Source organism: Coturnix japonica, chromosome 2, assembly GCF_054131305.1.
Source record: "Coturnix japonica strain WE chromosome 2, WE-NBRP24, whole genome shotgun sequence".
Taxonomy (NCBI): Eukaryota; Metazoa; Chordata; class Aves; order Galliformes; family Phasianidae; genus Coturnix; species Coturnix japonica.
This window is the reverse complement of record NC_140664.1, coordinates 134,166,744-134,428,117: the sequence shown is the minus strand read 5'-3', so window position 1 is coordinate 134,428,117 and position 261,374 is coordinate 134,166,744. Positions and strand designations below refer to the sequence as shown.

The following is a 261,374-nucleotide window of genomic DNA, read 5'->3' as shown; positions in this document are numbered from 1 at the left end:
CTCCAAGAACTTCATCATAAGGTTCAGGTTGGATATTAGGAAAAATGTATCCCCCAAAAGAGTGAAAATACATCAGCACAGGCTGCCCATGGCGGTGGTAGAGTCACTGTCAATGGAGGTGTTCAAGAACCATGCAGATGTGGCACTGAGGGACACAGTCAGTGGGCATGGTGGGGTGGGTTGGATTTGGATTTGGTGATCTCAGTGGTCTTTTCCAACTCAAAGACTCTATGATGCAGGTGGGGGGAAAGTGAGGAAGAATTAAAAATAATGTAATAACTTGTAGAATCCTAAGACGAAGTAACAGTGAAGTACTGAACACATTCCTCAGCGCATCTCTTCTGCTGAGAAATGTGTCCTCCAAGCACTGCAATGCCCACCAGCACTGGAGACCCCTATGTCAGCTCCATGGGACAGAGACCTGCCTTTATACTGTTAAATATAAAATTCAACTTCCTCCTCAGACAAATATGATGCTCCTAAACTAGATAGTGTTAGAAAGGATCTAGCTCTATTTCCTAGCCTAAAACACATCGGATCCCGTTGTTTTTTCTTGCCAACTCAACCTCCCCATAACTCCCCCTTGGGTTGCTGGTTCCTATCTAAACCAAGCTCACCAGTGGAGGTTTCTCTGCACCGTGTGCCCATGTGCAGCCCAGAGCCAAGATCTGCAATGAGTCTGACAGGAGAGTAGACCTCTATTAAGAGAGGTGGCAGCGAAGAACAACACAGTGATTAAATGCAAAATTGAAATCATAATGAAAATTGGGGCACTGAAAAGAAATTTTAATTAAGTAAGGAGCTGCAAATCAAACAAATGTATTCATTATTTAATCAACTAGTGAGTGCAAAAATCTCAACTAATCAGGAAAGTCTCAGGGAGCAGATAAAGAAACAAATCAAGGAACCAATTTAAAAGCCATAAGAAAATAGCGCACATCCGCATTATAAAGTAGCATTTGTCTGGGAAACAGAAGCTGAGGTTTTTTGTTTTTTCTTTCCCCCACAAACTCTCTCTTTTGTCATCATATGGCTTTATCGTTTACAAAAAACAAAAAACTTATACAGCAATTTGTGATGCCATCTTTTTGCATATTTAATTTGTTCAGTCACAAGGGACAGTGAAGTGATGTTTTCCTTTTCTTATCTTCCCCCTTTTTTTTTCCCCCACTGCACATAAAAACCCCTGAGATCCTTTTGTACTCCTAAAGGGGCTGTAAGAAAGAGGGGAACAGACTCCTAAGCAGGATCTGTTGGGACAATACAAGGCAAAATACCTTCAAACTAAAAGAGGAGACATTTAGACTGGACATAAGGATATAAATCTTTACCATAAGGGTGGTGAAGCACTGGCACAGGTTGCTCAGAGATGTGGTGGATGCCCCATCCCCGGAGACAACCAAGGTCAAGCTGGAAAGCTCAGGCTTCATGGAATTCACTTGCTTTTCATCAAGCACTTAATCCATGGAGACACTTAAGGTCAGGCTTGACAGGGCTCTGAGCACCTGATGGAGCTGTGGGTGTCTCTGTGCATTGCAGGGGAGTTGGACCAGATGGCATTTATAGGTCCTTTTACACTCAGTTCCATGATTCTGAGGTCTTACCACAGTCAGTTTGTTTTACAGGGAGCCAAAAGTTTGGTTGAGCTGTATGATGAGGACCTGCATCAGGCCATGCTTTTAGCAATGCTTCCACCCCAACTTTTTTCTGCGTATAGATGTGACCACAGGAGTGAGCATTCAGCATTCACTTAAACGACCTCCTTGCAAAGTCAGCAAACAGCTCAGCATGAGCACAGACAGACCTTTCAAACCTCAGAGCTACTTCAGAGTAACCAAATGAGTCACAAGCAGCCAAGTAATTACTTTTCCAGGCTTCTTTACTTGAGGATTTGGATCTGTGTACAAAACCATGAATCTAGAGTGAATTGGCCACCATGCCTTGTGAGCACAGGCTTGTTTGCGCTCAGAGCAGTTGGAAAGGGGCAGGAGATGTGTTAAAGAGTTGTACAAACAAGTCATTTACCGCACAGGATTGTAAGCGTAGCCTGCCTAGAGCCTAATAAAATAAATAAATAAATAAATCACATATTTAATTAGTGGCTCCATTCAGCATTCAGTGAGTAGTGATTCACCGTGCCAAGTGGGAGGAGATGGGTAGCAAATAGACCTTGTACAAGCTACCTGAAAAAGGAGATGTTTTATGCAAATAGTAAAGTTAAGCTGTAAAACAAAGGCCTGTCTGAAAATACGGTAGTGTCTTTAAAATGCAACGTATTAGGCTCTTCTGTAGAAAAGGTAGAAGTTGTGTACATCTGTACAACAAAGGGAAAGGAGTCTGATTTCACATTCAGAGTTGGGAATAGAGTGAGAGGCATCAGAGTTGGAAGAGACACTTAAAGGCCATCTGGTCCAATTCCCCTGCAGTGAATGGGGATACCTACAGCTCCATCAGGTGCTCAGAGCCTGGGCCAGCCTGACCTTGGGTGTCTCCTCAGATAGGATATCCACCACCTCTGGGTAACCCGTACCACTGCCTCACTACCCTTACCTACGTCTCCTTCACTACCCTGTCAAAGCATCTTCCTCCTTCTCTTTTACAGTCCCCTTCCCCTCCCCACCCAATTAGACACTAAAAAAACTGGGACCTCAGGTATTTGATTTCTTGCTTTGTTTCTGGAGCACAACTTAAGTTCTTTCCCTTTTTTATTTCTGCTTGTCTATATTATTCAGTCGCTCCTACTGCCACAACATGAAGCACTTCACACTTGTAGTATTTTTCACCTCATCACGCCTGTTATGCATGTGCAAGTGCACAGCTCTACTTCTGCATGGAGGTGCTGGTTACCTTAGAACTGCTTGGGACTCTAGAGTGAAAATCTCCTGTTCTGCAGGGTTCAGGAGGTCTCCAACATTCAGAGCTGCAAGTGTCTTTTTACATTACCATTTTCAGGTCTGCCAATAGCACTCCATGGTTTCTGGAGGGCCACACTTCCCAGTGCACAGCTGGTTCTTCAGCCTTATCCCATTGCACAAAGCGGGAGCTCCCTGGTGGAGCCAGGGCTGTAATTGTGCTCAGAGCACATTCTCAAGACCAGGCTCTGTCCCCTCCAAAATTGTTGCTTCCTCACTGTTCTCCTGTAGGGTAACTGCTGAGGAAAACTGTTGATGAGAAACAGTACTACGCTTCTTTCTCTGCATATAGGGATTTCAACCATTTTCTGGGTCACAAAAGCATAGGGCTTGCTGGAGCAGTGATGTATGCTTCATTCCCTGGAGCTGTTCCAATCCCTTGAAAAAATTAAATAATAATTGGGACAGGCTGGGAAGAAGAGTTGAAGTGTGAATCCATAGAGTCATGGTTAGGGTTCTCCTATGGGAGCAGGGGTAGCTGGCTGCCAGTGAACTGAGTATGTCACTGCTTAACTTTAAAGAAAAGGCTTTGTTTTGTGTTCCTGTGGGTGCCTCCAGAATACACAGCTCTTCCACCTCATTCTTTTTGTCCATCTTTGGTGCTGATTTGGTGTTACAGCATTGTGAATCTAGCTGGGTGTCAACCAGCCTAACACTGACCATTCCTATCTCTGGAGGATATATGGAAGTATCACAACTTCCTGGGCAGCCCCAGAGAAACCTAGTTTATTTTACATGCGTTTTGCTGAACTGAGGTCCATTTGCTTCAGAGTGCAGAAGCCATAACTTAAAGGTGGGCTTGGATGGATGTCCTGCTGCTGGCTGTCTCTGCTCCCTTGTAGCATTTCTGGCTTAAGAATTGGTCTTAGTGTGGCATATTTGTGCTTTGCTGATTCAGTTCCAGCATCATCCCAGTGTCATGACTGGGATATAGTATCACTCAGCCTTACAAAAGGAGACCACATTCAGTGCCCCTGGTTCTCACACACACTTTGGTTCTGGCTTCACTACCACTGGCTAGCAACCCAGATATCACCTGATCCCTCCTAACATCAGCAGGAGGTAATGATGTTCATCCAGTTGAAAGAAAAGAGCAAATTTGGTTGTGCCTTGTTAGCAGGATTGGTGTACAGTCAACAAAGATAAGGCACACATACACACACTCATGGAGAGACCTGTTCACCCATGCACAGCAAGCTTGGTCTCTGGAAACACACACTATTAATCAGCAGAGATTGGAAACAAGTTTCTTAGCCTACTATGGGAGATAATGTCATTCTGGGCTAAGAATAAATCTATCAGCTGGAATCTGGTTGAATAATACAGATTTTAAGGAGGATGAGGGCATTTTTAGATTACATCATGCAGACATTGCATCCTGAATTATATGCTATGAAAATGTACACCCTTGGAACAAAGGTGAAAGTGCTGTATCTAAGTAAGCAGTATCTTAGGAAAAAGGCTAGAAATTTTTGTGTACATAAGAAGCTGTTTTATGAACTTCATTCTACAGTAAAGGAAGGGCTATTATCTCCAGAAAATCCATCTCCCCCAAATCCCCAGTTATATCTTGAGCTAGAGGTCAGAACTGTGCTTACTAAAGGGAAATCCCACTCAGCACACATCTAATTATTTTTCCGTCCTCCAGATCCCACATAGCAGTCCTTGATAAAAGGATAGACAGGGAAGAGGAATCAGTTGCAGTCCAGTTTATGATTTTATGTTATTAAGCCATTGGGGACTGCCAGACAATCTGAGAGCTTAGTGAACTGAACTCTCTAAGACCTGTTAAGTACTCAGGAGGCACTATGCAAACCCACAGAATAGGAGCATTAATCGTCAGACAGAGCTGTCAGGATACTACTCAATGTGAGTGACAGATGAGAGCAGAGTAGAGAAGAGAATAGAGAAGAGCAGGAAAGAAGAACTCAGGATTTCATCACACTTCACAAAGCTCACAATCATCCTTCAAAACTTATGTTTCTTTTAAATTAACTTTGTTTTTCATTTTACAGGGGCAATTCCATTCCTTTGCACTGATTTCATTGGACTCACTCCTGTTTTTTCTGCAGTATTGTTGCAAGGCATTGGCTCTTTGTAATAACATCCCTCATTAGTGGCTACTTACAGAGTAACTGAATTACAGAATGTCTAGTTCTGAGCAGTGGCTGCAACACGGAGCACAGTTGTGATACCTAATAAAGTACTTGCAAATGCCTTCTGGGAGCTATAATGCCTTATTGTTTATGATGTGCCATTGTATTTTAAATACAGAAGACTACAAGTTAAAAATCTGCCTTATTTATACAACACCACCAACAAAAGCTATTGTCCTTATTGAGCAGATGCAAGTATACATAGTGCAGATATTGGCACACAACACGCCTGGAGATGCAGAGTCAACAATGGAGATAGACTGCTTCAGAGTTGGTGTGTCCTGGGATGAACACTGGGCCAGATGTTACAGATACACAGAAATAAGTAGGGAATGTTTTGTTTTTAATTGACTTATTCCTCCAGAATTACCTCACCTGAAGCTTTGCTAGAGCTTCCAAGTACTTAAAACTGAAAGCATGACAGGACAGAAATACTGACATGCTTTGAACAAGTACTTACTTGAAGAAGCAAACTGCCTGTTCAGGGGACATCAGAGGAGCCTGGGATGAGTGGTCCTGTTGTTCTTCATTGTTGTCCTGTTTTCTTCCTGTCTGGACTGTCTTCTACAGGCACTGTAGAGTAGAAAAGAGCTATGAAGCAACATGGACAAGCCCTAGCCACCACTATCAGCTCACACACCCTTCCCTCCTTCTTGTCTTCAGGGAAGATCTATAATACCATTGGAGAGGGAACAGTCAACCCATTTGCTCTCAAGTCCTCCAACACCTCCAAGATGTTTGATCTCCATTCCTACCTCACTGATCCCTGGGGATTTTTAGTTTTGCTAAAATAATTCCATAGAAAGACAACTAAAATGATGAAATGTTTAAAAATTAAGGACAACGTGCGCTTCCACAACCCTAGAAGAAGGGAAAGTAGAAATTCTAAGATAGATAAACCATGGGAGAGGACCATTGCTACCTGAACAAGTGAACATCTAGGCAGAGTGTGGCTGGACCCAAGCCTGCATTCTGAGTTATTGCTATGGATCACCCAGATAGATGTGAAGGTGACTGTAACACAATGGAGAGCACACAGCAGTGATAGCAGAGTGGCAAGGTCTTAAGCCGCAGCAAGTGGGACTCACTCAAATACAACAGGCACAGAAATGACAGACACTGCTTAGCTTCAGCTTCAGGTAGGCAGGGATCTCCAACAAGATGCCCACATCTCCACTGCCGACCCTTAAATGAGGTCTGGGAAGAAGTGGAACCTGGCTCCACCCCTTCCACTGCATGCACCTGAGCTCTCCTGGGATGGCTCTGCCTTCCCACCAGGTGGTTAGTCACTGTTTGAAGTTGTGCCTTAGCATTTCTGCTACAGTGACACAATTTTGGATAGGATTTCACAGAATAATAGAATGGTTTGGGGGGTGTAAGGGGCCTCAAGTCCATCTGGTTCCAACCCCTTGCTGTAGGACAGCTCAGGCTGTCCAGGGCCTCTTCCAACACGGCATTCAGCACCTCCAGGGATGGGGAACCACAACTTCTCAGGGCATCCTGGCAAGTACCTCACCATCCTCATAGTGAAGAGTCTAGAGAGACTCATAGTAAAAAATAACTGATGAAGACTGAGGTGTTGGTTATAGAGAGCTTGGAGTATCCATTTTTTGGTTCCAAAAGAGCTGAGGATACCAGCACATTTCCATGTGCACTGGCGAATGCATCACAGAAATATCTGATTATCACCAGTTTCTGTCGTCAGTGGAAGTGACTCAAGGATCTCTCAATATCTGATAGTTACATGTCTCAAAATGGAGAACAGTAATTCCCTCACTTAAATGAAAGCAGTGCCATGTCTGTGATGGATATGAAATGTTATCTCAAAGCTAATGAGGCATTTCTCAAGTGTGTGATTTAACAACCAGTAAGACATGGCTGTGTTACACATCTTTTTAAATATCACCACTGTAACATTCTCCTACTACAGCCCTCTCAGTTCAGAGCCAGACTAAAACTACCCTGGACTTTCCTATAGATGTTGAAGTGTACAGCTGGTATACAGGGTATAGCTCTTCTGCCATAAACTCTTGAGGACTCATAAACAGTGCAGGATAAATTAACCTTTGATTCAGCTCCAGTGGCACAATGAAGCTGAAGTAAGGATAAATTGAATTGGGGGATGGTTAGTGTTCAGTGGCAGAATAATCTCACTGTTTTTACCATAACATGAAGTCTTGCTGCCGCCATAGAGGGAAGGATACTGCTTATCATGGAGGCTGCAGGTGACATAAAGAGCAGCTAAGGAAGATGTTAGGTACTCGGTGTAAAGATGAATGCAAACTATAATGGTCTCTGTAGGCATAAACCAATGTGACAAGAGATAGGACATGAGGAAACAAGGGAGGTTTAGATTGGATATCAGAAAGAATTTCTTCTTGGAGTGAGTGGTCAGGTATTGGAATAGGCTGCCCTGGGAGTTAGTAGAGTCACCATTCATGGAGGAATTTAAGAGATATGTTCATCTGAGAATGCGACACAGAAATACGTATTTAGTGATGGCACTCACTAACATCACAGAATTAGAGAATCATCTGAGTGGGAACAGACCCCTAGAAGACATCCAGTCCAAATCCCCTGCAGTGAACACCAACAGCTCTATCAGGCGCTCAGAGCCCCATCCAGCCTGACATTGAATGTCCTCAGGGAAGAGGCATCCATCACCACCCTGCACAACCTGTTCCAGCTCTTCTGTCTGCTTATCATAAAAAGCTTAGTCCATACACACAGTCTGAATCTCCCCTCTTTTATTCTGAAACCATCTCCTCTCATTTTATCACAACACACCCTACTAAAGACTGTAACCTTCTTTCTTATAGTCCCTCTTTAGATACGTAAAGGCCATTACCAGGTCTCTGCAAAGCCTTCTCCAGGCTGAATGGCCGCAGCTCTCTCAGCCTGTCCTCACAGGGTTGATGTTCCATCCCTTGGATCATTTCTGTGGCTCACCTCTAAATGCACTCCAACAGGTCCATGTCTCTCCTGTGCTGAGGACTCCACATCTGGATGCAGTGCTCCTGGTGAGGCCTCACCAGCGCAGAGTAGAGGGGCAAGATCACCTCCCTCAACCTGCTGGCCATGCTGCTTTTGATGCAGCCCAGGATATAGTTGGCTTTCTGGGCTGCAAGGACATGTTGCTCACATCCAACATCATCATGTCCAGCTTCCAATCCACCTGTAGTCCCAGGTAGACATGGCTGTGCTCAATCCTTTCATCTCCCAGCTTGCACTAACAGTGGATGTTGCCACAACCCAGGTGCAAGACTTTGCGCTTCGCTGCGTGAAGATTCTCTTCATAAGGTTCTATGACATCAGCAGTTCTTCCTTTGTCCACTCATGCAGCTTTGACATCATAGAAAGCCACTATGTTGATCAGGTAGGACCTGCCCTTGGTGAAGCCTTGCTGGATGATCGCTATCACCTCCCTGTCTTCCATGTGCCTTAGCATAGCTTCCAGGTCAGTGGCTGGATCTGATGATCTTGACGGTCTTTTCCAACTTAGATGATTCTATGATTCTTTCTGTAGGAACAGAGCTTCAGATATTTTTCCCCTGACAGCACCAGCAGGAAAATGTGAAAAGGATTAGTTTTTCTTAAGCAGACCAATTTGTAAATGCAAAGTTTAGTTCGGCTCGGAAAAAGTTTTAATTCAGTTCTCCATTGAGATTTCCTTTAGACACAGCATCTCCAGAGGGGTCATCTCGATGTCCAGCTTTTTCCCTAGCTGGGCTGTGATCCTGGAAAAGCCCTAAGTTCCTGGAGGGGAGGAGCAGGAGCAAGTAGCAAGGGGAGTCAGTGGATTTGAGGGCAAAAAGAGTGATGGTGTCAGACCTACACATCACATGTGTACTTGGGCACTTCACTCCTCTTCTGCTCATTGCAGAGGGTGTAAAAAAAAATGCTGTCCCCAAGGAGGAGCAGCGGTCCCCATGTTTTGAGAAGTGCTGTAGTGCTCTTTGGCAACAGCAAACATCTCAGCCCCTGTGAGGTTCTCTGAACACAGCCATGCATACCCAGACATAAATCCAACAGTCATCTTCCTCAAACCCAGCGTGCCACCACCTTCACTCCAGTGGGGAGAACAGCAGGAACTAACTTGACCCATTTGTCTCATAATTACTATGTGTGTGCAAACACTGCCCTCTGCCTCCTGGAGAAAGGCTTTGTTCTCATCCATGGGATTTGTTGGTTGCAGGCTTTTTTACTTTCTTGAGAAGCAGAATGATAAGTTGGTATTCTGCAAGCCTGGCACAGAGTGAAACACGGGCATGCTCTGTTCAGCACTGGTAGTGCCAACCCAAATGTTCATAGCCAGGAGTAAGCACAAGTGTTTAGCCCTGTAGGAAGTAAAACCCAGGGCTTTTATTCGGTGTCAAGCTAGGGAGCCGTGTAGGCTTGTTTCCCCTTGCAGGTTCACATTTTGAAAACCATCACAAAGGTTGGGAACATATTGGTTGAGGGTTTCTTTTTGTATATTTTCTCCAGAGAAGATCTACAGTTTGTCCCCACAGGACATCGCTCATGAAGGACAGTGTGGTCACCAGCTCCTGTGGTTTTTCAGTGGGTCATTCAGTGGGACTTTCAATTCCCATGGGCACCTTGGAACATCCCATTGGTCTTTTGTCTTCATTGGGCCACACAGTCTCTGATTGCTGCCCAAATGGGTAGGAAGGCAGGAAGGCAACAAGCCAAGAAGTTGCAAGAAGAGATGAGAAGTAGTGAAGGTTTTGTTGAGCTGTGCCTCCCATGCATGGCCTGCCCCTCTCTAGATGGTGTTTTGGCACCAGGGATATCGAGGGGGGGTGCTGTATTCTAAAGAAATGCATCCTTTTTTCTTCTTCTTCTTTTATTTTTTTTCTTCTCTGGTCAATAAAGCTGCAGTTTGACTTTAGGGTGAAGATTTGGATCAATTCTCATTTTCTACAAAATGATTCACTCTTATACACCGAGGAATAGAATTGAAAATGTAATCTATCTTGTTGAGAGGTAGAGTCAGGGTCATGAAAATTAACCCCCAAGTGTTGCTTAGCATGCCTTTTCACATGCCAGCAAATAGCAGAGAACATCTTTGGATTTCTAAACAGTAATTTAGAAAAAAATACAATCAGTCCTGGCCAGGCAGCCAAAGGGATCCTGCCACAAAATCACTTTTCTTTGCAATGCAAAATAACTGAGAAAAACCCTTCTCAGAAGTGATTCACAAGCAAATACTATTGCCAGGCAAAAAAAAAAAAAAAAAAAAAAAAAAAAAAAGTGAAATCTGGATGAATGCATCTCACAACAATATGTTTTAATGCAAGGAAGTAAACAGCATTTGAAAGTTTTTCTGGTAGCAAATAGCAGGAGTTAATACACTGTGAATGAGGCTTGGTCACATCTCATCATGCTGGCTCCAGAACCTGGCTGTCTTTTATCCTCATCACCAAGCAACATAGAAATGGTCAGCTTTAAATTACCATTATCCCATTCATCACCTAAATTCCTACAGCTCTTGAGAGAGTCCCAGCCCAGCTCAGGATTTCACTGTAAAAACAGAAGAAAAAATGATCCCAAGTTTTTCCAACCTAAGGAAGAAAAGTTTTAGAATAGGTGTGATGACTGTGGAAGGATGAAGTGGTGTCCATCAGCATGACGGCTGTGAAATACATCCATCAGCACCTCAGCAACTACCAAAGAGGATCCTGCAACAAAGGCACATTCAAAGGAGGGCGATAAAAGAACTTTGCAGAGTCTCTACGTGTCCACCAGAAAACAGAAAGGCGCTTGTTTGAAAATCATGCCAGTGAGAAGCAGAGGATGGCATAGGGCAGATCTGAGAACTAGCAAAGATGGTAAACAGGCCACAGAGGCCTTGAAAATGTAGATTCCTTAAGTGATGCAATTAATAAGGCAAAGGAGTGGAAAGATAAAACCACACAGGTGTGTCAGCAGAGTTAAGGTGTGGGAAAATGCTGTGAACAGATTTGTGTTTGCACTCCTTAGGTTGTTGCAAATTTAGGTAATGTAAACTTGGAACAAAGTTTTGGCTTTTAGCACTGTGAGAACAAAGGGTTGATTGTTCCTCGCAGGTGGTAGGAAGAACAAACTGTATGTATCAAGAAATAGTCTGTGTGAAGAGTTTGGAAGGACAGAAGGTGAGCGCCACTGGGAGCACTGATAGCAGCCCAGTTCATGTTGTCCACAGATACTTGGAAGAGGTAAAGGCATCAAGAAGCACTGAACACCAGATCTAGTAGTTGGCAACCCCTGCAGTAAGGGAGTAGGAACCTGATGATCTTTGAGGTCCTTTCCAACCCAAGCTATTCTATGATTTTGTGAGTTCTACGCCATGCAGGTGCCAGAGCCCTGACACAGGGACCCAGAGGCCTGGGGGTCTCTGTGGGGTCTCCTCCTTGGAGATGTCCAAAAGCTGCCTGAATGTGGGCTGGGAACCCTGCTCTAGATGTCTCTGATGGGACCAGTTGGACCCAGACCCTGCCAATCTCAACCATTTGGATTCCACAAGATAGTTGCTCAGCTTGGTTATCCAAAGTGCTGTTGAAATACCTAAGCCCCATGAAAGGGAGGAAATGGTTTGCACACCCTCCAGCTTTTTGACACCATTTGCATGCTCAAAAACTCCATCCACCTCCCCTAAACCAAATACTGCTGGAGCCATAATGCATCCAGAGCAGAGGCATACATAAATCAGAGATGTTCACACAAAGCCACCACCCATCCAGTGTCACAGCTGTGACATCTACGGGTAATGAGGAAAGATGCCACTCAGCACCATCACTCACCCAGTGTCCCCAGTGAGTCCTAAAACAGCCTTGGTGTCAGCTTTTCCACACTTGCAACAGCCACTAGAGCTCCAGTACTTCAAAAGGGCCTGTTGAAGTGGTGCTGCAGCAGCCACCATACCCACCCCTCCTATCTATCTGTAGAGATAAGACATCAAAGTGATTGATTCCCGGCTCTCTGCATCAGAATCGAATGCGGGGGCCAGCAGCAGCCCCCGCATCCCCCGTCCCACAGGAGCATGCCTGCACGTGGGAAGGATTGTTGGGTCCCCAGGGGATTGCATGGTTTTATTCCCCAGCCAACTTCATCTCCTTCCTGTTGGCAACCAAGCTTAATTTGCACTTCTGAAATTATTTCCTTACCTTTAAATAACAATGAGAAACTCCCACAGAAAAATGTCTTGGTGCCTTGACAAGCAGATTTACAATGGGAAATGGTGACCACCCAGCAGCAAAAAATGATAATTATAGGTGCATAATCCATTCTATCAGTCCACCAATAACCACAGCATGAAATGACCCCATTAGCACCCTGAAGACCTAATCATTCACCTTCCTCCTATGTCCTTTCAAATAAGCAGCCCATGGAAATGCTTGTTACTTTGTTGGATGCAAAAACCTCCCTGCTAGCCAGCAGAAAAAATGGGGGAAAATTATAAACCACAATTCTTCCCAGATTTACTTTAAATTTGCTGTCAGATAGCTGTTGATGGTCTACTTGAGCAGCAGCTGTCAAGCTGTTTTGCTGTCCCTCTCCACTTTCCTCACTGCCTAGTACACATGATATCATCCCTCTTCAGCAGGACTGTGAGGAATACGTATGTCACACTGCAAACCCAAAGAAAATAAAGAGTATCTCTTATCTGAGCTGAGTTACAGTGAGGAGGTGCTGGCTGATGAGAGATAGGCAAAAGCTTGCTTGAGGGTTCTCTGAAAGCTCCTTATTGCATGTTGTGAGCAATCCATACACAGGCTTCAAGAGAATGATCCAAGACCTTTCTTAGTATAAACTTTCAGAGATCTCTGTTTTTTTTATGGTAGAAGGAAAGGAAAAGGCATTGCTCTTTTTCCCCCTCAAGTGCTCGTGGAAGGACCCAGCTCTCTCCAGTAGGCTGGTGGCTATTCTCATCAGGGAGGATCCTCTTTTTGTGCTGATGTGTCACTGTGTGGGCCTCTTGTTGTGTGTGCTGCATGAATAAATGTCCCCAGCCACTATTCCTTTCACATCCTTCCATTCTAGATCCCCTTTTTCTGGGATCCACCCGTAGATACACAGGAAACTGAACAATCAGGAAAGAACTTTGGAAAACACAAGACTTTGTGCAAAGTAGAGGATAGCAGTGAATAGGACTGACCTGGAAAGCCCAAGCTGTGTAAAATCCACTTGTTTTTCAGTAACAATTCACCATCCTTGGAGACGCTCAGGGACAGGATGAATGGGGCTCTGAGCACCAATGGAACTGTGGGTGTCCCTGCTCACTGAAAGAGATGGACCAGATGGCCTTTGAGGGTTCCTTCTAACTTAGGAACTACTTCTCTGAAAGAGTGGTCAGGCATGGGAATGGGCTGCCCAGGGAGTTAGTGGAGTCACCAGCCTTGGAGGTGTTTAAGGAATGTTTAGATGTTGTGTTAAGGGACATGGTTTAGTGAGAAATATCAGTGATGTGCAGACAGTTGGACTGGATGATCTCAAGGGTCTTTTCCAGCCTTGGTGATTGTGAGATTCTGTGATTCTATGATTCAAATGATGCTGTGATTCTATGACTCTAAGGAAAGATGCTGTGCTGGATCATCGTCAAAATCCCCAGTGTGTGGTTGGGAAGGGCAGGTGGATGCTTCCTACCATGCTGACCACTGCTACTTCTGCACAGCAACAACTAAACACCAGTGAGAAACAAAGTCCTGAGGGACTGGAAGGTGGGAGGGGGAATATAAAGAAATGTTACAATCAATTAAGCAACAGAATTATTTTCCAAGGAGGCAGTCAATAAGGCAGAAACACCAGTGATACAAATAACCCGGAGGAACACGCCGCCGGCTTTAGTGCAGCCAGCTCTTTTCCATTAGCGGAGAGGGATTGCTTTGCCGGACATGCGAGGTCACTTTCTGCTTCAGTTCCTCTCAATGAAGAGCTAAGCTAACAGGTGCAGCCTGGTGTTTAAATTGGAATAACAGAGAGCTGCCAGCACAGCCGTGAGAGAGGCAGCATGTCAACTGCGTTCAGTTGGAAGAGGGGATAGTTGGTGAAAGCACGCAGGCTGCAGGATGAGCAGCAAGGAGGGGATGCTCAGCCTGTCCCCAGTGCCTGCACTGCTGGATATCTTGTGTAACGTGAGCAGGGAAGCTGAATGCAATTATAAGAGGTCAAATGTCTCCATCAGAAAGCTATGAAAATCATGGGAAGTGGTTATTAACAGCTGTGGTGGGGGGTGTGAGGGCTTAGCAGGTGGTCCTTTTGTAAAAGGGCCGTACCTGCTCTGTAGGGCTCACCCCGTAGTGCTATCAATCAGATGCTTTCTCTCTGACAGCAAAAGTCTCCATCACAGAAAATGGGAGTGGGTAGGAAGGGTAAGTGGGCTGAGTTTCCAGACTTTTTAGGTGACTGAGGGCAGATCCTTCCCATTTCACATTTGATAAGCAAATACCAATTATCCCCTCTTATCAGTCGCTGTTCATAGGAGTTGTTACCAGGGATGACATCAAGGACCTCAAAGATCAATGTGCTGCCTTAGGACTTTGTGTTCAGTTGGGCAAAATAATATCTTACCCTGAGCAATTGCAGGACTGGTACACTCAGAAGATACCACACCATGTGTCAGAGCTTTGGTTGCCCAGTTACAACAGTCTGTGGGTAAAAGGGGGAAGAAAACACAGTCCGTAGGTATTGTAGGGCTTTGGATGGCAGATGCAAATCCCGATGCTTCATTTGGAACAGCTCTTCCTCCCTTGTGCAAGAAGAGCTCATGACAACTGCATTTCCAGTGCACATTTTTCTCCTGCAATTCATATCCCATAAGTGATAACTTCATGCCTAATGAAGTATGTAGACATAAAGCAGTCAGAATTTCCCCATTTGCTAAGCAGCAAGTAGGATTTGTGTTTCTATGCTCACTGCAAGGTTCTGTATTAAATAAATGAGGGGGGAAAAAGAGGCTTAAAAAATTGAAAATGTAGATGAGTAGCAAACCTTAAAGGTCATCCTGACAAAGAAGGATTTTAATGAATTCATGGATTGATCTTTGTCCTAGTTCTTCTAGAATTGGATTATAGCGATCGTATTCACAGTCTTTATTTTTTATTTATTTATTTATTTATTTTTAATAGAGTGCTTGGTTTCATTTAAATAAACTTAGGGTTGTTTTGCTTCAGAAAGAGCGCCTTGCTTCGTGAAGCTAGCTAAGTGCAACTGAAATACGGGTGCATGCACTGCACTAATCATCCGCCTCCTTGATGGTTTCAGTAATTCAAATAGGCTGACATGCAAGAAAGGAAAGTAAATTTAGCTTCAAATTGAAGGCTGTGTATGGTTGGCATAGTTGGCCTCGGTATATGTATGAGCAGAATATTCCTGGGGAAGTCCAGCAGGTATAACCAGGGCTGCATTTTTTGAATTATTCACCAGCACCAAAATGAATGGGCAGTGCTTATGATGTAGAGGTGCAACACGGCCTGAAGGAATTGCATGGAGCTGTCAGGGGAGGGGCAGCTGGGGGTGAGGGAAAGGCTGTGCCCCCCAGAGGGTGCTGGGCATGGAACAGCCTGCACAGCGCAGCGGGCACAGTCCTGGGTGCTGCTCTCAGACATAGGGTTGGGTTTGGGTGCTGCTGTATGAAGCCAGGGTTGGACTCAGTGATCCTGATGGGTCCCTCCCAACTTGGGATATTCTGTGATTCTAAAATATTGATGGCAGGCAAATGAAAGGATCAGCGTTGCCATGAGTATGTGCTCAGCCTCCCCAAAATGTATCACATCCCAGGTGCAGCCATGCAGGCTGTACATCTCTGGTGTGATGCTCTTTATGGTGATCTTCTGAAATCTGAAGATGTACACACGTGGAGGTGGGAAGCAATTATAAGTGGTGTCCCCAGTGCCCGTCACTGCACCCAAAAAGCACAGAAGGGCTGAGAGGGCAGCTGGGTGTATTCTCATGACCTCTCTCTGTGCAGAAAGACAAATCAGATGATCACTGTGGTCTCTCCTTGTCCCTGTCCTTGCTAAAATAAAAGTCACCCCACTCCTCACCCTGTGACTGGCTCCTGAAGGCAGATGCCTGCTTTCACATGGCATCTCCAAAAGCCCATGCATCACAGTTTGGATGCAGGCTTTTTCCTGTCCTGATCTGATTGCAGTAGACAGCCCTGTGTGGAGCTGCGTGGGGTAGGTTTCTTTTTAAGGTCTTCCCCACTCTTTGGTCTCAACAGAGGAAGAACATCCCTCAAAGGGGACTCTGAAGGGACAGGACCAGCTGTTAGCCCCCTGACGACCTCTCTTTCTTTTCCTTTTTTTATTTTTAACTCAAAATAAGGATGCCTTTTTCTAGATTAGCTCATAGTGCTTGCAGCCTGCTTTGTTCCTGTCTGCATTTCAGTTTTAACAGAGAGTGATAACTCTCTGATGGGGGGTGTGAGCAGCAGAGACTAAGGCTGCTTCTGGGGCCACTGTGTCCTGCCCTTTCCCACCTTAGCAGAGCTCTGAATAAAGCAGAGTGGGGAAAAAAATGTGCTTGCCCACAGATTGAACCCTGTGATACGGAGCTGGACATCTACAGAATTTGCACTGAGATCCTAAAATAGAGATGCAATTATTCCTTTCAGATTTACTGCAAGTTCAGTGAGGATAATTCTCTGTCCTCTTCCAGGTCATTAGCAGCCTTCAGGTTTTGCTACCCAATCCTGAGGCCCCAGGTTTTTTCAAAGCATTGCAAAAAGGTAACTCCTGGGACACAGATCCCAGTTTCAACCTGTGTACAGAAGCACACCTTAAAGAAATCAGTGTTTTGGTTGAAATCCCTGCTTTTCCTTTTAAAAGCACTGCAACTACTAAACTCTGATACTGGGCAGCCCTTATAACGACAGGATGGGCTGTTATTTCCCTGTCCATGTTACAGTTGGATGTCAGCTGCTTAAAGGCTCACCCTTTCACCTTTAGCTTTACGTTCCTTCTGGCTTGATGGACAGAAATGCAAAAGCTGGGTTATGCTATTGGGCTGAGTTTTTGGGAGACAACTGAGCAACGTAGAGCTGCTGCTCTCCACCCCTCTGCAGTATATTCAGCTGCCTTTGTTCCATAATAACCTCACCAGCTGCTCTGGATCCTTCCCACAGCACCTTGGCTGCAGCATCCATCCTCTGGGCTCTCTAGGACAAAATGCTATTATGGACACTGCATGTCCCTTCAGCTTCACCAAGGTTTTTGCAGGCTTGGAAAGCCTCCATTCACCACTGCTGGCAGCAAAGGTCAGCCTTTTCTAACAGGTTTTTTCCTTCCTTCTCTCCGTCTTGGAGAAAAAGCAGTAGAACCACAGGTGATACAATTCCATTAGAAGCTCCTGAGGCTTAAATTAAATGGAATTATTTATCAAATCTCTGAGCCATTAGCCCTGTCATGAACAGCAGCATTGCCATAACCTCCCCCTTGCTCCTCCCACACGCATTTCCCTTCTCTTACAGAGGCCCAGCAAGAGCCAATAAAACAAAATGAAAGCAAAAAAAATGGAAGTTAAAAGGCAGAGGGCAGCAGGGACAATAATGCACACCTAAGTGCCCAGAGTTGCTGGATGCTCTGTGCTTTCGCACAGCACTCGTGCATTTTCCCCACTCTGCTGTTGCTCCCATCCCATACCCATTCTATCTTCCCCATTCCAGCCCTCACCAACACAGCTACTCAACTACCGAGATCTCAGTGTTCAGATTCTACATGCTTTTCATTTGTAGTTCTTTGTCTCCTAGCTGAGGGGAATTTGGGGTTTGGCAAAGCGCGGCATTCTTATACTCCACCTCCATCAGCAGGGTTCATGATGAAAGCTGAGCACTGCGCTTCTGGGACTGGGAGCACCAAGCCACACATCAGCTTATTTGCAATATACAGTAAATTCCTGGTACCTGGCAACATGGCTTGTTACTGAATGGAACCAGATAGACTGAGTGAGCCCAGAAAATTTCCCTTCTTGGGTGGAAAATATGGAAAAAGGAAAATCTCCACTCTTGACGTTACATCTTGTAGGTTCTGTTTATGATATCTTTATTTATTTTTTATTTATTTCTAGGATAAAATCAGACTGACAAGGCCTGTTTAGCCCGAGAAACTTTTGTTTCATCCTGTTTTCCTGCTTAAGCAGAACAATTATTTTAAATCGTAGCCGTTCCCATCATGCCCTCCCTGCAGGAATGTTAGGGGAGCTATTTGCAGAGTGAGATGATGTTGGACGAGCAGAACTTGTCCCTTGGTACTTAACAGCTCCCCCAGCTTTGGCTGATTATCAGAGATTTCAGTTCTATCTCAGTACTTCCAGTTTTGTCCAAATTATTTGGCTTGAACATTCCTTGGCTGGAAAATGTGTTGAGTTCATCCTCTCCCATGGGAATCCCAGGGCTTCTGCTCCAGCCTGAAAACACCACACAGCCTCCTCCAGAGCAAAGAAATCAGCTTAAACAGAGAAACAGACTGGGGAGAGGAGGTCTACAAGAGCACTGAAACCGCCAGAAAGATCGTTTTTTGATTGCCAAGATTTAGAACAACTTGTGTTGAGCCTGCCCCACTCTGTCAGTTCCTAAATGAAGTAATAACACAGTTAACTACAGTCTGGATCAGCTGGAAGAAGTAGAAACTGAGAATGTAAGAAATCTATAGAGCTTTTACAAAGCCCTCTGTGTGTACTTATATCAATAGGGACAAACTTTACATGTATAGCGATGACACTGTGGTTACAGCTGTGCTGTCTTTAAGGAAGCTGTTTGTGCTTCACTTAGCATTTGATTATGAATGTAACCCATTAAGTTCTCAACTCCTGTTTACTAATTGGAGGCCTGTAATGATGCCCAGAAATGGTATTCTGAGTGAATGGTATTCAGAGTGCTGAAATAATGTAATATACATGATTAAGAAATGCATAGCAATTGCCTAATTAGGTATACAAGTAATATAATAAATCTTATTGGAAAGTATTTTCCATCTGCTTTCTGAGCTGTGAGACAATAAAGAATAATAATTAAAAAAGAAGAAGAAGAAAAAGAAGACAATACAGACAAGTGTAGCAGGCCAGAACTTTCCTTCTTCCAAGGGGCAAACAGAACTCCCAAGTGTTGGTGGCCAGTTCAAAAAGAAAAGAAACAATTCAGGCTTTTGAAGTAGGCTCTGATCCTGACAATCCCATTTCTACATTAAATCCCAATCTGAAAATAGAGCATTTCAAAAGCCACTGGATGTGGCAACCTGACGTGGCCACCTTTAGCCGGATTTCTCTCAGAGCACTGAGGAGAAGTCAGCATCCATTGGACACTGCTGCAGAGCATCTTCAGCGGTGCCATCTCCCAACAGGTGGGAGCCCGGTGCACCACTTGAAGATTCTCCCTTGCCTCTCTGTGTGGCAAAGGTTCTGTCTCTCTTTTTCCTTGCACTCGCTTTTACATTCATGCCCGTGCAATAAAACCCATCAACGCTCCACTGCGCTCATGCAATCACTGAGGTGAGTCAGTGCTGGTAATGATGCCTTCAAGTTAATTACCCCCAGTTTGATTGGGGTGAGGGGAAAATCATGAATATAACCCTGAATTTAACAAGCATAAAAGAGCTTTTAATTATTCTAGTTATATGGTTATCCCCAGATACTTTCTCATTTGTCCAACAGGATCTGCTCCTCTAGGGCATGAGGTAATTGCTGATATCCTTGCATGCTTCAGCGATCACTCTGGAGTAGTTAATGATGTATGAGGAGAGCTGGAAGTGCCCGGCCAGCAGCACCATACTCAGCACCTTGGATGCTGATAACAAAAACCCAAAGTCCAGAATTAAGGAAACACACCCAGAACTGAGCCCACACACCCAGCGTGCTGCCATGCAGTGATGTGGGGATGCTAGAGACTCTTTGCAGAGCTTCCCTTCCTGCAAGAAACCTGTGATGAGTCAGACTCAGGGGGGGAAAATAAGATTGTTCTGGCTTAACAACACCTCTCCCACCCTGTTACCTGCTGCAAACCCTCCTCCACACCAACAGAAGCACAGCTGCATGAGCACCAAACTCATGGTCCAGCCGGAATCCTCTCCAGCCTTTCAAGTTGTCAAATTAACATTTGCATCAATTTAATTTTCACATGACTCATCACTACGTGATTCAGTCTCTCTCTGAGCAGCTTTCAAATAGCGCTGACCTTTCTTTCAAAGCTTGACCTCAGGTAGGGATTTAGAGGAGGAATACAAGAGTGATTCAAATGTAGATGCCAGGCTCAGGCAGCCTGCAGCCTGCCAAGGAAGGGAGCTGACACTGTGCAGGACACATGCGTGATGCATGGTTTCCTGCCACCTGGTATCAGTTTCCACATAGGATAGCATACATAGTGACATGGGGGATATTGGTAATAGATGAACGGTTGGACTGGATGATCTTTTAGGTCTTTTCCAACCTTGGTGATTCTATGTTTCTATGATTCTAAGATATGGCAGGAAAGCAGTTGCAAAGCAGCTGAAAGCATGTATAAAGGACCTTAATTCTGAGATGGAAACATGTCTTTGGGGTGAGTCTTGTAGAACTCCTAGACTCAACTCAATGAGTTGGACCTGATGATCTTTATGGGTCCCTTCCAACTTGTGACATTCTATGATTCTGTGAAGTCTGCTGGCCTGGGATACATTTCATTGTATTTGTTATCTATTCCAGAGCTACCATGTGTACCATACAATGTGTACCATCAATGACTGCATCTAAGCATCTACTTCTTTACATCACGCCAATAGGAACAAGGAAAGTACAGGTTGGAAGGGACCTCAGGTTGTTGTCTGCAACAGTCCTCCTGTGCTCTCCCAGTCTGCTTCTTGTGGCCAAGCGAAAGCTATGGAAGACTTGATATTTTTAGGAAGCTCCCACCAAAACTACCACCTTAGGCTCACCTCACTCAGCAAAGTGAGGACTCCTTTGCTCTGAGGATAAGGTGTCAACCCCCATTCCTAGCATGGCACCTTCCTCTCCTTCTTTTCATGTCCATCCATGCCATCCTCTCCAGCGACACTCATCCCTGGAGGTGTTCAAGGCCAGGCTAGAATGGGCCCCTGGGCAACTTGATCCACTGTCTGATTTAGTGGTTGGCAACCCCATCCATGGTGTGGGACTTGGGATTAGATGATCTTTGAGGTCCCTTCCATCCCAAGCCATTCTACGATTCTATGAAATCCTGCTTTTCTATCTCTTGTATCCTCCAAAATACTTGTAATCATAGACTTGTGGCACTTTTGGGACTCACCAGCAGCTGCCCAAACTCACTGCCCTACTACAGTCAAGAGGGACACAAGCCTGACACGGAATGTCCTGGCTTCTCCTGAAGGCTATTTTTTTAGTAACTCTCCATTTTCAGAGATTATTGGCTTGCTTTTATCATGAAAGCTGCCCCTGGCAATATTTGTCCTTCCTTTGTGAGAAAAACATCCCGGGCCTGAAGTTATATAAGTGTCACATGGGTTTAAGGCATTTTTTCCCCACTCACTCATAAGTGTCAACTGGAGTTTCTTATCCACAGGCAGGGAGTCCAGGAGCAGTCTGTGTCTCTTTGGCTCCAGTATCTCATCACAGGGCACTTTTCACTTCAGAAATCTCTCTTTCCTTCTCAGGCTACTCCTCGAGTCAGGAGAAAGATTGTGAACTGATGTCTGAAGAGGGCCAGCACGGCAAGCAGCTTGTTTTTTTCCTCCCTCCACAATGCCAGAAGTCAGCGGGTATTCATAAGAAAGAAAGATGCAGGCTGCTGACCCTTTCATCTCACATTTCTTTAGGAAGGATTTGAACCGTTAGCTTCCCAGAGCACAGAACAACTGGGTTGCCAAGTCCCAGTTGCTGAAAACCTCAAAGCAAGCTGTGAGAGACCCCTTCTTGTGAGCTGGTAGGACTGTATTCAAAGTTGTGTAAGTATGAAAAAGAAAGGGAAAAACAGACAGAGAAAAGCAGGAGAAACCTCATCATTTCCCATGGATGGCTTTATGGGAAGTGGTGAAGTTTCCTCGATAAGCTGGGGCCCTAAATATTTCAAGGTATCAGGGCCAGATTTCATAGAACCATAGAATGGCCTGGGTTGAAAAGGACCTCAAAGATCATCTGGTTCCAACCCCCATGCCATGGGCAGGGTCTCCAAACACCAGACCAGGTTGCCCAGAGCCACGTCCAGCCTGGCCTTGAATGCCTCCAGGGATGGGGCATCCATCTCAGATGGTCAGTATGTGCTAATGCATTAGCCTCCAAGCATACCCATCTGCTCCTGCTTTATAATATCAGTGTTGGAACTACTTGTTTCAGTGTGTTAGGCTGAACTCAACAGATCCTGAAATCTTAAGATGGCTAAAGCAAAGGGCACTTCTTCAGTTAGCTTGCTACTATGATCTTTTTTCAACACTCCATTGTTAAATATCATCAAAACAGGAAAGAAACTCAGGTTTGGAAACAAGAAAAATAATGTAGAGTCATGTTGGCTCCCTTCAACAAGCTGAGGAGAATACAAAATAAATAAGATGGGAAGGTGTCCCCCCATTGACCAAAGTAATTTAATTTACAACAGCTGCCAGCAAGAGACTATCAGAGGGAAGCGTGGTACTCAGATGAATGCATCTTTTACCTCTGGATGTTGTCATGCTGGTCTATAGGTTCTTTCCTTGACTCAACCATGAATTTCAGGTATGCCTTGATCTCTATCTCCATGTTACAGGTGCCTGACTCGCCTCTTTTCCATCCAAAAGATTTGGCTTGAATATGTGCAGAATCACTGAAACACAGCTGCTGCCATACAAGAAAAGAAGACTTTCCAGAGCTGAACTTCATGCTCCTGCTCTCACTTTCTCTGATGGACTTAGAGTATATTTAGCTGAGAAGTGTAGTACCTAAACTAAGGGTTTAAGCTGTGGGCACATTGATGGCAATGATTCAGCCATTACACAGTGTGGTGTAATGCATTTCCTGGGCTTATCTGAAAGAAATTTAATCCTTTGTTGTTGGTTTTTGGGTTTTTTTGTTTTTGTTTTTTTTTTTTTTTTTTTTTTTTTTAATGTTTCTTGGATGTTTTATAACAGCTTTACAGCCCACCACTATGTTCTTGGTAAGAGAATTGTCACTGATCAGCACTGATGATGCAGTAAAAAACAGATTCGACAGACATCTTCACACGCTTCTATCATGCAAATCCTGATGGGAACAGCTCCAGATCAATTGTGTTGCAACACGTGAAACCACCTGAAACAAAATATTTTATTATAAGATTTTAGTTTTTTGATGGGCTCAAGCAATATATCCCATTCAGCGTAAGTTCAGAAGGCAGGGATAAATACAGACCAAAAGAAACAGGCCACTGTGGGTACCTACAGATTAGCTGGCAATGGAGTTATAGATTAGAGGGCCTTTGTTGTGTTGAAACTTGAGTCTTTAAGGTTCTTTCTTTTAGGTTTCTGGTTGAAGTTTCAAGAGATTGAAACTTCCAAATAATTTCATTTTTCTGGAAGATGTTAATGGGTCATTAATGCATGCAGTTTATTAAGTAGACAATAACAGCATTACAACAGGAAAAGGAGGACAAAAAAAATCAGTGCGATAATATGATCAAGTGGCTGAGCCTGCAAAACAGGGCCAGGATTTCCGCATTTCATTGACCCAACAGATGTGTCTGTCTGTCCATTTGCCTTCCCAATTACAACCAGCCTTACAGCTGCAAATGTGCTGTCCTGCCTAAGTCCACAAGGACCATCTGATGCATGGTATTCCCTGCACATAACAAACAGGGTTTGTATCATTGTATACAAGGAAATCATGGAATCATAGGATGGTTTTGGTTGGGAGGGACCTTAAAGATCATCCATTTCCACTCCTCTGCCCAGGGCCCCAGCCAACCTGGAACTGAGCACCTCCAGGGATGGGGCACCCACAGCTCTCTGGGCAGCAGTGCCTGTGCCTCACCATCCTCTGAGTACCGAATTTCTTCCTAGCACCCAACCTGAATTCCCCTCCCTCTTGTTCTGTCACTATCAGACTGTGTAAGAAGTCAGTCTCCCTTCTGTGTATAAGCTCCCTTCAAGTAATAGAAGGCCACAAGGAGGTCTCCCCCAGGGCCTTTCTTTTCCCTCCTTTCAGCTCCCTCAGCCTCTCTCCAAAGGAGAAGTGCTCTGAGCATCCTCACAGCCCTCTCCTGGACCTGCTCCAACAGCTCTTCTCATTACATGATTTCATTTCTCATTATGATTTCATTTCTAAGTCTTTAGTAAATCTGAAGCATCACCATTGATCATTTTATTAATATGGGGACATTGGTGGCCAGCACCTGATCAATTACCTGCCTCATCCAATTGCATTCCTGTATATTCCATTCCATTTGTTTTATCCACTAAAATGGACAAACACTTGTCAATTATGACTTTGTTTCAAAGATAGGGCTGGTAATACGAGGGGAGTCATAGCAAGGACAAGTTGGCTGCTGTGGGCATGGGCTGGAAAGCTTCTGATGAGGTCACCACAGTTATTACATCAGCAGTGAGCCTAGCTCTACGAATACTCCACTTTCTGAGGAGCAAATTACATGCCTTATATCAGGTACTACCTCTACAGAGCAGTTTTCAGTACCAGTTCCTACATAAAAGTGCATCTTGGAGGAGCTGGATTTGGGAGGCTCCAAGCATGATGCTGAGGACCTGCTTAAGCTTTTAGAATAAGCACAGTGACAGCAAAAATATCAGGTGACGTGCCATCCTCAGATGATTCAGGTTGCCTGCACTGGGCACCTCCCCATGTATCCACTGGGAGGAGAGACACCTCTGAGGGATGAAGCTGGACAGCTGGGGAAAATTCAACAGGAGTCACAAGTTGGTAGGCAACACCAAGCATGTACGTGAAGTCCTGCATCTCCTGGAGCGTAGGTATCCCAATAGGAATTATTCAGCCTCCTCACACTCATATGTTAGCAAAGAGGAGCTCCAGCTCTCCAAAATGTCACCAGTGAGCCACCATCCAGCCTGTGTAGGCTGGGTATATTTTGGTGCTGAGTGTTGACAGATCAAGATAGGGGTTCTGGCTGATAGCAAGTTGAATCTGAGTCAGCAATGTGCCCTGGCAGACAAAAGAGTCAACCATACCCTGGGGCAGACCAGGTCCAGCACTGCCAGCTGAGTGAGGGAAAGCCCTCCCACAGGCCATGACTATGCCAAAAGCTGGACATTCTCCATGTCCAGCTCTGCAGCTGGAGTTGGGATGCCCCAAATATACCATAACCAGTCCAGAGAGATGGAAAATGAGAGCATCATACTGAAGTGCTAGGCACACACAGTAGGGCAGAGATGCCGTGGTCTCTCATCTCAAGAATTTTCCTGAGTTTTTCAGCTGACAGTTGTCTCATCTAAAAGGAATAAGTCATGCTTGAAGAAGGGATCAGCATCCACGAAGGCTATGAGATGAGACTCAGCAGCACTCCATGGTCACCAGGGTCAGAGCATTGCTTTACATTAAGGATGGTGATACACAGGAACAGGTTGTCCAAAGAGGTGGTGGACGTCCCATTGCTGGAGACATTCAAGGTCAGGTTGGACGGGGATCTGAACAGCTGATAGAGCTGTAGATGTCCTCGTCCATTGCAGGGAAGTTGGACCAGATGGCCTTTAAGGGCCTTCCAACTCAAACGATTCTGTAACTCTATGATCGCTCATCCTTTTACAGTTAGGATTCCCTTCCCCAAAACCTAACTTTGTTTTACTTTGCTGATAAAATACAGCAATTTCTCACAGATCTTCCCCCACAGACATTCCCACCTCCTAGATTAGAAATTCATAGTGCACACAATAGGACCATGATTGCTATTTTCCACATTCTGTTCATCGTTTTCTTTAGTCACACCTCTGTGATGTTTAATAAGTCCTTATTGAATTTGACAGCAGTTGTATGCCAGAAGCACAGACATAGCATTAGTCATATTTCCTCTACTCTGGAGTAATCCAATAATGGTTAGGTAATTAAAACCTGCCCCTTACTAACATGTCTGGCTTCATGCTTTTTCTTTTGTATATTCAAAATCCTGTTATATTTCCCTGCAGAACAACCCTGTCAGAACTGCACAAAAACCTCGTGAGATGTGTGGTGAAGGCAGTGCCAGAACATCAAGGAACAAGCGAAGAGCAAATTAAATGAGAGCAACAGAGGGAAAACTATATGAAATAATAACAAGATAGAAGGAGATTGGGGGGGAGGAATACCTGCAAGCCACAAGCAGCTCAGGTCACTGCCTTGCTTTAGACACGTGCAGTCACCCCAGAAGTGAAGTAGCACCTTGCACCCCATGGCACAACCAAACATTGCGGTAGGACACACAGACACATCAGGCAACATGAAATGAGCGCTGTAAGAAAGATGCTGACCTGAACACAAAAATCATTGCTTTTGAGTTTTGAACTTTTGTCCTGTGCTCTAAAGTGGCTATGAAGTGAGACAATTACATCTGCTGGTAGACTGATGATATTTGGACCCCCTTCTCACCTGTTTTCCTCTCACAGATTCCTTTCTCTTTATGTTCTCCCTCACCCACTTTTACCTCGACTTTATTATGGAAACAAAGGACAGAATTTTCGTGTGCCAGTACTTAAAATTAGCACACTTATAAATATCAGGTCAACTGCAGATCCACTTTGGGCCCCATTATCGCTAAGACTGAACGCGAAGTAATGCTGCCCACATAAGGTAGTATCCAACCATTTTATATACAAAGTAGGAGAGTGGGGAGCTGGTCTTGCAGAGTGATACACAGAAGCCATGTAAACTGAGGTTTCCATCTAAATGCAGCAAAGGCTTCATGTTTTGGCTTCGACTGAGCTGAGGATCCATATGGTAAGGGCTGCATCGCCCCCTGGCCATAGCTGTGGCCAATACATGGGCTGATCTTCTTCCAGCATTGGGGTGCTGACACCCTCGGAGCTGGACATGAAACTGGTGCATTGCCATAGGCTACTGCACATGTGGTTTGTGCCCTTTTGGCATCTTTTGCCTTCTCTCCACCAAAATGTGGTGGAAGTTTACAGCCAGCTGCCTAGAGGGACCTCATGAGGGGTGGCACTGGCCTGGCAAGAGCAAGAGTGGTTCCCTTTGGGATCTGAGCACACTTAAACCAACTCTCTCCTATGCCGCAGCTTAAAAATAAGACCATGTTTCCTTTTATAAGCTCCTTCCATCTTGTGAGTTCGCAGCGATATCTGAAAGGTCGTGCAAGCTGAAATAACAGCCTTTTAGTATTACTAAAACGTTTCCTTTCAAGTATTTGTGCGATGTTTTGGACACTGCTTACTAAAACATTCACCTAGTGGGAATGAAAACACCCCCCTCAGACACGCATCCATCCCACGGATAAAAGCTCCTTCTAATTGCAGGAGGAAATGTGACATTTCGAACTAGACAGACAAAGGCACCAATAATCCCCAGCGAGGAACGAACTTGTGGGGACTGAGAGAGGAGTGGGCAACCACACTGTTCCAGTCTCAGTGCCAATACACTGTGAAACAGATTTTCTTATTTAAATAACAGCCTTTCCCTCCACCGTAATCACCCTTTTCCCACAGAGCCAATACAAAGCAGGGGAGAAACTGTGTTAGGAGGAAGGTGGGGAGCTGGTGTCGTTTGGGACAAATCTTCCCCACTTGTCTGCACCACATGCAAACAAAGGGAGGAAATCAGTTTTACATTTATTTGAGCACAAACATACAACATACAGTGTATGTTAAACTCATTGCAGGCTGTTGGAGTTCCTCTAGGAAAAGGAAAGGACCTTAAATGCAGATCTTCAGCTCACTCTGTGACCACCACTGAGATGAAATGCCTTAGCACACATTCAAATATACCTCAAATGACACAGGGACCCACAGTGCCTTTCTCTGGATTGGCATCAGTTGGGTGGGTTCAAGGGCTGTGAAAATCACAGAATCACAGAATGACCCGGGTTGGAAGGGACCTCAAGGATCACGTAGTTCCAACCGCCCTGCCTAGCATGGCCACAAAAAATACACCTTTACTAGATCAGGCTGCCCAAAGCCCCGTCCAACCTGGTCTTGAACACCTCCAAGGACGGGGCATCCACAACCTCCCTGGGCAGCCTGTTCCAGGGCCTAACCACTCTCCTAGTGAAGAACTTCCCCCTAACATCCAACCTAAAATCCATGAAGGAAGACTGGGTTTTACACCTTGTTGTTCTATGAGACTTAAATGCATAGAAAGTGGGACACTCATCAGCACCAGAGTCACATTCAAAGCAGTTCCCCATCACATTTGTGCTCCAGACCCCTTATAGCTCCATTGCCCTTCTCTGGGCACACTCTAGGGCCTCAATGTCTTCTTGTAGCAAGGGGCCAAACTCATGTCATTAGGATGTTAACATGGAAAACATGAGTCCCTGGGACACCTTCATGCAACTTTTGCTCCTCACCCACCCATGACACCAGCAAACTTTAATGGAAAAGGAAAGGAAAATGGGTTTTGAATGGGTGGCATCAATACAGGAGCCAAAGTCTTTGGGTTCATGGGAGGTTCACATCTGCATACCGTAGGTGGCCCACAGCAGGCAGCCACCACCATTGTGTTTCCCTTGCCCTCTTTCCCTGCTCATCTCACTGCCTCTCTTGAGCTTTGCATTTCAGCATCCGACTGTCCTCGGGGTAAAAATTTGTTGTCCGAGAAAGGGAGAAAAAAGAAAGAAAGATAGAAAAAAAAAGTAATTTACTGTGAAGCACTGGCTGAAAATCATTTTCTGAACCACTGCACAATTTTAATCAGACAACCATACTGTATCCAATCAAGGAAGGATTTGTGAAGGGGGCGGGGGGGTGTTCACCACGGCCTTCCCCAGAGGACTGTAAATCCAAGCTCTGCTCAGGAAGACAAGATGTCTCAGGCTTCACAGCCTGCCCAAACCTAATTTGCACTAGAATTACATGGTCATTACTAATGTATACAGTGACTCAAATTGATTACTTTGCTATTAGTGAGAGCAAGGCGCTCACTTTGGTGACGGCAGCTTCCGACAGAGGGGGAGCACAGCAGGGTGAGAACAAAGCCAAGCGGGGGCTGTGTGTATGGAGGGTGAGGGAGATCATAGGGATGGTGAAGCACTGGCACTGCTGCCCAGAGAGATGTGGGTGCCCCATCCCTGGGGACATTCAAGGCCAGACTGGATGAGGAGCCTTGAGCAGCCTGAGCCAGTGGGGAGCAGCCCTGCCCATGGCAGACGATTGGAGCTCAATGATCTTTCAGATCTCTTCCAACTCAAGACATTCTATGGTTCTGTGATACTAAGTAGAATCCACATGTGATTTTAATCAGACTGAGACACATGGCTCTCATTTGCTCTTCCTTTTACTTTTCTAACTTTTCTGCAATGTTGCATGCCCAGTGAGCAAGTCACAAACACCAAACCACCTACTGGAGATCAAGGCTCTGGCTTACAGGGATGCTAGATGGCCTGATCCAATCTGCCTGGCTCACAGTCAAGGAGATAGGCTGGTCTGACCTATCAGACCTATCAGGTTATGACCTGATTTTTTGTGGAGACAAAGAGTTGGACTCAATAATCCTTATGTGTCCCTCCCATCTTGGGACTATGAGCAGCATCAGGAGGGATGCTGCTTCCAGCTCCAACCAAGCTTGATGCCAATCCTTGCCCCATCACCTGCAGAAAGCTGCTTGAGAAGGTATGCAAGGGTCTGTTATTTGTTCTCTTAGAAAATACTTTTTCTTGGCACAAACCAAACTTACCTCTGTGGATCACCCAACCATCTCCGCTCTGTTTCTTAAGCAGAGCTGGAAGCACTTCATTCCATTTTCCACTTCTGTCCTCAACCGTTGAAGCGCCAGTGGGGAAGCTGGGAGACCAACCACCAGACCTTCCAGCCAGCATCAAAAGCCTCACATTCAGCCCCTCAAAGTGGATATTTTGGAAACATTATGTTGCCACAGTCATTAATTTTTCACATGGCGGGTGGGAAACCTGCCCTGTTTGAAGGGCACGGTGGGAACAGCCAATTGCTCTGTAATATTTTACAGCACAGGAAGGGGGGAGGGGGGGATGTTTGTAGCATCCACCCCAGAGCATCCACGGAGACGCTTCTGATATTTTAAGCAAATACTTCCAGCTCTTGTTCAGCCTTCTCTTCCAAGCCATGGCAAAAGCAGATAAGCCATTAACTGCACAGGCAGATAGCTGTTAGGATGTGTGAGAGAACTGGCTCCACCGCCACTGCGTAGGTGGAGCTGATTAGATGGACCTGAATCAGAAAAAAAGGAACATTTCCCACAAGGCCGCCGATTGCTGATCTGCTTCGCTGCATGGTGAGAAAAGCTTTTCCTGTGTGACTGCAGGAGAAGACAATTCAACATTCAAAAATAACAGCAAAATTGCTCTTCAGTTCCCCACTGAGCCAGGCTACTAGCAGGAATACTTCGGGATTTATACATAATTCCTCCAGAGTTTCATTCACTGCCAGGTAACAAACACACAGGGATAGGATGGGAATGGAAGGATTTGGGGTTTAATTCCAACAGGTTAAAACACAGCACCACAGACTGGGTGATGTTAGCAGGACCTCTGGGTCCATCTGGTCCCACCAGGGCCATGTTACTGCAGGGTTCCCAGCCCCATATCCTTGGCAGCTTTTAGACATGTCCAAGGAGGGGAGCCCACAGCTCTGTGAGGCTCCAGCATACACACATAGAACAACAGTGCTGCCTGATGTTCAGGCAGACCCTCCTGTACTCCAGTTTGTGCCCACTGCCTTGTATCCTGGCTCTGGGCACAACTGAAACGAGCATGGCTTCATCTTCTCTGCCCCATCCCATCCACCATCTCAGCTGGGTGGTGTATTGCCAGAAGGGTCTCTATGGGATCATTTCCCCATGAAAACCAATACCACAAAAAGGCTCATGAGCAACAAAACCTCTGTGAAACTCAGTGCCCATGCACTCACTGCTAGACGAGTTGGCAGGTTCTACACATCCTGGGCTTTGCTATTGATATGTTGCCAGTTGTTCAATGGGCCACCCAATCATCAGGGGAGATGATTCCAGTGATGGACAGGATGCAAAGTTGGGTGCTGCAGCACCTCAGAAACCCTTTCATGAACAAAACCCTCAAGTTTCTGGGTGTGTAGGTTCTCCCCTTTCAGCTGTTGCCTGCTGTATCTAATACATATTACTTTTCTCAGGACAGGGAGTGTTTCCCCACAAGTCACAACTAGCAAACGAGACTCATTTTTTTCCACTGATGTGCAGACTGAAAATCACAAAACAGTGCTCCAAAGTGAGCTGAACACACAAAAATAAAGAGCACAACTGAAAACTGCTCCTCACTAAGTTTCATTTAGGGATGCAAAGCAGGAGCACCGCAGGGTTAAATCCTCACCTTGCAAGAGATTCATGAAGCAGCTGGACTCAAAATCATCTCTTCTGCAGATACACAATTTGGCTGGTCAACTTAAAGGCACTTTCAAACACTACTGCCAAAACCCTTGTCCAGGAAAAATGATTAGCTCCATACTGTCCTGATGTCAGTACAACACTTGAAACAATTCATTTTAAATGGGTATCTCAGTATCACAAGCAGAAAGACTGTTATCACGGGCCAGAGATTCTCGATTCCTATTTCTGGCCACCCAGGCTGACACTGCAGAAGCAGCCTGCCACCAAAAGGCCAAAGCCCAAAAGTGCACTGAGTTGGGACTGACTGCAGCATGAGCAGCTCTGAAACGGGGTGAAGGCACGAGCTGAGAGCCCCTGGGCACAGCAGCAGCTCTCACTGTGATATTACAGACATCACTGTCCTATTCAACACCACTTCCACCCTGATTCAAGTCAAGTGCACTGTTAGGGAGTAGCTGCTCTCCATTTGCTGGCCTCCATCAGGTGAGTCACCCTTAGCACTTCTGCTGCTGCTGTAGTGGGAAGATAGGGAGTGCCTTACCAACAACTGGTTTTTGTTGTGGATGGACATGTATCTGAAGTACAAAGATCAGTCTTCAACTGCACCGGGGAGTGTTTGGGCATCTGTCCTCTCAGCTGAAAAAACATGAATGATAAAGAGGAAGCAGGAAGGTTTAATTAAAACTGTAAGTAACGTGGATAACGTGGAAAAAAGACAAAGCAAAAAGCAATGACCAAGTTCCTGTTCCATAGAGGCTGACACCAGGCAACATACACTGACTTCTAGGCTGTGCAGTGCAAGAGGAAAGGCTAAAATTGAAACACACAAATGTTTTCTGAGGATTTTACCCCATTTTTCTCCAATTTATGTGGGTAGCACGCTTTATGATGGCCTTAGCTAGGAATGCTCTCCTGGTTTTAAAATGTCTGGATTTTGTGGAAGCGTTCTTTGCAAACACTGAAGTATCATGGGAACCATATTCATGTTATAAAGCGATCTGCTTTTGGGTTGTGCTCTGAGCTGAGACAAAGGAAACAAGACTGTTCTTAGAACATCCACATCAGTGATTCACAACATCCAAATAACGCTCCTGATTCATTCTCCATGAAAACAACCCAATCCACCCAGCACAAGATCCTCCCCAAAAGCCATCAGTTCTCACCTTTAGAACTATGAAAAGTTTCTTCCCACAAAGATTCTTATCATGAGCAAATATTCTTAATATTGCCATCTTTCACACTTTCCTTCCAGGCAATCCCACAGGATACAGATTTATGTCTGAAGATGCATACAAGACAATGAGTGACCACCACAAACCAAAGGAGAGCAGCCTTCACCTCTCAAACAATAAACAACATGCATTTATCAACAACACGCATTTATCCAAACTTAGTGATGAAAGTGAAACACCAGGCTTAGATTAATTTCTGAAGATATAACCTACAGTGTAAATTCTGTGTTAATCGTTCTGGGTTTTCTTTGTTTTTTGTTTTAATTTGGAGGGCTATGCATGAATGGGAGAAGCCCACTGCAAATGACAACCGCTGACAGCTACTGGCATGCTGAAGCATCCAAACAATGTGAGGTCATTAGAGGTAAGGGACAATCTGTTTTGTATGCTACAACTATATAAAGATTGCAAGAGATTCAGATTATGACTTATGAGCCTCTGTTGAAAGTTAAATATTTCTTAATTGATTTAATTTACAAACTTCCAGAAACTACCATTTCCATACCATCACACTGAAAGACAATTGCAGGCTGAATTACATTCAGACACGTTCCAGTTATACTCCCAAGGTGTCTACCATCTATTTTTATTGTATTCCTAGAAGGGATTCCATACAGCCCCCAAGTCTGACGTCTGGCTTGGAAAATAGTACAAAGCCTTTTCTGGAGGTCCCTGTAATCCATTCATGCCAGAAAGAGGTCATTTTCATTTCCCACATCTAAATACTGCAGCAAAACCACGTGCGGGCATCACGTTACACAAGAATGAACATTGTTCCAAATCCAACAACATCCAAAAGTTTCTTTATTGTTTTCCTAATTCAGAAAAGGATAATTTATAAAGCCATGGTTTTGCCTTGTCGCCCCCCTCGAAGTACAAAAAAGGCACCTTCCTAACCAAGTACTCAGCCAGCCCTCCCCTCTCTAGCTGTTGTTTGTTTTTCCTGCTGTAGTTCTTCCTCCTTCTTCTTGTGAAGCTTTAGAAGATATTCATCAGGCTCAATTCCTGCCTCCTTTAACTCTGACATGGCTTTTTCCAACCGGTGCAATGTCCGGGCATTCTGCACTTTTCGGGTAACAATGTATAATGTAAACTCCTTGAATCCCATCAGTTTACAGGTGTCCACCTCACAGATATCTTTAACATCTTTGGTTTTGTCCACTTGGGGGAAGAAAACCAAACCAGACATTTTTTCCAGATCTTCAATCTTGACCTGGAATTCAGTCAGCTGGTGACTGAAGCCTATGGGATCATTTGGCACCACAAAAGCACCCAGTGCCAAAGGCTCCGTGGATGTTCGGGTCCGCCGGGCAAGGATCACCTTGTAGAGGTGGGATGGCACTGCCACATCATCCTTTCCAATTACCTGTCAAAAGATACAGATCTAATCAGTAAAGTGGGAAGAAAAACACACAAGACCAATGCAACCACCTCTCAAAAGGAGTCATAAGGCCTAACTACACACCAAAATCACACGTAACACTATGAGATCAGATGAGATGGAAAACATGATTCCATTGCGACTTCTCATCTAGCTGGTCAGAACTGAGCTAGCTGTTCCAAATCTGAATCTCTTTTTCAAGCAGAAACTGGGCAGAGAATGGTTCACTGCAGGGCCATTTGGCCATTGATGGCATAAGACATTCCCAGAAGGTTCTCAGCCCATCACATAACACTACTGACCTCCCACTGTACTATTAAAAACAACATTGCAGACAAAAGGCCAAAAGGTTATCCAACCTTTGACTAGATATTTGGAAAGATGTGAAGCAAGAAGATCTGGTAGAAGAATCAGTTCAATGTAATTATTCCGTTCAGTTGCAGACCAGAGCAACTTCAGTTATAGATGAAACTGAACTGGAACTGAATCCGAAAAACATATTTGGAAACAGGGAGTCAGCCAAGACCCCAGCTCCTAAATCCTCTGGTGCAAATCTGTAAGTGTAACTGACACAAAGGGATGGCAGAGGTTCCTGTCATACTGCATCACATCGTTAACACTTTGAATGCTGTTTTTAGTAACAGTGGCTCTACACGTTTTTCTTTAATTCCTGATCTGACAGCTCCATATCATGCACTTTTTAAACACCCATTTCAAGTCAACTCCTGCTTACCTTCTTCCTTTTGTCCTTCTATAATCCTTACACAGGTAGTACTGAACAGCTACGTTACCTAAAGAAGTATTATTTTGAGGGTGCCTGGATATACATACTGGATGTACTTTGTACATGTACATTGGAAGAGAGGAATCTATTCAAAGCAAATGCTTAATGTGATGCACCTTTTTTTCCCACATTTCACTGAGATTCAATGTAAGGGCTTGCATATCTTGGATTTCCTGCTGTGTCACACACATCACGATCCAGAAATTTAACTGAAGCAACAGGAGATGATGAGGACTTAGAATTCACATGAAACCTGCTACAAACTCACACATCTACAATGCATATACCCAGCTCTGTCTCAAAAGTTGGTCCAGAGGAATACACATATTGATGACAAATGTAATTTTTTCCAGCAGTCATGCATGCATTGTATTGGGCTTTTTCCCCCCCTGCAATATTGCTGAACTGATTGTGCTATGCTGATGAAGTACAACGGGCTCACACAGGGCAAGTCTCAGCTTTGCATAACCCTTCTGTACAATCATCCTTCTAAACACTTCACTTTTTCTTCTGAAGGCAACAGAAGAAAAAGATGCAGGCTCTCTACAAGAACTACAAAAGCGCCGTGCTTTTTAAATGCAATCCCATAATACGGTACTACTTGCAATACTTGCAAAAGCAAATGCTGCTTATTCTTGTGACAACTTTTGTTAGGTACAATTAAAGTGCCATTTCAGGGAAAGCAGGAATTTATTTCATTGCCAGAATCTATCATATTAATTGAAAGCACTTTGCAAACTATGCTGGTATATCAGTTCAGACGTGCTCTGTCCATTTGGATTCAGGATAACTCAACCCCAGAAAAAACACTTTCCATGTACGCTTCGTTTTGAAAGCGTTCAGCACTTCTGTAAAAGGTAATGCATTTTTAAAGCTGAAATTTGCCTGTGGTACTGAAAAGTTTCCTTCAGTCTACTCCAACTGTTAATTCTTTTAGCGCATGAAGTGCCTCCTACCTCTGCTGCCAGTTCTACAACTGACAGCTCCTGAAATCTAATTGGGTTGAAACTGGAGAAAGAACCTTCAGAAGAAAGACAAACCCCTAACTAAGTGTGTTTACTGCATGACTTGTATACACTCATAGTAGTAACTTCACTATCGTCATCTCTGGCAAATACACTCTTAAGATTTCCTTTACTCTGTTACCAAAAACAGAGCATTCCTCCCCCCTTCCCTATACGAGGCTGTTTAACAGCATTGCTGTAGCTTATACTTTTGTACAGCAATCATCTTGCTTTTCCTAAATAAAGCTCTGCTTAGACATCTAACAGCCACTGAAACTGGTAAGCAATAAATAAATGCCTTATGCCAAAGCTACTTTCCTTTTCAACAATGACAGATGTCTTGATAGGGAAATGAGAACTCCTGAGTGTCAAAGCACTCTGCATTTAGCATTCAGTGTGGGTGAAACCAGGGTTACAGCTCCTCAGGATAAACTGCATAAGAAATCAAAACTGACTGACGTACTGGTAATTTTAAAATACACGAAAATTCAGCATCAACCCACTGCTATACCTGGTGGGTTAAAAATGAATTGTAAAAATGAATGGTGCTGGTGTGTAACTTACTTGAGAACGCTGGCATTCAAACTGGGGGGTGGGGGGGGTGCATGTGATGTACTGGGGGTGGGAAGAAGGGAGCTAACCAGCATAAAAAGCCCCAAGGGGGGTAAGGAGGAGGGGATTCGTTTTTCCCTATTCACCCAAGAACAGGCAGTGGGTGATGCTGCTGAAGGCAGGGGTTTCTTTTCTCTCCCTGAAGCTGGCAGAGCTTGTGCTGCACTCCCACCTGCTGCTCACACCCAGGGCAGGGCAGGGGAGAAGAAAAAGGCTGAGTTCAGTTGCACTGTTCCCTGAAGCTTCTGCAGCTCCCTGGGAGAAGAGAGCACACAGGTTAAACCCTGCTCCCCAGGCTTCCCTGGGCCAACCACCTACTCCTCAGCAGCACCCCTGTGTAGCGTGGCACTGCCAGGGCTCCCACATGCTTCTTTTTCCCCTTGACTACGAATACATGTATACATCCTAGGTCCTCCTTAGCCACCCCTTCTCAACACCTCACACACACAAAGCAGCATCTTCTGTCTGCTGCATAAAAGACAAGAGGAAGGGAGAACATGCAGATGGTGCTACAGCGAGTGTCTCCAATTAGGGGATATATGGCACATGTAAAACAAACAGGTGAGTGTGTGTTGAGTGAACTAGCAGAGGGAACAGGGGATTGAGTCTGAGGACTGAGTGGGAGGATAGAAAGGCTGGGGAATTAATAGAGTCGTACACAGAATACTTAGGTATGAAATGGAAATGCTGAATGCCTGGAGTAGGTGTTAAGGGAAAACAGACCCTGTGCTTATGTAATATTATGCAAATATATATATTCTATGCAAAATAATGCACATTTATGCACAGCATATGAAGAAAGGAAGAAAAGAACGGAAGAGAACTAGTTTGAGAAAAAGGAAGGGTTGGCCTTTGGAGAAAAGCAGCTCTAAATACAACTCCGCCGTATACAGGCAAGGGCCATATATGTAATTTATGTACTAGTTCAGTTCCACGCAAGTTCTCATTCGAGAACTTAAATAAAATTTAAATAGTGTACAGGCTTTATCCCAATCCTCTGAATAGCAATAATCTACTCCTGCCATTATTTTGCTAAGTTCTAATACTGTTAAAGTGATTAAGACAAATTCCAGTCTGCCAAAGGCTGGAGACTTAAATGGCATCCTTTCCTTACCCAAATGGGTGTAACTCTGCCTCCAGCATGTTCTGCTGGTAGAGGATACCATCAAGGAAGGAAAACAAAGGATGCCTGACAAAGAATAATTGTGTTGGTTGGGTTCTTTTTCCAGAAGGTCAACACATATGTGAACTTCACACAGAATGCATCACCAATAACCTATGTTGCTAATGGTTCCCTGTTAAAATAGATGCCGAGCACACAGCAGTATTTACATCACCATGCACTGCAATAAATCACTATCTGCTTTTCTACTGGAGTAGACACAGAAGGTGCAGAAGAGTACAGAGATGTCCTCCATACACAGCCCAACAATGTGATTCTGAAGTGAAGTCTGCAAATGAAGAAATAGGTAAGAAAAACAAGCTCAACAAATCACTTCCTAATGCCACCTAGAGGATTTTCCTACCCAGCTACAGAGGTCTGAATCACTTCCTTGATCTGCACCACTCATTTATCTTGATGCATGCCAAACGGGCAGAGAGCATACGCCCCTATTGTAACAGAAGAGAAAATAGGTTAAGATTGCCCAAGTACAGATGCTGACTTTGATTTGTGCCAGTTTACCCACAGGCAGCACATGATATTTCAGCAGTCAATGCCCACAACAGCTATCTGTTCCAGCTGAAAAAGAGCTTTTTTTAATAGTATACATGATTCTAAAACACCAAATACATACAGCCTAGAAAAACACAGCTATGGCATATTGAAAATCACTTCTGTCCCACATGCTTTCACTCCACACTGAGAACAGGCCACTGGGAGAGTTTTCTTTATTCCTGCAAAACTTTAATAGAATCACAGGATGGCCAGGGTTTGCTGTTTGTTTATTGTTCTGACCTCTTGGAGCCACTCTGCTCATTCCCTTTGGTTTTGCTTTGCTCTTGTTTTCCTTGGTGATCTCGTGTTGGCTGAAGCTCTCCCACTGGACTGGTGTCATCTAACACTGCAACATTATGATAATGTCATATTTGGCATGGTGCTTCTTTCTTTTTTATTACTAACATTCCGCAAGTGGGTAAAAATTTGTTATGCTCAATGTTATTCCCAATTAAGTGTGGACAGTGGTCACAAGAATGGGCTATTAAAATGCGTGCAATTCCTGACATCTGGAGATGTTTGCACATTGCTAAAACAAGGAACGTGTTGGTTAGATATTCTACAGGCTTAAGGAGCTCACAGGGATAAATATAAAGACAGAATCACAAAATGACCCGGGTTGGAAGGGACCTCAAGGATCATGAAGCTCCTACCCCCCTGCCTGGCAGGGTCACCAAACTTCCACGTTTACTAAATCATGTTGACCAGGGCCCATCCAACCTGGCCTTGAACACCTCCAAGGACGGGGCATCCACAACATCCCTGGGCAGCCTGTTCCAGGACCCCACCACTCTCCTAGTAAAGATCTTCCCCCTAACAGCCAACCTAAATCTTCCCTACAGAAGAAACAAGATTTCTCAGAACAGTAAGAATTCAGTGAGCTTTGGTAAATTCAGCCTCATACTCAAGTCTCTTGATGGGGATTCTTCCTCAGACTGGCCTTCTGCACAATTTTGACCAAATCATTTAACTGTTTATGCCTGTAGGATGTGCTTTTCAAACGGGAAGAAGGACAAACCTGATATTTGCAAAGTGCTAAGGTAACACAACGAAGAATGAAGCCATTTGCCAATGACATTATTTAAGCTTACGGCGTTAAATAATGTCACTTTCATGGGGCAATCAGACAGGAAGAAGCAGTCCCTAAAAGTCATAGTTTGAGTTTTATGGGAAAGTAAATTCCCATAATAGCATAATAGTCAAATACTTATAAGAATAGCGGAACTGTTGCTCTTATTCCAAATATTAAAACAAAAGTTATCTTATTTTCCTTTCATACTGCACTTGTTACAGATTTCTCACTCTGGGCAGCAATCTTCTTTTAAAAGAAAGGACTCACGAATTTCAAAGTCGTATTTTGCCACCTAGTGACTACAGAATGAAAATCAGCCACGAAGAAAATTAGCCAAAGGGATTTGTCTTTTATCAGCGAGCGCCAGCACTGGGTTGGCAATTATCTGAGATTCCTGTAGAACCTGGTAAACAGAAATCACATTCAATCATGATTTAACTGCCAGCACACACGGAAGAGACGTTGCATCAGAGCATCCCAACATCAAATGCATTAAAGTGATAGCTCCAAAAATTCCCTCTGAACTCCAGTAACCGCTTTCTCCCCCCCACCTCTCTGCTTAATAACTAGAGTTTAGAACAAAGCCACCATTACCACAAGACTGGAAACAAGCAAACACCCAGTTCCCTACAGAACACTGCATCTGGCCATTAATGAAATTAAGATTCTCTCACATTTCTTGAAGTAAAAATTCCAAGGGCATCATTCCTGTTGCCCAAAACAAAACTGAATAAAGCTCTGCTTTGTTTCAGCTGTAACTTATGGTATGATACGGACCAGGTAGTGGAGCATCACTGCTGCTGATACCACCTCAGGTTTGACAAACAGGAGCTTTACTAAAGTTTGCTATTAAATTCTGCATAGACACAGATTGACTATCAGGTAATATAAAATAAAAATCCTTTGCTATCAGCGCAATTCTGCTTAGTTGATTGTTGCTGCAGCGTTAACTGCCTTCACTCTGATTCATTCTTGATTTGTGTTAGGCAGCGCTGACTCTGTTGATAGTATTTTTTTTCCTCAATATGTGACAGAACTTCATCAGATAGCATTGAGAAGAATTGAGAGGTATGAAGGCAGCCCCAGTAATACAGACAACACAGATTAATAAAACCCACATTAACAAACTGCTAGAGAAATTCACAGCCAAGTTCCCCAAATGTGTGCATTTCAGGAAAACTCGTTATGGCTGCTCTGACTGACACTGCCAAATCACTCGGCAGTCTCAAAAAGAAAGGACTAAAAAGAGACAAGAGATTGCAAGGAAAAGAAAAGCTGTGCCTAATAACAGCATTAAAATTCATCTCTACTTCTTTCTTTTTTAAATAGAGTGTATAGGCATTCCAATGCCATATTTATGTGATGACAGACTACTGCTCCCACACAATCCATTTGGGTTACGCTTAACGCGAAGTAATACCTAGCCCACTACAGCCCCTAACACCACACTCTTCCTATAACCAAAGAACCTTCAGGAGGGTTATGGTGCTAAATGAAAGCAACCCTGTAAATCTATCCTGCACCTTTGGTGTCTCTGCTCCTCCCATCTTAACTCGGTGTCTATTATTTTCACTTGTACATCATGTCTAAATTTAGGGTTGAATGAGCTCTGGTCACTGACGCCAGCTGACCCAAGATCCAGGCCTCTGAATGTAAGTTTTATGGGATGTGTGCACCAGGTCTACATCCATAAGGGGTCTGCGTAGCCCTGAGTCCATCTGGAGCAGCCAACAAAGGGTAACAGTCCCCAGGCTTGTTTCTACCTTTAACAAAAACTGCTTCTCTCATGCTATGTCAGCTGGGAGAGAATCTCTGCTACTTCTTGACTAGGGAAAACCATAAGTACCATTTTCTGTTGGAGAGGAGCACTGTGTTTCCCAGGCACTTATTTGCCACAGCAATAGGTGACAAGTAAGTGTACCTTCTGGTACAGCTGCTGTGCAATCCCCATGTCCAGCCCAGGAAAGTAGTTATTCCATTATGAAAATTAGCATGAGCTCAGGGTATCACTGAAAAGTAGAAGAAAATGTATTCTTCAAACAATAAATATAAACATATAAAAGGTACTTCACCTTGTCAAGCATTGCAAAACCTTTCTTAATGTTTACTATGAAGGCACAAGGGAAGAAGAGGGTAAGGAGTTGAGCACCACCCAGAAGAATTACTGCAGAATCTGTATTTCAATCTCCAAATCTGCTGACAGAGAAAAAATCACTGAAGCGACAGTCAATGGGGAATGTATCAAATGAGACGCTGTCATTTTGATTTGATCTGGACAAAGACAAAAAACCTGCATCTGCCTCTGCAATGACACAGAACAGATTTTTCCTGTTGGCATTCTATTTTACATATATACTCAAAAATGTATTTCTCAGATACCAAGCATGGTCATCAATCTACTCTACGCAATAAAAGCCGCTGCTGGAGACAGATGAAATGACAGATGAAATGACAGAACATATCTGAGGATACAGCAAGTTCAGCCAATAGATAGAACAACGCTGGCATCTATGGAGTTCAAGGTTAATTCCCTTTCTGGAATTAAACAGCAAATGGTACCAGAGTCCAAGCAGGAACTGGGAACAATGCCATGACCGATGCTCTGTTTTTCCTCTATAGTGATCTAAAAATAACCTTTTTGGATGTCTGATGAGAAAAACACCAGCCTGTAAAGCCACGGATACATATTTCCTCACTTCTTTAGCCAAAAACAAGGAAACTGTGATTGAACAGAGGATCTGAAACAAATCAATGCAGACACATTCACTGCAGTTTTCCTTTTTTCCACAGGTCTGGTCCTGAAGGAGGAGAAAAACATCAGAAAGGAGCTCAGCCTTAAGTTATGTCGACAGATTATATGTTGTGAATTTCAGTGCTTTCACATATACCACAGCACTTTCGTTAAACAACACAAAGAAAAAGGACACCTTCCCACATCAGCTTCCTAAGCTGAAAGAATGAGAACTAAAAGCCTTCCTTTACTAAGTCATTTGTTTGAACATAACACAGTTCACTCCTAAGATCTACGTCCCCTTCCAATTCTGTTGAAACACTCAAAGGTTCTTGTTTTGGGGCAGACTACCAAAATCAATGACAATTACACCTGAGATATGCTTGAAAAGAACTTCTCTCCAATGTTTTGACAGGTTACATTTGCTCTTCTAAGAGTATATGATGATATAGAGAGGGGGAAAAAACCCATACCTTTCCACCCTGAGCTCATCCTAAAAGAGAACTTCTATGTCAAACAAAGGAGCTTTCAAATTAACAAAACCATTCTCAGTCTGTGTTTATTCATGATTAGGAGGGTACTCCAAGAGGGTCCAACTCAAATAATGGAGTCTTTAAAACAACACCCCACACATACACATAACACCCTCCCCCCCAAAGTTTACATAGTACTTTTCCACCTATGGACAGCATTATCTGTTCTTAAATACAGCTCAAACACAAATCAATCTAAGGAATGAATTTCACCCCAAGGGAGATGACTGAAGGATTTATGAATGTGGCCAAATGGTGAAATGAAAACACAAATCTGATCATTCTGCCGATTTCAGTTCCACACTGCACTTCACTTCGTAGTTTATATTAAAACCGAAACTGATAAAACATTCATAAAAGATCAGAGTTGTCATCAAACCCAGAGATGATGAAGACAAGAACAGAACGGTACGATAATCAAAGCGGCACGGACATTTTGTGCCACTGCTATCACAGTATCCTACTATCGAGTTACTATGAATAAAGGCAGTAAGATGCAGTGCTTGCCCTTCTTTTTACCTGCAGAACACCAACATTTACATTTCAAAACCCAAATGTAAAGACACGATCGTTTTTCAGAGAATGTAACCTAAGTAAACACTTTCTCCAGAGAAAAATTAGAGAAAGATGACCAAGATTAAATCAAATCAGTACATAGGTGCAGTTGATAGATGATTCAATGGCTTCCTGGAAAATCATTTTCAGCTATAACATTTCCAAGTCAGCCCAGGATTTTCATCTCAATCTAACACTAATATGCATTTTTAAAGATAAAAACAAATGCAATACCCTGACAGCTACAAGGGAGATGATTCCAGCAAGTTCTGCACAAGTTCTGGGGAACTCTTAAGGTACCATTCCATGCAATAGTCAGCCAAATGCTCAGCTCAGTGTTGCTAAAAGAGAACATCTCTTCCTGTGCTTTTGCCATGTACCTCACTCTGTTAACAGTACGCACTCAGCTCCTTTGTGCACTGATGTATCTTTCAACTGCAGTAGAAAAACAAGACCAAAACCCAAAGAAAATGATCGAATATGGATGGTTCTCTATTGCACTGGTTAATTAAGCACATTATAGAAGGAAGTGACAACCAACACATGCAGACAAGGTCGAGGACTGCTAAGTATCATAGGCAGTAGCAAAATCAGCCTTCTCTCCTTTAGCTGGCAAGGAACTAAAGGCAGACTGAAGTCAGCTTTGCCACTAACTTATTACATGACACTGGACACATCCCCTTACTACTTGCTGATGACACCAAGCTGAGTGGTGCAGTCGATACGGTGGAGGGAACGGATGCCATTCAGAGGGACCTTGACAGGCTGGAAAGCTGGGCTCGGGTGAACCTAATGAGGTTCAACACGGCAAAGTGCAAGGTTTTGCACTTGGGCCGGAAGAACCCCAGGCACCTGTACAGCCTGGGAGGAGTTGTCCTTGAGAGCAGCTTGGCAGAGAAAGACCTAGGGGTCCTGATAGATGAGAAACTTAACATGAGCCAGCAGTGCGCTCTGGCAGCTCGGAAAGCAAATGGGATCCTGGGCTCCATCAGGAGAGGGGTGGTCAGCAGGGATAGGGAGGTGATCGTCCCTCTCTACTCTGCTCTTGTGAGGCCCCATCTGGAGTACTGTGTCCAGGTGTGGAGCCCTCAGTACAAAAAAGATATGGAGATTTTGGAAAGGGTCCAGAGGAGGGCCACAAAGATGATCAGGGGGCTGGAGCACCTCCCCTATGAGGACAGGCTCAGGGAGTTGGGTTTGTTCAGCTTGGAGAAGAGAAGGTTGCGGGGTGACCTCATTGCAGCCTTTCAGTACCTGAAGGGAACTTACTCCCAGGAAGGGAGTAAACTCTTCGAAAGGGCTGATAACAGCAGGACACGGGGAAATGGTTTTAAGTTGAAGGAGGGAAGATTTAGGTTGGATGTTAGGGGAAAGTTCTTTACTAGAAGAGTGGTTAGGTCCTGGAACAGGCTGCCCAGTGAGGTTGTGGATGCCCCGTCCTTGGAGGTGTTCAAGGCCAGGTTGGACGGGGCCCTGGGCAACCTGATCTAGTAAAGGTGTATGTTTGGTGGCCCTGCTGGGCAGGGGGGTTGGAGCTACATGATCCTTGAGGTCCCTTCCAACCCGGGTAATTCTGTGATTCTGTGATTCTGTGTTTCTAGAAAATTGTTTTAACCAGTATTTTATATAATAGCTGGAATTTTTCATGTTGCTATCATTGATCACAGGTAGCTGTAATTCTGCTACATTCTATAATTTGAAACAGATCAGGCCATGTTTGTACCTGGCTGGGAGATCTCTAGTTATGACCTTTCTGTTGCTACATATGAATTTCAGTGGCTGAGAATCTGTCATTCTTTTCTTTTTCCCATTAGTGAATAATTTTACTGGATGGTAAGAGGCCACTGTCTATCTAGAAGTGCAAATTCTTGAAGAAGATTTAAAATGTTTATCCTTGAGAACCAGCATTACTTGTTGTGTGCCCCGGTGGCGCAAGTGGTAGGAATGCCGTGTTGCAACACCGGAGGCCCTGGGTCCGAATCCCCCCTGTGGCGCAAGTGGTAGAAGTGCCACTCTGCTACACAGAGGCTCAAATCCCGGGGGGTTGGACTCGATGATCTCTAAGGTCCCTTCCAACCCGCACGAGACTATGATACTATGATACTATGATGATACTACTACTAATTTATCCACCTGACAGTGAGCACATTTGTCACCTTCCTCACACGGCTAAAGCAAGAGCTGAAGTTTGAAACCGCCACCAGGTATGAAAAAGATGCATTATCACCACTGTACTTTGATGTGTATAACACATGACTGGCTGAGAAACAAACAAACCAGCCAGACAAAAAAAAAAAACAAACAGAGCAACAAAACAACAAAACCAAAGCTGTGATTTCATCACAGTCAAGGTTATAGATGCGTGGGTGATATATGGGATAGCTTTCAAAGAAAGAAAAACCTAAAAGCGAGCATTAAAAATTAGACTCTTTCCCAACCGTGTTCCAAGCTCAGTCAAACAGCAATCAGCTGTACATTTATACTGGAGAAAGAGTGCCTAAATCTTAGAGCTGAACAAGCCAGCATTAAAATATCAACATCTCTTTCTTTTGCAACTCTCACACGCCTTTGAAACAGGGTTGTTATTTTTTGCTTTTTTTCTTTTTTTTTTTAACAGAAGCAGGCTCATTCATTGCTCCTTAGGGAATGGGCTGGACAGATGTATCACTTGCAAGCTGAGGTTGCTGTTAATCTGAATACTTATTTTCAAGGCAAAGTGTTTTTTCAAGAGGTGTAAAATACTGTATTTATTATTTGCATTACACAAGCTAGCATCTAGCAACTGAAAACAACAATAATATGTCATTACAGTAAGGGCAGAAGAGCGTAGTAAGGTCTTTTTAAAACCTTACTATGCTGAGATCCTTCAGATGCGTGAACACATCCTTATAAAGACTAAATCAAGACAAGTAACAATAAATTCACCTCTCAACATGATAGCCTCTCCTGTTTGTCTGTCAGTGATGGTTTCCAGAGCCCATGCATGATGAAATGCAAATCTTCAGAGTATTCAAAGCAAGTAATAAAAATGGGAAGGTACCATCAGCAGTTACACCGTATTCACCTAACGCCTCCCAGATGAATGAGGTCTTGTAATTGATGCTGATATTCTTAGACGGGTCTCTGCAACTGAGATTTAAAGCGATGTGTATGGGGTATTAACAAGAAGCTGCTTTTGAAACTGTCTTTAGTGGAGCACATGCATCATGTAATCACTGCTAACCCAGCAGCATACATACCTACCTGGTACGTAACACTCTTCTTTCCATCATTACTTGTTTGAGGCAAGGTCAGAGGTCCAGAAACCACCCAAACATCCTCAAATCTTTCCGTCAATTCCCGACAATACATTTCCATTCTGAAACACATTTGTTAAACCATTAGATTATTAGTTCAAATGGTTCTACCACATTACTGCATTGGTGTGATACCCTCAAGGAATCAATGTCCCGCAACAGTTCTTCCTGTAGAATCATAGACTGGCCTGGGTTGAAAAGGACAACAGTGATCATCCAGTTCCAACCCCCTGCTATGTGCAGGGTCGCCAACCAGCAGACCAGGCTGCCCAAAGCCACATCCAGCCTGGCCTTGAATGCCTGCAGGGATAGGGTATTCACAGCCTCCTTGGGCAACCTGTTCCAGTGCGTCACCACCCTCTGTGTGAAAAATTTCCTCTTAATATCCAACCTAAACCTCCTCTGCCTCAATTTTAAACCATTCCCCCTTATCCTATCACTGTCCACTCTCGTAAACAGTCATATCCCCTCCTGTTTATATACTCCCCTCAAATACTGGAAGACCTCAATGAGGTCTCCCTGGAATGTTCTCCAAGCTAAACAAGCCCAGTTCCCTCAATCTTTCCTCACAGGAGAGGTGCTCCAGCCCTTTGATCATCTTAGTGGCCCTCCTCTGGACCTGCTCTTATGAACTTATGAAAACTACAACCTGGCATTTTTTGCTAAGTTTATTTAATGCTCTTTGCATAAAAATGGTTAAAAATTAAGTAGTTTCTCCTGAAATAGTAACATCGTTTTCTAAACCAGCTAATTTATATTATAATTTACAGAATAAAATACTCCTCCAAATAAAGAGGTGTTTCTGGATCACACCTATATTTTACAAAATGGGAGGCTATAGCCTCTCTTTGATCTAACATCCCAAACACTACAGAAGTCACATTAAGAGAGTTTCATCTCCTTCTCCCTCTTGTTCTTCATACCTATCACTTGGGTCACCTTCAGAAGTCCTCATCTGTTCATAACTCTGAGTAAAACCAGATAGTGAGTTAACTGAACTCACACAAAGCAGAATGAGCAGGAATCAGACCTTCCTTCCTTGGTGACAGTGAAGTGCCAAACAGTGATAAGCCAAAGCACTGACCACAAGCTACGTTTTTTCTGCTGTCATCAGCTTTGCTTCCAAACACCCAGCTCTCCTGGCTGCCTAATCACATGGCAATACAAACACCACCCAGAATAAGGAAAGAAGGGGAATAAATGCAACAAGGAAACAGACTGCTGCTAGCAGCAACAGGGACAGAGATCAGACAACAGTAATACAAAAATGCATTCAAGACAGAAAATAACAGTGAAACACCACAACAGAAAGAAATCTCCCTATTGGTAAGAAAAGAATGAGGAGTAACTACTAAGGTGCAGTTAGACAACATCATCAAATGAATCTAACAGCTTACTATCCGATAGCTTCCTGAAAGAGTCCTGCTCTCTCTCCTTTCACACTGCTCCCCTTGCTTGCCCCACCTGAATAGTCCTGCCACACCTTGCACGTTTGCTGTGGCATTCATCTCTCCAGCTGATCCAATCTACTGATCCTGCAGAAAGGTAACCAACCAAACGTGATTCAGCTTAAATGGGTTAGTAAACAGAGTCAACTCACCATAGGCTCAGAGAAGAATCAGAGCTGGAATGAGGAAAAGCAGCAAAAATACATGGCTGGAGGGCAAACACCACTTCAAAAAGCAACAGGCTTAAACTAAGCTGTCTGCACCTCAGAAGACAATTCCAGAAGCAAGGAATTAAAAATAGAGAAAAGAAGGACGTACTAAGGCCAGGAAGGATACAACACATGCACAAAGTATTCTTAAAACCACACAGCATCAAAAAGAGCAACTGGCAAAACAAATGGCAGGAATACCTGTTTTGTGGATTTAAACTGTGAGGATAAGGCACTGATGTTGGCAGAAAGAGCTAACAGCAGCTTAAAATTGTGGGGCTTAAAATTGACAGTGCCAGGGGGGAATTCTGAGACGCTCCCTATTATTTCCTGATCAGGCACTGATTCTGCTCAAGAGAAATAAAGAGTGATTCCAGGCCTAAACTGGCTCAGACACCTAGCTTTGGTATAAGGAAATGTTATGCTCAAATACTCGTGGTGTTAAAATAATACAAAAACATCTCTTAAAATGTTATTGCATTTTATTTGTCTATAAAAATAGTATAACCTTACTGAATGCCTCATATGATTTTATATGCATTCTTGTAAAATCAGAATGCAGTGTGTTGTTGAACAATGATGCATTTTTAATAGACTTCTAGTACAATGCTGCACATAGTTTTTCTAACCTTCCCTTGAGCAAACCTTGTAAAATTCATTGTTTTCCTCTCCTGTTTCCAAGTCTTCTCTTCCTATGTGCTACATGAGAAGCACAGAATGACTTCTAGTTCTATTAGCGTGGGGCGTTTTTTTTCCTGCTCTGGGGAAGGAAAGAATAAAACTCTTACAGAAAGAAAGGTAATATTTATCTTCCACTCACTTCACCTCAAAGCTGATCCAGACAGCATTCACAAGATGCAGAGAATTTTTTTCCTGACAGCCCCTTGGAAGCCAGCATTGTAAGGAACACCTGAGCTGTGACCTCAAGCAGTCACAGCTCGGGAGGGTGCACTCAGTTCTTCTATTCAAAGTGAACAAACATCGTTGTCCTCTGAAGTACTACTTTTGGGGGACAGGGAGGGGAGAGAGATTAAGACTAGATCTAAACAGCTAAACCCCTTCTTCACTTTTACTGAGCTTTCCTTAAGGACAGAGAAGTTAAGTCTGGTAACTTTACCCACATCAGACAGAATAAATTGTATTCTGAATACACAGAGATGGCTGACGTGATCTCTACAGATAGCCCATGAAATGCTTTAGAATACTTTGACATGAGGAAGCTTTATAAACGCAATATTTCAGCCTGACGCTTTTCACTTAGTTCTCTTCTAAGTAACTTCTCACCTGTTCCAAAATCCAGCATTATTTTCATAGTTCTGAGGCACAATGTTAGAGAGATAAAACGTTTCAGCCATCGCTCTCTGCATAAAGAAAGAAAGTAGTATCATTTCATTGAAACACCTGAGCTGTAAATACATCTCAGAAGCTTCTGGATCACAAACCATTTCTATGTAGTTCATTCTTAACAATATTAACATAAAAAAACCTAAGTCAGAATATCTAGAAAAACAGATTTGGATTAAGAGGTACATAACTTAAGTGGCAAAGTAAGGGGGTCCAACAGCTACACACACACACACAAGAAAATATGGGAGAAAACAATCCAAAACCTTAACCCAAAATCTTCATAGGTTCTATATGCTTGTCAGTGCTTTTCAGATACTTCTCCATCCAAGCAAAGGGGCTGACAGAACTGCTTAGAATAACAGGCAAACTCTATCTGCACTGATTGAACTGTGGAATTAGGGTTTTACAACACTGCTCGTATTGGAAAGACTGTATTATATCAATGCACTTCAAAGCAGGAGGAGGATCATCCTGTCCAGTTAGCTCACCTGCTAGAAACCCCAGGTATCACAAATAACCACATAAGGACACTTCCAGAAGGAATAAAACAAGTGGTCCCTTCATCCAACCCAATGCCGCTGTCGCTGTGCCCCAGAGTGCAGAGCAGAAATACAAATTCAAACTGCTACTTAATTGACAAATTGCCTGCATTAGGCACATTTCACAAGAGGATCCAATAAATCCACATTGCTTTGTTCGGCAGCCAAGGCATTAGGGCATGCCTTTCTTACAACTCAAACAAACGGCAGGTGAAGACATTTTATAGACCGAAAGAACTATGGCAAAAGAAGGTTCTAATTTACCTTGTGCACACTGCCAGAAAGGAAAAAGCTTTGTAAATCATCCAGTCAATCCTCTTGCCAATGTGGGATAGTACTTAGCGGTACATTTGCATTGCCCAATCTAGTCTTAAATGCCTCAACACCTGTTGGCCAGAATGAAGTCATCTCTCCGTGTCTCCCTTTAACCTGAGCTTCAGAGCTTTTGTGGTTTGGCTGGTGAATGTTCTCACCTTAGTTACACTGACAATGAGACATTCAAGAGGACTAGAATTGTTCAACACTATACAGTACGAGACATGTATCACCTCTGCCAGACATGCTAACCTAGGTCTGATTCAATGAAGAGAGGTGTGGCAACACAGGACAATCAGGGCACTCAATTTAGACACTCAAAGTACGCTGAGAGCATCCTACAGCACTCAGGTCAAGTAGAGTCCAAGTTGACATCTGTGTTTCAACAAAGAGACCATATTCCATCTCACAACACACAGAACATGATATATCACTCCTAAGGGTCATCTGACCCTTTCTGACCAAAAAAATAAAGGAACCTCAGAGTTTTAAAAATAGTAATAATAATACAAAATTCCTACTGTTGAAAATTTGTTATCTCCTGCTGGTGCCATGTGTCCTCGTGACCACCCACTCCCAAGGTAGTCTTCATTGACAGCACTGAACATCAGAGGGATGTTAGGATCTGGTCGGAATTTACAGTGCCTTCGGTCTGCGTTGCCTAAGGAATAACACATACACAATTGTCATCATTAGGTTAACAACAAACATCTCCCCAAACCACCCACATTTAAGGACTCAACCCATTGAACTGATTCTAAATGAAGTATTTTTCTCCTCAAACACAGAAGAGAAGGAATCTCCTCACAGATCCCTGCTCCGGTTCTACATTCCTCCCCACAGCTCTTCCCTATTTTCCCTGATACAGACTCACTAACATGCTTTCTGCTTTACAGAGATAAGCAAAAGCAAAATAGCCTTATCATAAAGACAGATGAATGCTAAAGGTAAGACCACTAGGGATATAAACCAGTACAGAAACTCTCTTTGGGACCACAAAGACACACAGACCCTCACCAGTTCCAATTTAATGTCTGAACAAACTACAAGCATCTCTTCTTCAAGGTCTAGCCTGGAAATTAAAATGGTTGTGTTTCAAAACAGTTACAGTTGGCAAAAGAAATTAGCCCACTCAAAAGAACATTGTTATTTCTTCCTCACAAGCATAGAACTCAGAAAAGAGCTCTCCTATTCCTCTCCAGGATTCCTGTGATGCCTCTCCAGTTATCTGGATGAAATGCATAAAGATGACTATGCCCGAGCCATTTGATGCCATCTATCTTTTGAGATAGAAGGAAGGAGCTCTCACTTCTTTCTTTTTTTTTTTTTTTCCTCTCTCCCCATCACATAATCTAAAAACGCAATGATTTTGTGGCAAACACAACATCAAGTTATGCCTCAAATCTCAGTTTCAATAGTTATCAAATATAAATCTTGAGCTGAATGCCTCGAGATGTTTAACTTCAATTTGCTGTTTGCTGCACCTGATCACTTGGAAAGCATTTGAACAATTCGACTGTTAAGTCCCACTTGAAAGTAAGCCTGGAATTACTGCTTTCTTCTCAGAAAGAAGTGGAATCGATGCTACTTAGGGGGTGGCCATAAATATTTTCAGGATCACCATTTTAATTTTGAAAGGTAATTTGCAGACAATGATTAAGATATATTTAGAGAGGTACAGCTTTCATAAAACATTTTACAATCACACAGTTATCTCCATTATTAATATCTGCTGCATAAAAACTGAACTAATGCAATAAACTTAATTTACAATGACTGCACGCCATTCATATTTCATTCAGCTCTGACAGCAAAAATCACTGAGCATTTGTCTTGCATAAAGAACGAGGCAGAGCGTATTAGATAATGCACATAAGAAAACACAGCAGAACTGCAGGGAAGTAGGTAATGACTGCAGGGAGTAGATATGCATTATCTGGCTCTGAGCAACTGTAGCTGTTGATGCCCTCGACTCCATTTTCACCTCCTGACCTCCAACCCCCACATCCTCTGGCACAACTTGAAGCCATCACCTGAGAAGAGACTGACCCCCACCTCTTCTTCATGCAACATGAAACACCCTCCCTTCCACATGCAACCCTTGGGCTGAATGTATCTTGTAGGCTTCGGGACTGCGATGTACAATACCAGACTAATGCAAACAAGCAAACGAAGTGCCATATCTCTTTCAATTTCACTAACAACATCAACCTTAACACTGTAAAGTAGCTGACACCCACCCAGTGGCCCACTGCCTCTTGTAGTGGGTAGAAAAATCCATATAACAGAATCACAGAATGACCCAGGTTGGAAGGGACCTCAAGGATCATGTAGTCCCAACCCCCCTGCCTGGCAGGGCCACCAAACATACACCTTTACTAGATCAGGTTGCCCAGGGCCCCGTCCAACCTGGTCTTGAACACCTCCAAGGACGGGGCATCCACAACCTCCCTGGGCAGCCTGTTCCAGGGCCTCACCACTCTCCTAGTGAAGAACTTCCCCCTAACATCCAACCTAAATCTTCCCTCTTTTAACTTAAAACCATTTCCCCGTGTCCTGCTATTGTCAGCCCTAATGATTAGGAAGCAAAAGAAGCATGTGCTTCTTTTGTAAGAAGCACATGCACCAATATCAAGAGATCACTACAGGTTATTTTTTCCTCCCAGCATATTCATGGGCCCACCTACTGTAGGCCGCAAATCTCATTCCAGGCACCATAAATGAAAGGAAATAAAGACCCACGTACCCAGCATCTTCTGCTTTGAAATATGTTCAATCACCCATCTAGGCACACGTTTTGCCTGGTCATAAGACAGTGCGTGATTCGTGTAACACCTGGTCTCAGTTCCAGCTTCAGGGAATCCGTATTTTTCCAGCAGAGACTCTTCTACTGGCTCTAAGGAGAAAAAAATAAACAGAAAGCAACGCAAAGATGATCAGAAACGGGGCAGGAAGGGATGCATCTCCGCGGTTTTAAACATGCTGTACAGGAAACTGCTTGAAATTAATGCCAGAATAACACAAACCCACCCCACCGTACCCACATCCCTCAGTGCCACATCCCCACGGCTCCAGGGACGGTGAGCCCCAACCAGCCGGGTAAGGCCGCTCCGAGGGGAGCGCTGCGGGCTCCCTTCAACCCACAGCTCTTACCCTCGGGCAGGGCTCGCTCGGAGCCCGGTTCCGCTTGGCTCTGACTGCGGAGGAGCCGCCATGCAGCCCAACACGACACAGTAACACCCGCCGCTGCACCGCAGATGAAGCCGCCTAAGAAACGGCGGTGGCGGGGCACGGCCGCCATGATGGAGGGAAGGAGGCAGGCGGTGCTGCGCTGCAGCGACCTCTGTCTGCCCGCCATGGCAGCGTCACCTCAACTCCACCACGACGGGAACGAGTTAAAAAGGGAGTTCCTAGAGAGCTGTAAATAACGCAGAGGAATAACGCAGCAGGAAATTAAACAGATTAGTGATAGGTTTTCCTACTACTACCAGCAGCTCATCCCAATAAGCCAAAAAAAAACCTCAGAAAAAACAATCAGTTTAGAAACGGAAACCACCAATGGCTACGAGCTCCCACCATCGCTTGCCTGAAGGATCATAGAATGGTTTGGTTGGAAGGGGCCTTGAAATGTGCCCAGTTCCAACCCCTGCTGTGTGCTGCCTGCCCACAGCCTGGCCCCGAGCACCTACACCTATTGACAGCAGTGCCTTGCTGCCCCCTCGAGTGAAGCTTTTCCCCCCTGATATCTAACCTAAATTTCCATCTTTTTGTTTAATGCCATTCCCCCTTGTCCTGTTGCTATCAGACTGTGTAAAAAGGTGCTCCCACTCCTGTTTATCAACTCCCTTCAAGTAGTGGAAGGCTGCAATGAGGCCTTGTCTTCTCCATGTTGAACAAGCCCAGCTCCCCCGAACTTAATAGCATAGGTGTTTCTGTGAGCACCCTTGTGGCCTCACAGAATTACAGAATGACCCGGGTTGGAAGGGACCTCAAGGATCATGTAGTTACAACCCCCCTGCCTGGCATACACATTTACTAGATCAGGTTGCCCAGGGCCCCGTCCAACCTGGTCTCCTCTGAACCCACACCAAAACAGCTCTGTGCCTTTCTTATGCTGAGTGAAGGCCAGCTGTACTTCCATTGGAAGCGTCATACCTTTCTGCCTCGTGTTTTGGGAGTTACATAACTCACCAGACTGAGAGAACATTAAGAAGTTCCGTATTTAATGACTTCTTACAATGTTTTTCGAGATCTAGACACCTCTGTCTAACTCAGACTTCTTGGATGCCCAGAGGTGATGAACAGAAGCTCTGCTCCAGTCTCAGCTCTAATGCTCACCCTTTGCTGAGAGCTGGCAGGAGAGAAGACACTAGAATACAAAGTCCTGGCATTGAGCTTAGCTCCCATCACTGCCAGCTGTAGCTGAACGACTGGGCTTGCTATTGGAACAACTTAGCATGCACATAATACTGTTTGAACTGTTCTTCCCTGGGTATGAAACGCACAGAGCTACAAGCTTAGCTATTATCTTAGCTAATTCCTTCTTCCCTTTGCAAACCATGAGGAGAGGCTGAGGCCTCTACAGTCATTTAGCAACAGACAGCATTGAAACACCAAAAGGTCCTTCTATAAGAAGGAAATTGACATTAACATCCAGCCAGATGTCAACAGTATTACCAAACAGCAGTGCTTTTCTTTTTAACGCCGCACCAACAACAGAAGCAATTATTTGTAATTTATTGTTTATTTTCATATACAAAAAGATAAACTTGAAATAGTTCTTTCTAGTTTTTTTTTCTTTATTTTTTTTCCTTTTTTTTATTTTTTTATTTTTTAATTTTTTTTCCTCCTATCTGTTGGGGTGTAGCTGCTTCACAAAGGGCAAATACTACATTCATACTGGTTTATTCGGACACCCAGTGCAAAGCTGAAGCAGCGAAACTCCAACTTGGCAGATCCAATTTCAAACTTGAGACTCGTTTCTAAAATACCACAGTAAAAAGGAACAAAGATCCACTGCAAATTCATGAACTATGATACAATGTTCTTTCCGAAATGTCTTCATTTCATAACTTCAATACAATGGATGTCTGCGTTAGGCCATTTTATACGTACGTTATATATATATATATCTACACCTATTATTTTGCAGAATATATATATAATATACGTACAAAAATCAGCACACTTCAATCCAAAAAGGGGTTACAGCAATGAGCTTACCTCTCTGTATACTTTTTAACAGGATACTTTAGTATAACTTTTGTTAACTCAGTAGTACAAGCTATCTCTGTTCTACATTTTCATAGCTACAAGAGTGAAATATAACCTACAACATTTACATTTCACATATCTTGGTATACAAACAGTACTTATTGAATTTGAGCCAAGGACCAAAAGACTCTTTAAAAATTATTTCACCATCTGATAGAGCTTCCTGTAATTTACACTCAGTTTTATTCTGCAATCTTCTAGATCATTTACGTAATCTCATAGTTTGAGTTTAAATCCATTCAAACTGGAAATCCTGGAGAAACAGGTTACTGCAAACTCTTATGTATACTCTATATATACAAGTTAAGTAACACAGCGTAATAAGACTTAGCTATTTATCCTAAAACTGATATACACATATTTCACTACGCTAGACAAGTCTTAGGATTTTTATTTCTTTAAATAAAGCACAAATTTAGAAGTAGCTGGTAAAACTTACAATAAGATGGTTTCAAATGGCAAATGGTCAGGGTGAGATTTCTTTCTGCTGGTGCCAAAACATTATCTTGTGAGTTTTGTACTATGCTGTGTTGTTTAACTGTATGTGTCTAATGTTACATGCAGAAAGCTCTTTTTCCACGAGAATTGACATCAAACCGTACTTAGGTCAACTTTACAGTATAAAATTTGTCAAACTTAAGGACGAATGTGAAAATATTAACAGGTGGAAGATCAGGCTTTCAACTCTATCATGAGGATCATGCAGAATTCATAAGCAGATCGTTTGAGTAGATTGACAATGGCATTGTGCAGACTTATGGCATAGAATAGAGGTCAAGAATGTTACTTAGTTTGCAGTAACCACCTCCTTCAACTCTGATCCACTAACTTTGCATCACAGTATTATTCCACTGGAAGGCCAACAGCATTGCAAAAGGTCTTCTTTCTGGGAGATGTTAATATTTTTGTCAATAATTTTCCAAAGTTAATCATAAACCACCAACAGCTGTAGAAGCATTAGACGGTTTTGCCAAAGTAAGTCGTTGCCGTTGAAGGCCTGGTTTTATGAGAAGGCTATTGGGAGAAGGGGGAATAGAAAAAAGAAAGGGCCAGATAAATCCCAGGTCTTGCCAATGCGTTTCCTGCTATTCAATAGATTATGGTCATGCTTAGCACACATTCAGAAGGTACAACTCCTCCAGTGTCCTCCTGCTTACAGCTGTTGGTTTTTATTTGGTTTTGGCAGGGGTTCCAATCCAGAAATGCCAGTGACTACTGAATTAGGATTTTAAATGACCAGGATGGCACTGGTTACAATTGAGTTCCTCAAAACATTGGAAAAGTTGAGTAAAGTTTGACCAGTGCCTTCCCTTTCACCAAAACAAAAGCTAATGAAGTCTTCCCAGAATACACTCAAGTTTTGCAATACTAACCTTACTGGAATGTTATATACCGAGTTTGATTGGTTTTTATAACAATTGGAAAGATTAAGAGGCCTCAGCTTCAAAACTGGCCCCCAAAAAATGCAGATACGGTGTTTTAATCACATCCTCTGCCCCATTAAAATACTGAAATAAAAAGGCTGACAAAGGAAGCACTTTCCAGAGAACACTTTTTCAATACATATCCAGCACAATGCCATTATAGAGCTTCAGAGAAGCCCTTTTGGTTCCGATGTTGAAAAACAAAAGCTTTGCTTTTTTCCTTCAGTCCTTGGGGATCGCTTTCCATTTATATATATCTAACACATACACGCATATATGTATATGATACATATATATAAACACCCATACATTAGCAAGGTTCCTGTTTGTGTGTGTTACAATATTGTAGTATCAAGGAGAATCCAGATAGCAACACTGTTTAACATGAGGTTTGAGGTAATTGGTTCTTGAAATACCTGGATCACAGACTGCATCCAGAAATAACAGCTGGGCAATGAAAAGTGGTTTGTTTGCTTTTTTTTTTTCTTTTTTTTTCTTTTTTTTTTAAGAAAGAAAAAGAAACATAAAAACTAGTTAAAGGGGAAAAACAACAACAACAACAACATCTTACAGCAGTTGCTTTTACATGGAAAAATAAAGGCACAACAGAATAGCATTACATTTCAGAACAGCTGGATGGACGTAACACAAGCATGATCTCTTTCAGTGGACGTGTCCCGACACAAAGGATTACTGAGAGGTTATTACTTCAGTCAGGGAACAGAGCTTCATCCTAAAACTATTGTATTAGAAACGAAGTCCCATATGAGTGAGTGAGAGAGTGAGGGTAATGACCAGGAACACAAACACACTCATGGTCCCACTGAATTAGATGGAAGCTTCCACAGGGCCAGGACTTCACCAAGAACACAGAAGCAGAATTCAGCAATGGCAGGAGCCTGCTTTCAATCACTCAAGCACCAATTTCGGAAGGCATGCTGTCAAAAAAGCTTCCAAGCAGCACAGCACATTGCTTGGTTTTATGTATTCTTCAGTAACTCTTACCCTGCTGACACTGTATCGTCAAGACCAGGAAAGCTAAAGACAAGAGCGGCGTTTAGGTCCAACAGGATAAGTCAGTCCAATTGAAATCATTTGCAGTATTTTTTCTTTAATGTTTTGAGTATACCGTAGTTTGGTTACACAAATTAGGAATGCTCATTTTCTAAGTAGGACTCTGGACACAATAGTGCTCTTTTTTTTTGGTTATTTTTGTTTTTTTTTTTAGTGCTTCCAAGCCAAACAGTGAAATCTGCCATTGGGAACACGTCTGCGTGTCCTGGTGAAGTCTGATTATTTGTGTCACTTCAGAGAGAAGGAACTTCTAGGAAATGCTTTTATCAAGACTTTGCTGGCAACAGCTCCTTACAGATCATATTGTCAATGCAGCAGATGCAGCTGCTATAAACGGATACGGCAGCAAGCAAGATCAGCCTGTTTGGCCTCCACAAATTCCTACCACCCTGCCTTCACAACTCACTGCAGCATCACAGCGTATGTCAAGACATGCCGCTCACACACGGATACCTGCATGAATACACGAAAACACTCTTCCTTGTTATACTGAAGATGGTCATAGGAAAGAAATAAGCATCATTAGCAGAAGGGATGTGACATGCAAGACAACCTGTTAAACATAGTCAGTGCCGCCCTCAAAGAGCGTCCAAGTACATCAAGACTTGCTCCTCACACTAAACTTGTTCTATCCTCTAGAGTTTGATGTAGTGCACATTTAATTTAAACGTTATATATATATATATTTATTCGCTGTGCGTACACACGCCCTTCTCCCTTTTCCCTGCAGAAACATATTAGACGTTACAAAAATAATTTGTGGTATAAAAGAATTCTCACACAATGTAGAATTTTTGTTTGTATATGTAACTAAAATATATATATATATATATCTCCAAAAGTAAAAAAGTCAAAATGTCCTTATTTTCCTCTATCATATAGTCTATTTTATTTACAATGTTACCAAACAATATTCTGTATGTAAAAGTGATAATAGTTTGTGGGACACTTCCTGCTTAGATACTTCTCAAGGGGAGTGTGGCTCATAGAAGGCTGCAACAACAGCACTGTCACAATGCTATCAACCAGCTCCTTCCTCTGCAATAAGAGTTTCTTCTGTACTAAGTGAAACCACATCTTTCACCTGCAGAACAGGAAAATCCTGACAGTCTGCCCAGAAAGCAGCACAGGAGGAACAGAATTTGAGCTCTCCAGTTTCTACGGGGCAATGTTAAGGGAGATCAGTATTCCAAATGGGAAAGGCCTATCCAGCCAACCTGGACGTACCCACCAGCAGCACTGCTGAGCAGACCTAATGCTGCTCCCGATGAAATTAATAACTTTTCGATAGAAACAGCTGTGAATCACAAGACCTAAATAATGCAACAGAGATACTGGGGGATGCTCACATCCCTTTTCTTTGAAACAAATGTAAACACAAAGACATGCCATAGGTGTAACTTGACCTAACATAGCTTATGCTGTATGAGAATTTCAGGCAAAATCAAAAGCACTTTTCTTTTTGTCTTCACTTGAGAAAACTCCATGATCAGGACTAGCTAGAATCCTTCAACAGAAGAGTAAGGCAGATGTCATTTCACTGATGGTTAGACTGGTTTATAACCTTCACTCATCAACATGTTTCAATGCGAGCCACGTACAATTAACAGCCTTGTTGTACTAATGCAACTGCTTTAGCAAGTCACAGTTCTGTCATCTCAAGAAAGCAATTTTAGCTATTTCCAACCTCAAAACATGAGCTCAAACTTCCTTCACCAAGGAAGCCAACACAGGCAGCTCAATAAACTCTTAAACATTAGATCAGAGACAGGAGTATCCTGGCTCCTGAAGTCATGGAAAATTTCTAACATTGACAGAACTGCCCACAGTATTCTAGGTTATTATTTACCTAAACTGCTACACAAGAGAAGGAGGTCAACAGTAAAATCATACAGCCAATTTTCCTTAAAATCTGATCAGGGAGTGAAGTTTATAACATAAGACAGGTTGTACCCATCACGTTCATGGGAGTGTTAAGGGGGAAAGAATCACAACTGCTTATTACTGCCACACCTACAGATGTGCCCAATGCTGGCTGGGGAAAAGCCTCCATGATACTGATCAAAACCAAGATCGTGTTGTCACTGTGAGTTCAAATGCTACATTAGCAGTGAGGAAACTATTTGCTTGACAGCTCAAGTATTGAAAGACCAGTAAGTTCATCAGTGCTTTCCTTCATTAATAAAAATAAATACCAACTGAAAGGACCACTTTAGATAAACTGATAGGATTTCGTAAATAGGCAGAAATTCAGAATACCCCTCTCTGCTGGGGCAGCAAGACGCAAAACCCAACACACATTTAACATGTCTATCTGAGCACACATGCGTTTTGGAAAGTCTTTTAAGAATCAGTTGCTGAATCCTGTTGACAAGATGATCTATAAGGAAGCAGTAGACCAGGGAAGTTGGTAACACAATCAACATTCGGTCAAGCTTTGTATGTTGGCACAGCTCCCCACAATCAGATAAGCCACACGCGAGACTTTTTGTGTATGCTTTCTCAAAAGAGAAGGTTTACGACACCGTCTAATAGGCTATTAAAATCATATGGCACTTTCAATAAATATTTTAAAGCTTCTTAAAGAAATCACGATAAAAAAGCAACTGCTGTAATAAGCCTGTTTTAGCTGTTATACAGAATGCTGAAGGAAAAAAAAGAAATAAAAAAAAATCCAGAACAGCAAACAGATATTGGTAGTTAAAAGACAGTACAGCTTTTTTCTTTCTGCAGCAATGTGAGCAAGCTCCCATTCCTGGGGAACACAGAGCACGCCCACCTCAAAACAAGCATTCGCTCAGTCTTAATTCTGTTCTAGACTCCACCCCACCTTTACATCACTTCACTTCTAAAACATAGTCACATTTTTTTAATATAAATCTCAGTGCAGAAATGTATTAGAATGTGAAAAACGCTGATCCTTGCAAACCTTTACGACCATGCTTAACATGAAGCGAGCAACAAAATGTCATGACAGCAGAAGAGCTCCCTACACGCTTCATGTTCAGCATGGGCATGTTGCAGCACCAGCCCAAAGACATCAGCCCCTCCAGCACCATCAGCTGGGCCCAACCAGTACCGTTCTGTCTGCTTTTGTCACGGTGTTCCGAACAGAATCACATTAAGAAACAGAAACTTCCAAACCTACACACAGAAATACAATTACATGTGTGTACACACTAATATGCAATATACATTCAATAACTTGAAAGAATAGGTTAAGACTTTATTCAGATAGACAAATTAAGGCAACTATCTTAATGTCTCTTCGAGAGAAAGGACCGTGTCCTCATTTGTGATCTCTAGGTTTTAAAGCTATATATATATATTTTTAAAGAGATATATTTCAATTTACATTGTCTCCACGTTTGCTCCAATTAGGGATTTTTGTTTGCTTAATAAATTCCATTGTATGTGCAAGGGTCCACGCTGACAGTTTGGCAGCGATAAAAAAATCCAATTCATATACAGACTTTTTACTTTGCTGTTTGTTTTTTTCCTTTTCAAAGGACGATTAGCTCAGGACTGCATTTTGGCTTAACAGAAGGAGATATCTGAAAGTTCTGGCTGCCCAATGGATATAACTTTGTCAGTCTAGCAAGACACAGAAATCAGGTTAGATTCAAAGATCAACAAAATTCAAACAAAATAACAGTTAAAAAAAATAAAGAAAAAGATGTACTGTCCTTTCACTAAAACAGACAAAATTAAAGATAAAAATAAAACACAGAATGGAAACAGCCTTCACAAATAAGTGTGAATAATGCCCAGGTACCTTAGATAGGCAGTTATTCTACAACTGTATAGTTATTTACAACGGTGCTTTATAAAACAAACAAACAACAACAACAACAATGAAAATAAACCCAACAACAACAACAACGGTAGCATTTCCTAAAAGATTTTGGAACTTTTTTTTTTTTTCTTTTTTTTTCCTTTTTTTAAAACTCCCTTGTCATAAAAGCCAACTTACATTAAAATATACTTACTACAAGACAACACAACTAACAAAATATATAATAAAACTCATACAAGTAGAAAATTCTGAGGTATTTCTGGTTTGAGGTGGTCTGTGGTCATGAAGTTTTTAATTCTTTTCTTTCAGTTTAAGCCTCGGAAGCCACGTAATGTGTGTCTGTGTGTGTGTTGTGTGTGTTTCTTTTTTTTTTTTTCCTCTTTTTTTTCCTTTTTTTTTTTCCTTTTTTTTTAAACATTGCATGTTTTTGCAAATTAAAAAAATATCTCAGTGTTGAATCAGCAGCATTAGGAACATTCACTGACTAGAGCGAGTTTATGGCATAATTAATGGTATTTCAGAATATGCACCACTTTAAGACGAAAAGAGTTTAGTCGTAGAGTATGGAGAAAGCAGCGCCAAAGAAACCAGTCTGAGCCGTGTTGAGGATGCTCAGCTACCTCTGCAAACTGTAACTGGGTGCTACAGGAGCCATCTGCCACTGGTTCAGGTAATTTCCACCTCCCTACAACCCCAAATTAAAGAACAAAGAAAAATTACAGAGCCAGCGTTCACACTTCTCCTCCCTCTGCCATCTGTGCTGGTGGCTGGGCTGGCAGATAATCAACCCCGAGGGCAACATTTCCTCTGCACTGACTCACACTTGAAGAGAGAGATGCAAACGCCTTCCCATCTTCAAGTATTTTCCCTTCTAAGAACACACTTTCCCACCTCTCCCAATTACACTTCTTAAAAAGCATTCTTCCTGTTCCCATATGGATTTGAGAAAAAGGAGGTAATTACAGTTCTGCTTTGTTCTCTTACCACCCCCAAGCACTAGATACTGGAGGGCGAACTAACCAGTGCCTTGCTTGCAACCACTGGCTCTTTAACACTGCTTTCTCCACACGCTGCAGCTGTTAATACTCTGCCCAGAAATGTCCTTCCCCTCCTCTAATGGTTACCTGAGAAGTAGCTCCATAGCAAATGATGTTTCCCCAAATGCTGCCAAGTCCAACGTCGCTCTCCCCACCCCTATTCTACGCTTTCCCCCTTCAATCCTACCACCAAGAATTAACATTCTCCGCCCGGTTACTTTTTTCCATGTTACAATGACACCCGTTAGATCCGTAAAAGACACATCTGCTGTGTTTTTGTTTGTTTGTTTGTTTGAAGCTCACTTCCAAATAAAATAACCCAACACGGAACAGAACCCAGGAACGAAACAGAATGGGGAAAAAAAAAAATCCTTTTGAGGAAGGTGTAATCTTATGTAACAGTCTTAAGTTTCCTCCAAAGTTTGCAGCATTGCGTTTTCTAAGATGATAGGCGGTTTTCCTTTATGTCACAGATGCTCTGCTCAGAAGACAGACTGATAAAGAGAAACCCAGAAAACTCAATTCAAAAAAGCAACAACAACAACAACAACAACGAAACAACTGAAGTGAGTTTGTTGAGGTTCTGAGGTACCTGCACCTTTTCTGCATTCATTAGTCGGCACCTGAATGCTTGCTGAAATGTCCATTTGTTAATACAGTAGAGCAATGTGCTGGTAAAATTGATCCAATCCAAAAAATAATAATAATAATAATAATAACAATAATAATAAAAAGTCAAGATAAAATAGCAGCTGCATTCATGTGTTTGTTGGATTTTTGTGGTGTTTTTTTTTTTTTTTCTTTTCTTTTTTTTTTAACTTCTTTTTCAAATCCACTGAGTCTGGAAAGACAAAAGCAAACCAGGACTTAGATACTGGACTCTTTGGGTGGCAAGTCCACGTTGGTGACGGACGTCACGATGGAGACAAGGCAGTCCGAGGTAGTGCCGTTTACGGATTTGCGGATCTGAGCAATGCGCTCCTCGACACAGCCTGCTGAGAGCCGAGCCTCTGCGTCGTGGTCCCAGCACTCTTCAATGGTCACGCAGAGCTGCGCCAAGCCCTGCGGGGAGAGAAGGGAATGATAAGCGCCTCATCTCTACAGCGTGCAAACCAGCTCTCTGAGTAACCTGATGGAGCTGCGGGTGTCCCTGTTCGTAGAATCACAGGATCACAGCATGACCTGCATTGAAAAGGATCACTGTGATCATGTGGTTTCACTCCCTCCCACAGGTTGGCAGGTTGGCAGGGTCGCCAACCAGCAGACCAGGTTTGCCTAGAGCCACATCCAGCCTGGCCTTGAATGCCTCCAGGGATGGGGCATCCACAGCCTCCTTGGACAACCTGTTCCAGTGTGTCACCACCCTCCACGTGAAAAACTTCCTCCTAACCTCTAAACTAAATCTCCCCTGTCTTAGTTTAAGACCGTTCCCTCTTGTCCTAGCACTATCCACCCTCATAATGTCAGGGGAGCTGGGACCAGATGGGCCTTAAAGATCTCATCCAACTCGAATGATTCTGTGATTCTATCACAAGATTTGTTTTACAAAGTACTCTCAACAGGTGTGTTTTCAGGTGTTTTGGTTTTTTTTTTTTCTAACTTCCAGTTTCTAAGGCTGAGGGCTTTGCTCACATCTGTCTTTTTTCACAGACCCAAAAGTACTTTTTTTTTTTCCTTCCACATCAAAGTACATCATGAAATTGAGCATTTAAATCTTTAGAAGACAAGACATCAAGTGTTACAATTCCCATGATAAAACCACCAGTGCTGGCAGCACTGTATGAGTTACTATGAAACGGTAGTTTTGTTTGCAATCGCTTCTTTAGCAATCCTCAAAATAACTGAATACAACACTTAGACTAGATGTTAGGAAGAAATTCCTTGCTCTGAGGGTGGTAAGACATTGAACTGGTTGCCCAAGTGAGACTTTGGATGTCCTCTCCCTGGAAGCACTCAAGGCCAGGCTGGATGGGGCTGTGAGCAACCAGGTCTAGAGGGAGGTGTCCTTGCCTGTAGCAGGGGGTTGGAATCAGGTGATCTTAAAGGTTCCTCCCAACCCAAACCATTCTGTGATTCTATGATTGAATGAATACTGCTGGAAAAGTATAGCTCTGTTTGAATCCCACTCACCCAGAAACCACCATAGTTGTCTTTACCTGCACCCAGCAGCTCTCCCTGAATTCCAAGCAATGCATTAGTACACCTGAGTCCAGGCAGGAGGAGTTTGGTCCAAACAGAGGCATTTAGCTTCCTACTGATGCCCTGTGAGATTTCACAATCTGCTCCCTCCAGTCTGAAAAATCAGCTCATTTATTAAAAATGCTCATCTGAAATGAGCTACCTCTGGGAAACCCACGCTGCATATTATTTCATTGTCTGTTTGCCTTCACTTCTAATTAATTTTTCCTGTAGAAATGGTTCAAGTCTTGCATGCTATCTAGCTTGCGAGGAATACGTCTCTGACGGTATGCGCCATTCTCTCCTTCTCAATGAATGGGACTTTCCCTTCCGTTATTTCACCAAATTCAACGAGTCCTGAGAAACAAATGTTCCACGACACATTCCATGTTCATTTGCTCTGGCTGATTTTAATCAGCTGGTTTATCCTCTAAGCACAAAAAGAAACAAAGGGAAAGGGGAAGCGTGAAGATGCAACCCTCATTCCCCGACTCTCCCTCTGTCAAAGTTTGTGCTAGGACAGTACCGGATGGTAGCGAGGACATGAAGGTCACTGTGCAGTTTAGTTTGTGCCTTGAGGCTGCCAGAATCCTAGAACATCATTTTCCTGCAAATTTTCCCTTCTCTCATTCCTATCATGTGGGAAAAAACATTTGCCCATTGACCAAAAGGGACATACAGGGTGTTTCAGCCAGTGATCCTTGAAGACGGGGCGCATCTTCTTGTGAACGACCACTTCTTGTAGGTCCTCAAGGGATGGGTGCTGACCTATTTCTTCTTCAAAAGGCAGCATGTATTCATCCACTGGACCTACAGTGCACGTAGAGAACTGGGTTAGTACAGAAATGGCCGTACAGAATGGCTAGTATAGAAATGGGGCCACAGCCTCCTCAGAGCCGCATGTTCCCCAAGCACAAGCCATGGTTCCTCAATCCATCGCAGCAAAACAACCTAAAGAAAGGTTTTGGCGTGAGCATAATTTCACTTCAGGCACTGACTAGCAAGGTCAAGCATACACAGCACTTGCAATCTCTTTTTGACCTGGCTTGTTCTTAGATTTAAGTCACCTCTTACCAGGTAGAGCCAGATGCACTTGTCCCAGGTACTAGCTCCAAAGTGCAAAATGATTTTGGAATGCTTTAGTTCTACCAGTTATGGCTGTGAACTGCTCTGGGCCAAGAGAATGTGAGAACTGTTATGAGTGTCAGTGCTGACTCCAGACTGCAACAATAACTTCTGCTCATCGAAACGTCATTTGGCCTTTGGCAATGTGTAGATGCCCTCTCAAAAAGCACAGCCCAGCTTAACTGATGGACTTCCTCAGGATGCTTGATTGCATTACTTATGGTTTCTCAGCAGCAAAGAGTGACCTCTTTCAGTAGTGGAGATAATTCAAGGAGACTTTTCCAGACTAAAATCAAAGAGCCAACCACTTTAGCTGGTCATGAACTGTGACACCTAGAAAATGTTTAGGTACTTAAAACGAGGAAAGAAACAAACAAAAAACATCAACAACAAGAAAGCCAGTCACTGAAATATCTTATAGTTGTTCTTGTTGACACTGATGCCAGTCAGTGAAACAAACTGAGATGCTCATTCCAACAGACGGCACAATAATGTCTGTGACCTTCCATTCCTCATCCTCAAAGAGGAATCAAAGCTATAGATGTGTCAGTGATCACATAAACACATATTTAGGTACACATCCTAATCATAAGCAAAGACCTCATGATTAATGCTTGAAGTCCAGGTGAGGTACTATTAATTTATGAGCTTGATATTCTGCGTGGAACACCCATATTGACACAGGAAGTTGCAGCTTCCCTGACCAAGAACAAAATCCTGCAAATGGCAAGGATGGCACCAGAGAACCAATGTGCTACTCAGACAGGAAATAAGTCCCATTTTGCAGCATCATTTTAGGACAAAAACCCTGAGAAAGGGAACACCGCGGTGTTAAAAGAAGCACTTTGAGACTCGAACACTACAAAGATTCTTAACCACAGAGAATAATAGCTTACATTAAGAAACAAGCAAATGAAAAACAACTTAGCTGCCTAATGAAAACACGACATTGATTTTTAATTTATTTTCAACAGAGTCAGGCCATTCTCTGGACCAGCAAACCATGCTGAAACAAAGCCATTCCCCGCGGCAGAGGAGATCTTTATTCTTACCATCAACTGCTCTACATCTGGAGACTAACTCCCACAATACCAGTCCCATTGCGTACATGTCTATTCTCAGGAAGGCGTCTCGTTGGAAGTTGATTGCTCCCTCTAACACTTCAGGAGCCATATACCTCCTTGTTCCCACCTACAGAGAAAGAAACAGCTCGAGTTAAATTCCAGTTGGACCCGTCAGCCTCTGTTGGTCAGAGATGAATGACAGCTGCCTTCATTTTGCCTGTAGGCTACTTCTGCTAAATTTGCACCTTACCTGGAAAGCAACTAAAAGTGGGTTGTGCCTTCTAACATCGATTCGTGTTAGGTTCGCTTCAGTCTAGATGGGCTAACTAAAGGAAAGAGCCAAAGTGCATGACTACGTGTGTGATATACATTCAGTGTATGCCATGGGTCTAATTCAGATGCAGCGAGGCATGGTGAGAGCAGATGAAATCCTCTGCATCCCACTGCATCTTGCTCCAGCAGCACATTCTGCCTGAGAAAACGTTGCCTTTGGAGACATGCACAACACCTCAAGGTCAAGGCAGACTCGGTTATTGAAGTCATGGAAAGTTCAAGCCCCTTTCACTAAAAATATATAAAAGAAGAGTAAAATCGATGTATTCTGAAATGGTAGGAAAAAGTGTAGGCATGAGTGCCATGGATAAAACCAGCCTCCTGCATCCACAGGAATGGTAAAGCACAGACCCTGCAAAGCCCACTCAGCCCTGGTTTGGAAAGGATACCCTCTCTCCACCATCGTGCACATCTGGGTACATTCATTGTAGCTGAAAAGCCATACAGAACTCCTTGGACATGCATGGTGATGTACATGGCAGAACTGCAGGCTGTGATGTAGAGAAGGAAGAGCAGAGTGTGGCAGAAAGCACGTTTTAACCATGGGAATTGAAATGTCTTTTAAAGCTTCTCTTTAGGGATTTCTCATCTGATTTTGCTGTTACCTGGGGAAGTGGGGACAAGCTGTGTGGAAAATGCTAGAAAAATCTAAAGGAAGAGAGCAAAAATGAGGAAAGCTATAAGGAGCTAACCTGGGATGAAGGTGATCTCTCAGCCTCCAGTCTGCACCTGTACAAACCACTCTGATACAGGAGTAGCCATGGCAGGCCTGACTTTTTACAATGTTATTTTGAAAGATAATGATTACCTGTCCATGAGTGTCCCCTGGAGGTTTTCCAGGTTCAAACCGTACAGCAAGACCAAAATCAGCTAGCACTGCTGTTAGGTCGTTCTTCAGCAAGACGTTTTTACTCTTGAAGTCCCTACAGAGAGATAAGAAGCAAGTTTGGGAGGGTTTATTACGGCACAAGGCTGAATCAGAGTGCAGTGCACCACACTGTAATCTCTATGTCTAGCAGCCATGGGTGGATCTGCTTCTTTCTTCCTTCCTCCTCCAGCTGCTCCCTGCTGTTGGTGTCTGTAAGGTGCAAGTGGACAGCCCTGTGCTGCTGGGTTAGGACCCATGTGTGATGTGAAGGTCTGTGCTCCTGCACTTTGCAGCTCACACTGCACATCAGGCACATAAACCCCAAGCATCCTCAAGCCATGCCTACCAGAGGAATGCATTCCAACCCTGTCGAGCTGCCCCTCTCTCAGCTCAGATTGGAACAAGGCACATGGATGGCAAAAGGGCAAAGGATGGAGAGAAAGCACAGCCTTGGGGAGGGACAAAGAGACAGAAGTCCTGGGTAAATTACTCCCAAAACAAAAAACAGATGAGAAGATGGATGGTCAGTGAGTTTCCCACCTGCACTCTGAGTAAGACTTCAAACTACTGGATAACTCTGTATCCCTCCCATCCTCCCCAAAATGTGCCAAAAGAAGTACATGCTAAATAAAAGAAAGGCCTATATATTCATCCCATTCCATTCCAAGTGGGAAAAGGCTGTGGGGTGGCTGCTTTGCAGCCTCCCAGTACCTAAAAGGAGCCTATAAACAGGAGAGGAGTCAGCTCTCTGAAAGGGTAGACAATAGCAGGACAAGGGGAAATAATTTTACGTGGAAGGAGAGGAGATTTAAATCAAATGTCAGGATGAAACTCTTAACAGAAAGAGTGGTGAGGTGCTGGCACAGGCTGCCCAGAGAGGCTGTGGATGCCCCATCCCTGCAGGTGTTCAAGGCCAGGTTGGATGGTGCCCTGGGCAGCCTGGTCTAATATTAAATGTGGAGGTTGGTGGCCCTGCATGTGGTGGGTGGGGTTGGAACTTCATGATCCTTGAGGTCCCTTCCAATCCAAGCCATTCTGTGATTCCATGACATCTTCCTGGAAATTAGCAGATGCTGGTGGGTCTCTGTTCACTCACTGCTCCTACAGACTTCTGCCATTGCCATCTATTATACTTATGTTTTAATTGCTGGATCAAACTGCCCTGAGCTGGAAAGCGAGCAGGGGAGGGGGTGAACCCACACTGAGAAGAGCTGCCAGGATCAGAATTTTTCAGGATTTCTCCTCTGCTAGAGGAGGTGGTGGCTCTGAGCTTGAAGATGGCTATGAAGGGACATTTGTGTCAGCTCTGTGCTACAGCACTGCTATTTCAGGGCAGCTCAGGTGAGCCTGCAGGAGCCAGTGAGGAGGAATAGGATCCCACTGAGATGCCTGACCAGCCCAGCTTCGTTCCTTAGGCTTCCTGCATTTTCATCTCAAAAGGAATTTTTGGTAATATAATTAAATTACAGACCTTAGACAGCAGATGGCAATTGTCCTGTATGCTTAGCATTATAATTTCCCTATCATCAATTCACTCAGTGACCCTGCTGATTGCAGGACATTGCAGGCCTGCATAAAATAATTAACAAGGGCAGATACAATTGTTCCGCACTAGAGCAACCTGTCAGAATTCCTTGGGAAGAGAGAAACTGCTGGACCAGAGAGATGGACTGCTGGCAGCAGCCTTGGATGCCAGTGCAAAGCACCATGTGCTAAAGTCATCTCGTGTCACCCAAGCCTTGTTCTTAGCTTAAAACATCAGAAGAAAGGATTTGCTCATACTGAGCTAAACGTGGCACGATGGGCAGTTCTGGCTTGGGGATTTGCATGGGGGAAGTGGGTTTAGTCCCCTTACAGCTGCGAAGAGAACCCCAGCAAACTGCCTCTTGGGGACATGGGGTTTCTAGGGAAACGGGACGGCCTTTTAGAGCCTGTAAAACATTTGTAGATCTCTGTTGCACATAAAAACACCATTCGCCTAATACGTGTTATCTCAGAGACTGACAGCTTCCATGCTATAGCAGTTTTCCCACAGGCTCAGAAAGCAGCCATCACCTAATGACACGGATAAACGACTTTGCTGGGTCGGCATTAGGGGATTACGCCCTCCAGGATGGTACAGATTGCACTCGAGATTCTTGCAAAGCTGTGGCTCAGCCAGGACCTCACAGAAATGACACAGCACTGCCTGAACCACACCTTTCCCAGGTGAAGTGAAATGGAAGCCAGAATCACTGCACCAACACTTGCTGCTCCTGTCTACCTGCACTGCAGTTAGTTACATGTTGATGCAGAATATGGGGATTTCCCTTTATGCTTCTATTTTTCCTCTCACGGAAACATAGAATCAGAAAGGTTGGAAAAGACCACTGAGATCATCAAGTCCAACCATCAACCCAACCCCACCACTGACCTTCAGTGCCACATTTACCATGTGTCTGGAACACCTTCATGGTGTCCCACTCCATCACCTCCCTGGGCAGCCTGTGCCAGTGCATCACCACTCTTTCTGATTAGATTTTTTTTCCAAACATCGAACCTCATATCTTCAAATTTCCCCAAATTTTCCCTGTTTTCCTTCCTTTCACAACCACTCGAAGCTGGCAAACATGATCTCAACACAAATGTCTCAAGGAGTGGGAGAAAGGCTTGATCCAACCCACACCCATATCGCTAACACCATCTCACTCATTGGAAAGGTTCCTAGAACAGTCAAGGATAAAGGAAAGTGCCCTGAAAATGAGAAAATACCCTTTTCAGCGTCATGCTTCAGTCAAGGGGTGAACGGACAACAAGTAGTTTGTGCGTTAACCCCATTTTGACACTAGAGATTTTATTTTCTATTTCCACGTGGGGGCACTTTAGCACCGAGGAGTGATCCCATAACCTCCTGCTGTGCCGGGGCCACTGTCCTACGAGATTGCTCAAAGTCTGCAAAGCTGCGACTCAGGGAGTCCCACCTGGCCTTCCAGCAACTTTGCACATATTATATTAACCCATTCGATGATATCTCTGGCTATGAAAAGCATTCTGTGTTGTGCTTTTGGTTTTTTGGATTGTTTTTGGTGGCTTTTTTAATGCAAAAGAGTGGGGTAATCCAAGGGAAATCCACTATATCCTGAAATCCCCCTTCTGTAGGTATGTGCTCAGCTCACTGAGTATCCCATTCTCCATCTTTTGTCATTTTCTAAATGGATGGGGACTAATGAGCACGATCTGTTGCTTTAAAGCCTTTCTGCAGCTTTTCACCACTCCCCACCCTCAGGAATTTTTCTGCATACACCGCTGCCTTTATTTCATGGGGACAAATGTCAGGGGCACAGGGTCAGCCCCAGGAGCAGCGCAGAGGCAGCTGCAGGCAACCAGCTTTCACAGCTCCCATCAACCTCGAGGTCCTGGGTGAGGGGGGGAACATATGCAGGGACACCCTTGCCAAAACAAGGATTATCTCGCCTTATAGGAAGATGGCCCCACTCAATGGGATGCAAATTCCTGCATCTGGGCATGGGGTTTCAGTCCTTCCTCAAGGCAAGAGAAGGATGCAGGGTTACAGAGGGCTACAACAAGCACGGTTGCAGTGAGGATGGAGTTATCAGTCTTACAAACATAGGAAATAACATACTCCGTAAATACATGTATTGGTTGCCCAGTGAAGTTGTCAGGTTGCTCGAAGAAGCTGTGGATGCCCACTCCCTGGTGGTGCTCAAGGCCAGGCTGGATGGGGCCCTGGGCACTGATGTGGTGAGTGGCAACCCTGTCAATGGCAGTGGGGATGGAACCAGATATCCTTAAGTTGTTCTGTGATTCTACGTTGTGATTTATGAAGCACAGCCCCTTCCAAGGGAGGTTCTGCAGCAACCAGGTTCCCCTCTCCAACACATATCAAGACAGCGTGAGGGCCGAGAGAAGTCCCCACCCTTCAGATGTGTGCCATAAACCACCACCAGCCACACTTAGTATTTCACAGGCAAAACACTGATTACTAGCCCTTTTCCATTTCAGATGTGGGTAAAAAACCCTCCTGTCTTAGCACAGGATTTGTTTGGATAAAAGGCATTTACTTCCCCAAAGCACAACCTCCTTCTCTATTCCACAGCATCGTTTCAAAGAGGTCATAAACATTTGAACACGGCACCTGAAAAGCATTAAGGAAAGAGGCTGTACCTGTGTGCTATAGCAGGTTTGTGTCCTTCACCCTTGCACCATGGGACGTCCTCATGGAGGTAAGACAAGCCACGGGCCATGGTTTCTGCAACATGGCAGAGCTCGTTCCAGCTGATGATATTGCCCTTCAGGTAATCCGTGAGAGAGCCCTGCAAAACAGGACATTGTACATTCTTAATCACAGCCATTGCTATGTGACAGATGTGCAGACTCATCGGTTTCATTTAGTTTTAATGAGTGCTTGAGAAATGTGAACCTTCATTTAACAGGCAAAAAATATAACTAGCAAATGTTAAAAAAAAAAAAGAAAGAAAAAGAAGAATTAAAACCCAGAAGCATTCATGAGTCCTTGGCCCGCGACAGCACAAAAAGTATATGGATATCTAAACTGTGTCCCAATCCATTCATCTGCTTGGGAGGCTGGTGAAGGAAGGGACAAAGTCATCACAAAAAGAGCAAGTCATACAAGCTAGAAAAGAAGAAATATCTGCATGCAAGAAGATGTTGCATCATATCAACTGGTAGTGGAAATGATTGACTCAGTAGACCTTGGATTAAATAGAGGGATAATGCTGCCGGCTCAACCCCTGGTTTGTGTGTGTTTGTTTTATTTTGAGCCTTAGTCATGTTTGATAACTAAAGCAATTCAAGACAGAGGAGGTATGCCCTGAGCTTCAAAAACAAACACGGAGCCTATCTGCAAGGGCTGGGTTGGGAATGCAGTGGCCCCAGCCTCCAGCTCTCCCTGGCTCATCTCCACATGTTATGAGATGGCAAGCACAGCATACGTGAGCTGTGTGCAGCCTATTGCGCCACCTCCCTCTCCCCAGGTCCCACCTTTCTTAATCCAATGTTTGTGCAGGAAAGCCTTGAAGGCTAAAGGAAGGGCCATTGCTGAAGGGGAGACCAACTGGGGGAGCTTCTGGGAGAATATCAGCCACCAAATACTGTGCTTCATAGCCAGCCACCCCTGTGCCACCCCCAAATGAATGTGCAACGATATGTTACCTTGTCGTGGAATGCTGTGATCAGCCAGAGCTCTGTCTCTAGGTTTGTTCCTCTTTTCTCTGCTGCGATAAATTGCAAAAGGTTTTCATGCTTCATGCCAGGAGTATTGAAAATCTCCCTCTCACTCTGCCAAGATTGCTTATCCTAAAGCAGAGAGAAACACACCATCGAAGATCACACTTCCCTTTAAAGCAAACAGCTCCTTCAGCTGCTTGCATCCCTCTCAATACATCCCTCAGCCTTAAGATGTGATGCTCCCCTTTGAAATGAGGCTATTTTCCTACAGGGTAGATGCTAGAAGAAGAAGAATGGAAGTCATTGTTCCCAATCTCCCTTCTCCAAAATTCTCCTAAAGCTCATGTTTGGGCAGGGGGGAGGGATCCAAACCCAACCTCACTGAGAAATAAGCTTTCTCAAGATTTTCTAAGAAAGCAGTCAGGAATAAAGCCTGTGCACACAGCAAATTGTTACGACTGCAAATCCAATCTAGACTGTATTGAATATTTACTAGTAGGTCACAGCTGGCACGGACAGAAGATGTGCAAATCTCCTTTAGCAATGCTATGACAACAAATACAGGGAGAAAAAAATTAACGAATAAGGAGACTGCGGAAGAGCACAAAGATGTTTCAGTCATTCCGCTCTCATTTGACTTTTGATTGCTCAACTCCTTTTATTTGCAATTCCTAAAGAGTCAAGCCAGGAGCATTCAAAGGTTTTTTGAAGTAGAAGATTTGAGCTGACAGACACACTGAAGTGCAGTGAGCTTGCACAGCACCGGGGTTACATCTCTGTGAGTAATAAAGTGTTTGCTAGGTTGGGGGGTCTGGGTTTACAGCCTTCCTGGATAGGACACACAAGGCTGAGCATTTGGTCCTCTGTGTGCACTTCAAGCACTGCAGTCCGATTTCTGACAGCACTGTTTGCAGCAGTGTTAAAAACTTGAAGATTCAAAATGTGCTTGTTTGCCCTTCTTGCAACAACTACTTCAGGAAGCATTTGGTAATGAGATATCACATAGAAAAGGATAGGCGAGGTCCTTAACTATTGCCTCCAGTCTTTGTAATAGTAATGACAACACCTCCATGGGCACTCAGAGCATCTCAACACTGGCACGGCAACCCTGTGAGTGAGCCTGAGGGTGATGCCCTTCTCACCTGAATTGGGAAGATTTTCACTGCTACGTAGTCATTCATCAGCTGAGCCTTCCACACGCAGCCGAAGCGTCCCCTGGCTTTGATCTCCAGGAGCTGTAAAGGTTTTAGGCCAACCAAAGGAGAAGGAGGTGGTGGGCCGGGGTCCTGCACAGAAGAACAACAGTCATAAGCTGTAGCAGGACCATAAAACAAAGCAGGGGAATCAAAGAATCACAGAATTACTTGGGTTGGAAGGGACTTCAAGGATCATGAAGCTCCAACTTCCCTGCCACAATGCAGGGCCACCAACCTCCACATTCAATATTAGACCAGGCTGCCCAGGGCCTTGAACATCTCCAGGGATGGGACATCCACAACCTCTCTAGGCACCCTGTGCCAGCATCTCACCACTCCTTCTGTAAAGAACTTCATCCTGATATCCAACCTAAACCTCCCCACCTTCAACTTAAAACCATTTTCCCTTTTCCTACTATTATCTACCCTTGTAAAGAGCTGGCTCCCCTCCTGTTTGTAGGCTCCCTTGTACTGGGAGGCTGCAATGGGGTCACCTGGCAACCTTCTCTTCTGCAGGCTGAACAAGCCCAGCTACCTCAGCCTGTATTTATAGGGGAATGAAGAGGTGGTGTGTGGCAAAAAGTGCAAAGGATTATGGAATATCCCAAGTTGGATGGGACCAACAAGAATCATTGAGTCCAGCTCCTGGATCCACACAGGACAAACCAAAATCCAAACCCTATGTCTGAGAGTGCTCTTTATGTCCCTCAGGGAAGGGAGCAAGGTCACCATACTGTTAATCACAAATTATTGATATGCAGCTCACAGTGAGAGCAGCACAAAATTCCCTGTTTTGCTTTGTGAGGTATTTGTATGGAACATATATAACAGTCTATGCCTCCAAGTGTCACTTTGTGTGTCAAACTTCTGCCTGTCATCCTCTGGCAAAACCTGAATTCTCTACTGTTTTCAAAGCAAGAGCTATTTAAGGCTGTAAAACATTGATGACCTCAAGGCTGCCTCCTGCCAAAAGTAGAAATATTTTGATCTTTGAGAACCAACAACAAAATACACCTAAAACCTCCAGCTGCTTTGCACTTCATCAGCAGTGTTTACCATAGCCCTAGCAATGGGCAGTAAACAGGTCTATCAGCGTAATAAAGATAGCATCTGCTTAAACTCTGCATTTGAATGGGAGAACAACACAATTCCTACCTACACCTGGTCATGGAGCTCTCTCCTATCTGCTTGCAATTTGAAAGGCTCACAGTATGGTCCCTAAAAGGTGGAAGGATGGCAGTGGTATCTTCTGGTCCCCTCTCAAGAGACCAGAAGGCTCAAGGCACAGCAGAGCCAGTAAAGACCAGTTCTTAATAGCTTTGGGTTGTAAGGATGACCTTCTGCATGCATTCTCTGATGACTCATAAAAGCTGAGCTTCAATAGGGAAAACATCTCCTCTCACCCCATAAAACTGGTAGGAACTTACTTATCTCTACAATTTCCATTCCTCTGCAAAGTTAGCTGAAATTAGGCAATGGGTTTGACAGTTTTGAGGAAAGAGTAATCGCCAAGCAGGGTTGTGTAACTCAAACCTTTAGAAATTACGATAACCTGGTCAGAAAACCCTTCAGCCTCATAACACTGCCTGCTGTAGCACTGACTTCAAAAAAGTGGAGAAGAATAGTTAAGCCACTTGAAAAGTGTTCATTGTAAAGGAATTTATCCTTACGGGGTTGGTGAAGCAGTGGGACAGGCTGCCCAGAGAGGTTGTGGATTCCCCATCCCTAGATGTTCTCAAGGCCAGGTTGGATGTGGCTTTGGACAACATGGTCTACTGGAAGTCCCTGCCTATGGCAAGTAGATGATCTTTAGCATCCCTTCCAGACCACACCACTTTATAGTTCTGTGACAAACTCCTCCATAAAGTCCAAACAGAAGGGATCAAGTTGGAGAACCCAGAGCTTTCTTCCTCACCTCATTGATATCGACGTGCCCGTAGGGAGGCTTGCGGTGCCGATACATCCAGAAGGCCAAGAGGATGGCCACTGACAGGACAGCGATGGGCAGCAGAGAGTACACCAGGATGTTAAGCAGAGAGGGTGTTGGTGGTGGAGGCTCATATATGACTGTAAGGAAAGAACAGGGTAAACGAGGGGAAGGACTTCTTAGGTGTGCTAACACAACATCAGCTACTTGTCCAAATATAACGAAACACTGTCCTTTCTTCTACTCCAAAGTCTTTAAGGCTCAATGGTATGTCTCACATAATTTACTCTTTTCCACATTGCTATTACAAATGATCCAATGGTCCAAATCATACTCTTTGGACTGAGCTTCCCTCTGACCTTTATTTAAGATAGGCATTTATTCTGGCATACTTAAAGCCATAAGATTTCCTTCTCTTAACCCTTCTGAAGATATTAAGCAAACACGAAATCCCTCACAGTGCTGCTTTGCCTTGTACAGTGATTGACAAGATGTCAGTTTTTAGCAAAATGCTGCAGGAGCCACAATCAAATGCACTATTCCCACAGTAGTTCTCGTTCCAAATTACATCAGTGCAGTTGAGATACAAACAATGGGAATACTAAATGGAGCCATGTTGCTATGTTGGAGACAGAGAAGGAAAAAATAGCAAGACTTGCCAAATAAAACAAAAAAACTATGAGAGAAAGAATATTTGCTACTAGGTTGCTACGGGTACGTTAATAACAGGAGATAATAAAAATCATGTAAACAATTAAAAAGCTAACAGGAAAGCCCAGGAAAATCTGATAATGGTCTATGGGGATATCTCGGTATATGCAGGTAGTTGATAGCAAAAGAAATCATCCTAAGGAAAAGATACACCTGCTTTAATAATTTTCATTGAAAGATACCTCTGTGAGCCTACAGCAAAAGGAATAATCATTTTTCTATTAGCCTCAAAAGAAGAACCTGCTATGACTATTTCTTGAAACATATCCAAAAATACCCATTTCCTTTTAATTCCCAGACCAATAAAGTGCTGCATTTTAGCCAATAAAACAAGGTTTTCGGTGTTTGTGAAATGAAAATTATTGAAGGTGTCAGAATGCCTTTATGAGTTTGTGTCTTGATCTACCTTGTCTAAGTTACACTGCTCTCTTCCTTGTGTGCTTGCTTTTGCTAAGAGCCCACTGCAAACCAAGGGAACCGAATCCTCTCTGCTGACGCACGAGATGGTGGTACAATACACTTCAACCAGAGCGAAACGACATTAAAAAGCTATTCTTAAGGAACCTCAGAATATGGGGCTGCATAACCAACTGACCACCTGTGTGCTGTCAGATACGTGTTTGTGATTAACATCCTGCAACCTACAGTCATCGCTAATCAGGTCAAGATGAAGAGTCTCCCATCATCTTATCATCCACAGCACACCTCACCTTCTGGGCCGGTTACTTCAGGCAAGTGGGTGAATTTCTCATTGCAGTAGTTGCCCTCGCAGCAGCAGAAAAACACTTGAGGGTTTTCTTCTGTGGCTACGCACTCCTGCCTGCGTCACACACAGCAGCAAAGGGTAGAGAAAAAACAACGTCAGTCAACTCATGTTTGGGAGCAAATGAAGAGTTCCCCCCTAATTGTCTTCTCCATGTCCCCTTCCACTAGCACAGCCCCACAGGCTCTGCTTGCAGGAAAGTTGGCACTTAAATACCCCAGTGAATAGCAAGGACCCTCGAAAAAGCCATAAAGGAAACAAATGCTTCCATATGTACTGAAGGCATTAGATGGCAAGTAATAAATAACAGCAGGCTCCGCTAAGTGAATGAGAAACAGAAAAGCAATGAAGAGATGCCTCGTTCTCTGAGCTGTGTTGTTCCTGCAGTCTGCACGCATGCTGCCGAGGGCAAAGGGAATTTAGGCATGCTGTAAAGCTGGTGCCATAAAGCACATACGAAGAGGGCTGTGTGAAGGCTGCTCTCACAGGCAGGAGCATCCCCAGCTCCCTAACTGCACACACTACAAGGGTACCAGACACCAGCCGCATCTCTGATTGCTGAAGGCAGATGGGAGGCTGCAGGGCTTTTAGATTCCGTGTTTATATTTCCTTCTGAGTTTAATCTACAGTGCCACCTCCTTCTCCTTTAAAAAACAACCCTCCCGCACAAAGGCCTGTAAGGAATTCAGGCTGCAGCTCTCCTGTTTCTCATTTACCCATTCTCCAGGTAGCTCTCTTAGCACTGAGGTTTCCCTCTGTACTTCCACACGTCCTCCCTCTCCCGCAGATCGATGCAGTGATTTCTGCAGTACACTGGCAGTAATTTCTTTCTGCTTCTTAAGCACCCGCTTCCCTTCCCTGTCACTTTTTGCCAGCTTGCCCTCTGCTTTTGGTTATTTCTCTCCCTCCACAGAGAGCTGTATCAAACTATTTCCTGAAGACCGGCTAAATTATATGCATGACTTCCTTCCTTCAACCACTCGGAGGAAGCAGCAAAACAATCATATGTGTTTGACATTATTACTCATTTATGAACCCACGCCAAGCCTCCCTTTCTGTGTTATCAGTGACATAATGCCATGAGAAGAATGGAAAGGGTTTTCTCTCCAATCATTACGCAGGGTCTCTGTCAGGAACATTTTTTAGGGGGGCAAATGAAGCAGCTTTAGCTAAAATGGCTCACACCCCAGCTGGGAAGCACTTGGTGGGCTTGGGGGGGGGCTTTTTCTACTTCAGCTTCAAAGAAGAAAGCAGCTACTTGAGTCATTCAAATGGACAAAGATATTTCAACAAGTTAAGCAGCGCTTCCAGATGCTTTTCCTGAAATCAGATAACAAGCCTTTCGGATTTCACCGCATCAGTATCGGAGCCTTCAATAGCAAAGACATCCTTTGCTAAATCTGTTGCTTCAGAAATCAAGCTAATGAATGAAAACAGCCTGCTCTGCATCTGCAGTTCATTATCCCTGTCCTTCAGTTGGTGTGCGCTCAGGGCAGCCATCCAGGTACATATGACATGTTATACTTAGCAAATATTAAAAACGATACTGTGGGAGAGAATGCAACATTACTCTGTGGCAGTGAGCACACGTTTTGGAGCAGTTCAAGTGGTCTTGAAAGGAACGTGAACACAACCTCTCCCATGTACATAAATGAACAGCGCACGGTTGATGTTTAAACAGTCCCTTTTTCCCTGTAAAATCTCGCATGCCACGTTCTTGTTTCCTTAAGATAGCAGAGGAAGGAGCCATCACCCTCGGCATCCCAACTGTTGCATTCCTGCATTTGTCACCTTTCTGTGACAAGATGGAGCAGCTGGCACATCTCACCAAGTGATGCTGATGCACTCAGCCCAGCAATGCTGTGGGAAGACAGAGCAGGGCCACGTCCTAACAGCTCCAGGAGCATCACCCAAGGAGCTCAGCATCCCACACAGTCGTACTCTGGGTAAAAGGCATCAACACATCACCGCTGATTGCAAAAATCAACTTTTAAGCTGTTATTGCCATCTTGGGATACAACACTACCTGCACGGCTGGAGAAGGCACTCAAGGGAAAAAAAAGAAGAAAGAAAAAGGAATCAATTTAAACCGCCTTTATTTAATTAAAGCTAACCTTTATTTCAAATGCTGCTTTCAACATTCGCACCGTTTCCTAATTCTCAGATCTTTTTGCTTTGCCCTCAACTGTGACTTTGAAGAATCAGGCTGTGGGATAATGGATGCTCAACCCCACGGTTGTAAAAAGGCTGGTGAGAAGCCCTGGAAACATTGCACCGTTATAACAGAGCAACATGTTATGACAAAGATTAAGAAGCACTACAGCCCCGTGCAGAGACACTCAGTGACAATACAAGTGTCACTGCGTTACGAGAGCAGGCACTGAAAGGAGAAATCTGTTTACAGTAAACACTTCTGCTTGCAAGTAGGGAACTGGAGCGACCTTCTGTTCTCAGAAGGATTGACATTAAGATGACTAATAGGCCAAGAAGGATTGATTTATCAGGAAAGAATAAAAGTTTCACTATATATAGAGCTCAACCATACAACTGGCAAGGGAATAGGTGTGGTGGGAAAGTAACCCTGGCGCTAGTAAGAGAAGGAAGAGGACAAACTACTCACAGGCAGAACAAGCCAACAGGCACAAAACCAGGGCTGGTGCACAATGACTAAGGGAAACTTACAGCCTTTGGACAAAGCTGGTCTCAGTTTAAGTCCCATGACTCAAGACCTGATGTCCTAAAACATTTGGAATCAGAATGTGCAGTGGTGGCTGACTGATTGGGAAGGACGCTGCAATTGGACAAAGGCAACAGCATCTTATACTGTTGTGACACCAAGGTAAACCCTTGAATGTTACGTTCTATTAAGCCTTACTGATGGGGTTGGGTTTTGTTTGGTTGGTGTTTGTTGTTTTGTTTTTCTTTTAGCAAAAGCCCCTGGCTGAGCCCAGAACCACCGAGCATTGTCCTTTTGAACCACGAAACTTCACAGGGCCATTTTCTATAGAGCAGTTATTTCCCCTCTGTAGAACTGCATCAAGGGGAGTGAGAAAAGACTGGTTTATTCTCCCAGCTATTTAATGAGGCTGGAGGCCTCACACTACAAAGCTTCTTTCCTTCTCAACTCACTACAGGCAGCAACACACAAACACACGTTTTGCTTTCACTGCCCCATTCTTTCTCCCTGCTTGTCTCTTAACTCAGCCGAAAAACAGCAAAACTTTTTGCAACATCACAAATGCCAGAATATCTCAACCTCTAAAATACCCCCAGATATCTGTGTGTTTTGTGTGCTTTTTTTTTTTTTTTTTTCTAGAGAGCTCCAAATGATTCCAAGTTTTCCTTTGTATCGCCAAATGCTCTTGGAAGAACATATTGCTCTTCATTTGATGGTACAGGACACGTTTTTCACAGCATGCCAGAATTATCAAAGCTTGCTAAGGGAAAAAATAAAATGGAAAAACACAACAAAACTAAAACTGCATTTTGCAGCTTTTATTTAGAAAGTAATGTGACAATTCTGAGAGCTGCATTAGCAACAGAGGTAATTACTGGGAATGAATGGGCCAATTGACTTGGACTCGCTTTCGTTTCCTCCATGCAAAAACCATGAGCCTCTGCACATAGAGGAACAATTAAAACTGCTTTCAGATAAACCAGTTAGGCTATTACCTGTCATAACAGTTGAAGTCATCTAACCAGCAGCCTTTCTTCACCAGCTCAATGGATCCCGAGTTGTTTCTCCAGGAGGCGTAGCAGTGGAGCCGCTTGTCCTTCTCCCCCTCGCAGCGCTCCACACCACTCTGGTTGGTCTTCTCCAGCTCCCAGTTGGCGTTGTAGTAAATGCATTCCCTTGTCTCTGCCTCCCCGTGACCTGGTCCTGAAGCAAAATTCAAAGCCTAAGTACGTTCAAGCAACATCATTAACAGATCTCAGAAGACACAGCTCCAAGGGGCTTGGCTTTGGGTGATGCGCATGTTAGTATTGCTCCCTCCCCTGGATAAAATAAGCGTCTCACAGATGTAAGCTTCAGCACAGGGTGTCCTCCTTTGCCAGTGGATGTGAAGAACAGAGATCAGGTTTGCCTTAGTTCACACCAGGACCTTGTGAAGAAGCCAAGAGCCCGACAGAGATTCATAGGTCTCCTCTGGCCCAAGCAATGCACAGAACCCTAGCACAGGAGGGTACAAGGTAACCCATACCTGTTGTGTTTTAACCACAGAAATCCTGTTTAGGAACAACAACCTCCCAGCTTGCTGCTTGCTGGGCTGTCATACAATGCAGTTACACACTCTCTCTCCAACCCTATTTCAGGAAGCACCGCCTAAAAATAAACAGTTTATTATGCAGATAGGACGTAACTGGGAATAGATAATATTCAACCTGCAGATGAGAGCCAGACCAATGCTTATTCCTCACTCCGATCCTGTTTCAAGCTTATTTTAGTAAAGCGCTGCTAAATGCCACATTTTAAGTTGCAGTTGCCATGGCTCATGCCCCTTTCTACCCAAGCAAGATCTTAAGCAAACGCAACTCTGTTCCCTGAACAACTTTGTCCACACCAATGGACCTTTAGCCACCACAGACCAGAGACTCTCCAAAGCCTTTTCTTTGTGCTAACCATGTACCAAGAAGTTCTTCAGGCCCCCCAGGTGAAGGAATTCCTTCACGGCCACCAGGCTGCACAGCACAAATACAATTACAGATATTAGCAGCTTGAAAAAGGAAACAAGCAAGAGAACGCTGGTATCTCCCTGTGAAATATTTTGTCTTAAGTCTTAGAAATTCTCCCTTCATTTGGAAATACTCTGCGTTGTGACATTTTGATGATTTGTTTAAAATGAGAAGAAGGGACCCAAACACGTGAGTTGGAATAGGATGCCCTGAAACATCACCATGAAGCCAATGACTTTGTGAATCCTGAGGTCCCCTGCAGCCATCTCTCTTTGGCATTGCCCAACCCAAGGCAAGGTCAGACCTGGCCATTATATTGATGGATTGCAGTCACTGAAAATGTAGGTATCTCAATGGAACGTGTTGACAAGTGGGTAAAAAGCATGATTGGCTCCAGCAGGATGGCAAAATGAAAGTGCTAAGCTCCAAAAAGAGCCAGACCTTTACAAAACACGGAACTACTTTTCTGGCATGATAATTTTTTAGTACTTCCTTGACTCTGCTTTCTACAAAGGTATGCAATGTTCAGTGCTGAGATTAAAGCAGCCAGGGCCATGTCTGGACAATCTAAATGCAAACTTCTCTGATTACTGCTCAACACAGCAAAGCAGGCATTTCGGAAAGGTCTCTAAAAGATGGTTGATTCAGTCTGGCCTTCAGGAAACACCAAGTAATGAGAGAATACTCAGTCTAGGACTGGGAACCAGCTCCTAGCCCTGAACTCTGTAGCATTAGTCGTTCTATCTGAGCACTCATCTACCACCAATTTAAGTACACTCACAATACCCAGCCAGAGAAGGAAGCACTACTCTAAGCCCGAGAGCTGAAGCATGAGGACTAAAGGACTTGTTCCAAGTGAACAGGGAGGAAGCCTGACCTGTCTGCACTTTCTGAAGCCACTACATCTCCAAACTGTTCCCAGAATCAGCTTTCAGTTTTGCAGGGATCAGAAGTGTGCAGAGCACCTTGGAGATGCCACTTGAGCTAAAGAATGTACTCAAGCTACTGTATGCAGCCCCATCTACTGCACCAGTTTTCAGCTGTCAAGAAGCAGCTAGGAAAGATGTGCACCATGGATCACAGGATCCTTAAAGTTGAAAATACCTTCAAGACCATCAAGTCCAATGTGGTTACTGAATGGGCTGGGGGTGATGTGCCCAACCTGCTCCTGGTGCCAACACCTGGCCTCAGTGATGGGTAACTCATGGTATGGAACAAAGACATCAGACTAGAAAGGTCTCTTTGCCTTCTGAAGAGGTATTAGATTCCTCAATAACTCTTTTTCAGGAAGAATGTTTCATCTGCATCGTGGGAGAGACTGGAAGGGAGGAGGGGTAGGAGCAAGTCATAAAGCTGGTTTCAGAAACTGGAAATTATATTCAAAGCACACACGAACAAGAGCTCAATTTCAATAGCACCTGCAGGTTTTATCGGCGCTCGCAAAGCTCCATCTGAGTTTTCCTCTGACAAGTTGCTTACTATAATAAAACCAACCTACCAATATCCCTCAACACGGAACAGTGTCAATATTGACACTCCTTGTTAAAGCCTTGATATTTGTTCTGCTGATACTTACACCACGCTTTGTTAGGGCAGATTAGGGGTTTTTGCTAAATAAGAGTTAAATCAGCAGGAAAGCAAGGGAGCATTGTCTTGTGTGCATGGGGAAGTGGTATCTTTTTATTTATAAAGGCATAAGTAAATATCTTAGCTTCATTGTAATACTTAACATGGCTTCCAGCTGATACCTAACACTCACTATCGCCTTCTGGTTCATTCCTTGAAGCACATTTTCTAATATCATTTCCATCAGCCCAAACCAAATCCTGCTTCAGCACTAGATGGAAATTTCCTCTCCCTCTCCCAACCAAATCTCCCAGAAAGGAAGGGATTTAATGAACCGTTTGCCTGGGAAGCAGCCCCAAAACCTAATCCCAGCTCAGCTACCTCCATCTGTAACCTCAAGCAATATTGGGCAGGCTCTGCTTTCTTCACCTGAGATGAGGGCTGATGCAATGCACAAAGCTGTGAGGAGAATTGAGGTTTCCACTGTGCTTTGAAAAGAGAAATTTCAGCCTGCTAAATCCTGAGCTCAGCCCAGGCTCCCTTCCCCCAAGACAGTTGTCTTTTCTGGAACAAGTTTCAGATTAAGAGTAAGATCTGCTTGCAAACACACAAAAACCCAACTCTACAAACAGCAACCACGCCAAGAAAACGGCCTTTCACAGTCTTTTCCCACTATCAAAGTTGAACAAAAGCAAGCACAAAGTTTTGGATGACTAGTACATGTCTGTTTTCCTTAACACCACTCCCAAGGATGCTTGCCTTCAGGAGACACTTGATGCGCCTGCGTGTTTCCTACCCGCTTTCCAATCTTTTTAGCGTATCTTTTGGTGAGCATCCCCAGCCTGCTGGGTGTCCAGAGCTGCAGGAAACCCTTCTGCTTGTGCTCAAATGGCCTCAGAAGAAAAGAGCAGGACTCTGCTTGCCTCTTTTTCCCTCACTGGGTTATGGGGACATACGTGCCCATTACAGAACAGCCCCATGAGGTCTGCAAGAAGAATTGGATGGGATTGCCCCAAAATGGGCACAGGAAGCACTTTTCTCCTTCCACTCACACACATCTAATGAATTAATGCAACAAGGGTTGGCTCGGAGCAGAGTGGGTGTCCCTCCATGCATAGCAGCAACAACTGGTTCTAATCCAATGACTCACTCATTTCAGGAATAAAGACTCAAGCAATCTGACTTCTGGGTCATCCTGTGTAGAGTCGGGAGCTGGACTTGATCATCTTTATGGGTCCCTTCCAATTCAGCATATTCTTTGATTCCAAATCCTTCTTGAAATCAAAGAAGAATTAAGGCTTCACAAGAGCAGCTGTGCTTTTGACATCCCACTGCATGAAGCATGAGCTTTAAGGATGCTGCGGAGCAACACTCAGTATCCCAACATAATGATGACAGAGGGAAGCCACCCACCACCAGCTTCTTGAACTCAGCCCAGAGAAGCTGTTGTGAGGTTGGTTCCCTTGGGTCCAAGTCTGCTTCAAAAGAGTGTAGCATCACAAAGGTTTTGCCGGGCAGGACCAGCACCCATCAAGGCAGGTAATGATGGGAAGAGGACTGAAGCACTGTACAACCTCTCCTGCACCTGGGAGCTGCAAGCACAGAGGAAGCTCATTAAAAAGGGTCCTCTTGAACCACAGGACTCCAGCCTTGGGACCTTGCTGTTGATCTGAGACTCAAACTCTGCTCTCCTAACGTAGAGCTGCCAACAGATCAGCGGGGCTGTGTCATTATCCGACATCTGCTAAATTATAGCCGGGATCCAAGGTAGCAGCTCTGGGTCTAGGTGTTAGCAGTTGCTGAGCTCCTAGCTCATAATTAGATACGCAGGGAATATCTTCCCCAAGGCTGAAGGCTGCTATAAATCTCGGCTTTTTATCTCTGCCTATCCCCTTTTTAAAAACTAAAATGAAAGTATATACAAGAAGATGGGATATGTCAAAATAGTCTGCATAAACACGGCGTGATTTCCCAGACAGCCTGTTTGCCTAACTGTCAAAACCACCGGGCTTTATACACAAAACTGTGTATGCAACTGAAGTTATTTGCAAACACTTGGTTATGTCCCTATATAGCTATTTGTACATGTAATTTTATAATATAAAATGACAGAGATTGTACACTGAATTGGGGTAATTGCCCTCTAATTTGGAGGGTAATTGCATGTAGCAATTAAGCAACTGCAGATGCATTCTTGCATGTGTGATTATGAAAGTCGGGCCCTTTGTTTGAGGTTTGGTTTTGTTTTCAAGAACTATCCCTCAAACCACAGTAGCATTCGGATGGGCTGGGGAAGGAAAGGCAGCTGGTGCTCACCTGGCCAAGCAGCACCCACTGGCCACATGCCTGCAGGGACACTCAGCTCGTCCCACCCCACTGGCCCAAAAGTTACATGCAAGACTGCAGCTTACAGAGATTCAAGTTGTTGTTGATAGCATTTCAGATCACAAAATCAAGCCAGAGGAAGGCTCACAACTGGGAAAGTTTGGGAAACGTTGCTCTAGAGAGACCACCCAGTTGCATCTCTGCAAAGCCTATAATGAATCCACAATTAGTACGTGTTGCTCAAGCGCTTATTCCCCAAGCACAATGATTTCATTTCTGCTGTACTTAAATAATAAGCCTAAATACATTTTTAGGCAAGGCATCAAACCAGCGATGACATCTGCGGTTAAGTACATAACTGTGCATGAGGATTTAAAAACTCACTGCTTATATCCCTGGCTCTTTCACAAAGCTTTGAAGCAGCACAACCCCAGGTACCAGAAATGAGCTGCTCCAGCCAAAATTTCACTGCACCTTTGGGTTGACAGACCATCCACATCGCCATGGACACTCAGGCGCAAACCTCAGGCTCATCCCTTCTGGCTACATGGGTGTGGGAGATCCTTTAGGGCAGGAAAGGGCAGCCCCCCAGCTAATTAAATATCCTGGTTAAAAAAAATAATAATCATCAACTTTTTCCAAAATGTTTTGGCTTTTAAGCCCGATCAGGTAAAACCAGTCCATGAAGAACTGAGAACATCACGCCAAGGGAGGATATTACTTTGAATTCTGTTTTCTGTCAATAGATTTGGCATATCCCACGATAAAAGAGCTTGGAGTTTTCTAGTCAATCAATGGTTGTTAATCTATTATCTCAGCATCTATTGCCATGGTAACCTGCAATGATGCCATTGACAACCAGTCTCAAAAGGACAGGAGGCTTTAAGTCATTTTCTTTTAAAATTAAAAAAGGAACTTTAATATTAAGAAATACATCCTCCCAGCTCACCAGGGATGACAGCTCAGGGCTTCTATATTCACACCATGACTCACGTTTCACAGCTTCCACGGACATCTGTGTAGCAATCCCCTTCCCATATATCTCTTTTTCAACTTGGGCTTAAGTCGGTTAAAAGATAACAAGGAAATAATTTCAAAGAATTATGTCTTTGTTGCAATTTTCCTCCAAATTGCTAGTGCTGTGAAGCAGAGGAGGGTGGTGGAGTCACTGACCCTGGAAATATTCAAGGAACATATAGAGGTTGTGTTGACGGACATGGTTTAGTGAGAGCTATTGGTGATGGGTGGACAGTTGGACTGGATGATCTTATAGGTCTTTTCCAACGTTGGTGATTCTATGATAGAGTGTTTTGCGAGTCATTCCCACCAACCTGGGGAAAGGATGCAGTAAAGATTTAATTCTTCTGAATAGTTTCCCTGGTACTTTAGATTGAATAGGATGGATAGAAAAAGGTTCTGTAAATCATTTCTCTGGCCAAGAGGGATCCAAGGAGGTTTGGCCAGGACAGGGGCAGGGCTTGCATGCAGTAGGACAGAAACACCACCAGCAGTTAATCAATTTTTGGAAGTAGTGTATTTTCTTTTTTTCACTAGAACACAGATGGTCATTCTTATATATTTTATCTAAAGAATAGATATTTTAGCTAGCCATTAGAAAAATCCTATTTTGTATCATTTCAGTTAAGGACAAAGCCAAAATGTAATTAGATTTCTCCCTTTGCATTGCTAACTGTATTTGTCTCCCCCAAAATGTTTTAGTTCTTTAATAAAGCCATCAGGGAGATCAATCAGAAGCATTTAATGCCATGGTGCTTCTGCAGTTCATGTTTAAATGCACTCTGGGTCACAAATGAGGCAATTTGGGCAGCAGCGCTCAAATCGGATTAGTAACAATATACAAAAAAGGCCCTTTTTAAAAAAAATTATATATATAGAGAGAGAGAGAGAGACATGCACACATTACTCTGCTATGCCCAAGAGGATAAAAACAAAATCACAGGATCACTTGAATTGGAAAGGACCCTTAAAGGCCATGTAAGCCAACTCCCTTGCAATGAACAGGGACACCTACAGCTCTATCATGAAAATGAAGCCATCCTCAATCAACACGGAGCTTTGCACCAAAACTGGGCCCAAGTCCCTGCTAGGCATGACTAGATGTGGAGCCACTTGTCCCCAGCATGCTGCCACCCCAAAGCAAACGTGTATACAGGATCCTCACCACAAATCCTACCTGCTGATTGCAGACTGTTCCTATGCTGACCCCACTCATTAGGAGACACCTCCTTGGTTCCCCTGTAAAACCACACCAAGGAAATGCTTTTCTCCCTATAGGATTTCCATAAAGGTTAGTCCAATTTTTCCCTCCAGACCGTGAGATTTTGAACACGCACATTGTTTTGGAGGTATTTTTTTCCTCCAGATTTGTACATTAAGTATTAATGCATTAGTTTGTGCATTACGCAGCCCATTTATTTGGCTCTGGATAGTGACAACTACTCTCTGGCATGAAAAAGGACCCTCATGGGGTGTGCACTGTGCAAACAACCTACTCAGAACATTGTCTCAGCCCTCAAACTTTTCAGCCTAAGTGATAAAATATTAGATTTCAGTGACAATATAAAGATATTTCCAACTATACTCCTGAAAAGATTTTGGCCAGATGCACAAATCACTAAGTAAAATACGCAGTAAATTCTGAAATGACATTTAAAACACAATCATTTGTTCTCTTCCGTGTTCCTGGGGAGACAGCATGAGGTCTCAAAAGAGCATGGGAGAAAGAAGTGAAATTGTGTATGTTCATAAATGTTTTCTCCCTACACACTGAAGTTCTGAAAAGCTTTCAAAGCAAGTTCTGCTCAAGCCATTTCCTTCAAGGCAAAGGGGTGAGGATATAAGTACATCAGCGACATCAGGAGCAGCAATAGCCACAAGGTGCTACCTTTCCAAGCAATTTCACACGTGCCTGCTCCATCCCACCATCTTCATCCTCCCTTGGATTAGTAGAATCAGAGAATATGTTGACCCATAAGGATCACTGAGTTCAACTCCTGGCTCCACGCAGGACAAACCAAATTCAGACCAAACACCTGAGAGTGCTGTCATCTGTGGAAATGACCTTTTAGAACTCCTTATTTTTAAGGTCTCATCCAGACATGGGCTGATGTATCTAACACACCACATACACCTAAAGTAATGGTGGAACAGCATAACTGCTAAGAATTTTGGTACCCAAACAGCAGCATCTTGATTCATAATCTACATGTGGTCCTCTGAGATTTATCAGTAGGGACATTTCAAATATGCTTTAAAATGTGCTGAGTCTACTAAGATTGGGCCCCAAGTGCTTTTCTATTGATTCTGCTTGACATTTCCAAATACCACAATTCCAAATTTAATTCACTGGTAATTGGAAAAACTGTAATGCATGTAAATGGACAAGATGATGTTGGAAGTCCAAAAGGTCAGGCATCAGGAAAGCATGCCCCCAAGAACTAAATGATGTTTGTTTGTCTTCTTGTCACCCTCTTCCACTTGAATAATCAAAAGCTTGGAGTTGGGTAGTTTTCACAGCAGGATGGAAGAAGAAAGAAAATAAAACAGTACAGTCTTTCTAAGCTGCCAGGACAGGGTTCAAAATCAGTTTTAAACTCCATCGTCAACCAAAATCCAAATGCACTGTAGAGATGACTCACTCTGCCAGCTGATGACATGAGTGAGTGTTGAATTCATGAAATAATTAATCTCATAACTCTTTGTCACTAGATTGTTTTCAGGGTGGTGAGGCACTGGCACTGCCACCCAGATTGACTGTGGATGCCCCATCCCTGGAGGCGTTCAAGGTCAGTTTGGATGGGGCCCTGGGCAGCCTGAACTGCTGCGGGTAGCTCTGCCCACTGCACGAGGGTTGGAAATGAATGTCCTTAAGGTCCCTTCCACCTAAGCCATCCTATGATTCATCTAGAAATCAGGTTGCCTTCCTGCTACTGTACAGGTACTCATCTTCTCCTCACCAGCCAGGTGAAGGGCAGAGAATGGCAGAATACAAGTCTTACCAGGTCTCTCCCTTTCCAGTGCATAAGGCCCAGCCTCAATTCTACTGTGATGATGAATGCTGGTAGGCTGATCTCACCTGGAGTCTCCACTTGATTTCCAAGATGAACCCCAGCTTGTCTTTCAGAGGCACAAAGGGCATCAGAAAGAAGAAATGCTGCAGGATCACGTGGAGGATCTTTATGTGGAGCCATGGATTTCAGCTAAGCCCACAGCTCCCTCAGCCTGCTTGGATTTGCATGGTCGGTGTTTTGATGGGTAATTAAGCTCCTTGGGGCAAAGAGCATTCTCATATAATAAGACATGCAGTATGACTGAATTCCTGTATTCGTACTTATGTGAGACTGTGAGACTGTGAGGTTCTGGTCCAACCTGCAATCACCAGTGTGTGAGCAAATCACCAATGCTCCAATGACCTCCTACACGTTAACTCAAAGGGTAAAAACATGACACAAGCAATAGCTCATTTTATAACTGGTGTTACAAGGATGAAGGACAAACAATTCATTAACACATCCTAATCAGAATTTCCTCTTTTCTGCCCATGACAGTATGTATGAAAACACTTGAAGCAAATGATATCTTTTACATTACTTCCTAGATGTTCACATCATTCAGGCTTTGCAAAATAAAACAGAATAAATAAAATGAATAAACCTGAAGGAAAACAAATAGACAGAAAACAAATGCACTGCCTTTTGAAAGCCTCTTTCCCGGAGTGCACTGGTACTTGAAGAGTTAACAGGCTTCAAGTGAAGAAGGAGGAGGCTGAGCCTAGTGAGAAAGAAAAGGGAGGCAGGAAGAAAAGTGATTCTCTAGCCTTAGCAATCACACACTAGCCTTAAGCCCTCCAAAAGGAAGTAAAGACATTCCTAAAATTCTTCACAGGATGAGAAGCCAGTTGTCAGCTGAATCAGAAGTCCGTTTCTCCAGCCTTTATTGTCCTAATGGCAAATCCCAAATCAGCAATTTCAAAAGCCTCTTTTACAAAGCAGTATCTCCCGAGTGACTAAAGCACATCTAGGACTTGTCTCGTGTTTACAGAAATATACCTTTTTCCTTTGTGTCTATTAAAAAAAAGCAACCATCAAATGACCTGAGGAAGGAATGTAGCACAATCCAATAGCATCATGCAATTTCCACTGATTGTTTCTGTTACAATAATGAGAGGCACAGAAGAAATGGCTGGATAACTACAGTGATTCTCTGAAGGCAAGTTATACAAGAGATGCTGAAGAGTTATTATGTAAAGAGAGAAAAAAAAATGAAATCACCTTATTAGCTTTTATCTTGATTACACACTCACCAGCATCTGGATTGCACTCTGAAATAAATGTATTTCTGAGCAGAGTTGTCCCATAGAACTGAAACTCAGCCAGCTCCAGAGGCAGAAAGCAATAAGATAACTGTGTACTCTTGGACAGTTACTCTCCTTCCCAGTTGTTTTGCAGTGTTTTCAAGCCATAAGAAAGACTGAAACACTTTGGACCACAGTGCACACATGGCATGGAAGGAGGAGCATTTACATTCCATCTGTGTCCAAGCTTTCTGGATGATGCGAGCTCTACAGCTCCACCCTGGAAACTGGAGATGCCTCCTCTCAGTTTGCCCCTTCCCAAGGTGATGTGAGCTCCAATATTACCTTAAATGACAGCGCAGTAGTGCACTCCCAGATTACTTCCAAATCACAGGTAGGTTTGGAAGCCTTCACAATCCCCATCTCTGAAGCTGCTCCCATGTATACAGATGATGACATACGAGAAAAAGGAAATGGAGGTGTTCTGGGCACTTAAAAGAACTCCATGAGCATTTGGAAGGGTTTAGCATTAGAAATGCAATGAGAAACAAGGGGCTGCAGACAGCTGGGTCTCTGACAGGAAAACAACAATATATGGTTGGCAGTCTTGATTGCACAACTGCTGTAGTGATGAGAAGGTCTCGTATCATTGGTGATTCACCTTACATCGAGCTTTACTAGCACTGCTCTACTGCCTGGTTTCACCACAAAGCACCAGCTGCCCTAAGCCATTTTCTTGACATGCCACGTGCCTTGGTTTACCTGTATATAAATCAGCTGGCATACATCTGTGAAGCACTATGTAAGACGTGGCTCAGTTTCCAAACTACACACAAATCTCCCCTTTGCTAAACTGAACAGTCAGTGAAGAGACCTCTCCTGCTATCAGAGAGTAGACCTTAACAAGGCAAACTATTTCAAAACTTGAAGATATTTGACATTTCTTTCCCTCTCAATTCTCCAGAATTCAATATGAGGGCAACCAAGGACCAATTCCTCCTTGTTTAAACTATACTGCAAAAATCATTCAAATACTCCCTCCAGAACATGCAAGATGTTCATATCAGGGTGCAGCTCAGTCCTCTCCTTTCTCCTCAACAGCATCACATCAGCAAAATGCAATCATCACTCATTGATTTCTCACGAATGGGAAAGGCGCCTGCAGGAGTATGTACATACAGGTCTGGCAGCCACATGTAGATGAGAGAACAACAACCCTGAACACCTCACTGCCTCCCCAAGCTCACACACACCCAGGGACAGAGCCATACAAAATATTCCCACTTCTCTAATACAAAGATACAGTATGAGACGTTGCTGTGCACTCAGTGGGAGAACAAACGGAAGACGCAACATCAATAAATCCAGTTTTCTCTAAATAAAAAATTCCAAGGAAGTGTCAAAAGTTTCCCTGCAACAACAGCCAGTTGAGCAATAAGAGCAGTCAGTTACTAGGTTTGAACGTATGGTTTTTCAGCCAATTTTTGTGAACTTTGGTAATGTGCTGCAGCTACCCAAGAAGAGCAAACAAAGCATTAGATAACTTTTCAGAGAGTGCAGGACTGTTCATCTGTTTCACATGGACAAGCAGGTGAATGTATCCGACCCAAGCAAGCAGCTCCAGGCACTGCAGCACATGGAGAGCTCTGCAGCTTTCCATATCTTTCTTTTTAAGGTCAGAGGAAAGATAGCACCATGGGAGAGTTTCAGCCCATTGACACATGTGGACATTTCCCATGGGGATCCATCACACTTCAAATATTTCAATATAAATACTCTAGTACATGATTTACGGTATTTAATACAACAGCCGCAGCAAAACATGATCTATTCTTACAGCTATCCTAGGGCTTCATGTGAGCCCAAAGATACGCACTCTTCTTTATGCTGAATAAAGAGTGGAGCAGCTTCTCAGTGGGCAGAGCTTTTGCATGGGATTTTCAACTGTTCACTGGCATTTTCCATCTTAACCACTTTGTAATGTTCTATGCAGCAAAGACGGTCCTTGCTTCATTAAAGAGTAAAGTATGCAACAGTCATCAACAACAATGCAATATACATTAACAATACATCATAAATGACCTTTACACTGAAGCTGAGGGAGCTGCTTGTGCCCACCTGACTGCATCATTCATACAATCACAGAATCATAGAATGGCCTGGGTTGAAAAGGACCACAAAGTTCATCCAGTTTCAACCCCCTGCTATGCGCAGGGTTACCAACCACCAGACCGGGCTGCCCAGAGCCACATCCAGCCTGGCCTTAAATGCCTCCAGGGATAGGGCATCCACCACCCTCTGGGTGCAAAACTTCCCCCTAATATCCAACCTAAACCTCCCCAGTCTCAGTTTAAAACCATTCCCCCTTGTCCTATCACTGTCCACCCTCATAAACAGCCATTCCCCCTTCTGTTTATATGTTTCCTTCAAGTACTGGAAAGCCACAATGAGGTCTCCTCGGAACCTTCTGTTCTCCAAGCTAAACAAGCTCAGTTCCCTCAGCCTTTCCTCATAGGAGAGGTGCTCCAGCCCTCTGATTATCTTAGTAGCCCTAAGATATTCTGGAAGAAGATGCTGGCCAAGAGTTGGTCAAGTTGTTGTCCAAGAGTTTGAAAGGGAGAAAACATGCTTGTGCAGGGGAGCCAGCCTCGTCTGTCTTAAAAAGGTGTCTGATTCTTGAAGGGGGTTAAAAAAGCTCAGAATGTGTCAAATTGGATATTCTTCATCCCACTTATTTTTTTCCTGTAGGATGAGGACTATGTGTTAGTTGTGCTGATATGAGCCACACATTTAGTGGAAATGTAACTCCTGTCCCCGTGCCACTGTTTTTTAGGAAGGAGAAGAGAACTAGTCCCATCTTTAAGCTATAGCCTCAGGCACACATGGATGCAGGTAGGAATCAGAGCCCCATGTACAGGTGTGAAAAGCAGAAACACATCGCATGCAAAGTCCAGGCAGCAGAATCACTCGTGAAGTAAAAATAACATGTGCATCCGTTTACACTGTACAATTACAATTTCAAAAGAAAAAAAAGGGTTAGGAAATGTTTTTGAAGACAGCCAGGACCGTTTAGAAAGGATAGCTGACTCAAGCCCTCGATCTGACTGTTCAGCTGATGACTGAAAAACAGCCCCAGCTATGTTTATTCTTTAGACAAAGTCCGGCTAAAAATGCATCCAGCCTTAAATAATCTGTGTAACAATGACCTCAGAACCCCAAATACAACATTGCATTATATGCAGGTTTCCCAACAGCACAAAGCATTGTCAGAACTAATCCCCAGCTTTCCCCTTTTGACGTACACTCCGCCAACATGGCGTTCTCCTCTTTGCACCATCACGGCTGCTTTTGGATGTAATACACTATTCCAGTTCCATTTGCATTTCAATATGGCCCCAAGGGCTTAACTTACATCTGGTCCTCACTGAGTTATGGTCTCTTCCGAAGAGGCTATTACTGGAACAGAGCGAGACAAAGGATTCTCCACACAGCCTCCTGCATCCCCATCTGAACCTCCATGTTCCCCTTGCAGCTCTCTGTCCCAGCACTGCTTAACAAAGGGCAGCATATGTCCTTATACTGGTGTCACGGGTGCGGAGAATGGGAGGAGGAGGCGCAGCTCCAAGCCCAACATTACGCATCGGATCAGGAATGAGCCAGTAGGAACATGTGACTCGTCAAAGTCAGAAGATCCCAAACTTTCCATGCTATAGAGTCAACAAAAGCTTAACTTAAGACACTTTAACATGGCTTGGGAAGTACAGCTGTCGCCCACAGATTTCTGGCTTTATATCCATCCTTCGTTATAACTGCCCTTGCATCAGCCCCATGGATAAGGTGAGCATTGTCTCTGCTGGGAGAGAACTTGATGTGTTTGTAAGGAGTTTTGCAAGGGCTCAGCAACATAGAATGTAATTTCGTCATCTCTCCATCTTCAAAATAAATATATAATATTCTCAGCAAGGACACATTTCAAAGAGCACAGGATGCAGTGCAATGACTCATGCAACCGGCAAAGTATAAAATTGGCTGCATGCATGCCCGCATAGGGCATTCTGCAGCTCTTCCTATAATTAGTCCTTCAGATGCTAGAGGGGAAAGTAAGAAATTCAAAGAGGTTCCACTTCCCAATTATTCACATATTTCCAAATCAAATGGTTGTCTGTCAGAGAGCAATATGCCATTGCCCTAGGATATCAAAATGCAAACTGAAAACTCTCTCCAGGAACAGGATTTGCTTTCATTACATTTATATCACCTAATTCATTTTAAGATTATATATAATTAGTCTCTCTTTCCATTCCTTCTCCCTTCCCCCTACCCAAGCTCCCCCCCCCATAATTCAGTATTCTCTCCTAGGCAATTTCAGAACATACCACACATGCCAATGGCTCTTCTAAATCTCCTGCCTTTCAAATGATTTGAGGGGGTTTTTTAAAGCATTTTTTTTTCCCCTTTAAATCCTGAGACCTTTCAGGTATGCGCTACACTTCTGTGAGGTTTTACTTATTTGTTTGAAGCGCACACCTCTGAGGAACTTTTACCTTCACTTTTCATTTGTCTGAGACCATGAATCACCCTCCATAACATTTCAGTGCTGGTTCCCATCACCCTTGGACCAACACACTGAATCTCTTCACTTTCATTTCAAATCCTCCCGAACTGAGCAGCTGCAGCTTAACAGAAACACAGCCCCAGACTCTTTGTGATGCTGTATGCATGCAGGCCCACTGTGGCTTTAGCAAGGATGCAGATACCTGCTGCCAAACCACAGCCCTGGGAGCTCATAGGGGTTATAGTCGAGGCACAGTGCACATTAAACCAAGCAGGTAAACCTGCTGCAGAGTTTGACACAAGATCATAGAAGCTCAGAATCATCTATGATGGAGAAGACCTTCAAGATGACCAACATTCAGCCCGGCCTACCTGATTCCATCACTAAACTGCGTCTCTTAGCACTATGTTTACACATCTCCTAAATCCCTCCAGGGTCAGACAAAGCCACTATGCCTGGATCTCTTTTTCAATCTGAGCAATAGGTCATTGCAGCATCATTCCCAACAAAAAACACTTTCCTTGCTATAGAACAGAGTGAGCTCTTTATCCTATGCAAGGCTTTCAGCAGTGCATGAGGGGACTCCTGAGATGCTCGAGTTATTTCTGACCAGCTATGAGTACAAAGGAGTTATTTCAGGACTATTAATTTTTTTTTAACGAGGAAGGAGGAGGCTCTTTCTCTAGCAGGGAGAGATGGCATTTGCTGCTGCTTCCTGCTGGGCTTCAGCCTTCTGCTGAGATTTCCCTGAATTCAGGGGAAAGTCGCATTGATCAGCAGCCGTTTTAGTGCACATCATGTTGGGGCCAGATGAAAAGCAAAGATTTCTATTGGATGTGAAGCAGCTCAGTACTGAAATAAGGAATACACCTGGTGGGCCACCACCATCATCCCACCACCACGGTGCCACTCTGCCCAGCCAGGTAGCTCTCAGTGAAAGAACCCAGCAGGTTTTACTAAGCCAAAATTAGCCATTCTCCTACGGCAGGGACATGTCACAGGGATGTGATGACTCTTATCATTCTTGGATTCTATTTCCACCTCCTCCAGTCTTGCTCGTTCCCCACCACTCACACTGTGATGGATGGACACCTGAAACCTTCCCTTTCCAGGGCAGCAAAGCTTGGGTAACTGCACCCTTTAGCAGCAGGGTTGTGGTTTTGAAGAACAAGCTCTTGGGGTTCTTCCAATTTGTAAAAGCAATTTATACAAAATACCCCAAGAAAACATGAGAAGTACCACCTGGATCTCAGCTGACTCCAGCTGTAACCTCTGCAGTGTGTACTGGGATGGGTGCTCTTTAGCACCCGGTTTTTGGGCCTCCTTACATAGCCAGAAGAAAAACACTGCAGCTCTGAGCTCGGGTAACTCCCAGCCTGGATGTAGAAATCACTGGTGTTTTGCAAACTGCTTGCCCTCGACTGGAGAGCAAAGGTGCTACTATCCCTCCCTCCCAGTACTCAGATATGACTGACACATCAGCTGCAAGGGATTTATCCATATCCATATCAATATTTATTCCATATCACGGACTCCCTCTCCAAATCGCAGCACGCAACTGCTGGTTGCAATCACTCGGTGGCTTCTATGCACACGGGGCTGTTGCAGCAGCCGGATATCCACTAGCAAACATGCTTATTTTAGAACAACACTGTTTTGTTGCAGTTTACCCCCATGGGCAGATTGTGATGAAATAATGAAGATTAAAAATAGTAAGCCCACATTTGCATAGTCATTTTGGAGAAGCTATTACCCATTTATTTTGTATTTCATTTTATTTTCAATAGCACATCTGACCAAATCATTGGTTTCAGCGCTCAAGAGCAGGGAATGGAACAAGTTCCTGCTAATAGTTTCTGCATTCGGGAACTAGTAAAACTTTAAACCAGGTAGGCAAACATGAATGAGAGCGTTACAACAGCAGTCCAAAGAGCTCTTCCTAGGGCAGCATCCAAAGCATTTCTGGCAGCAACACGTTACGTGACACATGCAACATGCTGAAGATTTTCCTTCCAGGATCAAAGCCAAGGTGAGATGGGGAGAAGGGAGGCAGTATCAGCTCACTGGTGAAATCTGGAGGCTGCTCACACTGAGGCTGCAGCAGCCTGGTCCCACTGCAGCAGCAGCACTCCCACAGAGACACCATAGAGCGCATCACTTGAGGCTACCTTCTATAGCTAGGCTGAGCTAAATCAAGGCCAGAGCCAATTAAGAACAAAGCACACAGCTCTTGGGCTTTTATTTTCCCGAGTCTTTCCAACACTTCCAACAGTGCTGTTTCCCTGGGTTAAGGCATTCTTTGTGACTCACCCTACTGCCTTTCCAGGCATCACAACAAACTACATAGAGCATGTCAGGTCACCAGCTTCTAGCATACAAACACCTACTGTTACCCAGAGCTTATCTGTATAGGAAACCCCAACCCCAGCTCCAGGGATGCTGACTTCATCTTTCCACCATACAGCCAAACAAGATGGTGTCCAAGTTGCACCGAGTCTTTCATTTCTAGCCATCATCACTGCAGCAGGATAACAAACGACAGGCTGCTGCAGAACTGAAGCACAAAGCCCCCAGGAATCCCGCCTCTCTGCTGCTACACACACAATCGTGATTTCAAAGAGCAGCGTGCAGCCTGATCAAAGTGTGCCTGCACGTCCCTGCAGACCTGAGCAGCTCTGAGAGGGGTTTCCCATGGCCCTCAGCAGCTATCTCCCCTGGCTGCTGGAAGCAGGGCTGACTCAATCCCGAGTGCTTTAGGGAAATCCCACCTTGCAAGTCATCTGCCTAAGGGACAGGGAGTACAGAGCATGGCACAGCAGTGCTAGAAAGCAAGCCACTCTTCCTCATGCATTTCAATGCTCAGTAAAGCTCAATGAAGGCGCAATGTGATTTCTACAGCACGGCAGGAATCCCAAACTCAGTGCATCCTCAGTAGGAGATAAGGAATTGCCTATTTTTTTCCCCTAAAGAAGTCATATGCAGCAGTTAGATACGACTTCCACGCATCCCCTCCAGCTGCAACACTCATCTTTCCCCCATTACCCTAAGACTGCTACCTCCCGATCTTTGTTTCCATTCTCCATTTATAGATGCATGATACAACCCCTGCACGGTTCCTCTTGGAAGCACACAGACTTATCTTGCTGGAATAGCAGGAGAGCTCAAGCAGACGGTTTTTAACTCAAACGCCAGCACGGATATTAGATTTCACTGCAGTCAGATTTCTTGGTCCCACTCCTTCAGCAAAGCTTCGCCTCGGCAACAACTGCCTCTGCCACATCATGGGTATCCCCACAGGATTTGGAACCGATACACCAAGTATCATTTTGCTCCTCAGCCAACCGTGCTGTTTGTAGCTCTACTGAATGCTAAGCAATCTTAGAGGCTTAAGAAGATCGCTATCTTGGAACAGACTTTAAACCTGAAGAGTACCCTGCAGAAAATAGGCTGGCTGAAGGTATCCAATGATAAAATCCTTCATGCTATGTAGAAGGTTCAATTAACACATCACAGCCCTCCTCAACAACCTTAAAACTACAGAAACTCAAGTCCATTGTACTAAGTTTCTCCTTTTGTCATCTGAATGCTTCCCCAAATGGTCAGCCTATGGCTTAGGATCCCATGGAGTCTTCCAAGCACACAAATGCACCACAAATCCTGCTTAAGATCCTTCCTACTGAGGTTGGCCAGAGAATGGAGTAAGTTTGATTGCTTGCATTTTAGCTCTGCTTTTAAAATGTACTTACCATAAAGTAAGTGAGAAATACACATCCTTCTCTCCAAAGTGAGGGCACATCCCACTATGTGTGTGAACTAAGAAAGAGAAAGGAGTAGAAAGGGAGTGGATGAGTAATCTTTACTCTTTCTGTCCTTTTTTTCCAACCAGAACAATCCACTTCCATCACTACTGGCAGGGAAGGATGATCGTGTACTCTTCATTCTCACCCGAACAACTGCTCAATTTCAAGAGGATGAGAGATGCAGAGGGTGAAAGAGATACAGTCCTTGTGAAAGAGATACTGTCCTTGAAACGATGGCTGCAATGAAGTATGTCTGTGAGACAAAACCTACCTTGAGGGATATCGTAACAGCAGGAACCCAGGCACTGCCATGCAGTGACAAAGGGACAACTGTGCTAAGATGGTCCAATTGAGGGCCCTATGCTGAGGGGTACTGAGGCACCCATCTGCCACCCAGCTGACCTCTCTAGAAGTTTGCTGCCTGACTGGGGACTGTATTTGGGACATCAGAGGAGGCTACCAGGTATGATAAAACCAGAGGGCTACTGTCTACTCCATCTCTTCTACGCTGGGTCACACAAGGTTACAACTAGGAAACTATAGAAGATTTTAAAAGATTTTACACCCCTAGGGAAAATCTTGAAGGGATCAGGAGCACAGGTAGTGTTCTCCTTGATTCGCCTGATTGGAGAATGGGAACCAGGCAAAAGAGAATAGACCAGCTGAATGAACAGAAACACTGACGGTGATCAATGATCAAAGATTCACTTTTGAGAGACTGGTTATGTTGATGTTGAATGGGACACAGTTGACCAGGAGGAGAAAGAATCTGCTCCAATGGGAGTAGATTCCATGGAAGATAAGCAGGAGGAGACTGAAAATGTGGCGCAATTAAGAAACTATTATCTAACTGTTATCACAGAAACATGGGGACGAATCACACAACTGGAAGTGGATAGACTGCAAAGATCTGCCTGTGAAAAATTTATCATGAACAGTTAAGAGTGTGAGGGTTAAAATTCAGGACCCGATAAAGTGCATCTGGTGGGTGTACTATAGGAGGCCTTTTTAATTCTCCTGATGGCAGAGTTCAACCCACAAGCAAAACACCTTCCAGGTTGCTGGCTGCCTGCACTGGATGCTCCAAAGTCAGGCTCTGCTTTACCTATACCCAAAAAATAATAATAATAAAAAAATACCATATCTTTTTTCTCACTAACAATCAAACGTTTGTGACCACAAGAATCCATTCTCCATTTCATTTAGAGCACACTTAGACTGAGAGTCACTAACCAAACAAAAGCCATCAACAGTCTAGAGCTCAAAGCACTGGAGGGGCTAATCTTTCTCTGTATTATAAAATACAGAGAAATCATTCCCATAGACTTATTTTAAAAGCAATCTCCATCACCTTCCACGTTGCTTTTTGTTTGTTTGGGTTTTTGTGTTTTTTTTCCCCCCTTCTTCTTCCTTTCTTTTTAGCTGTAACTAAATTCCAGTGGCAGGTACTATGAGTATTTCAGGTTCAGTAGGCAATGACTGCATGCTGCATTAGTTCACCTCTTAGCGCTAACACAGCTGGCTGTTTTCCCATTCCAGCTGTGTCAGGACAATATGCAGACACACCTCGCTAGGACAGGTCACACATGCAGGGTATACATCTGGCAGCATAAATCGACAAACCAAGAGGTTTTTGCTTCCATAAATACTTCTCATCCTATTTTTGTCACTATAAATGGGATGGTGTCACTGGAAAGCACTGACTCCCACCAGGAGAGCCTCAGTCCTTGCTAAAAAACAGCCTCAATGCATTGGGTAAGGTAGATTAAACTGCAGCAAGTATTGAAGAAATTAATGCAAAGGCAGCTCATACCCATAACAGGAGGAGAATACACGGGGATAGAAGCAGCACATCTGCTCCTACCATCCTCAGTGTATTCTTCAAACAATGGAAAGAAAAGCCCAGAGAAGCACTGACCCACGCTTCATTCAGAGAGTGCCCCTGCTCAATTCATGAAAGTTTGCCTTTCCTTTTCAAGTGAAAAGGCCAGAAGAATACTTGGGAAACCAAAAGATCCCTTGGAAAAAAAAAAAGAAGAAAAATCACTTTAACTACAGGAGGCTTCAAACCATCAAACCCCATAAACTTTGTTGAAAAGATTTACAGCAACTGAGGTGATGAAGATTGCATTATTATTTTTTTCTTCTTCTTCAGTATTTAAGGAGCAAAGCAAATATGGGTGGGTTTTTTTTCTGTTGTTGTTGTTGCTGTTTTTTAACCAATCCTTCCACAAAGAGATTTACAGCGCTAATGTGCTGAAGCATAAACTGATACAGTGACAAACCCTCTTTTCTCCTGAAATGTGCTAATAAGGTTGATCCTTTCTCCAAAGCTTTGTTCTTGGGAGGTTTCTGCAATGAGTTCACGTCTTTCACCAGCACAGAGCCCTTCTCATGTGGAAATCATCGGGCTGAATGTATTCACTGCCTCATCTGCCCTTCAGCACCAGGTCTCAATTGGGAACGGGGCAGTGGGCGAATGACCAACCAGCAATGCAAAAAGAAAAAGAAGGGAAAAAAAATGAAAGAAAAAGGGGGGAAAAAAAAACCACAACAGAGAGGAGGGGAGGGTTGCTTTTACAATGCAAAGTAAAGCACTATTTAGAATATCTGTCTGGGACTGGGAGCAGCCAGCACATGGCATCCCCATCCTCGCATACAACTTCCCACTGCCTCAGTGAGACAAATGAGGGATGAATGTTCTCTCTGTCATGACAGCAGTAACCCCTCCCCCCCCCCCCACTATAGATTTAAGGAGAATAAAGGAAACACTAAGCCGAAATTACCTGCAGGCATAAGAAGCCTTGAAGAGATTCCTCTGCTTGCCCTCCACAATGGAGGTTTGCAGCAGCAGATATTTAAGCTGGTATTTAACACTTGTCATGAAACAAATGTGAGGATAAATATCACTGCAGACATTTAATGGAAAGATGGGGATTTCCTTTTACGTCTCACATGCTTCAGCTCCTGTAATCCCTCTTCCTCCATCCTTTAAAGAGAAGTACCTCCAAACCCCTTTCACTTGTTTCAGTGCCCAATTGGCCAGTTCATCCCCATGCTCCCAGCAGGTAAATCTGTATTAAACAGACCTCTTCAAAATCAAGTTAGAATGGGTGAGAGGAGGCCACACAGATGCCCTAACCTCTAACTCCGCTCCAGGTTTCCCATCCACACACCACTCCACCCAGCTCTCTCTCCTAGTGGCTGTATGGATGGGAACCACTGTTTAGGTTGGAAAAATTTCTTCTCAGAAGAGTGGTAACGCATTGGCACAGGCTGCCCAGGGAGTGGTGGAGTCAGTGTTCTTGTAGGTGTTCCAAAAACATGTAGGTATGGCATGGAGGGGCAGGGTTAGTGGGCATGGTGGGAATGGGCTGATGGTTGGACTAGATAGTCTTAGCGGTCTTTTCCAACTTTAATGATGCTATGTTTCTATGCAGTCCTTGGTAACGGGCTTTATCCCATGTCAGCTCCTTCTACAGCCACTCCTGTGATCCAGCTGCCCACCATGCCCTGCAGCTGATGATGGTTAAGGAGTATTTACAGCACAGATTTTCCTCCATAAAATACACACAAATGACTTAGCAGCACAAATGCAGGCTGGGCACGCAAGGCAGAGTATAAATAACCTGCTTACCCTTAAAACCTTCTTCCAACTCACTTATGCCAAGTATTTCTGCAGAATCCCTCTCTTAATTTAGAAACCAAGTGTGTTTGAACAGGAGTGAGCAGTGAGCATCTCCGGGCCAGCACACGGGCTGTGCCAGGGCTGCTGAGTAACCAGCATGGAGCTGCTTCCTTCCAGCTCATGGTTTCACCTATCCCCAGGATGATACAGCAGAGAAAGGCAAGGAGTAAAAGCAGAGATGAGCTGTTCTGTTTGTTATTTAGATATGCCTTTTCTTTCAACCAGGACCTGAATAGGCTGCCTAAGCAGGTTGTGGAATCACCATCCCTGAAGGTTTACAAGGAAAGGGTATATATGGCACTGAGATACATGGTTAGTGGACAAGGTGGGGATGGGCTGATGGTTGGACTGGATGGTCTTAGTGGTCTTTTAAACTTTAATGATGCTATGAATGCAACCAAGAAAGACTATAAGAGTTGGCAATGCCACCCCTGGCATCACATGTCCTCTGTAGTACCAGGGCCAGCCAACCAAAGGGCTGCTCCAGGCAGAGCCAGGAGCCTGACAGCCACTTGCGTGCCAGCTGTGCTTGGAATTCAGCCATAGCTAAGGCTCTTAAGGACACGAGTTCAGCTAATCCAGGCTCATCTCGCCCAGAGCCACCCTAATGAACTCAACCTATGGGCAAGGTGAATAAGATGCTGGAGCATCCAAGCACAGGGCACAGCATCACAGTGACTCTCTGAGGCTGGCAGGAACCAGAGTCCTTCTGGTCCCATCTTGCCCCAGAAGGGCCACCCAGAGCAGAGTGCCCAGACCCACATCCATGTGGCTTCTGGAGATCTCCAAGGAGGAGACCCCATACTATCTCTGGGAAGCTTTTAGCAGGGCTCTGTCCCATGCAGAGCAGGTGCATCTCAAAGCCCCTGTCAAAAAAAATGAGTGCCCTGGATGCTTTGGAAAGCCCAGCTCTCACAGCAACCATGCACATCTATCCCACATGCCTTCTGGGCTGTGACACAGTCAATTGTATGCTCCTAGCAGAGCCCTGTTCTGACCCAGCACAGCGTGGATACCGAGATGGGCACAGCTGGGCAGAGCTGCTGGAGGTGGCTCAGCATGCCTGAATTTTTGCCCCTGGTTGCAAAAGGTGGAAGGCCAAAACTCAATTTATACAAGCTGAAGTTCTCTTTACTTATGCAACAGGAGATGAAGGGGGCAAGATTATCACAAGATAATTACTCCCTTGATTAATTATAAAGCAAAGCCAGCTGCTTCCAATTCCTACACGGAGCAGGCTGCTTCCCGAGGAGCCAGACGGTAAGAGAAAGTTTCAATTGCTGCACTCTTCAACTGTTTAATTCTAAATGCAAGAAAATGATCACACTGCAAACAGTCCCACATCCACCATCCGAAAGCGCTCGGTGCTCAAACTGAATGGATTGCTGCTGAAACACGAGCAACACAGCCGCACAGAACCCAGTCATTCGAGATTCATCTGCGCTCAATTAAAGAACACGGGAGAAGCTGATGAACACGTTTACAAGGCATTATTAAATTTTACAGGGAAGGAAAAAATAAAACAAGCTGAGAGGAATCCAGATATTCAAATTTAGCCAGGATTGATTTTTATTCTACACAAACAAACAAAAAAAAAAAAACACAACCCAAGCTGCAGAAGGTTGTTTTGCCTCACCAGAATTGCTAAGTGCAGCTATCAATAATCACTGCAATAAATAAAACACTTGCAGGAAGGAAAATACCTGCATAATGATAAATTCGATGAAAGTCATCTTTCTTGTTATGGATGGTGCTAAGCATCAGGCAGGCCACCAGGCAGAGATTATTCAAATAGCAAAATACGCTGGGATTTGTAGTCGGGAGGGAGATGTGGGAACTACAACTGTGAGAGCAATGGAAGTGGGGGCAACTGGGATGGGTTTAGCAGTGTTCCCACGTCCTGTGCTATGAGAACAACAATGGAAACCATCCAACCTGTTGCCCTTTTTACTATGGAAGAAAAGCTGACAGTTCCCCTGAAGCCATCCTAGGAGGAGAAAATCCCCCCTTGTCTCATTCCCCAGGCAGCCCTTGGGGAGCTGCACAGAGGGTACCAGGGTGCTGCAAAAAGGAATTGCATCCTCTTTGCAACCCAGGTGCTGACTGCATCTTCCCAGGGCCTTGCTGGGTGCTGGGCTGTCCCAGCAGCCCCAGAGGGACACCTGCAGCAGGTTGTGTGACCGTGAATTCACCCAGAAGGCTACATGACACTTGCATGAAAGGCAACCTGCGCCAAGGAGCGATTGCAGCAGGGATCAGGTGAGAGCCCTGGAAGCATCCCTGCTCGTGTTTCCTTAGCAACTTCAGCTCCTGCTTCCCGTCACACATTCCCTTTCTCTCACTTCAAAGTAGGGCAAAACGTCTCCATTGCTCTGCCACAAAAAAAAAGAAAGCCAAGGAGTCTGGTGAGCCCCATCTGCATTTAGGACAGGTTTCAAGCTGAATCCTGTTTCTTCCTGTGTGACTGCCGAGCTCCTCTCTGCAGATAGAGTACAAACCCACATAAAGACATGTCACATCCCAAGCCTCTTAGCACTCAGTAAAAAGCAAGCATGAAGATCATAGAATCATTTGAGTTGGAATAAACCTTTAAAGGTTATCAAGTCCAACTCCCCTCCAAAGAACAGGGACTTTTACAGTTAGATGGAGGACCAAACTCAAATGTGGATGTACCTGGGCAGATACCACCAAAGGCAATTATCAGCAACACCCTTTGAAAAGCCAGCTGGAAGGTTCACATCTGCCTTGTGTTCACAATGTTCACATGATTTTTTGGGGATGGATGTCCACAGCATCTTTCCCATCATGGAGGACAGGGGATAACTGAAGGGGGAACCCTCTGGACCCCAGTCACTCTGCTTCTTGCTCTCACCAACCCCAACATATCACCAGTTAACCCAGATCTTTCATAAAAATTAGTAAGCATAAACACCCAAACCCGAGATCAGGCATTGATTCACTTCCATCCATTCATATCTACCCCATAACAAAGGAATTAGTTCATAAAGCAGCTACTTAACCAACTGAATTTGTGCAGCTTAGTAGGGACAGAGCACATCTCCTTGGCCACATAAGCACAGATGGAACAGAAAGGTTTATGTGCCTGCTACAAGTGGAATTCCAGGAACATCAGCGTAGTGTGGGAAGTGACACGACAGTTCAGAAGGACTAAAATCCTCCCCACTCCAAGGCACTACATAAGCACATGCTCAACTGAGACTCAGAGATGCTCAGCTGCGGGGCTTAGTGGAAGGAGCACGCTGAAAGAGAGCAAAGCCAACAAGAAACAGAGCAAGAAATGCTATGGGGGAGAGGAGGCAGACAGCTTTCCTATTAGGGAAAGACATACCAGATTGCAGCTGAAGCTAAAGCCATGCTGCAGGAACACATCTTCCTGAACATGAGTGCAATTTTTCGCCCAAACCAGTCTCCCAAACAAATGGATCAATCTAAGGATATTTTCTCCTGCTTTTGCACTAATGCAGCAAGAAGAGTCCCAGCCGAGCTCTTTTGATGCAGTTGGCTAAAAAAGAAAATCCACTGCAGTGCTGGGGAATTTGTACTGCAGGCACAAACGCTTTGCCAACCAGAAAGATCTCCAACGTGCTCAACAAAATACACTCATAACCTGTATGCTGCAGCTAAACATCACCCAGCTCAGAGGCAGAAAGCACTGCTGCCATGGGGAAAGCGCATCAGTGGGCACCTTCAAATGAAGCTCATCCATTCATCTCCTAAAACACACCAAACCCAACATGCCTAGAAATGGAGTCACAACAGGATAGAATTAAAAACAAACAAACAAACAAGAAACCCAAACACACGGAAAAAGGCAACGTGTAAAGGTTGGTGACATCGCAACAGTGCTGGGCATGTCCCATCAGCCACAGGTCTCCTGATCTGTCCACATAAAGTAGGGTTCACAATCCAAATTGTCCAGATGGGAGAAAATACTTGACAAAATATGACAGAATCACAGTTCATACAACCCAGCAGTTTGGGGGTTGGTGTGTTTTTTTTTGCTTCCTCGGGGTTAATGTAAAAAGACTCGGTACCTTCATAAAATTCATCCACTGAGACCAGAGCAAGTGGACACACAGCACTACCATCCAACATCTCCATTAGGAAACCTCTTGGGACAAGGAGCACTCATGGTGAGAAACCTCAAACCATCAAGAAATTATTTCAACAACTTTGTCAAAAAATCATGATTTTTCAGAACATTTATTGTCATCTGCATCTGGATACACAAATGTGGAAGATGAAAAACCATGTCTGTAAGCATTAGAAAAGCAGAGAACTATAGGAAGAGTATTTCTCTCCTACGCTCCATCTGCACACGCACCTCAAAAACAGCCTGCTGAACATCTGGCTGATGTTATTAAATACTCAGATTCAGAAGAACATTCAGGCGTGTGTTAGCCCATATCTTTCAGGTAAAGGCCTTAAACATGACATTCGGACAATATATATAAGTATACGATGAGTCTAAACTGGAATCGCAAGATGTGCTCCATTGAACTGGGGCCAAAACTGGGACATGGGAAGTTTTCAATCAAAATCTCATTTTCTTTGAATGAAATAACTGGCTTCAATGGTGTGGAGGAAAAAAAAAAGGGGGGGGAGAAAGAAATTTTGATTTGGATAAAGCAAAATGCTTGGCTCCTTGGAGATGTACCACCAGGTAGCCCTGCAGGGAATGATCATCCTTCACTGAGGATGCTGTGATCCCAAAAATACAACTCTGACTGCAGCAGCACAACAGGCACAACATATTTCAGCTGAATTAAAACACTAACGTACCATAAGTAGCGCTGGCAGTGAGAATGTGTTTATTTTATATGCACATATTGTATTTATGCGTGCATGTGTATATAGGCAATCTTTTTAGAATCCAATAGTATACCTTCAGGTGGCCACAAATCTCATTTTTTCCAACAAAAATGAAGCATTGCTCTGGTTAACTGGCCACAAATCTCTGCAAATCTTTACTTTTCTTTAGCACAAATGAAGTACAGTGCACATTCAGAGACGAGGGCTGTGGATCCAGCCTGGCTACATCACATATGCACCCTCCGAGCTGAGGAACGCTTTGCATCAGCACCAGAAGGTTATACAGGAACACGATTAGTAAGGTGACATCTCCCACATAAATAACTTATGAGAAGCCTGCCACTTAGAGAAGAGACAGCAGCCAAAAGGTATCCTAATTCACTGTAATAACGGATTAGAGAGAAAACACAAATACCTGCATGAAACGTTAATCTTGGAGCTGTCAAATATCTTTTGCCAAGAGGCATCCGCACATCTACCTGGAAACGACTCTGCCTTTTCTATTCCTATTTCCCCTCACCCTTTCTTTTGAGTGGGACAAGGAGGGGGAGGGGATGAAGGTGTGTAGTTGAGGTACACTACAGGTATTTTTACAGGAGGAAAGTTTATGGGGAAGGTCCAGGAGCTGCAGATAAACTACTGAATGGCAGAAAAATCTATATATTGCTCTTCCAAATAAACAGATTTACTTTCGATCTCAGTGATCTGATAATTCTTGTACACGAACATCACCACTCCTCCTTAAAAAAGACCTTAAATCCTTTATGTATCTTCTACAGTGGATGTTAAACAGTTTTGAAGTCATTTAGTTTGTAGCAGAACTGGTGTGTTTCCATAAGGGGCATTCCCTTAGCTTATACCTGTTAGCCCACCATGCTCTGCAATCCATCCTTATGCCCAAGAATACAAGCCTGCTTCTCCCTCTTATTCCCTCCAGTATGACTATATTGCTTCCTCAGCTTGCCCAACATGAGGATGCATAACCTCTACAGCAACATTCTGCAGTCACTGTATGAGCTTCCAGTGATGCCTCATCCCTTTGCTGGTCTGTGGCTTTAAGCAGGTGAGATGAGAGCTGGTGGGAGGGCAAGGAGAAACCTCCATGAGGTCTGACAGAACATCTCCCCTTATGAAAGAACCTAGAGGCACATACCACAGGGGTGATATATTAAATCTGCAGCAATTACATGGAACAGTTTGAGATTATCTGCTGTTTTATAACAATGGAGAATGGGATGCTCTGGCACCGCTCCCACTCTTCAAGCATAACGAACCCTGAGGATGCTCAGGCTGTCAGGTGGCTGATTACGTGAAATAAAACACTGCATTTGACTATTAATTAATATTGACTTCACTGCTTGACCCCTAACATGTAGAAATTTATAGGATCGCTGTCCAGGTTTATTAGGGCCCAATTAATAATCTGATGTGTATTGGAGTCAATGACCTAAAGAACCAAAACCAGCTCTTTGGTATGAAGCAAGCACATCATCTCAGGCTACTTTTGGCTTGGAAAATCACTTGGCTAATATTCAATTTGTCGAGCGAGTCCTTGACAAGCTGGTAACATGCAACAGAGCTGACCCATGAGAATCTCCCATGAGCTCCTTCACAGCAGCATGACATGGGGGTATTGCATGGAGCCAGCTAACAACCAGGCAGAGCAGCAGTCACTATTTGGGTAGATGCTCTGCAGATGAACACGACAACAAGAGGTAATGCCAAAACATCTGACATAAAGAACAGTTTCAATAGCAAGTCTTAAAAGCATCTCAGTTTCTTGCTTGGGTTAAACTAGAAGAACTACATTTTGGTTAGTTTATTCAGTGACAAAGAGGAGACTCACAAAAAAGTCTCTAGATATCTCGCTTCTAAGTCATCATGTTGTTGACAAAACTCAACATGCTCGTAGAAAGGCCAAATCTGTAACCATCAATCTCCAAACATTAAAAAGGATAAATTTAGTACGCCTGCTCTCCCTATAAGAAATAATAACAAGAATATGCACTGCGATGACTAACAGCCTCCAGCATTTTATCTCCTAAATCTATTTGTGACTTACAGATGCTTAAAAGCAAAGGTCCAAGGCCTGGGAGCACTGTGCTGGAGATGTTAAAAACACTTTAAATCCTTCAAACTGCTTTGAAAAATCTCAGCACCGCTCCTGTGTGTGGATGTTTTGCACTCCCAGCCAGGAATCAATGTGAGCATTTAAACTTCCTTTTGTCAGGAATGACTTACAGGGGAGAGGACAGCGGCTCGTAAACAGAACTGCTGACACCTTCTGCTTGCTGCAAGTGAATCGTGATGCAGCAATGCTAAGGGGAGTGATTTTGGCCCTTCACAAGTGGCTCAGCACTTCTGGGCTGCTCACAGAAGGGCTTTGCTGGGTGCTGTGGAGTTATCATAGAATCACAGAATCAGTAAGGCTGGGGAAGACTACTAAGATCACCAATGCCAAACACCGACCCATCCCACCATGCCTATTATGCTTTGTCCCTCAGTGCTTCATCTTCACACTTGAGGAGTGGTCTGTGCCACTGCATCAACACTCTTTCAAAGTTTTTCTTAATATCCAACTTGAACCTCCCCCAACACAACTTAAGACCGTCATCTCTCATCCTATCGCTGTTATCTGGGAACAGAGGAGAGGTAGAGAGGACTGAGATCTCCTCAAGCCTCCTCTTCTCCAGACTGAACAACCCCAGCTCCCTCAGCATCTCCCCATCACACTTGTGCTCCAGACCCCTCACAGCTCTCTTGTCCTTCTCTGAACGCTTTCCAAGCCCTCAATGTCTTCTTGTAGTGAGGGGCCTAACAATGAACACAGCACTTAAGGTGCTAAACTAGGGGGAGGACTGTGATATCAGGAGACCTGTCACCGCGTCAAGCTTACAATACAAGGTTTCAGTAGGGAGGGTGGTCTCTCTGAGCAAAACCCAATAGCTGTTCCTGGTCAGATCAGTGCCAGCTGCAGATATCCCAAAAAGGATGCACCGCTGGGCAGAGCTGAGTCATGAGTGATACTTGTGCCTCTAGGAGAACAGACTGAAGAAAGAGGCTACAGCCCAGGAGAGGCCCAAGGAGGAGCAGGATGTCCCCATGCAGCCCATGGGCGCTACACAGAGCATATCTCCACATGCAGCCATTGAGGAGCCCATGGTGCAGCAGTGGATGTAGCCTGGAGGAGGTACAGCCTATGGAGGGCCTGCTTACAGCAGGGAGTTTGGAGCTGGATGATCTTTAAGGTCCCTTCCAACATAAAGCCATTCTACAATTCTGTTTATTAAAATGTGTGCTGTGCTAATTGATGGGGGGGAGCTTTTTGTTATAATTTATAAAAATAAATGACAAAAAAGCACAGTCTGAACCTGTGCCCATTTAATACAGCCAAAGCTCTGATTAGCAGCGAGCAACCTATTTTTAACACCATTCCACTAATGGAAAGTGTTTTTCCTTCTCCTTTTAACCATATTCTGTCTTCTCCATTTCTTTTTATTTCTTTATTTTATTTTATTATTATTTTATGTTTTTCTTCCAGCAGGATCTAGAATTCTGCTTGGCACTGGAATTAACTCCCTACTGCCTCATTTCTGGTAGAAACCTGTTAGCAGGAGCGCTTCAATCCAATCAACATCACTGTTACTTGCTTTCGCAACTCAAGGCGCAAGACCCCCCCCTTCAACTGTCTCTGAAAGCAAAATTACTAGTTTTTTTCTTAATTACACCGCTGGTTAATGCAACCCCTGACAGAGGGAGAGGTTGAACATTTAATTTGGCAGGGTTTAGTGCCAATCTGCATGAGGCCACCGTGCTTTCACCTCCATCTCTGCTCTCCTAATGGCTGCTGGCCCTGCTCTACACATCTCATCGGGGATTCACATCAGCTCAGCCCCAGCCCCCTGTGCCATCAGAGCTCAGAGCAGGCAGCAGGGACACTGTGGAAACAGCACACTGACACACACTTTTTCTGATCATTATTTCTGATGTCAGAACCAAGGCTTTCATTAATTAGGAGGGTAATTACACTGCTAATTACACTGCACACCTAAATACACTGCCATGCATCTCTCAGAAAGACAACGTGGTACATCTCACGCTACAGTATGAGTTTCAAATAGAGAAAGCAAACATGCTATAGGAATGCTTGCAGCCCACTCTCTCCAGTGACTATAGGCATTCTTCAGTGAACTCACGGTGTTATGTTCCTGAAATAACCCTGCAAAACCGTGTGAAGAACTTCCTCTAACACCTTTTCCAGGATTGCAATGCATGTACATATAAATATACACAAGAAGTACAGTAGTGAGGTAGAAGAACAGTAGTAATGAAGAAGACTTGCTGATCAGGGATGATGAATCTTGTCTTTTGCATACTGAACATGCTTGACATGACCTGGCAGTTCTTCAGCCCTGCCCAAAGTGATAAAACCTGATCGCCTAAGGAAATGAGCGCCTTATATACGTGTGGTTGCAGCACAATAGCAATTTCTTGTACGCATAACCAGGAGCTAATTTCAAGTAGCACCTGCTGGATGCATACATAATCTCCACGTTATAGTCTGAATATTGTATTATTTTCAGCCTCCCAGTGCAGAACTTTCTATGCATACAAACTGGGAGCAATCCATACACTCAGGGAAAAATAATATTTATTTATTTAAATATATATAAAATTTAAGAGGTATTGCAACATAATACGCCAAATTCTAACCTCAGAGCTAGCACTAACTCCTACCAACCTATATTTTCCATGAACTGTACAGCCCAGGAGTGCCCTGAGCTCCATGTGAAGCCAGCAGCCCCTAGAGTGCTTTCGGTGCTGGATTCTCATGCAGCACCTTCCATCACTTAAACGTCCTTATCTGTTATCTCTCAGTTATTAGAGGACAACACCTTCCCATCAACAACCCACACTGCCACAAACATGCAGATGCCCCAAGGAGGGAGTGCCAAGGGAGCGGAGCAGCAGCACTCCAACCACCTTGCTATGCTCAGGCTCCTTGAAACATCTGTCCTGCTCCAAACAGTTTAAATGGTGCAAGGGGAGAGGGCTGTCTGCCAAAAACAACAGAAGCAGAATTTCATCAGAGAGATAAGAGAGTTTCCCTGGGTAGCAAGGTCTTAGCGTGGAGAGGCTCTCCCGAAGCATGGGTGGAAAACTCCCATAGCCACACATGGTGCCAGAAACCATAGCTCACAAGTCTTCGAAGCTGCCCTGGGACTGCAAGTAGTGCCTCCACCTCCACTTCTTTGCGGGCACCACGAACTATTGCTCACAGACTCCCTCTGCATTTGGTCTCTGACCTCAGAGAGCAAATCCCAACAAGCCGAACAAATTGCCTGCTTTGAACAAGGGAAAAGTCCTCATCCACACTTCTCAGCATCATCCTGGAGAGCTCCTGCAGTTCTGCTGCCCTCCATCGCTTTTATGCCCCTAATGGCATTTCCAGCTGCAGCTCCAAACCTGGCCCCTGCCTCCAGAGGGTCCTCCCTGAACTGGCCAGCACAAGGAATACAAGGGGCTGGAGAAGACCCCCTGTCTCCCAAGTATCCCTTCCTCTTGCAGCATCTCACATATCACCGTGGGAGATCAAAGCATGTTACAGCAGTACAAGGGAAAACATGGATATTTCACATTCTCCCCCTCCAGAACATGCAGACATGGCTACAGCACTTCTAAAACTTTCCACCTCCTGCTACAAAAGCAGAAACTACAAAACACAAACCCAGAACTCCATAAAATAAGCCTCAGCAATCCATGCAAGGGAGACTTTTGGATTTTTTTTTGATCCACTTACTCTAGCTTCATAAATCAGCCCATTAAAAATATGACTGTGACACAAAGGGCCAGTCATAAAAACAGGCCGATTAATTTCCCTCTAAACATTTCAAATAAATAGCATGCCATTTCTGCGTTTTGAGACTATTCAATTATGGAAGAAAAAATTATCCAGCACTATAATGCGGTGATAGCAAGTGAATAGGTATGAAACCAGAAAGAGGGAGATTTATTTATTAACTAAATTACTGCTGCACTATCTATACTGTGGGATCGTCGATGTAATAGCATGAAACACTCAAAAGGAAAAAGTCCTCATGACAGAGTAAACACCACAGCATGTGGCTCCTCTGAAGCAAACTCCATAGGATCTGGGGATATTTGGAGTGGGAATAGTTCCAGTGACATCTCTGTCATCGCACAGCAAAGATGACCATAAGCATTGCAATGGTTTGGGCCACCATATAAGCAGTTATTAATGCATTACCAGCACTACTAAAAGCTCATGCTGCCTTCATCAGCGTATCAGCCAATCCCTCATGTCCTGATAGCTTCCTTGAAGTGCTAATTGATCAGTTTTGAAGTTTTAGGAAATCTTACCCAGTTAAGTAAACCATTGGCCATGCTTCTTGAAGGATGTAATTTTTTTTTTCAGCAGAAACATTCCTCATTATGTTTGCTGATAATAAGGAGATAATAGGGAAAAGGAAGAATTAATCAATTCCCTAGATATTTCTACTTCTCATCACTATTTGTAATAGCTTACAAGTCAGCAACCTCTCCCTTCAACCTGCTTCCCTCCAATGAATCTAACCCGTACTGATGGCAACCATTCCTAAAAGCCCACTGGGATGGCTTTAAGAATGGCACATGAAAAGGTCAGGATTTATCCAGACCAGGTCAGGGTTGCCAAAGAATAGAAACCAGCTTAAGCTGCCCAGGGTCCCATCCAACCTGGTCTTGAGCTCCTTCTGGGGCACCCACAGCTCTGCGGGCAGCCTGTGCCAGTGCCTTATTGCCCTCTGAGTAAAGACAACTTAAAAAGACATTCTAACACATAACCTAAATTTCATCTCTTTAGTTTGTCCTACCACTATCTACCCACGTAAAAAGTTGATGTTCCTCTTGTTGATAAGCTGCCTTTAAGTATCAGAAGGCCGCAATGAAGTATCCCCAGAGCCATCTCTTCTCCAGCTGAACAAGCCCAGCTCCCTCAGTTACATTAACAGTGTCATTTAATCCATGCACTTATATGGCACTTAAAGGTACCTTTTTAATATATATATATATATCCATTCATATAAGATTTTTAAAGTAAGAAATACCAATTCTTTAAAGGGAAAATATGTAAATATTTAGGCTTTGAGTACTTCCTTGCAGTGCATTTGCACAGCCCCACTCACACCAGCATCCTCCCAGCAATGCCAGAAACCCTCCCCACCATTTCCAAAGCCGGGTGGCAAACAGGAACCTTCCCCCCTCCCCCCTTACCCCCACCCTATAGCTGCACCATTCCTAAATCTAGCCCAGCACCTCTAACCGGAGAACGACCATCTTTCTCCTTCCCACGCTACCTCTGAGCGCTCGGCTGCTGAAGCAATGCGCTGCTTGGCCAACAGCCAGCTGGAAGCCAAAAGGGGCTTTTCCTTTCCTGCCGCTCAACCTCATTCAGGCGCTTCTTGCTTGTACACAACGCTATTTATAGCTGCTGGCGTGCAACCAGGCGCAACTCCACCGCAGAGCCCCAGCGGTTCCAGAGGAATAAATAAAATAATAATAAGAACAATAACAACAGCGAGAGCAAAACAAACGGAGCTGGGCTGTGGTTCGGCTCGTATCGGCTGTGTGGCGTGAGGGTATGATTGCAGGGAGGGGAGAAGCATGGCTGGGCTGCTCCCAGATAAAAATAACCCGGTCAAAAAAAAAATCACCACGGGGAAGAGCGACCTTTACTACTACTACAGGAAGAGAACGCACTGCAGCACGGCTGGCAGCTCTGCAAGGCAGCGTTCAGTATAAATGCACAGGGGAGAAATGCGGGGGGAAAGATAAAAAGATGCATGAAAAAAAATATTTTGATATTGCCCCCAGAATAGGATCGGTCCATTTCTTCCCATCTCCAGGATACAAAACTCTGTTCCTTTGGAAATCTCTTTCAGAACTTTGATTTTTGGGGGTGGGGGAGGAGAATGGGAAGAAGTAGGTTGGATAACAGGAAAAAAATCCTTCTCAGATAGACTTGGTAATGCACTGGCACAGGCTGCCCAAGGAGGCGGCAGAGTCACTATGCAGAAAAGTGGAGATGTGGCACTGAGCGACATGGTTGGCGTGTATGGTGGGGACAGGCTGATTGTTGGACTAGATAGTCTTAGAGGTCTTTCCAATCTTAATGATTCTATAATTGTATAAGTAGCTTATTTTCTTGCAGGATAATTGCATTATTATTATTACGGATGAAAGATGCAACTGCACTCAATGCAGACCAAAGCTGCAGCGGGGCAGTAATCTTCCCCCAAGGGTCAGATGCTCATAGTAGGTAAAACCTACCTCCCTTTTACATCCATTTTTCTCCCAACTCATATTTAATTCTAATGGAGAAGTGCTGCCCATGATGGAGCTGTGGTCAGCACTGAAGTGGGTGAGTGCTGCCAGACTTGGACTCCCCCTCTATTCCTCTCCTTCTCCCCTTATTTTTTTATTCCCCTAACTGAAATCACTTTGATTTTGCCAAGACAGGTGTTTCAGATACAGCTTGAAAACTAATTAAATCATATCTGCAGCTTGAAAACTAATTAATCCTTTATTCCCTATTATAATAGATAATTACAATGCATGATAGGAAACGACTTGTCAGGTTTTCTCTTTAAAATGCTTGCACTTTTATAGAAAATAAAATAGGGGAAGTGGTTACAAGGCCTTCCCATCCTCCAGGAGCCCACCAGTTGAGACTGCTGCAGGGGTTTTTGAGACATGGTGCAAACAAAACCTACACTTGCTGAAAATATCTTTGAGAACAAAAGGTGACAGTAGGTCACATTTCTTGGGTTGCTCTCGTTCATTCCAACAAATGGTCAAAAGGCTCCTGGAAGAGTCCTACCCCATTGTAAATGAGAGAACTGGTAAAATATTTGTAATTAAAAGCAATGAGCAAGGAAGGATTCAAAGCCTTCCATCAGGCCATGTTGCACCCAGTGCTTCATTACACTGTCTTCCACCTTCTTGCTTACTGTCTACTTTTCTCACTTTCTCTAAACTGCATGATTATTGCAGAGACTTGAACCACCTCCTAACAGTTCTTCTTAATACACAGCTACAGAGAAGATGGGCAGAAGAGCCAACAACAACCAGGATCTTCATCCAGCCAAGGCACCCGAGAACCCACTTTGCCTTCAGATTTCTCTTAAACGGTCCAGCATCTTTGCTCCCACTGTGAGATAACAAGTGTGGTCGGGCTGAAAGTTGTCACAACACCTCTGTAACAAAATAAAGTTTCCAGTTTTCCTCTGCATTTAAAAGAAAAACCCATCTGAGACACCATCTTTGAGTTATCTCAAAGAATTAGGAGTTTCAAACTGTTGATGCATGGACTCTGAAGGAAGCAGAGACTACTGATGAAGGAAACAAGCTCACAGAGCAGGCCTGTTGTCAACATAATTAAAGATGTTCCATGAGACCTGTAAATCAGCAGCAAAAATGTGGAAAGTTCCACAAGGCCACACAGGATGAAACCCATTGGGTGCCAAAGGAAAAGCCACGTCAGGAGCCAAAGAAAATGACTTCATGTGCACATGGCAGAAAGAGTCAATCACACCATCATGCTGGATGGCCTGTTTCTTTGAAAACCTCAAACTAATCCCACTCTTTCTGCATACACTTACATCTTCTCCTCCACCTGGGTGCTACTCTGTATCGTGAACTCTGTGCAACGTCATGTTGTCATACACTCCCATTTTGGGGCAGCCAGAAAAGAAAATAAGGGATAGTGATGCCACTCCTTGTTTGTTTGTTGTTGTTATTGTTTTACACTTTTGGTTTTGCTCAGCTTTTAGAAACAGATTTTGCTAAAGCACTCCTGGCAAGAAACAGCTTTAACCTCCTGGATCTCCCACAGCACCACCTCACATCTCCCCCAGCAGCACTGACAAAATGATCATTGCTGTATAAAATGATCTAAAAAATAAGCAAGACTATGTATTTCAAGGAAACCTAGTGCTGCTCATGAAAATTTCCAGCTCAGTGTGCCACTGGCAGCAGAGAAAGGCTGACACAAGCAATTGGCGGCATGGACAGAAATCTTCAGCGTGTCTTGGTGCCAAACGCACTCATCATATACTCCTTTAGCAGAATATCCTTAAGAGAGATTGCCCGGAGATTGATTGAGTCCTCATGTACCATGTTAATGAGGCTAATTATAAACTCTGTTACCAGCAGGGGGACCAAAGAGTGAGAAAACAACTTGAAAGGGCCAGCTTCCCTTTTCTTTCCTCAAAGAAGATGTAACTGGACTTGGTTTTCCTCTTTTCCCATGGTGATGACCAAAGTTCCCACATCCAACACTCAACTCATCCAACCTCATTTCATACCCTTCACCCGCATAGGCAAACCAACTCCTCTATCTCCTGCTCCCTCCTGAGCCAGCTGTCACCTTGCAAAGCACCTCCTCCTGGTACCAAAAAACATCCATTTGCTGCCCAATTTAACTACAGATAATCTGTCGCCAACGGGATGAGTGTGGCTAGATATCTGGGGAGGGGAAGATGAGAGGAAAGGAGGGGAAATAGGTTTTCAATCCACACAATTAATTGTTTTGGTATTTGTACATATATTAGATTAGTAGACTCGGAGGCAATTTAGTATCCCTGACAAGAGGATGCCCTGTGGCAAAGCTTACCATTCTCCTGCTGTATGTGAGCACAGAAAAGATGTGAAAGAAGGGAAGGAAGAAATTCCAGCATTTCGGATTAGGTTTTGATAAGACAAGAACACACGTCTAAAGTTTGCACAGCAGGTTAGAATATTAAATTGGAAATAATCCTTTTCACTTATGCTTTTCTTTAGAAATATGAATTTTAAATAACAAAACTAATGCTGTGCATGAATAAAGATTAGAAAAAATTAAACCATCAACCTTATTTCGTCTACACTGATTTATTTTCTGTTTTTAACCCCAACTCAAAGTGATGTTCTTCTAATAACATTTAATGAAACCCACAATGGGGAGCTGAGTTTCTTCAAGCGTTAAATCTTCTGAGGATACTCTGACCTTTTATATATCCTAGAGCCCATCACCAAATCTCATCTCTTCACCTGTTACTAACTTTGTTTTCATTGCCACTGTCAACATATCATAGACTTTTCCACCTATGCAACAAATACACCCTCCAAGGCCACTGAAGCACAGCTTTGGGCACAGATTCAAAATACCATTGAGGTTATCTCCTAGTTTTGATTACTCAAGCACAGCTCTCCCTCCACTCCCGTATTAATCTCCACCACAATCCTGAACCTGTTTGTCACCCAAGCACTCATTTTCTACTTTTTCAGTAATTAAAGTTGCAATGGAATGGCTGGGCAGCATTTAATAGTGTTTTTATTAATGCTGTAATGACTCAAGTTACAAGATACCGAGTCATTTTCATGTTTCTGCAAATTAGGTTAACAGTTCCCCATGCTGCTGCTGGGTTTTTGTTTCTCCATAGTGCCATTCAAAATAACTTCTAGATTCCAGTGCGAAGTAGGCATGGCCCAGAAGGCCTTACAGTGGAACTCAGCTCCCTGCACAGTCAGGGAACAGATCAAGACTTTTCAGAACTATTTATATTTACAGCCTTGATTTTTCCAGGTGTCCAATTCATCCAACCTTTAAGAGATCCAGTTTTCTAAGAGTGCTGCCTCCTTATCTTCTGAATAGAAAATCCTTATTAAAAGAAACCTCAAAGGCCCTGAAGTCACCCACAATATTTGCCAGGCGGTGGCCCTACATCTTGCTGTTATGATGAGAGATACTCAGAGGCATCTCTCTTGGTCAGTAGCAGCAACATTTTCTTTAAGAAAACTTAGAAGTGGTTTCAGGCAAGTTACTAGACATATTAAATATGACACGCCATCTGCTTCCAAACGCGATGTTTTGCATTGTGTAACTAAACCAATTTAAGAGCTGAAGTCTATTTGACATCTAATTAGTCTGTTTGGTAGCCTGATCACTCGTAGATGTTTTGGAGGGGAAGAAACACTCTTAACAATCTTGATCTTTTTTTTTTTTTTTTTTTTTTTTTTTTAAATAAAGAAAACAATTAAAAATAATTAGTCACAGAACTGTTTTTCTTCCTAAATATTTTCTTTTTTCCTCTTTTAGGAATGAAGCCATATGTTTCTCCTATGCCACCCTCTGTTTCTAGTAGAATGCAAATCTAGCCATCCTTAGTACCTTTTTTGGGGCATCACAGAGTTTTACACAGCTCTGCGATAGAGATGGATATATTGGGCTGCAGAACAAAAGGCTCCATCGTCAGTGTCCAATATCACACAATGATTTGCCAGGTCATTTGTTTGCTTGCTTAAGTTGATTGTATTTCTCAGGAAATGCACGGTCACCTCAAGAGTAATTTATCCTGGTAGAGTAGCACCAGTGTTTAAAAGTGGCAGGCACAATCCAAGTAGAAACAAAACAACTCGTCCCTGTGCACTTAAAACTCAAAGTCTAGGTGCCAGCTTGTGTACTGCACCAGCTTCCTCACATTACAACAGCAGAAAGACTAGGATTGCAGCCAGTCAGCAACGTGTCAGATCGCCAAACAACAAAGCAGGTCAAACTCCAAATCAGAAGTAGTTGGTGGCATTTGCTCACTGTAGATGGGGATGTTCAGATTCATGTACTGACCACGAAAGCACATCAAGAGGTGGTTGTTGAGCACCTCTACCTGTGTCAGCACATAAGGCAGATGTTGTACCAAGGAGAGAAGACTATCTTCCACAGATGCACAGATGATGGAAAATGAAGTACATTTAGAGACACAAGAGAATCACTACGCACACTGCAGCATCAGCCATAGGCAATTGCTCACAGAAGCACAACACTCCATGCATCATTTGCACAGGAAAAAGAAAGGAGATAGACATCGAGCCCTAGATGTATACAGCTTGAAGGTATTTGGGGTTCAGAGCAAAGATAAATGAACAAGATCTACAATTAGAAAAGAGTGACATTGCAGAGAAGGTCAGATCAGGTCACTCCCAGCGGATGTTGTTACTGGAACCCACGCAGTTATGGTTCGCAACCTTTACCAGCTCCCACAATGAAATGCAACCACTCTTCTGACCCCTCTTGTTTTCCCAGTATTATTTTCTATTGCTCAGTACTAAGCAACTGTCAGCCCTTATCATTGCTGCCCTGGGCCCTTGTGTTTTCCTGTCACCTTTCCTTGTGTGCACTGATTTTTTTCTCCCTTCGCCTAGATGGGAGTTTTGAAAGGTGTGATGAGTTCCATAGCCTGATCTAATCACCTCCTCCCCAAAATGAGTTAAAAAGAAGGAAAAAAGGGAAAGCAACAAAAAACGGAGATTATTTCAGTGTAGCATAGCAAAACGGCTCTAGTTAAACATGCTGCTGCCCAGGAAAAGAGCTGGAAAGAGATGGGGGAATTTGCTAACTTTCACTCAACAGCGGAGCAGAGCTGCTTTCAATGTGCCATATTGACTTACCGCTGCTGGAGGCACAATAAAGGCAGGCCTGGGAGTCAATGCGAGCTCCTGCGGCTCTGTGTAAACTCTGCTTAAAATGTATTTCAAGGAACTTGATCTATTGACATGGCAACTGTGAAAACTTGAGGCCATTTGAAATTTAAATAGCATTTCCACCCCTCTCTAAATGCCAGCCGCAGGGTGGGCCCCACTGCCCTTGTGTGGAAAATGCTTTCACTGGAAGACATCTCCCCCAACAGAATGCCTCCAGACACAACTGCTCTCCTCAAAAGCAGCCAGCAAAACTGATTGGGACCTCTTTTTGATGCAAATTCATATTATTCTGTTGGGGAACAGCAGGTGTTCAGCCATGCTTCCCTTTGGAAGAACCTTGCTTTCTCCCCCCTCCTCCTCCTCCCTCTCGCACTTGGCTCCTGCTTGGCCCCAACCACTCTCATAGGGCCCATACTTGGGTGGCTCATGGGCCTACCTAGGTGGAAATACAGCTTTTAGGGCAGACAGCAACAGCTCCATGGTGAACATCCACAGTGGACAGCGCCAATACAAAAGTTGAGATCCCGCACAATGTGATTTTGGAAGGCTGCAGTTAAGTATGAGGGAGTGTTGTTCAACTAATTCGGTTTGACTCATGGAGTTGGGCAACAATATGCCCTACCAGCTTGGCCCTTGCCAGCATCGGTACTAAGTAATCTACTCCAGCTTTAGGAAGGGCCCTGAAGAAAATGAAGTGAGCTATTGTTCAGTATCACAAGGTCATTGTGGTCTATGCGAAGGCCAGATGAAAGCTCTAAGAGGCAGTCAATGGACTGTGCAGTTGGGGAATCACACATGACACTCAATGGGAAGGGCTATGTTAAGGTTGTGTCCAAAGATATGAACAGGATCTAGCCCTCCCTGTGATTGGAATCATTTAAGCATGCAAGAAAAGATTCTTGCCCTTGCTCCTGCTTTGCACTGCATGTAATTTGCAATTTCAATTTGAGGAAAAAAAAAATAAATGGGAAAGGACAGCACTATAGACAAGAAGAGAAATCCAAAACAAGACACATGGATAATGTGATTTTACATAGGCACTACCTAAAATTCATGGGGATTGGCAAGTCAGTGCCCCCAGCTTCATGATGGAACCATCTCTCCAGAATTCCCTATATGATCTACTTCATCAAACGCAATGGGCCTTTCTCCTGGCATGCGTGAATACCAGCTCTCTTGGGGAAGCAGGGAGTCTTAAAGAACAATTTGGAGGAAGAAAAAGCAGCTTCACAAATTCATGTAAGAAGCACACTGAGAGAGCAGCCTAGAAGAGCCAGACAAAGGGATGGTGAAGGTCAGCATCACACAAGCAATGGGCAAAGTACCCCATGACCTCAGCAACCAGGAATGAAGCCACAGAAAATCTTTAAAGACAAGGAAAAGGAGATTAAAGAAAGATGGTGTAGCGTTAGGGGTGGAGGAATCACGTTGAAAGGGGAAAGAGTAGGGAGAGGATGCTCAGAGAAGCGATGCCATGGAGGGAGCTGCTGCAGGGATGCAAAGGGCTTTGGAAAGGCCTACGGAGTAAACGCCAAGAGCTGCAACATAGGGGCACATGCAGCATCACTACAATTTGCCCTTAAAAAACAAAATGATAACAACCAATAAAATAAAATAATAAAGGCTGTAAATCTATGTTTGATGTGTCTTCTACTCAAGCCTCTGCTGAAAGCTGCCATTTGCTGTTGAAAGCACATATTAGAAAGCCAACAGTACCAACATGTCATCCGAACACATTTAAAACATTTTGAAGCTGATGTTACAGTCCTCTTCACTAATAAAAAGGCAAGAGAGAAGAGCGATAGGCTGAAGTGGTTTTATTTCAGCTCTTCAGAGTCAAAACAAACATCGTGAAAGTTGTGGGAACATTAGTCTAATTTAAGCCTTCGATTACTAATTTGAGATCCATTTATTTAAGCCTACTGTAAGAAAGGCATCTGAAGTTATAAAATCACAAGACATTTCCAGTGATTTTGCCAGTTTTTATTGCCAATAATGATTACTGTCTCTATTAAGGGCTCCAGATAGGACTCTATTATACTGGACTCTTTATAAAATACAATTTGTACTATTAAAAGTCTACCTGGCTGCCTTACAGCAGCTGCTTGACACAAAGAGGAATAGCTAATAAAGAACTGAAAGGAGGTTTGAAAGTCTTCTATTTTCTTTTAGAGAAATTTTTAATCAAACAAACCATTACTCAGTGGCTGTATCTGCAACGCTAATAAATACACACATAGGCTGAATGTACCACATTAAACTAGTTTTTCTCTTTCCTCATCTGCAGAAAGCTCAGCAGGTCTATGTGGAGTCGTTTGCTGTAGGTATGGAAGCAGAGCTCACAGAAGCAGTCACAGCAGTTTAGCAGAGATTAATTTCATAGATGGACACAGCCATAAAGCAAAGATGTGCAAAATGCTAATGCAAACCAACTTGTTTAAAAATTATTTTAAACCAACCCCTCAGTATCATGCTTTTAGCTCCCATATCCCACCATGGGATCAATGCTCAAATCTTTCCACAGCTTTCCTTAGTACTGCACGTTCTCAGTGTATCAGCAGAAGGCACTCGGAAACAGTAGGGCATGTTTCAAGTAAGGAAATAAAGGCAGAAAGCCCCTAAAAATGCTTCTTGAGGAAGCGCAAGGGGTTTTGCTGCTGATACTCTTCAAGACAAACGAGTGCGCAGTGTTCCCCCCACCTGCTCTGTCAGGATTGCTGTGAGCAGCGTATGTGGAAAGGATACAGAAAGAAACTCAGGTTGCTGGGAAGAAATATGAGATGTAAACGTAGTACTGAAACTGGAAGCTTTACAATAAAAGATGGAGAAGAAATACACGTGTACCCCATCCATTTCATTCACGTGCCTCTGTTATAATCTCCTGTAATGAAATAATGAAATATCCTCTGTTCATCTAAAACTCTGAAAGAGATGCCGAATCGAGGTCGACGTCAAAGCGTAACACTTGGCATTTGTTTTCCAAAAATTAGTTATTGGCAGCATCTGAAACGCACTGTACCACCCCAGCTAATAGCTCTGACAAGAATTACAATCACAGAATTCACTTTTTAGCTGCTCAGATCAAGTACGACATGCATGTGTTTGTCAGCTACACCACGGCTCGAGCTAGCAGCATTCCTGACATCCGATTATGTTTCATTCTGCCTTTGGCAGAAGTTTGGAGTTTCCTTCTTGAAGTTGTATAATAGATACTTTTGATTCGTAATTGAATGGAAGATTATAATCAACCTTGGGACGTTTGCTCGCTGATGGAATAAAGCCACTAGGTCCACTATAAATATTTATATTTTTTTCCACATTTGTTAGTATAATTAAAGGGAAGGAAATTCAATGCAACAGTTGGGGGAGGGAGGGAAGTAAAACCTGTTATTTACAGTGTCCTTTAAAATTAAATGTATAGGCATTAATTGCTTATTATACACACTGTTATTCAACCAGCAACAAGCAGAAAACCGAGCCAAGGAGAAGAGCCTACAGCTTACAAACACCCTTCAATAATGTGTCCTGACCGGTCATTCAGACAAGAAAAGGCACAGAGCATCATGTTCATTTCCACCAGCAGACACTACAAGATGCTACTGCAGCAGCTCAGTATTGTTTTACAGCACCGTGTGAATGACTGTGCAGCGTTAGCTGCTACCAGTCCCATTTAGGAACATTTTATACTGCTCCGAGACAAATGCAATTGGCCCCGTTATCACTGCATATAAACCACCCACGAGTCCCTGGCAGAAACGCAAGGGCACGTAGTAGGGAGGGAAATGTTGGCTCCAACCTTGCTGCTCCTCTTGGAGAACAGCACCCATCACCTGGTAACTACTTCACAGAGGCAGACAACAGCCTTGTCCCCAGCTGAGAAATTCCCAGCTTACACTGCAGTTCCAGAAGAGGAACACTTGTTTTCAAAAAGGTTGAATATTTTGGCTTAAGGCTTTTAAATGCTCATCTTCAACAAGAACAGGTACTGAAAGGACAAAGGAAAAGAGTGTTAAAACTAAAAGAGGGGAGATTTAGATTGGATAAAAGGAAGAAAGTTTTTATGCTGAGGGCGATGAGACACTGGCACAGGTTGCCCAGAGAGGTGTTGGGTGCCCCATCCCTGGAGAACTCAAGGCCATGTTGGACAGGGCTCTGAGCACCTGATGGAGCTGTGGGTGTCCCTGTTCATTGCAGCAGAGTTGGACCAAATGATCTCTAATGGTCCCTTCCAACTCAAATGATCCTATGATTCTACAATTTTATTCCATTTCTGTCATTTCTTCCTTCTTCCTTTAATAATACATGCTTCTGTTAAAAAGAAGCAGTGCTTTATTTTTAGACTATCCTATAAGAAGGTATCTGATAGTCTTTAATTCTGATAGTGGGAAGCTTCAGGAGGCTATAGCAATGGGGTGCAGGCAGGAGCTGGTCCCAGTATACCCAGAAGGATTTGCATGCTCAGAGAAAGTGCCGAAAACACATCCAGCTTTCTTCAACAGCTTGAAACATGCTGCCAGAAAAGTGAGGAGAGGAAGAAACAAAACAAAAACACTGAAGTGCTATTGCCTGGAAACCACTTTAATGAAAGTCGCTGCAGAATATGACAAGGTACCTAACCTGTGCTGACAGAGGAAACAGGGAAATGAAATCCACACAGCCACTTTTACGTGTCCTCCGCTATAAAAATAGCTGGATAATAACCATTTTGCAGCTGAATATGTTTGAAGGATCTGACACCTCTCTGAATGTAAAGACTGTTGTGGTGTGGGGAGAAGCCCTTCTGGAAGCATCAGCTTTGAGGCAGGAAGATCCTTCTCCACTGCCGCTGTAAAGGACAAAGAGCTTACTGGAATTAAGGGATGTCTCAGTCCCTTCTCAATAAAACACTCCTTTCTGTTTGCTTTGTTACAAATAGGCTTCCAATTTTCTTTCTTTCTAACACAGGAGCGTGGTACATTTCTAAAGGATGCTGATTTTTGGGAGGCACCACGCTCATTGCCCAGCCTCTGTCAGCTCCCTGCCCTGGGAATGAGAGCAGGAACCAACTACCATCTCTCTAATTTCTCTCAAATTCATTCCTCTGCAAAAAGGAGTTTCTCCTTTTGGCGCTGAAACTGAACTCCCGTCCAGGGATTTGATAAGCAGTGCTGAGTTAGGCTGATAAAACCCTGACTCCAGCCGGCAGCGCGGGGCAGTCAGACGGCAGGATCACATCAAGAACAACAGACGTGGAAAAGGTCAGCTCTCCAACCTTTTCCCATTAAGCCCTTCTAGAGCCCAGCATAGTTTGCTTGGTGGATATAGCAGCATCCCCAAAACCACGTCAGTGATACATGGGCTTTAAAGTCCACTGTTGAACCTAACACAATAAATGCTACGTCAGATGCAGCAGAATATACCGAGGGATATTTTGCTCAAATAAAACCAAACACATTTTAAAACCACCTCACTGGATAATTATGTCCACCTGGCACTTGAGACCTCTCCACTGCCTGCCTGGGAGCAGAGTCCTGCTAAGCAAAAAGAAAAGTCCCTTGTTTGTTCCACACGCAAGCATTGAGAAGTTAACCAGGACAACAGCATGCCCAGAAAGCCCAGTGACAAGTGGGCAACATGGAAAAACAAGCACAGACCTGGAATGACTGCTCTCCAACCAAACATCTTAATTTAACCCTGCTGTACAGCATGCCCAGGTCACACAGCCAAGCTGCCTTCAGATTTATATCCTAATCCCACCTTTGTTCCCTTCAGATCACGCACTATTTTTGAATGAAATCACAGTCCTGTGGTCCCACAATTTATGGGGGAAGGCTGTCACTCTGCTGTTGTTCCACCAGAACCACAAAGTGACCCAGGTAGATGCTAGTACTCAAGCCCAGCCCCATTAGCCCTATTGCTAATCATCAGAACCCATTTACTGGAGGATTTGCAGGTATCACTGCAGTGCCTCTTCCAAGAGGCTACAACCATATGCTGCACTTTCAGTTAAAGAAAGAAGCCAATTTTTCCTCTTTTTCTGGCAACATACAGTACACGTGGAGTGCACTCTGTGGTCCTGCCAATGTCAATCACTCTGTGATGCCATTTTGTAACCTAGAAGACACCATCACAGCATTCTTTACATGTGGGAAGAGACCTGCCCTGCAGCAGTACCATCCTGGTACCTTATATCCTTATAAGATCCACCAATGCTCCTCATCCCTGAGGAACAAGAGAGACTCAGCAGAACAACACCAAATCCCTTCCAGCTGACCTCTGCTCCTTGTGATAGGATGAGAGGTAATGGCCTCAGGTTATGCTATGGGAGGTTCAGATGAGACATCAGGAACAATTTCTTCTCAGAAGTGGTAATGCAATGGCACATGCAGCCCAGGTAGGTGGTAGAGTCACTGACACTGGAGGTGTTCCAGGACCATGGAGATGTGGCACTGAGGTACACTGTCAGTAGGCATGGTGGGATGGCTTGGACTTGGTGATCTTAGAGGTCTTTTCCAATCATAATGATTCTGTGATTCACACTCTGGACAGAAATCAAGGGGCACCTGGCCCGACATCACTGCAAGCAAACCAGAGTTGGGGCACTAGGAGTGGAAACGCTCAATGAGAGCATCTGCACTGCCATATCCACAACTGAAACATTAACCTGGATCAGGACCAACAAGAAGCCAGGCCGCCCTGAGGCTGCTTGGCAGAGGGCACCAGTGGAAGGCCCCATGTGCTGCTCGGGGTGTGGCTTCTCTACTATTTTCCCCCAGCCAGAGATGGAGAAGCAACAGAACAGCTGCAACAGAGAGGAGATGGATACATTTTTTCTCCCCCCTTTTGGTCCAGTTCCCTATGATAGTGTAAGTAATCTCTGCTCTCATCATTAAGAATGCTTGCAATGACTGCAGAACAGAAACCTGCTTTTCTCCATCAAATCCCCCTCCTCTGTCTTGCGCTAACATCTATTTTAAGCTTTTATTTCCTGGCCAGAGTTTTCATCTTTTGTGTTTTTTAATTGAACCTCTCTGTACTACACACAAGCCTTCCACGTAATGAAGTAAACAGCACCACAATGCATTCCTCAACACTAGCTGAACCGCTAAATAGCTGCTTGTAGTTGGAGGCTGGAGCAGCTGGGTGTTGGATTACAAACGAAAAACAAATGCCAAGGCATGGCCATAGTATGTGCAATACATTGATGACCTACAGCACCAAGCTCTCCACGCTTAAATAACTCCTCTGAAAGCAGGCTGCCCCATTCAGAATGTTTTACAGCTAAGAGAAGGGAGCTTGGTTTGTGCTTGCAAGGCACATTTTAGAAATGCACGGGAAAGTTGTTGCATGATTTTTGCACGAGCAGAACTTAACACTGGAGTGGCAGGGGGGGAAATTCATGCTGCCAGGGCAGAATTTCACGCTTATGAACCGCTTCCAAAGGGTCCCTCCCACTTCAGCCAGTCTCCATGCAGGCAAGGCAAGGATTTCCAAGGCCACTTGAACCCCCACCCCCAACCCTCTTTTTCCAAGCCTACAAGACAGCAGTGCTTTTCTGGGTATGCAGAGTACGCAACCGAGAGCTGCAATCAAACAGTACACGCAGCCCTTTCAGCATTGTATCAGCATAACACAATCTGGAGCACACCTAGTAGAACCAGCTATGTAGTTCCCCGGGTGCTTTCAGGTTTCAGACAAAGTATGCAGGGTCCCTGACCTTGCATGCTGTGGAAAGAAATGGGTGTTTTCTCTCAACCTATAACTGGAGCTAAGTTAAAGCAGCTAAGAAGTAAAATCTGCCCCAAACCTGTATTTTTTTTTCCATAAAGTAACAACTGCACAATGGCTATAAACCACTCTAAAATCATACAAGGAAAGCTTTCTCCACAGTTATGTGATGCCCGAACACATCGAACACAGCAAAGTCAACTCACAAAGCAGGGAGGACAACTGCAGGTAAAAATGTGAAAGTGCTTCCAAGCCAATCTACTCAATGGACCTAGAGCAACTCACTCATTTTGTAATGACAGTTGGAGAAGTTGGTAGCACCACTTCCAAAAAGGAAGAAAAATCTGGATGAATTTTATAATGCAGGCTTACAGAATAGAAGCAAGTTCGGTTCAGCTACAACTTCAGATCAGAGAGCATTCTAAAACATGACCCTGTAAGGACAACAGCAGCTTTTTCATGCAGGGATTTTAAACCAAGTCACACCAGCAGCACACTAGGAAAGGTTTCCCACAGGATGTGGAAGGGATGGGGCAGCAGCCATCTCCCAAGCCAGTTTCTGAGGTGGGCAGGAGCCACTCTCCTCCTGGAGCAAGGTCAATGGAAGCGGACATAGGTGGACAGTGGAAGTCTTTCCTGTAGAGTAAAAATAGCCTCGTTTTATAAACCTGTCATTCACCCTCAAGATTAAGATGTCGCAAGAGAATGTGGCAACCCAGAACTAGTCCTTCCCATACAGAACCTCCTCTTTTCAAAGAAGCAAAACGTCAGGTAACATCAGGTCAGCCTCAAATGGGATTTCTCTTTCCCTGCTCTGACTGCGAGCCACTTACCCGGCTTACCTCAAAGGACACGCAGCACAGATCAGCTGAGGTGAGGCCTGACAGGACAAAGGCTACACCATTCCCTTCCCAGGCAGCAGCTCTGAGCACACACACCCTGACCTTTGCGTTCTGCAAAAAGATGATTTTTTGACTTGAAAAGGAAGGAGGGAGGTTGCAGGGTGCTTGGGAAGGAAAGTAGCTGTTGCTGAGTTTTGAAGCAACATCTCCATTGCAGAGACCTTCCCCGCACCTGGTTTTCGTCTTTTCTTGGCCGACTCGAAGGCAGGATTTCCAAAGTTTGCACTTCCAATGACAAATGAGGGAATTAGCTCATCAAACATTTTCAGGGTCAGCTTAAGTCCAACTTACAGCCCTGGCTAGAAGCCATCAGAGCTCATGATGGTAGTGAGCCCCATGTCTTTATGGCTGCAGATGGAAATAGTAAAAATAATTTAGATAGCGACTTCTCATGCTAAGATACCAGCCTGAGACATCTAAACACCTTTAAAGATAACTCCTCCCCATGCTTTTCTGAGCCAGGGATTCCCATGTGGTGCTTGAGGATCCTACAGCTAGTGTAGATTTCCCACTATATGTCTGAGCACAGATACGAATTTACCCATGGAAACATCAAAGGGGGCATCAATGTCCTGGAACTTTTTTCTCCATTACAGAATACTAACACCTAAATTCCTCCCAGCTTTGGCCCCGTTGCATCAAATCTATCCCCCGCTGAGCTTGTACATTAAAATCTGCAAGAAATTCTATGCAAATGGATCCCCAGGTGCTCAGAAAAGGGCTATCCATGCCACCAGCCTTCCTGCTTCTCCATAAACCCAACGGTTGGCTTGCTTGTCCAACCAAAACGCCACATGCTTTTAACAGGAATTTAACAGTTGAGCAAACAAACTTGCAGGAGGCGCAGCTATCAAAAGCAGTAAGTTGCATGATGATACCAAGATCCAGAGGCAGAAGAGGTGCAGAAACAAAAAAGCAAGGGAAGTGGTGAAAGGAAACATCAACAGCCTGCCTCATCTCTCTTCCTGCAAACCTTTCAACTACTCCACTCCTTCCTCTGCAAATCACACTGATGTTTGGAATTCCTAATGGCCCCCTTCCTGTCTCCCCCTGGGAACCCACAAAGAAGGCAATTAAGCAAAACAAAAACAAAACAAGAAGGCTATTTATTTATTTATTATTTAAGGACTTTTGTATGCTACTAAACTGCAATTTCATTGTGAACATTCACTTGCTGCCACTCGGCCAGCTTTGGCAACAGAAAGGAACTGCTCTTTTCCCCTTTCAGATTCCTATCTGATAGAGAAATGCAAAACAGTCAGGCAAACATCTATTTCCAGGCTATGCCTTTTGCTTTTCTTGAAGAATCATTTAAAAAGAAAACCAAAAAACATCACTTTTGTGACACTTTGAGCCCACAAGGCCTTGGTAAATATTTTTTTTTAACATGAAACTTGCAAGAAAAGATAATACTTGAGACTTTTGTAGGGCTTTGTAAACATAACACAGAAGTTCAAGTGGAAAAGACAGAGTGATTATTTCCCTCATTTTCCAATGATAGAACAGAAGAGAGGAAAAGAGATGCCTTAACATTTCATTAAGAGGAGATTTCCTTGGGAGACCTCCCTGAGAAGCTCCCATTAACTCACTCCTCCAACTTCTCTGAAGCGACATCAACAACAATAATTTAATTTGCAGCCTGGATAAAAGGCACTTCCAAAGACACGAAGGTAAGAGAGAACGTTGGTAGGGCACTGCCAGCTTAATTCAGTGCAGTTACCTTCTGCCTGCTTGTGGTTTAACTCCTGATAGCTCATCCTCCCCAAAACAGCAAACTGCTGTGGATAACCGTGTGTCAGATGCTACAGAGGCAGAGCAGGGAGCAATTAGTGTCAGTGTCTGTATGTGTGAGCAGGTCCTGCAGCACCTGTAAACTGCAGATAAAATGCATGGGATCACAGCAAGCAAAGCCCAATCAAGGTGGATGGGGGAGCTGCTCCAGGGATGCAGATGCTCTGGCCCCATAGGGTTGGTAAAGCTCCTTTTCGGGGCTCTTTGAACATTAGGAGGAGAAGAAGAAATATGCACAAAGAATTGCAAGCATCTGCCTCCAAACAGCCATTCAGGAGTAAGATAAATAAAAAGCCTTCAGCACACATAGTCTTAGGGAATCCTGACTAACAGCAAGCGATTTGTCACTCAGACTCTGAGAGACTCAGAGAGGGTCTTCCCTTCATCAGGACAGGGATGGAGGTGCTCCCCTGTTTGAGAAGTTCCTCCATTCCCAGTTGGGTTCCTCCAGCCATGAGGAGCAACAAGTGTGAATCCATAGTGGGAAGGACAAAGGAGCAGAGTTCATTGTACAAGCAGAGCGACAGATATAACCACCACCGCACAACTCAGCTCTTGCAATGGAGAAGCTGTGAGAGCATCCCTACCCACAGCACCCATCACCTCCTCTAACAGGCAGGAGGACAGGTCCATTGTCAAAGGTGCAACAGTTGTTACAGCTGTCATCTGTGCTGGACTGACTTCAGGCTATCCTACACTGCAAAATGGAAATAAACACCTGCAGAGATATGTAATCAGTAAAGGAGCCTGGATCTCCCAGTTCTGCTTCTGCTGACAAGCTCAGCAGCGCTGCCCATAAAAACAGCCTGACACATTCCCAACATACACATGCACACACACAAAAAAAAACAACACCAGGCTCACCTGCTTTTGTTCTGACAAGTGAGAAAATGTTTACTGAATTCAGAACAGAAAATTTCTTCCAAAGACAGAGGAAAGTGGAGAGAACACATCCAAAGAGAAGCAGTAAGACATAAAAACAGACAAGCTGCATGAGAAATGTTAAAAGAAAAAAAGGTTAATTAAATTAAAAATAAACACAACCTGAACCATCCATCTATCACTTGTTAGTGGCTGCATTTCCCATTAGGAAAAACCTGCTGCAAAACCCCAATAAATAGCACTCAAACTGGATGTGTGGAGGAGGTTACCAATACGAAGTAGAGCCCCACATTGTGTAGGAGGTGCCTGATGCTATAGAAGACCTATAAGCTCCACCCAGAACCACCCTACTTGCAGGTATTTTTCTGGCAGAAAATAGGGATGATGACTGGGAATCTCTCATTGGCTCAGGGACATCAACTATGTTCCTTCATGGAAACCATGCCCTTCATTGAAAGGCCCAAATGGACCAAAGCTGCTCATAATCACCCATCCTTCAAGCAGCATGTTAACCCACTGTGATAAGAAGTTGCTAGCAACTGGGCTGCAACCCCCAAAAACCACAAAACCAAACAAGATCTGTTTGAAGAAAGAATGCAAGGACAAGCTTGATGTGTTGCTGTGTCCATCTGACAGGTGTCACTAGCCACCAATGCGCATTCTCACACTTGAAACCCTGAAAGCAAATAAACACAGACCACATACATTGGTCTCTGTTTGCAGTTGCCAATATCTAAAGCCACGTCGGTGGGTTTTAGCAGGAGGGAGGAGAGCAGGACAACAAACTCATCGTTTTTAACACTGACAATAACCTTCTGCTCAGACCTGTACGTCCAATGCAGCAGTGGGATGGGAAGGAGTGGCAGTATTTCATGCTCCCAGACCCATGGTCTCCATCTATAATCAGCTCTCCAGTACCACCACACACTTCAGAAGACCCAAGGAGATTTATAGGAGGCTGCTCCTGGATTATAAGTCCCCAAGGAAATTTTCCTCCCAACACCCACATGTCAGAGGTAGATTTATACCCAACATATAATAGACTCTATTCCTTAGAGACAACTCCTTGTCTTCAACTCCACTACCATTGCTGAAACTGGAGGTTCCATTTGTTTCAACAGTTGTAAAGTTTATAAATACCGAAAGCAGCACTCAATTTAGGCTGGAGACAGTTAAACCAGCTCAGACCAATAGGACACCAAGTGGTAAAGGACAGTAATGAGATGATGACATGTTCATAACCTAAAGCTTTCATTAAAAACATGCAGCCTGAGAAAGCTCTCCTGTTCTGAGCAGAAATATTCGCTTCTCCTAAATACTGGAAGAGCAAATTTTTGTATGAACCAGCAATGCCTGGGGAGAGCTCCTGCAGAATAGCACACAGATCTGCTCCACAAAGTGGGGAAACACCAGGCAGGGGGGCTGTAAATGAGGCGATACACAAAATATTTCAGCCACCACTCAACACTATGGGATGCATCCACGTGGCAAGAAGCTGCTAACGGTGGTATGACTGTGAATTTGGGAGTCCTCCGAAGCCAGTGTGGGAAAAAGAAGGATTCCTGAAAAGGAGATGCTGATGCCACACACCCCTGTGCAACATTTCTCTACTTATAGGCTCAACGCAGTCACTTCTCTAAGTGATGGTATTTTTACCTTTAAAAAACTAGATGGTCTTTAAGGTCCCTTCCAACCCAAACCATTCCATGATTCTATAAAACACTGAGAGAAGCCATGGCATGCAATCTAACCCACTGCAAAAACAGGAGCTTGCCACAGAACCTGAGCTGGAACTGAGGCTACCTATATGGAGAATTATTAAAACAATAATAAGTGTAGGCATTTACTTCTCAAATGCTTTTCCTGTCCTAACATGCAATGGGAACATTGAGATGATCTAGAGGGAACAACTCCCTGCTTTAGGCCATCAGACCATGGACTTCAGCTTGCCCAAGCACCAGCAAGTGGTGGTGCTCCCACAGAGCACATCTCTGCTGCGATCCTATCTGTGCAGGCAGAAAACAGCACATCCATACCCCACTGGTGTAGTACTGTGGGATCACCATCTTCACGATGTCCAACAGTGAAACTGGCACTGTAGAAAAGCAATTCATTACAGGGATGATCCAACAGTGCTGGTTCTGCTTCTACAAGTTTCTAAGCCCATGTGAATATATCAAGAACAGCCACTTCCACAGCATCACGTACCCAAATAAAGGTTTTGTTCTCTGCCTCCCCCCAGCAGCACAACCAGAAGCAGCACCGATCCCTCCAGAACAGCCACTCCTGAGGTCTTTTCAATGGAAGAGAAAGAGGTGGCTGAATCAACTCTTTACAAGGGTATATAAAGACAGGACAAGGGGAAATGGTTTTAAGTTGAAGGAGGGAAAAATTTAGGTTGGATGTCACGGGGAAGTTCTTCACAAAGAGTGGAGAGGTACTGGCACAGGCTGCCCAGAGAGGCTGTGGATGCTCCATCCCTGGAGGTGTTCAAGGCCAGGTTGGATGGGGCCCTGAGCAGCCTGGGCTGGTATTAAATGGGGAGGTTAGCGGCCCTGCATGCAGCAGGGGGGAGGGAGCTTTGTGATCCTTGAGATTCCTTCCAACCCAAGGCATTCTATGATTCTATGAATGCCCCAGCTCTAAAAAACCATGGCCATGAATGGGAAATTTCCCCACAAAGAGCCTCACAAATGGGAGACACCAGCAACCAATCCCATCTTCAGACCCTTCTCCTCTGCAGGATCCACAGATGTGAAGAAAGGAAAGCTCTGACAGAAATTCACATACAGTCATACATTTAAGAAAGCTAAGCACCAAGATTGATTAGAGTGTTCCGCTGCTTTAATAAAAAGCCTAATGATGTCCAAATTACAGCGGAGCTCAATTGTGTAACCAAGGAGCCAAGATTTCATCCCTGATAAGGACATGGATTTCTGTCTCGCAGGAGAAGCCTGCAGTTCACTAACAAAGATGACCTTTTATATTATACCCTTCAAGGCCACAATTAGCCAGAGAAATACTGTACTAACTTGGCAACATGAGTTTTTGTACACTGTGCTAATTTTTAGCAGAATCTTGCCAAGACCATTTCCTAACAAGGGGAAAAAAAAAACCAACAACCTACAAATACAAAACCCACTGCTCTCCAGACCCAAATTACTTTCCACAACTCAATGCAGTTTTAATTAAGATGATTCAATTACAGCAAAAAAAAAAAAAATGATTAAGATGATATCCCGCAGCAAACCACTAAAGCTATAACACCTTAATCCAGAAGAAACTGGCATACGCGTATCCACAATAAAGTATTCATGAAAAGCTCAAGTTTTACACATGAACCAATTTTACATCACTCAAACAATACCTTGGGAGATATTTGTCAAGAGGAAAAAAACCAGTGACATCCATCAACAGAGCACAGTTTTTCTTAGACTACACAGAAAGAAATCCACACAGAAAAATTGAAAAGGCTACAATTACTTTGACAATGTTTCTACAGCTCAAAGGAATTTGGGGGTTGAAATAAATGGTTTCCTTCTCCTTCCCAGGGCTCCCAAAATCAATTTTATATATAATTCTTTTTTTTTTTTCCCCTTTCCTTCCCTTTTTTTTTTTTTTTATCCTTTAACAGAAGTCAGATCAGAAATACATGTGAAACCAGGTCGCTGCGATAATCATGTACATGGTACATTTCCACTCTTGCCTATTAACTATGAGGTTTAAATGAATGAGGAAATCTCAGATCCATATTTCACCAGTGGAAATTATTAATATAAACATAGCGCCGTTCAGCTTTAAACCTTGCAGTCCTACTGGGCCTCTTCTCCTTCAGACTAAGGGTAAGAGGCACAGAATGCAGGTCTCACGAGGTCGCTGTGCGGAGGGTTGTACCCATTGAGTGGGCAATACTAGTGGATGGATGGTTGGACTAGATTATCTTAGAGGTCTTTTCTAACCTTAATGGTTCTGCTCTGTTGTAGGAGATGTGGGAAGCAGTCCACTACACTTCACCTATGGGACTTCTTGGGGGGCTGGTCACTTATTCACACTAGCTGCTAGCTCTCAGAATGGACAGCAATGGGGGAATAACATTAAAAACCCCTCAAAAATAAAGGGGAAAGAACAAAAGCAATCAGCGTGAGATACCAAAATCTAAATGGCCAGACTAGGAAGGCACTAAGGGCCCAGTAGAGTTACACAGGGGCTTGAGATCTCAGAACACAAAAAAAGCTCAAGTGTTCTTTAAGGACAAGTGCATTAGCGACACTTGGAGACTTTTTTTTCTTTAAAGATAACTCTGGCTGCCCAGTTAAGTGCTGGCTTCCTCCCAGTAGTAATTAGCCAGAACCAGTCCAGGTGAGAGGTTAACTTTGTATTTTTCTTTAATAGACGGAGAGAAGTCTAAATGGAGAAAGATAAAATTCCACCATAATCCTCCACCGCGGCTGCTATGAAATAACTCTTTTGTTTAATTATTATGAGCTGGATGGGCAAACACTGGATCCCGATGGACAGCGAACAGCTGTTACTATAACAGAAAGACATTCATCTTCCCTTCTCAGGACCCTGAAACTCGACCAACAATGCCTGTAAAACGACTCTCGCCTCCCTCCCAGTTTTCAACTGCCTTTCAGATCCAGGCCTATTTTTAGCTGGCTTTATCTCATCTCACTGCTCTTCAAAGTTTTGCACGTTGGCTCTTTCGAAATCATTTCCGTGCACAAAAAGGGCTGGGCAATAACCAGCCTGGTTCTCCTACAGGTTTCTTCTTTCATCAGCATTCACATTGGAGGAGCCTACATGTGGTAAGATGTAGACTACAGCCAGATGGAAAGATGTATTGGCATCCAGCTTACCCACCAGGGTAGGAGTGGTCTCAGCTCCAGGGTTTACGGTTACCTTTGAAGGCCTTCTTGTGGCTGTTATTTACAGAATAAATAATCAATCCATACAGGATTGCGTGGGAAAGGCAGCTCTACTGCCAGTCAAAAAAGGTTTTTCATGTATGCTTTCAGCAGCACAACCTACCTCCATCTCATTAGACAACAGCAGAAGCTACCTATGGAAAATTATCTACAGCCATTAAAATTATCTATAAAGGAATTCCCCAGCTATTTCAGGTACAATACAAATGTTAAAAGGCCCCAGGGGAAGGGACACATGGGGATAAACTCCCTGCTGATGCTAGCAGGCACTGTGCCAGGCAGCCAACGGAAACATTGGTAAAAGCATTTATTTCTGTTCTAATACTTTTTTGACATCTATTACCTCCCCACGAAGGCAAATGGATCTTTGTGCCACCTGTTTTGGCCCGGAGGGGAATTGAGCTACACGGCAACAGCAAGTCCGTCCATCAGACCTGTGTCTTAATACATTGCTTTTCCTATCATAGGATCACAATCTAAGATCACGAAGTCCAACCATCAACCCAACCCACCATGCCCACTAACCATGTCCCTCAGTCCCACATCTGCATGGTCCCTGAACATCTCCAGAGACAATAACTCCATCACCTCCCTGAGCAGCATCTGCCAGTGCATCAGCACTCTTTATGAGAATATATTTTTCCTAATATCCAACCCAAACTTCCCTGATCACAAATTAAGGCCATCACCTCTCATCCTATCACTGTTACCAGAGAGAAGAAAGCAACTCCCACCTTGCCACAATCTCCTCTCAGGAAAGAGCAATGAGGTTTCCCCTGAGCCTCTTCCAGACTGAACAACCCCAGCTCCCCCAGCTGCTCCCATCACACTTGTGCTCCAGACCCTTCACAGCTCCATTGCCCTTCTCTGGACACAGACCAGGGCCTCAACATCTCCTTTTAGCAAGGGGCCCAACACAGAACATCACACTTGATATGCAGCCTCACCGGTGCTGGTACAGAGCAACAATCACCTCCTGCTCCTCCTGGTTGCATTCTCTCCGATACAAGCCAGGATGCTGTTGGCCTTCTTGGCCACCTGGGCACACTGCTGGCTTATGTTCACCCAGCAACCCCCAATCCATCTTCACCCAAAGGCACATGTGGAAGTCCAGACAGAGATGCCCCAGTACCACCACACCCCACAGAGCTCCCTCCCCAGCTATCAGTTGCACCATCTGCTCTCCTCCTCTTCGCTAAGCTGCACATAGAAATTCCACACCAGGGCATTCCTTAGAGCCTCCATCTCCACGTTGATGCCTGTTGTCACTGCCTCGAGCTCACCTTATCAGCTCTCCCAACACTGGTACCAGTTTCCTCACAACTTCACTGGAGGGATGCTCAGTTTTCTGCCTCAATATCAATTTTGTAAAGCTTGGATGCACTGGGTTTAAAAAAAAAAAAAAAAAAGAGAGAGAGAAAGTATCAATGGCAAATAGAGCCACTGGAGAGCAGCACAGTTTGCCGGGCTCAGCAGAACTCAGAGAGCACGAGCCCATAGGAGTGACCCGCAAATTGCAAAACACCAGCAGAGCACAAACAGGGCTCAAAAAGCCTGAAATGTCCTCATTTTATGCACCACTTTTTAAAAAGGAGATGGAGCTCGACTGAACGTCTCCTATCTTCTGACCTATGTTCACCTTCCCAGGAATTTAAACTCATCTGCAGAGGTAAATGAGGTGCACGCATGCTATTCCTAAAAGCCAAACTGAAAAGTTTCGCACATTATACAACACATTTTAAATAGATAATGCTAGAGGGAGGAAGGGTGAGCGGCCCAGATTGACCATTTGATAAATCAGGAACAACTGGAGCTAACTTTATCCCTCTCATCCACTCAAGAGGCTTATAATCTCACACCTTGGAGCAATAAATTAGGAGTAAGCATTGCATTAGCACTGCAGGCTCCGCATAGAAAAGCTCAAAAGCAGGTTATATGATGAGAAAAGCTTTAAATTTAAAAGAAGAAAAGTCAAGACAGTTACAAGTCCTTGGATGCTACTGTGCAGTGGCAGCTATGTGCATTTGTTACAATGAGAGATTTTGCTGCTGTGGTGGTAGATAATTCTGCACAGCCCTGGGATGTCGGATTGCTCTGACAAGTGCCACGGACACACTCTTCTCTCCCAATTTTCTTACTTTCTCTACAAGACAACAGCAATACGTTCTGCTTGCAGCTTTACGGGAGAAGGATTCATTCACTGCCTGTGTTGCTGTGAGCCCCTTCTTCTTCCATTATAACACAAGGGAAGGAATCAGACGTGAGGAGCAGAGTTCAAAATATAAGCCTTGATTTGATCAAGCATCCATTTAGACGGGAGATTAACATAGCTCAGACTGCAAAGTACTGCATCTCTTCATGAAGTCACTTTGTTATTTTTAAATAAATAGGACCACATATATGAATGTGGTGGTACAAGGTCCCTGTCTCGTGGGGTATCTAAACAACAAATGCACAACTATTTGGTACACTCTGGATGTGTCATAAACTGAGATACAGCAACATGACACACACATCCACAGGTTTAATTTCTAGCAGCTCCTGCACCAACAGTTTAATTCCCTCTGCCCCATTCCTGGAGGTGCTTAAGGCCAGGTTGGATGGGGCCCTGGGCAGCCTGACCTGGTGGGGAGGGGCAGCTCTGCCCATAGCAGGGGGTTGGAACTGGATGGGCTTTGAAGTTCCTTCCAACCCAAACCATCCTATGATCCTATGACTCTATCTGCTCCCTTAACCCCATCAGTGAGCCAAAATCAAGGCTTTGGGTCAAGCCACTGCAGCCCCATCCAAGAAATCCCCCACTCAAACTCTTCGCCTCCCAGCAGAAATCTGACCTGCCTGAAACATCACCAGGCTGGGAATTATTCATGAGAGCAGACAGCTCACCCTTTCATGGAATCATAGCATGGCTGGGTTGGAAGGGACCTTGAAGATCACCCAGCTCCAACCCTTTGCCATGAGCACAGTTGACCCGTCAGATCAGACTGCCCAGCAACCTCTCCCTGTGCTTCTGCCTCCTCCCCAACTCAGTGTTTTGGGAGCAAGGACCCACTCTCCACATGAGCATCACTTCCTGAAAGAGGAGCTGTATTTCTCCAGAGCACCTAGACATCAGGAACATGTATTTTTCCTTAAGTACCACGATGGATGGATGCCATACACAGTAACATAATCAGAGCAGCAAGACTCAAATACTGGCAAAATAAGAGGCACTTGTGTGCTGGAAGGAAGTATATTATTATTTTACAGCGTACACTGACAACTGGTGCTCTTAACTTTTAGTTTGAATTGAAACTGTGCTGTACTGAAGGAGGATGATGACAAGAGAGAGAAGAACATGAAATTGGTTAAAAAAAAAAACAAAAAAAACCCAAAAAAACCAACACATATTCAAATCTAAGCATAAAACGTGCTGAGTCTGCAGAATGTGGGCAGTGCTTCATCTTTAATTTACTTCTCTGCCCCTTTGACTTCAGCGGCTCCAAAAAGACTTACAAGCAAGATTCAGGAAAGCCGGGAAGAAAGTGATTTTTTGTTTAATATACCTTAAAGGAACAAATGACTAATGAGAACCAGAAGTATTTCAGAGTGAAGGAATAACGAAGATACTAGACATCAGCTGATCCTCAGTGGTTAATAGAGGGGAAAGGCAAGGGGAAGGAAGAGCTTGCATTGGTGCAGGCTGCGGCCACCAGCACCTCTCTTAAACACATCCAATTGCACTGATGTGAAAATCTCCACATGAAGGAACAAGCGAAAAAGAGCTTAAGTGGGAGTAGGGCGCAGAATGCCAAGTGCTGCACTGAATAATTCAAGTCCAGGCAGCACCATTGGCCAGGCAAGGAAATCACACCCCCCTGCTAGCTTTAAAATCAAAGGCCAAGGAGGGATAAAAGGGAAAAACACCACCTCTTTAAAGCAGAGATTTTGCACTGTGGTTCCCACTTCCCAATATACTTTGGGACAGCGGGTGCTGCAGGAGCCTTTATAGTGCGCTGTCTTCCTCCTGACATCATTCCTCACCCCAAAAGCAAAGGAAAGTCCACCCAAAGCAGATCTGAAGCTGTAAAGCTTTTACATGTAAATCACACTTTATACACTGAAGTCAAAGCCCCAAAAAGGCCTTCATTTGAGTCTTGGTTACACCTAAACTCAATGGGTTGTCACCTCCTGGCTTCCATCCCTCCCAAATCACAGCTCATTACTCCAGCCCATGGGGATGGGCTCCCTCCCAGCAGGGTGCTGCTCCCTGTAGAAGTATTTCCAGCAAACTGCCCTGCCTCATAAATTCATACAATCATTATGGTTGGAAACAACCTCTAAGATCACCTAGTCCAACTGCCCACCCACCACCAATACCATCCATTAAGCCACGTCCCTCAGTGCCACATCTCCATGCCTCTTGAATGCCTCTAAGAGACAGTGACTCTACCACCTCCCTGGGCAGCCCCTGCCAGTGCATCACCACCCTTTCTGAAAATATATTTCTCCTAATTTCCAACCTGAACCTCCCCCGACACAACTTTAGGCCATCACCTCGCATCCTATCACTGCTATGCAGCAGCAGAGGCTGACCTCATCCCACCATAACCTCCCTTCAAAGTGTTGTAGAGAGCACCAAGATATCCCCTGAGCCTCCTTTTCTCCAGACTGAACAACCCCATCTCCCTCATCAAACTTCTGCTCCAGACCCCTCAGTTTATCAACTTCTGCAACTTTTACTGCGCAGTTATTATGCTGAGCTAAAAATAATGCTCCTAAAGCACATTGGGTTGGGAGGTGTTGGATTCTGGCAGGCCTGAGAGATGCAGTGCTGATGGAGTCCCACCTAATCATGATTCTACTCTAGTGTGTCTCCAGGTGTGTACTGCTATTAGCAGGATGTTTTACACATACTTCTACAACTCAGCCCTGAAATGTGACAGCCAAAACACTTGTCACTCCAGCACCTAGAAGCACAGCAACTTTGACTTCTTCCTTTTATTTATTTATTTGTAGATCTCACTTTCCTGATGTCCAGGCTTCCTATGAGCAACACCACGTGCACAGAGCACACAAGGCCACCTTCCTGGAATCATAAAGGCTGGAAAAGACCGCTAAAATCATCCAGTCCAACCACCAACTCTTCACCACTACACCCATGCAGCAATTGGACAGAAAGAGATTATGGGAAATGGTGTTTCACTGGAGGTATATAATGAGGGAAGGATCAGCACGATAGAAAAGTGCTATAAAAGAAGGGAAGAAGATTGCTCACCTATATCAGAAGGTCACAGGTTTGCAGGGAAAAGCTTCACCAGGGAGGGATCTCCAGGAAGAGATCCTTCCTCAGTAGCAGTCAGCCCTGAAAAGAGGTCTAAGAGAGGTGCAGCCAAGGCTCCACCCTTTCCAGTGACACAGGTGAATTGCCTTCACCTATGCTCTCAGGGCTGACCCAGTCCTTTCCCCAAGTAGGTGCTCAATGATTCAGGCCACAACTCAACAGTTCCCATTCAGCCTGCTGCCCCACATATCTTAGTGCTGCATCCACCTTCTCACTGGGTGCCCAGCCTCAAACCTCCCTGCTGTCCCCTTAGGCCTCAATCAGTTAAAACAAGGATACTGGTTCCTTCTCACCCACAACACTTCTGTGGGGAAACCAACCCTGCAAGACCCAGCACTGTCACCAGCTGCCACCCACCCATCCACAGAACAAATCAAAGAACCATAGAATGGCCCAGGTTGAAAAGGACTTCAATGCTCATCTGGTTTCAACCCCCTGCTATGTGCAGGGTCACCAACCAGCAGCCCAGGCTGCCCAGTGCCACATCCAGCCTGGCCTTGAATGCCTGCAGGAATGGGGCATCCACAGCCTCTTTGGGCAACCTGCTCCATGGCACTGCACTGGTCCCTGCTGGCATGGGGAGTGCCGGGGAGTGGAAGATAGTAGGGGGAGAAAGGAAAAATAAATAAAAAGAAGAAAAAAAAGTATTAAAAAACAAACAAACAAAACCCCACAAATCAGGCTGGTCAGTTTCTTTCTTTCTTCTCCAGCATCTATTCAGAGGCAGCAGGGGAGGTCTACAACTGTTGCGTCACACCAAGCACAAAAAAACCTGACAAGCGTGTTTGAGCTGATGGAGAGCAGACTGGACAGGAGGTTGGTGACAGCTTTAACACAGGGAGCAGGAGCTCGCTGCTTTAATTGGCCAAGGATGGGCTGCTCAGAGTCACGAGAAATGGCAGAAATTTCAGTGTGTAAATACTTCGTCTCCTTCTGGTCCATGGATCCGGAATCTGTGATCAGCACTGAGGGCAGAGCGCAGAAGATGCTCTGAAATGGGGAAGGAGGGGGAGGAGGAGGGGGGATTGCGCTGTATGAATAACACCCCTGAAAATAATGCCTGCTCGCATCTTTACCGCGGCATTTTCTTCTCCACGGAGCTGTGACAATGGTTATCTCTGTGGTATAATTATCTGGATTTGATGACAGATTAAAAAAAAATATATAGATCCCAACACCTGTTCAAGAGTTTTGTGTTTTTAAAGGCCATCGCCATTAACCTTGGGCCACGCACTTCATTGTGTTTAATTAGCAAGCTAATGAAGCCAGTTTTATTCCCTTTCTCAAGCACAAGAGGATAAGTACAAGACAGTGAAAGAGCAGGGCAGATCCATTTGCAGCACAGTTCATTGCTGCACGGCATTACTTAAACTTGCACCAAAATAAAAGTAATGTAATGGCTCGGAAAAGCGCCTTAGCAATGCATTCTGCAAGACAAATCCTTTTACACCTTCTGTATTTTCTACAGCTCCGAGATTCAAACACGATTTGGGAACATTTGGGCTGCAGAAAATTTGCAAACAAAGGGCTAAAAATGAACATAATGTTTTCCTCAATGAATCCTCAGTATTCCAAAAAAAAAAAAAAAAAAAAAAAAAATTAAGCGTAACAGATTTCTTTCCTTTATGTTTTTGTGGGTTTTTTGACTTATTTCTTTATTTAGATCAAAGAAGAGCGGGCTGCGCTGGCTTTGTCATGGGCAGCCAAGGGAGCACCAACAATGGAGGTCAAAGTGGATTTCGAAAAGCCCACCACTTTTGCACAGCCCTATATACACACACATCACACACACACACAAAGCCTGGCTGTGCAACCCAACAACGTGCTCCAACCTGGGGCACGGCGACTCGGTGCCTTTCTTCTTAATTTAGGAAAGGGAAAACCGGACAACGAGGATCGTGTCAATAAATGCTGGTCGATAGCACAAGAAATGCAGAAAGGGCTTTAAAAGAGAGGGAGGGGTTTAGGGAATTGCTCCAGCTCTGATTGAGTGATCCGAGGGGATCCTTCCAAACAAACTGAATTGCGATCGTTTTTGGGGCTTTCTTTATCATATTTTTGGGGGCTGGTCAGTGTAGGTATGCTCCATCACATTATCCTTTTTATAACCTGATCTATTTAGGAACCTTTTGGGGTTAGTTATTAATTTTTGCCATCAACCACTTTTCTCCTCCAACTCCGATCTCCTCACAGCCGTAGGAACGTGCTGAAAAAACCAACCCCAACCCAACCAACCAACCCAACCCACCCCAAACAACAACAAACCAGCCAACCCGGAAGCCATCCCTTGTATCGAACCACACCAGATGAAAGGATTCCGAGACCTACAGAAAGAAAACACATCGTCCATCCACCTCTTTGCTGCACGTAATAGAATCCTGCAGCCGGGAGAGCGCCTTCCCGGTACCTGCTACGTAAATACCCTCACCCCCATTCCATGCACATGGAAACAAAGCTGCACACAAGTGTCCCGGCGATGCGATAAAACCCCGAGCTGCCTTCGCTCCCCGCTAATAAATTAACGTGATCTTTCATTTTTTAACCCCCTCCTTTCGCCTTTCCCACCCTCCTTCCAGGTTTCGGCGCGCCTTAAGAAATAAAGCCATAACGACGCTGATAATGACAATTAAGCGGCGTGGCACCGCTCGCCGTGCCACAGTCAGGCGGTGGCAGCGCATATTTAATGGGCACTCGGAACAAAGGAAGCGGCAGCGGGAGCGCCCCGCGGGTGAGAGCCGAACCGGGGGGCGTGGGGTGGGTGAGGGGCACGAGGAACCCCCACCCCCCCCATTCCCTCCCTGCCCCCAAATCCTTCTTTGCTATAGGATGGAGGGGAACTCCCCGCTCCGCGATGGGCACGGCCGCAGCATCGCTGCCTCCCACCCACACGCTGCACCCGCTCAGCCTCAAAGGTGCTCCCCCTCACCCCCCCCCCCATATATGTATCCCTCTTATACGTGTCCCCCCCCCCCCCCCCCCATTACATATTTTATATATATATGCCTCCCCCATCCCTGTTTATGTGACCCCCCTGGGGCTGCAGGGAACGTAACAAGTTACTGCCCAGCACCCAGGTTAATGAGGGGGGTCTGTACAGGGATCAAGGTGGGGTGGGCCGGAAGGGGGGGGGGGGGGGTGGGGGGCACAACAAATAGCCGTTGCCCATGAAGAATATACAGCAGTCATAAACAATAAATAAAATAAGAGGAGGGGGAAACGGGGGGAGGAGAGGGGGTAAAGGGGCTTCAAGCGTGGCCGTGCTTGCAGTTGTTATTAGGATGTGGGGGGGGGGGGGGGGGCTTACAAGGTTCTGCCCCTTCCCCCAGAGGGCTACGGGATGCTCTCCTCTCTCCCAGCGTGGCACCCCCCCCCCCGCCCCCACGGCCGCTTCGGGAACTTCACCCCTTGCCCCCCCCCCCCCCTCCGGCTGAACTTTGGGGGCAAAGCGGTTCGATTAAGGCAGAATTAATCCAATGAATTAAAATGAATGAAAAACAAACTAACGCTTTTAGTCCCCCCCTACCCCCCCGCCCCATCAATGCAACAGAAACCCCTCTTGGATGGATGCTCCCCACCACCACCACACACACACACCCCCTTTTGCCCAACTTTCTCCCAGCAGCGCCGAGCAGCCCCATGGGGCTCGGTTGGTGCAAACAAGCAAAGCCCTGTAGGGCTGAGGGGAAGGATGGGGGGTCCCCATGTGGTTTCTTTTAGAGGGGAGGGGGTCTCCCCCCAGGGTTAAGCTCCCCGGTAGGAACGGGGCGCACACACACACACGCGCGGCCCCAATACCTGAGCGGAGCCACCCCCGGCTCCCCAACTTCTGTGTGTGTGTACCCCACTCCCCCACCCGTTCCAGCCCTCCCCCACGAGTCAATGCCCATCGCCTCAAAGTTTCCTCGATCTCTCGCCGTGTTTACATCGCCGCTAATTCCCACCGGCAGCGAAGGGAACAAAAAAAAAAAGCGGCGGCAGCACGGCAAGGCTCCGTCCTGCCAGCACAGAGCTCGGGGAAAAAGGGGGGAGGTGAGAGGGGGAAGGGGGCTAAGAAAACAACCATCTCAAAGCTTTAGGAGGGGGGGAGGAGGGAAGGGGTTCAACCCGACGGGTCTGGGGGTTCCGCTCCGCTTTTAAGGCTGTTTAGAACCTCACCGGCCCATTCAATGGTGAGGTCGGGAAGCCGAGCGTAGAGGTAAACACGGCGGAACGCGCTTACCTGCGCCCAAAGTTGCACAGAGCACGGCCAAAGTCAGCCACGAAGCGCTCATATTCCTTCACTCGGTGTGGTTTTGCGTTTTGGTTTTTGTTTGTTTGTTTGTTTCTCTCTGTCTCTCTCTCTCTCTCCTCGCGTGCCCCTCTTTCCCAAGGGGAAATATAAAACGTATTCAAAATAAAGAGCTGGAAGCAGAGGGGGAAAAGGAGGAGGGAAACGACGCGGTGCTTCTTCTCGAGAAAAATAAAAATATATATATACACATATAAAGAAAAATAAAGAAAAATAAATGAGGGGGGAAAAAAAAAAATCCTGAAAAATCGGATTTAATTCCTTCGCAGTTGCAAAATGTATCCAGTGGAGAGGAAGAGCCCGACCCGCTCCGCCCGGCCCCGCCGCTCGCTCCGCGCTTTCCAAGAGTTTCTTTTCGCTGCGCTTTTGTGCTGGGAGCGCGGCGTGCACCGCACACCGCCTCCCCCCCACTCCTCCTCCTCCTCCTCCTCCTCTCTTCTCCTCCTCCTCCTCCCAACCCAACCCAGCCCCTCCGGCTCCCCCAGCAGTAAAGGCCGAGCGCACACGCCCCCCTCCGCTCGGCTTTCCGCGCAATTCACGCGCAACGCACAGCCACCCGTTTCTCTTTATTATTCTTATTTCCCTCTATATATTTCTTGTGTTTCCCCTCCCCCCCCCCCCCGTTTTTTATTTTCCCTTCCCCCCACCCTATAACCTCCCCCCTTGAAGGAGAAACTTTGCGAGGGGATCCGCGTCCAGGCAAGAGCCCGAGGAGGGGGCGCGGGGCGCGGCATCGCGAAGGAGGAGAGAGATTGGGGCTGGGAGTTCAATTAAAAATCAATTAATAAATTGGGAGGGGGGGCAAAAAATATATATATCGGGGAAGGGGGTTAGAAAAGGTGATTTTTTTTTTTTTTTTTTTTTTATTATTAGGAAAAAAAAAAAAAAACTGAACCGAGTCCAAAATGGCTTCTAAAAAAAAAAAAAGAGAGAGAGAGAGAGAAGCCAAAGCGGAGCCAGCGAGGGGGAAACCCGGATGTTTGATACAAAGAGGGTTGGAGGGGGGCGGAGCGGAGCGGGGGCTCCGCTGTTCTGAATGGGGCGCGGCGCTGCCCGTCAACCCCGCGGAGCTCCGCGCACCGCCCGCGGCTCCTACGGCCGCGCTGCGCCGGGAGATGCGGGGCTGGGGGTGCGGGGGGGAGCCCCTGCGATGTCCTTGTTAGGGCCCTTGTGCTGTTAGCGGGCTTCTCTCCATCGCCAGCGCTGCGGATGCTGAGCTCCGCCCGCGATTTATTGCAATTATAATGAGGATCGTGCGAAAATAGGGAGCCCGGAGGGGTCTTAGGGGGGAAGGGGGGTGGAGAAATTGAATGGTCAGCTTGGGTGCCCGAAGCTCTGGGGAAATGGAAATCGTTCTCTGCAAACTTTAGAAGCGCTTTGCTCCGTGGAGAAATTCGGGTGGTTTGGGTGTTTTTTGTTGTTTTTTTTTTTCACCTCTGGGAAACAACTTCACCTTAGGGAGAGGTTGTAACCTCTGGGAAGGTGGTTTTTGTGTATGTATAACAGCCATGGAATGTGCTCTGTGCTGTGAGCAGGATCCCATGTGGAGCTGCTGGGAACTGATGGCCGGTATCCTTCATGCTGCCATGCCTCGGAAAGGGAGGGCACCCACAGAACCTTACATACATGGCATGGGGAGGTCATGGGGACTTTGCAGCTGGTACAGCTGCAGGAAAGCATCCAAAATAATACAAATATGGAGCAAAAGGCACTGAAACCAAAGCCCACGGGGAGTCAGGAGAAAGCAAGGTGTGTCGTAGCACCTGGGTAAGTTAAAGCATGGCTGGGAAATGAGATGGAGATGTGTTTGTGAGAGGTCAGAGGTGGGGGTTGATCCCTGCTCCTTGCATTGATGCAGTGTGCTCATGGAGGCAGTGGGGTCACTGACCATGGAGGACCTCAAGAACCATGGAGATGTGGCCCTGGGGGACATAGTGGGCATGGTGGGATGGGTTGGTGGTTGGACCAGATGATCTTAGAGGTCTTTTGGTCCTTAATGGTTCTGTCATTCTGTGATTCTGTGACTGCACACAAGTGCAGTGGGGCTGGACATGGGGGCAATAGAGAGAGAAGGGTTCCTGGCTGAAGCTCAGGGAGTGTCACAGCTTCAAGAGAAGAAAAAACATGAGCCAACATCTCCTACTGGGCCGCTTGTTTCATTGGAGGATAAACTCTGAAGCAGCTGAAGAACAGAGAAATGGGTGAGACAGTAAAATATAAACATGCTGACACCCATCAGCTTCCATCCTTCATCTTCAGCTCTGACCAAGAGCAATGCAGCCCTCCAATCAGGCTCCCCAAGCGCTCCCTACCAACACTGCTCCTGTTTTCAATCACAGCACCGTAATGGAGCCCCTTTCCCAGCACCTCATATAGCCCCCAAGGTGAGTTTTGCCCCCTTGTAAGCAATCCCCCTGATTGTCCTTTATCCCTGAGCACCTGGGCGGCAGCCCGCCTTGCTTACATTGTTTCACAGGGGGGTGTTAACCCGCCTGAAATGCTAAAATGTTTTCACCTCTTGCAACCTGAAAGGGTACGGCGGGTGGGAATGTTACAGCCTGGGCACGTGGACACTTGAAAACTTGCACCAAACATCCGGAATATTGGCAATGGGGCTGGATGGGTTTAGCGATTAGGGTTAAGGTTAGGTGCCATCATCGCACGTCGCGGTCTGAAAGCCCTCTGAAAGTCATCTGTCCAGGATGGTTTTGTGCTGCTCACAGTCATATGACACTCAGTCTTTGTCGTGTGACGGGTTGGAACAAGTGGGCTCCGTGCATCCCAATATCTTGCATGGGAGGTGCTGGTGATGAAGGTACTGGGATCACTTAAGCCGGCACAGAGCTGCGCTGCTTGCGTGTCATTTATCTTCAAATCCTATTGTAGCGCTGGTGAGATGTAATTTCTGCAGTGAATGGCAATGTATGCTGACAGGGGTGTTATAAAACATGGAAAATACAGAGGGAAGGGACCCAGCGTTTCCTTTACCTCCTCCTGTATACGCTGATGTGGATTTATTTTGCATGTTGCAGGGCAATGATGCAACCCCTCTGATCGCTCTGCAGCCTTGTGAAGCAAAACCCACATTGCCTGCAACAAGTGAGGAGCACAGACCGGGGGACCCGAGGCAGCAAAATGGTGTTCTGGCTGCATTCCCTATACTGGTTCCTAAAACATTGCTGTGGGTAGGATAGGAGGCACGCACCATTCTGGGTAAGAGAAACAGAAATGTGTACATGAGTATGTGTGTATGACTTTATGTGAGTAACCCTGAGCAAATAAATTCTCACTTTCCCTGTCGTGTCATCATTAAGTCCTTCCCAGTAATGCATTCTATGGAGCAAGGTCTTAATAACGCATTGGTTGCTCCAAAAGTAATGCCTCTTATTTATTCCCATGGAAACTACAGCCGACATAAAGAGCGCAATAATATTATTTGGTAGTGCAAATCCTCAGCTACAAAACACTATTTTTTCAGCATAGGCACCATTGTTAGCCATGCATTTTGACCAGCCATGAACAAGTCTGCATGCCACGCTTGTGCAAATCTGCACCCACTGTTTCACAGCTGCTATGATGGGGTTATTGCAGGGAGTCTAACTTTCACTGTGCTCACATCTACCATTGGGTCTCCATAACCATTCAGCAAGCATTGATGAATGTCAGTGGCTGCCATTTTTTCTGCATGGAGGACCTGAATTCCACACCTCTGTTTCACAGACGCTCCTATATCAGACACCATTCTGTCCAGCTGCCCCTCTGCTGCCATCTGTGACATGGAAACAAAATGTAATGGAATATGGTTGGGAAGGTTCAACCTCTTTTGCCATCCTACCAACATTCACCTCTGACATCGTGGGCCAACATCACAAAATAGGAGGCATTACTTTCGGTGCAGCCCTTGTATAACAGTGTCCTAAGTTGTCAGTCAGGAGCTACAATTAACTTCACTGGAATTTCTATATTTGCAGCAGCTCTAAATGAGAGCCAGGACCTCCAGACGCTGCTGTGCACCGTCCCTGCTGCAGTCTGAATAAGCTTGTGGGTTTTGCACTAAAAAAGCCAACCCCCCGTGCTGATAAATCTGCCCTTTGCAGTCTGGCTTCAGCAAGGCCAGTAAAAATAGTGAGGGATGGGGCAGACACACTGCTGCTTTCAGGGCTTTTCTTAGCTCTGGGATACAGAGCAAGGCATCAGGTGCTGACAGTTCGGGGGGGGGGGGGGGTACAGCATGCAAAGGGGTCTGCTCCTGAGATGCCCTTAGACCAATAGTTTTGGGAACTGCCATAATTTGCTATTTTCTTTGGGGTTTTTCTTTTGGTTGTATTTTAAATAGCAGCAGGCAGCATCAGTGCCACACGACAAAGCCTCCCAAAAAAAGCAGAGTCCCAGCCTTAATCCACACCCCAACCCTGCCAGCAACCAGGAACCAGAGCACGTCCATGCTCAGCATGGAGACTTCTGTGCTCAGACAAGGAGGATTATGGGCATCATATGACTGACTGCAATGACGGTGTGTGCCTAATTGGTGAAGGGCTGTGTTTTCTATCTTTAACACAGGACAAAAAGCCAGCAGGCTGCCTCATGCACAGGGTTCCTTTCAGGTGTTTTCTCCGCTGTACTTTACCCAGAGAGCTGTGGATGCCCCATCCCTGGAGGTGCTCAAGGTCAGGTTGGATGGGGCTTTGGATAACCTGGTCTGGTATGAGTAGTCTGCCAATGGAAGGGTTGGAACTGAATCGGTCCCTTCCAATTCAATCCCTTCTATGATTCTGTGATTCTGTGATGATGCTGACACAGCTGAGCTGGAGAGCAAGGCATGAAGCATCACCAGGGCTCAGTGCATGCTTGGATCAGGTCAGGGCAGCATTAAATGCTGCACTCCTTTGAATGCCTGCCAGCAGATCCCATGGGGTTTTGCAGTTTCTGAAGCCCAGGAGTGCAACCTTCCTTTAATCAGAACACATTTGGTTGCTAGTCCTGCCATCCACTTCAGTTACCATTTACTCTGTATAGAATGGTGTGTGTTGGAAGGGACCTCAAAGCCCGTCCAGTTCCACCTCTGCTGTGAGCACCTCCAGAGATGGGTGCTGCCTGTGCCAGCACCTCACCACTCTCTGAATAAAGAATTACTACCATCTAAACTAAATCGGCCTTCTTTTAAGAACATTCCCCCTTGTCCTATCACTGTCAGACCTTAGATTTGCTCACATTGTCTTTGGCTGTTGTTATTTGACCTGAAAATACAGCTACTCTACAGTGTGTATGGTGACTACAGCAACACAGAGCCAAACACTCGTCTCTCCAGCTCCCTCGCCTTCCTCTTTCCCTTGATGTTCAGCTGGCAGAATAGCATCATCCTTCAAATTCCAAGTTTTATTTAAAAAGCCGGACTTGGCCTTTTTAAACCATCAACAATTGAACAGTGAGAAGGTTCATATGGAATCATCGTGCCACTGAAATTCTCCACGCCAGCAGGGATATTTCAACCAACCCCATCCCTCCTGCTGCCATCCAACCTCTCTGCAGCCAGCTGGACCACATTGCAGCTTTGGCTTTCAGCTCTTACCTTGTGCTTTCTGACACACTCGAAGCACACGCAGAAGGACCAATAAAACATTTCCCAGAGCATCTTGTCCCAGATTGTTGGCCTTTGTCCTGAATTTCAGTGGTAAGAGTATAAGAATGCCCAGTGGGGCCAAATGCATCCTAGATTGCACTCCTGAAGGCTTGAATCAGGAAAAATACTCTCCCAGAGAAGGTAAATAATGATGTTTTTGTGGCAAATACTCTACTGCCATTAGCAGGAGGTGATAAGCATTCAAGACCACAGTATATATAGAGCAAGGCAGATGCAACACTGCTCTTTTATGTTGTACTGAGTAATGAACTGGGTGTCACTGGTGCAGTCATTTTTCTTTTGTTTGTTTTGGGTCCAGGCTTTTCTTTTACACCATGGATGATAGTCCTTGCTTCCTGAGAGCTAAGTTGTCTGGAGGAGACCCATCTCCAGATGGTGAAGTGCAAATGGAGAGGTGGCAATGAAAGGGATCTTCATATGTCACCCTGTCCATCCTCCTCCCTTTGGTAGTATGTATCGGACCTCTTTTTAGTCTCCCTCAGCCAAAGGGGGCCAATTCATCTGTCCTCTCTCTCTGTTCAGCCCTCCTGGTTACACTGCCAGACCTTGGAATGCTGCAGGACTCCCTTATGGGCTCATCCAAACAAGTTTCACAGGCACCCACCTTGGTCTTATTGGTTCGCCCTCCTATCGGCTGCTTTGCACTCTGATTCTTTACATGGTGGGTATGAGTAGTGGCTCTCTCTCAATGGGAAGAGAAGTAATTGCTTTAAGTTGTGCCAGGGGAGGTTTAAGTTGGATATTAGGAAGAACTTCTCTGAAAGAGAGGTGAGGTGTTGGAACAAATTGCCCAGGGAGGTGGCGGAGTCACTGTCCTTGAAGGTGTTCAAGAACTGTGAAGCTGTGGCACTGAGGGATGTGGTCAGTGGACATGGTGGGGGTGGGTCAGGGGTTAGATTTGGTGAACGTGGTGGTCTTTTCGACCTTCATGATTCTATGATTTTCCCCATGGATTTCAGAAGGACCAAACAGAAGTTGTTTTGCAGTCAGTCTACAGGCTTTATCTACTTGTAGGTGTCTTGGTGTACAATAAATTGGGATTTTGTTCTTCAGAAAGAATGTTACACTTCTTTTCTCAGCTTTGCTGGCCCCATATCCCCCCAGCTTCTCTTGCTTACAAAGGCCTCCAATCTCATTCCTTGGTTTTGTCGCCAAATGTCACTCATTTGTGTTGAGAAACAGGAACAGGCATCAGGGAAGTTACCACTAATCCAGCAAGTGACCAATATTTCCCAGTTGTATCCTGACTGTGCTGAGGGATAGTGCACAGACACTTAATTATTCTCCTGTCAGAGATTAAATAGATTGCAACTACTAACACCAGATCTGAATATAAATCAATAATAAGGGACAGAGGAGAAAGATATAAGAATTATGCCAGTGGTGGAACGGGACAAGGACAAGGAGGGTGAGGGACGTATGGCAGAAGTACAGTATGGGATTGTTCTGGTGGCCTGGGTTCCTGCTCAAGGTTCTCCAGGATCTCTTATATGCTTTGCTTTACTTATCTCTTAAGTCCTGATCAGAATGGGAACAATGGGCTTTATCCACAGAAGTAATTAAAATGTTGCACTCCTTGGCAGGGGAGTTAAAATCAATTTCTCCAATACAAGATGAGGAGCAATTGGCCGGGCTGCTGCCAGGCAGAAAGGATCCGTGATGTTTACGAGTTCTGTGGGAATCCAGCTCTGCCAAAATGTCACAGTGGTGCTGGGATGCCTGTGCAGAGAGGAACCCTGCAGGAGGCACAGGACAGTCTCTCCATTCAGCTTGGCAATAGTAGGACCTTGGCTCAAGAACAATTTCCACACCTCGGGAAAAATATGGCTCAGCTGGGAAAAGCCCAGAGAGGTGCAAAGAGAAAGATTGGAGGTGTAGAAAATCTGGTTTTGAGGAAAGGCTGACAGGGAGAGAAGTGTGTGGTCTGAGGAGGGGACCAAGGGGAGACGAAGCAAGCTGCCAAACACATGTGAGGCAAATGCAAAGAGGAGTGGTACAATGTGTCCTTAAGAGGGGAGATTTAGATTGGATATAAGGAAAACTGGATATGAGGGTAGTGAATCACTGGCATGGGTTGCCCAGAGAAAGGTAGTGGGTGCCCTGTCCCTGGATACACCCAAGGTCAGGCTGGATGGGGCTCTGAGCACCTGATTGAGCTGTGGGTGTCCCTATTCATTGCAGGGGTTTGGGATTAGATGGCTTTTAAGAGTCCCTTCCAACTCAAACCATTCTATGATTCTATGACCTTCCACAAGTAGGGTGAGTAAAGGGCTTGTTCTTCAATAGACAACATCAGGAGAAACTTGCCAGTGCTATGAATAGTTTAGCACAGGAACCCATCGCTATTTTCACTGCAGAAAGCTTTAGTCAAAGGGCTTGCAGGATGGTTTGTGTGCCATTGGTACCAGGGACCTCCTGGAGAGCTTTGTCAGATTTCCTTGTTTTGTTTCTTACAGTTGCAAATGGAATCATTAGAATTCACTGCTTGAGTGTTTGTGAAGACCTGCAATGAAGGAGATTGCAAGAGCAGTCCTGTGCATACTTAGCCTATGTGCAGCTCCTATGGTTGGTGGTACAGACACAGGCTGGCAAATACGTGTGCCATAACCACAGAAATTGGTTATTCTACAGCATTACAAATCCAGCCTATCTCTGACAAGCAAACACTGCACAAAAGCAGAGCTTTTCTGTGTGAAATGCTGCAAAAAAATATATCAGTTATGTTTAGTGTTACAGTGGCACAAAGAAAATCTCATTAGAACGCACTGACAATGATCTGCTATAAAAGGAACAGAAGCAATTTGTAAGCTCTATGAAAAATGCATCTCTGTTCTGCCCCATTCTCACAGTCTGCTGCTACTCTAGGACAGATTTCTAGAGAGTCGGATCTGTGCCTTGTGCCTTCTTGATTTGTTAGCTCTTAAATACCACGTTTTATTTGCTTGGAGACTTGAACAATAAATAGCAAACACTCTTGTCCCTATTTTAAACACACGGTAACTGCAGTACGGAGAAATGAAATGACTTGTTCAGGGTCACAGAGCAATTCTGTGACAGGGCTAAGACCAGAACCCACCTCCCTCATTCCCAAAACCCATATTCCAGCCTTCAGCTCTTCACAGACACTGGATTTTAATCACCTTCCAGGGAAGTTGTTGGCCTCTTCCAGTTGACTTGTGTGGGAGCAGTGCCAGGTATCAAATGAAGCCACTGGGATGCAAAAGGAGCCAATATTAGATGCGAGGAGAGAAGTGATGGAAGGGAAAAAAACACACACAGATTTTACAGAAAAAAGGATTAAGTTCTAGTGTCAATTCCATAACATCATTCCCTGTTAATTTGTGCCTGGTCAAAATTAAAAAATAAAAGAAAAAAAAAAAAAAAAGAATAAAAAAAGATTGCTAATATTAATAGCTGAAATGAATCTTGAATTTTATAATAATGGAGGAAATGAAAGGATGAAAATGATACTGTGTTGTTAACTGAGATTTTAATAATGATTCTGTCCTCAGTTGGTGCATTTGTTCCACAGAAAGTAAATCATTAATGAAGAGAGACTGAAAAACAGTGTTATGGTGATAGATTTTGAAAGAAGAGTTGAATTTTGCTTAACTCCTAGAAGGTCTGTAATATACCTACAGCTCCGAAAGGGAAAGACAAACATCACAATAGCAGCTCCCATAGGTGGGTTTTGACACAGTGACTTGCAGTGCCGAGGGTAACATGGAGTTCCTGTGGCTTCTCTCCAAGAGAGCAGAGGTGGATGGAAGAGTTAGGTTAGAGAAGTCATTTTGGTTGGAGAAAGGAAGGTCTGAAATACTTAGCAGAAAATCAGAAACAGAAGGAGCCCACCAAACTGGACTCTTCCCATTCATTTTGCTGGCTTTTTTGAGGTCTTCTTTCCACCGTGTCTTCCACAGAGAATGGATGGTCTCTCACCACTCTTGAACCTGTAAGGCCATTTGACTTCCTGGGTGAAGAGAGAACCTGCCAAGGTCACCTCATCCAATGATCTCTTGATCTTCCCACTGCTATCTTCAGCCACTCCAAGGATTCCCAAAACCAGGGCCCCTTGGAGCAGCAGCTTATTTCATACCTTAGCTTGAAATGTCAAGTAGGGGGAGGATTGAATTCTCAAAACAGTGGCGAAAACCATATTAGTAGCTGGGATTTGGGGCCTGAGAAAAAGCAAGTGTAGAATGTACATGCCTCTGTGTACATGATGGAGATGGGGTTAAAGACAGAACTCCTCTGATTCCTTAATCAACAAAGCACCCCAAGGCTGAATGCAGAAATTTGCAAATTAAACAATCTTTTTTTTGTATTTAAATTATCAAATCAATAAAGAGACGCAAACATTAAACAACATTATATGAGAGCCTGGAGTGTCACCACAAAAATTAAGACTGTGTAATTAAAAGTACAATGCAATTTATTTTTATATCGCTCCTCATTCAAATCAACAAATGTTATTACTTACCCAAAAATGTAAAGCAGTCTGCAAACTAATTTAAAAGATAAAGACAAAGTGACTATTGAAGAACCTATGCTTCTTGGTCCCTTAGATCTGGCAGCTGTCATGATTTAATATTTTAACTACTGTAATAGGTTATAGTGCTGAAGAAAAGTGCATTAATTACTATGGGAAACCTAAAAAAAATTAAAAAATTTTTTAAAAATCTAATTAAGAAGAGTGAAGTCATTTTTATTGACTGGGAAAAATAAGGCTATGTAAAGGGAAATGAAGGATGAAAAAAATGAAAACACAAATGCTAATAGATGTGGCCAGTGCAGGATAGAAAACATAACTCTGCAGTTGCTGGGGGGGTGGATTTGAATCTGGAGAGAGACCGTGGTTTGCCATAGCCAAAGGACTCCTCCAGTATCTCACCCACTGGAAGCATCTTCTAATTACATGCAGCACAGGCACTGGTGTTTGTTCCAAATTCTGCTCAGTGTATCCATGCAGATCCAACCCCACTGGCTGTTTCTGAAACAGCAGCCAAGAGCATGAGATTGCACTGCAGTCATGGGTAGAGTATGGGTAGTAATACAATAACCTCAATAGCTGCCATCCTTCCTAAAGAGTCAGAGAGGACTGATGTAAGAAATCAGCCCCGTGTCCCAAACCATGTAGTACATTGTGCCTGGGGACATGGAAAGGTTGGAGCTCCATTGGCAAATGCAAACCTCTCAAAATGTCCATTGATGTTACAAAAGAGGGAGATGATGCCATAGGGTCAGCAGCTACACTGAGTATTTAAACAAATACATGCCATGTAATTACTTCAGCTGATAATGGTAGCATTTGCACATTTTCAAGCCAGAAGTTCTGCTTTGATCATTTGTACTTACTCCACATATAAAATAGACTGTAGCAGCTTGGCCAGTACAGAACCCAGGAATTTGTAAATCATTAATACCTCCAAATATGAAAAATTACTGGCATAGATTTTGAACAGCCCTTCAAGGATTACAAATCTTCATCAAAGACAAGATGACTTGTCTGAGGAATGACTTCAAGATTCAATGATCACGTACCATGCCTGAGAGGAAGAAACTAAGTGAAGTCTTTGCGACAAATGATGCTATTACAGATATGTGCTTGCACAGAAAGCCAGCAAAAGGGCACTGCAACACCACGGCTAGGTTCTGGTGATATTATTGACACCCACAGTCACACAACTCTTTGCTCAAAGGTAAGCATGTTCTTCTTTCCCACCTTCACCCGCAGGAAACAAGGTCGCAAAGCAGTAGATGTAGGCAGGGATGCTTTGGAGGGGGCTTTCATTGACTGGGGGTCATTTCACAGCACAGAAACATCACAGCAGCAATAGCTTTTGATTAGCAGAGAACTTTTATGTCAAATCGTGCAAAACACACAAGGATTACTCATGAAGGGTAGGTATCACATAGACTATGTGTGAGAAATCAACACAGGGGTTACAGAAACAGCCTCTAGTTATGAAACATAAAAATAAGTGAAGACTAAATTCACATCTGAGAGAAAGATAAAAGTTGTTGCCGTTTCAATGCAGTAGTATCCACAGGCCTTGGCTGCATTGGGACCATAGAATCGTTAAGACAGGAAAAGACCACTAAGATTGTCTATTCCAACTGCTCACCTACCACTAGTATCATCCACTGACCACATCCCTCAGTGCCAAACCTCCATAGTTCTAGAACACCTCCAGGGCAGCCTGTTCCAATGCATTGCCACTCCTTCTGAGAAGAAATTTGTCCTAATGTCTCACCTGAACCTCCCCTAGCTTAACCTGAGTCCATTACCTCTCATCCTATTGCTCTTACCTCGAAGAAGAGGACATACAGGATATGTGGACATAAGGACACTGAGCTCCTGCATGACCAGAACCCAGGGCTGGTGAGATCCCCATACAAAACTCAGAAGTTGCTTTTTGTGCCATGTGTCCACAACACTTGAGCAGGTCATGGAAGCTCCAGAGCAATTTGGGGCTGTGGATTCTATCTTTTAGCCAAACAAATGTGGGTCTGGCACCACTCCTTGCTCTGACATCCCTCAGCTAACTCCATGCACACCTTAGTGTACAAAGGTATAATGATAAATGCTTGAGATGAATGTGGAGCATCAGAGCAGAAGAATGGCAGTGGTGAGATTAAACTTGTCTCATTTTGGGAATCCACAGAGAAGACATTTCCATCAGGCTGCCACTGGGCTTTCAGGAAGTAAGAAGAAATAAGTCTTTTTATTGTGCAATTCAGCTGCTCTGTTTTAACTATCTACTTCAGGGTGAGATGAATCACTGTAGACACCATTGACTGTATTGAGTGGCTCTCCATTGACTAGCAGAGAAGCCATGGGTGGCCGGCTTAAATACAGATTTTTGCTTTAGTTGGGTGAATCTACCCAGTTCTTTATGCCATGGTGTAAGAGTTGGCTGCTTGAGCTGTGGCATTTCAGTCAATAACTTCCACAGCAAGCACAGTATTTCTGGAGAAGCAACACCAATCATGAAGAGCTTGCAATGTAAACAGATAAAAGAAATAGTAGTTAGCTAACTGAGGTGCTTTGTGATCAAGGTTAGACAGTAGGAAACACAGCCTATACCTCCTGTACCACACCCCTGAAGCTCTGCACCTCTTTTATAGCAGTTTTCTATATATTCACAGAGAGACTAGATCAGATATGACCTGAATTTTGTGTGGATACACTCTCTGTCCAGACTGGAGGGATATCTAATAGGGCAGGAAGGTGATTGTCCCCTTCTACTGCTGTGAGGCTACATATGCAGTACAGCATCCAGACCTGGGTTCTTCAGTACAGGAGGGATGTGGAGCTGTTGCACTGGGTCCAAAGGAGGGCCATGAAGATGATCAAAGGGCTGAAGTACCTTTCCTATGAAGAAAGGTTGAGGGAGCTGGGCTTGTTTACCACTAGAGAAGGGAAGGTTGTGGAAAGATCTCATTGTGGCCTTCCAGGACCTGAAGGGAGTTTATAAACAGGAGGGGCACTGACAGGTAGATAGTGATAGGACAAGGGGGAATGGCTTTAAACTAAAAAGAAGATAAATTTAGGTTCAATGGGACACTGGCAGGGTCAGCAGGTAAACCTAAGCCTGAAAGAGAGTAAAAAAAAAGTCCATCTATAGACTCATGTGCTGCTAAAAACAAAAACCAGCCTACACGCAAAAGAGTGGCAGCCCCTACATTGCAGTGTACGTCCACACACAGCCCGTTGTTCCAGAAACTCCATCTCCCTTCAGCTGTGATCACTCCTGACTGTTTGCAGTCTGTGTGCAGTGACGTGCGTGGAATATTACTATGAAAATGTGCGTTCTTGTTAATAGGTATAGTTTAGGATGATTGTTAGCAGAGCATAAGGCCTTATTGATTGAAAGTGGCATATGGAAAGGATGTATAATGATTCACTTTGGCTGCTAGTTTGAAATCCTATTCATGAGAGGGGGGAAAAAAAAAAAAGAAACCCACAACACTCTCCTTTGCAGTCAGGCTTCATTCTTTCTGCAGCATGTTTTTCAATCTGGGCCATTTTACAAGTGATCCATAGGGGAGATTTCCTGCTCTCCTGGGTGTGTGCTCAAAGCTCTTTTCAGTCCGGCAAGGGCAGGTCAGAGGAACAAAAGCTGAAGTTATCACACGTCTCTCTAGGAGGGAAAGGTTGGCTGTGCTGCAGCTCTCTCCTCTAAAATTCTTTTCTCAGGGAATTTAGTGTTTGTGAAGGGTGAAAATCTGATGCTGACATTTGTACCCAAGGTATCTTTGACAGACAAAGTAGCTTGGCTGTGCAAGCTGCATAGAAGGTGAGCATTTTCTGGAACCAGTTTCACCAGGGGGGAAAAATACATGTCCCTACATGGCATTAGCAAAGACAAAGTAATTAGCCAGAGGTAAAATCTCAGCAAAGGCAAAGCAGCCAGATTATTAACACGTGAGCTGACAGAGACGAGCCCTGAGGACCTCATCCATCTTCCGTGTGCCAGCAGGTCCAAGTGAAGCTGGGTCCGTCTCCCCTGCTTTGGTGCAGCACCCACTGCCCCCATCAGTGCCAAGAGGGAAGGGTCTTTCCAGGGCTGGCTGAACAGTAACCTCTATCCCTGTAAGGTGATCTGTGCTGTCCTGCAGCCTCCACCATGCAGGGAAAACTCAAGAGACTTGAGTTGAATTGCTCAACTTAGGGCACCTTCCCTTAAGGTCCTAACCCAGCTGGCAATCACCTCATCTGGGGACCTGGCTGATGGGGAGAAGGAGCACGATCTATTCCTACACCTGTAACCCTTCAGACCTCCCCGACATTTAGCTTGCTGATTTAATAGCAGCGTGATGTTTGGTGACATCTGGATATTTTTCTTGGCAACAGTTCCACAAACGGTTTAAATGGCATTTCCCTCACTTCTGGAAATACAGCCCTTATGCTTTCCCCCAAGCAAATAAGGAGTGACGTGTTCATAAATGGGAAAAAATTGATGCTTTCTAGGAATTCCATACAAGGTGCAACGTAAGTAACCCATTTGATTGTCATCCAGAAGCCCCAGGTTTGCTACATGGTCTTGCATGATTCTTTTTTTCCAATGAAATACCTCTTCAAGATGGTCTCGAGGTTTTGCCTGTGGTAGGCATAACAGAGCTCTCTTGAATAAAACTGCTCTGAACAAGCAAATAAACTGAATGCCTTTCATTATACCTGTCACCAGTTTATTTACTCCATGGCCTCTTTCTGCCATAAAAGTCTTGAGTGATTTCAGCATACTAAAACATCTGCACTCATTTTCAGAAAATAACAATGGCTGCCAATGTATGAAATCACTATTTTCTCAGAACATCTATTGTTTGGTGTCCGACCCACATTGTTTCTCATCCCTTGCAAGTGGTTTACGATGAAATCCGCTTTATTTACTGTGGAAAGCAAAGTGTATCAGAGTTAGACAATTGACTGTAAGCTTTCAGTCAATAACCATTTATTTTTGTGCACGCTGCAATGTAGTTCATTGAAATTAGTGGCAAAAATCCCATTTGGAGGTGCCTGTTGGGTCTTGTGCCAGATCCCAGGCACCTGCTAAGTGTAAGCTGGTGTTCCTCATCATGCCCCTTCTAAAGTTGAACCCAATCTGCACAGACTATTTCTGCAGGCTTCATGAGCCATCCTGCAGTGAGCACTCAAAATTTAAGACCTGGTATGAATGCAACACTCAAGCATCACTTAACTGGAGTGCTGATTAGGAACTTTTGCAAGAGATTGAGCTATTGACAAGTGAATCATCTCTGCACCACAGTGTCTCAGTCTTGATTCTTGGTCTGTGGCCAACATCAACTCCCACTGAAGGTATTTCTTGTACAGTTTTCCAGTGAATGCTTTGTATGGGGTCATCATATCTCAGAGACAAACACTGAGGAACTGAAGCATGCTATTAAGCTTCTTAAAACATTAGAAAGACAATCATTTCAACAGAATTGATGTTAATCACACTTACATAAAAGCTTTTCATCTTCAAAGCATTTAACCAACATTAATTACATGTAATTGGCTTTTCCACATACGTCATGCAAAATGCACCTTTCATGTCACTTGTCACTGCTATCTTACCTGGGAATACTGAGAGAAAACTGTGCCTCCTCACTGCAGCACAGATTCCTGAAGCCACCTGAGACCTCATCTTGCAAATCACAAAGGGCAGCATTTAAAACAGCAATTGCACTGAATAGAGACACCTCAGCTGAACCGAGCGATCTGTGAGAAGAAATGATGCCATCCCACATGGGTGCCTGTAAAGTTGTAAGAGTCTCGATCTCCATGGCAAAGCTTCCTAGGATACACCTCGAAGTCTTGCCGTTCCCTGTGTCTGGGCATATCTTGTTTTCATTAAGTTAATTTGGGTCATAAAATGTGACCTCCAACTGATGCTTGGCCCAAAGTGTCCTAGACAGAAGGCAAGGAATCCTCTGGACTCCAGAAGCACTGCATTTGAAAGAGTACAGTGAAAAGAGAAGGGACCACATTTCCTGTTGTAACCTTGTCTTCAGGCACTTACCCAAGAGATTGAAGGCCTGGGTCCCTTCCCTCAGCATGGATGGCCTTTATATTGTAGTAACTGCTGCTTTCAGCCACAAGGAACTTTAAAAACTTAAGATTTTTATTCCAATTTATGACATGTTTGAGAAAACATAAAAATTCTTGCCCAGTGAACTGTCAGGATTATGCTAGGAAATATGAGTTCCACATGGCCTTGGAAGAGCTGGTTAATATTCAGTTTTCATAGTGTTCATGGCTGAAAAGAAAGGATTTTGGAAGAAGTCACATAAAATAAATTCCACCAAAAAAGATACTGGGGCACTGGGAATGTTTCATGGATATGAGCGCTGGGTTGAAGATAAGATTGAAAAAGCAGGTGATAAGCCAAACTGAAGCACTAACAGCACTTGATCAGAACAGTAGGACCTTTACTGGCAGCAAATGGGGCAGGTCCCAATAGAATCATAGAGACATGAAGGTTGGAAAAGACCACTAAAATAATCTAACCAGAAACCCATCCCCACCATGCCCACTGACCACATCCCTCAGTGCCACATCTCCCCATTTCTTGAACAGCCCCAGGGATGGTGACTCCACCATCTCCTTGGGCAGCCTGTGCCACTGCATCACCACTCTATCTGAGAACAAATGTTTCTTAATATCCAATACTGAACCTCCCTTGCTGCAGCTTGAGGCCATCACCTCTTGTCTTATCAATAGGTGTCTTCCCTCTGGCAATCTTTCAGAAGTCAACATTGTGGGTGATATTATTCTTGCTTTCATACTGCATGTAGTGCTGTTTCCAAGTTGATGGCCTTTGTCCCTGTCCGTATGTGTAGCTAACAGAGCTAAAGGATGTTTTGTTACTTCAATGGCTCATAAATGGATGAAAGCTTCACCTGGCATTCCTGCACTGTGTTCAAGTAAATAAAGATATTTTCCCCAAAGCCTGTGATTTTCTTAACCCTCAACTTTTATTCTTAACCCTTAGTGACTACAAAGACCAGTGTGAGTTACCAGCTGAGACGTTTGGACCTGGGATAACAAGCTGCAAACCTCTTCAACTGCCTCACGCGCCAAAAGACTCTTCATCTGTCATTAATATGCATCAAAGATAAGGATGCCTATGGGTCAGAATGAGCAGAAAAACAGTCCTGCTCTGCCAAAGAGAACTCAAGGAGCCCAGGGACCTAACCCAAATAATCTGGAGGGAGATTTTTAGAAAAGCATTTAAGTGGCAGGTTCCAGTGCAAGTCAGAATCGTGCTTGTAAATCAACAAGATTCTTTAAAAATCCCACCGTGTCACCTGCCCTCAGCATCTAGAGTGGTTGTTTATTTTGCAGACATCTTCACAATTCCATTCTCAAGATTATAATTCACTTGGTGGTACCGCAGTTCTCGCACCCTTGAAGTTAAGTAAATGGTTAAGTGCGGTGGTGGTTCAGAGCTAGAAGACTCTCTACCTTGCAGGATTGAGCCCTTTAATCTATTCTTATTTCCTTTTCAATTTCTGCAAGTAACCCCAAGCAAGCTGGAAACACTAAGTGCAAAGTTACGGGAGATGACTGTGGCAATTTCTGAATGACAAGAGCATTTAAAAGAAATGTCAAGAGTCTGTGGGCTGCAAGCTTTTATGTTTCAAGGAGAAACAAAAAGAAAGGAGGGACAATAAATCAAACACAACAGCTTAGCGCACTCCATCTCTCAGAGTTAACCTCTTGAAAGCCATGTCCCCAGCACAGGGTGGGCCACATTCTTTGATGGGGTCCATTATTCTTTGCAAAGCAATAGAAGTGGCATGGTGGGCTTCTCTGTGCATGCCCAGGGGCCGTGTACACTGCGCCTTGCTTAACATGTGCTCTGCATTTATAGGTTAACATCAAACATGAGCTGATTTATAATTTTTAATCAAAAAAGGATTAAAACCTAATAAATCCGAATAACATATTCTGTCTGGATGTTATGTGGTGTAGTTGCATAATATACTGGTAGCCTTGTTCTCTTATGACTGGAAGACTGGGCAAAGTTTTATACTTGTCAGTAAACTGTTCCCCTTGCTTAAATGGATCGAGACCCTTTAAGCACCATGATGCAAATGGTCATCCCTCTGAATAGAGTTTTTCCTGCTATAACAAGTTTTGAAGTACATAGAAACGTGTCAGGAAACTTGCTGCACCTCTGTGCACTGGGTGTCTCATCTCACTTCAAAGGCTCAGTAGTGCTGGTTAAGGCCTAACTGTTGGCCATTAGCTGAACCTAAGCATGAAGCATATCAAACACGTCATCGATGGTAGTCAGAGCCCTAATGAGACTTCAAGAACTAACTCACAGAGGCTAAGTGTCAGTTTGTATAGAGCCTTTGCTTTCCAAGTTAAGAACTCTTGTCACAAAGGAAAAGGTAACCCTCTGTATTGGATTTTCTGAATTTTGGATCTCCCACCTACTCTGACAGGTATTATTGCAGGGAACCTGTAAGTAAACCAGACCTGCCAATTATCTGAGGAGGCTTCTGAGCCTTCTGTTCCCAAAGAATGATCATCTTCTCTCCAATCCATACTCTGTCTCCCAGCAGAAGTCTGTTCTGAAGATCGTTTCACTTCCCAGGAGACCTAATTAACGCTAAAGACTAATGGAGGCTTAGTGTAGAGATTTTTTAGATTATTATTATTTTTTTTTTAACTGCAGAGCCACTTGAGAAGCTTCTCTTCCCTGCTCTTTATTTGCACACAATAGCTAAAACACCACAGTGGGGATGATGTGGCCAAGATACTCGTGGTAGTTTCAAACTAGTTATAAGTATTACGCTGTTGCCTTGTGCTTCTCTTCTGTGTTTGCACCCACAGGTGGTTTCAGCCTCATCTTATAGGTACCTTATAGCCAGGGATGGCATCTTTGTACACAATGCAAGTTCCTGGCAGGATGAAGCCCAGCGGCTCTTGAATGAGCAAGATCTCAACAGAAATTCCTCATCTTGTTCCATCTTCCACTGGGAGAGCATGGAAAGGACATTTGTTAGAATTGATCTCAGGCTGGATATTAAGAATAGTGGTGATGCAGTGGCACAGGCTGCCCAGAGATTTGATTGGGTCACCATCCCTGGAGGTGTTCCAGAACCGTGGAGATGCAGCAGATGAGGGATGTGGTCAGTGGGCATGGTAGGAATGGGTTAATGGGACTAGATGATCTTAGTGATCTTTTGCAACCTTAATGATTTAATGATCCTATGATTCTGTGATCCACAGATTTGTAACAATTGTAACAATGTGGTTTGGAATGTTTTTCAGAACAGCTACTACCTTGAGAAGGCACCTCTTTTGGCCTTCTTCCATTGGGCTACAGCTAAGTTTCCTCAGAGCTCAGATGAAACAAGCCTAGGCTGACATCATTACTTGCAGTCTTATAATTTTCTTCATCAGTAGGCCTTGGACTTAGAGATTCATAACCCTTTCTCCTCAATCCATCTCTTTTTGAAGTACTAAAGTACCACTTCTTCCACCATTATTTGTGGAAGGTGGGCACACAAAATGTCTTCTTTCACTTCCAGACTCAGAGGTAAGTGTTGGCTGTAATTGATATTGTACTAACATTGACTATATTGATATAATAAATGCATCTGTCCAGTATTTTGGAAATCTTTGGGGAAGTAATAGCTGTGCTTTCTCAGCCTCATTGAAATTCGAGATGAAAGGAGTGACTCCCCATCTAGGTTTCTTTCTTTGCACAGTTCAAAGACATCTCCTACTCTCCATTTCTCAACCTGTCAGAGCAATGGGGCTCTGGCAGAAGAGCAGTAAGTGAGCTGATGTGTTGATGGGTGGACTAGAGGATCTTAGTGGTCTTTTCCAACCTTAATGATTCTGTGATTCTATGATTTTAAACACAGCCAGCATGCCGTTCCTAGCAGCCCAGAGAGGCAACCAGGCTGCTCACAGAGTAAGATGTTAGAGCTGAATGCATTTCCTAGGAGACAGGAGGGGCCATGCAAGCAAACAAGAGCTCATCCAACTTCTCAAAGGAGGAGGTTTTCTGTAACCAGTGTGAGATTTATCCAAAATCTCAACCAAAAAAAAAGTGCACTTTTCCAAGGACAAGACTCACTGGACTTGGCAGAACCCATCAAAATTCCTCCATTTACTCAACTGCTGTAAATGAAAAGGAAAGATAATAATGTTAAAAAATCACAGTTGCAAGCAAAATCCAGCAACACAGCAGAGAAATGAGAAGCAGAGAAATGAATTTGATTCAGACAAAATGCTACAGATACAGATCAGCCTTGCTCACCACAACCATTCCCCACCACCAGAAACGTTCTGGTTTGAATAAATAAGGGTTTGAATTGTGGGTAGTTCTCAGATCCAAGTCAGCTTTTAAATCTGCCTACCTCTTAGCAAAACTCAGCTCTTATCCTGGTCTAGGCAAATGGATGTTAGAAAAACAAAAGCATTAAACAGCTTCCTGATCTCCTTCTCGCCCTCTTCCTGCTCTCCTTCTTTCCCCTCCAGCCATTCTTTGCCATATCTGCAGCATCAGGCTGTGTTCTTAATAGGCAGCTTGATAAGTCTATCCACTGTGACCACGATCTTTGCCAAAGCTGGAGGCTTTAAAGCCTAAAATGGTGCGCTGCCACTTTGGGGATTAAAGACACCAAAGGCTGTCTGGATGGATCAGCAATAGATCGTTTCTCTGAGGATGAGATAGCAAGAAAGTAAAGAAACACACAGCGATGTTTCCTACCACCCATCTTCCTGATACAGGCTCTTGAAGACACGGCACAGGTTTTGGGGAGCTGGGATTCTGGGTTCACAATGATCCTGCTCAGTGAGGCTCAGTGAGATGGATACTGGCAGGAATACCATCAAGATTTAATGTGGCAGTTTTAGATTCATAACCAAAGTCTGCATCTCTGTTGCCGATCTTAAGGAGCATATCTGGTTTTACAAAGTCACAGCTCCCATCACGAACTTCTTTAATTGCACATAAGCCCTGATTTTGGCAGCTCCACTTTTATAAAAGTCTTTTTAGCTCTTATTGCCTGGGGCCATCTGAGGCTTCAGAATTGTCCCCAGTTTTTTGAAGACCTGATTTTTCAGCGGCGTTTTTGTGTCCCAAGACTTTATGAAAAAAAAAAAAAAGAGAGAGAGAGAGCTAAAGGCGCTAATAAAGAAGTGGCAATAATTAGAAAACGTCTTGCACAGTACAGATTTTATAACTCCACAGATACCACGGTATTAACATTCTGTTTGTCCACCTGTTAGAAGAAAGAGATCTGAAGAGTCATAACTCTAAAACAGTGGGTGACAATTTAATGAAAAATTGAGCTCTGCGTTTAATTTCCTTTTAAGTTCAGTTGAGCATTCTACAAGATCAAAGGGGCTTTGTGGTTTGCAAATGATCTACGATATCAGAGAAACAGATTATAACCCGGCACAATTTGGTATTTAAGTAAGTATCCGCTTTTAATACCAATGTTTAAAGTAGGCTAATGGAACTAAAGCGCGAGTATAATTTCCTATGATACAAGTCTATAATCCAGTTTAATATATCAACCGAACACTAAAAGCATATTGTGAATTTAATTCTGTGACTTGGCCCTGTTTGCAAAGTATCCTGAGACATCATAAAATGCATCTAACACAAAAAGAGGCCCTGACTTAGTTTGTAACCTTTAGGGCTTTTTAGGGACTGAGCTCTATACAGGTTTGGAACCTTAAAAATAGATAAGCAAAAGTAACACTACACGTTAGGGAGGAATTTTTTGTTTTGTTTTAGCCTAGATGCTGGAGATTTGCCTAGAAGACATCCTACAGCTGACTTTTCCCCTTTCATGTCCATGCAATGCTACTGTGAGCAGTGGAACTACTAAAACAAACAAACAGAATCATAGAATGGCTTAAGTTGGAAGGGACCTTAAAGATCATTGAGTTCCAACCCCTGCTGTGGGAAGGGCTGCCAACCACTAAATCAGGCTGCCCAGGCCTCCAACAAACCTGGAATAGGGTTACACCAGGTTAAAAGGTACCTCTGTGGGTTTTTTTTGTTTGTTTGGGGTTTTTTTGTTTGGTTGGTTGGTTTGTTTGTTTTGTATTTTATTTTCTAAACAAGTTCCTGCAGTGTCAGATTCCTCATCTCCCCTTCCAAAAATGGTCATGCTCCAGCTTCTATCTAACCAGATTTTTCCCCTTCACAGTTCTACAGGGACTCACTTCTCCTGCCACTTGAACGCTTCTTCCTACTTACTAGTTTATATTTATGGCCAATTCCTTCCCATTTATTCCTTTGGTAATGCTGTCCTGCAGGCTAATAGGTCCATCCCCCTTGATGCTTACCTCCCTGATACATTTATAAGCAGTCATTAAATACATTTGTCTTTCCCAGGCTGAAGAAGTGGAATTTGCAATCTCCTCTGGTAAAGCAGTTTGCTCGTTTCCCTGATCAGTGGTCCTTCCTGTTTCAATCTTAATTCATCAGATGTGAACACCGGCAACGGGAATTGTACATGCTGTTCCAGGAGAAGCTCATCAGCTGCCTGTACGATGGCATTAATACAGCTGTATCTTTGCTAGCAATGTGTCTCTTGATACATGTCAGCATTGCATTAGTCTGACATGACGTGACATGACGTTGGTAGCTCAGACATGATTAAACACAACATTCAAGTATTTATCCTCTGGAGCCTCAGTGAATCCGTAGAATTTCTGATTATGGCAGGAATTAGTGGAATGTGCAAGGTCATACAGCCAGGATTTTACAGTTTCATCCCATTTCCATACAGTTTCAACTTGTGAGGTAATCCAGGCTTTCCTGATGGATATCTGGAGCCCTTTTGTTATTGACAATGCTTCTCAACTTTAGGCCACTGGGATATTTCATTTTCCCCCTTTTATCCTTTGTATCTTCTGCCTCATGGAAGAAGTTTCCATCAGCAGAGCTGATGGTCATTCATTAGTTCAAGAAATGTGGAGCTGTGGTACTTAGGGTTGTAGTTAGTGGGGCAATATTGGTGGTAGGTGGACCATCAGTCTAGATGATCTTAGATATCTTTTCCAACCTTAATGATTCTGATTCCTCCTCAGAACAGTTCTTTGGCCTTAGAGCCTGCTTCTCATTCTTGTTTTCTCCAGCTAATTCATCATTTTCAACATCACTGCACAAAAAGCAAAATGAGAGGGCAGTTTAGGTTGATGGGGAAGCACTGAAGGTCTTATGATCAAAGCCCCACTTAATAACATATTCAGGATTAGATGCATTTTAATAATGCCCAGAAGGATTAATCCTTATTTTAGGATACCAGTTGTCTGCCATGAAAGTAACAATAAAAAATACGCTTTTTCCTGGTTAGAGACAGATTAGAGATGTTGATTATCTTCTCAGTGTTATGCAGAGGTGAGATTTTTTGCTGGTCTTGCCATTAAAGCAGGTGAGACTGCTGTGGCCAGTTTGGGATGCCATACCGTTGATGGTATGTGTAATGATATTACCTCAGATTGGGACTTGGAAGAAATATGTCTGTTGTCTTCAAATGAACTCAGAGAAATAAGCTGAAAGTTGGTAGGAATTGACACTTAGCTCCTTTGCTTTGAAAGTCTAAATTTGTATCCAGAATGCTTCCACATCCCCATTTCTTTTTCTCATGCCCAAGACATTCACAACATCAGGATGGAGCTGGTAGATACGATACAAGATCTACTCATCCTCCTCAGCAGAAGGTGGGAGATGTTAGACCATCTCAGATGTCACTGGACACCTTTCTTCAGGCAACTGAACAGCTGTGAACCACTTGCTTCTACTGGCTAATGGAAAGGAGGAACTTGGAATCTTTTTGGACAAATGGATATATACCTAAGTTTCAGAGGGAGGGCAAGACTAAAGATTTAAGGGCTGCAGAGTCTGTAATACAGGGAGAAAGATGGGATTCTGGGAGCAGACCAAAAAGAAGGAAGGGTGAGAGAGACCCCAGCTTACATACCCAAGGCATTTTTAATATCATTGACCCCAGTGACCAATTTTTAACTGAGTTCACCTTTCTTAAACTGGACAGACTCAGGTCAGCAGCTTTGCTTAGACAGGAGAAGCAGGTGAATGGTGATTTAGAATAAACTGAAACAGAAAAGTAACAAAATTAGGTCATCGGCTCTAGTATAATAGGATAGATGCTTCAGTTTTCACCTTGTTAATCCACTTGCCCCACTGGACAAACAGCTCCGTCTTGTACTTAATCTTCAGATAAATATGCTCTTAAAACCCAGTGGGTATTTATCCAACATAGGATAACTGTCTTTAGTGGATCTGAATGAAATGCTTTTAGCTAAACTTAATTTAGCCTCTTGCTGGAATGTTTTCCTTAATTAGGTGGGAAAGTGGAAATACTGAGCTCCTGACCAGAGCAAGGATGGCACCAAAGGCAGCGTGAGACTCATGCTGGAGGCCAGCTCCTCTTGGGAAGCTCAGCATGCATTGTGTGACAAAAGAATACAGGTAGTTAGCGCTTCTGGGGGAGTTTTTTATAGTATGTAACCCAACTTTCAAGAATGGTCAGTTCCTCTGTCAATCTTGTTAGATATCTATGACACTCAGTGGAACTGAACTTCACAAATCCATCATATTTCTCACAGTTACATCCTACCCACGGCAGAGGAGTTGCAACTAGAGGATCTTGGAGGTCCCTTCCAACTCAAACCATTCAATGATTTCTCATTAACATTTCATTTCTTGCCTTCTACTCCTTTATTTCATGCCTTTGTTTGGAAGTTATTGAAAAAATAATGAGACCCCTAAATACCTTTTTACTGCTTCTGATTGTGCTCCCTTTTACTCTTTTCTCCACCCTTTCTCACTCCTTTCCAAGCAGGCTTGGTGGCACCACTGCCCATATCTCCTGAGTTCCTCTTCCCCATTCACCTACCACAGCCCTGACAGCATGAGCTTTTATCACAGCTCTTCTTATTTAGCTCCCTTCTACTGTAAACACCACTTATCTTTTCAATCTCTCACTATATAAGATTTTTATTTTTTTTCTCAGGTCTCAAATTATTCTTGTCATCCTTATCTGAACATCCTTTAATTCCCTTGGCAGTGACATATAGCATTCCAGATGAGAGAGGAGCCTTGGTTTTATACCACGCTGAAATTTACTCCATTCTATTTCTAACATATCCTAACCTTCTGTTGGGCTGTTTGATAGAAGGGTGAGAGAGATGAGTGCAGTAATGATTCTGATATTTTTTTTTCTGGTCAATGTTGTGACTAGGATGCTTCATTGTTTCTCAAGCTTTCTGCATTCCCTTTTTTTTTAACAGATCTTTCCTTGTGCATTACTCCAACCAGGGAGCTGCTAGCTCCCTTTCATCACTGACAGCAGCTCTGATTCTCCAGGTGGGAGAGGATGAGACACCTGTAATTAGTGGCTGTAGGGATAAACATTCACTAGCCCCTGCAGAGGACTTGTACTGAGCCAATATAAGTCAACATAGCTCAGTTTGTTTTGCCTTAATTAATGCTTTTTAATTAATGCTTTTTAATTAATAGAAGATTTTTAAACATCCTCAAGTCAATCTTTGAATTATCTCTAGATCCCCTGCCACTTATCATTACAACTCCTATGTTAGGGCTGCACCTGTAAATAGCAATGTACTGAAATTCCTTTTCACTTTTTATATGGATGGTTTTACATTCACCAGTGGTTTAACTGAAGGATAACAGTGCAAGGACTCTCACCTTGAGCTGGGTTTATATGGTGCCTAGCAAAGTAAGACCTTGATCCACAGCTAAGCCCACAGAATAATACTACTGCTAACACTAACTTGTCATGTACCTTCATGCTGTCCAGTCACCTAATTCAGTTACGACCTTCAGAAATTCTTTGTCACCAATTCTGGACACAGAAGTGATGCGAGCTGTAAATTTTACCACTGTGCTTCTCCATTTTTACTTTTTTTTTTTTTTTTTTTTTTTCTGCACCACAATTTCTTCTCTTTTATTTTATATTTTCCTGCCTGTAATGTTGATCTTGGGCTCCAAGTTGTTTCAGACCTCTTTGTTCCCTCACTAAATGTATAGCCTAAAATGTTATGCACTCTTCCAAAAATAAATACAAATGAATAGCATCTTGTCAGATGAACCATCCCGCTGAAGTTAAGAGAACTCCTGGTGGAAAACAGGACAAGATAAATAACAGCCATAGAGTCTGTCCCTAAGAGTTTGTCCTCATTAAAAGTACAACTACACACATTAATAATTTACATCTGAAAGGGTTATGAATGTGTAATATTTAATTACAGTAATACAAAAAGGTGATATTTGGTTTTCAGCACCCTCCTGAATGCTCAGCCTGTGAATTTAGAAATATCTATAGCTGTGTGGTTTGGACTATCATTAAGATTTGATTAATCCCTAAAGCTCAGTTTAACTTAGATTAGATGTATATTGATTTGTATTTCTTTACCGTTACATTCTTGGTACAGCAAATTTCCCTGTTCACAGTACTAGCAATAGAATTAAGGGGTCTGTCTGATCTCTGACTAGGGCATCATTAAGCATCCTACAGGAAATGTGTCCATGTCTAGGAAAGGCACCCAACTCACTTGTGCTTGTCATTATGAGAAATGAACAGTGGGATCTGAACAGAAAGAACTATTTCTTCCAAAATTAGCCTCCTCGTTTGAACTGCATGACATGAATCACAAACTACTGTCCATCAAAGCCAAAGAGAACTTTTTCTACTTAATCTCGAAGACGTGGCTATGGGTATTTCAGTGAGTTTACCTTCACACTCAAAAGGCAAAAAGCCATTATGGCGTAAGGGTTTAACTGCCAATGAGATGTGTTTACAAGGACTAGATGTTATAAGGGCTAAGATGTATGCAGGTGAAGAACAATGCTTAAACTTCACAAGGGAGGAATAGACCAAAAGTCTTCACATCGCCGCTGTTGAGTATCTCAGTAACAAGGTCCTTTGGGGATCCACATCCTTACCACATCCTTACAGTCATTAGAAGGCTAAGAAATCTTGAACCTATTTTAAGCGAGTGCAACTTTCCTGGCTTTAGCAGAGCTGCAGATGATTGTAATGGCTTTCCCCGGTGACCTCAGTACCCAGTCATGCAAAATCAACATAATGGGATGCAGACATTGACTGAATCATAAAAGAAATACTGAATGATATTGTGCTTTCCCTAAAATATACAATAATGCTTACACAATTAGATTAGGTAATCAGAGAATTGAACTTTCTTCTAATCCAGACAATAGCACTGTCCCCAGAGCCTGCGACTACTTCTACTTTACACCTTAGTAGCAGAGTTTTGGCCTGTGACTCATCTCTCACAGAATCACAAGATCATAGAATAGCCCAGGTTGGAAGGGACCTCAAGGATCATGAATCTCTAACCTCCCCAGGGCCCTATCCAACCTGGACTTGAACAACGCCAGGGATGGGGTATCCACAGCTTCTCTGGGCAGCTGTTCCAGCACCACACCACCCTCATAGTAAAGTACTTCCCCCTAACATCCAACCTAAATCTTCCCTCCTTCAACTTAAAACCATTTCCCCTTGTCCTGCCATCAACTACCCTTTCAAAGAGTTGACTCTCTTCCTGTTTGTAGGCTCCCTTTAGGTACTGAAAGGCTGCATACCCAATCTTGCTGTCTTAGACTTAAAAAAGCTCTCTGTCCATTCCTCTTCCTACGGTTAGAAACCTGCCTGAACAAAAACTGTAGCATTTTCTGATCTATATATTTCCATATTAAACATTACCTTTAGTTGATCAGGCTCAGGGACTCAGTCCAGAAGTGTGATGGGTTGGAAGTCTGCCTGAACACCCAACACATCCTTACATGACTGCTTGTCCAGTATCCAACAGGCAGCTCTTCTCACCCAGCTTTTGAAAGAAGCCATGTGTTAAACAGCTCCCCAGATCCACATCAGCTCTGCGGGTGCTCTGAAATTACTGTTACAGAGAACAAATGCAGCCAGATTTGAAACACGTTATTAGGAGGATTTGTGATGATTCCACAATATCCTAGAAATTCTTCTTTCTGGAATTATTTGGCAGAATATTTATTTTCCTGGACCCGCTGGCTACCTATTAGCAGCATGTTACTCTGAAGTAAAGCTTTAAAATAGCTCATTCACCTCCACAGAGCATCATGCCCGTGGAAGGTGAGCAACATTTATTTCCTGTGTAAGACTGTCTGGTAATGACAAATTGCTATGGCCATCATGACCACAATGGCCAAGGGTTAGACTCACACTGTTAGATTCACACTCTCTTCTTTTTCCCTGGTTCCTTCTCCGTTTTACAGGAGGTTTCAGAACTTGGTATTTAACCCTCTCTGCATCATGTCTACAGTATCGAAGTCTTTGGGGATGAGCTGCTCTCCATCAGGTGATGCTCTGCCCCAGAACCAACAGGAGAGACAGTGCTGGGGAAATAATGCAGACAATCTGTGGTGTGTTGGTTATAAAAGAAAAAGCCTGATTACTACAGGGAAGTCAATGCAGTGCACGTGGTATGGCTTTAGAACTAATGCAGCATGCCATGCAGCCTGCATTAGTTCTAAAGTATGTTGCATGGGGTGTAGGACCGATCCCATCTCGTACATCAAGCAGGGAGTGATGTCTCCAATAACAGGGCAATATTTTTCATTTTTTTCTTCTTTTACATGATCCCAAGCAGACACAGTTATGGAGTATCAGCACACACCGACATCCAGGTTCAAAGAATCTGTTCAATTGGGGAGGAAGATTTAAATGTTCCCAGTTTAGGTATGTAGAGTCCTGGGAAGATCAAAGCATTTAAGATATAAAGAGTTTCAGTTTGGGTTCCCTCTGTTCTTTTGGAGCCTGAAATGGCGCTGTTATAAAAAATTTCACTTTATGGCCTCTCTAGTTTTAGGGATCTGACCAAAAGAAGTTACTCCATATACAGATACTGCATCCATGGTTGCTCTCCCTCGCTGCCTGCAAGGCTCACGCTTTCTGTTGCTACTCAGGGTGGGAAACTGGGTCCTGAGCATGATATTTAGCTTTTTTGGATAAAGATGGTAATGCCACATTATAACAACACTCCTGAGCCATGCAAACACCTTACACAGATACCAGAACAGAGTAAGAGACCTGCAGGAACATGCTTTCACATGCAGAGCACGCTGAAGATGTAAGCCATGTCCTTCCAGAGAGACCCAAGCACTATCACATGTCCTCCTTGACGTTTTGTTCTGCATTCGCTGGAAAGTTTTAGTCATAGTATTCCTCTTTGCTTACAGAAGTGCCCTTTATCAGATAACCACCTGAGATGTGTCAAGGCCCTTCTTTGATAGCTTGCTCCGATATCTATGAGAGAAGTCCAGCCTAGAACAATGGGCAGTAGCTAACCGCCATCCCCAGAGACCTTCTTAAGAGATTGCCCTGGCTGGTCATGGTTATTTCTGTTCTGGGTATTCCTTTACGTTTTCCTTAACATTTCAGATCAAGAGAGAGTTGTTGGTTTTGTTTGTTTGTTTGTTTGTTTTTTGTTTTTTTTTTTTCAGAAGTGAAGGTATGTTGTAGTTTGGCAATTAAAGCAGCATTCAGAATGAGAGTGAGTTTCTTATCACGTTTGCATGCCACAACCACTAATATTAATGCTGACCACAATAGACACTCAAGGCAAAAAAAGAACAATGTGGAAATTCCGTTCTTACTACTGTATCCAGGACTTCTAAGCCATCAAATGGCTTTTAAACCATTTACTAGTCAAGAGGGACAAGAAAGCTAGTGGCATCCTGGCTTGTGTTAGAGAGGGTGCAGCCAGCAGGATCAGGAGGTCACTGTTCTTCTGTACTGGCACTGGTGAGGCTGCACCTCAGCGCTGTGTTTGGTACTGGGGGTTGTTCAGCCTGGAGAAGAAGAGGTTTAGGGGAGACCTCATTGCTCATTAAACTGCCTGAGAGGAGGTTGTGGTGAGATGAGAGTTGGCTTCTGCTCCCAGGTGACAGTGATAGGATGAGAGGTGATGGCCTTACATTGTATTTTGGGAGGTTCAGGTTAGATATTAGGGAAAACGCTGATAGAGCAGTGATTCACTGGCACAGCTGCCTAGGGAGGTGGTGGAGTCACTGTCCCTGCAGGTGTTCCAGAGCTGTGGAGATGTGGCACTGAGGAACATGGCTAGTGGGCACAGTCAGGATGGGTGGACAATTCCTCATTTCCCTAATTCATTTCCTTACTGAGAACGTGGAGCTCCAGAACAAGTACCTGTTGGTGATGAGAGGGAAGGTAATAAACGCTGCCAGATAACCTTCTCTGTTCCCCGTGCACCGCAGTTACCCAGAAGCCCAGCCACCTAGCATAAAAGGAAACTACCCACTTTAATTAGCAGAGCAATCAAAAGGCTCTTATGCAGGAAAGCATTTATCACCAAATAGAAAATGAATGGTACTTTAAAATTAGAATATGCAGAATTTGTAGCCAAAGGCACTCAGGGGAACAGGAGCTTTGCACCAAACCAGACGGGTATTTTTTTTGGCTTCAGTCTAATGAACTTTTACAATAGCTATCAAATTCTGTCTGGCAGCACATTTCAGCAATGGGTCTGATTTTCAGAAACACTTTGCAGCCCTCACCGGTGTCAGGAGGAGGAGACCAGCATTCAGGAAGCCCTTATTAACCCATATTCAGATCTCAAAGCCAGATCCACAGAAACCTATTTTGTAAAAAAAATTCACCTATACTTCCAAAATACAGTCCAAATACACAGCAGGACATTTTTATCTTAATTGGCCATGCTGATGAAGGCTTCATTGTGTCCCACTTACAGTCAAAAATGCCACTCATCGCAGGAACCAGACAACAGTGTATTTCATTATCAGCAGGATGAGCAAAGCTTGAATTCGAAGAAGAGGAGGATTTTTTTTTCTGAGTCTTCACTGTATTTAATGAAGCAATTGAATTGCCCCAAAGTAAAGGAAAGTCTAGAGATAAAAATCCCATCCTGTCACCTTGGAAGTTCACAGGGATTTTGAAGTATGGGAGATTGGAGAGGTTCTGAAGACAGTAGGAGATGCTGTCGCTAAGTCTTCCTGGAGATAATTAAAATGCAAAATGCAGAATTTCCCATTGTCTTTATGAATCTCATCTTGTGAGTACGCTGAAAGCTGAGAGGATGGAGGTGTAGCTCAGCCAAAATGCTTCCTACCACGGAAATTCTGTAATTGCTGCAAAAAGGCAACTGTAAGTCAGACGGCTACAAGCTCCCAACCACAGATGGGATTATTTGATTGTAACGTTTCAAAATGAATTCTGATTCTGTAACATTTCAAAAGCTTCTGTTCGTACGAACACAAATTATACAAGTCGTCTCAGGTCTGCAGTGTTAGGATCCCACAAGTGGTATCCACAGGAAAGCTGAGATGAATGCTGAGTAAAGCCATAACGACAGATTTACTCACTGTAACTATTCAGCCATTTGAAGCATAGAGAGCATGAAGGGAATGAGACAGGGTGTGAGTCCTGATAAGCAGGAGGGAGACAGATCAGGAAGTCGACCTATATTCAGCCTCTTTGTTTCTGCTTTCTTCAAAGGTTCTCCTCTGTTTTAAAAAGATCTGTGACTTTATAGACCCCCTGCAGCTGCCATCATCTTCAGACTGTAACTTCTAGGACCCGGCTTAAGATAAACAAAAATTGCTTTGAACTGGAAATGTTAGATGGGACCCCATTATAATGCTCCATCTGCATATTCCTCAGAAATAATATTCTAGGAGTGGTCAAGAGATAAAGGTGCCCTCGTTTACTACTTGGAGTCTCTCAATTCTGCTTCTGACTATTGTTATAATAAGGTGCTCACATGACCTGACTACAATGGATTGGCTGGCTCAAAAAGAAGTAACACAGAACAGCGTAAACAAGAAGGTCCTTGTCTGAACCCAGCCTCTCTTCACATCTCCATGTGATGAAGCAGCTCTAATTCCATCTGCTTCCAGTTGGTACTTGCCTTCTGAGTTTGGTATTCAGGCTATTCTGTGCTTCAAAGATACAATAACCAGCAAGATCACTCTTGAAGTTTTATGCACAAAAGAATTAAATTTGTATACAGAGACTTTAGATGCAGCTAATAAAACCCATTACCCCATTGCATACCTAAATTATCTGACACTGAATTACCCTTGGATGTCAAAGTTCCAGGTGTCAACAAAGATAGGCACAGGATAATCTAAATCAGTGTTGGCAGCACAGTGACATCCTAGTGGCTTAGCTGAAGATCCGGACAGCTTTGTTCACCTTGTTCAACAAATGCTTCTACCTATGGTAGCAGCCATAAGCCACTGTCCCATAGTGGAGTAAGGAGGAAGGTGGCTGGGTATATCCTTGCCCATCAGACCCAGTGCCATCTGCCAGCTTCAGAATAGCTTGGGATGTAAAATACATTACCATTTATCCACCTATGGTTTTGATAGCAGTACAGATGGAAGATTTACAACATCCCAGAGAGGTGGTGGATGTCCCATCCTCGTAGACACCCAAGGTCAGGCTGGATGGAGCTCTGAGCACCTGATGGATGCACCTGTGGGTGTTCCTGTTCATTGCAGGGAGTTGAACCAGATAGCCTTTAAGGGTCCCTTCCAACTCAGCAGATTCTGTGATTCTATGATAGTTTGGGTGGCCATATTCTACTGCTGATTTTTATTGTTTTCAAATTTGGATTTAAATATCTCAAGAAAAAGAGCTACCAACCACTGGAAATCAGTCTCTAGCATAAGAGATCTGCCTGTCAAGAGATTTCTTGACTGCCATTCCTTTGGCCCAGGCTTGCTCTTATTAGATTGCCTTATAAACACCAAGGTATGGGCATGTGTAAAGTGAGATGCCTAATGTACTTCTGCACAATCTGGCTTCACTATACAGCACTGGGCAAAACACATTGATGCACCAGCTTGAGTTAAGTTTACAGTCCCCCCAGGAGTGTGGTGGACTGTCAAGGCTCTTCAGGTCTCCATCTGAGTTGCAAACTCTTCTCCAAATTTGCTATAGACTCTCTTTATCTTTCTAAACTTCTACTCTCTGCTTTAATAACCTCCAAGGTTATCAGTAGAGAGACAGAACAAAGCACATATCTTAGCACACCTTTTTCTTTTTAATTTTTCCTTTTGTGCCTTTGTATAGACCTCCAGCAGAAACAGAAGCAATTAGAGCTTGAATGGTTCCTACCTCATTGTGAAGTGTTGTGTGCATCTCCATGGTGAGTTTGCACTGATTTGATAATAGCCTGAAATAAAGAGAACAGAGATCCACAAAAGCAGTGGTTTAAAAGTATACAGGCTATACACAGACTTGAAAATAGCAGGATATCTATTTACAGCATAGAATGAAACACTGAGTTTCTGATGATGGTTCACATACATGGAAAGGAGAAGAGAAAGCCAGTTTTCAGAGAGGAGTGGTGGTAGCTGTTGCTAGGGGAAGGGTAGAGTTGCCCATACAGTTCCTGCACTTGCAGGAAACTGTGATCCTAAGAAGTGAGCACTTCTTGGCAATCCCATTTGCCAGGCAGTAGAGACAGTGGAGTCCAGGGCACTCTTCATATTCATCAGAAGGGTCGCAATTTCTTAAGATTTGTTTCTCTCCCTTCCACAGTGCATAGTGACTGGATCAGGGGAATATCAACAGTGCAGACAACAAAGGTACTTTGAGTGGAAGTCATATTTTCTGTCACCTTGGAAGTAGATTTAGGAAAGGATGGAATCTGAGGAAAACTCAAGAGCTGAAACAAGAGGTTGATTAATATATAAAGAAACCATAATTAATCAAAAATACTCCACAGGCTGATGCAGGTGGTCAAGAGTGGTGTGGGATGCATTGCTCATTGGTTTCAGCAGCTCTAAGACAAGAGGAACCATTCTGCTCACTTGGTGCTCCCTCTAATATAACAAAGGCTAGAGATCCCCACAGTGGGAATCAAGCACCAGGCTTGATTTAGAGCTGATTTACAGCACTACCAACACTTCCAGACTTGATTTAAAGATGTGAAATGATGAGGAATTTAAGCAAGTTGTTCCAGTAGCTTGAAGTCCTTATGGTTCAGAGCGTACACTTGTTTCTGGATTGAATTTTGAGAGATTTAGCTTTCACTAATGGATCTCACTGCATGAGAAGTAATCCACTGTGCCCCAAATGCAAGATGTAAACATATAGCAGACTGTACTAATGCTCCTTGTAGTAACTCTTCTCTTGAGAGAAAATTTGCTCCACTCTGAAAGTGAAAATGGTTCATTCCACACTGAGCTAGGGTTGTTAATGCACACTTTACCTTCCTGAGCAACAGCTTCCCCAGATAGTCTTTAATCTGCAAGATGAAAGAGCCTTCTCATAGCATATCAGGAAATTTACCTGCACACTGTGATTAAGTTTTGCTTAAATTTCTGTTTGTTAAATTAAACAGAATAAATATTTCTTTCCCTCCCTCCTCACTTGTGGCTAGCACAGGAATTATGGGATGCTCCAAATCCCAGATAACCCTGATTGTTTTCTGTCCCAAAGGCATCTACTTGTTTCTTCCTTAAGTCAGAAACTGCTAAAGATGTACATTTTAAGATATACTGTGGACAGGGATTATTTTTTTTTCTACACTACATAAAATAAGGAGACATGAACAGAATGTCTATTGGGAACTCATCTGATATGAAAGTATAAAAATCTTCTTGTTGTTAAAGACAATTATAAGATCCTTAGGATCACAGGCTATTTACTCTAACATCTCTGTAGAAGTTGTGGAAGCTGGCAACATTAAAAAAATAAATAAAAAATACAGCAGAAACAGTGTCTTTAGGGACTTCTCCAGTGACAGCTCTTTATTTATTACTCCATTAAAAAAAATTTAACTCAGTACATTTATTTGCTTGTGATGGGACTGGCTTCACCCCATCTCACATGCCTTTGTAGTGGAACAAAGGAGTGCCAAGAGCTAGCCTTATAGCAAATGATCCCGTGGGACATGCTAGTGCTCTCTCTCCAGCGTTTTTCCTACACTTAGAATGGGGAGAACAACACAGCTTGGCAAACAGGAAGCCAAGGCCTGATGTGCGGGGCTATGCTTGTGAAAAGTGAGACATTAGGGTAGATGTGATACTGAGGGACATGGGTTAGTGGTCATGGTGGTGATAGATTGATGGTTGGACTTCGTGATCTTAAAGGTCTTTTCCAACCTTAATGATTCTTTGAACAGTAAGTGATGCTCAGGCCAACTTTCAGCAACATGGGGACTCCAGTGCAAATTTCTACAAGGGAAACAACCACAGTCACAGTCACCTCACTGACAGAAAGCAAACTCAGGCACTGCCAGCTTCTCAGATATGACTATGCCTTTTGAATCACACTCCACCATGTGTGGATCACTCCCAAAGCCATAAAAAGGAAACTATTCTTTTTCCTTGCCCCCTAGAGGAAAAGCCTCAGGCTCTTTGAGCAGGCATAGAGATAGAATTGAGGAAACCAAAAGCAAGTCAGTCTGGGAAAGTGGAGGGAAGATGTGTTTGGTCAGCATGGAAGCACATCACTACAAACTGCGCCCACTTGAATTTCCACAGCTGCTCAGCACTGAAAGTATCACATCTCCAGAGGCAACCAAATCTAGGTTGGATGGGGCCCTGGGCAGCGTGATTTGGTGGGTGGCAGCCAGCCCATGGCAGGGATTTGGAGCTCAAGGATCTTTAAGTTCTCTTCTAACCTAGGCCATAGATTTATGGTTCTATGATTCCTTGATCCACTACCTACACCAATTGTTGTTTGAGATGCCCAGAGGAGCTTCTAGCAGGGAAGCATCAAAGCCTGTTGTGAGATTCTCCTATAACTTACTACCTCTGAACTTTGTGGGAGTAAATAGTTGTGTGTTTTCTGAATTAAAAATGAAATGGAAGGGTTTTGGATGCACTGGATTTGCATCTGGCTGCAGGACAGGGTTGTTTTAGAGAAACTTCAGTGTGCTTGAGAAGGGATTGTGCAAAGGCATCCATGCCCCTCTGAAAAATAAATGTTTAACTGCTCTGAGCTTTGTTTCCCCATTGTCTGCCTTCAGCAGCCCAGTAATCCCACTGCTTTGCTGTTTTGCTTTACCCTATTCAGAGAGAAACCCCTTACACAATAAGACCCCTTTGGCAAAGGGAGAACATTGGAGGTGCTGAGCTGTGAAGAGATGTGCCAGCTGTAAGTCTGCTCAGAAGCAACGTGGGTTTTTTGTCCCCAAAATTGGATAGAAATGGGAAGAAAAGGAAGGAAAAGGGGAAAAAAAAAGAAAAAAAAAAAAAAAAGGCAGGGTTCAGAGGACTGTGAATATTGTGGTATACAATAGGAGGAATGCCCTGTTTCCAATTGGAAACTCCAGAGACCTCCTGTATGGGCAGACAGGTGCCTCCTGGACTTTGGTCTAAGGGATGTGGTTTTGCCATTCAAGGCCTGAACATGAAGGTTGAATGTCTCCTCAAAGCAATATGGATGTACCATGCCAGAATGAGTCTGGTAGGTGGTTTTTACAGAGCAGCAGGGCCAAAGCCAAGGGGCTGGTTTTTTTTGTGTGTGTGTCTGCATTCATCTCTCCAGGCAGGTCTCTGAAATGTATACTGTCCTTTAAATGATTCCTTAATATTTAATATCATGGTAGGATGAAGTCTGATTTTATGGTTAAAAATGTCAATTTTCACAGCTGATTGAGCTTGTTTAAATGGCAAGCAGTTTACTTGTATTGAAAACCATATAAACAGATCAACTTATTTACTGACATTAAAAGAAGAGGATACTTTATACTCCAAAGCCTTTCAGTTTTTGAAACTGAAAATGAGCAGAGATGACTGAGTTCATTTTGCAGTTTTTCCCCCGGTGGCAGATTGATTGTAGTTTATAAAACAAGCCCATGCATCTGGCAGCAGAAGGAATAGCTTAAGATGCTAAGCCACCCTTTCAAAAGTTCTCCATAATTAATTATTAGCTGCTTGGAAGTCCATCCTGTTTTTCCTTTTGTTTGTATTATTTTAATGGTGACTATAATGCACATATAATGAGAAAAGCAGCATCTTGTAAACATACAAATAAATCTTAAGACTTTAAGCAGGATTAAGCAAGCAAAAAAAAAAAAAAAAAAAAAAAAAAGAATAATAACAAAAAACAAAAACAAAAACACCCTGAAATCCAGATCCATGGAATCACAGAAATCAGCTTTGTTAATGCTTTCCCATCTGAAGCCAATTAAAGCATACATGGACACGAAGGAATGAGGATTCATAATGGCACAGATTCCCTCTGCCTGCTCTTAAAAATAGCTGCAACATTCAGACTCATGTCTGCTCTAATATATATATATATAAATATTATTTTGATTCAAGAAGAGCAGGGAATAGAAAGTGGCTTAGACATGGGTAACATGTCTCATTCGTGGGTCAAAGGACTCTGCTCACAGTTTGGCTTGAGTGAGGAACTCAGTCTGAAATCTATCCATTAGAGGGCAATGCACTATCCACAGTGACAGAGTAGCAGCAGGAGCTTGAGGAGGGGGCAAAGAGAAGGGCAGAAATGATAACTGAAGAGGTAATCCAAGAATCAGTTCTGTGAATAGGATGGTGCCTAAAGAATATGTTGGAAGATGCATGATATGAGGCAACAGCAAACACAAGAAAGCAGGGTTACATGGAGCACTGAAACCCTGGCAATATGTGGCTGATGGGAACTGTGGGTTTGTCCTCAGAGGAGAACAGCTCAAGAGGGTTATTCCTGACACACTGGTCATTGTAGAATCACAAAATCATTAAGGATGGATAAAACCACTGAGATCCCCACATGCAGCCAACACACTGCCATGCCCACTGACCACATCCCTCAGTGCCACATTTCCATGTTTCTTGAACACCTCCAGGGACGGTGACTCTGCAACCTCCCTGCACAGCCTGTGCCATTGCGTCACCACTCTTTCTGAGAAGAAATTTTTCCAAATGTCCAGCCTGATATCCAGTCATCTCAGCTTCCCCAGAGGACATCAGTTCCTGCCTCCTGCCTATCATTCTGGTGGACCTGCTTGTTTGGAGGCTTTCCTGGGAGCCCTCAACAGGCAGGCAATGACTGCTTTCCTCCCTGCTATCCATGCAGACCCCCAGAGTCACTGCTGTTAGGAGGACACAAGCTCAAAGCTCAGCAAGGTTACGCGGTCACTGTCCCCATGACCATCTTCCCTAGCAGGTATTTGGCTGGGCCTGTTCTCAGCAGGCAGCTGGGATGTGGCCACCCTGTTTTCCAGATAATGATTGGTCCATGGCCATCATGCCATGCCAGCTGGCCTGAGAATCACGGAATGGACTGCAGCCTTCTGCCTTCACTGATACAGGCATCGCCTTGGGCTGTGCTGGCTGGGAGCAAAGGAGCTGGGCTATAATTGTTGTTTACTATCCACCTCTTCATTGCAAAGCGGAGAGCTTTGAATGATGGTGCAGAAATTGTTCAGTGAAGAGAGAGTGAAGAAGGCATTTGGATATCACCATGACTGCTGCTTTCAAGAGAAGAGTAATTTGTCTAATACACAATCTGTCATCCTCCCTTCATGCTGAAAAAGTGAGGAGCTGCTGGAAACTAACCACACATATGGTGACATGGCTCTGCCATTAGCTTGGGCAGGAGACAAATCTCCCTACATCACTGGCATGCAGCACTGGAAACACTTATCTCTTGGGCTCATGTTAAGGGCTGGCCAAGATGCACTCTTCTTTCCACCGGTGCTGCTGTGACAACAGAGCCTCTTCCAGTAAGTAAATGTTTCTCTTAACTCAAAGCAACTTATCCATGGTAAAATTAACCTGTTATGCTGGGGGCCTCTGTGCCATACATTTAACAAAACAAAATTTATTGTATATCCATATACATTTCAACAATTTAAAATGACCGTTTAATTCTTCTCTAAATCAAAATACCAGAGAATCATAGAATTGTTTGAGTTGGGAGGGACCCTTAAAGACCATCTAGTTCAGCCCCCCTGCGATGAACAAGGACACCCACAGCTCCATCAGGTGCTCAGACCCCCATCCAGCCTGACTTTGAGTGTCTCCCACAATGGGGCAACCACCAGCTCTCTGGGCAACCTGTGCCTGCGCTAAGAATACGTCTCAGAAAAGGCACTTTCTTCAGTATGTTAGAGAGTGCAGGAATTGCCTTCTGGGTGGGTACGGATGTTCCCTTTAGTACCTCCATCACTGCAGGGATTTTCCAAGACCTGCCTCCAAACTGAGATCATTCTTATTAAGGGGTTTTCCACTGGCTGCATTTTACGGGACCAAGGAAGGCAAGATCTATTGATTGTAATAATAACAATTAAGTTACCAATTCAGATACTATGTATACTAATGATAACAATAGCCTGCAAATTGTTACTTTAAGGACCAGATCATTGATAGAAATTCTATGGCAATCTTTATGAGAATACCTAAGAAATCCAGCTTAATAGGAAGAGAGATCTTCCTGACAGCACTGAAATGCTTGGCCTACTGGACAGAAATACGCACCATGTTTGGAGTGGTGGGATTCTGACATCAGCCCCATTATTACAGATTTCCATCTGTGCTGCTGGGAGCAGAATCAGGATGTAAACCTTTAGCAGAGCATATAAAATAGTGACGCATACACCCGAGGTACACTGAGCCTTCACATCAGTATTCATTTCCAGCCCTTCTCCCTTTCCCATGCATTCAGATGTATGGACAACCTCTGCTGAATATTTTAGTTGTATTGCACATAGCTGAAAAAGTTTATCCTAAGTGGGAAATGGTGGTGTGTGTGAACACATGCCGTTTACAAGGGCCTTTGCATTGTGGTGGGGTTGGTTTTGCTTTCTAGGGTTGGCTGCCATACCAGATGGGCAAGAAAGTGTTGATCCCATCTGTCTGGCAAAGCTGGCAACCAATCTTTAAAAGGTTCCTGAGATGCAAACCCCAAATGAGACCTGTTATAGAATCACAGAATCATTAAGGTTGGACAAGACCACTAAATTATCTAATCACCAATACATCCCCATCATGCCTATTAACCACGTCCCTCAGTGCCACATAGCCACAGTTCTGGAGCACTTCTAGGGATGGTGACCCCATCATGTCTCTGGGCAGCCTGTGCCAATACATCACCACTCTTTCTGAGATAAATATTTTCCTAATACCTAACGTGAATCTCTCTTGGTGCCACTGGAAGCCATTAAGGAGGGATGATTGGCTGCTGTCTCTCTGGCCACGGCGTTTTTCTTCTGAGGTAGACCACAGAGTAGGTATGAGGGCACAAGACCACTCTAGAAAGAAACTAAATGATATCCAGGACTAGATAAATGATATATATACATATTTATAATTAAGGATTACAGATATGATAGCAAAAGAGTAAAATCATTCCATCCCCTCAACCTTCCCCCAGTTTCCCCTTTCCCAAAGCCCAGTACAGCAGATAGGCTTTGCTGTCTGCCTATGAAAACCATCTCTCAAGTCATTATACTGGAGCACAAGCACACTGAGGTCTGAGGAGCTGGCTCACCTGCCTAAATCATGGATGAATTTTTATTCCACTGAGGCAGGTTTCTCTTTATGCTAATCCCTTGCGCTTCAGGATGTCACAGAGCATAGGAAGCACAAAATCATGCTTTATGAGTACGGTCTGCCTGCAGACTCAGTATCACTTCCCTCTCCATCTTACCTGCCACAGCCAGCTAGGGATCATAAATACACCCCTAATGCCACAATTAGCATACGCTCTTGAAAGAAAATTGTGCTTGTAGCAAGAGTCCCCAAGGGCCAATATCAACAGAGAGACATTACAGAGTAGAAAACGAAGAATCAGGGCTGAGCTTTCAAGTACGTGCTCCCTCACTCAGCAATGGTCTCTGCAGAGATGTTTCCTGCTTTTATCAGGAACAGGCAATGCAAAAGGGCCGCACACACTAATTCTGCCTTGACTTTCAATCATTTTTTTTTTTGGTGGGGTAGTAGCCAAGGTCAGACTTTCAGTTCCCCACTGCACTGCATTATTCTTGTTGAAATAAATAAATAAATAAATAAAAGGTAGAAAAGAAGCCCAAGAAATAGGAATGTTTGCCTTCATTTTTATTTTTGCTCTCCCCTATCCATTTTCTAACCCACTCCTGTTGAAGGGGACCAGCTGTTTTGCCAGCTATGGTGGGACAGATTGACAGGGAAGAAGGGCAGATGAAAGAGGCTGCTTAGAAAGCAAAGGTAATGAACAAGGCTCGCTTCTTTGATTTGTGTTTGCCTCATCAAAGCTGATCCTCATCTTTTAGAGCCCCACATGCCTTTATTCCTAGCAGAGTTAAGCACCTGCTTATGGGTTTGCAGCAGGGTATGGTGCACTGCAAACTCTCCGTTAGCAGGCTTGAAAGAGCATGGGTTTGTCTACCGCCCACCCTAACAAGCCTTTGATCTTACAGAGCCTTCTAATGGGATCCAATTGCAACCGTAATCACAAATAAGTGAAAAACATAAAATAGGTAACAAAAGTGGTGTAAATGTGTTGCCACTTGAAGGTTTTAAATTCCTCCCTTGCTCAGTGTGCAAATAAATGGAAGCAGCAGATCTGGGATACGGACATTTTGCGGTGACTGATTTGCAATGCAATGGGAATGCTGGGGGGGCAGTGGGGACAAATTTTCACTTTATATTCTGCTCAAATGAGACAAAGATTACAGTTAGGAGTCAAGTACTATCAAATTATTTATTGAATTCTGTTGGGGTGGAGAGGGTAGTTGCTCTTTTTTTTTCCCAGAAAAAATATCGATTTTAAGGATGGCTTTGATATCAATTAGACTCAACATGAGAGACAGGCAGTCACTTTGTATAGGGAATTTAATTAAAAGCTCTGTACTTAGTCAGAAGAGTGTTCTAAGGATAAAATTGTTTTCCCCCTTTGGGTCAATTTTCTGTTATGTTTGTATAATGCAATTAAAGAAGGACCCTTGCCAAGCAATACTTACGTCTGGTATAAATCTGTCCATATATAATGACTGGCTCTTTGGACTTCCAATGCACAAACAAGTGTTAGCTGCATTTGGATTTTGCTGTCTTTTGCATAGTTGTCACAAAAAAAGCCCCTCATCTTTATAAGTGCACACCTCTGATAAGGCTCTTTAAAGGCCAGTTAGACATGAGTAAAGGGTAGAAACAAAGAAATAGAGAAGGGCACTATTTCAAAAAGCTCTTTCCTCTTGAAAAATTAGAAGTAACAACTGACTTGACCTGGAGCCACTCAAGTTCAGAGGTGCTTACTAATGAAAAGTCTGCGTCAGCACTTGTAACAAAGATTAGTCTTTAACATAATGGCATGTAAACAAGCAGCTTTTTGGGAGGGAGTTCTGAGGGGCACAGAGATATGTCTGTCAGCTGCTTTGGAGCTGAATGGCCAATGCTGAATTCCTGGAAGCCTTCCATGGAGCTGGAGGTCAGCCCAAGGCTTCCCATTGCATGAGTGGGCTTGGGGCATTGGTGGTGGTGGGTTTTGGCTGTGAAGGAGCTTGGGAAGGATCATAGCAATCTGCTGCTGAGAGTCTGAGCCTCCTGAAGAGCCTTGGACTCTCCACAGCCTGGGACTTCACAACCTCCCCTTGGCACTCTGAATGTGAACAAATGGATTTTTTCCCTCATCACATTTATATGCTTGGCAGGTTAAGGTTGTGTTTATGATACAGAACAAAGTTTTGAGTACAGTTTTCTTTCTGCAAATTCTGTTCTATTCTGTTTTCAAAAAATATGTATTCCTCACAGCTATTTTAACTCCTAAGAAGAGAAGCAACAACTGATACTAAGCCTGGCCAGATAGGAAAGCATCTGCAGTCTCTGAAGCCTCTCTGATTTTCTGGAAAAATCACATTCCACTTATTTTTGCTTGTTATAGGATCAGAGGGTGCACTGTAACCCCAAACTCTGCTGTAAGGCAGGATACCCTGAAAAGCTCAGCCTGACTTTGAGTCTACTCCCATGGAAGATGGTGGTAGAGCCTTGAAGTAGAGCTTGAGCAACATCTCAGGATAACTGAGAATCCCAGCCACAATTTCAGAGGAAAAGTGCAAAGCCAAACATGTACAGGAAAGAAGCCAAAAGAAATTGGCATTGTGGAGGATGATTCCTGCCTTAGACATTGCAGTGGTGGGTACTAGGGAAAATAAATACATAAGACAGATATGTAAACAGATAGGAGAGTTACATAGACAGATCTATACGTACGCAGGACTGATGCCAAACCTGCTGGAGTCAATGAAAATCTGAATACGGATGTACCAGATGACTGTAGAGCAAGTTTATATAGCACAGGGGGACAAGAGAAAAGAGACTGCTCAAAGTCAGTCTTTGGCATTCATGTAGCTGCTCAGAAGACTCGAACAGAGTGCTGAGCTTCTCAGAACAATGTGTGAAGGTGTCTTTTATCCACTCATTCTCTTTCTGTAGTACATGCAGTCTTCACACGTCCTCCTAATAAGACAGAAAGCCCACATGAAGCTCCTGCATCGCCCAAACTCTCCCCACACAGCACACAGCATCCTCTGCAGATCCTCTGTGCTGGAGAGCTTTACTCAGATCAGATTTATCACACATGATAAAGCCAGAGTATATCTGCTCTGTTGTAATTATCGTCTTTCAGCATGAGGCTGGAAATCATTCAAAAGCACTCAGGTCCAGATTCTCAATGGTGCCCAAGACTTCAAGGGCAGGTAGGGATCTAAATACCTTGAGGGCTGTTCATAGCTCATGCCTTCTCCTCCTCCTCCAGCAGCGATTTTCAGCCTGTGCTGAACCAAACCTTTTCCCCCGCTGCTATGGCAGCAACAAGTTTCTGGACCCTTTGCACCCATCAAAGAACGTATGGAGGCTGTGACCCCACAAGAGGCCCTGTGTTCCAAGTGATTTCTCACTTGAATGCCATATGGATATGCCAGCACATACCGTCTTTTTTTTTTTTTAATTTTTTTTTTTCCTTCAATTTCCATCTGCTAAGAGGGAACTTGAGTGTCGGGCTCTGCAAGTAGCAGATGAAAATGCTAAAAACCTGAAAGAAAAAAAACCACGTTATTTGGGGAACATAAATATAATGCTGTTTATTGGCTCTGGGTTTTATGTTGTACACGAGGAAAATGGCTTTTCTCTCCTTGTACTCTGCTCTGTCAACCTCTCAGTCTATCAGAAGCAGCTGCCTTAGGGACACCCACAAGCACATGCAATTCCTTTGATTTTAGCAGGACTCTTCCAAACTTGTCCTTTTTAAGGGCTGAAATGCGACCTCGCCAATTCTCACTGCTTTCTCAGAAACCACAGGCTGGCCTGTTGTCTTGGCTGCTCACAGTAACACAAACCTCTGAATTATTAACGTTTCAATATTGCTTTTTCTGTCCCACAGTTGTTATTTGCACTTGCTGAAGTTTTGTCATGAGAAATAAGACATGGTCACCTGGCACTGTAGGCCCATTCCTTCTCATCAAAATCACAGGACCGTAGAATCGCTTGAGTTGGAAGGTACCATTAAAGGTCATCTAGTCCAACTCCCAGATAATACAGAATCTGTAGCAGCCTTAAGCCTTGGTTGGATGATTGGCCCCTTCCGGCTTTGGGGTCAAAGTGCTGGATTTAAGACCACAGGACATTCAGCAATGGTCTGCCAGAAGTTGTTCAGAACTATTCACAGATTAACCTCATATCAGAGATTGTTCTGCCAGATCATGGATTTAGGCTTACCATAACGGGGAAGATAATTTCCATCTTGGCTGTTCGTGGGAGGGCAGATATGTGACTGCTCAGATTCAGATCTGCAGAGGTGACTGATCTGACCTGAAAGCGCAGCTTTGGACTTAGGGCAACCCATCCCAAGCTGCGCTTCCAGCACATTACTTTCTGAATATTTTGTAGAAGTAGAGCTGTGGGAGCAGAGACAGCACCTGGAAGGCATTTACAGCCGTGTGCACTTAACTGGCCTTAGAAATGAAGAGATGAGCAGATTTCTAATGACAGGCAATATGCTGAGTGCAAAAAGCGTGAGATGATCCAGTGCAACCCAGTCTGCTCTGAAGACTGAAAACGCCCATTACTTACAGGAAAGAAGAGACTCATTTACCTAATCATCATATGCAGTTAAGACAGCAAGAAGGAGGTTGCACAAGACAAAACAGAACAATGCCGAAGCTCTCCCTTGTGAAATGAAGTTCAGAGATATAAATGTACAAGCTTTCAGTTCATTTTAGCTGTGCCCTTCAATCAGAGAGCTAGATAAGAGGGAAAGCATCTCACTACCAGTAATCTTGGGAGCTAGAAATTCCCCACAATACATCTCAGTGAAGACCAGTGAGCATTATGGGTTGGTGCTAGCTGGCATGTTACACACTGTAGGCAGCAACATCAACTGCTTCAGCAACTCCTTTTGCCGTGGGATGTCCTACATCTCCCATTATGGCCTGCCAGTGCATAAAGGGAGCTTATAAGCAGAAGTGAAATTGTTTTACACAGGTAGATAGTGATAGGACAAGGGGGAATAGTTTTAAATTAAAAGAAGGGAGATTTAGATTAGATATCAGAGGGATATTTTTCACTGAGAGAGTGGTGAGGCACTGGCACAGGTTGCCCAGTGAGCTGTGGGTGCCCCATCCTTGGAGATGCTCAAGGCCAGGTTGGACGGAGCCCTGGGCAGCCTGAGCCAATGGGGGGCAGTCAGCCCATGGCAGAAGGACTGGAGTTGGCTCATCTTTGAGATTCCTTCCAACTAAATCCATCCTGTGATTACCAGTGTGCTAATTTCTCACTGCTGAGGGCAGCTTTATCCCATAATATTGCTATAAGAGACATTTTTCTATCAGGCTCCCACTCTAGCCTGCACATTGTGTCATCTTTTTCTGCAGCCTGGTAAGAAACCCTGCTGAACCAGTGATGGTCCTGGTATATTCAAGCATTGCAGCTCCTGTTGGTAGCAGCACCACATCCAGCATCCAGCTTAGCATCCCTCCCCATACCCATCACCCGCAGAGGGCTCAGCCCCATTAGCTCTGCTGCAGTCACCTCGGAATAACTCCAGCATGAAGCACTACGCTCATCATATAGCAGTGTGATTCTCCATTCTTTGAGTCTGCAAAGATCACATTGAGGAACTACAGCAGAGCTCTCTTCAGGCTCCATCAAAGCCCACGCAAATCAGCAGGAGTTCTCCCATTAAATGGGGTCTCCGATGTGCATGCCTCAATGGCAGGTAGCCTTGCAAATGGATTATTTTCCTGTGCTGTTTTCAGAAGGCTCTGCTAGCACAGGTATTTCAAAAGATGCTGCTACAGGCATGATCTTAACAGTTAATTGCATAACATTTTAATAATCGCTTGAGAGCATTTGAATATGTCTCCTACCCTTTTGATTCTGCCAGGTTTGTTTCTCTTAAAAAAAGAATTAAGCAAACACGGACCAAATCAGGGGTTGTTTGTTTCCAGCTACTAAAGGTCTACTAAAATTTCCCCAGTGGGTACAGGCACTCCACATCAGATCATCATTTATACTGAGAAACTGGGGAAGAAGAAAAGACAGAGAGGGAGGGGGGAAAGAAATATTAAAAAAAAAAAAAGAGGCTTATGTTTCAAAGATCACTACAGGCCAAACATTCTCAGGCACCCTGGCTTTTTACAGAGAAATCCTTAACAGTGTAAAAATGGAAGCACTTCAAAGATAAAATAAATAATTTAATAATAGTCTGCTTCTCCAAAGGGTTTTGAACAAGTTTTAGATTTGCCAGTGAATGTTTCCCTTAGGCAGTAGGCCAGTGGAAAAAAAAAAGGCACAGTATGCTTCTTCTTTCATAAGATGTATTGTGTGTTCTTTTATTTCTTGATAAGATCCCAAACAAATTCTTTCCTCTCTCAACCACCCTTCAAACATATATATATATATATATATATATATTCGTATTAAAAAATAAATAAATGAAAAGCTGAAGATGGTGTAGATGCAAATGATCTCTTACATATAACACACACCAAAATAATTGCTGAAATAGATCCAACATACAGATTGCATCTTTGCCTTCCTGGTTGCTTCTCTTGCTATCACATGCTGAGAAGAACCCCAAATAATACCATGAGGTATGTATAAAGGGAAACTATTTGAAGACCCCAACTGACTTCTGCGTAAGTAAGATTACAGTATTTATAGGCAAGCCTTTGCAGTATTTATAAATGAGACTCTACAGTATTTATAGGCATGGAAGGAAAACGCAGAAGACTAGACTGTGTCATTGAAACATTCTTGATAAGTCAAAGAGATTCCTATTCTAATAAGAAAAGAATTTATTTGGCAATCTCACAAGCACAAGGGAGGATCTAACTGAATAATTATCTTCTTAAAATTGGCTTCTATGTGCTACTTAGTTTAATCTGCATTTATATACTTTTTTTTCTTTTTTTTTTTTTAACTATTTATAAGAAAAAAAGAAGGGAATCTGCATTTTCGTTCATAGATGGATATTGTGCTGAAGAATCTTTACTGGTTTTTACCTGTTAAGTCTTGTCTTCAGGAATCCCAGGACCATGAGACCAGTAGCAAAGCGTGGATTGAGATACCAAGACCCGTCCTCTATACAGAAAGATCAGGTTAGCAAACACTTAAAATGAATTCCATGAAACTACATAGAACACACTCATGAGCGTTGAAGGATCTGACCAATGACACTGAGAGTCTACTCCATTACCTTTAAAAAGTCATTGGTGACTGAGAGAGGTTCCTGAGGAGTGGAAGGAAACAAATGTCATTCCTGAATCCAAGAAGGGAAAGAAGGATCTTGGGAGCCACTGACCATTTGGGTTCACCCCGAACCTCGAGATGATGATGGCACAAATCTTCCTGGAGACATTTCCATAAGAAGGATGAAAAAATGACTGGGAGAAGGTAGCTTGGACTTGTGAAGAAGAAATCCTGTCTGACCAAACCAATAGTCATTTATCATGAGGTGACTGGCTTGGTGGTTGAGGAGAGAGCAGTGGATGTTGTTTATTGCCATTTTAGCAAGGCCTTTGATGGTGACTCATATAACATCCATACTGAAAAACTGATGAAGTATAGGCTAGGTTAAGTGTATAGTGAGGTAGACTGACAGGTAGACCTGGCAGTGCACCTAAAGCCAAGCAGTTGTGATCAGCAGCACAAAACGGAGGCCAGATACTAGTGGAGGACATAATGTTCAGCTGATTCAGTTATTACCCAAATGTTTGGACAGACTGGACCATCAGCAAAGTTGCAGATGACAGAAAACAGGGAGAATTGGCCAATGGCTCTGCTGCTATTTAGAGAGATATCAACAGGCTATAGAAATGACCAGTAGGAATCTCATGAACTTCAACAAAGAGACATTTCAGCTCCTGCATCTGAAGAGGAACAAACTCATATACTACTAGATGCTGGGAGCCAGCCATCTGGAAGGCATCATGGTGGAAACTGATCTGGGGTTCTAAGTCCAACATAAGTCAGCAGTGCTCCATTGCTGTAAAGAAAGCTAACAGCTTCCTGTGGCAGCAGCAAGTTGAAGGAGGCGATCCTTCTCCTCTGCACTATTCAGACATATTTGCAGGGCTGGGTCCTCTTCTGATCTCATCAGTATGAAAAGAACGTACTAGAGTGAATCTAATGAAGGGCTATAAAAGCGATTAAGGAATTGGAGAGGAGAGGCTGCAAGAGCTGGGATTGCTCAGCCTTGAGAAGAGCAGGGACTTTGTATCAATGTGTATGAATACCTATTGGGGCGTAAAGAAGGTAAAGCCAAATTTATCTCAGTGATATCCAATGACAGGACAAGAGGCAATGGGCATAAATTTGAATCAGGAAATTCCATTAAACTCAAAGGAGTCCTTTTTACATTAAGGTTGATCAAACACTGGCTCAGGTTGCCCAGACAGGTGGTAGCATTGCCTTCTTTGGAGATACTCAAAAGTCCAGCAGACAAGTCCCTGCATATCTTGCCCTCTCTGAGCAGGGAGATAGGACCGAGTGATCTCCAAAGACATCTTCCAGCCCCAGTGATCCTGTGCTGGGAGGAGATACAATGCCTCCATCCATCCCAGAGCACATCCTCACAGGGCTGCATGTGAAATCCTGCACACTGCGTATGGATTTATTGTTTCTGTGGCTTTGAGTATTATGGGCTGTAGTATGGATCCCAGCAATGACAGTTCTTTCCAATGATTTCCTCACCTCTGTATTTTATTCTGTGGTTTTCTCATCTTATCCAAGCATATGCTTGTGATAAGCATACCCCAGTAGTTTTACTTGACCAAGGTGTGCTAGGAGATGCCTGGGAAGTATAAATCATAAGGCAAATTATATCCCAGTTCAGTAGTGCTGTACATGAGGTACATGCTTTAGCCAAAGGAGAGAGTGTAAGATCACAGCAAGAAAAGTGAGGAATAATGAGTAGTGGAATCATAGAATGGCTTGGGTTGGAAAGGACCTTAATGATCATTTGGTTCCAACCACTCTATTGTGGTCAGGGTTGTTATCCACTACATCAAATTGCCCAGGGCCTTTAATACCTTGAGGCATAGGACATCCACAGCTTCTATATGCATCACTGGAGCTGTCAGAGTAGGAACTACAGGCTTCAGCAACAGCAGCCTTGGGAAGGATAGATTATGGTAAAAGCAAATGAAGGAGCTGGACAGAGAAATCTGGGTAACTGCCTGACCCTCTTGAGCCAGCACAAATCAAGATTTTTTCTGTTGCCATCCAGTGAGTTATGAGGTTGCTAAACTGGTATGAGTGGAGAAATAGGCTCTATATCTTGCTGATGCTTTGTCAGTAAAAAGCATTATGAGTTATTTCACCTGTGTCACACCGATATTTTCAATCGTAACTGCTTTGGTTGAGTTTCTTTATTTCCAGTTCACTTTAGGCTGTTCTACACAGATATGCAATATTACTTTTAAAGTGCAAGACTGTCCTCTGGTCAAAGCACATTTCACCAAGGAGATGGAATACAGCTAAAATGGGGAATTTTCACTTCTCTCTTTCCTCTTGCATCCTGCTGAGCATGGGGTATGCCTGGAGATAACACAGTGGGCCCAATCTTGATCCCAAGTTGCAGCCTTGGCATTGATTTGAATTTACACAGATACAGCAGAGCAGAATTGACCTCGCCGTCTGTCTCTTTATCATGCACACACATCACGATTCAGGATTTTGTTCTGACTTCAAAGCACATGTGGTATGTAGATTAATACACTCTACCTCAAAGGAAGTTGTCACCAGGCACACAGAGTGCTTCTTCTTTTATGGTAACTCATAATTTATCAAAGAAAATCAAATCAATTTGTTGGTAAAAGAAACATGTTTTTCATGAATTTAGACACCACCAAAGGTTTTGATGACAAAGCAAGAGAAGACTGTATTAATCAGACTTAGCATCTAACACTTAGTGGGGAAACACACAAAGCTCAACTAGAATGTTTGTTCTTTCAGGGCCTCAGCCCCCAGATGGCAGCTTTGTCCCCTGGTGTCACTCATACTCCTTTCTCAACTTGTTTTCTAACATGCTGTGTTGAAGTAGATGATCTTAGTGGTCTTTCCAACCTTAATGATTTCATGATTCTATGCAGGCAGTGGGCTGATGTCCTGTGAAGATCAATAGCCACACAGAGTAGATGTTAAATGCCAACACACCCTGGTTAGTGTAAATCACTGCTCAAGCAACAGGTCACTGGAGAATTAGACAGAAAGCTGATGTGCACAGACTGGGCTTGTCTTGTTGCTATATTTACATGGTGGTCTCCCTTGCTACAGGCACGGAAATGAAGGCCAATTTCATAACATATCCTAACAACCAGAAATTGTCACTCAAAGCTCTGCCTCAAATCTGGGTAGTTTTTCTCTCACCTCCAGTGTTTCGGATGCGGAGTTTCCATTAGTGACCTCTCTATTCAGTTCAGAATCAAGGAACATTCCTCAACACAAAACAAAAAATCTGGAAGAAGGTGATGCCATCAAATGAAAGAGAGAGCAGAGCAGCATCCTACAGCTTGAATAGAAAAGTGATGGCTAAAATAGTCATGTCTAGTACATATCCAACACCGGGGCTGGATCCCAAGGGACATTGTGTGCAGACATACAATACAAAGATTGTTATGAACAAGGATTACTTCACCACCTCCTGCAGCCACTTCAGAAGTGGGTTAAAGGTAAAACTTGAAAAATACTGAGAAAAACTGCAGCACATCTTAGAGTAAGTGGCAATGTATTTATAAACTGACAGAACTGAAAACTCTGGGGCTGGAAGAAAGATGCTCAGTCCTAATGCAGGCTCAGGTTAAGCTGAACTACAACTGACTTTTTTCACCTGTCCTCTAACTTCTCCCTTAGTGAAGAAGTTAAGCCTCCCCCAGGACACATCAAAGCAGGAACTGCCAAGAGACAGCAGAGAGCAGACCTGGCTGTTTTCTGGTGGAAGAGTTTAGCTACATGCAGGAGAGCTGGGCTGCCTGTCCCTAGAGATTTGGACCATTTCATTTACTAGTGCAGATGGAGCCTCCCTGTACAAAAAATTTAATATAGTTTAAGCAACCTACTCACGTTTTTATCACCATTTATTTATAGTTCTTCTGAAGACTTTCTGAGATTGAGTTGGAGGATGAGAGCTGGACAGCACATAGTATCACAGAATCATAGAATTATAAAATATTAAGGTTGGAAAGGACCTCTAAGATTGTATAGTTTAACCACGCACCTACCAACAATATTGCCCGCTAAATCATGTCACTCAGTGCCACATTTCCATGGTCTATAAGCATCTCCAGGGATGGTAACTCCGCCACTGCCCTGGGCAGCCTGTGCCAGTGTTTGTCTACTCTTCTGGAGATGATATTTTTCCTAATATTCTTTCATACAAAAGATGTGGCCAAATGCCATCACTTCCACGTGAAATCTTTGCAAAGCTTTGATTTTTCTGTTGAGCGTGCCCATCTGTGACATCCAGTATGTTGTTTGCAACACCAAACAGTATTGCTAAAATCTTGATAAGCTTAAATTTAACCACAGGGTACACCCTCAGACCTCTGGTAATTGTGTCTAGTTACAGCAAACTACAAGAAGAAAGGATGATTTTCCTTGCTGACACACTTTTATGTCTCTGTACTATAAGTTGTTCCTATTTGAAAGTAAGTCAAAGGAAATGTGCCCTCTCATGATGCATTTTTTAACATGCTGATATAATTCCTTAAGTACAATACTCATGGCACCAAAATGCTCTTCACCATTAATTACTATGACAGCAACATGGACTTTTTTTGTCAAATGCTTTCATATCTTATCTGGTCAAGTCTCCTTTTAATCATTTATGCACTCTTTTCTTTGCAGTAATTTCTGCTAAGCTTGTGATGCAGCCTGAACTCAGTGGACGGGCCAGGTTACATCATGGGAGAGCAGAAGGACAAAACTCGTTCGTTAGTTTGGAAGCCTGTTCTGGAGACAGACACGATGTAAGAACCTTGTCAGGGTGAGCACAAGCCACATGCTCTCAAATTCACTCGCGCTAATGAGAAGTTACGAGACCAGCTCTAATTTATATGAGCTGGTTGGTCATGATTTTCTTTATAAAAACAGACAACATATGCTTTCACTCTAACATCACCTAGTTCAAAGAAAACAATAAAAAAAGAACAAATGTCAAAGAACCATGAATATCAGCACAGCAAGCATGTCTTGTCTGTAGCAAATGGTGGCTGTGTCAAGGTCTCAGTGGTGGCCTCTTGCCACATAAGCACCATGCCTGGAGATGCAGAGGAGTGCTATGTGGAGACAAGATGCCATAATTTCAGCCAGAGCCTGAAGCAGTCATTCTCCTTCCACAATGAAATGATAATCACTAGCGTGCAGTTCTTAAACTTTAGGCAGTAATAATAAGGCCAAGATAAATTTTGTGCCAAGATCAGTTTTGTTTGTTTTTCAATGGGAGTGCAAGTCTCTTCACTATTTTCTTTCTGTGAGATCCAGCCTCCTGATTACTTTTTACTTGTCTGGACTTGGGACTCCAGCCATTCACTTTTTGGTTCCACAGTGTAAGTCTCTAGTCTGATTACTTGTGGCACATAGCAATAATGTCTGAATTCTTCCACCTCCTCTCTGGGCTTCAATTCAATGCTTGTGTCTTGCTTAAAGCAACAAGCGAGTTGTAGATATGTTAAAAAACCTTGGGTGTTTTGTTCTTCTTTCCTGTTCTGGTGCTGATTGGCCTCGTGAAAAAACTCAGCTCTTTATTTCATCTATCAACATGTTTGGTAGTGTCTTCCAAATTGCCCTGTGTGAAGGTGGAAGGCATAATCTGCGTCTTATTAATGCTCAGATCTCTCCAAGGGTTCTCTCTCCCTTGGCTGAACTGGCTGATGCTTTAAGAGGCAGGCAGCATGTTGGGGCACAGCACTGAGAACACAGCGGGTAATTTCATCACTGATATATCCAAGAAGTAAGTAAACAGCACATGGCCCCAGTAACATGGAAAACCACCGTTTTCACGGGCTTATGTTTGGCTGCATCACTGCAGAGGACTGCTGGCTCTGCAGCACCAGTGCCACGCAGTTCAGGGTTAGCTGCCATGTGTTTCTAATGATGCCAGGGCCATCGATGCGAGCATAGCCTAAGGACAATTACGGGTGTTGCAATGCCCACCATTTCAGATTCTGAACTAATAAGGCCTTGAAGTTGAACAGAAATATCAGAATCAGGAGATACATTTTAACCAAAAAACCCCATAAGTGATGTTAATCTATTACTTTTCAGTCTCTTCCCATTCTTGTGCATGTCCCCATTAAAATTTTTGTTCCTAAAATACGATGCTATATGGCTTTCTAGATCAGCTCCTGCTAGCTGCACATTGTGATTCTGTATCATAAATTTTCACAAAAAGAGAAATCATAACAGCTAGTTTATTGTTTATAGCAATGACTCTTACAGACCTCTCCTACCTTGTGTTCTCTATACCTCTTTGTGCCATTCATCTTTGCCTCAAGAAGACTGGGTAACAAAACACCCATGTAAACACTGAGTGTGAAAGCCAAAACCACCAAACTACTTTTCAGCAGCACTCTCTGTGCTCCAGGCTCAAAGCTAGGAAGGACTTTTGCAGTCCTCAGGCTTCTCAGGTAATTTATGTAGCAACAGCCACTACACTTATTGTACCTCCCGCTCTCAATGGGACTCATCGTTCAGAGCTGTTGAGCAGTTGCTAACAATTACAGAGGATAAACTGAATGAAATACGTGATGCTGTGAATGTGTCAAGATTTTGACTGGTGGAATTTACATACATGAATAAATATTTAAAACTGTTTAGTAATGAGGCTCCCTGCCTAGCCTCTGTTCTGGGCATCCAGGGATGTAAAAATAATTGCTACCTTTATAATCAGTTACCAGCTTTAACAGCAAGCAAGAAGCGGCTTCAATCTGTGAGGCAAAGAGGGAATTAGGAGATGTATCTCCATTAGCCTGTGCAAATAGTAAAAGCTCCCTCTTAGCTTTTCTTTCAGTAGGGATGGATTGTAGCTTTCTTTTAGCCTAAATTTAGATTAGGACAAACAGAAACATGAGCATGTTGTGGATTAAGATAAATTCCCCCAAGAAGTTGCTGTAGAATTATTAGGACAAAAAAGATGGATTCCAAAAGTCAACTGAGCAAAGCTGTTATTCATGGAAGAGGAGAGATCTCCAGACACACAGCGATTTCACAATCCTGGCTTGGGCCTCAAGGTTCAGGGAGGTTCATTTCCACCATGACTCAAACCCCAAATAACTCTTATATTCAGCCAAGCATTTCCTTGGCTCACTGGAACTTGGCAAAGTGTCTGGTGGGTACAAACACAACATCTGAACTGGAACTGCCTGTATATCTGCCAGGAAAGATATCAATACTTATTCCTCCCCAAGAGCACGCGCTTTGTAAGATGGTCTCTAGAGCTCGTAGCTTTTGGATGGGTAGCATTTTGTCTACAGCATTTCAATCTACAGTTTTTCATTTCAGGCTCATTTGTGCACCCAAGTTTTTTTTTACTCTTTCTATCACAAAGAAGAAGGGAGACATCATGCCATATGAATGTGTTCTGCTTCCCAGCAGCATAGACTTACTTATCATTAGCAGGAACAAAAAGAACGTGTAAAAGAAAAGGCCACAAAAGAACCTGAGAGAAGATTTTGTGATAATCATCAGCCATAATGTTGCAGCTCAGGACAGCATCATTTCTCAGGGTAAGCTGGAGGCATTCCTGATGTGAAAGCAGCTGGTCAGTAATGAGCAAGAATAGAATTAAACAAAATATCCTGTGGTTTGAAGATGGCTTGGAACCAGGTCATTTAAAAGGTAGGGGACTGTATTTGCTGGTCATGAATTCCTAGACTAACTCTTAAGCATTCAAAGGGAACTTAGGCACATGCAACAGTCTGGTCTAACTTTAGACTGTGTGGTCTAATCCTAGTTAGACTCTTGCCTTGCAAGTAGAGCTAAATGTGATCTACACTTTCTGTAGGAACTCTCCTCTTTGCACTCCATTTCAGTTCATGAGGATGGGAAGGTAAGCTGTGCAGGTATGGACATTTGCTCGTTCCTTGTTTTCTTTCCTTCTCTTTAATATCACAAAGTTGTTAGGGTTTGAAAGCTGCATTATCTCTTGATCACCTCTTGCCAGTTCATTTATTCAGCAGTTGCTATTGCTTTCCCCGACATTTAGATGCAACTAATTGCAAGAGCTGATGAAGCAACACATTTGGGATCCCCTTTCTGCAGGTGCTTTGTCTGGTACAGATCTCACAGGAGTGCACCCACACCATCCCCTGTGCACACACTCATAGCTGTGGAAACATTCACACAGAAGCATAATGGGCTGGACCTCGGTTCAGTAGAACTAATGAGTTTCTGGCCAGTTTTAAACCCCTCACTCTGACAAAACCAGGAGCAGCAGGAAAACCATCTGAGCTACCTACTTCACTCACTCAGGAGCTGGGAATATTTTTCAGGCCCAAGCAGACATTCAGGTTCCAAAAGGACTTTCTAGAAAGCTGTGGATCTAGGGATTTTGTTCCTCTTTAATTAATGTTTAGTTGGGTACAATCCAAAGGCAATTTACAGAGAGAAACTTGGTACTTCCCACAGGCTATTGGCTTTTTCTTGTCTTGTTTGTATGTAAGCTGGATATCCAGAAGGGTTATTTAGGTTTTGAGGGAGAGGCATGCTGTGTAAGGAGCATGACTTTCATAGAAAAGGAGTGTTCTGTGCTTTTGGAAAATTAGATCTCTAAGGTGTTTCAGTTTGCACACACAAATTGTGGCATCCAATCACCCTGAAATAATTCTATTTGTAAGTCTTGGCCAAGCCTTAGCTTAGTAATTATTCTAATGAAGACTTTTTCTTTTATTTTTCCTTTTTCTTTCTCCATTTCTCTTTTCTTTTTCCTTTTCTCTTTCTCTTACTTTTCTTTTTCCTTTTTCTTTACATTGTTTTCCTTTTCCTCTTAGTCTTTTTACACTTGAGAATGTATAAACACCAGCAAGATAGAGAAACTTCAGTATTTATTTAACAGATAGGATGGGAGATGTCCCCTTTCTTTCAGTAAGCAATATGCAAGTTATGACCTCGTGACAGTTTTATGCCTATTATGCTTGGTTTGTCTTTTTTTCTGTAACGAAGAAAAGCAAATGTAAAGATCTAACATTCAAGTAACATTTAAAACAGAGATAAATTGATGAAGCTCTGCAGAGCAGAACTTAGGAGTGACATTTTGTCCTTTGTTGGAGGTGGCAAAAAGACAGAAATACAAGAAAAAAAGGGAAATCACTTTCAACCTTCCATTTAATTATCAGGGCCTCCATCAATTAGTGTCACCATTCATCATTTTAAGGGTAGCCCCTTAAAGATGCAGCAGCAATTCCTCTTTGAGCATCTGAGTTAGCTGAGAGCCTTCCAGAAAATAATCACTTTACTGAGGGGACAAACTCAGCAACAGTCAGAAACGTCATTTTTGTTCCTACCTTCTTGGACAAGTTGCTATTTCTATCCTTAAAATGGTGATAAGGATCTCTGGCTGAGAAAGGGTAAAATAAGGATGGCATTAGAATTATTTATAACTCCATATATATATATATTTTGATTCATGCATTTTTCCCTCCTCCCCTACTTTCATAATTGAATACTTATAAAATAAATAGTTCTACTCCCCCCCTCCCCCCCTCTCCCCCCCTCCTATACTTGGAACACTGTGATTTATCAACATAGACAGTCTGAGGCCCAGCAGATAAAATGCAAAGCGTGAACTGAAGTAAATAACTGAAGTTCACAGCATGAACTAAATCATGTTTTATTACCTTTAATATTTCAATTGCTTCTTAGCATGAGAAGCAGGGACCAGGGTGCATTCAGCCGCTCACTTAACCTCCCTTCCGTCTGCATTGCTTTTGCTTTACTCCTCCTCCTCCTAGGGATCTTTCTCCATATGGAAGAGCAAGGATCTCAACCCATCGCCTCCTGGAACCACTGTTGGAACAAAGCAATTTCAGGATTCCTCACTAGGCTTCTCCTCTAGGCTTCCAAGTTGGAAGCTCAACTCAGGCTGCTTCTGTAACCAAGGGAGGCAGAGCTCTCCAACAAGGCATTCAGATCTCACATACACCAAAAGGCATTCAGATCTCACATACACCAAACTTTTGCCCTCACAAGTGCATTTATCTCTCTGATATTTATCGAGGGTATCTAAAGCACTTTGGCCATCCTACTGAGTCTGCATGCTTAGAAAGATCACCAAATCACCTTTTCTCCTGCCATTCTTACAGTGCTCAGGATATTAGCTAAGACCAGCCCTGTTTTCCATTTTGACTGTGGTTTCTCTAGCGTTTCTCTCTATTTTTATGTATTCTCTCTTCTCCAACAGACTATCTCTAGTGTACTCAGTCCTCTTCAATAAATCAGTGCCTACTGGAGGGCTGATTCCAACTGAACTTTGCAGCTGTATGCAGACTGAATGGCAACATATCAACTGGTTCTCCATAGTCCCTCAAGAGAACTGAAACACATGGGACTTAAAAGTTCTTTGCATGAAAAACTGTAGGCTGTAGCTCATTAGTGGGGACCGTGACCTGATGGCCTGCTACAGGAATTTAAGCCTGGAAGAGTTTGCTGAGAGCAAAAAACTCCCCCTCTCATTCTCAGTCATGAACCCTCCATTTTTGTGTTCTGCCACCACTGGGACAGATATTAAATTATTGGATCCACAAAGAAATAACCAGAGGATATGTTTAATATACTGCTTTGCATATTTGAACATCCAAAATAAATAAATAGACTAGATAATAGATAAAAGAAAACAAAAAATCACTGCATTAAACATTTGTACGTCTTCACTGTATAACATTTTAGCCATTTCTGCTCAACATCAGCCATTTCTTGTTTTTAGAAGCTAGTTCAGCTCTAGTTTCTAATAAAAACTATGTAGGGCAGAGACCAATTATTTAAAATCAACAATTATTTTATTAATACTGAGTGTTACCAATTCTAGCAGCAACTTTTGGACCAAAGGAGAAAAGGAGAGGGAGAAACTACAGAACATGTTTGGGAGAGAGTTCCCTGTCTCGCAGACCAACAACTGCAAACTTGAATTCAATTGTGCTCTCAAAAGGCTTTACAATTTCACACACAAGTATACTGGCAGTCTCCAGAGAATGAATATGAGGATGATTCTTTTCAAAGAGATTCCTGGAAATGTCACCTTTGCTTGATATTCTCCTTTTCCAGGAATGCTGAGAATCTACACAAAAGATGCTGTGGAGCTACACATACAGAGAAGCGAATGCATTATTCTCAAAGCACTCTGCTGCTACTTTCTCACCATTTTAGGCTTTTTACACAGCCATTCCGATCATCTTTTCATTATCAGACAAATCCTTAAGAATTTCCTCTGGCAACTTATCCACCTCTATAAGAGAATGTTTTCCCTGAGCAAGGACAAATCAACATTAGGTGTAAGCTTCAGGATTTCACCAAGGCTCTAAAAGGCCAGAGTATACCACGTTAAAGCACAGCATGTCTTTTGAGCTTCATTCTTCTATCACCCGCAATGCTTGATGCAATCCTGCTTGTTTTACATCCACCAGCCCAAGAAGCCAAGCATCCCAATGCATATCTTCTTCCCCAACTCACCTTTCTCCAAGGAGGGAAATTATTACAATCACAGAATCACAGAATTACCCGGGTTGGAAGGGACCTCAAGGATCATGTAGTTCCAACCCCCCTGCCTGGCAGGGCCACCAAACATACACATTTACTAGATCAGGTTGCCCAGGGCCCCGTCCAACCTGGTCTTGAACACCTCCAAGGATGGGGCATCCACAACCTCACTGGGCAGCCTGTTCCAGGACCTAACCACCCTTCTAGTAAAGAACTTTCCCCTAACATCCAACCTAAATCTTCCCTCCTTCAACTTAAAACCATTTCCCCTAGTCCTGCTATTATCAGCCCTTTAAAGCCCATAAACAATGACAAACAGTTTTCCCCAGCGTAGGTGTAGCTGAATACTAGAGTATGAGCTGAAAAACTGTATTATGCATTAAGCATTAAGTTATTTTAACAGCGCTTGGAATCATTTCCCTCCCGTTCAGCCAGAGATCCAGCAATTCCTCTGCACTGGGAGTACAGGTAAATATTAGATCTATTCAATCTGCAGTCAGCTAGCCAAACAGAGACTGACTGTCCCACCAGCCTCCTTATTTTCTTATCCCATGCTCTTTGGAGGGATTCTTAAGTCAACAGACTCTCTCCCCCTGCTTTCTTCTCATTCTCTCTCCCAAGTAATGCATCTCAACCCAATTTCACATTGCTGTTAAACTCCATCGTATGGTAGAAAGTGCCAACTACAGATGTTGCCACAACATCCTTATGTTCCATAAGCATAACCAACTCCTCATTGATAATTTCCAGGGCTGCAATGTAACTTATGACAGAATGTAGGTAAAGTGTTGAAACAAGGGGCTGACAGCTCCCTCTGATACACATATGTCTCTGCTCACAGAGACTTGTTTCTCAGCACTGGGAAGCACTTCTACCTTTATGTCGTGATAGGAGTGGCAGTGGTTTCCCACAGCACAAATGCTCCAGGCCCCCATCGTCATTATTGTGGCCCTCCAATGGATGTGATCAGTGATACAGAAATTTTTTTTGATGCACGTATATTTTCACAAGCTGTTGAGAATCTGAAAACTTAAATCTAGATCCCTACCTGGTATCCACAGACATGCATGGTAAAAATGAATCAAGGAATTATAGAATACCCTGAGTTGGAAGTGACCTATGAGGGTTATTTAATCCATCACCTGGCTCCACACAGGAGCAACCAAAAATCAGACCATATGTCTCAGAGCTCTGAGGCATTTCTTGAGTCAGGGCAGCCCACTTTATGCCCACCACTCTCTGGGGCAAAGCCCTTCCCTCACCCCCAGATACCTCTCTGCTCCCTGTGAGGAATCCACAGGTCACAAAATGTCTCCCACTACTGCAGCAGCTCTGTCCAGCAAAGGATTACATGGGCCATTGAATCAGGACTGGTGAGATAGCCAGGCTCCACGTGTATGCATAAAATGAGCCTAGGTTCACGTGGTGGCCTGTGGTGACCCACAGGGTTGCAACAGGAACGCAAGCCCTGGACTGGATTTAGGTTCATCCTCATTGGCTCTCACCCAGGCATGGCTCAGGAGCTCATGCCCCTGGCTGTGGGCAGGAGGCAGGATGCACACAGCCACTATGATGGTGAGAAAAGAGGAAAAGAGGGGAGAAAAAAAAAAGTAGCAATGTGGATATGAGCCACGCTAGGTCTCTTGGGGCTATAAAGTCGGACTGATAGAATATCCTGAGTTGGAAGGGATTCACAAGGAGTCCAACCCCTGGCTCCATGTAGGACCACAGTCATAGAATCATAGAATTGTTTGGGTTGGAAGGGGCCCTTAAGATCATCTATTTTGAACTCCCCACTATAGGCAGGTACACCTTCCACTAGACCAGGTCACTCAAAGCCCCATCCAGCTTAGCCTTGAACATCTCCAGGGTGACAACATCCACAACCTCACTGGGCAACCACCCATGAGGTTGGGGACAGACTCTTGGAGCCTGTGGGACACCAACATACGTCCAAGAGGGTCTGAATTCAGTCTATATAAATATATAAAGAAATAAGAAAACGGACTAATAACAAAAGTTCTCAAATGATAACTTTCTTTGGGAGACAAAAAGTTAAAAGCTGGGAGATGCAACACGTACAGACAGCTGGTATATTCTTGTGCTGTCAGTTCTCTCTTGCAATCAATATTGTGAAATGTTATGATTATTATCAAATATCATTATGTTAATTCTGAATCTGTTACAAGTCCCATCTATTGCAGTCATTACACTTTGAATAAATAATCATCTCAGTTTTTAAAAAATATATGAGACAAAACTCCCTGCCTTGCTATTAGCTAGCAAGGAGGATTTAGGTAGGCAGAAGGATCTGCTCCTAGTGGTGTTAGTTTGATAAATTGTGGCTTTCCTCCAAATAGAGGCAGAGTTCAGTATTTCACACCATGACAGGTTCTCTCTGTACTTTGCGGATAAGGTTGCTTGGATCAGAACCAAGCTCACATCTATTCATGGAGGTGGGAGAGTTTTGAAAGGAGCATGTCTTTATTGTATTGTGGTGCTGCTTCCTAGAGGCTGTGCTGAGCCCCGAGCTCTGTTGTGCTAGGCAGTGCATAAACACAGAGGAAGAGACAGGAGAGCTAAAGAGTTGTAAGGAACTGAATCACATGGAAAAGCCAGAGAATACCCAGAGCTGGGCTCCTGATACCCCGTCCCTTACTGTGTATCTAGTGGACCATAAACAGCTTCTCAGAAAACAAAGCAAATATACAACAGCAAGAAGAACATACTGAGTTATGCAAACAGCACCAGTTTGGGGGTTCAGGAATATCTGTGAACCACCCAAAGGAAATCTTAGGAAATCATCAAGTGCAAAGGCTGCTTTTCCAAAGCTTCATTTCATCACCCTTCTAGGGATCTGGAACTTTATGCTGTTGTCTCTGCAGCCCTTCAACTCACCTGGATTTCATTTCACACTTGAAGTTCAGCTGGGTTTTGTTGTTTTATCAGGAGGGTGGAGGAACCCAAGGGCCTGTGGTGTGGACTGCAGCTGATTTATGGCTTTACAGTGCAGAAGCCAGGTGCAGACTTGCCAGGGGGGTAAGGGGCTGCCAGCCCCCCATTACAAGGCTTGTTGCAGCAGGATCCCTCCCTCTACGTGAAGCAGGAATGCCTGCACAGCCTCCCTGCAGATCTGTTCTGCATCCACCTCTCTTGAGCTGGATGAATTCTGCAATTTCCTTCTTATTTGCATGCCAATGCAGGAAGAACACAGAGGGCAGAGTTAAGATTTGCTGCGAGTTAGGGATTTGTTAGAATGCCAGATTCAGAGATGCTCCAAAGGGCAGATCAAGGGTGCAGACACAAAGGTTAAACAAACAAAAATAAAACCATTTGCACCAAACCCTGCAATCAAAAACCACCCAGCTGACTTCAGCTCTGAGATGCAAGTATGAGGATTAAAAAATACATACTTTGCTATTTCAGACTGAGATCTAAATAAAGCTTTTCCTGCTCTTCTTGCCTCAGATGCTAACAAAATTAATGTCTGCTTCATTTCTGGCCAACATTTCATTAGCCTCTTCTCACTGTTCCTTAAACCTTCATGAAAACAAGTCAAAATCCTTCCTGAGATCTCGACTACAGTCAGGATTTGCTTCTCTCCAGGCTGGTGTGAGATTATAATGCTTCTCAAGGTGTTCCCTTCCTCATAATGAAGCTCCATCTGTTCTACAGATGGTAAAGATCACAAGAACCAGCACTAAATATCCCTCCCCCACTAGAATTTTTACCTTATGGTAATGCTGCTCTTTGTTTTCTCTGGCTTTCCCAGGAGCAGAGGAGCATGCTACAGAGCACAGGGACTCATCTATTGATCCCAGCCAGCCCAGGCTATGGTGGCTGCCTCCACGTGAGGAGTGTTTCACAGATTTTGGTTAGGACTGAGCCAGAGGAAGAGCTTTCTGACTGGTTTTTTTTTCAGGGAACTCTGTGCCCTTGAAATAACCAGCTGTATTTTTCATCCCATCATCTCTCAGCTACTAGCCCCAGCTTTGCCATCGATAGACAAATCTCTACACTTCTACATCTTGCTGTCACGTTTTTGCTTCCAAGGCAAATAGAAATCTGTTGCAGCAAGGACTTATGCTTTGAGGCACAACAAGAATTCAAGAGGTCAGGCCCCAAAAGATAGGAAATAGATTTATAGGTCTTTGCCTCCCATTTCTGGGTCTTTTTCTTCAGATATCTGCATGAGCTTTTTGAGCCTATGAAGTATTCAGTGGGGGTGAGCTCCTGGGTACACTGCCAGCCTCTGAATGTTGGCCTTCTCTGGTATAACCTTGCTGAGCATCAGAAACCAAAGCACAGAAAATGGAGCCACCCTTGATGATCTCCCTCTCCATGCATAATCAAAATAATTAGATTCACTTAACTAAACAAGTTTTAGTTCTACAACAGGATAAGCACACTGGATCTTTACACAATCCTCTAAGGCCTCTGGCAATGGACTAACTCCATTTATGTGGTTTAACATTTGCCTAACAGAAAGTACTACTACTTTTCTCTTCTTGACAGGTAGATAATCCTAAGAGGTCTGACAACCGTATTAACATCCAAACCACAAATGATGGGTAATATGAAAAGCTGGATTTTCTGACATACACCCTTTACATCTGCTTTCTACATCAGAGCCAGAATTAGTTCTACTGTTGCGTTTGTATTAAATATGTGGATTAATGGAGCTCAGTGAGAGTGCTGAATAAGCTCTTTCCATCTCCAGTGGCTTTGGCCTGCATGTTTCCATGCAGAGACAAATGTGTAGCTTGTTATATTCTGCATTTTGCACTTGGAAAAAAAACTGTGGCTTGGTACTAAATAAACAGCTGCTTGTTCAGAAGAAGAGATTCCAAACTTCTATTAGAACAAAGCAAATTTGGGGTGAGGGTGGCAACAGAAATCCTACAAAGAACCATTTTGGTGATGTTGGTTGCTTAGACTGTAGCTCACTAACAGTGCCATTGCCCAAAAAGAACTGACCCCTCTCATGAATACCAAAAGACCAGAGTCATGATCCAGGAAGATTTGACAGCACCTGCAAACCCAAACAATGAAGATATGTTGCTCCAGTATCCTGGCTCAGTCACTGCTCAGGTAATTACATCCCACTTATCTAAATTTCTTCCTCAGTTTTCCCTGGCATTTAGTAATTTTCTTCGCTTCCTTTCCAAAACAGCAGTTTAGCAGTCCAGCTGGCTGCTGAATAGTCACCATCCTTTGAATGATGGCTAAATGTCTCTTCTGTGCATAATTATGTGCACTTTGCCAGGCACCTTGGGACCTTATGAATTGGGGGAAAGAGAGAAGCGATATACAAAGTGATGGGTTTTGTTTTCATTTTTATTGGTCTCACAACTGGGAGCACTATTGGCACAAGATCTTAGAAGCTGAGAACAGGTAAAAGCAGCTTTTCCTCAAATTAATAACTCTACGGAAACAAAGCCCAAATCACAGTAAGTTTTTCCATACAGTTCCCTCCGGCAAATAATTTGCTGAAGTAATAATTTCAGCAAGAGTGGGACACAGATGAGCTCCAAGTCCCAGAAAATACACGTGTGCCCACAACAAAGGTATACAGGGACACATTTCATGGAAGCCACTGCACAGGGCTGGGTCCAGCATCAACCAGATTGAACCCAGAGGTTCTTCATGGTCTGAGTGGGCTGGATAGGGCATGACAGATGAAAGTTTGACATCGCACATGGCTGCAGTTTTTGGTGCCTTAATTAGGGCTGTGGAAGAAGTTGCAGCAAGGTCACCCCCTGGGCTGTTTGCACAGAGCTGGACATACAGGAACTGAGCTGATGGGAAAAGGCAGGAGTGAGAAAACACAGCTTCCATGTTTTCCTCTGCCAAGTTGAGCCTGCAGATCCCTGTTCTTCAAGTTACAGCAAAACCGGGGTGAAGGGCCCTCATTTTCCTTCTTCTTTAACACATACAAGTGTGCAGGAATCATGGGACCAGAGGAGAAAGCAACAGGGGGTTTGGTTTTGTAGCTCAACATTTGGGAAGAAGAGATCTGCATTGTCATGACTCATTCCCTAAAAATACCTGTGTTTCTCCATTGACTGCACAGGGAGCCCAGGGTGACCAGCTTGATGTAGAAGTGAGCTGTGGAGATGTCTGAAATTAGACGAAGCGAATCCCATCCCTAAAGCCAGTCTGGGTAGGAGGTAGTGTGGGACGGTGCAATGCAAGAGTCTACATGTGAGCTGGAAGTCTGCACTCCCACTGCCGGCACTGGGGATCTAGTCAATGTGGTCGGCAGAGCCCAGGAAGCGATGTGTCTCACTGTAAAGCAGACTCCTACGTTTGGTCAGTGAATCACTCTCTATACGCCTACATTTCAGTGAGATGGATCCTATCCCTGAAGTTAGGAGAGATGAATCTCACCCTGAAGTCTTTCCCCTCCTTTTTGTATCTGCTGCTAAGTTTCCAGCGTGCTATTACACTAAATCAATTGCTCAAGCTAGCTATCATTCCACCTTCCCTCCATCCCCAGCAGAACCATAACAAACTAACACATTTTCATGTTCATTTTCCAAACTTCATTTCCAAACTTAAAGTAAAATCTTCAAAACTTTCCTCAGCTTTCATCAAGCCCTTCAGTACCTACATACCTCACCAGCACATTAGAGCTTTCTTCTTCCTTCAGTGCCCATATAAAGCTTTTGCAGATCTCCATTATTGCAAACAGATCTGGGTATCTTTTAGGCTCCAGTGGAAATATTGCATATTCTTCTACCATTTTTTTTCCCTTTCTTTTCCACTTACTGTGCAACAATACAAATGTAGAGTTTCTGTCAATACTAGTGCCAATGTATTCTCAAATAACTGCATGTCAGGTGCACAAATTACAGGACTAATAGAGGCTGTGATTACATTTTGTGTATGGGTTCTCAAGGCATATGATAATGAATATTAATAGAAACTATTTCTCCAGTAAATGATTGTTTTCTCAATAGTTGATATAAATAAAACCACTTGGATAGGAAACAGATTTTTTGATGTCTCTATCACAAATGCAATGATGTATTTCCACAAGAAAAGGCACACCTGCCAGTATACACTAGTAGAAATGTAAATATTTGCAATTTTTGTGGTAATTAAACCCAATCCTCCAAGGCCCATCTCACAGCATCAGAAGACAGAATGTAGGTTCATAAGCTAACAAAGAATGAATGAAGTGTCACAAAACCAGATGGAATTAAAATTAAAACTCAGAAATCAATTGAAGAAGGCATGGTCTGTCTCACCAAACTTCAGATACTTGTAAATGGATGGCTGCAGGTGAGTTAGTCACTCTGCCAGTCATTCCCACATAGTCAATGGAGACAAACAGGCACCTAAGGCACGATTCTCTCATCCACTTTAAGTATCTAATTTTGGATGAAATGAATCACTGCCTCCCTGGACTAGATCTCCACTGTCTGCAGGGGCAGCTGAGGGAGACTTGCTGAGATTCAGGTGCTTAGTTAGATGAATACAGGCATAATAACCTACCTTGAAAACATACTTTGTAAAAGAAATGCACAGAAAACAGCTGTTACTAATTTAAAAGAAGGGAAGAATTACAGACCCCAAACTTTGTTTATCTGAGAGGCTGTATAACAATGAACACCATCTTTTATCCCACTGTAAAGCCAGCACAGTGGACCTGTGCTCTCTTCTGCATTGCTTCATTTGGCAGCTAAATGTCATGCATGGATGGAGTTACGGGTAATGGGCAACAGCAGCATCTCCATGAGAACAGCAGGAGAAAAAGCCTTGAAGGGAAGACAAGGCAAGGAAGAGCAAGGGAGGAAAAGGACAGAAAAAGGGAAGGAAAGGGAAGGGAAGGGAAGGGAAGGGAAGGGAAGGGAAGGGAAGGGAAGGGAAGGGAAGGGAAGGGAAGGGAAGGGAAGGGAAGGGAAGGGAAGGGGGAAGAGAGAACGGGGAGAGGAGAAGGGGGAAGGGGGAAGGGGAAGGAAAAAGGAACTTGCCTGTAAATATTTGTGCTTTTCTCCTGAAGTGGAAGTCTTCTTTGGGAAGCAGATGTTATCCCTAAAGAGTTGTGTCTACTGAAATATGAATAAAAATAAAATTTTTTTTAGAAAAGAAAGGAAAAAAAAAAAAAAGGAAAACAAGAAGAGTTTTGGCAGATTATTCTGACTTCCTACAGTCTACTTGCAGTCAAATCTGTCAATGAGAAGTGGATGGGGGACTTGAGGGAATATCTGCAGACATCCATTCCAAGGTGATCAAAGGGAGCTTTACCCGTGAATTTACTGTCCTACTGACTTATTTTTGTTAGAAATCCCAGACACCTGGAGAGGTGTTATAAAGATGAAAGGGGGGAAAAAAAAAGATCAACAACATGCTGCTCTTCAAAACTTCAACCTATTCCATCCTCCAAACCTCGCTTCAACACCTCTTGAAAAACTGGAACACATATTGAAAGAACAGAAAAAGATGTAACAGATCCATGAGCTTCTATACTATTTATACTTGTTTGTTATGGCTTTTTTACATGCAGCTAATGGTCCTGCTAAGCCACCACGTGTTCTCCTCATCCTCTCTGTGCAGCTTCGTTTTCTTTCCTTCTTTCTCTACAGTATCTTCCATTAGACCATAATCTCTTCAAAGCAGAAATCTCCTATTTGGATTTAGGTAAGCAGGAGAGACCTCAGTCATAGCTGAAGCCTTGAGATGCTATCCTGATACAGATGAGTAAGAAACAGAAGGGAGAGTGTGGCTGGTGTTTTCCAAATGGTTTCAAGGAGCTCAGGTAACCTTGCCCTAAAATCACTTTAGCTTTAAAGAAGTAGAGCGCACAGTCCCACTTTTGGCATGATACTTACGCATGTGTTTACATAAGATCTTGAAGTACTGGGATTAATCAGAGGTTGTGTACACTGGGCCATCCAAAACATGTATTTCAAGATATCACTCTAAAATGTCCCAAATATAAGCCTTTCTGAGGGAAAACTTTTCCATCAGGTATCTTTTTGTTGCATCAGGGGAAAAACACAACACTCCTGATTTGTTTAAATCCTAAAGTGCTTTTCACATTCATCATCTCTTTTTCATAGAGTTGTAAATGAGACAAAATATAAAGCAAAGACCCAGATACAGTGAAGACATCTTCATGGGAAATATTTGTCCCATCCCTACTCATGCCAACAAGCACTATCCTATGCTTAGTGTTCCTTGTTCACAAGATTGATCACACATAGCTCACACTGACAAGATCCAGCCCCTCAAAAATAAAGCAGTTTATGACTATTTTCTCCCAAAGACAGTGACAGCAGCACAGTTAAAGCCCTTAGCAGGAGCCAAGTTTCCTCCCTGCCTGGAGCTTGGGGGACAGGAGTCCATGCACATTGGGTGAATGGCTTGAAAATATCTACATTTCAAAAACTCAAGTTTCATGGATCAAAAAAAGGATTTATCATGCAGGCTGGTGGTGAAGGTGTTCAGCCATAGGTAAGGCTCTTGGGGCTCTAGGCAGTTTGTAGTCATGGCTATGTCGCAGACATTAGAGTACATTCCTTAAAAACACCGAAATGACTATAAACAGGAGCTTCAGTGCTAAAGTGTCTGTCTTTCTTCCAATTGAGCTGTGAAAAAAGGGGGAAAAAAGGACAAGAGCAATAGAAAAGTGAACAAGCCAATAGGAAAATTCAGTCCCATTTCTACAGCATTTAAGTGAAAGATTCAGTGAATACACTGCTTTAGGTTGGAGAGGATTTCAGTGCTACCATTAGCCTCAGTGTCAGTGGTTTGAGACACACAGCTGAACTTCACACACAGCTCAGTCCTACTGCTGTTTAGCTGCCAGTACAAAAGATACTATCTCTACTGAAGCATGAACCCAAACCTTAGATTTTCAGGAAATTGGTAGGCAAAGCTGTGGGAGGAAGCAAAAAAACAACAGCACCCAAAGCATCTTGTTTGCTAAATCTGTTGGTGGAAGCGGTAATGCAAGAGCTGAACCCACCAAAAGCCTTGCTGGAAGTTGTACAGTCACTTCTCACCAGGCTGAGCTCAAGACTGTATGGTCTGCCCTGTGAAAAGTAGATGAGAAATCCAAAAATAAAATAGCTGACTGTAAGTTGCGATCAGCACACCATACATATGTAAATCATTGCTGACCCTGAGAAAAGCTGCCTCTGCATTATGATAAGGCTTGAAACCTGATTGAAATGTTTCGTAAAGGGCATTATTTTGGAGGTGATCCTTAAACGAGCAGAGAAGGAAAATCATCAGTGTCTTTTCTCAATAGTCAGAAGAATAGGTTACCAATGAGAGGGACTTTAGCCAAATTAGTTTCTTTGGAATTCAACTGCTGCTGGATTTTCTGTATCTCAGAGTCCTCTTTAATGACAGCATAGTTCTGGGACACAATTACATAATTATTATTGTATTGATAATGTGCAAGCATTTCCTGGCCTTACTGCCCCTGCAGCTCTAATCTAGCTTATAAAATCCTCTCACAATTTCAATATTCATCATACCAGATTCTGCTGGATGCAGTATTGCATCACTGTCCCTTCCTGGGTCCTTTTAACATCAGCAAGGTGATGACACAGAACAACACCGACCTTCTCCACATTCAGACCATTAGTATTTTTACTTATTCATAGGGATAGCTGAAACAATGGAAATCCTCAGAGTTCTTCCCACATTGCTCAGCTACAAAAGGGTCTTTTCTATTTTTTGAAGAAGTGTGAAGATTATCCAGTATTTAGAAGCCACAACCACATCTTTGCTGTTTTCTCAGCAACTCTGCCCATCTGAAATGCTGCAGATGTCTCAGCTGCCTTGATCAGGACAATCTTCTGAGCTTCCCTTGCTGTAGTTGTATTGTACTTCATGCTGGGCTATATACCCCTCAACAGTGGTGGACTTCAGCTGTTTTCTTTCAAAAGTCCAATATATGCTGTGGAATGGACCACTTGGCACAGGGAAGTCTGGCCAGATATCAAAGGTCATTCTGCAGTTTCTAAGTAGTGACTCTTCTTGTTGCATAGGCTTCCACCATTACCTGGAAAGCCCTGAGGAACCCACTGTTTCCATCTGCTGACTCACTGACATTTTTGCCTATCTTCCATTATATGATTTTATTGCTGAGGCACTGGAACATGTTACCCAGAGAAGCTGTGAATGCCCCATCTCTGGAGGCATTCAAGGTTGGATTAAATGGGGCCCTAGGCAGCCTGATCTCATGGGAGGCAACCAGCCTAAGGCTGGGGGCTTGGAACTGGGTGGTCCCTTCCAATCCAAGCCATTCTATGATTCTATGATTTCATGTTCTAAAAATGCTCTTTTGAAGGAGCTTTTTCCTCCACCCCAGGCAACAACAACAACACCCCAGGTAAAATGTTTCTATGTGTGGACCTCTGAGTGCTTGTATACTGCGCTAAATAAGTAATCTTTCCTAAATTAGCTTTGTAGCTTTCCCTCCAACACCTCTCCAGGTACATCTTCTTCCTTCCCATCTCCCACCTACAAAGCAAGAACGTTCCTGATTTAGTCTTCTCTGTGTTTCTGCCTGTAGGAGTGTTTGTAGAGCTCATAAATGGAAAAGACAGCTCCAAGTTATGAGCACTCATACACCTTCTACACTTTTATTTGAGCCAAGACTGCTGGAGGAGAAGAAAGGAAAGTTGTTTTCAGGTTCATCTCGGGGCAGGCAGGTCTGAATCTTGCTCCTGATAAGAGTAAGGGCAGGGGGACCTACTGGACACACGTATTTCTCTCTCAGCATTCCAGAAAGACCGACTCTTCCCAGTTTGTTCCTTCTCCTGCCTTAGCTCTATGTAGCTAAACTGATACCCAATATTTTGGTCATTGTTTAACACCATTTTTCATCTGTTTGCCAAGTTACAGAAAAATGTGAGTCAGGAATCTGCCACTGCATAATCTGTGGTGAAGAACTCCCTCTGGTAATGCACGTACAAGCAAACCAAGTCTTCATCTCCACCTTAGTTGATGCTCTAAACAATCATTTCCAGACACCATCAGACCAAGACCTGCACCTGCCTTTAGACAGGAATTAGACACACAGTCTACGAATTTATATGGGGAACAAAGAGGGAAAAAAAAAATCTAAATAACTTGCTCACAGTAAAAAGACCTGAAGAAATTTCAAATGAAAGAATTTTGGGGCGGAAAATAGCATTAGCTTTTATACAACTAGCACTGGGGTTGTAGACATTTAACACCCACAAAAATTTAAAGGATTATTTTTTTATCCACTGGAAGAAACCTACACCACAAGCATAATTGAAACAGATTGAAATTTACAGGGTGGTGAAAGCAAGATGTTTGAATTGGATTAAAATCACCAAAATGCTCAAAGAGTTATACAAGATGTGTAATAATAGGGCATAAAGAGATCTGAATTTTGATGTTTGTGTTAAATAATATGAGACTGGAGTCTTGACAGAATTTCTTTTTAAAAATCCAATATTTTGTTCACAAATGTACCTATAGTCGATGCATGTAATCCTGTAATATTATACATCCCCATTACACATCATATGTGAGAATATGAGAGCTTCTTTAACCTTGGCTTTACTTAACCCAGACTCTCAATCTGAGGCTGTTTTCTTTATTACCTCCAGTTAGACATGTTACACATACTGCTATTCTCATTAACAAACAGTGGTTTCCCTGTACATTACTTCAACGAGCAACTATTTTTATAATTACCTTGCAAATTTTAGTTTGAAGTAACATTCTCCTGTCTTAAGCTGTTTTAAAAATTCAACCCCTTGAGCTTAATCCGAGTGAAAATCCACTGAAATCAGTAGAAAGAATTCCATGGACTTCAAGGGACTTTGGACCAGTCCCTACGCATATGCCATAATTACTAAGTAGAAAGATTGTTATTTGTCATCTCATGCATGGATGAACAATATCTTCATTTAGGATGCTCACTCTGTATACCACTGATCTAAGCCAATGCTTTTCATTAAAATGTTCTGCTTTTCATTTCTTAGACTTCTGGTTGAATAAGAAGAGGTTTTCCACACTAAGTGTTGCCTCAGGTCAATTCTCTTCAATATAATCAAAAGCAGCCCAGACATTTCTGAAAACACACCTGTGAAAAAGGTGGGAAACAGTCCAGTATACTAATATTAAATATTGGCACTCTTGTTTTCCAGCACTCCACACGACTCCTTTCCTTGGGAAGACTGACCTCACACTTGGGAAGAAAGGTGGCATTTTTAATAGCTTTTTTTTTTTCTTTTTTTTTTTTTTCATTTTATAAGTTTTTGAGATTTTTTTAGATATTCTATTTTTTTAATATATACAAATTCAGTATTTTAAATCTCTCTATGCAGCTGTAGATTGGGGAAGAGACATAAAATACCATTTACTCAGTCAAGAGTCTTTTCCATTTTTTCTTTGTGCTTTGTTTATTTAACTTCTGTATTGTATTTTGGTCTAAATGGACCAAAACACTGGCAAATACTGTGATCCCTTGACCCAAATTGGCAGCACAGGCTACACTGAAGGTAAGGCCATCTTCCCCAAAGCCTGTGAATGCTCTGGATTCCTTTCTCTTCCCAGGTATGGGCTGCATGTTTTGAAAAGCACTCAGGGTGCTACTATTTTGGTATATCTATCAAAGCTTCAGGCTGCCATTCTGCGTGGAGAAAGCGGAAAGTAAAAGCTCTGGAGAGCTGCATTTGAGATTGCTGAAGAGCAAACAACATATTCTGATACCTCTTCGGTTCTGGTCTACTGTATCTGTGTGGTAGCGTGGCTATCATTGCCTTTGCAACACCGGACCTTTGCATCAAGGTTTAGCTATGACTACCCATTTTACTGTACCATGAGAACTGGACAGAGAAAACATTGTGGAAGCTACACTGCATACTGCAGGAAGGCTTAAAGATAAAGTGATACCTCCATGTTCACCTGATAGGAGCAGGAGACACATAGGAAAAACAAGAAGTGACAAAAGTATGACATTTTGCCTTATCTCTCAAGACCATTTGCATCTCAGCAGAAAATGAACACCAGAACTCTTGGCAGACATACACAGTGCCATAGGACTGTGAGGCAGATAGTTGCAGGTCTGCATGGACACTCATACTGCTCCCGCTAAGATGAATCCAGGACCTCAAGCAGCTTGTTTGACAATGGATCATCTGTTCATCACCCTGCAGCCTCAGGAACAGCATTCAAATGCAAAGGATTACAGAGGTTCAGCGGGATTTTTGCAACTCATATTTTTATTCCACTGGTAAATTACCACAGAAAAGCTTGAAGGAGAAGAATAACTCTGATTGTGGGACCAACACACCTCATCTCCATAAGCTCCACTTCCACAACTGAGCTCTTGCTGAGCTGACAGTCCAAGCAGTATGACTGTACCGCTACCTCTATACCAATCAATTACTTTGCAAAGCATACAGAGAGCGTACAGCTCTACATAAAGCCAAACCATTCCCTGCTGTGTGGTGCTGAATATGTCAAAAGAAAGAGAAAAAAAGGAAGATGAGAGAATTCCACTCTAACTGCAAAAATGTTTATTGTTGCTATTGTTTCAGAGCTCTGCACCCAGTGCAAGACAATTCCCCTCTCATTAAGTCATGATGAATGATAGATATGGCCAGTGGCTAAGACTAGTCCTTAGATTAAATGTTGTGAGAAATGTTTCTCTACCAATAAGCAGGTGAGATCATTTCTTTTTCCCATTATACCGGTTTCTTCTCTCTGTTTCTGAATAACACAGCATGACTTGATAGTTTCTGCCTCTAAACTATTGATGTATATTTGCTTTGAGGGGGACCTCCTGAAGTGTGAAGAATGGGCCAAAGAGTTCCTAACTACTCAGAGTGAGTGTAGCCATTAGGCTGGAGTCATTGTAGAGCTTAACCCTTTGCTGAAGAATTAGGGGACTCAGTGATGTCTTGTGGGATTTTCTTCTGGAGACACAAGAAGATGGCTTTCCTGCTCTCTGGTCTGATCATCTACTGTCTCTCTTGTTGTCCAGATGGTCTCTGAATTAGCTGCTTGTCTTTCTTAAGAGCTTCTCTTTGCACATCTCCAGGTGTAAAGAACTACTTGTAGCCTCTCTGTTGGAGAGAAGGAATCACTTGTGAGGGCTTTGATAGAAAGAAGAATGTAACTTTCTTTCTGGTACTGTTCCTGGACTGATTTTGACCATGAGAAAGCTGCTCTGTCATTGTAATTCTCTCACCACTCATTCAGAACCTAACCCTGCGCAAATTTCTACATTCAAGTTTCCACATGGGAATTCAACAAAATTGCATAATGTTGGATCAGCGTCTTAAAATCTACATAGCAAATCAGAAGCGAGCCAGGGAAGAGGCCCAGGCACAGGACCTTTAATCACCTATGTTGTTAATTGTTAACTTGCCTTTTGTCTTGGTAGTGGTGTCTAGCCAGGCTTTAGCAGATACAAGTCCTGGGATTTTTTATTTTTTCAGTTTTACTTGGAAAAAAATACATATATATGTCTCCCATGTGCCACGAGCTCTCCTGCAAGTGTTGCAAAGCAGGGTTTGGAAACCTTAAATGCCTGACTTGAAGGTATAAGCCTGGATTGTTCGCAAGTGACAAAATGGAGTTGAAGGCTAAAGGACAAATTCTGAGGCCTCGTGCTATTTGAAGAAAACAACTTTTTAATTAAAAATACCTTGCAATGTCTTGGAGAGGAACGTGTGTTGCAGAACTTTGGTCTGGATTCCAAACTCTCCAGCAGTTCCAGGATATTTATTCCTGTCCAGAATTTTGGCTTAATCCATTGGAGGGAAGAGTCAGCCGTGAATTTTGGATCTAACTTCAGACTGTGCTATCATAAATCCAAAAGAACTGGTTGTTCTCATTCAGGAATTACTTTTATTTTTTTTTTTTTTTTTCCTTTAAAATGTGATTCACTCAGCATGACTAAGGGCATGTCTACATAGATGGGTGAACAACTTCTTTCCACTTGCCCTTCAGGCCAGCTCTTTTCCAGGGATCATATAGCCACCTTGGCACAGGGCTGCATGTAGGCTACTAAGAGCATCCACCATCAGAGTCCTCACAGTAATTGCTGTGAAATGAGCAGTAATATTTTCCTCCTTTTAGATCTGACTCTAATACAGCAATTAAAACTCAATTAGTGCAGAAATTTATCAGAATAAATAAATATTCTCATTTAGTTATCCGTGTCAAAAATAGATGTCTTTCTGACAACGAATTTTTAGCTTGATTTCTTGTTTCTGAAGGTTTGCTGTCTTTATAGTCTATGATATTTGATCTCAATTTCTACTATCACTGAAAGTTCATCAGTCTTATAAAAAGGCTAATTGTAGTTGAATAGGTTTAAACTTCAGAGGTCCACCAGAGGAAACTGATGTATGAAAATCTTGGTCTTTCCTGAAAGTAAGCTTCATGGTATACATAGCCTGAAATGTCATGTTTTGTGCTGGGTGGGTCATTACAGCTTTAATTTTCCTTCTTAATTGCAACTTATGCAAATATCTTCCACATTTCCATTGGAAAAGCCTTTGAGAACCGTTTCTGATGATTTTGTGTAGGAAAAAAATATGTTTAGAATTGTTTCAAAACAATACTGCTATTTATAAATTAATTTGGTTGCTTTCATATTATTTCACAACAACTCATTAGCAGCAATGGTTTATAGCTGTCATATAATAGGGTCACAGCACAATTATCAAAGTGTATATTTTTGTTCTTACAGCCTTGAAAAGGACTTGTGATTTAATATTGATTGAGGCATCCTATTTAAGCAGCCCATCCTCTTGGAGTTGTAACGAAATAGCTTCATACTTTGAACAAGGATTGAAGTATATAATTCAGTGTATTAATTAGCATAGTGACTGGTTTCAGTTCCCTCAAAAAGATTTCTGAGTATCACAATAAATGATAGAGAAAAGGTGTGTTTTTCCTAATGATTTGAAGTGAATAAATTGTGCTTCTCTCCCCTGAGTTTACTGGTGGAGCAGTTCTTTCCCTATTGACTGTAAGGCAAATCAGCCTAAGTAAGGGAGACAGCCTCACCCCAGTGCAAACAACCAGAAGACAAAGCAATACTCAGGAGATATTCATCTGGATGCCAAGCTTTGTGCTGTATGCACAGCAAGATTTTCTCTTGGCTCTGACCATGGGTCTTAGTACCACTATTCACATGGCCACATTTTGACCCTTTTGGTGTCCAATGCTGATCATCCCTGTGGCTGCAGGTCCATAGTTCTACATTAATTCATATACTCGTTAGAGGAAACATCAGCTCTAAAAGTATCATCCCAGTTCCTATACTGGCTGTGATCAGAGATGACAGTGAGTTTGTGGACCCTTGATTTGACCTAGTAGGTTTCTATACTAAGCTGCAAGTGGCATGCGTAATAATATACAGAGAGAACACTAAAAATATACTGCTAGTGGTAAAATTCAGCTTTTTTCAGGGTTTCCTCACATCTTCCCTTCCTCTTTTTCCATTAAAAAAAAAAAAAAAAAAAAAGGAAAAAAAAAAAAAAAAGAATTGGCAGCAAAATGAAAATCAAGATTTGGTGTTTATCTTCAGAATGCATATATGGTTTAGGTAGCTCCAGTGTGACCTTCTACTCAGGTTTGACCTATGAAGAACGCAGCTAAATTATGTATAATGGTTTTGTGATGAAATGCAATGCCAATTATAGGAGTGAGATGAGGCCATAAACATACTGCACATAAAAATCAGAGAAGGAACTTAAATCCCAGTCCCAGAACCAAAAGATTAGTGCTCTAACCACTGACTGTAGTCAAAGCTTCCTTCTGGAAATGAAGGTTAAATTTCTTCTTGCGTTCCCACACTGTGGTCAGAAGAGTAATTTAAATGCTTTCAATAATACAGAGGTTAGGATTTTCATCCCTTCTCTTTAGGAGGTTTTCTACACCAGTATGATATTTTTTAATCAAAATTCAGGCAGTTTACTTGTAAGGCTAAAAATGGATAATGACTTTTCGGTCAATTGCTTTTGACCGTCAATATGAAGCCTGCATTACCATTCCACAATATCATTAAACAATCAATAGCAATTAGTGTCTAGTCAAGCCTGGTGTTTTAATCATTTAAATCAAAATGTCCATAATTGTTATTGTATGTAAATATTTGAAAATGTTTATAGTGGAGATGAATTTTACCCATCTAGCCTGGAGAATTAGAATTAGTGAGCACAAATACAGGCTTCAAGCCTCATGTTGCCTCTTGTTGAAACTAGGATAAGAAGGAATGGAATCTCTCCATATCTGGGATACACTCCTGTCCTATTGAGGGCAATACGGGTTTGGTGGTGGGTGACCCCTGTGAGCTAAGAACATTTTGCTGGTAGTGTTTTGTCTGGGTAGCGGTGATCCATAGCAAAATATCAGAGTGGTTCTTCCCACTGCTGGTCTAACCCACAACTGTTGTGGCAGAGCACTAAGAGTTACACAGTGCTGGTACAAAGCTCACCGAAGTCAGGCAGAAGATGAATTGGTCCTATTAAATGGACCAAGAATCTTACATGGACAGCATGTGAATTGCTTTCTAGGGGAGTAGAACATTCTTTCAAACACAGTAGCTGATCATGTGTCCCCCAGTCCACCATATCCATGTTTCTAACTACGGGTCCTTGGTTCATCTCATTCTTAGAGCAATTTTCATTTGGTACAGGGGAGATTTTCATGGAGGCATTCAAAGTCAGGTTGGATGGAGCCCTGGCAGTCTGATTTAGTTGTTAGCTCAATAATCTTTCATTGTAGCTCAATAATCTTTAAGGTCCTTTCCAACCTAAGCCATTCGGTGATTCTATGATAGACATTGTTGATGTTCCTGGACCCTATTTCAGAAGCCTTATAGGAAATTGCTCCTGTTATTAATTTCAGATGGTTCAAAAGGCACTAGGAGAGAATTAGCTGGACACAGAGAAGTTTGGAAGAGGGTTATATCATCCTATTTAACCCATGATACTGATATTTTTGGTTTATCAGGACACATCGACAACAGCAACATTCATTTAACAGACTTCTGGAAAGATACAGTGGTCTTTGAATGTTGTGTCAAAGTAGCATGAACACTGCTAATATTAAAAAAGACAAAAAGATAAATAAGGTAACTGTGAATGCAGCAGAATATGACTGAGGTAAAATGTAGACCCTGTTAGCCCATCATTTGAGTTGACATGCAAACAGAGCCATGCCATGAAGGTGAACCAAGCTTTTCCCCCCAGGCAGTATATTCATTTTCCACTTAATACAAGGAATAGGTATTAAGAGAGTATTGAGGGAATGTTAAAAAACCTGGTGTCATACAGGTCAGTTCAGAATATGGAAATAGCAAATCAATTTTCTTTGGAATCAGGTCCCAGACCTCTAAATATTTTAAACCAGCTACTTGGCATTCCAAGTCACCACCAGTAATTTATTGTCTTGGTTACTAATCCAGCCCTCATCTCAGGAAAGGCATGGGAGAATGCTTAACAATAAACTTGAGTCATCTCAACCAAGTCACTGTGTCCAGGAGGCCTGCAGGATTGTTCTTTGGATCTCCCAGACATTCTTTTTGTGTCAGAGCTGTATCTCCAGTAAGGAGCAGGAGGTTTTATGTTATTGGGTTAAATTGAGATAAATTGTGAGACAAAACTCAGAAAGTAATGTCCACCCATGCCCATCACAGCAAGGCCTTTAGCGGGACGAGGCAACATAACCCATGTTGAAGAGGTGGCAGGAGAACATTTTGCATTTGTCAGTTAAAGACAATGCTGTCCCCATGGCTCTGATGTTCTTCGTGTCCCAATGTCCTTTTCTAGGGTGATTTTCTATTGCCTTTGAATAATTGTCCCATTGTTAGAACTGACATTGTTGGGAATGATTCAGTCTTGATTGCTTGAGAAATCCAGTTCTGCTCTTTAGGCTATTCTGGGAGGTCTGAAAGACCTATTTCCCTTTCAATGTGAATGACCAGGGACTATTCGGAAGTGTAACACACAATCAGCAGGGAATTTCCACAAAACTGGGATTCACAGCTCTCCCATTACACGGACATTTAAATGTCACTTTCTTCAAGCTATTTTATTGTGTAAACTGCAGCCTGAAATAGGTTCAGAACCTCTGTAAGAGATCAAGGCAAGTCTCCTGCACCCTCCAAGTGGTGAGAGCTGAGCCAGCATTCAGGCTGAGTAAAAAAATGTCCACAATACCACACCAAAGGGTAATAGTGAACCATCTATCACTACCCAGAATGGAGAGATATAGGAAAAAGGAAAAAAAAAAAAAACAAAAAACATTTGCACACCAAAAATTTGTGCATCCAAAGTATCTCTTGGAAGCTTCAGCATAGCTGCAAAATGGGACTTTGTTCCTTAAATCTCACCATCCTAATAAGTGTAATGACTACAAATCAGATAATGATAACTTTCAATATATTGACAGACCAAAGACAAAAGAAGATTAGGTCAAAGTGCTTCCACTACCTCACAAGCAAAGGGTTTATCCACATTCTTTCTCGTTTGTTCTCCACCATTCCTTTCCTTCTATTGCTCTGCAGCATGATCAGTACACCTTTACCAATTCAGCATCTGGGTGTATCAGAAACGAGCCTGAAAGACTGTCGAATTCCTCTTGGAATTAGCTCCCTAATAGACATTTCAGTTAAAATTTTTCATCTGGTTCCAGTCAGCATCCAGGTTTTAAAAAAGACAAGCCAGCAGTACCGGACAATCAGTTCTCAATGCTAAAGGCTCTCCAATAACATGCCAGCAGGGAAAGAATTTTAATAGAACCCACAGGAATTCAGAGACTAAGGGTTTTTTTTGGCTTATATCCTTTTTTTTCTTTTCTATTTTTTTTGAAAGACAGGTTTTCCCTTCTGGTGAACTCAAGCAACAGGCAATTTCCATTCGTCTCTCAAGGAGTTCACCTACCCCTGACTAATGGCCCTGTTGCACATATACCACTTCTATTTTTCAGCAGTCACCTGCTAGTTCTAAGGCAACCCATGGTGTGATGTGGAAGATTTCCAGCAGCGTTACCATGCTTAATTTCGGGATATTCCTGCCTTAAAAAAAAATAATCATCATTGCAGTGGGACTAACAACCAATTTCTTTGGTCATTGCTGAAGAGCGTTAATGGCTCCTGCAAGAAAACAGCTCCCAGTGATGCAAGGTCAAGGGCAGTGGGGGAGGAGGAGGCCCAAAATCCTCTAAATCAGGGAAAAGAGGTAATGAAAGATCTTCAGCATTTTTCTAATATAAAACAGCTCTGCAAAACCGGAGAAGTGGCTGTGGGAAGCAGTCAGAAATCTGCTCTTTATCCCATCCCAGTGCTGCTAAATGGTGAGAAACTTGGCAGAGGGCCCACACTTTTACTTATCTTCTAAGTCTAAAATCACGCTGCTTTTTTCTCCCCCTTAATTCTGTGCTAAGCGCCATACATAGAAGGGAAAACACTGCTTTAGATGTGAAATCAGCAGTAGAGTCTGTGGCGTTGGGGTGTTTTAGTCCATCAAAATGAGCTTTTCTTCCAAGGTGAAGTGTACAATGTAACATTACTTAATTGCCCACACTGCTTGGTGGATGCTGACACATATTGTAGAAATGTTAACTGCTTTACATTTCAATGCGTTCCCTCTCCCAGCCCTTTGCTTTGCTGGGATGATGCTGGCCAGCTGCCAGAGAGGAAGCTTATTTTTCACTGGTGATCATAACTCTGGTTGCTTGTAGCAAATAACGTAACTTGCAGCGTTCGGAGGTTTGTACAGGAAGCCCTGCTGTGCTGCCTTAATTGCCATCACTCTTCTAGCGATGGAGTAAAAAGGTATTAAGTTAAGATAAATGAACTGCTTATTGGAAACTACAAATGTCTCTCTGCATCAAGTTCACAAATAGGGAAAGCAAATGCTGCTGCTCTACTCTCTTTCTTCCAGGCTCCTCCTTCCATTATAGCAGCTCCCCGGCTGAACATTCCTTCCCTCCAGCCTAGCAATGCTGCTTTTAAAGCCCCCACCAAGGCTGCATGGATTTGTCCACCCTACAGACCGGATGGTATCCTACGGCCAACTTAGTTTTCCCTTGTTCTCAATACCCCAGTGCCCCAAAGGAGTCAAACTGTGGGGCTTTTCTCCAGGCTGTAGACTCATACATGGCTTCTGGCCTCTGGCTCTTTTATAGCACTGCACTCCAGAGACCCTCCTTACAACATTGCGTGAAACTCAAAGCACAAACCACAGACCCATGAAAAGAAGGCAATAAACATTTACATTATGTGGCTCTGATGGTGGTACAAGATACAGAGACAAGTCTGAGGTTTCTGCAACCAGGACCAGTTTTTGTCCCCATATCGTGAGGATGCTGACTCCGGAGATGTGCCAGGCACATCCCATCGATCCTTCATGTTGTCATCCCATTGTCTACTAGATCTGGGCAAATTGAATCCAGGAGTCTGGCTAGTTTTCAAGGGCAACTTGAGAAAGACACGTTTACACAATCCCACAGAGGGCAAAACTTTTACATAAATACATTGGACCAGCAACTAGTGCCTGTAGAGTATTAGTTTGTCCCTGTGAGCTCACAGTTTGCCTCAGCTGAGCTACACTGTACAGGAAGATGGGGCCTAACTGTGGTGATGCAATGATTCCAAATGGTCACATCCAGATCAAAAACAGTCAAGAAGCTCATAGTCAAGAAGCTCACACCCTCAGCAGTGACTCAGTTTTGTTTCTTTAAGTGAGGTCTCCTCCAGGTCTCTCTGGCCCTCCTAGCAAGCTGATCCAGATCTTCACTTGACTGGATCCATGCTGACATGGGAAGATAACAACTGAAGCCTTGACTCATTACCCATGCAGTTCATTGTCCCCCCTGGAGCTAAGAAACACAGGAAATGAAGAAAACCTGCTGGCATTATTATTAAAATGCCAACACATTGCTTTATTCTTAGATTTGTACCCTAAACAAGGCAAGAAGAGTAGACTTGATCTGGGTCTAATCACAAATTATTAGATATCTAGGCCAGTGCTTCCCCTTTATGGTGGCCAAACATAAACACAAATGGTTCAGGGACTCTGCAGGCACCTCTTAGAAGAGCTGAATCTCCTTTTTTTCCCCTCTCAATTGTAGACCATATCTAGACTTACTGCTTCAAACTCAGACTCTGTCTTTTAGATACAGAAACTATGTGAGATGTATCTAATCTGACGTTATACAGATTATACTGTAAATCCTGTTTAAAGAAGGAACTTGCTCCCCATTCCCATCCCCTATAGATGACCACTCTTCTGCCTGCTCTGTGAGACAGCCAAGCACACTCTGCAGAGCTGGACCCAAGGAGAAGTGGACCTCAGCATGAATCTTCATTCCCCTGAATGGAGTAGGAGAGGACCAAATTTTGGGAAGCAGCTAGAAACTCAGCCAAAGTTTTTAGAGGATGAATTCTGAGGGCTTATGGTAGAGCATACCTATCCACTCCTGCACAGAGAGCCCTGTGCTTTCTTGGCTGGCTGTGCTGGTCATGTTAAACGTTCATACTCCTGTAGGAAATTTACTCATCCTTCACGCAAGACAAAGGCCTGACATTCTCCTTCGGTTTTAAAAAGAATTAGGAGGCAAGTGAAGGAGTGTTTTAAATCAAGGCAAGTATTGTCTTTCACCTTTCTAGTGTCTTTTTTTCAGTATGTTGTCTGTGTTCAAGAGGCATAACTGAAACTTGCCTCACGCTTCTACCATCCATCTTCCTCATCTCATTTCCTGGATGCCCACTGTGGAGGTCACCTCATTCAAAGCCCAGCACGACTATAAACCAGTGTTTTACTCACAATATTGTCCTTTCAAGATTCAATAGCAATTCAGCATTAGCTTGTTTACAATCAGCCTTGCCATCGACCTTATGGATTGGATGAGTACTACTCGTCCAACAAAGCTCTACCATAAATACTTATAGCTCATTGCTGACTCACCTTTCTGAGCTCATCTGAAACATCAGAGTACTTCCTTGTTCATGCTCTTGGGGGGATGAACAGGAGCAGGATAGGTGGTATCCATTCCCTGCTCTGGGAATCAGATTGCCATGATATGCAATGGCTGAATCCTATCCTCCAAGCTGTGGTATTGACCTGGAGCACTCAGAGCTCACCTCAGTCACATCTTCCTGCTGCAGGGAATGAGAAAGAAACTGGAAGAAGTCATGGGGAGTTTGTCATAGGCTTGAGGAACAGCAGAGCAGGGCGGAGGTGGGCAGGGAAGGAGACTTGCACATCAATGCCACCTGCTTCCACACTGCTGACATAGTGATAAACTGCACAGTGACATTCCTGTGTACTGTCTTGACAACCCATCAGCAAGGTGCAAACAACAAAGTGTTGCATGATCAGGGGCCTGGCATCACGGCTTAGGTGAAAGCACAGGTAGGCTGTAGGAAAGCCAGCATTTCACACATATCTTGTTAAGCATGACAGGTGTGTTGCATTCACAAAGCCTAGAGATCTACATTTTGGTTAAAAAAGAGATATCAAAGCCTGTTCCATTTCAAGGACAGGATGCATCAGCAGTGTCCATACAAAATCTCTCTGTGGCCATGACCCTTACACACAGCTCCACAGTTTTCTCTGTGAACTGCTGACCTTCCCAAACTCAATGCACAGTACCACTGTCCTCCTACATGAGACCCCACAGATCCCACAGATCCCTACATTCCTCACATCCCCCCATCTGAATTACCTCCTACCTGCACAACTGCAGAGATTACATCCTCCTATCCCTGCATGTCATCCCAAAGCCCTATCACCAAGGCTTGAGATTCATTGAGAGGGAGGCATGGGATAGATTACAGCTGCTTCCCATGAGTGCCCCAAAGCTGTCTCTGCTTGAGCTCATACTGCCTCAGCATCCAACCCCATCAACTCACCTGGGACCAGACACTGGTCCAGTCACTCTGCCTGTGGGGTTTCTAGAAGGCATTATGTGTAAGATCCATGCAAGGAACTTAACATATTTTTGATATCAAGTATTCAGGAAAGGCCCACATTGTATTAATGGGGATTTAGGAACCTTAAACTTTCTCAACAGAGAGAATTTATGGACAATGAGGAAGGCTGCTTAAAAGAGATTAGCGGAACCAAATCCCACGCACTTTAGTGACGGGAATGGAGAACACGTTGCCTTTCTACAAGCCACAATTCCATTTCATACAGCTCATGGACATACTGTTTCTTGGCAATGTTATGGGCTGACATTCATTTTGGGCTCCTCCAAGAGTCCAACAGAACTGAGTCAACCTTTGGAAAAGTTTTCTAACTGTTTCTTCAGAACATGAACAAAAAGCACCTGCCCTGCCCAGAAAAGTTCACCTCACATTGCCAGAAATCCTTTCAGAGCAGACATCAGTTCCAGCCTGTGTCTCTGTGTGATTTTTCCTTGCTTGCAGAACATTACCCCATACATGCTTCTGTCTAGATGCTTTCCTAGTGCCTTCTCAGTGAGATTTGATCTGGTCGTTTATTGAACTTTGTCCAGTGTTTATTATTTGAGGAATTCACCAGATAGATGTGAACACTTTCAGTCTCGCTGTGCTTTAGATTGCCAGAACAATTGTTTAACATGTCTCAGCCTCCATGGGGCTACTTGCCAATTAAAAGGGTTCCAGTGGGCTCCTGTTAACCCCCCTGGATACTAAAGTAAAACAACTTCTCTGCTTAGTTCCTAAATTTCTACAGAAGCTCTTCAGTCATGCCCAGAGCTGGACAACCCGCTGGCTGTGAGCAGCTTCACGAAGTCAGCTCATTTTCTTGCTTGTGATTTGGCCAGGAGGATCTTTCCCAAATCCACACCTATTCACAGTTCATTAGTTTGACTGCTTTATACAAACCTGTGCCGACATCAGGATTGCTCGCACACTGATCATCACCATTACGAGTCAAGGATCCCAGATCCTCATCTGCTGTCATGCTGCCAGAACAAGATTCCCATCCTAACCTTCAACTACATCAGATGAGAACAGGACAAGTTGATTTCATATGGCTACACCAGTTCCTTTTGCAAGAACACGTGATTGAAAATGCACTTATTCATGCTTCAGTATGCAGAAATAATTGCATGGCTAAACACACCAGAACAGCAGTTATACTACAGAGCAAAGCAGTTTTCCAATTCATGTTTATATGGCAGCCCCACCATTTAGGACATTCCTGAACGACTGGCTGAAATGGCTTAGAAAAATCCCCGAGAGATCACTGAGTGCTGAAAGTCAGTTCTGATGTGCTCTGTGTAGCATGGGAGAATCATACAGACTTGGAAATACGTTGACAGAAATGACTTCTCAGTATTTTGTATGGTTATTTCTCCCACACACACTGGGATTTTACCTTAAAATTTTATGGTGGAGATATTCAGTAGATGGCTATGCAAACATGTCTGTTTTTGGCTGCTTTTTCACTTTCCTTCGGAGTCCCCAAGGCTATGGCTTTTCACAGATACCTCAGTACTGGTTCAAGCTCCTATGAGAGGAACATCTTGTGTGTTTCATTGAAGTCACTTATGGTCAGAGGCACCTAAATTTTGGCTACACAAAGGCTCACATGTGGTGGCACAATGGAGGAAGCAGGAAGGCATGAAGAGAGCATGGCCATTGAGCTCCACTGTACTATTCATTTTCTTGTTCTCTTTTCAAGTGAATCTATGCAACATTTACCTACATCTTTCAGCAACTTCATCTTCAGTTTTGTTGTAAGCAACACCCATGATATCAGTGAAGACAGACAGAGACATCCAATATGAATGCCACTCAAAGGACAGTTGCCTGCATGCCATGAAAGGCAGATGCCTCATAAAGCAACAGAAGAAGGAGGACGTCATGAAATGTGACATGAAATGTACTACCTGCTTAGGGGTGGGTGCATTTTGATTACACCTAAGAGGTCTCCTTGGGTAATCATGGAATCATTAAGGTTCAAAAAGACCACTGAGATCCCCAGGTCCAATCCCAACCCATCCCCACTGACCATGTTTATCAGTGTCACATCTCTAATGTTCTTGAACATCTCCATGGACAGTGATTCCACCACCTCCCTCGGCAGTCTATTGTAATGCCTTACCAAATCCTAACAAAGTAAACTGCTAGAGACACAAGGCTCACAGCTTTGAGAGGATTAAGTCATGGGAGGAGTGTACAGGAAAGCAGGTATGGCATATGCATCCCCAAGCAATGGAGAAAGTTCAAGTCCTGGTGCATCAGTGTTTGTGTCTGAGTGATAGGGGCTGGCAGGCTGTGTGGATACCTCCAGCCCTACCTTTTTGCACATCCAGCTGCAATCAGTATGTCACAAAAATCTGTAAACAGTAAAAAAAAAAATAAAAAAATAGAAAAAAAAGTAAAAAAACAAAACAAAAACACATTTTCTTTCTTTCTGCAAGCCACCTGCTGCCTGTCAGTGCGGAGCACAACCCTTTGTGTAGCAAGCCCAGTAAACAAAACTGTAAGCATCTGTCTTGCAACTGGATCCCAGCCCATGACAAAGAGTGAATCTGATCTGTGACAAACAGCTGGGAAGAGCTCTCAATACTTGCACTGTACTTCACAGCCTGTCTGCAGTTCCCTACCAAAGCCAACCAGAACTACTACTCTGTAACATAATAAAGGAGATGGAGAAAAGGAAAGGTAGAATTATGTTGCATAGAAAGCTTGCTTATATTAGGGAAAAAAAGGTTTTTGCCACAGTTTTATTTTGACTGTATACTACAGATGAGCAGTACCACTCAATTCTTAATAAAATTAAATGCAAATTATTGAAAGCTTTTATGAGATTGAGGGGAAAAGCACCTAGGCCAACTTCACATATGTGAATCAGCAGCATCACTATCAGTGGACAGAAAGCCTTAACTTAGTCTTTCATTCTGAAGAGTTACAAGTCCTAGTAGGCCAGGAGCTAAGCTTACAGCATTCAGGGCTAGATTTAGGGAGTTGCCATGTCAACACACCTCCACCGTTAGCAAGAACACCTCAGAGACTGGGATGTGAACTAGAAGCCCTATTTTTAAGTCTCCATATTCAGATTCAAAGCAACATAAACCTCAGACTCCAATTCCCCTGACTGTGATGAAAGGCTCCCTTGCTTCACCCAAGGTGGAATTTGGCCAATAGCCCCATGTCCATCCTGAGCCAATAAAGTAAAAAATACCCATTCTGCTGAGCAGCAGCTAGAACATCCTTCTTCCTTAGAAGGATACCAGCCCATGGAAAAGTAAATTCACTTAGATATAACATTTCCAAGGGGGTAATTCTTCTCTCTCACTCTCAAAATGGGGGAAAGCTCTTTGCCAGCATGTAATTTCTTTCCTAATCACATTGCAGTGTCACATACCAGTGAGCTAAGGGCTCCCGCAGCAGCGTTATCCTCCAGCATATGTGACTTTGTATAACATGTGCTTCGCTCGGCAGTCATCAGCAACAGAGAGCAAGAACATACTTCTTCCTCTATGACATTATTAGGCATTAAGAGCACTCTATAGCAGTGCATTTCAGCTTCTTTATTTTCTCCCAGTAAAAGCAGCTTGGCCACCTGGCGTGCTGCACACACAGTTAAATTCCAAATGTAATGTATTTTGTAGTGAAAGAGATTAGAAAGCTGCTGTAATGAATCTCATTATCAGTGTCTTTATATCCTCATCTAGTTGGAAGCAGAGATCATCCAGACCTAGGTGCTGTACTTATTTAAAAGAATATCATCTACCTCTCAACCCTGTCATTACAAGACAAATTGTTTCCTTTGGCTTGATGCTCTAGCCATGCTTTTCTCAGCTTTAAAACATGTAAGCAGCCAGATTTTCTCAAGAACTGAAGGTCAGATTTTTAAGTGCTTGGCACCCACAACTGGGCTAGATTATTTTACAAGTGTTTGATTCCCTTTTAGACACCTAAAATAAGAATCAGATTTTCAGACATGCTCAAAAAGCCTCCAAGATCTTGTGGAAATCTGGATCTGGAGTTGCTCTAATAACTTGCCAAATTAGTGGAAATTAAAGTAGACAGCCTCTCATCATGTTACTCATTGCAATGATAAATGCACAGTCTCTAACAGAAGTTAGATCCACTTCCAAGACCCAGCCCCCTTCCCAAAGCAGTTGTTAGCTGGTCTACTCAAGCACAGGCCAATACTTCCAACTGTGATTCCCATGTTTAAAAAAATAATCCAGATTTTCATGTCTTCATACGCTCTCAGAGGAAGAGAAGACATCATTTCAGCTATATTTGCTCAACATTTCCAGGGCAGTTCATCTAGTCACAGATAATGGCAGAGAAACACTGCCAGGAAATGTCAGCCCAATGAACATTGGGAGCATAACTGCAGTGGGTTAAAGTGAAGAGTCCTTTCTACCTCTGCCAGCTGAACCCATGCATCCTCTCCTGGTCCAGCCCTGGGTTGCATCAGGCAGGCCTCTCTTCCTGCCTTCCACCCATCTGACTGCTCAAACATACATCATTATGTTACTTTCACACGTTGTAAGCACTTCAGGGATTTCAACAGAAAGGGAAGAAACCACTGGGGAGGCACTGGAGCAGGATGGCCAGCAAGGTGGTGGGTGCCTATCCTTGGAGACATTCAGTTTGGAACGTCTCCATTCAGTGGCTCCAAGCACTTGATGGAGCTGTAGTTGTCCCTGATCATTGCAGGGCAGTTGAACTAGATGGTCTTCCCTTCCAACTCAAGCGATTTTATCATTCGGTGAAAACTTCTACCTTTCTGATCCTACTACTGTACAGTTTCTTGACCACAAACTTCAGGATTTGATACGCCCCAAAACTGATCTTCCCGCTATCAGAAATGTTTCCAAAAATGTTCATATGAACATGATAGGAAGCCTCCAGACTGAAAAAGAAAGAGGTGTTACATCACCAGGGAATGGTCACATAGGAGACTCCTCTACCCAGTGCCAGCCAGACCGGCGGCTGCTCAGGGCTAAGCCTCAAGTTCTGCCAAAGCAGCTCCTCTTTTGTACAAGTAACTTAGCATTTATCAGCCAATCAAATAAGATTTACATTTTATTAAATGGGTGGTCAGAATAAACAGGACATCATAATTTCAGGATTGGAGACACATTCCCTTCTATTCCTTCCTCAGTTGAGCCTTCATGCTTGTTGATTCCCACACCTTAGGATTTCAGCACAGCCAAGTTCTGATTTATGCCTCTAAAAATCTAATTACTAATTTGAGCTTATGTGATATGACTGCTTTTGCAGGTGCTGTTTCACATCACAGCATTGATGAAGTCCTCTGTTTATTCCAAAATAAATGCAAATGCACAAACTACCAATGGAAATCAAGGGGTTCAGTTTGGATATTAGAGAAAATTTCTTCTCAGAAAGAGTAGTGATACATTGGCACAGGCTGTCCAGGGAGGTGGTAGAGTCAATGCCCCTGGAGGTGTTCCAGACCATGGAGATGGCATTGAGGGACATGGACAGTGGGTAATATTGGCAGTAGGGGGATGGCTGGACTAGATGATCTTTTCCAACCTTAATGATTCTATGGTTACTCTAGGAGGATTTGCTGACTAGATAGATTAATGTCCCTTACAGGTAAGCTTTGTTGGGAAGTTTTATCTCTTGTAGGGGTAAATAATAGATTTCAGTACAAAAATAGAACCAATCATGAATGGTAAAACTTGTTTTACAATCAGAATTCTGAAAAAAAAGACCTGATTTCAATACCCTGATCTGATGATACAGACTTTCTGCATGACTTTGGGTAAGTTATCCAATGCATTAGTTCATCAGATGAGGTTAAGGTCACCTCTTCCCACCCACTCTGTCTGATCTTCCCTCTTTCTACATTTTACAATGCAAAATATATAAGTAATAAATAAATCAAGGCCTGCAGCCCTACAGTACCCAAGAACACACATATTTTAAGGAGATCAGAGAGAAAACGACAGCAAAATGTGCACGCCCCATTAAGAAAATCTCAGGCATTTCAGGTGACGGATTCAGTGCCAAACAGCAATAATATTCATATACATATTCTAAAGAGAGCTTTCAGGTTCTCTCAATAGCCTGTTCTGCCAAAGCTGGCTCTGGGAGCGCCACCCTACAAACCCTAAAGGCAAAGACATGCTTTGCAGCTCCTTTAGAGACAGGGAAGAGATCTGCTGGAAGTAAAAAGTCATGCGAGTGAAAATGCCATCATTTACAGATAAACACAGAGCGCGTTTTATTTTGGAATCAATGAGGTTTGCCAGGCACAACAAGTTACCCAGTCCCTGCTGCTATCCTTCATCTCACGCTCCAGTCTATCAGCATTGTAAGTCAGCGTATCTGGATGTGAAGCACTCCCCACATGAATGGGCTATTCATCTTCCACCACTGCACAGGCAGAGCATGTGAAATGTCGGGAGATTAGACACTGCCAGAGTGAGAGATTCCGCCATGCAATTAAAGTGTGAAGAACACATAAATCATGGATTCAAATGACTCCATCTGAGCAGCCGCCGCCGTGGTGAGCAGCCCTGGATCCCATGGAGGAGCTGCTTTGTGTGAGGGGATGTAAGCACGGAGATGGAGTTGTCCCTGCTAATGGGTTGGGATGGAGGAGGCGGCAATGGGCCGCTCTGACAGGTGAGGCAGGGATGGCCAAATAGCCTGGGGAAACAAAGGCAAGATGAAACAGCAATATTTGAATAAAACTGGTGTCAGAGAGGCGGCCATGCTGATATAATGTCAGCAATGAGAGTGAGAACGTAAGAAAAAGTACATGGTAAATTAAGCACCAAGGCTGTTAAAGGTCCAGTTATTTTCCAGCTAGTTGCCTTCTGATTGTTCATTAAAGTACAATATCCAGCCCTGAAAAACAGCCAGGGAACGTTCACTCATTTTTCCTGTTGGCAAGCAGTCATGGGACCTGGAGGCAGCCTGGGTCCTCAGATCTGGACACGCTGCAGCATTGCCTGGTCACTGGGAAGTGCTAATGGTGCAGAGCTGATTGCTTGCATCCACTCTTCCTTGATTTCCCCATGCTTAGATGTGGGTAGCTTGCACATTTTCCATGGGAGAGGCAGAGGACTTGGTGCAGTGCTCACACCAAGAATGCTGGAGACAAGCCAGCAACCTTATTTTTCATTAAGAACAAACAAAATATAAGAAATACGTTCCTCAGAGCTGAGGGCTGAAGAGTTGACCTCTGTGTCAAAAACACCAAAGGACAAGGGAAAAGAATTGATTTCTGTTTTGTAGAAATCTCATGATTTTTAAGCCAGTCTCTCGATTGTGGCAGTGCTGAGCGTGATGTTTTTAGCAATTTCTGAGTCATCAGTCCTGGCTCTCCAAGCAGGAGAAAGGAGAAGCAAAGCAACGATACCCTAAAACACCACATTTTCAGAAATTCAAAACAACAACAACAACCAAACAGAGGGCCTGGAATGGCTTAGGAGGTTGTTCTTAAAAACCACCACCTCTTTTTTTGGTCCTTGACCCACATAGCCTCCCACAGCAGGGACAGGCACGTTGGCTGAGTGCTACCACCCCTGTGCCCACCACACTGTGGGGCTGGGGCCAGGGAGGTGCCAGTTGCCTGGGGCTTAACACAGTACCTCAGGTCTCTCATGCTGCCTGCAGCTTTCACCAGGGGTGGTGGGACAAAACCCATTGATACTATGGTAGGTTGAGTATGACCCAGAAGCTAGAATCCCCAGAATCCCTCCCAACCCTACCATCAGTTGGTGATCATGCCAAAAATTCCCTAAACATGCCAAAAATTTCCTAAACCTGCTGAACAACGCGAGGCTGAATGGGGCTTTGAGCATCTTGGTTTAGTGGATGGTGACCCAGTCCATGGCTGGGGCATTGAACTGGATGGACTTTAAGTTCCCTTCCAACTCTTGAGATGTCAGCATGAGATGCAATGTATAGTGCACAAGCTGTGGAAGTAGCCATGTGTTTGGATGGGTGCTAAGGATACAGGCATCTTCCCATGCAATTAGGGTTACTATCAGCATCCCCAAGTGTGGCTTGATGCCCTCGGGGACATCTGCCACAGCTGCAGATACGAGCCCCCATGTACTACCACAGTGAAATGCTGGGGGTGAGACATCACACCAGCAGGGATGGGTGAAATACAGGAGCTGAGTGCTGGTCCTTGGTGCATGGAAGGTGCTGCGTGGGTGCTGCGAGACATAGCACATTGGTGGGCAGCAAACTATCTCTGTGTGGATGTCTCTGCATCTCTTAGGATGGGAAGGAGGAAACAGGCAGCTACAGACGCAGGCCGGCTGAAGCCTCAAAATACGAGGCACCAGTGGCCCTGCAGTAAATACCTGCCTAGATTTCAGGCTCACTACACTCTAAGGGAGGACTTTTGGGACAGGGACCTACTCCTGGGTTGGAGATGATTCATCTGCCACAGTGTTTGGGGCTACAGGAGTTGGCAGAAAGCTCCCACACTGATTTTGTCAGAGCGCCGGGCAATAATGGAACGACACCTCAGCATGTTTGCAAACAAACACCGACTCCCTTCCTGTTTAACACCATCTGCCACCCAACCCAATTTCCCTGCCCCCGTCCCTCCCCAAAAATGACAGCCAGAGACAGCTCCAAAAAGCAGCTGCTCAGGCGAGCGGTGCTCTGTCTCGCCCACTTTGAAAAGGTGCTGCTGAGGAGGCTCTGTTCTATCACTGTTCCTGCACAAAGCTGAGCAACTAACCAGGCTGAGGGCTTTCTATGGCTGCTGAAATCACAAGATGGCTCACAGAGAGTTGGACGGGCTTCCTCCCATCCCATCTTTGCCTCCATACTTGAAGGAGCTGTTGTGGATGTGGAGTGGAGGCAAACACTTGCCTCCCATCTCCATCTGCAGATTGGATCAATGTCCCTGCACAGGTCCTTACATCTTAGAATCGTAGAATCATCCAGTCACTAAATGACTTGGGTTGGAAAAGACCTCAAATCCCATCCAATTCCAACTGCCCTGTCATGGGCAGGGCTCCCAAGCACCAGATTAAGCTGCCAAGGCCCCATCCAGCCTGGCCTTGAAGACATCCGGGGATAGAGCACCCACACCTTCTCTGTTCCAGCACCTCACCACCCTCTCAGGGAAAAAATTCCTCCTATCATCTAATCTTCCCCAACCAATACTCCCAGCTGGGGCCACTTACACCTGGCAGGCATCTGGCACCCACACAATGGTAAACATCTCTCCAGGGGAGCTGCTGTGCCTACAGGGAGCAGATAAAAGCCTCCCAAAGCAGCCAGATTTTGGAACCAGTCTCTCATTTTCTTTCCTTGAAACAAAGGAAAAGGAATAAACGGAAGTAAATTCATATGCTCAAGGAACAAGTTTGCCTGAGAAGGATCAGACTATTCAAGGCTTCCACTAAGGTGGGGATAAAGCAGTTCCTTGAGTGAAGAGACTGTTTGGTTGAAGAAAACCTGATACTGTGCTCACAGCACTGCAGGTGGGAACCTGCCGCCCTATTTAATGGTATCACAGAGCTGCAGAAAGCATACAGCGAGCGTGCTGCAACCCATTATAACTGGAATAAGATACTAACACTTCTATGAACTCTTAACTCTATCCCTCCCTTGCCATTAACAAGGCTTTATTAATTACTGTCCTCATGCTTTACTTTAAAAAAGAAAATCTGTTCAGGGCCTGTGCTACACAACAGTCTCATTCTCTTCTTTGCATGGCAGAGGTATCTCTGCTGTCAACCAAAGAACTGAGGAGCTCCCACCTTAGGACCAGGCACACATCTCCTGGCCTCAGCTCTAAGTATGGAGACACTCAAACTGCAGTATTTAAATACCACCACTCGATAGACACGCTGTCCTGATAGCATCTTAAGACTCAGCCACCACTTAAATAGAAAGAGTCCAATTACTTCGAAGTAATACCAAGAAAAAATGTGGACTGTCATCGACTGGCATTTTTATGCGGATGGTCTTTACACAGCACTCATCCTTTGCATGAAAGTGAGCAGCTTGTATTTTAGAGGCTTGCTTTATTCCTTCTCCTGAGATGGGATAGATTAAGGCCAAATGAGTGTTATCTTCCTGCTCATCAACAGCCAGGCCAGGCTCATATCCATTGTAATTTGAGGCATAGTTCAAAAGAAATCTATTCAGATCTTTTCCCAAGCTCCCATTAATCATCTCCTTCACATCCCCTTTCTAGCAGCTCTCCAATACGCTATTTGAAGCTGTACTGTATTAAAATGCTTGAACATACATAAGTCCATTTTTGCTCAGAAAGTCTTCAATATTTCCCTGCTCGCTGTTTTCCAGTCTCCATTGTCCCTATGGGTCTGGGCTTTCAGGAGACATCAGAACCGGTCTGGGCTTTGTTGAGACAGCAGTGAACATCCTTGCTGTTTTGGAAGCATATAGCCCACATTATGAATTTTAAAATCAGGAGACTGGAGTCAGTTCTGCTGGGCATCCCAGTGATCCTGAGAAGATGGCCCTAAAAGCAATTGTATCCTTCACTGGGGAAGGACACGTTCTCTTTTTTGGACCAACCTCCGCAGTACCAGCCATTACCAGAGAGAAGATGTCTACATTAGCCTTCACCTTACAGGATATTTTCTGCACACACACACACAAAAGGATAAAAACCCAGCAGAGCAGCTGGCCTGGTGCCCTGGTCAGCTCACCTCTGTTTCCATGGAAGACTCCTTTTAGTGAGCTCTGATCTGCCAGAAAAATAAAGTACTTTCCACCTAGGAAGCAATGTTACATTCCCGGAACAAAAACTAGCCTCTTTTTCACCAGCTAATTTCTGCCCTAGTCACTGACCTGAAGATGAAGCCATCTGTCCACCCTCCAATAGCCTTCACATTGCATACAAAAATGTTATGGGATGCAGAGCTGATGATCACTGCAACAGTCAGAAGGGAAAGCACTTCCCATGAACTCACTGCATTTCAGATTTCTCATCATCCTCTTTTTGCCTTTTTCTACTAGTAGCAACTCACCGCAGGTTTTCATGTGACGCCCAGGGCAAACTGATTCAATAACTGATTTAGTGGTTGACAACCCTGCCCACAGCATGGGTACTGAAACTAGATAATCTTTAAGGCCCCTTCCAACCAAAAGCCATTCTATAATTCCACAATTCTATGATTCTATTCCATGACTAAGGAATTTGAGAGCCACTCTGGCAATAATTATTAACCAACTTAAGTATGTTTTATGTACTAGTCGCCTCCACAGTGGCAGGGCTACTTAATGGCCACAAGAAGGGTAAACCCTTGCCCTACTTACCAGATAGCCTGGTTACAACCATCAGGTTGGTTATGAAGTCTTGCTACCCCCATGACTGAAATCCCTTTTCTTGGTGGGCACCACTTATTCTCTCTGCAGAACACAGGTCAGCGACATTTCATTCATGCTTTGAGAATCTCCAAGGTTTGTCACAGCCTATTTCACTCTCCTGGTAATCAGACCTTCACAACTCTCTATGCTGCCCTACACTGAGCATTCAGCCTCCACCTCCCCTGCTCTGCCAGGCTGTGTCTGAAGGATGAGCTGCTGATGTCCTTGGAGACTTGATTCACTGTGGCACTGTAATTGCTGCAGAGGAAACTGGTTCTGTTTGGTCCAAATACAGGAACTCAAGGTGCAATCCCTACAGACAAACAAAGCTCTGAATGATGCTTCTCCCTCCTCAGTCCTTCCTCCAAGGGCAAGAGGAACTAACCCTACTTGCAGCTATTTCAGAGTGAGCCCATCCACACCATAAATCCCAGTTATTCTGTCTTATAAGTGTCCTAACCCTTTGTAAACCCCTGCATGTATTTTCATGTAGAAGTAATATATTTATGGGTCCTGGTTTGACATTTTCCTTCTAACTCTTGCAAACAATCTCTCTCTACCTGACAGGAACTGGTCATGTCCCAGGTATCTAAGACTAATATATTTTTATCTCTGTGTTTGTGTTGTAGAGGAACAAACCAATAGCCAGGAGGAGTTCACCAAAGCAAGCCCACATATCAATGTGGCACTCGGCAGTGGATTCAGCCCTCTTTTGCCCTTCAGGATATATATTCCTTGATGGGTGTTGCGTGTGCTTCTGTTGAAGCTGACAGGCAGTTTAACTCCACATTTATACTGTAAAGTCCTTAATCGTCTTTTAGGAAATGCATGGTGCATGGGACTTCTGCCTCATCGGAATCAAAAGCCTCCTACTCCCTTCACCTCAGGATGAAATACTGGCTTTTTGAGGCTGTTTCTGAGAGCTACCATTTCTTTTTCTGGCTGCACACCCCAACCTGAGGCATACATGATCCTAAGATACTTCATAGGTAGGATTTGCTGCAAAATAAGATCTTCTTTTACAGGAAAAAAAAATAATAATAATAATAATAATAATCCTTTTTCATTTTATGTTTGGTCAGCTCAGTCGTCCCTGCTTTCCAAGCATTTCACAGTTTTCTCCTTTGCCACTGCTGACAGCCCTATTCTGGGCCAGGTGAAGCGTTCCTCCACCAGCAATCAGCAGTGGTTTATAGCACTCGTAACGATGAAATTCCATCTGTCTCACAGCAGATCCCTCAGGAGGCTGCTAATCAAACAACATTCAATTAGCCCCTCCAGCTCCGCCACATATTCCGCTACATCATCTCTTCATCCTACCATGAGGCTCAAAGAAGCCGACAAAATTGCTTGGCTGTGGTGCACAATACTCTGTTACATCTTGTGCAGCTCTTCTGAGCATTTATCTCCTGGTTTCTGAGATTGTAAAAACTTCTTAAAGGTGAGTGGGTTTTATTGCCTCAGAAATCAATTTTGCTTGGTGTCTGTTGGTTCTTATCTATAATCTACTCTGAAAGAAAATAGTGGCCCAACTATTCACTATATTGCTGGCAATCCTCATTTTCTTCATTAAGAACCTCCTTTTTTTCCCAGAAGTTTTCAATTTTAGCTGTATAAAAGGACCTCTCGGGTCAGAGCACACTCTTTACTCAGGTTGGGAACGTGTTTCTTTGTTTAACCTGTTGCTATGTTTAATTTAACTCCTTTATGAACTCTTAGTCACAAACCAGAAAGTAGCACATTGAAAGGAAACAGGGCTTGATCCCAAAAGCATTGGGCAACCCCACTCCAACCTTTTTATCTTCATTAGTATAACCTTTACTTTTGCCTCCAGAGATTTACTGCAGTGATCTTAGTAAGGAGACTCAGAAACACGTGAAGGAGGAATTGAGATCTCTCTCTGCTTTAGTACTGTTGGGGCAAAGGTACATTGATTTTGGGGAACATTAGCCACACTGCATCTGAGTAATGAATAGCTCATTTGTTATTTAGGAAGTCAAATGTGTGTCTTCTAGACTCGCTTGGTCCGAATTAACAAAAAAGAAGACAACACTTGATTTAGCAAAAAAGAAGGCAACACTTGTCTAAATTGCTGTAATTGATGAGGACTAGGAAGCCATGATAAGATCTGGAGTTAGATGATATAATCTAGGCTCTTCTCCGCAACACTGCTGGATTTTAACAGGACTTTGTCAAACCTGTTAATTGACTATGATAGAGCTAATGTGATGGAGAGATACGTTGTCCCCACCCAACCAGAAATACCCTACAAGAAATCAGATAACAACAGACTTTGAATAAGAATGGAAGTTTTGCCAAGCTTCCATAAAGACTCCAAACATGGATGAGATGCAGTCTGAGCAAAATGAAAAGTCTGGGGCTTTGTTTTGTTTTATTCAAACCTTTTCACTCATCACTGGTTTCAGGTGATGACCCTTCATAATCTACATGCTGAGTTAGGTTTGAGAGCAATGACAAAGGAGCTTCACAAGAAACTTTATTGTCTTGTTTAAAGTAGCTACAATGGCACAGATCCAGCTGGTGAAGAAAGTGGGCAAACTGCACTACATGTCATAAAAACATTTGACAGTGCCTTCAAGACCAGGCTAGATGGGGCCACAGGCAACATGATCTAGGATCTCATCCAGCAATTGGCAACCCTGTACACAGCTGTTGGAACTGGAGGATCTTTAAGATCCCTTCCAACCAAAGCCATTCCACGATTCTATGACTTTATGACCCACTCTGCATTATGACCATTATCAGTAAAAGGATATATCAAAGGATTAATGCAGCACTGTGTGTGTTGCATAGACAGTAGACTACTCCTAATGTTTAGAGGGCAAAGCGTGTGCTTGACTCCCCCTAGGTACAGCCTCTTCTTACAACCAGATGAGAATGGACAGATTTAATGAAGCATGGAAGTGGGATCAGGAAAGGTCCATCACACTCTGCTTCTGGGGGTTTCTGTGATCCTGATATGTGACATGTTTTCTCTGTGGCCCAAACCGCCACCACAAAAAAAGGCATATGATAGGGTTGTGCTTCTTTTGCAATACTGCCATTGCTGAAATACACTCTCACTTAAGCTCTCTAGACGTGACCATAGCACAGATACTTGGCAGTGCTGACAGCTCTAAGCATACTTCCATTTCATTTCCTTAGGTGTCAGCACATAATGTCACGGCACCAGTCGTGACACTCCATGGCCCAATGTAACAGATGTGACACAACATGCTGAAGCCAAGACATGACAAAAATTCAAGGTGCATACACAGAAATTCCTAAACCTCTTGTAGACATCATGAAAAGGCAAGAGTGGGAGTGGACACCCTCACAGCCTCTAGTAGATGAATCAGTAGAACCTCCAGGCTTGGCTGGGTTTTGCCTTCATTGCCATCCTCCTCCGGGGAGCAGAACAGCTCTGGACATCAAGTCACTAGAAAGACAGGGAGTCCGAAGTTTTGTGTAGCTCATTAGTAGCTAACAGCCATTGTCACTTGGCTGTCACTGTTAAGTGAAGTGACAGTAAACTCAGCTGTCAACCAGAGAGGTACAACTGCAGCCTGCACAGTCACACCTCAGGGAGAACTGCAGGGCAGGACCTATAGACCCCTGTACATCCATCCTGATATGATGTTGACTAACCTACTCTAAGTGCTATAAACTGTGATATAACAACAATCTTCAAGAACACTCAGTTGTGACTCATGTACATCTGCCTTGCCCCTTGCCCAGCACCTCTCTGCCAAGCACTGCACCCTATGCTGCTGACCACATCCCCCCACTGCTGCTGTTTTTCTTCTGCAGATGAATAGAGAACTCCAGGTCTGTCTTATTCTGACTCAAAATGAAAGGCTACCCCATACCACAACAACAGCTTTCTTGAGTACTCCAAGATAGACCGATAGAGCAAAACCCATGGGTTAGAATAACACGAGGCAGCAGAATAACCTCATCCCAAACACTCAGATTTCCAACTGGGTGTCCTGTCCCTGCCCTGGCCATATGGGCAGGTAGTCAAGACTGAACTGAGTTTCTTGTCCCCTTCACCTCCAAAGCTGAAATTAAGTCCTGCAGCCAGGGAAGGAGCATTACAGGTGGCCTTGCATTTGGAAACCCTCTGCCAAAGACAGACCTGCAGCTACAGAAAGCTCCTCCTTGAAAAGGAATGTGCCCATGACCATTTTGGAGTGATCTGACCTTTTTCATGGAGATATATACCTCCCTGTCAATGGCTCATAAATGGATGAACAGCTCAGCTCTTTTTAATAGAGTTAGGCACAGGGTAATAATAGACTTGTGCAGCTCTCTCTCCTTGCTTAATTCATCTTTCTACAAATCATTAGCATTGTTGGAATAACTGCTATCATTAGCTTGGATTCCTGCTCACGGCAGCTCACAGCCATGCTGCGGTGCACCACACATAGGAAACAAGTTTCCCTGCTTATGTTTGCCCAACAGAGGCTTAAAGGCAGGGCTTTTCATTCTCCTGTCAAAGGAAGAAAGGTGCAGACAAAGCTTCTTTCTTTCCCCAGCAAAGGAATCAGTTCAGGAGATGCAAAGACCCCTACCTGCAGCATAAGCCCAATGCAGCTGAATGTGATGCAAATATCTCCCACGACTCTGAAGATGTTAGTAACCTACATGAACGAACCTGAGGCTTCCACACACAAGGAAATGATACTCTCCCATTGCCATACATCCTGCAAGGATGATAGTTACCAGACAATAATGTTGAACCAGGGATAGAACAAGGGGAAATGATTTCAAACTGAAAGAGGGGGGTTTTAGATTGGATATAGGGAAAGGGTGTTGTTGTTTTTTTTGTTTGTTTGTTTAAATCAATGAGGGTGATGAGGCACAGGTTGCCCAGATAGGGTGTGGATGCCCCATCCCTGGAGACATTCGAGGTCAGGCTGGATGGGGCTCAGCGTTGGATGGAGCTGTGGGTGTCCCTGTTCATTGCAGGGGAGTTGGACCAAATGATCTTTAAGGATCCTTTCCAACTCAAACAATTCTATGATTCTATGAAAACTGCTCCTTCTGTGCTCATTTTCTTCATTTCTGAGCCAAGATCCAGGTGCGTACCAGGTTCAAGGCACTGTATGGCCACAGCAATGATTTCCCTGAATACTATCAAGCAAGGTCCATGTACACTAACAAGCCAAGCTGATATTCCTTTTGAAGTGTTGGCAGCTTCTGTTAGCTGATTCACTTCTCACTGCTGCGCAGAAAGGCAAATACTGCACTGGTCTGAGCTGAACACATACTGAGCACAGCCTGGTGCTGGATCAGAGCGCATTGCCTCCAGTCCTGCTCTGGGCAGGCCAGAGAGACCTCTGATTGCTGCCACCACTGCCTCCAGGTTCCTCACAGAATGCATTTCTTGGCATGGAAATACATGCTTCAGTTCAGCAGAAAAATAACTCAAAGCCCAACCTTTTGTTCTCAGACTCCAGATTGTTATCACAGAACCATAGAATAAAATCGTTAAGGTTGCAAAAGACCACTAAGTTCACCACATCCAACCCACCATGCCCACTGACCACATCCCTCAGTGCCACATATCCACAGTAATGACTCCTCCAGCTCCCCTGGCAGCCTATGTATAACCACTCATTCTGAGAACTTATTCCTAATACCCAACCCAAGCACAGTCATGGAAGCAGATGGGGCCCAATCCTGTGGCTGTGCCCACAAATGTATCTGATTAGCATTGCAGGATCACCCTTTAATTAAGTTTTCTATGTTTGGTTTACAAGCATAGCAGTCTGGAGGTGATGACAGCAGAACACAGAATGGGGTCTACAGCTTTTTATGCACACTGGGGCACAGCACACACCCTCATTTGTGTGCAGTCCTAAATGACGTCCCTGGGATTACACATGCAACAAATAACAGCAATTGGCCTGGACTTGAGAGTGTTGTGTGATTTTTCCAGTAATCTGAAGTGGTCATTTCCTAGCAGGCTGCTTGTTTCCACGTTAAAGGAAATAAACTAATGGGAGTGCTTTAAATTTACAGTTATTGTGCAACAGTTTTAACAAGGCAGAGAGAGGGAGGAGTCAGGGGGACACTGGAACAAATTGATGTGGTGTGGATGTGAAAGCAAGGCAAGCTCTCTCCCCAGGAAGAGGAAAATAAGGTCTACCACTCCTATAACAGCGCTGCCATCTGCAATTAATGAAAGCTCACATGTGACCCTGGTCCTCACAAATACCATGAGCAAAGTGTGCAGAGGCGAGAGACCTGTAAAGCACATGGCTTAAAGGCATTACATCCTCATGGTGCAAGCTGTGCACAGCTCTGATGCAAGTCTTTCCAGTAAAGGGTTTGAGTTGGTTTACATGTGTTATCAAACCTGCTCAGACAACTTGGAGTCAAAGGATCCTGAGCCAGGTTTGTACACACTGTACTCTTTTGCAGAAGGTGTTTGTGGTGAGTTCTATCAGTCCTGCAGCCAGCCTGCCACAGTGTTATGGATTTCCAGCCAGATTTGAAGATGGGGCAGAAATAAGGCTCTATGAAGATACACTCTGGGACTGACCATGAATGAGGTCCTCAGATACAGGTAGCACCATACAGCTGTACACCTTTCCCTGATGCTTGTCCTACAAAGCAGCATCTGACAAGCTCTTTATGATGCTAGACAAAGTATTATTGGGAATGCCAGTAGTCATATGCAGGAAAAAAACTTGACTCACCCAGCTGAAGATTAAGGTCCCTAACTGTAGAACACTTTATCTCAGGAGCAAGCCTTCATCCAAAAGACATTCTCTCCTCAGAGGTTAAATGTAACCGGGGAGGGAGAGAAGGAGGAGGGGGGGGATTGGTGAATGCTGGGTCCACACCTTCTGGTCCTGGGAAGCACAGGCAAATTGTTTACATCTGTGCTTCCTGGGTCAGCCAGGTGCTCAATCATCAGGCTGTTACCATACTGTTACCCCACACCCAGCATCAGTATAAACGGATCCCAACCAAATCTTGCTTATGGAAAAACATCCAAAGAATCTATGGCTGTAAGATTCTGCTTTACTCATTGCTCCATGTGCAAAAAGTGAGGGATTCCTTTCATTCAAGCAGTGTGATTTAAGTGTAATGGAGAAAGTTGACTGGGCTCTGAGAACCTGGTCAAGCTGACCTTGAATGTTTGCAGGGACAAGGCATCCACCACCTCTCTGGAAAAACTGAATCCCAAGGTAAGTTCTCTGGGGTACCTGTTCTCTGGGTAGGATGATGAAAGAGAAGATGGAGTTGCTTACGCTGGGTATAAAATATTACTGCTCATGCTTTCCCCATAACATTGTGCTCACTCTGCTCAGGAGTATTCCCTCCATTCTGGTATTGCCTGTGCCTTTCAAACAACTCAGACTGAAGCACCTTTCTCCAGCCATGAAAGTTAACTGTTTCTAGTTGCCTGGGCTCTGTTCATGGTGGCTGTTACCCTGTTCCTCCTGTTTCCCTCTGGTGTCAGACAGAAGGGCATCCACTTCTTGGCCATGTTTGGGTGTTGTGATTCATTTAAAGCACTCCCCAAGAGGACACTTCACATTACTGTCTGAGTTGCTTAATTCCCATCACAAAAGCTGTGCTAAAGCTAATGCAGAGCGAGAGCCCTAGAGGGAAGTTCTTCAGGAGGAGGTAAGAGCCAATATGTAAAGTGGTTAATGAGCTTGTCAGACAGCAGCACATTGGGTTACAGCTACCAGAAGTGGATAGAGACAGACAAATCCTCCTTTTCTCCAGCACTGAGCAACTTAACACCTGTCTGCCCCAGGACCAGGGGCACTAAGAACAGACAGGGCTGAAAGGAAAAGCATATATTGGAACCCAGTTGAAGTAAATACCCCCTAATGTTTAGAGGCAGCAGAAGGAGAAGCACACACACCTCAAACCCAGGATGTGTTTCCTCTCTCTCTGCAGAGTCAGGCCACTAAACTTAATTCTTGTTTGATCCCTTCTAGAGCGTCAAGATTGGAAAAAACAGGACTGATATACAGGAAAATGGAGTATTAATAGGAAAAATCAGCTTTAGGAATAGTAGGAGGAAAACCAGGAAGAACTCTTACTTCTTTATGCAGTCTAGACTAAGTTAACAGCATTTCCTCGATAGTAACAGGTCAGCAAGGACTGCACAACATCTAATGGCTCACAGGATGAACTCAAAAGGCTGGAGGGGAACAGTACCTGGCATTATGCGTAATTCAGTGATGGCACTGTACAGCAAGAAACTATGATGTCCTAAAGGGGGCTGAGAGCTGAGAAGGATGCAGAAAAGAGGAAAAGGATTTAAATGCTCAGTTTGAGGAGACTTGCCATGAACTTGACTGAAGCACAGATAACAGTTGTAAGAGGAGTGGAAGCAAAGGGAAAACATCAAGAGTGACTTTCCCACTCTAAGTGTGATGAAAGCACAGAATTCACCTAAGGGTTCTCTCTCCACCTCAGAACCCAAGAGGTGTGCTGAGTCCTGCCACCATTCCTCCGCTTTACTCACCTCATCTGACCATTCACGTGGTGGCAGAGGCACAGGGCTGAGCTTCGAGAGCATATGTTGGAAGAGACTGAGCAGATAATTTGCACACCTTTGTATTTCCTCATTCATTTCTTCTCGCAAGTAAATATAGCCCAGAAACAGTCGCTGCTCAAAAGGTGTGATGGAGCTTGACCTTTTAATGCCGTTAAATGTGAGATGCGCCTAAATCAAGGACCTCGTCTCAGCACCATGCTAATTTTAACACATTATTCTCTTTAGGCCTTCAGTCTCCTTCCCCACAGAAACTATAATTCATGGAAACGCGTAAGAGATGGACTTGAGGCAAAGAACAAGGACAGGACAAATCATGCTAATTTAATTTGCTTGCTTAATTACATTTCATATCTCATTCGTTTGAGATATACAGATGAGTAAAATTCATGTGGACACAGACATTGGAATGCCAAAAATAAAGTCATGAGCAGCTTCATCATTGAGTTGTACAGAAAATGAAAGTGTGAAAAGGAGAGAGAGAATGTGTTAGTTAGCAGATGCAGTAAAGGGACAGGGAAAATACAGTTTGTTCCTTCTATAGTGACTCTGACCTCATCTTTCCCTTTTCCCCACTCCTCTGTAATTATTTTGGTCTTCTTAATTCTATCACTACATTTTGCCATTCTCATCTTTGTTTTGCTGCATGAACCATCATTTAGCAGCAGCAGGTTTGCTGGGCTCATTGCGGCCCACTGAAATATTTCTAGTAGAAAACCAAAGGGATGTACAATGACTCTGTGTTCTTCCAACCCAAATCAGTCAGAAATTAATCCTAAAGCAAGTAGGGCTTCTGGCTTTGTCTTTCTGAAGAGATTAGGAAGAACATCAAAGGAAAAATAGAGATCTGTCAGTTCTGTGCCACCCAGAGCTTCAAATCCTAATTTTATTGCTGTGTTGTATCTTGAGAGCAGCTGGGAAGAGTTGAGAATCTGGGCCTCTATCTTCACACATCCAAATCTGTCTTTAAATCTCACTTCTTCAGACAATCTCTCCTTACCGTTTTTCAGCCTCGACAAGTTACAGGTGCCTCCATCCTCTTCTCTGATGCCTACTTGTCATCTTCAGAGTTGTTGCTTTGGAAATGGACTAATTTCCATCTGCAGTGTCTCTGTTCCATGCCAGTTACTCACAAGATATTATAACTGTCACTATTTGTCACTGTTATTAGCAATAAACATGATGACAAAATTATGTTCTTTAAAATACCAGTCAGTGGCCAGATATAAAGCTTCACAGATACTGATTACTGCATTCATTCAGCTAAACCAGAAACTGTGAAGATTGACACTCCTACAGAACCATGGAATTGTCACCAGAAGCCTCTCCAGTGCTCACGGCTGGTGAGGAAAGTCGGGGTAAAATATTTCATATCCCAGTTAAAATCATGGAATCATGATTTAAGATCACCAACTCCAACCCTAGCCATGCCCACTGACCTCGTCCCTTGGTGCCACCCCGGGCAGCCTGTGCCAATGCATTGCCACTCTTTCTGACAATAATATTTTCCTAACATCCAACCTGAACCTTCCCTTGCTTAACTTGAGGCCTCCTGTCTGGTTGCTGTTACCTGGGAGTAGAGGTTTTCTCCCATCTCATTACAACATCCTTTCAGGAGGCTGTAGAGAGTTGCTGATTTCTGTCTGTAAGAGAAAGTTTAGCTGCATGGGCATGAGCCATGAGATGCCAATGGCTTTCAGGATCAGACCACAGGCTCTGGTTTTGTTTTATTTGTGAGCACAGACATAAATATTAGGTCCTTACATGAACATGTTTTGTGTTTTTTTTTTCTGCTCTGCATCTCAACCAATCCCGTCTAATACTCATTTTTATCTGCACAGCATACTAGGATTGCTTTCAGCAACACCTTACAGGGTAACTAATTCTACTTCATGCTGCAAAAATAAACACAATAAGAGAAAAAGATGTATTTTATTGCTATGTTTCTGATATAGTGGCAATCAACAAATGAAAAATTTAACTTGCTGGAATCATCTCCAGTCAGTATTGCAAAGAGCACAGGTCTCAAAGAAGTGAGTGACACATTGTAAATCATCATCGTTGGCCTGGGCTGACGCTGCTTGGTCCAGCCAGCACATTAACAGCCATCTGAGTAAGATGAGTGTCCAAAGCCTGGTGGGAGAGATTCGTCTGACCCAGCATTAGCTCTGGCAGTGTGAATGTCTCCATCGGAGCTGAACAGCCTGACTCCTCCATATCCCTGCAGTGAAGCAGACACTTTTATTGTGCAGTTCGGCTCATCCTACAGTGGACAGCTTTAGGGCCAGATAAATCACACCAATTTTTCTCCATTGATGATGGAAGAAACCTTGGGTGACTAGTTCAGTCAGAGACCCTAACATTGCTGGGCAAGCTGCACCTCTCTGCTCTGCCTGATCCCCATCAGAACAAAATCCTCTCCTTTGGTGAAATACAGCTATGAGTCATAGGGCCATGGCCACAGCCTCAGTGGTGGCCAATTTGGGGCGCCAACAAAGAAGCACTAGAGATGCATTCTGCGCTGCTGACCTCTGTCCCTGTTCCAGCCAATTCACTACTCCCATGACAGAAAACCCCTAATACACAAGGCCAGTGCCTTCTTGCACACTTTGTAATAAGCATTTATCTTCAGGTAGGTTTGGATCAGGAAGTTATTTGGCATTTTCCCAGTACATTCTTGAATACACGGAATTCATAGACTTATTGAATCAGCCATTTTCCTGTCCAGGTCTAGCACCATGAAACACACTGAGCAGACTTCCAATATTATCCAAATGAAAGTGGTTTCCTTGAAAAAAGTCCTTGCATGCTTTAAGCTGAATCAGGCCCAAGCTAAACTATATAAATATCATTGTTACACATTGTTGCTATAAAACCAGTCAATATTGGGAGCTTTGCTCTTTGCCTAGGAGGTAGAATTCATGCCAGGCAGTTTAAGGCAGACTGCCAGGCAGGAGGTAGACATGGCTACAGAAACAGTTTTTTTCCAGATCTGCCCCCTGAGATTAGTGAACAAGTTTTCTGTGAGTGAAGGAGATTTCCCTCTTGTGTTATGTGTCAAAGGTAGGCAAGTCTGAAAGGTGACTGAAAGCAGCATTGATACCATAGTTCAGTTGTGGCACAGGTCAAAACTCTGTGATCCTTGGGTGAAAACTACGGAACAACCTTCATCTCTAATTATGTCTAAAACAGGTTCAAACTTCTCCATCTCCTTAGTCCCTTTTATGGAAGTGTCTTGATTTTTCTGCAGAAATCAAAATATTTTACAAATTGTCCAGAAATTTGTCATTTTTTGATCTAGAAATGCCTCAATATCTTCCAGAGGTGCATTTGTCTTATTCTATGCTCCTATTACTGTCATCATGACCTGTAGACCAGCTGGATTACATCGCATGTGATCCTGCATAGCTTTTAGAAACTCTTGTTTGTGGCACGCATGGACAACGCAAATAGGGACTTGGGTCATTGAAGGCAGTGGTGAAGTACATAGTGATTTCCTGGTGAAAGATCAGGACAGTTCCCATCTCAATCACTTATTTTTTCATACTGTCTGCAAACTCAGGCATATTTTTCTGAACAGATTTGCCTCTTTTGTGGATTCAAGGATTATGAACATCATAGCAAGAAACACTTCTCACGTAAAGATATTAAAGACCTGAGAGACCTCTAAAGTAGTCTTTTTTTTTCCCCACCACACACCTTGCACTCAACTGGAAACACTGAAATTGTATCTCCAGACAGCTGGAGCCTTATACACTTAGAATCACAGAATTATAGAATCATAAAGGTGTGAAAAGACCAATAAGATCCTCTAACCCAACCATCGTCCCACCATACCCACCATTTCACAGCCCTCAGTGCCACATCTCCACAGTACTTGAACACGTCTAGGAATGGTGACTTCTCCACCTCCCTGGACAGCCTGTTCCAATGTATCACAATGTTTTCTGAGAATAATTTTTTCCTAATTTTTCACTTGGTGAAAGAGTAGTTAGAGCTGCTGCCTGCTCCCTGGAAAAAGCTCTAATTAAGGTACTGGAGTCCTCAGCCCCATTTTTTCAGGCATTTAGAGGGGAAAAAAAAAAAGAGAGACTAGAAATGAACAGACCATACTTGCCAGTAAGCACTTAGGAACCATAATATTGCGCTCTCACTGAATGGTAAAGCCAACCAAACTGTATTTACTGTATTTCCTTCCTATCATACATATTTCAGCCATAGTAAAAAAAAGAAAAAAAGGGCATCAACATACAGCCAAGTTGTAAAATCTGACCATCTGCAGGGCGGCTGGTGGAAAGCCATTTTTCTTTGCCTTGAGAGACATTTTTTTTCCCCAAAGCTTTCAAACAGCTATCACCAAAGACCACTGGAATATTTACTAGTCCAACATCTGTTAAGAAATTATTAGCTTGTTAAAGGTATATTGTTAGTTACTGGCATTAGATGTCTATTAACATTAACTGAACTTCTCAGAATTATTTAGGTCCCATTGAAGTTAATGGGAGCTTTACCATTAACTGTTGACTGACCTGATGGATTTGACTCATGGCAGACAGAACAGCGATGGGTTTTTGATCAAGCCACACACTTGTGAATGAAGGCATGTAGGGACATAATCTCAGGGAGGACACACTTGAAGGAAGAAGACTATATCAGACTGCCCAACCACTTTGGGGTATTCATTTAAACTTTATCGCCTGGAGTATCTCTGCTTAAACTGGACGTACACAATGGGATGTGCAGGTGTTTACTTTCAAGTGAGGCTACACATCCAGACATTCACATCAGCACCATGGTATCACCAGTTAACTCCTTTGCAAAGAGGAAAGGGTGGCCCCTACACAGCTGAAAATCCAGCCCCTCACCCACAGCCCTGGCACTTACTAAAGACACATTTTCAGAGCCACGTGTGTCTGAAAGGCACGTAAAAGAATTAGTTGGTGGGTAATTAGCATTGCTGATATTTACACCATTAAGGATCCAGGGAGAAACAAGGATACGCCATATATTTGTTGATTGGAGATGATTATGTTTCTGCTGATGCCACTATTTCAGTGTAGTAATTTGCCCTCTCTGTTCTCCCCTTCCACGTAAGCCAGTTTTGCAGTCCTCAGGGACAGATTTGATTGTGCCTTTTAGTCAAGTTGAGAGGGTCTAACCTTGCTGTCACATGCAGCAGTAACAATAGGCTATCCAACAGAAAACCTTAGTTTTCCATTAATACAGACTTCAGGGCCAATGCTAGGTTAAGAGTTAAACTTTCAGTTATCGGATCCCTTGTGTGATATAAACTATCATTATGAGATACATTTTCTTTCCATTATGCTGTAATAAAACCCTCCTCCTTATAATATAAATATATACATTTCCTCCGAGGCATCCTATTTGCTAAAGAACATCATGGAAATCTAATCTCCTTTTAATCAATAAAACACCAAATGATGTTTCTATTTAATGCAAACTTTGCTCCTTACCATGTAATGAACCTGTTTCTATTAAGAACACAGCCATTAATGGAATAAGTAATGCATTACTACTATTCCACTGCTACAGTCAGGTTTCTCTTAGTATTTCCATTATAAACCCCTCTATTTAAGGATCTGCAATTTGCTGTGAGCTGATGTTTTGCCTATAAAATCCTTTTATACTGCTGGAGGGCCCGAGGCTGGGTTCTTGGGTAGGGGGAGAAGGTTGCAGTTGTCATCATGCACAGGGGCTCTCTTGCTCAGCCACACACTCACTAGATGACCCTGGCCAAGTCATTTAGCCTTTCAGAGCTTCAGTCAATCTAAATGGAAAATGGTCTGAAAATGAGAGAGGCCTCGGAGATGTGAGAGATCCAAGTTTAACTACATGTAAAAGGATGGCTCTAGGGACTGATAATGGACTGGTGAGACTTTTGCATTTGGGACATCAGTACAATTTATTGTAGGTCAGTAATGAAAAGAAAATGGAAGCACGGCATTTTGCCAAGAATAATAACTAAAGGGGTGAGTGCTCAAACCACTTGTGATGGGCGGCTGTGAGAAGAGATAAACAGCTGTAATTTGGGCTAGAAAATACTTATGACCCAATCTGTGCTTTTGGAAAGCAGCTCTTTATTCCTATGGTTTTGTGAAGCTATCACTGGAGGAAGTTCAGGACCTTTTTCTTCGTAAGATGCTCACTCAGAATATTTTATATCCATATTGGGTTGCAGTTCATTTCAGTCATACTGTTTCTATTATCTGATAAATGACAGGGCTTTCAAGGGAGAGAGTGAGAAACGTATTAGGAAACTCTGATACATGTAATCATTGGTGCAGAAGTTGAAGATAACTTGAGGATTAACAAACATTTTGAAGAGTAGGCAGCAAAGTAAAACAAGAGGCCAGACTATTCACAGATGAATTTCATGCTCATATCTTCATGAATGCTGTTACATCCCACAGAAGCACACCAAAGTGAGAGACTGGAACCTGTGCCAGGACATTAAGAACATGACTACCATGAAAAACATGGCTGCACTTCACATAGTTAGGTACCTGGGGTTTAGGACAGCAACGTTAAGAAAATCTGGATTATAGGCTGATTTAGTGACTCTAGCTGAAGCTGAAAGAGAAGATGTAGTGAAAGGGAAGGTGCTATCTGGAGCTAATGCCCAAGCTACCTTCAATTCACTTTTGTTCCAACATGGGTGACAAGCTTCTTGCAAGGCAGTTGCGTATGAAATGTTTTCAGCGCATGAGGAAACCATGTCTGTGGAACTGGGAAAGCCATCAGCTCCCCTTTCTTTTCTCCCTCACCCCTGTATACTGAAACTGGATGAAAGTAAATATGGACTTGGAAACACTTCAGCAGGAGACACCAAAGCTCCAGACCCTCCAAGGTGGGTGGCACATGAGACTGGAGAATGCTTATCCAGCACCCCTGGAAAAGAAGGTCATTGACCTTCAAGACAAGGCAGTGAGGGTCAGTAAAAGGCTTTCTGTTATTAATCCAGTAACCAGAAGATATTTGCTAGGACTTACTGCCATCTTCAGTTTTCAGGCAAAGAAAAGTCATGGGTGGCCTGGCATCACTTCTTAGTCTAGTAGTGGCACGAGCCTCACAGCTACTATGTCTGTTGCCTGCACACGTAAGTTGAGTTTCCTCCGCTGTGTTCAGTTCACATTTCCAAGTTTTGCTTCACAGGTGTGAGCATACAAAATGCTTTTTAGACATAGAAAGAGAGCTTGCTCTCACCTGACTGACTGACTCCAGTGTCATACATATTACCTGTCTCTAAATAAGCAAGAGAAAGAATGAGAGTCATTGTCTTCTGCAGCTGGAGGAGCAAAAGGCATGAGCACAGTTTAAGGTCACTGGGGATCCCCATAGTGGAATCAAAGTTAGTTCTCCAAATTCCAACAGAAGGCTTTAGTCATGTGGTGGGTCAGGTGGGATATATGATATACAACAATCTTTGACAAAAAAAAAAATGGCTGGGTTGTGTTTCCTGCATCTGAACCTCAAGGAAGGCGGGCTTGGAAGAAGGACAAATCTGTGCATGTAGCTCACCTGCCAGCAACAGCAGCACTGGTGGAGGGGGCCGAGCAGGAAATTGGCAGAGAGAGACATCATGTCTGGAGGCTTTATCCTCGCACAGGTAACACATTCTTCAATTCACTATTATTTTCTTGCCATGTTAAGGAAGGGGAAAATAGACATGCTTATTTCTCCTGCTCATTTTCCTGGACCATCTGGTGCTGCAGCAGAGATGACATATCACTGTGAACAAGGGGAAGATGTCACAGTTTTCACTAATAGCTGTGGGAGGAAAATAATTATTTTAAAAGTATGTGGGCTGTACAGACAGTACTTGTTAAGTCAAACTACCAGCAAACTTATTTCAGACACGAAATGTTTGATATTAAATAATCAGTAATGCTAGAGATCAGCAGTCCCAGCCCTAAGGGGAGCTCACTTCTACACCTACCACAGCCATAAGTCAGGTACCACTTCACCAAAGCTCATTTACACTCTTTGGCATTTACTGGATTCAGTAAGAATAAGAAATTATAGACAAGCCTGTGCCACAGATTGTTCGTACCGTGTACATCAGTGATTGCAATCAGGGAGGGAAACAGGTCAGGGTAAGAAGTAAAGCTGATAATGTGACGTATCACCTTCTGAGCAATGACAAGAATATATTGATTTTGTTCTGATCCTTTCTGTATTGTTTCTCTAAAGTCCTCAGGGCAACCATGTAAGCTTACAACTCTAGATAATTTCACAATAAATAATAATCAAACTTGGAAGCACTAAAGATGTGAAAAGAAATGAAACACTTGTCCTACATAGGGAAACTCAAGAAACATTATTCTCATGAACAGGAATGAGTAAAATTTGCGGTTGTTCAGCAGCTTTAGGGGCCTTTTGGAAATGTCTGTAAAACTATTTGATTCTGCCCAGAAACCTGTGAGATGTGTGAAATAATAATTGAAAATAGAGCTTTATAAAAATCAGATGGAACAATTTGACTCATAAGTAGTCTTCTTTTTTGGAATGAAATGAACATTTCCTCTTCTTCCCCCCAAACAAATCTGTTGCACTGAAATGTTGGTATTTGAAAAATGTTGATAAACTCTAGTTACAATGAGAGCTAGTCAGAAAATGGAAACAGATTTGGTAAACAAGTATAAACAAAACAGCATGAATTTGATTCCTGGAATTTTGTAGAATTGCTTTGCTTGTTCTTTGCAAACAAGTAGAGCTACGACTTCAGGCATTCAAAATATAAATGCAATGTTCAGAATGCTCCCAAATCTGTGCCAGGATAAAATAACAGAATTCATTATTCAGTAGCTAACCATTCAGTATAGTAGTGTTTTCTTTTAAATACATAGCAGCCAATCATAGAACCACAGAATCATTAAGGTTGGAAAAGACCTCTAAGATCATCTAGTCCAACCATCAGCCCACTG

General features: G+C 43.6%; 3 protein-coding genes and 1 long non-coding RNA gene across 9 annotated transcripts; 2 read left to right on the top strand and 2 right to left on the bottom strand.

Moving 5' to 3' along the window:
* Positions 1–33,471: 33,471 nt before the first annotated feature.
* EXOG (exo/endonuclease G) lies at positions 33,472–53,756 on the bottom strand. 5 transcript variants are annotated; one of them, XM_085539029.1, is made up of 7 exons: positions 53,394–53,613; positions 52,987–53,136; positions 50,762–50,901; positions 49,324–49,400; positions 46,330–46,444; positions 36,651–36,733; positions 33,931–34,063 (listed from the first exon to the last, which is right to left on the bottom strand). In XM_085539029.1, exons 1-7 carry the CDS (start codon positions 53,596–53,598, stop codon positions 34,060–34,062), a joined length of 774 nt encoding a protein of 257 aa, XP_085395155.1. In that variant the 5' UTR covers positions 53,599–53,613; the 3' UTR covers positions 33,931–34,059. The 5 variants fall into 5 exon arrangements, with proteins under 5 accessions (XP_015708373.1, XP_085395157.1, XP_085395155.1 ...); XM_015852887.2 differs by lacking the exon at positions 36,651–36,733 and having other exon boundaries at positions 33,472–34,063; positions 53,394–53,756; XM_085539031.1 differs by lacking the exon at positions 36,651–36,733 and having other exon boundaries at positions 33,472–34,063; positions 46,326–46,444.
* An 8,340-nt stretch (positions 53,757–62,096) lies between these two features.
* Positions 62,097–148,708, bottom strand: ACVR2B (activin A receptor type 2B). The gene is made up of 11 exons (XM_015853039.3): positions 148,220–148,708; positions 81,870–82,077; positions 78,145–78,254; positions 76,712–76,863; positions 74,743–74,886; positions 73,586–73,729; positions 72,578–72,726; positions 68,354–68,468; positions 67,201–67,339; positions 65,703–65,833; positions 62,097–63,907 (listed from the first exon to the last, which is right to left on the bottom strand). The coding sequence occupies exons 1-11, from the start codon at positions 148,269–148,271 to the stop codon at positions 63,713–63,715; spliced, it is 1,539 nt and encodes a 512-aa protein (XP_015708525.1). The 5' UTR covers positions 148,272–148,708; the 3' UTR covers positions 62,097–63,712.
* Positions 148,709–148,806: 98 nt separating this feature from the next.
* LOC107308866 (uncharacterized) lies at positions 148,807–153,919 on the top strand. Its single transcript, XR_001552955.3, has 3 exons — positions 148,807–150,672; positions 151,321–151,501; positions 153,538–153,919. It is a non-coding gene; the product is annotated as an uncharacterized LOC107308866 (long non-coding RNA).
* A 32,836-nt stretch (positions 153,920–186,755) lies between these two features.
* Positions 186,756–207,627, top strand: LOC146762174 (uncharacterized). Of its 2 annotated transcripts, none has more exons than XR_014943202.1 (3): positions 186,756–187,191; positions 200,786–200,907; positions 206,337–207,627. XR_014943202.1 is itself a non-coding variant. In XM_085539028.1 (3 exons), exons 1-3 carry the CDS (start codon positions 187,143–187,145, stop codon positions 206,470–206,472), a joined length of 324 nt encoding a protein of 107 aa, XP_085395154.1. In that variant the 5' UTR covers positions 186,756–187,142; the 3' UTR covers positions 206,473–207,627. The 2 variants fall into 2 exon arrangements, 1 of the variants encoding a protein (XP_085395154.1); XM_085539028.1 differs by having other exon boundaries at positions 200,786–200,924.
* Positions 207,628–261,374: the final 53,747 nt, after the last annotated feature.

Coding starts and splice junctions, on each gene's coding strand:
- EXOG (XM_015852887.2), bottom strand. CDS start 53,598: ATGGCGGGCAGACAGAGGTCGCTGCAGCGCAGCACCGCCTGCCTCCTT. Junction 50,902..52,986: donor TTCAAAGCAGAAGATGCTGG/GTACGTGGGTCT, acceptor GTTATTCCTTAG/GCAACGCAGACCGAAGGCAC. Junction 49,401..50,761: donor GAGATAACAAATTTTCAACA/GTAGGAATTTTG, acceptor TTCTTTATGCAG/AGAGCGATGGCTGAAACGTT.
- ACVR2B (XM_015853039.3), bottom strand. CDS start 148,271: ATGAGCGCTTCGTGGCTGACTTTGGCCGTGCTCTGTGCAACTTTGGGC. Junction 78,255..81,869: donor GACTTCAACTGTTATGACAG/GTAATAGCCTAA, acceptor TGTGTGACGCAG/GCAGGAGTGCGTAGCCACAG. Junction 76,864..78,144: donor TGAAGTAACCGGCCCAGAAG/GTGAGGTGTGCT, acceptor CTTTCCTTACAG/TCATATATGAGCCTCCACCA.
- LOC146762174 (XM_085539028.1), top strand. CDS start 187,143: ATGCACTCTTCTTTCCACCGGTGCTGCTGTGACAACAGAGCCTCTTCC. Junction 187,192..200,785: donor TGACAACAGAGCCTCTTCCA/GTAAGTAAATGT, acceptor TTTTCTTTGCAG/TAATTTCTGCTAAGCTTGTG. Junction 200,925..206,336: donor GATGTAAGAACCTTGTCAGG/GTGAGCACAAGC, acceptor CTTCTCCAACAG/ACTATCTCTAGTGTACTCAG.